The 288,358-nt window shown below is 36.9% G+C and overlaps 5 protein-coding genes across 18 annotated transcripts; 2 read left to right on the top strand and 3 right to left on the bottom strand.

The window, feature by feature from the left end:
* The first annotated feature begins 44,225 nt into the window (after positions 1-44,225).
* LOC137242004 (dTTP/UTP pyrophosphatase) lies at positions 44,226-46,609 on the top strand. Its single transcript, XM_067769373.1, has 4 exons — positions 44,226-44,439; positions 44,507-44,751; positions 46,019-46,165; positions 46,235-46,609. The coding sequence occupies exons 1-4, from the start codon at positions 44,350-44,352 to the stop codon at positions 46,386-46,388; spliced, it is 636 nt and encodes a 211-aa protein (XP_067625474.1). The 5' UTR covers positions 44,226-44,349; the 3' UTR covers positions 46,389-46,609.
* Positions 46,610-54,620: 8,011 nt separating this feature from the next.
* On the top strand, positions 54,621-58,826 carry Argl (Argininosuccinate lyase). The gene is made up of 4 exons (XM_067769372.1): positions 54,621-55,540; positions 57,919-58,125; positions 58,226-58,419; positions 58,496-58,826. Exons 1-4 carry the CDS (start codon positions 54,811-54,813, stop codon positions 58,772-58,774), a joined length of 1,410 nt encoding a protein of 469 aa, XP_067625473.1. The 5' UTR covers positions 54,621-54,810; the 3' UTR covers positions 58,775-58,826.
* A 2,893-nt stretch (positions 58,827-61,719) lies between these two features.
* Tsp29Fb (Tetraspanin 29Fb) lies at positions 61,720-75,426 on the bottom strand. 3 transcript variants are annotated; one of them, XM_067764544.1, is made up of 6 exons: positions 75,322-75,426; positions 74,946-75,112; positions 64,937-65,125; positions 64,610-64,780; positions 64,323-64,547; positions 61,720-62,508 (listed from the first exon to the last, which is right to left on the bottom strand). In XM_067764544.1, exons 2-6 carry the CDS (start codon positions 75,018-75,020, stop codon positions 62,275-62,277), a joined length of 894 nt encoding a protein of 297 aa, XP_067620645.1. In that variant the 5' UTR covers positions 75,021-75,112; positions 75,322-75,426; the 3' UTR covers positions 61,720-62,274. The 3 variants fall into 3 exon arrangements, with proteins under 3 accessions (XP_067620645.1, XP_067620647.1, XP_067620646.1); XM_067764546.1 differs by having other exon boundaries at positions 74,946-75,049; positions 75,322-75,417; XM_067764545.1 differs by having other exon boundaries at positions 75,351-75,375.
* Positions 75,427-78,560: 3,134 nt separating this feature from the next.
* On the bottom strand, positions 78,561-107,663 carry Tsp29Fa (Tetraspanin 29Fa). 4 transcript variants are annotated; one of them, XM_067764541.1, is made up of 6 exons: positions 92,344-92,486; positions 83,915-83,982; positions 83,733-83,856; positions 79,331-79,699; positions 78,932-79,159; positions 78,561-78,855 (listed from the first exon to the last, which is right to left on the bottom strand). In XM_067764541.1, the coding sequence occupies exons 3-6, from the start codon at positions 83,799-83,801 to the stop codon at positions 78,778-78,780; spliced, it is 744 nt and encodes a 247-aa protein (XP_067620642.1). In that variant the 5' UTR covers positions 83,802-83,856; positions 83,915-83,982; positions 92,344-92,486; the 3' UTR covers positions 78,561-78,777. The 4 variants fall into 4 exon arrangements, with proteins under 4 accessions (XP_067620642.1, XP_067620644.1, XP_067620643.1 ...); XM_067764543.1 differs by lacking the exons at positions 83,915-83,982; positions 92,344-92,486 and adding an exon at positions 107,574-107,663; XM_067764542.1 differs by lacking the exons at positions 83,915-83,982; positions 92,344-92,486 and adding an exon at positions 92,534-92,584.
* A 4,135-nt stretch (positions 107,664-111,798) lies between these two features.
* LOC137239353 (pneumococcal serine-rich repeat protein) lies at positions 111,799-287,169 on the bottom strand. Of its 9 annotated transcripts, none has more exons than XM_067764548.1 (14): positions 287,095-287,149; positions 286,958-287,014; positions 281,330-281,681; positions 172,713-173,463; positions 137,499-138,245; positions 129,199-129,824; positions 125,541-127,459; positions 125,174-125,329; positions 120,274-121,083; positions 119,929-120,054; positions 119,118-119,851; positions 117,879-119,010; positions 117,175-117,346; positions 111,799-112,886 (listed from the first exon to the last, which is right to left on the bottom strand). In XM_067764548.1, the coding sequence occupies exons 4-14, from the start codon at positions 173,037-173,039 to the stop codon at positions 112,754-112,756; spliced, it is 6,882 nt and encodes a 2,293-aa protein (XP_067620649.1). In that variant the 5' UTR covers positions 173,040-173,463; positions 281,330-281,681; positions 286,958-287,014; positions 287,095-287,149; the 3' UTR covers positions 111,799-112,753. The 9 variants fall into 9 exon arrangements, 8 of the variants coding, with proteins under 8 accessions (XP_067620649.1, XP_067620648.1, XP_067620651.1 ...); XR_010949334.1 differs by adding an exon at positions 117,659-117,722 and having other exon boundaries at positions 112,751-112,886; positions 286,958-287,158; XM_067764547.1 differs by lacking the exon at positions 286,958-287,014 and having other exon boundaries at positions 287,095-287,169.
* Between the last annotated feature and the right edge of the window lie 1,189 nt (positions 287,170-288,358).

The following is a 288,358-nucleotide window of genomic DNA, read 5'->3' as shown; positions in this document are numbered from 1 at the left end:
TTCAAACATCACACCCTTTGTTTGGTTGGCCTAATTCAATAACTATATAAATTGTGTACTTTTTATTAAACCAGGTCAACGTTATGTTACTCGTAATGTATATATAATGACCGTGTCAGAACCTATAAATAATTTTGTCCTTCGACGTCACGAATAGGCATGTATGTATTAAAGTATACCTTAATATTGCACGAGGGTTGCCATATATATCGTGGGATGCTTCAGTTGTACAGTGAATACTCTCATTGACTTTGTGATAGTGTAGTTTGTCATTTTTAATGCTGAAATTGAACCCTATGAGCATTTTTTAATGCAAACTCAATATAGGAAATATTCAACTTAGGTCTACAAATTGATATGTGAATAAAACTATTATCAGCATCTGGTTGCTGATTAAAACTATCATCAACAGTCGGATGAGCTTACGAGTATTGGGTAACACCTTTGTGTTTCAGATATTAGCCGTGTTTTTTAACACGCGTATATCCGTTTACGCTTAAACTTTATATTGACTGCTAAGCGACAAACTATAAATACACCTCTGAGATTGCTGCGCATAAATTTTGTCCTACTAAATTTCAATACGCATTATACTCAGATGTAACTGAAATATGTGTATTTGTTTCACCCTCTACACTAATTCTATGTATTCTATGTGTGTCCACAATTCATCGCAACTGATTCAGCTATATGTTATACCCTATGGCCATCAGAGCGTTGCGTCTCCGCTTTTCGGTACACCCTGTTGCTGTAGCTAGTTGTTTAACCACAGCCGCTAGATGGGTCTCCTAAGCATTATCTAAGCGAAGATAGGCGTTTTTTACACGCGCAAACGAAACGTATACGCGCGTGTTAAAAAACACGGCTATTGTCATTTGACATGTCTCGGAGTCTTATCATGTTTCAGCTTAGTTCCGCCTGCAGAGAAAACTTTAATAGTATTGCAACGAATTTTTGGGGGAAATTCCCGATTATTCTGCACCTGCTGTTATAGTTCGAATCGCTGAACTGTCGAGTAAATAATTCAAATATTAGGTATTGCAATATGTCCGTTATATACAACTCTGCTGCAGTAGTAGTAGTTCACAATTACAGTACCCGCGTGCTTCACTTATCCGTGTTAAAATCAAACTGACTCATTATTCCTCAGCTTGCGCTGCTTTCATACTCTCTGTTGCTTCGTTAGCAAATTTCTCTTTAGGTCTAGACTTTTCGCGAACAGCTGCTTATTTATTTCCGCTTTATGTATCTGATATTCACTCTTGGCTTCTAGTTACATGCATGTGTATATGTGAGTAAAAACGTGTGCTCTTAGCTGCTGCATACATGCACGTATGTATGTGAAATATTCTGTGCTGTTAGCTTCGCTGTTTACATGTATGTGTGGCTGCTTGATTTACTGTTGTTGTGCATTTATTTAGTAGCAGGATAGTGATGTATCGAAATGCTAATATTCGCTACAGTATGTATGGCTGCAAAAAAGGTCACGTTTCCCAAGGCATCAATGATATCGTCAAAAACGATAAAAATTATGCTATATACAGGGATTAAACATAACTCAAAGCCATACAACAACAGAGGCGTATGCTCTTGAAAGCGAACTTCAAAGCAAAAGGGGAAATTGAATGTAGTAAGATCAAATTGAATTGGTGGAAAAAATGCTGCCGGCTGAAAAATCCGACAATTGTTCTCAAACTCATCAAGAGGGAGGGTTGTCTTTACTGACAGCTAGCAGACCCGGCAGACCTTGTTCGGCTCTTACTTGGGTCTGTCTGCAAAGTTGTAAGAATTTTGTTACCTCTGACTCTCCTTCACCTTTTTCTTGTCCTGTTATTCGCTCCTCCCACTGCCCTTCTTTTTCTATGCGTCTTTTTCTCTCTCCATCTTTTCAGTCACTTCTTTTCCCCTCTATCTTCGCTTAACTCTATCCCTTTTTCCTGTCCTCTTTTCTCTTCTCTCTAGTTCTTCTCCATCACTTATTCCCAGTTCCAGTTGCAGACCCAGCCCAAAAGTACCAGTCAAAGCCCCAGTCCCGTAAATACTAATCTAGGCAAAGAGCCTGCCTATATACCAAATTTGAGTCAAATCGAATCACGAATAGAATTTGTGTAATAAGATTGATGACCTGGTCCATTTCCCGATAAAAAGTCGCGTAATAGTAATCTAGCCAAAGGGTTACCTATATACCAAATTTCAGGCGAATCAAACCGTGAACAGAATTTGTTCGAATAGATCGGTCTCTGGTCCACTTTCAGGGAAGCAACTTCACAGGAACACTCTTCCGTTTGCCATGAATCGACCCTGCAAATTTTAATAAAATCGGGGGTGCTTTCGGATTACATAAGCTGAATACAATCATACATCCTCTTTATATGTATAGAGATAGATAGATTAAATCTCCTTAGTACACATACATTAGCATATATGTACATACAAACATACCAAAAAATAGAACTTTTGTTTAAGAATTTTAACGAAATGTTTAAAATTTGTAGCGAAAGAGTAGGTATTTTTCAAAAGATGTATGAACTCTGAATCAATTATTTTACATTAACTTGGCAAACACATAAATATGTACATACATTTTTCAAGCTGATATGAAATGAAAATACATATGTACATGCATCCTTACATACCTATAATTGTACTCCCGAAATTAAATGACGCTAGCGAATGTATGTAAGGAAGTGATGCATAATGTCCCACTCAACGCAAGTTTGCTCGCACAGTTAACAGCGAACAAACACACGCAATGCTTATTTTAGTGAAACCGTTACAATTTTGCACATATTAGAAAGGAACCAAGTATTTTTTTCAAAGTCTTACTGCAAAGAAATATTACAATCGATCCATCAGTTTGGATTTTATAGCTGTGTAAATAAACAAAAATTTTATGACTTTTGACTACATTTTGGCAATCTGCCACGCCCCTATAATATATACCTTCAAATTATATTGAAAATATCCATCTCACGTATCTAAGCTTTCAAATGCAAAAAACCGTTTTAAAATCGGAGCATTCTGTGTGACGTTATGGGCATACAATGACATTTAGCGTCTTTATTTCATAAGATTTATAGAAGATATAGATACCGTAAAGGACAAGATTCCCTCATCTTTTATCAAGCCACCCTCGTAGCAATAAACAAAACTCAAAGAAGCAAAAAACAAACAATTAGATACAGTGCGAAAGCTGTTATTTATGTATTTCTAAACAGGCATAGACGTAAATTCAAATACATTTTACGTAGTACATAATATATGTACCTAGACTGTAAGCTTGTGCTAACCTTAACACGTTAACCGCATTTCATGCTTAATTTCATGATCTACATTAAGCAAAAGGGGTTGAGAGGGTAACACGGAACTAGGTCGCATAGGAAAAGCAGTTAGAAAGCAACAAATCTAAGGCAAACAATGCAAAGGCAATCAGAAAGAGAACTCAAAATAGAAATGGAAATTAATCGAATATATAGTAAGGCGGTAATCAAGCGGAATAAGTGGAAAAAGTGCGGCCCATACTACGACTATAGCAAAAATATAAATAAATGCGCCATTAATTGCATAGTTAATTGTAAACCAGATCGTTAAATTTCATCACAAACAAGACTTTGAGCCAAAACTGTGACGTCTTTCAGTGCAAATCTAATTTCGTTGTCAAATATGTATGTACATTATACAACGCCCGACAACGAAAAAATTTAAGAAAACAATAAACAAAATGTTTACTCAGAACAAAATTGTTTTTGTTTTATAACAGCGACAAATGCTGTTGCTAAGCGCTTTTTGTGAGTATGTTTTCAGACGTCAGATAAACTGAACATTTATGTTTTATTCATGTGCGTGAATTTGGTTTGCAAATTAAAAAAATAGATAATGTGAAACTGACAGAAATGTGAGGCCTATTTTTAGTTTTGCAAAAAATTGTTATTGGAAATTTTTACTGAGAATATTGTATTGAATTATAATGCAACCCCAAAGCCTAATTGGATATACAGTACTGGAAACTTTTTGAAAGAACTAAATTAAATTACTGAAGTTAGCTAATACGAAATGTCAACTAGAAAGAATCATAATCCATTGCATCGTTCCCAAAAGCGCTATGCATGGGCAGTTACTCTCTGCTGAGAAGCTTTTCCGTCGCAGCCAAATGAGGTCAAATGAGGAAGCTCGCCAATGACTGCAGCTCTTTGATCCGGAGCTTTAGTTGTAGTCTGAATATGTATGCAGCCTTGTGCTCAGTCCTACAAATCACACTTTAAAATTGTTTTAAGAAATCCACAAGCTTGTTCTAGAAAATTATATTCTTGTAGATCCCAATATCACACTTCATGAATGTCATGAGTAATTTGAGCTTATCTCTAACCTTTTAAAAAAATGTATATAAGTATAGCTATCAACATCTTATAACTTTCATATGTAGTGTGGGGCAAAGCAGCCGTAAATAGTAGCATTTAAAATAGTTCAAGTACAGAAATCTATGGGAAAACTCCTTGAAGAAAGTTAACATAGACTTGTGAATGCAGAATTTCACCCCAAGTGTTTACCCTTATCCTCGATAGTATAGTGGATATTAACCATCAGCCTATAAATTAATCTATGATATAGATACATACAAAAAAGTAATATGCTATTATGATGAATTCCATACGTGCAGTTTCCACACGTCACTATCGCGCAAACACATATATGTATGTACATAGAAGACAACAGAGAATATACGACGTAGAGATGTACAGCGCATATAACTCAGACATATACACACAAAAACATAGAAGGCAATAGATGTACACAGCAATATTACTCAGCGAATATAAGATGCAGAGGTATGACAGAAGTAAATAAGCAACTAATCGAGAAGGCCGTTCCCAAAACGTCTAGACCCTTTGAGAAATAGGCGAACAAAGAAACTGAGAGCATAAAAGCAACACAAGCTAAGGAGAAATTGGTCAGTTTGATTTTAACACGCTATAAGTGAAGTACGAGAATACATTAATTTATGAATATCTACTACCTTAGTATTACAGTTAGCAAAAAATGTGAAATTATTTGCCTGCTCGCAACGCAAAAGCGTTACGCTTTTACCCTGCATAAAATAACGATGTGGCAGTGTAACCCTGCTAAGCCAGCTGATCGTCACAATTTATTTTCGTAATTTCATAAATTTTTAACGTAGTTAAAGTATTTTATCACGAATTATTTCACAAACCTTTTTCAATCACATATGTAGGTTGGGTTAGGTTAGTGAAATTAGGTCCGTTGTGATACCCAGAAACTACAGCATTACTTTTTCTGATAAAGGCCACCAAGTCCTTGAGGACATGCTCCACAACCTGACTGAGATTATCGAGAACTGTAGCACCCAGGAAGAGCTGCCATGTGCCACTTAGTGCCAGTCAGTTGCAGATGAGGTGAGCCACCGTTACCTCTTCTTTATCTCCTTTAAAACTCCTGCAGCATCGACGATAAGGCGTTCCTAACCTTTCTGCATGCCTACCTATAAGGCAATATTCAGTTAGTGGCCCTACAGGGTTTCAGGTTTCCTTCAATGACCGACACCACGGTGTTTTGTAGCCATCTTTCGTCGGCGTGACGATTGATGTCCTCTTTTAGCATTAGCTTGCATGTGGCAAGCGGTATACCTAAGCGTTCATGGCCAGGAGGAATCTACCTGGTTGTACCCTACCTAGTGAAGAGATCTCTATACACATATATGAAGAGCTCCAAGCATACTGACCACACTGATAATGAATGCAATATTTTCTACCGCAAGTGTTATCTTAATAGGATGGGGGAAAGTTCGCAAAAGATTAGTGCTAGGTACACACAAGTTAATTGTCTTAACAAATTCGCCTATAGAGTTTTGTCAGCACTGCAAGCCTAGCATCATGCGCCTTGCCTTTGCTCTTTTTCTCTTTATAAATCGAATTCGAAAAACGAAAAGCCAGTAAAATCAACCTTGAACTTTCATTTAGCACGTAGCTGACAACAAAATAACTTTTGTTGTCGTTTATGTTTTCAAGGTTGCTTTTCTTAGTAAATGCTTCGAAACAGCACCATCCTTGGCGTGAAGGCACAAACAATATTTTCCATGAAAAGTTGATTCATCGGTTGCTTGTCGAAATAAAATACACGCTGAGTGAACAGGTGGACAAAAAAAGGTTAAAGAATGATGGAAAAATCTGGGACTTTCCGTTTTCTATCCAGCGCACAAAATGAAAGCGTGTATTTTTTTTATACTCAGCTGAGCAGAGCTCACAGAGTATATTAATTTTGTTCGCATAACGGTACCCCGTAAAGGCATAAACTAATCCAGATAGATATATACTTCTATATATCAAAATGATCTGGGCGAAAAAAGAAATTCATTTAGCCATGTCCGTCCGTCCGTCCGTCCGTAAACACGACAACTTAAGTAAATTTTGAGGTATCTTGATGAAATTTGGTATGTAAGTTCCTGGGCACTCATCTCAGATCGCTATTTAAAATGAACGAAATCGGACTATAACCACGCCCACTTTTTCGATATCGAAAATTTCGAAAAACCGAAAAAGTGCGATAATTCATTACCAAAGACGGATAAAGCGATGAAACTTGGTAGGTGGGTTGACCTTATGACGCAGAATAGAAAATTAGTAAAATTGTGGACAATGGGCGTGGCACCGCTCACTTTTAAAAGAAGGTAATTTAAAAGTTTTGCAAGCTGTAATTTGGCAGTCGTTGAAGGTATCAGGATGAAATTTGGCAGGACCGTTACTCCTATTACTATATGTGTGCTAAATAAAAATTAGCAAAATCGGACGACGAACAGGCCCACTTTAAAAAAAAAAACATTTAATATCTTTACAGTATATAAATAAATTATGTCAACATTCAACTCCGGTAATGATATGGTGCAACAAAATAAAAAAAATAAAATTTAATTTCAAAATGGGCGTGGCTTCGCCCTTTTTCATTTAATTTGTCTAGAATACTTCCCAGTAGCAAAAGAATTCAGAACTGAAAAAGGTAAGCGAGTTGCGGAGTGAGAGAAGAAACTTTCGTTTTAAAATCGTTGTTGTTATTTTGAACAAAAATACTTATATCAAAGTATGTGAGTCAGTAAGGTGAACAGCTGATCAATTCATTTACCCAAGTATGTGAGTTGGTAATTCATATAATTGACTGGTTAATATCCACGGGTAAGCGAGTTGTTCAAGTATGAATTTCGTAGGACATCGCTGTGTTAAAATTCAGCGATGAATTCAGCAGTAGACCCCCACTTTGGCTATTACCAACTCATTTCCTATCTATTACCTTTTGTTACTGGGTTTTAATGCCATAAGTCGAACAAAAATTCACCAATCCTTGTGAAATTTGGTAAAGGCATAGCTTCTATCACGATAACTGTTTTCTGTGAAAATGGGCGAAATCGGTTGAAGCCACGCCCAGTTTTTATACACAGTTAACCGTCTGTCAATCCTCTTGTCCGTTAACACGATAACTTGAGCAAAAAACGATATATCCTTACTAAACTTAGTTCACGTACTTATCTGAACTCACTTTATCTTAGTATTAAATGGGCGTAATCCCACTATGAACTCGCCCACTTTTTCGATATCGAAAATTTCGAGAAATGCCACAATTCTCTACCAAATACGAAAAAGGGATGAAACATGGTGATTGGATTGGTTTTTAGTCGCAAAATATAACTTTGGAAAAAACTTTGTAAAATAAGTGTGACACCTACCATATTAAGTAGAAGAAAATGAAAAAGTTTTGCAGGGCGAAATCAAAAGCACTTGGAATCATGGCAGGAATACTGTTCGTGGTATTCATATATAAATAAATTAGCGGTACCCGACAGGTGATGTTCTGGGTCACCCTGGTCCACATTTTGGTCGATATCTCGAAAACGCCTTCACATATACAACTAAGGGCCACTCCCTTTTAAAATCCGCATTAATACCCTTAAGTTGATACCCATATCGTACAAACACATTCTAGAGTCAGCCCTGGTCCACATTTATGCGGATTTCTCGAAAAAGCGTCCACCTATAAAACTATGGCGCACTCCCTTTTAAAATACTCTTTACTACCTTCCATTTGATACCTATGTCATACAAACACAGGGTTACCCTAGGTTCTTTTTCCTACATGGTGATATTCCTACATGGTGATATTTTGTCTCCAAAGCTCTCAGCTGAGTATGTAATGTTCGGTTACACACGAACTTAGCCTTCCTTACTTGTTATATTTGTAGTACCATTCACAATTTCACAATCACTTGGAGAAAGAGTTTACTGAGGCTTACCATACAGTCGAACTAATGATGGGAGCACAGACAATACTCCTTGCAATCTTTGTTTGTAGAGCCACAACCGATGTAATATATTTTTTGTGGCATTTTGTATTGCACCAATTGAACTGAACAACAGTTGGTGGCGGTGGTGGCAGTTTATCAAAATCCCAAGTTGCTCATTGCATGTCGGCTGAACAACTTATACGTTTCTGGCTAACTGTACAAAAATAACTGCAATTTGCAACCGAATACAAATTTATGGTAATACCAAACTAGTCGCATAAAAACATATGAAACGATTAGGTGGAGTATTGAAGGAAGGAAGGAAAGAAATAAGGGGAGATACTCTCATATTTAAATTTTTAATTGGTCTTGCCTTTTTTGTTTGCTTTGGATTTCTTTTGCTGGATTTCTTTTTATTACAATTTTTTGTGTGACGATTGTGTGTATGGCACGTGGAGCAAGCAGAAAATCGATAGCTTGGGCACGTTGTGTGCACGAACGTTGTAAATATTTGCCCTGCTGTTTCTGATAAGCACTGAGGCCTTAAGCGATGATTACCAAAATCCAATATAATTTATTTCAAATGACCGAGGAATGGAATAGCACTGATATGGAGGTGTGATTGCTTGTTTAGGTGGAAGACTCAGCCAGAAAGTTGAGGAATAATAAAACCGAGCTAATTATTCGGCGCGCTTCTTTATGTAAAGTTCAACAGCTGGCTGTTCAGAATAAGCAGCTTTAATCTTGATATTTTCTTTTCGTTGAGACTGCAATCTTTTCTAACAGCAGTTGAGTAGTTATACTATGAGCATTTGTGGCTCTGAGCGCAAAATCTTTCCCTTTTTTGCTGTGAAACCCCCGCTGTTGCTTTGGGGCGAGCACTTCGACTTTCAGGTATTGACTGCATGTTGAGCCACCTCATTTCGCTCTAAAAAAACACGATTTTGATAATAAACTTAAACTATGTCTTCAAAATATTTCACTAAGCTGTTCAGAATTACAAGCGCACTTCATGGTTGATGAAAAAACCAAAGAAATATATTCACAGTTCAAGCCATTTAAACATTAATGTTGGTAATCCTTTGCTACCATGTCTAAACTTCCGTATCAGTTTTCTAAAAGATATTATGGGTAAAGAATGTCACCTAAAGTGAAAGAAAACAGTAAACTGATAGCGAGACGATAAGAGCGTCATATATTTAGATCAGACATGGAGTTGGAGGTCACTACCTTTTGTAACACCCGGCAGAATTAACGGTCTTAAATATCTGCGAGTGTCAACCTGTCTTTGTCCGCCTTCGTGTTCTCCGAAATATGGAAAATTACCAGAGTGGTACCGGTGCTAAAGCCTGGGAAGCCAGCCAACATACGAGAATCTTATCGTCCGATATCTCTCCTCTCGCCAGTAGCCAAGACACTTGAAGCCATTCTGCTTCCTATTTCACTGCAAACTTGCGATTTGTCAATCATTAGCATGGCTTTCGAAAACTACATTGCACTACCACCGCGCTAAACGCCATCAACAATAAATTACGTATTGAATCAAAAACCGCACCACATAACAGTAATCGTAGCGGTAGACCTATCAAACAAAAGCTTTTGATACAGTAAACCACGGCACGTCTCCAAAGGTGGACCGCAAATTATCGGTCTGGAGAAAGGGACGACAAATGGGAGTTCCTGAATAAGAGTGCGAAAGAACATATAGTAGGCATTTAGTGGTTTAGTTTTTAATATCTGCTATCAAAGATAAACGGCTATCATAGATAAACGCAATTCTGGAATCCGATGGAAAGAGCGTCGATGGGCAAGCGACGAAGTTTGTAGATAATGCGTACGCTCTGTATTACAAGCGCATTGCTAATCGCAGCAGTTGCAGCTTGGCTGATGGAGATGGGGTTAGAACTACATATTTACATCCAATTACGCCGATGATTTAAATGGTATTACGCTGATGCTTTAAGCAGAAAGAACTTCTCAAATTGAACTTCATATTGTTTTCAACAAAATTTATTAAAGAACTAGAGCGCCTGTTGTTTTTGTATTAACGATAAAAACACTCCCCGAAGTTTTTGGGGAGTGTTATCTGAGTTGATGGTAATTTGCCGGATACAGATCCGATACGGTCCGGTAACAAAGCAACATTAAGGTACTAACCCGACCATCTCGGGAACGAATAACACATTAAACCTTCTAGGTCATCGCGCCCCCTGCCCCCTAGTTCCATGAGGAACTTTCGGTTGCCAGAGCCTCGACGAATAAATATGTGTATGTTACATTCATATTTGTAACAGCATTCGACTCGCGTAAGAAGCTCTGAAGCAATAAAGCTTTGTATTGCGCTTATCAATCCCTTGAATCCCAAAGGCGCCTGTCTATACACTTTGTATGCTCAAATAACAATGCCGCACGTTTAATCTAAATAAAGCAAAGTCTTACTTAATGTTTACACATTTTGTTAGAAGTGCTAGATGAAAATGTATCATCAGCAAGCTTAAATATAACTGTGATTTCGCAATTTGATCGCAGACAAAACAAAATATTTCACAATTCAGTGCAACCGCGATTTTTTTTTTTGGCTCATTATGCATATGGAGATTTCGCAGAACCAAAAAAAAATGTTGCGTGAAAGATGAGCGTTTTCAAAAGGCTGCCAATTTGTGTTCTTCTTTTTCTTCCTCTCAAACAACGACAAATGGCAGTAAAATTTTTACTTTATTTATTTATATACAATGGTTTGAATGGCGCGGCGCGACTCCACAAAAGGCGCCAAATTATGAAATTAAATAAAAGGCGACAATGCCGTTGGATCAATAACGCCGCGTGTCATTGGAAGCAAGTGTACATTTGCATGGGGGTCTCCGATTTTTAGATTGCTGTTTGTTTATATTTCTTTATTTTGCATTTCGAAACTGTATTTTTTTTTTCACTTATTACTCCTATACTACACATATAAAAACTAGTTTCCGGGGCATGCAAAGGCAGGTGCGGAGATTTGAGCTGATTGGACGACATGCAGAAAAATCGCTCTAATCATTCCTTTAAGAAAATAAGTCGAAAACTATTCCTACCTGACTTCTGTACAAAACACCACCAACGCGATTCCAATTGGACACTTTTTGTGACGAAAAACTTTTCGAAATTGGTCGCACGGCAGCTTGTTAATGGCGTTTTCTCTTCTGGAAATAATGCTGCCCTGTTGGTTCTTCTCAGCTCTCTCGTGAGATTGTGTGTTCCTTTCGCAAATTATTTTCTACTGAATAATAAGAGGGGTACGATTATCTACAAATGGAGCCATTTTGCATAGCGCCAGGTTACCTAGTTCAAAAGTTAGAATTAAAGAAGGCGACATGAGGTTAACATTTTTAACAGAAAAGAAAACGCCTTCAGAGTTGGGGGAAATCGGATTGAGTGAAAAATGAGAAGGAAGAGGAATAATAATACTGGATTAAAAATGTAGATGAAAAGAGAGGGGAAAAAAGGTATTGCGAAGAGGAAAGGGAACAGGTGCAGAAGAGAAGAAAATCTTGCATCACTGATTTCGCTTATTCTGTCAGCAATATAAAATTTTGTCAAAATCGGCACCTTTTTTGGGTAATTTGCTTTTTTTAACAACTTGAGGAGAATTTGAAACATGTTCGCCTTGGGTCATTTTATTTCAATTCAAATATGCAAAGTGAGCATACAAATTATTATATAACTTTTCTTTTACGGCCCGATTCTTAGCGTTACCGGTAAAATAGTAGCCAGAACATTATGTAACCGAAAATCGTTACCAGTTGTTTTATTCGCGATTCTGGCCAAAGTGGTGACGCTGTCATCACCGAAAAACTCACAAGTGTCTGTGGTGAAATTGAAAGTTGGTTTTCTTCGCTTTACCCATGGCGGAACGATACAAGGTGGCAGCATGGGACAGCTGAATATAAACTTTTTTTATTTAATTTGATACATCAACTTCCGACGCAGTACGATTTTGACATTTGTCCATCGAATTTACAAAAACGAAGTACATGGAATTTTTATTTATTTGTAGGTATGTCACCATGCTGCTACCGTGTATGGTTCCGTCATGGCTTTACCGAAAATGTGTCACTCGTAGATACGATGTTAACGAATAAACGGGACGATGTGTATACACATATGTGCATACATGCGTACGTTTTTATATAGCTATATTGTAATATATACTGTGAAAGTACATGGAAACAAATATGTATAGCAAGAGGCAACACTTTTTTACTATTATGTTTACTTATTTGCGCTCACACAATTCTTTATTTTTCAGTATTGCCTTTTTATAAACAATAGCTTTTGTGTGGTTACATCGATGTTACCACCTATTTTAGTGGGTAAACAATTATCCAGCTACTTTCGTGGGCAGAATACCAAAAGGGTACAAAAGTTACCACATGAAGAAAGTTGCCGTGGTGAAGAAAGTTGTTACCACATTAGAATCAGGCTGTTAGTGTTTTGTTTTAATAACTTGGTGAATTGGGTGGTGCAAAGTCCGTGTTAAACTGACATCGAAAGCGCCTGGTTTTTAAATAACTTTTGAACAGTTAGAAAGAGTTAAATTTCGCAATTAGTTTCTTATAGCTGGCAGTGATGTGTATCCCTTGATACCCCTTTCGACCAATTTTCGACATGAACAATAAATAGCCTAACAGTTTTAAACGAGTAGAAAATACAGTAACGCGCCGGACGCCGCCGCCGCACCGATATTTTTGACATTCGGCGGCGGCGGCGTTTATCGGCGGCATATATCTCTAGTATGCAAGGCGAATTCAGTACCAGGTGTTGTTATCCCAACAGCTGATTGCTTCTTCTTGATAATTTTCCATACAAAGCCTTGTACAACAACATGTCAGTTAATCGAAATCAATGAACATTTTCTTTTGACTTTAAAGCCTTCCGCGATTTACAACCAGATTGACTGAATTTTGTGTGTGTTAGTGCAGTCGGGTGGCTTCGTGACACACGTATTTGTAGTCGGCTATACGTTGATGAAAATCAAAAATTTTTGATTTTTTCTTTTGACGCTAGCTTATTTGATAGTCGCGGGGTGTGATTGACAAAACGCAGTGTTGTATTTAGTTTGTGTCGACATTCAAATTGAACAAGTGCGCGGAAGAAAAGCAATTCATATTAAAATTTATTGAAAATGATCAATATTTACCAGCTTTATGGAATGTAAAGCTTTTATTATTATTTAATAAAATTTTTATTTAAAAAAAGTCATCATCCGATGACGACATATTCACGTCCGAACGCTACGGTTTCTCAGTGCAAATGTTGATTGCTGGCTTTTTATTTGATAGTCGCGGGGCAAGCGTCAAATACCCGACACGCACACATACAAGAATTCAGTCAATCTGGTTGTAAATTACGGAAGGCTTTTACATTCTTCAGCACGGCGTATTTGTTGAATTCGCTTTGCCACCACCTGGTATGGATTCGCCTTTGGTTGTATGTGAAATAATAAAGAAGAAACAAACAGCTGTTGGGATAATAACACCTGGTGCTGGATTCGCCGTGGACCGGTCTCTAAAAAACTGTATTTGAAAGTTAATTAGAGATGCATTGGAATGTTACTCAAGTAAATCAAATATCCACATAAAACTTTGCATTATCATTTGCAATGCTTCTGCAACTTTGATTTACACACATGTACATACATATGTATATATGTTTGTACTAATCTCGCTCATCTTTGATGTAATTATAAATGATTTTATAATCGCATACATAAATTTTCTTTCAATGAAATCCATAACAAACAAGAAAACCGGACAAAAAAAAATTTTGTAGCCGGCAAATGAATGCAATAACAATTTCAAAAATTTACTGCAGTTCGCCTTGGCATGAAAACCTTTTCTAATTTTTTTTTTTTTTTTCGTTTTGTTTGGAATATTAAACATCAAGCGTGTGGTTCGAGTGCAACAGCATGCAAAAAAATTTAAGATTATCACAAAAATAACAAGTAAGGAAGGCTAAGTTCGGGTGTAACCGAACATTACATACGCAGTTGAGAGCTGTGCAGACAAAGTAAGGGAAAATCACCATGTTGTAAAAAGAACCTAGGGTAACCCTGGAATGTGTTTGTATGACATGTGTATCAAATGGAAGGTATTAAAGAGTATTTTAAGAGGAAGTGGGCCATAGTTCTATAGATGGACGCCATTTAGGGATATCGCCATAAAGGTGGACCAGGCCTGACTCTAGAATTTGTTTGTACGATGTGGGTATCAAATGAAAGGTGTTAATGAGTAATTTAAAAGGGAGTGGGCCTTAGTTCTATAGGTGGACGCCTTTTCGAGATATCGCCATAAAGGTGGTCCAGGGGTGACTCTAGAATTTATTTGGAACGATACGGGTATCAAATGAAGGTATTAATGAGTATTTTAAAAGGGCGTGGGCCTAAGTCTATAGATGGACGCCTTTTCGAGATATCGCCATAAAGATGGACCAAGGGTGACTCTAGAATTTATTTTGTACGATATGTGTATCAAATGAAAGGTATTAATGAGTATTTTAAAAGGGCGTGGGCCTAAGTTCTATAGATGGACGCCTTTTCGAGATATCGCCATAAAGATGGACCAAGGGTGACTCTAGAATTTGTTTGTACGATATGAGTATCAAATGAAAGGTGTTAATGAGTATTTTAAGAGGGCGTGGGCCTTAGTTCTATATGTGGACGCCTTTTCGAGATATCGCCATAAAGGTGGACCAGGGGTGACTCTAGAATTTGTTTGTACGATATGAGTATCAAATGAAAGGTCAAAATGAGTATTTTAAGAGGGCGTGGGCCTTAGTTCTATATATGGACGCCTTTTCGAGATATAGCCATAAAGGTGGACCAGGGGTGACTATAGAATTTGTTTGTACGATATGAGTATCAAATGAAATGTGTTAATGATAATTTTAAAAGGGAGTGGGCCTAAGTTCTATAGGTGGACGCCTTTTCGAGACATCGCCATAAAGGTGGACCAGGGGTGACTCTAGAATTTGTTTGTACGATATGAGTATCAAATGAAAGGTGTTAATGAGTATTTTAAGAGGGCGTGGGCCTTAGTTCTATATATGGACGCCTTTTCGAGATATCGCCATAAAGGTGGACCAGGGGTGATTCTAGAATTTGTTTGTACGATATGAGTATCAAATGAAATGTGTTAATGATAATTTTAAAAGGGAGTGGGCCTAAGTTCTATAGGTGGACGCTTTTTCTAGATATCGCCATAAAGGTGGACCAGGGGTCACTCTAGAATTTGTTTGTACTATATGGGTATCAAATGAAAGGTGTTAATGAGTATTTTAAAAGGGAGTGGGCCTTAGTTCTATAGGTGGACGCCTTTTCGGAATATCGTTATAAAAGTGGACCAGGATTGACTCTAGAATGCGTTTGTACAATATGGGTATCAAACGAATGGTGTTAATAAGTGTTTTAAAAGGGAGTGGGCCTTAGTTCTATGGGTGGACGCCTTTTCGGGATATCGCCATAAACGTGGACCAGGGGTGACTCTAGAATGCGTTTGTACGATATGGGTACCAAATGAAAGGTGTTAATGAGTATTTTAAAAGGGAGTGGGCCTTAGTTCTATAGGTGGATGCCTTTTCGAGATATCGCCATAAAGGTGGGCCAGGGGTGACTAGAATTTTTTTGTACGATATGGGTATCAAATGAAAGGTGTTAATGAGTATTTTAAAAGGAGTGGGCCTTAGTTCTATATGTGGGCGCCTTTTCGAGATATCGCCATAAAGGTGGGCCAGGGGTGACTCTAGAATTTTTTTGTACGATATGGGTATCAAATAAAAGGTGTTAATGAGGGTTTTAAAAGGGTGTGGCCCTTAGTTGTATATGTGAAGGCGTTTTCGAGATATCGACCAAAATGTGGACCAGGGTGATCCAGAACATCATCTGTCGGGTACCGCTAATTTATTTATATATGTAATACCACGAACAGTATTCCTTCCAAGATTCCAAGGGCTTTTGATTTCGCCCTGCAAAACTTTTTCATTTTCTTCTACTTAATATGGTAGGTGTTACACCCATTTTACCAAGGTTTTTTCTAAAGTTATATTTTGCGTCAATAGACCAATCCAATTACCATGTTTCATCAATTTTTTCGTATTTGGTATATAATTATGGCATTTTTTTCATTTTTCGTAATTTTTGATATCGAAAGAGTGGGCGTGGTCATAGTCGGATTTCGGCCATTTTTTACACCAATACAAAGTGAGTTCAGATAAGTACGTGAAATGAGTTTAGTAAAGATATATCGATTTTTGCTCAAGTTATCGTGTTAACGGCCGAGCGGAAGGACAGACGGTCGACTGTGTATAAAAACTGGGCGTGGCTTCAACCGATTTCGCCCTTTTTCACAGAAAACAGTTATCGTCCTAGAAGCTAAGCCTCTACCAAATTTCACAAGGATTGGTAAATTTTTGTTCGACTTATGGCATCAAAAGTATCCTAGACAAATTAAATGGAAAAGGGCGGAGCCACGCCCATTTTGAAATTTTCTTTTATTTTTGTATTTTGTTGCAACATATCATTACTGGAGTTGAATGTTGACATAAATTACTTATATACTGTAAAGATATTAACTTTTCTTTTAAAATTTGAATTAAAAAAAATTTTTTTTTAAAAAGTGGGCGTGGTCGTTCTCCGATTTTTTAAGCAGACATATAGTAATAAGAGTAACGTTCCTGCCAAATTTCATCATGATATCTTCAACGACTGCCAAATTACAGCTTGCAAAACTTCGAAATTACCTTCTTTCAAAAGTGGGCGGTGCCACGTCCATTGTCCAAAATTTTACTAGTTTTCTATTCTGCGTCATAAGTTCAACTCACCTACCAAGTTTCATCGCTTAATCCGTATTTGGTAATGAATTATCGCACTTTTTCGATTTTTCGAAATTTTCGATATCGAAAAAGTGGGCCTGGTTATTGTCCGATATAGTTCATTTTAAATAGCGATCTGAGATGAGTGCCCAGGAACCTGTATACCAAATTTCATCAAGATACCTCAAAATTTACTCAAGTTATCGTGTTAACGGACAGACGGACGGACGGACGGACGGACATGGCTCAATCGAATTTTTTTTCGATACTGATGATTTTGATATATGGAAGTCTATATCTATCTCGATTCCTTTATACCTGTACAACCAACCGTTATCCAATCAAAGTTAATATACTCTGTGAGCTCTGCTCAACTGAATATAAAAAATCAGATGAAAATTTAAAAGAAAAAACCTCTCCACACATTGAGTTTTTCAATCATTTTATAGATATTGCATGCATGTACATATCGCTCATTTACTTCAACAGTGTCATAACTCAAAAAACATGACTTTTGAGTTAATAACATCCCTGCAAAAACGCTCTCGTCATTCCACGTCATTTGACTAGTCATTTGACAGTCATAGGTTATTTTCATAATCACATTTGCTTGGGCGCGGGTAAGTTTTGTGACCAAATTTTTTGTAGGGATATAAACGCACCCAATAACATGATCTATGTTGTATAAAAAAATCTTTGTGATCCGTTACAAATTTACCACGTGCTATACAAATGAAAATATGCCTTTATATGTGCAACATATGGCAGTTAAAATCTTTGAATGGCTCTCCTGGAAAATTGTGTTTTTTGAGTTATGACACTATTGAAGTAAATGAACGATATGTATGTATGCATTAAAAATCGAACGATTTTATTTCACCAGCATACAAAAGTTTAATTTCACGACTCGTTTTTGCGTTTACATGTATAACAGAGATGCTGTTGTATTAACGAATAAAGATGATAGTGGGTTTGCGGAAATCTGTTGCTGTTGCTGCTGTTGTTGTTGTTGTGTTAACAGTGCTTCGGCCCCATTCAATGGGTGCGACAACTCACAAATTGTTATCACCGTCCTCGAACGGGAGTCCAAAGAAACTTGCAGTTTCAACAGCGGTGGACCATAAGGAAGTTGGTGCTAGAGGCGTAGGTTGCATATTACAATTGAAAATATGGTTGGTGGCATGTGGGGAAATATCGCATGCAGGACATACAGTACTTACATCGGTGTTGATTGTGGACAAGCAAGACTTGTAATTTTTTACAGTATCCAGAACGAAGTTGGGTCAGGGTGTTTCGTGTCTGTCCTGGTAGGGTGTTTTCTTCCTCTGTTAGAGTAGAATAGTGTATATTGATAACCGTGTTAGCCGGACGGGTCCTCGCAAAGGCTTTTACCGATTCTATGTGGACTTTGCTTAGAGCCTACTTATGCTTGTCTGAGATGATCCCTTAAATCTATTGATTCCGGTGTTTGTGTAGCGCAACCCTTTAAAGGGTTATTTATAACTTCTCCAACCAAGCCTCACCTTCTCGTGGTGAATCCTTTGTCTATAGCAGCCGAGGTTCTGGCGACCACAATTTCCACGTGAATCTAAGGAGTGGGAGGGCGGTATGGCCTAGAAAGTTTCATGTGGTCATACTAAAGCGTTCCCGAGATGGTCGGGCTAGGACCTCAATCGTGCTTGTTACCGGAACGTACCGGATCTGCATCCGGCAAAGGATCTCAACATCGATAACAATCACCAAAACCTTCGGTGAGTGTCCTTATCGCTACAACAACAACAGAGCCGAATTTCCTCTATGGACGTTTGAATGTATCTAAAACAAGCTGTTGTTGTAATTAGTCACGATTGATTGTGAAATAAAATGTAGCAAATGTCGTCAGCCAAGTGTGGCCTGCTCTACTTGTTGCGTCGTTATATAACTACATATGTATGTATTTACCATTTCGATTTGGCCACATTGTGACGTCATATAGAAAACGTGCCTACGCAAATAGGCACAGACAAGTACATATGTATGTCAGTATTTGCATAAAGTATACACATATGAAATTCGAGACGCCCAATCTCATTTGCATCGTATGGATGTGCGTCATTGAATTTGTATTCCATTGTGTAGCAAATGCGAAAATTAATAACTAATTAAATGCATTTGCTAAAAATATGTACATATGTACTAACGTAATCAGCTAAAAATTTAAACTTGGCTTAAATTCTTAAAAATTCTATATACAACTTTAAATAACCTGTATATTCCAGATTATTCAGGCGATTTCCAAAAAAATTAACAAAGGCAAAAATTCAATTAATTTTCCACCACACAAGCGACAATGTGCACATTTTTTGTTGATTGAGCTAATGTTGCCAAGCGCAAATTATTTCTTATACCGAAATTCGATACATAAAAAGGGCCAAATTTACGCATGGCTCAATTATATGGTAGGCGCATCTCATCAGTGGCGGCCACCGTGGTTTGATGGTAGCGTACTCCGCCTATCACACCGTATGCCCTGGGTTCGCACCCCGGACAAAGCAACATCAAAATTTTAGAAATAAGGTTTTTCAATTAGAAGAAAATTTTTCTAAGCGGGGTCGCCCCTCGGCAGTGTTTGGCAAGCGCTCCGGGTGTATTTCTGCCATGAAAAGCTCTCAGTGAAAACTCAACTGCCTTGCAGATGCCGTTCGGAGTCGGCATAAAACATGTTGGTCCCGTCCGGCCAATTTGTAGGGAAAATCAAGAGGAGCACGACGCAAATTGGAAGAGAAGCTCGGCCTTAGATCTCTTCGGAGGTTATCGCGCCTTACATTTATTTTTTTTTTTCATCTCATCAGTTGTTTTTATTTTGGGAAAATTTATATGTCTTTGACTTGCTAGTTATGATTAAAAATTTTCTAAATATCATTCAACGAATGTGTGACATTGACAAAACTCAGCTCAGTTTTTGCCAAGAACTTGATGCTCTGTCATAAAAAGAACACAGCTGCTCAAACATACCCTTAGCTTCACGCCTAGTTGTTCATCAATCGTATTCTATAAAAAAGCATTCACTTGAATAAAAAGTCTACACAGGGTCATAACCTTGAAAAAATCATTTCAAAGGAAGTTGAGACTGATCATACCACTACAACAACAGCATACAGCATAGGACTGGACCCGTATTACGTATTACGATGAGTGACTGAAAACCATTTTCACTCAAGCAATAACTATACGACTGTCAACTATTTTTAAAAATTATAATAAGTTATGGATCTAACGAGTTCTGTTTGTCGCTAGCTAGCACATGCCATTAATCGAATACACCATTTCAGAGCCATTGTGATGTAAAAGAGTTTCGAGCGGTAACCCGTTTCGTTCCATTGGTTGTTGCTTTTGTAGAAGTTCTTCTCCCCATCCAATATGGTTGGTGTTATGTTGAGACACATTACATGCGGAGCATACATTGAGAATACGGGGTTGATTCTGGATAAGAGTTTAACCTATTACAGTATCCTCATTGAAGTTGAGCCAGAGTGACGTGCGTCTCTGTGTTGGGATTCCAAGGTTTCTAAGCATTCAACAGAAACTACGATTCATTGGTGTGATGTTGTTTTTATTGTAACAGTATTTCGCTGAAATATCAGCTGTTGGTCGAGAAAAATCCCGAGTCGCTCTGGTAGATAGCAAAGGCCCCTTGGGATTCATTGCTATCATTAAGCGTTGTCGAAGGTCAAAGCAAAGCTACGCACCACAAAGGACCAACTGTTAACAAAAATCAGAGACATAAAGCTACAGAGAGAGACGCACAGCAATAGAAATTGTCAAACTGGCGGTAGGTAATTCAACACATTACTTGGCAAAAAACGAGCTGTTTTCGTTAAATGGTCACAAAAAAACTTGTTAAAAAAATAGTTAAATTGTGATTATTATATCAAAATAAAGGTTTTCTAGCGTTGGAATTGACGAAATTCATGCCACATTTCCCCAATGGTGAATTACCTACCCGCGATTTAATGGTTTACTGCATGAACGAAGGACTAAACATCCCGTAATGCCACAACCGTGTATTTGTAATTTAATTTAGGAAAAAAGTTACTGTCAAATGACGATTTTTCTGAACGAACGAAAATTTTAATTTCGTAAAGGTTGATTTTTTCCTTGCGAATGTTTATTATTTTCAATCAAATTCCAAGTCAAGGGACTTTTAATCGTTTGTGGTGATGCATAGTATTCGGTCTAGTTCAGGAACCTAACATCAATCAAATTCCAAGCCAAGGGACTTTTAATCGTTTGTGGTGATGCATAGTATTCGGTCTAGTTCAGGAACCTAACATCAAAACAAGAAGAATTAATTAAGGGATGCCGCAGGGCGTGTTCCATCCCCACTATTGTGTAATTTTTACATATCGAATCTGCCTCTCCGGTCCGAAGCACTTACCATTATTTTCTACGCCAATGATTACACGATACTTGCCACAGGTCATGCCCTTTTATCTATGCACTTTGCTGTAAAATTAACAAATATCTTCCTAGTCTTTCGTGGCATTATCATCGGCCAATTCTTCAGCGACCATATTCACCACGTGAACCAAAAAAGCGTCGGAAATGTCGTAGGCGATAAATGCCAGCCGAACCCCGTTCTCAGAGTTCAATATCCGAAGCTCCCAGTTGAAGAAATCCAAAGCACCAGGAAATCACTCTGGCAAAACTTCCAGCTGAATACCGTATAAGTAAAACTCTTACCTATCCAGAATCAACCCCTATATACATAATGTATATCCTGTATGTACGACACCAACCACCTTTTCAGTTCCAATGTGGAACCAACGGCTTTAACTTTCTTTGGTACAAAATGGTTGAAACACCAAGTTTCCGTGGAATTCTGTTAGAGGATATAGCAATTTCTGAGTAATCGCACCCATTGGATGGTGCAAAGCACTGCTAAAACAACAACCAAACGGAAATACACGACATTTAAGGCATTCTATCTTGATATCAGACATCGTCGCGACATTTGTCACGATATCAAAAATATATTTTGAAGCTGTTTGAATTATGGAGCTCACAGTGGGTGAATAACAAAGGACACTGTGTGGATTAGACTCCTTGTGGTTTTTCTTATTCTAACAGGCCTGCAACATTCTCCGTTGAGTTTCATTTAACTCAGGCGGCTGGCCAGTTGTCTTAATTGGTTACTGGCCAGTTGTCTTAAAAACAATGCTTCTTTATCATTCCCCCAAGCGCTGGCACCAAGTAACTTAAGGATTTTATTACAGCTCCGGCTCACGCTCAGTTCTCACGGGAATGCTCTGGATCATTGAGAGACTTGAGAGGCAGATGTTGTGATATTTTCGGAGCGACATCTATTTTTGAAAAAGTATGTATTATTATGCCAAACTAAAGACAAGTAATTAACAAATTATCTGGCTCACAAATTGAACCAGACTTCTATCTGGATTTATCTGGCTCAAATCGTTGTTATTGCATTTACATGCAAAATTATTTAGATGGATCAGGCTCTTTGCCACCGGATGATTGCTATACAGATCACTTCAATCAAAAAATTCTCACCGACAAGAAGATGGAGACTCCAACCATACCGCAGCGTGTTTAAAACAAACCAGTAACCAATTGAGAAAACGCAATTGTTTTTTTACATACATAGTATAGACGAAAGAAGTTGCGGAATGTATAAAATTTCGTTGAGGCAGCAGTGGAAGGAAATGTATCCATTGTTGGAAGAGGAAAAATCTACTCAGGGTGTTACGGGGTCAGAATATTCCCGCAGTAGGTATGCCTGTCGTAAGAGGCGACCAAAATACCAGATTCAAGGGGCTGTGTAGCGCAGCCCTTCGGGTTGCCAGCGCAATGTATAGCTTCTCCAAGCCCAATTGTCAGCCTCACCTATCCGCGGCGAATCCTGTTTCACTAACAGGCGAGGCTCTGGCGACCACAAGCTCCTCGTGGAACTTGGGGGTGGGGAGGGAGGGGATGGCCTGAAGGTTTAATGTGGCCACATAAATCGTTCCCGAGATGGTCGGGCTAGCACCTTAATGGTGCTGTGGTACCGGAGCGTACCGGATCTGTATCCGGCAAAGGACCATTACATCGATAACACTCCCCAAAGCCTTCGGGGAGCAACCTTATGGCTACAACAACAACAACTCAGGGGAAAAAATGTATTTTGTGCAATTCTTCATTGCTAGGCGGACTCGATCATATCAAACGACATGCGTGCTCTGAAAGCTCTGTGAAGTTGGCACCTACTTGGTCGAATAATTAAAAAAACCATATCTCATTCGTTTGTCCACCGTTTGTCCACGTTTGTCCAGGAAAAATTTTCGTTTGTCCACCTTTTGTTAAAAAGTTATTTCAAAAAAAAAAAAATCCCGTGTGAAGTTGGCACCTCGATTTACGAGTAAATAAAAAAACCAAATGCCATTCGTTTGTCCATCGTTTGTCCACGTTTGTCCAGGAAAAATTTTCGTTTGTCCACCTTTTGTTAAAAAGTTATAACAAAAACATTTTTTTTCGAAAAAACCCAAAAAATTTTTTGTTTCGCTTTATTGTGCTAAATCGTATGTCCGTCGTTTGCCCATCGTTTGTCCATGTTTGTCCAGGAGAAATTTTCGTTTGTCCACCTTTTGTTAAAAAGTTATTTCAAAAAAACAAAAATCGTGTGTGAAGTTGGCACCTCCATTTACGAGTAATTAAAAAAACCAAATGCCATTCCTTTGTCCATCGTTTGTGCACGTTTGTCCAGGAAAATTTTTCGTTTGTCCACCTTTTGTTAAAAAGTTATAACAAAACATTTTTTTTTTTCGAAAAAACCCAAAAAAATTTTTGTTTCGCTTTATTGTGCTAAATCGTATGTCCGTCGTTTGCCCATCGTTTGTCCATGTTTGTCCAGGAGAAATTTTCGTTTGTGCACCTTTTGTTAAAAAGTTAATTCAAAAAAACAAGAATCGTGTGTGAAGTTGGCACCTCCATTTACGAGTAATTAAAAAAACGAAATGGCATTCGTTTGTCCATCGTTTGTCCACGTTTGTCCAGGAAAAATTTTCGTTTGTCCACCTTTTGTTAAAAAGTTATAACAAAAATATGCCTATAACAAAAATATTCTTTGCAGCGTAGGTAAATGCAAAACTCTAATTCCACGAATCTTCAAATGACTTGCGCGCAGGATTTCTGATCTATTGAGAGCTCACCAGATACAATCCGTCACGACGTACGCCATTTTCCACTGACAGCACGTGCGTGGTGGAAATTGAGACACAAAACGACTCTTAAAGTATAAGGCCGGGAAAAAACAGTTTGGTCTGAGGATATAACCATTAACATCTTTCACCTCAAAATCGCAAGCTTCGCCGCCGGTATACCCTGTGGATCCTACGCCGCCGCCAAAAAAGTGATCAGCGTAAACCTCTAACTCATACTCATTAAAAGTATGGCATCAAAAATAAAAAAATTATTTTTATTTTAAAATGAAGTCATAAATATGATTCCTTTATATTTTAATTTTTTCAGAGTAAAAAATAGCTTAGAATATTCAAAGCGAAATATGACAGCGATATTTAAAAATTTTCAAATACATGACATCTGCAATTGTTACACATAAGGGTTTCTATACAAAGGCCATTAATTTTTTAAAATTTTTCAGAATTCAAAGTTTTTTACATTCATGTTTTGCATTTACAGACAAATTATTATCATTATTTATAACTAATTTGTTGTTAATTATTGTCCATGTGATGTATGTAACTCAAAATTTATTTTATTTTTTGAGAAAACGCAAACAAATTTAATTTTTTTCGTACTTTCGTTATGAAAATAATATACAAATACACATCCACTCTCCAGAGTTTTAATTGATTTATTAACAATTTTCACTAATAAATACTTCAGCTAAATTTATGGCGATTTTTTTCTATAACAATATGTGTCAATACGTGGTAAAACCAATGTAAATGAAGTTTGGAAATATAAAACATTATTCCATATAACATACATTTTGAGGTCCACATCAAAACGAAACATTTCCTAAATGCAACCAAGCCTTCGTGATTGATGGTAAAGATCCCTGTAAATTTGAAGAAAAGTGCTAACATCAAAAAAAAAAAAAAAAGAAACAAGATATACAATGTAAAGCTAGGCCAGTATCGTGTTGTATGATCCATGACTCAAATAAATTTTTTAAATCACAATAGCACTGAATTGGTTAATCGGATTAGGAAAATATGTGAAATGGTGGCTACCTGTACTCATAAGATCTATAACTTATTATAATTTTTACAATTTTTTTGGCAGATTTATATTTATCGTTTGAGTGAAATTGCTTTTCGATACGTGATCGTGCAAACGTTATTGGCTCATGCTAACACCGTAAATTTTATGTACAATTTAAAACTTTCCGTGTAGTTTAAAAAAATTGTATTTTCGTTGAACTGTAAAATTTTGTTTAATGGAGGTAGCACCACAATACAACTTTCACTAGAGATCAATGGAAATATTCTTTGCCAAAATGGCTTATGGCTGAAATGTTACGTTGTGATGTGGAAAATGGCGTACGTCGTGACGGATTGTATCTGGTGAGCTCTCAATTGATCAGAAATCCTGCGCGCAAGTCATTTGAAGATTCGTAGAATTAGAGTTTTGCATTTACCTACGCTGTAAAGAATATTTTTGTTATAGGCATATTTTTGTTATAACTTTTTAACAAAAGGTGGACAAACGAAAATTTTTCCTGGACAAACGTGGACAAACGATGGACAAACGTATGGCATTTGGTTTTTTAAATTTCTCGTAAATGAAGGTGCCAATTTCACACACGATTCTTGTTTTTTTGAAATAACTTTTTAACAAAAGGTGGACAAACGAAAATTTTTCCTGGACAAACGTAGACAACGATGGACAAACGAATGGCATTTGTTTTTTTTTAATTACTCGTAGATGGAGGTGCCAACTTCACACACGATTCTTGTTTTTTTGAAATAACTTTTTAACAAAAGGTAGACAAACGAAAATTTCTCCTGGACAAACATGGACAAACGATGGGCAAACGACGGACATACGATTTAGAACAATAAAGCGAAACAAAAATTTTTTGGGTTTTTTCGAAAAAAAAATGTTTTTGTTATAACTTTTTAACAAAAGGTGGACAAACGAAAATTTTTCCTGGGCAAACGTGGACAAACGATGGACAAACGAATGGCATTTGGTTTTTTTAATTACTCGTAAATGGAGGTGCCAACTTCACACACGATTCTTGTTTTTTTGAAATAACTTTTTAACAAAAGGTGGACAAACGAAAATTTTTCCTGGGCAAACGTGGACAAACGATGGATAAACGAATGGCATATGGTTTTTTTAATTACTCGTAAATGGAGGTGCCAACTTCACACACGATTTTTGTTTTTTTGAAATAACTTTTTAACAAAAGGTGGACAAACGAAAATGTTTCCTGGACAATCGTGGACAAACGATGGACAAACGAATGGCATTTGGTTTTTTTAATTACTTGTAAATGGAGGTGCCAACTTCACACACGATTTTTGCTTTTTTTGAAATAACTTTTTAACAAAAGGTGGACAAACGAAAATTTCTCCTGGACAAACATGGACAAACGATGGGCAAACGACGGACATACGATTTAGAACAATAAAGCGAAACAAAAATTTTTTGGGTTTTTACGAAAAAAAATGTTTTTGTTATAACTTTTTAACAAAAGGTGGACAAACGAAAATTTTTCCTGGACAAACGTGCACAAACGATGGACAAAGGAATGGCATTTGGTTTTTTTAATTACTCGTAAATGGAGGTGCCAACTTCACACACGATTTTTGTTTTTTTGAAATAACTTTTTAACAAAAGGTGGACAAACGAAAATTTCTCCTGGACAAACATGGACAAACGATGGGCAAACGACGGACATACGATTTAGAACAATAAAGCGAAACAAAAATTTTTTGGTTTTTTTCGAAAAAAAATGTTTTTGTTATAACTTTTTAACAAAAGGTGGACAAACGAAAATTTTTCCTGGACAAACATGGACAAACGATGGACAAACGAATGGCATATGGTTTTTTTAATTACTCGTAAATGGAGGTGCCAACTTCACACACGATTTTTGTTTTTTTGAAATAACTTTTTAACAAAAGGTGGACAAACGAAAATTTTTCCTGGACAATCGTGGACAAACGATGGACAAACGATGGCATTTGGTTTTTTTAATTACTTGTAAATGGAGGTGCCAACCTCACACACGATTTTTGTTTTTTTGAAATAACTTTTTAACAAAAGGTGGACAAACGAAAATGTTTCCTGGACAAACATGGACAAACGATGGGCAAACGACGGACATACGATTTAGCATAATAAAGCGAAACGAAAATTTTTTTGGGTTTTTTCGAAAAAAAATGTTTTTGTTATAACTTTTTAACAAAAGGTGGACAAACGAAAATTTTTCCTGGGCAAACGTGGACAAACGATGGACAAACGAATGGCATTTGATTTTTTTAATTACTCGTAAATGGAGGTGCCAACTTCACACGGGATTTTTTTTTTTGAAATAACTTTTTAACAAAAGGTGGACAAACGAAAATTTTTCCTGGACAAACGTGGACAAACGATGGACAAATGAATGGCATTTAGTTTTTTTAAATACTCGCAAATGGAGGTGCCAACTTCACACGCGATTTTTTTTTTTTGAAATAACTTTTTAACAAAAGGTGGACAAACGAAAATTTTTCCTGGACAAACATGGACAAACGGTGGACAAACGAATGAGATATGGTTTTTTTAATTATTCGACCAAGTAGGTGCCAACTTCACAGAGCTTGCTCTGAAGCCCATATTCGAGCTGAAAATTTAGCCAAAACTACACAGAAAATTGTGGAGTATGTTGACAATAAATCAAGCAATTCAGTAAGCCAAGCCGCAAAGAGCTTTGAGGTAAAGTTGTTTTGTTGCCGAGCACAATTTGCCAGGAATATTTTTCGGTACAGAAATGATTGTTATTCTAAATCTGATAAAATATAGAAATTTGATTCTGAATTTAGAGATTTAGCAGCGCATGAGAGTCTTAAAAAATTCAAGAATTTAAATATAGGCAATTTTTGAGAAGAAATAAGGTCAGTTAAAAATTAATTAATGCGCCAATGTTTCCAAGATTTATAGAATAATTCAAGACATATTGTCGATTCCACATTCATCCGCAAACGTAGAAAGGAGATATTCTATACAAAATTTAATTAAAATGAAGCGTAGAAATAGACTTCAAATAAACACAGTCTCGAATTTAATAAAAACTAAAGACTTGATGAAATAAACTTACAGTAGTTGTCATAATTTTTTTTTTTTTTTTTTTTTTATTCTTTTTTAGTTGTCATAATATAGATACGAAAAAAAAGCTCTTTGTCAACTGAGGTGTTCAAAGAACTCAAAAAAGAACTTTTAATGTAGTGATTGAGACATGAGTTACTAGTATAGATATAGACGACAATTCGTCAACTTTTATATCTGCATCTAAACCTTTTGTACCTAAAATGTTTTTATGAAATGTTTTTGCATTGAATGCATTTGTTATGTTCAGAAATTTACAACTCAAGCTCAGAAAATTAAAATTCAAGTTCAGAATTTCCAATTGAAATTCAGAAATTTACAATTCAAGTTTAGATTTTCCAATTCAAGTCCAGAAAATTACAACTCAAGTTCAGATATTCCAATTTAAATTCAGAAATTTACAATTCAAATTCAGAAAATTACAATTCAAGTTCAGAATTTTCATTTCAAGTTCAGAAAATTACAATTAAAGTTCAGAAAATTACATTTCAAGTTTAGAAAATTACAGTTCGAATTCAGAAATTTATAAGTAGGGTGTTAATTTTCAAAAGTTATATTAAATAATTAATTTTATACTTATATGTTACTTGCGGAAGTGTTGATGCTTCGTTGACCATGTTGCCAAAATGGTGGCTTGGGTATAGTAGTGTACCCAAAGTTTTCTTCAAAGTGTGCGTACATCCCGAACCTTGAAATCAAATGGATGATAATTCTTTCCAACAAGTGCATGATGACGCTACGGCCAAGAAAGTACTTTAGTCGAAACAGCAGAATGGAAGCAGTGGAAGGGATAGACCTCCACAGAGTTGCAAAGGTGGAGGAAGACTTGACCTCTAATGGGCTCCCAATCGCCGTCAGTTACCGCGAAACAGGGAAAGCTGTCATGATTGGTTACAAAACTCTCAAAATCGCGATTAAGTGCCAATTCATGATGAATGGTGATGATGGCGGATAAGTTGAGATATTTTGACATATGGCGCCAAGATCTATGCAGACAGTACCTATACGTTACTCCGGGAGTGGGGTCGCTCCGTTGACTGTTTAAGTGGTCGGCATTACTGCTGTCATACTCAGTGCAGATCAATGGTTGTGACGCTAAGAATATAGCTGAATGGCAAGGCAATTGCTTCTTATGAGCGAGTTTTTTTCTTCGCTATCTCGCAAAATTGATTTAAACGAGTTAAGATATCCAATGCTTCCTTAATACATAGATAACATCTTACATACATTAATTTCCATTTATTGAAAAAAAAAATACCCGACAAATTTTCTGAACTTGAATTGTAATTTTCTGAACTTAAATTGCAATTTTCTGAATTTAAATTGTAATTTTCTGAACTTGAATTGGAAATTTCTGAACTTGAATTAGGAATTTCTGAATTTAAATTGGAATTTCTGAACTGGAATTAAAATTTTCTGAATTTGAATTGTAAATTTCTGAACTTAAATTGGAATTTCTGAACTTGAATTGAAATTTCTGAACTTGAATTGTAAATTTCTGAATTTAAATTGGAAATTCTGAACTTGAATTGTAATTTTCTGAACTTAAACTGGAAAAGGTGTAGTTTCGTTAAAATTCTCATTAGAAGACTTTTCGTACATTTTTGGATGATTTGGTACATTTTGGATGATTTGGTACATTTTTTTCATCGTTTGGTACAAAATTAAAAGATCGATTTATCATCTCTGTACCTGATACGGCAAGTGTGAATGTACAGCTGGCTTATTGCACAACGACTTACACCAACAAAACGTTAGCAAGAGAGTGCAAATTATGTTGGGAGAGGTGCAGTTGCACCCAAAAAAGTAAAAAAAAAGTATCTAGCCGAGTTATTAAACAAAAAATTCAGGAAAATGCATTTAATCAATTTCAAATGTAGGAAACTGCTTTTATAGTCTGGAATTGCATTAAATGCACCTACAGAATTTCAACTTATCATATTCATAGTCTTTTAACTTTTATCGATATTTACTTACCACAATAGCCATACACATTTGCGTCCGTCTAACCAGAATGGATAATTTATTTATTAAAATTTGATGTTGAAAGAACACCAAATTAGATGAACGTATTTAAAGCAATTCAAACGTAGTTTCGTTTTGTAATTCAAGCAATTTTTCAAGAACAAAGACTTGGTTTATTTATAATAAACGCTGGGGGGTTAAGCTTGGAAAGCGTAATGTCAAATGTAAATGCATCAGCAACAATTCATAGAAAGCTCGTTTAACACGAATTTGTGACAAACACTTCTTTTTTCAATTGCTCAGGTAATAAGTTTAGTCAGCGCAGAATAAAATTTTTTAAAACACTACCGTACGAATACACCACACTTTGTTCGGGGCGTTTAACCTCAAATTTCAACACCTAGCAAAGTGTTGGGAAATAGATTAAATATTTATGCACTCCAAAATTTGTCAATTACACTCAATTCTATAATTTGTGTTTGAATATTTGTTGAAAACTTTCGATATTTGAAAACACACACTTTGAGAATTACTTTTCAATTAAAAATTATTATACTCTTGGCAAATTCTTTGTTTTAAATATTGGATATCATCAAAGCCCGCTGCAAACAACTTCACTTAACTCTTCTGAATTTTTCCAAAGTACTAAAATTTTCTTCACTTGAGCAACTTGAGCAGGAAAGAAAAAGGGCGGCTCTAATTTTATTTGTTGTAAATTTTACTCACTTGTTTTGCGTAATAGAGAGAGTTAACACTCTATAAATATTATAATGACACTTGTTTACTCGCTCACATCAATGGAAAGCCGGCAAGCAGCTGATTTTTGACAACCTTTCACCGAACGCACCCATTGGCTGTACGGTACTGCCAAGCTTGAATTGCATAATAGCTCCGTCAGATAAGCAGTATTTCGTATAGTTGAGTTTAACACGAGCTTATGCATCATGAGTAGATTGCGCGTATTTTTATGGAGAACGGTAGAATGAGCGACATTGACGCAATCTGATATTGAAAAGTAGCCATCTCCCAAATTTTGTTCCAAGCAAACCATAAGAAGAAGAATCTGACATTTGCTTTGGCTAAGGATGTTGGCACTAGAGATATACGCCGCCGCCGATTTTCGTCGTTTTTACACGCCGCCGCGCAATGTCAAAAATATAGGCGCGGCGACGGCGGCGTCCGGCGCGGTACTATAGGGCCGTTCCTTTGGTTTATCGAGCTCTGGCTCTGGCTCAAATCTCATTGGAACGATCTGGATCAACTTTCTGAGAGCTGGCAGCACTAATATAAAACATCTGTTTTGTAGAAAATAAGAAGAAACGTACACAAAATTTTAAGATACTGATAGAATTATTAACATTTAAATAGTTTCGCACGTAAGCAAACTATATATTTTGCTTACATCATCTTCAAGTTGTTTACTCTTTCAGTGTTTTTGCTTTTAAATATGGCGAGATCTTTTATGTATACACAAATGTACACGTATTTAGTTCAGTGCTACAATGGCTCAACCATATGGTTGGCTCATCTTACCAGCTGATTTTATTTTTTTTTAATTTCGCTGGAGTAGGGATTGTCAGACGGAGATGGCAAACTTAAAAAGAAACTAGCGAATTTACAACATTTTCTTACTACTTACAAATGCTGCTAAGTTTTATGTTTTCATTCCATTCCATTCGTCTAACACCAACACGCTAATTTTGGCAATGTGAACAAAGGTATGTTATTGCTGTAGAGATGAGCCAACCATATAGTTTAGCCATGAGTGCTACCAACTCAAGTGGTTAGCTGTCAAAAAATCTACTACAGAAAACGAAACGAACAGAACTGCTATACGGATCAGAAATTGAACCAGATAAATATCAGGATCACAACGTTGTTGTTGCATGCATGTTAAATTTCAATCCGTATCTCGCTCAAGTCGCAATGGAACGTAACTTATATATTCAACTCATTTAAGACTGTCTAGGCCATTTATTGTTCATGTCGAAACTTTAACGTATATGGTCGAAAGGGGTATCCACGGTTGCATATCACTGCCAGTTATAAGAATCCAATGCGTAATGTATCTCTTGCTACCAGTTCAAAAGTAATTTTAAAAAAAACAAGCGCTTTCATTGGCAGCTTAACACGGATTTTGCATCACCCAATTGACCAAGTTATTAAAACAAAACACTAAAAGAAAAAATTATATAAACCAAGTTTAAATAGAACACCTACACGTTTCGGGTCCTGTTACAAATGTGAATACGTAGGCACATATATTTACCAGGTGAGACTTTGTTCTTCGCAAAAACACTAAAAGTGGTGAAGCAAAATTTTTTTCCAGACAGTCGAACAAATGACCGGCTGTGCTACTACTCTAACGTAGTGGACAGTCGAACAGTTTGAACTGAGCGTATAACCTTAACATCTTTCAACTTAAAATTGATCAACTTTCATTATAAAATATATTTTTGTTTTAGCGAAGACTATTGAAATCATTGTTTTGAATATAAACGTTTGCAAATTTTGGTCTACATTAAAAAAAAGATATCCAGGGTCTTTGTAAAATTTAAATTATGTAGGATTATACTATTTTCACCCATGAGTTACGCAATAATATCCACTTGGACTGCTTATGATTTCGAAGGCGAAGTCCTTGGTCGAATAGTTACTCCCTAACGTTTCAAGGTGTTTCTCTGGTAGTGCTCGGTAGTATAGCGCAACAAAAAAACCGTTAGAAAGTCTTCGGAACTATACTTAGGGCTTCTAGTGACGTTCACGAAGGTATGAATTCAAAGGCGCAGTCCTATAGCTTCTGGGCTGGCATGTTGTATGAAGGCCAGGAGGCGTGGTAGCGACTGGTTTTGGACAGGATTTCTACTGTTCGCACTTCGGGAATTAGAGCTCTTAAAACAGCCGAACAAACTAGATGCTCCCTTTGGCGCCATTAACTATAGACCAGCGTTGGCACTCATCGTTAAAACTGTGCCATGAGAGCCATGAGTATTAAAGGACCATTAATAGCAACCGTAAATCGCCTTTGTGCGTTACAAGCAAGGGGTCACAAATAATTTAAAGAAATCGTGTCGATAACGAGTATTAGAAGTTAGACCAGAACATCTCCTTCGGTGAAACTACTCTTTATACGAGACATACAGTTTTTTTTCGGCAGACGTAGCAGTACCAGTTCCTTAGCTCGGGGCTAGGTTCGAAGCCTCCCTGAAGCTCCTCCGCAAGGAGCTGCTCTTGAATTTTTTGAACGATCCGCGAGACTTTGAGGCAAAAACCCCGGATCTTTTCAAAATCGCCAATACGTTGATCCTCTTAAATACATACAAACAAAGCCTTTCCTAAATATTATTTTTTTAAATAGAAAAAAGCTTTTTAAAGTAAGAATACCGGCGAACACCGGCACGCCGCCGCCGTCGGTATATAATAGTGCCTACGCCGCCGCCGCCGATATAGTGATCGGCGTTAACCTCTAGTTGGCACACTTTGCAAGTGAAATTATTTTTCCCACTGGTTGATAAATTTTCTAATATTTTTCGCAATTAAAAACTGCAATTTAACAATCGATTACGACACAAAATAAGTTAGCAAGTATTTTTGTTGTATAGGAAGAATATTTATAAAAGTGCTTCGCGAAATTTTGTTTGTGAATGGGCAAGGCGTAATAAACTTCAATTGCGAAGCCTGAAGTTACTTCATATTTACAAACGCAACATCTTGGTTGATGGTGGCGATGTTATTGGAATGCATAAGCTTGTGTTAAAAAAATTTATATGAAAAATGTCATTGTACCGCGGCTTCTAAACGCATCTATATGAAAAATGTCATTGTGCAGCGGCCTTAAAGCTGGAGACATTGGTGCTTTATCGGTAACCGTATCGGTAACCTTTTAACAGCTGATTCGACCAACCTTATGAGAATCAATGCAATCGATTATTGATGCCGCTAAAGCTGGAGACATTGGTGCTTTATCGGTAACCGTATCGGTAACCTTTTAACAGCTGATTCGACCAACCTTATGAGAATCAATGCAATCGCGTATTGGTGCCGCTAAGGTCGTAACCGTATCGTAGCCAACCAATTGGGTTTTGGTTAACCGTCGTAACGATAAACAGCTGATTACGTTAGGGATACGGATACAGCGATACGACATACGGCACCAATGACTCCGGCTTAAAGTCGTAACCGTATCGTAGCCAACCAATTGGGTCTTGGTTTACCGTCGTAACGATAAACAGCTGATTATGTTAGGGATACGGATACAGCGATACGACATACGGCACCAATGACTCCAGCTTAAAGGCAGGCCATGGTTGAACTATATGGTTGACTCATCCCTACAGCAACAACATACCTTTGTTCAGATTGTCAAAAGCTGCGTGTTGGTGTTAGGCGTATGGAATGGAGAGAACACATAGGATGTTGCAATTCTTGTGTCTTGTGGGAAAATAATACACTAGATTAGATGTATTTAATAAAAAAAACTTAAAAGGGATGTGAAAGTATTTTTTTTTTCAAAATTTGACCACCACGGCAGTAAATTATTGTCAACGTGTTGTTTACATTTTGCGTTTTCTATGTCTTTTTGACAATCCCTATATCAATGAAATGAAAAAAATAAAATCAGCTGATAAGATGAGCCAATCATATAACAGCCATGCGACAGACCGACCAAAATAGACGCTTTTAGCAATTCAGAACTTGCGCAAACTAACCTTCGCGAGGCGAGGCTCTTTCGACCCTAAGTGCAACTAGGGCGTGGGAGGTAGGCAGGGTGTTATGGCCTAGAATGTTCAGTGTGGGCACACTAAATCGTTCATGAGATGTCCGGGTTAGTACCCAAATGGTGCTTGTTACCGGAACGTACCGGCGGAACACCATCAATATCGATAACACTCCCCAAAACCTACCGGGAGTGCCCTTATAACACAACAACAACATTGACATTGAAACACCTTTCCACTTCGAGGCGAACAAACAATTATGTAGATCGGATTAAAAAGTTTTATGTAGGTAGGTAGGTTGAACTGGCCTGTCCATGAGGACCTCACATAGACTGATTGAGTCCGTAGTGTTACCAGAAGTTTGTTTTAACGACCAAACTGAAAAACCCTATCAAAAACCAGGACCTATGTTATAAAATAACTCCGTCCTCTTGGCAAATACTAGAAGCTTCCTAGGACTTAAGCCACTTGCTGCTTCTAGATCTGACAGCTGTATCACTCCTAATAGCTGGAGTATTAGCCTGGCAAGTGCAGGGCACGAGCACAGAACGTGCTCCATCGTTTCCTCCTCCAACCCGCACTTCCTACACCTGCTATCACTGACCAAGCCTAATTTAAAGGCATGTGACGCCAGAAGGCAGTGTCCAGTCAGAATACCCGTCATGAGTCTACAGTCCTCTCTTTTTAATGATAGAAGCAACTGTGTTAGTCTAAGGTTGTAAGACCTACACATAATCTTCGACACTTTACAGCCCCGCGCTTGAACCCACGCCTTTTCTGCTTGGTCGATCATGCGCACCTCTCGCCTTCGCTTAATCTCGCCCAATCTAATTGGGATGTCTACGGAGCAAGCTTCAAGGGATGCGCCCTTTTTAGCTAATTCGTCCGCTTTTTCATTCCCATCTATTCCCATATGCCCTGGGACCCAATATAGATGTATGCTTCTCCCTGTCCCGATTCTCTCCAGAGACTGCTTACACTCTAACACGCATTTAGATGCTGTGCTATGCGAGATTATTGCCTTAATTGCTGCTTGACTGTCAATATAAAAGTTAACACGGTTGCAGCTTAAGCTATTCTCTTCCAGGGTTTCTACTGCTTTGGTTACGGCTAATATTTCCGCTTGGAAAACGCTACAGTAATCCGGCAGCCTGTAGGATCTGCTTAATTCTGGATCAGCGCAGTATACCGCAGACCCTACTCCTTCCACTATTTTGGAACCATCGGTGTACACATGTATCGCCTCGTCCGCCATTTGCGCACCCTTGCGCCAACCGTCCACCTCTATTGTGGCCTTAAGATCTCCCTCAAAGTGCAGGTAGGGAATCATGTAGTCTGTTCGTCTTGTGACTGAGGACGGTATACTACTATGGCCATATGGTCGGCGCTCAAGCTGCCCCGAAGCACCGAGCCTGGTTGCGGTCGTTAATGCTTTGTTCTTTGCTACCAGGTCTACAGGTGGAATGTGCAGAATGGCATACAGTGCAGCTGTCGGGGTTGTTTTCAGGGCTCCCGTAATGCAAAGCATCGATAGTCTGCATACCCCCTCTAATTTTTTGAGGTATGTTGTTTTTTGTGTGGCTTTCCACCAAACAAGAACTCCATAGTATAGAATAGGGCTTACAATCGCTGTAAAAACCCAATGAGAAAGAGAGGGCGATAGGCCCCACGTACACCCCAGCATTCTTTTACATGCATAGAGTGCCGTTGAGGCCTTCTTGACCCTCTCCTCCACGTTGAGCTTCCATGACAGCTTACTGTATAGGATGATTCCTAGATATTTTGTGCAAGGTTTCTCCTGTAAGGTCACCGCTCCTAACTTAGGCCTGGTCCAATTTGGGACCTTGTACCTCTTTGTAAACAAGACCATATCCGCCTTCTCCGCATTGACTTTCAGCCCGACATTAGATGCCCAGGTATGAATATCCCGAAGCGCCCGATCCATCAAAGAACTAATCGTTGGAAGGCATTTTCCACTTATGACAATTGCAACGTCATCTGCGTAAGCCGTAAGTTTTACGGGTCCCTCATCGAATTGCCTGAGCAGTTGGTTGATGACCAGTGTCCACAGCAGAGGTGATAGCACCCCTCCCTGCGGCGTGCCCCTGTCCACTGATTTCGTGGCCTCGTACAATCCCCATTGTGATGTAATCTTTCTGCAATTTAACATGCAGCCGATCCATCTGATTAAGGCAGGATGTACTTTAATGTAATTAAGACCATCCATAATCGCCCATTTTGCAACATTACTGAAAGCCCCGGCAATATCCAAGAAGACTCCTAGAGCATACTCCTTATATTCCAGGGATTTCTCTATGCTTATTACCACCCTATGCAATGCGGTGTCTACCGACTTGCCTTTGGTGTACGCATGCTGTGTTGTGGAGATCAGCTTTCCATCCACGTTGGACTTTATGTACACATCTATCAGCCTCTCAAAGGTTTTGAGCAGAAATGATGTTAAGCTAATGGGTCTATAGTCTTTGGGATACACGTGACCGATCTTCCCCGCCTTTGGTAGAAAAGCTACACGAGCAGATCTCCAAGAGTGCGGAACATGATTCAGTCTTATGCACCCATCGAATATTATTTTAAGCCATTCCACGACCGCCCTGCTTGAGAATTGTAGCATGGCCGGGAATATACCATCTGGGCCCGGCGATTTAAACTTAGAAAACGTCTTCACTGCCCACTCGATCTTGGTATCGGTCACCAAGCCCGGCACCACTAGCTCCGTGATCGAAGTGTGAGTGATGTCTGCTGGTTCTTCTAAACCGTCTCCCGATGGGAAATGTGTATCGAGAAGCACCTCAAGGGATTCCTCACTATCACGTGACCATTCCCCGTTCTCTTTCTTTATTAGTCCCTGGACTATGTTTCCCTTTGCTAGGACTTTTTTCAACCGTGCTGTTTCACTGGAGCACTCTATGTCCGTACAGAAACTTTTCCATGAGTTTCTCTTCGCCCTGGTAATTTCACGCTTGTAGATCCTCAGTAGATCCCTGTACTCGTCCCGACACGCTTCGCTTTCCGCGGTCTTTGCGAGTTTAAACATTTCTTTTACCTGTCTTCTTAGAAGACTCAGCTCATTGCTCCACCATGGCGGCTTTGCTTTTCCTCTGAATCTTCTTAGAGGGCAAGCTTTGTTATACGCAGTCATAAGCGTCCTTGTTAGGAATTCATTCGACTCCTCCAGTTCCTCTACATTAGCAACCTCTTTTGGTTGTCCCAGTTTCGTTTCTACATGTTTCTGGAATTTAGTCCAATTCGTTGCCCTAGGGTTTCTAAAGGTTCCTCCCTTCTCTACCCGCTTTAGTGGGATGCTGAAGCTTATATACGCATGGTCGGAGAAGGATGGTCTATCGATAACCATCCAATCATACCTTGATATATCACGCTCGGAGCTCAATGTAATATCCAGAACATTGCTGGCTGTTGGACCAATGTATGTAGGAACATTTCCCCTGTTGGCTATCTGCAAATTGGTTTGCAGGATGTAACAAAATAGAGATTCGCATCTCTCGTTCGTATCTGCTCCTCCCCACGCATTGTGGTGCGCATTTGCATCTGCGCCTATGACCAACCGCCCTTTGCGCCCTTCCTCCTGTACTAGCCTTTTGCACTCCATCGGTGGAACCTCCGCAGCATGGGCCATGTAGCAGGCCGCCAGGTTTTATGTAAAGTTGGATTAAATTTAACGCTTTACTCATCTTGCTTCGCCTTCACCCTTTTACAGATTCAGCAGATAACAATATACAAACTTTTAGTATTGTTTAACATCCACAACCTGCAAAGCAACGCAGCAAAGCGCTATCTATAATTCTGGCAAAAAGATGCAATTATATAAACGATTTAAGGGCCAATTAATGGTGACTTATAGACATAAAACCATAACCAGATAAAACAGCTGATCGAATCTACCTTATGGAAGTCAATGTAACCGATTATTGGGGCCATGCCATAATGCTAACACCATAACCATGCCATAGCCAACCAATTGGTTTTTGGTTTCTCGCTATATCCACAACCTAAAAATATTTGAGTTGGTGAATTTAATAACTTTTTGAAGATTTTAAGACTAAGAGACTTATTTTTTGTGGAATGTGTTTGTAATGTTTTGCGTTTTCTTCATTTTCTGAAATTTCGCCATTTTCAGATTAAGGCACCATCAATCGATCATATTTGCCATCTTTCAGTGAGTTTTACAGCTCCGGCTCACGCTCAATTCTCACGGGAATGCTCTGGATCATTAAGAGACTTGAGAAGCAGATGTCGTGAAATTTTCGCACACGTGAAATGTTATAGGCAGATGTCGCCGCTGTTTTTCATTTAACTCATACGGCGAAAGGCTAAGCAGCGACATCTATTTAGAAAAAGTAGGTATATTAAAGGCCGCGTTGCCAACCTAAAAGAAGTAATTAACAAATTATCTGGCTCACAAATTGAACCAGACTTCTATCTGGATTTATCTGGCTAAAATCGTTGTTGTTGCATTTACATGCACAATTATTTATCTGGCTCAGGATTTTGCCACCGGATGATAGCTATTGGTGATGGTTATGGATATGGGTATGGTTACGGCTATTGCGTTAGGGTTAAGGAAGTTTAATTTACGCTTTAGTCGCGTTGCTTTCCTCAAATGTTTGGTATCGCCTTAGGATAACAGTATAAGGGCCTTTGCACTTTGAAGTAACCAAAGTGTTTATGTAAGTCCGCCTTGTTGCCATAATTATTTAGAATGCTTTGCTTCGATATGTGTGCATGTTATCAAATGCCGCCTTTCAGTGAGTTTTACAGCTCCGGCTCACGCTCAATTCTCACGGGAATGCTCTGGATCATTACGAGACTTGAGAAGCAGATGTCGCGATATTTTCGCACACGTGAAATGTGATAGGCAGATGTCGCCGCTGTTTTTCATTTAACTCATACGGCGAAAGGCTAAGCAGCGACATCTATTTTTGAAAAAGTAGGTATATTAAAGGCCGCGTTGCCAACCTAAAAAGAAGCAATTAACAAAATATCTGGCTCACAAATTGAACCAGACTTCTATCTGGATTTATCTGGCTCAAATCGTTGTTGTTGCATTTACATGCACAATTATTTATCTGGCTCAGGATTTTGCCACCGGATGATAGCTATTGGTGATGGTTATGGATATGGGTATGGTTACGGCTATTATATTAAAGGCCGCGTTGCCAACCTAAAAAGAAGCAATTAACAAAATATCTGGCTCACAAATTGAACCAGACTTCTATCTGGATTTATCTGGCTCAAATCGTTGTTGTTGCATTTACATGCAAATTATTTATCTGGCTCAGGATTTTGCCACCGGATGATAGCTAAAGAGAATATATATATATAAGCCGTGTTTTTTAACACGCGTATATCCGTTTACGCTTAAACTTTATATTGACTGCTAGTCGACAAACTATAAATACACCTCTGAAATTGCTGCGCATAAATTTTGTCCTACTAAATTTAAATACGCATTATACTCAGATGTAACTGAAATATGTGTCTTTGTTTCACCCTCTACACTAATTCTATGTATTCTATGTGTGTCCACAATTCATCGCAACTGATTCAGCTATATGTTATACCCTATGGCCATCAGAGCGTTGCGTCTCCGCTTTTCGGTACACCCTGTTGCTGTAGCCAGTTGTTTAACCACAGCCGCTAGATGGGTCTCCTAAGCATTATCTAAGCGAAGATAGGCGTTTTTTAACACGCGCAAACGAAACGTATACGCGCGTGTTAAAAACACGGCTATATTATATATATACCTATATCTATATACATACCTATTCTCTTTGGTAAAACTAGCAAGAACGTTCTGTTTAAATTCGGCAGAATGGCTTGTCGCTTTGACCATACAAAAACGTCCTACGCAAACTGGGCATAAATTAATATAAAGCATAGATGAATGGATTTGCAACTCTTTGTTTCGAGAGAGCGCTGTCAAAATGCACATTTTTTATAACATTTACCAATGATGCCACTCCAAACAAAAATGAATAGATCTGGAAATGGGGATTTTTGACATACATTTCGGCGATTATAGTTTCAATCATTTAATAAAATGATAGTCGTAAAATATATATTTCCTTAATATTTTACAATAATACGACTAGTTAGAGTTAAATATAAACAAATCTAAGTAAAACTATCATTTCGATTAAATTAATTAGTCAAATATTGTAACGCATTTAGGATAGGTTAGGTGGTAGCTGCCCTGATAAGGATAGCTCACTTGGACAACACGAAGGTCCGTTGTGATACCACATACACCAAAAATAACAGTGACCTAGATCCAGCTACTTAGAGAATCGTTGGGTAGCAACCATAAAGCTCCGAATGATACCGATCTCAACTTTGGATATATCCTCGGGAGATCCAAGTGAGTCGCGACCGAAGTACTTTCGCCTAATTCTGGCAAAAGCTGGACAATCAAGCATAAAGTGATTTGGTGATTCCACCTCATCATCCTCCATACAGCTGCAGCAGGATGGAGTTTCCAGTATATTGAGACGTACCGCATGGATACCCATGGGACAGTGCCCTGTCAAAACCCCAATGACCATTGATAGGTGAGCCTTAGTGAACCCAATTATTTCAGCAGACCTCCTGCCATCCACTTTCGGCCAGAAAGATCTTGCTACCCTGCAAGACGTGGTATCCGCCCAACGTTTGCTGAGCTGATTCGAGGCCCAGCTATGGAGGAGCAATCCACAGGTGGCCAGCGGGATCCCGAAGTCCCTACAGCCATCTTCATCCGGCTCAGTTGTACCAATGCGGGCTAAGAGATCCGCTTGACAGTTACCCGGGACCCAGATAATCTTAATTGTAAAATAATTCGATGCAATCGCAAGCGAGGTCAGGCACTCCCATACCACCCTCGATCGCACTGTAGTTGAGCTCAAGGCCTTGATAGCCGATTGGCTATCAGAGTAGATGTTAAATTCCCTAACCGTGGTAGCACTGGATAGCATTCCATCCACCGCATCCTTAATCGCAGCAATGTCCGCTTGGAATACACTGCAGTGATCAGCCAACTTAAACTTGCGGCTTAAATTTATCTCTTGACAAAAGACCCCCCCACCAACCTTTCCATCCAGCTTTGACCCATCCGTGAACAAGTTAACCGGTCCCATGCCCCAGATAATTCCTCTTCCCCAATCCTCTCTCTGGAATAACTGGGGTGAAGGTTGTATAGGGAGCTGGTATCGGCATACAGTAGTCCGTTCTGTCCGGGATGAAGTCGAAACTGGTAAGAAGGCTAGAGTGTCCGCGGTCAGAAAGTATATATCCCATATCACGAAGCCTGACCAACGACCTTGCTGCGGCCGCCTTTCCCGCAATATCTACTGGGTATATGTTCAGCATGACGTTCAGTGCCAAGGTAGGCGTTGTTCTGAGAGCGCCACTGATACCGATCAGCGCCGTCCGTTGCACTGACACTAACATTTTGGAGGTGCTCGCCGTGTCCAGTGCTTTCCACCAGACCAGCACCCCATATAGCAGAATCGGTTTGACCACCATCTCATAAAGCCAGTGTACTATTCTTGGCGAGAGTCCCCATCTCTTTCCGGGCCTTCCTGGCCCGATCTTCCACATTGGGTCTCCAGGACAGTTTCTTGTCCAAAACAATCCCCAAATATTTAACCCTATCAGAAAGTACCAACGGTACCCCTCCAATCGAGGGAGTTCTGAAATCGGGCACCTTATATCTTCTTGTGAAAAGGACCAATTCCGTTTTTCCCGGGTTGACCGCCAATCCACATGATTCAGCCCACCTAGCCACAGTATCCAGGTAGCCCTGAAGAACATCGCGCAGGGCGCCCAGAAATTTGCCTCTGACTAGGATAGCGAGGTCATCTGCATAGGCAACCACCCGACAACCATTGGCTTCCAGCTCCACAAGAAGCTCGTTGACTACCACAACCCAGAGGAGAGGAGATAGGACACCCCCCTGTGGCGTGCCCCTGCACACCTTCCTCTTAATTATGGCCGCTCCCCACTCCGCTGCGACAATTCTGCCGCATAGAAGTTTGCTAATAAATTCAACCAGAGCCGCCTCGACTCCTAAACCCACCAGAGCTCTTTCGATTGAACCCGGTAAGACATTGTTAAAAGCTCCCTCGATGTCTAGAAAGGCACCCAGAGCATACCCTTTGTGTTCTAGGGACCCCTCTATTTGCTTTACAATCGAATGGAGAGCCGTTTCCGTCGATCTGCCCTTGCAGTACGCATGTTGTGAAGCCGACAGTAACCCCCGAGGTATCCTTTCCCGTAGGTACAGGTCAATCAACCGCTCAAACGTCTTAAGAAGAAACGACGAGAGACTGATTGGCCTGAAATCCTTAGGTGAAAGATGAGAGCTTCTGCCGGCCTTCGGAATGAAAATAACCCTAACCGTGTGCCAAGACTTCGGGATATAGTTAAGCCTGAGGCAGTTAGTATATATGATGGCCAACCAGCGGCAGGAAATCCCCAAAGACCTTTGAAGCTGCGCAGGAATGATTCCATCCGGGCCCGGAGACTTATAGGGCTTGAACGACCCTATAGCCCAGGTTAAACGCATTTAACTCACAGCGAAAACCATATATTCTTTTGAAATTTCAGTAAATCGGACCTATGATATAATAGCTAACATTATTTAATGGATAGGGCTTATCCTACATGTCTGGCGTTCCAGGTTCTGTGATCAAAATGGACTGGTTGAATAGGGAGTTCATATTTACAAAACTTGTTTTTAGTGATAACTTTTGAATGGGAAATAATATTTACCCTCCGGCCTCGAACTAACAATACTTACACTAAAACAAGTATTTTTATCCTTGTTCCCATAATTTTTGAACGCTATTCTACAGTTGTAGGTCAAACTAAAGTTTACCAAAATTTTTGGCACGTTTTTCGTTTTGGCTGGCACATTTTTTGTTCTGGCACCCGCTTCAGCTGGCGCGAGGGATTTATCTGTGATTGTTGCCAGCAACAACTAGAAGATAAATCCCTCGTGAGAGCGAAAATATGAGAGCGTAAACAAAAGATTCGTATCAAACTAATCTATGATATAAACAAGCAGTTTGTTGCGTGATGTGAACACGCCATTATGGCGGAAGGTTTTTGATAAATTTGGTTTTTCATCCTTGGAATCTGTGATCATCTGTGATATTAAAGAAGCCGGTAATTTCTAAAATTTTACCTTCGTTGTGACTAAAAATGTTGGTATCGGTATTGCATTTACTCGCGAAAAAGCGTTTAGTTTTAGCAAGCAGCTCACCACGACGACAAGAACTAATTAAATCCATGGTAAGTGAGATTTATTGTGGCCTTTAATGCGAAAGAATTGCTTTTCATATGCCACTCTTTTTCTCAGGGACTCGATATTGAGCTATGTCCATCAACTTTCGAAGAAAATTTAGATTATCATGATTTTAAAGAGTTCTCGAATTTTGTAGAAGCCACAGCAGCTGGCAAAGCTGAGGAAGTCTATCAACGATTACATGAAACTGATCCGACTGCTGATTTGCTTGTAATTGGAGCCGATACAATGGTTACATTGGGTGATGAAGTTTATGGTAAACCTAAAAATCCTACAGATGCGGTGCGTATGCTCACAAAGTAAGTACTGATATCCAGAATTGTAAATATGTACAGTAATATATTAGTTAAGGCTTGGAATTTAATCATGGTGGTCTTCATCTGGCAGCAGCACATTATGTTGTTGTTATTGTTGTAGCGATAAGGTTGCTCCCCGAAGGCTTTGGGGAGTGTTATCGATGTGATGGTCCTTTGCCGGATACAGATCCGGTACGCTCCGGTCCCAAAGCACCATTAAGGTGCTAGTCCGACCATCTCGGCAACGATTTATGTGGCCACATTAAACCTTCAGGAATTCCCTCCCACCCCAACCCCAAGTTCCATGAGGAACTTAGGGTCGCCAGAGCCTCGTCTGTTAGTGAAACAGGATTCGCCGCGGATGGGTGAGGTTGACAATTGGGTTTGGAGAAGCTATATATTGCGCTGGCAACCTGAGGGTTGCGCTACACAGCCCTTTGAATCTGGTATTTTAGTCGCCTCTTACGACAGGCATACTACCGCGGGTATATTCTGACCCCCTAACACGCTGGGTTAGCAGCACATTATCATACGTCTCCTTAGGTGAGCTCATATGGTTGTTAAGATAAGGACACCCCAAAATTCTTGAAATGTTTTTACCTCCCTACTTGAAACCATGTAAATAAAATCGTTGACAAAGAAGGTGAAACTTGCCCATGCGGCAAGTCTGAAATGATGGCCAATGAAGTTGTAATTTTAACAATACCTGTTGCCTAACATAAGCGTATGTATCATTTTAAGTAAACCAGGTTAGGTCTATAAAATCCCATTTATGTAATTTTAGGCCATTGTGTTGGCAATGTCCGGTTTGGCTGTATAAATAGGATTATCAAGACACCTTTAGTGAGAATACGAAGCCTAGCGGGTGGAATGCCTTAGTATACTCCCAAGGCGGCAATCTGATCTTTTCCTTCCCTCTTCCTAAGTTCTCCGACGTGGTGCGGCGATAGCGTGCTCCGCCTACCACACCGAATGTGCAAAGAGACATCAAAAAATTTAGAAACAAGTTTTTTCAACAGGTATACAATTTTTTAAGTTATGCGGCATGGCGCCACGCCAGTTATTTGGCAAACATTCATAGTGGTCTTGTTCTGTCATGAAAAGATTCTCAGAGAACTTGCATTTGTCTTGGTTCGCTCAGGGTTCTATTAAAATATGAAGGTTACATCCCGTCAAATTGTAGGGACAAAAACTGCGGCCTAGAACTTATTTAGAGGTAAATCGCTCCAAGCTTTTATATATTTTTTATTGCGAATTTTCATCCTTGTAGCCTATCTGGCAAATGCAATCGTACACATACGGGCATAGTTATAAGACACAGTAAAGGCTCACGCGCATTTACCGAATTTACTGACGTCTACTTTGGTGAATTGACTAAAGAACAAATACAACATTATGTGGATAGCGGAGAGCCACTGTAAGTATGATTTATAATATGCCATTTGATTAAATTTTCTCGAAACAAATTTGTTTGCTTTCTCTTCAGCGACAAAGCCGGCGCCTATGGTATACAAGGAATTGGTGGTTCTTTAATACGAAAAATTGATGGAGATTACTATTGTGTAATGGGTTTGCCATTACATCGCCTGTGCAAGGAACTCTGCCTGCTGTTGGAGCAATCAGAGGCTGACAGTGTCTGAATAGAAAATTACACGGGACTTAATACCGTTATATATATGTTATTATGTAACATTCAAATTTTACTGCCATATAAGAAAGACAATTGCTATGAAGCTATGAAATAACGAGGCTTTTTAAGTTAATATATTATTAATGTGTATGATGTGCATGAACTTGTTTATGAATTATATCAAACACAAAAGCAATATTAAAATATACCATTAATTATTTGTTTAGAAAACCGTGCAGAAAAGTATGCAATTTGAGCCCTTCCATTTGATGGAAGAAAAAATGCCATCTTTGAAACGTCTTTTCAGCTGGGTGTATTCCTACTCCAGGGAAACACATTAAACCGATTCCGGACCCAGTAGATAACTTTTACTATATCCGCCACATAAACTACATGAGAGCGCTGCGTTAAATCTTAAGCTAAAATAAAAATGCTTTGTTGTTGCTGTATAAAGGAGTGTTACCAATGAAAACATTAATTTAAGGGGCTTCGAATTAACGGACTCGAAGTTTCGAAGGGTGAAAAAAAACGTTCCGAATGTAGTGGTTCTATTACTGGCAAAGTAATGAACATATTCGTAAAACTCGCTACGATATAGGAGAATGTAGTTCCGGTAAAATAACCCCAACAACAGCAACGAGCACCACTTATAGAGTATAAGTGCCTTTTCCGCTCGAATGATTTGTTTAAACCCACCCTCCAGCCTTTGTGTTATTGTTACGTGCATGAATTTAATGGAGTCACCTAAGGAAGGACTTGATAATTTTATTACGGCTGAACTCTAGGTACATTTGCTGCTGCATGCTCGCCAAAATACAGGTCATTGTCGAACGACACGCCCAGTGTTTGTGGTTGTAAGACAGTCGGTGTCGTAATGGCGTCTGCACGGATATTCAATATTTCCCACACTTGTGTTGTTGTTGTTGTAGCACTTGTGTCGTCCACGTTGTTGTTGTTGTCGACAAGTGTTAGACATAAAGACACTCCCTGAAGATTTTGGCCACTGCATCAACGTTGATAATCCTTCAATAGTGCAAGTGAGCGACGATCTTGGCATCTATATCCGGTTGTTTTAGTTGTAGCTATAAAAACACTTCTCGAAGGTTTTGGGGAGTGTTATCGATGTTGATGGTATTTAGCCGGATATAGACAGGTTCGCTATGGTAGCAAGCACCATTAAGGTAAGAGCTTGACCATCATCCATAAAGAACTTGAAGCTATATATTGCGCTGGAAAACCCTTGCAAGGTTTGCGCTACACAACCCCTTGAATCATTTGGGTATTTAATCGCCTCTTACGACAAGCATACTTAAATAAATCAATCAATAGCGCGAAACCTCTGAAGAGATTTTAGGTCGCAATTTGCGTTGTTGTTGTTGTAGCGATAAGGAAAATCCCCGAAGGTCTTGGGGAGTGTTATCGATGTTGATGGTCCTTCGCCGAATGCAGATCCGGTACGTTGCGGTACCAAGCCCGACAATCTCGGGAACGATTCGTTATGACCATATGCGACCTTCTAGGCCATACCGTCCTCCCACCCCTAGATCCATGAGGAGTTCGGGGTCACCAGAGCCTCGGTTGTTAATGTAACAGGATTCGCCACGAATATGTGAGGGTGACAATTGGGTTTGGAGAAGCTATATATTGCGCTGGCAACCTGAAAGGGTTGCGCTACACAACCCCCTGAATCTATTTGGTATTTTAGTCGCCTCTTACGACAGGCATACCTACCGCGGGTATATTCCAACCCCCTAACCCGCTGGGGGTCGCAATTTGCATCGTGGTCCTTTTTTAACTATACTCAGCGTGCTTTACACACAGAGTATATTAACTTTGATTGGATAACGGTTGGTTGTATGGTATAAAAGAGTCGAGATAGATATATACTTCCATATATCAAAATCATCAGTATCGAAAAAAAATTTGATTGAGCCATGTCCGTCCGTCCGTCCGTTAACACGATAACTTCAGTAAATATTGAGATATCTTCGCCAAATTTGGTACACGAGCTTATCTGGACCCAGAATAGATTGACATTGAAAATGAGCGAAATCGGATGATAACCACGCCCACTTTTTATATATATAACATTTTGGAAAACACAAAAAACCTGATTATTTAGTAAATAATACATTTAGAATGTTGAAATTTGATATGTGGACTGATATTGAGAGTCTTGATAAAAATTTTAAAAAAAATTTTAAAATGGGCGTGGCACCGCCCACTTGTGATAAAATCAATTTTACAAATATTATTAATCATAACTCAAAAATCGTTAAACCTATCGTAACAAAATTGGGCAGAGAGGGTACTTTTACTATAAGGAATGCTTTGAAGAAAAATTAACGAAATCGGTTAAGGACCACGCCCACTTTTATATAAAAGATTTTTAAAAGTGTCGTGGACGAATAAAATAAGCTATATCTTTGCAAAAAAAGTTTTATATCAATGGTGTTTCATTTCCCAAGTGGATTTATAACAATAAATAGGAAAAACTTCAAATTTAAAAAAATGGGCGTGGAACCGGCCCTTTTATGACTAAGCAATTTTCTATGTTTCGGGAGCCATAACTCGAAGAAAAATTAACGGATCGTAATAAAATTGGGTACACAAATTTTCCCTGTAGCAGGAAATTTTGTAGAAAAAAAAATTAGGTAGGTCCTATGTGCTAGTCATCACACTCCTCATCAATCTAGGGCGTTGATCAGACAATAACTAAAAGCGTTGGGCGCGTGAAATTTCTAAAAATGTGAGGCGTAGCATAACCTGATTAAGGTTCAGTTGGTCTTATATATGACTATCAATAGAAATTTGAAGCGTCCAACGCTTTTATTTAATTGTCTGATCAACGCACTAGGTTGATGAGGAGTGTGATGACTAGCACCTAGGACCTACCTAATTATTTTCTAGCTTTTAGTATTATTATTACTTCATGTAAATATTGTTTTCAATAAAACCGTTTAACTTAAAATTTTTTTTAAATTATTTAATTTTCAAGTTTTTAGTCTTTACTTAATTGCCTATTATTTCTCATTACACTTAGTTCATTTAGTGACTCATTATTACAAGGACTCATTCCTGACAATTTGTTACAACCAAGTCCTCAATACATAATCCTTCCAAAGACTTTACTCGACTCTGCGCCACGTATGCTTGTCCCTCCTCCAACTCCAAAATATTTTGATGTCACTTCTACCGGACTGTATGTAATATTTGTTCCAAATATGAGCTAAATCGGGCATCAAAGGTCGCTTTCTATTCATGTATGTATTATGTGTTCCACATATGGACCAATCGGACCATAAATACGATTTTTTTTGAATATCTCGATCTTTGCGCCACCTAGCGGCGATTTTCTTCATAGGTCGCTTTCTATTCTTGTATGTATTATGTGTTCCAAATATGAGCCAAATCGGACCCCAAATACGATTTTTGTGAATATCTCGATCCTTGCGCCACCTAGCGATGATTTTTTCATAGGTCGCTTTCTATTCTTATATATATTATGTGTTCCAAATATGAGCCAAATCGGACATCATAGGTCGCTTTCTATTCATGTATGTATTATGTTTTCGAAATATTGACCAATTCGGACTACAAATACGATTTTTAAACTATTGCATAGATTTCATCGCGGGCTTGGCGACTAAATCAAAAAAAACAGTAACGGATATTTGTCAAAAAAGGTTCGAAAAGGCTCGTAAAGGTTCGGTGTTAGCAACAGGCCAAATACATAAAATTGGATCTCTATCATAAACTGCGGTGGGCACCACTACATTTACACGGTTACCAAATTGAGAATGTGTTAGTAAACACGAACGCGTAGCGAGCACGAAAGCAAAATCAATTATTTATTTAGTTTGATTTCAATGCTTGAACGGTGAACACGTGTTACACGCACTCTTTGGTACTCTGTTTTAAGCGCGCGTGCGACACTTCCTCACCGTACGACCATCGAAATCAAACTAAAAGAGCTGTCGTTGATTTTCACGAAGTAGCCATTGTGCTATCTCTTATCGTATACATATATGGTCGCTTACAAGCCAACCTAATAAAACCGCACTGCGTTTTTTTAGCGCACGCAAACAACCGGCGTTTTTTGCCCTAACCCAAATAAGCATGCGTTGCGACAATGTAAAGCATGTGTGCAAACGTCAAATCTAAATGTCACGCAGAACAAAAATTGGAAATCGAGTTAGGTTTTCACGCAGCAAATTCAATTTGAGTTGCTCTCATACAAGTTGTATGTGCATGAGACATTTCTGACAGAAAATGACTTGCGTGCGTTTATATTAGGTTGGCTTGTTAGCAGGTGCTAAGCTCACGCCCAGATTTGCAAACATTTCGATGTGGATATCGTTGAAGTGGTGGATTACGCCGCGAATGTGGAAAAGTATGATGTGCCAGGCGGTACCGCAACCCCAGCGATACAAGTTAAAGCGTTAAAGTTAAAGCGAAAGTTAAAGTTAAAGTTAAAAATAAAGTTAAAGTTAAAGTTAAAGTGAAAGTTAAAGTTAAGGTTAAAGTTAAAGTTAAAGTTAAAATCAAAGTTAAAGTTAAAGTTAAAGTTAAAGTTAAGGTTAAAGTTAAAGTTAAAGTGAAAGTTAAAGTTAAAGTGAAAGTTAAAGTTAAAGTTAAAGTGAAAGGTAAAGTTAAAGTTAAAGTTAAGGTTAAGGTTAAGGTTAAAGTCAAAGTTAAAGTTAATGTTAAAAATAAAGTTAAAGTTGAAGTTAAAGTTAAAGTTGAAGTTAAAGTTAAAGTTAAAGTTAAAGTTAAATTCAAAGTTAAAGTTAAACCTAAAGTTAAAGTTAAAGTTAAGGTTAAAGTTAAAGTTAAAGTCAAAGTTAAAGTTAAGGTTAAAGTTAAAGTTAAATTTAAAGTTAAAGTTACAGTTAAATTTAAAGTTAAAGTTAAAGTGAAAGTTAAAGTTAAAGTTTAAGTTCAAGTTCAAGTTCAAGTTAAAGTTAAAGTTAAGGTTAAAGTCAAAGTCAAAGTTGAAGTTGAAGTTAAAGTTAAAGTTAAAGTTAAAGTTAAAGTTAAAGTTAAAGTTAAAGTCAAAGTCAAAGTTAAAGTTAAAGTTAAAGTGAATGTTAAAGTTAAAGTTAATGTTAAAAATAAATTTAAAGTTAAAGTTAAAGTCAAAGTCAAAGTTAAAGTTAAAGTTCAAGTTAAAGTTAAAGTTAAAGTTAAAGTTGAAGTTGAAGTTAAAGTTTAAGTTTAAGTTAAAGTTAAAGTTAAAGTTAAAGTTAAAGTTAAAGTTAAAGTTCAAGTTCAAGTTAAAGTTAAAGTTAAAGTTAAAGTTGAAGTTAAAGTTAAAGTTAAAGTTAAAGTTAAAGTCAAAGTCAAAGTTTAAGTTAAAGTTAAAGTTAAAGTGAATGTTAAAGTTAAAGTTAATGTTAAAAATAAAGTTAAAGTTAAAGTGAAAGTTAAATATTAACTTCTCATTTATTCAATAAAAGTAAAAAATTTGTTTTCTTATCGGTCACCACGCTTAAAAAGGTTAACTTGAATTAATATCAAAGACAAAACTTGAATTAATATCAAAGAAAACAGAATGTTGCATAAATATTATAATTGCATAAGTTGATAATAGCCGTGTTTTTTAACACGCGCGTATACATTTCGTTTGCGCGTGTTAAAAAACGCCTATCTTCGCTTAGATAATGCTTAGGAGACCCATCTAGCGGCTGTGGTAAAACAACTAGCTACAGCAACAGGGTGTACCGAAAAGCGGAGACGCAACGCTCTGATGGCCATAGGGTATAACATATAGCTGAATCAGTTGCGATGAATTGTGGACACACATATAATACATAGAATTAGTGTACAGGGTGAAACAAAGACACATATTTCAGTTACATCTGAGTATAATGCGTATTGAAATTTAGTAGGACAAAATTTATGCGCAGCAATTTCAGAGGTGTATTTATAGTTTGTCTCTTAGCAGTCAATATAAAGTTTAAGCGTAAACGGATATACGCGTGTTAAAAAACACGGCTAATATGCAATAGCTTTACCGCGGCAGTCCCCGAGTGCCAGACGTCCTTTTTTTTGAATATTTCGATCCTTGCGCCACCTAGTGGCGATTCTTTTCCATAGGTCGCTTTCTATTCTTGTATGTATTATGCGTTTCAAATATGAGCCAAATCGGACCACAAATACGATTTTTGTGAATATCTCGATCCTTGCGCCACCTAGCGGCGATTTTTTTCATAGGTCGCTTTCTATTCTTATATGTATTATGTGTTCCAAATACGAGCCAAATCGGACTACAAATACGATTTTTGTGAATAGCTCGATCCTTGCGCCACCTAGCGGCGATTTTTTTCTTATTATTGCATTGTCATAGGGTTGTGAACTATATTCCAAGTTTCAAGCTTGTAGCTTATCGGGAAGTTACTTAAATTTCAATTACAAAATTCGTTCACAACGGCCGTGCAGCCTGTCAAGTCAACCTAAATAAAACCTTTAAAAATGGACGAGATCGGTTAAAGACCACGCCCACTTTTATATAAAACATTTTTGAAAGGGTCGTATACGAAAATAAGTTATATATTAGCGAAAAAGAGCTTTGTATCAATAGAATTTTACTTTCTAAATTGAATTATAACATCAAATTGGAAAACACTAAAATTTTTGAAAAAATTTATGACTAAGCAATTTTCTATGTTTCGGGAACCATAACTGGAAGAAAAATTAACATATCGTAATGAAATTGTGTACACATATCTTCCTTAAAGCAGAAAATATTTCTAGTAAAAATGGACAGGATCGGTTAAAGATCACGGCAACTTAGATATAAAATATGTTTAAACCGATCGTAGACTAGAATAATAAGCTATAACTTAGCAAAAAGTAGTTTTGAATCAATGATATTTCACTTATCAAGTTTTATTGTAAGAGGAAATGGGGAGACATTTTTTTTTAAACGGGCGTTGCCTCGTGTTATGTAGAAAAGTAATTTATCTGAAATGAAACTGAGTATATAATGTTCGGTTACACCCGAACTTAGATACCTTTACTTGTTTTTCCTACAAATTGGTGGGACGGGACCTACATTCTATATTCTAAGCCCCCTAAAGCGCTGGTTCCCACGTACTTGTTACGTTAGCAAGCACGTAACAAGTCACAAGATAGCTGTAGCCAATTGAGACCACCAAGGGAGTTTAAGTATTCCTCGACGAGCCTCTCCTACAAGTGGAGGTCTCCCCTTCCCCTGCTTTCCAACCTGTGTCAAATACTTTCTTGGCCGGTATACCTTCGCCGGCATCAATGACAGGACCGTAAATCTTTCCGAGAACTTATTTCGACACTGACCAAGACTCCGAGCCTACATTATATTATTTTGGCCGCACGGTTTTGGCACCCAGCGGTTTACTAGTCGCATGACTGCCGAGTAGATGTTGAACTTTTTACCACATACTTAGAAGAGGCGAGTTCCACATGAAAGACGCTGGAGTGGTCGCGCCCTCTAAACTCCGCCTGACACCGAATCTTCATAGAATACTTCACACGACATCCTTTCTCCCTATAACCTTCCCTTATGGCTTGGACGATAAATTGCTCACCGTACCGCATCCTCGAGTTTATATCAGATGCGAAGAATGCTGAAATGTCCACTATTCCGCTTCTCACAGCCTTATTACATCCCGGAATGAGGCCACAGTCGCAACAATGTCAACCGGATACATATTTAACATTGAATTAAAAGCCAGTGTTATTTTATGGAGGACGCTGCTGATAGCAATGAGGGTCATTCGTTGCACGGTTACGGAACTTGGGTTGACAGTGCAAGATTGATGCGACTGTGCCACAACAAGCCGACTGAGGGCAAAAGTAATTCCGTTGATCCAACCAATCTTGGCTTGAAGAATATAGACATAAAATATTGTGCTTTCGGCACTTTATCACCAGAACTAATTCGAGCTGTTTCAACAATGTTTAAAACTTTTCTCCCCCTTCCCTACGTATGACATAGCTCGTATCGTTTGAGGTGTGAATTAAATATTATAATAATGTTAGTGATAAGTAAATACCGTTAGCAGATTACACCCACAAGCATACTCATCACCAGGCAGTACCCACCTCAAATTTTCGTTCGTAGTACGTAAAATACAAATTTAATAGTATTTTAGTCTGATTGCCTGCGTGAAATCATCACATACCAAACTCACTTAATAAGAAACTGAATTACGACAATAATTTGTTAATGATTTTAAAATGGAGACAACACAAGTGCTTAGCTACATATCTCTGAGTTTGCGTTGATAAATGATAGCAACTAGACAGCGAACGGCAAGCGATACCATGAACAGTTGCGATCTAAAATCGAAGCGGTAAGGATCGCGTGTTGTACGGAAAGATCACGGAACATATTTTTGTACGCGGAAGACCAAACTTCTGAGTTTAGACTTTTTAAAACTCACTTTTCGATGGCACAACAAAGTCCCCAACAACTGTGGGGTGGCCGCTTCGGTGATGCTGAAGGCAGAACAAACGAATGTTTAGCGAAACTAAATTGCAGTCTACCACTCGACTCACGTTTCTATGCAGAAGATATTGACGGCAGCATCGCTTACGCTGAAGCACTGGCACGTGCCGAATTAATTACTGTTAAAGAAGCGACTGACATCGGTGTAGCATTGGAAGTGGTGCGTCGTGAGTGGCAGGATGGCACAATTAAATTCCTGCCCACCGATGAAGATGTACACACAGTGAATGAACGCCGTCTTATCGAGTTGATTGGTGATGTGGGCAAACGTTTGCATACGGGTCGTAGTCGTAATGATCAAGTGGTGACCGATATGAAATTATGGCTACGTCGTGGTATACGTGAGACTATTGCCGGCTTACGCGCTGTGATTGTGGCTGCTGTGGAGCAAGCGAGTAATAATTTAGGTGCACTCATGCCGGGCTATACACATTTACAACGCGCTCAACCTGTACAATTCTCACATTGGATGCTGTCGCATACATTTGCACTGCAAGCTGATTGTCAACGTTTGTTGGAGTTGAAAGAGCGTGCGAATTTATTACCTTTGGGTAGTGGTGCTTTAGCTGGCAACCCGTTGGGTGTTGATCGGCAATGGTTGGCGAAGCGTTTGGGGTTTGCTGGTGTGACGCCGAATAGCATGTATGCGGTGGGTGATCGTGATTTTGTTGGTAAGTGGGAAGGGGAGAGTTTGAATAAGACTGTGCGAGAGAGAGAGAGAGAAAGAGAAAGGGGGACTTATCGATTAGAAATGGGGATAGATAAGAGATTTCATTTATTCTCCCAACTTATTAAAAAATATTTTCAATTGTGTATTTGCCCAGACTGCATTGAAGATGTTTTCCTTATCAATTGTTTGCTGGCGCTTATATTGCGATAAGAAAGCCAGCGCTTGCCAGACAATGACTATACGGATGCCTACTCGTGAAAGAATTGAGATTTCGTTTGGTGAACAAACAAACTCTGCAGTTATGCCATGGATTTTTCTTTCATGTTGTTGCTGTTGCTGTCTGTAGCAGTGCTTTGCCCCATTCAGGCGCGACCATACACAAATTGTCACCAATGTTCTCTAACGGGAGTTCAAGGGAACGTTCAGTTTCAACAGGGGGAGGGGGGAAGGGTTGGTGTATTGTGTGGAGAGGTAAGAGTATCACTACAGTATCCTGGTCGAAGCTTGAGCTAGAGTGACGCGCGTCTCCCTAGGGATAAAGCTTTTCTGTTCTGCAAGTTCAGGGTATTTATGTAGGGTAGGGTATTTAGGAAGTGAGTTTGCTGGGATTTCCTGGCAAAGAGGTTCGACGCCTTTTTGTGGATATCGCTGAGAGCCTCTTTGTGTTTTTGTTTCTTTTTTTGTACGACTGTGTTCTCAGGTGCGGCATTTCCTCATAACGCTTGTGGAGATGACTTCTTAAGCCCCTGGGAGGTCTGTTGGGATGCCCAGGTTTTTGGGTATTCAACAGATCCTGTTTGTTTAGCAATTCATTTCTCTCACTTATGGGGAGTATTCTCGTCTAATTTTGTAGGTGGTGTTCTGGGCACATTAGAAGACAGCCTGTAACGGTTCTGAGAGCATTCTTCCATTTTCCCTCCTTGTTATAGATGCAATTGAATAAATAACCAGTTTTTGATTACTCACGATATGACACTTTAAAAAAGTGTAAGAATCTCACTCCTTGTTTCCTGAAGAACCCGTTAGGACTCTTAACGGAACTTAACCTTTCTATTTAATATATTTCAAAACTTTTATTAGCCTTTTCTAGACTCTCCGCGTATAGAACTCTTCCTTTTCTGAAGGATCATCACTAAAACCTAATCCTCTACCGTGCAATTCTCCTTAGCTGGGAGCGCATTTAGCATTACTTCGGGTATAGGTCCACGCTACGTAAGTTAATTGGCTAATCTTCACGCGTACGTCTTCTAAACTTCCGCAGTATAGGCAGTTGGGTTTTCAACCATACCAATTCTCTCCGTGTGGCCGCTTCAACCATAAGTTAAATTCAAGAATAAGCTCCCTCATCCACTTTCCGACGGTGCTGTTGCTCCATTGTTGTTGCCAGCGTCGAATCAATTCTTCTCTTGCCTATATGGTAACAACATATCTACTCGCCTCCGATCCGCTGTTGTTTTGATTGAATAACATTCCTCAGCGAGAAGATATGTCGGTATGGTTCCCGCAACGACTAGGACAGCTTTTCCATACCGTGTGGCAAGCCGAAGCTATTCGCAGCGCCCCCTGCTTAGTACCGTGCTGCCCGTGTTTTCTTGCATCCGCCCAGATTTCTGCAGCGTATTAGACTATAGAATCCGAGGCTGATGCTAGCAGCTTCCTGTTAATGGTTTTGGAAAGTCATTTGCCATTAATCTGCTAAGATTCGCTATTGTATGCGCAACGATTTCGCAGGTGATGACGGTGAGCTTACTGTCTAGCTTCACCCCCAGATGTTTCGTTGAAGTGCCTGTTTTTATTTTCTTCGTAGAGGTGACGCTCTCAATTGTTGCTGTTGTCAGCTGAAGACCGTGATCAGCCATCGATTTCAGAACGCACATGACCTGGTTAGCTTAAGCAGCACCAGCTTGTAGCTTTGTGCTGTTATGACAGCTGCCTCGGTGTCCATGAAAGTAAAGTGGATTGTTGTTTCTGGTATGTCCCCTCAAAGTAGACTGTCCTAAGTAATGTTTTAGAGATCGATAAGATTTCTCAGAGTCAACTTCATCGGATGTACATCTTTGCTCCACCAGGAAATAGGTGTAAGGCTACGATGTGTGCAAGTTAGGCAAACCGTATTAGAATCGTGTTTGGCCCCTTTTATACAGTTTGAAGTCCATATATTAGGTTTCGTTTTATATACCTTTTTCTTGAAGTTAAAACCTGTGGTCCAAATTTTTACTCCGCACTCTCCTATTTACGGCCACCCTTTTAAGTTGAGCCCTTCGAGGATTTCTTCCCGTTTCTGGATAGCAATTGATTAAATTCCTTAGTGTCGAATTGAACCCTCAATCAAGTGCCCTCATTTATTATGTAATCTTTTTTGTATTGCCTTTCTTAAAGTCGACTTCATTTACTGCTGTTCACTGGCTAGTCTACATCTCTCACGTCTTGCTGAGGATTTAATAATCTATGCGACCAAAGAGTTTGATTTCATAAAGATAGCTGATGCTTTTTCAACGGGCAGTAGCTTGATGCCGCAGAAGCGTAATCCGGATAGTTTAGAGCTGGTGCGTGGAATATCGGGAAGCATTTGTTCTTCGTTGAGTGGTAAGTAAGCTTTTAAGCACAGCCTAACGCATATGCACCAAAATGATCCTCTCTTATAAGGTTTCCAACTTTTCTTGCTTCCTCTCTAACTCTATTCCAGGCATCATGATGACCATCAAAGGTACACCATCAACCTATAATAAAGACCTACAATTTGATAAACAATTTGCCTTCGATGCTTTCGATCGTCTACAAGATGCCCTAACTGTAGTTGAGGGCGTCATAAAAACTATGGAACTAAATCGGGAAAGTATGGAAATGGCACTTAGTCCGGATATGTTAGCCACAGACTGGGTTAGTTACTTTCTCTCGAAAATAATCAGAAGCAGTTGTTTAAGGGAAACTTAGATTAATTTAACTCCACTTGCAGGCCTACTATTTGGTGCGTAAAGGTGTGCCATTTCGACAAGCCCATCACTACATAGGCGAAGTGGTCGCTTATGCGGAAAATTTGGGACGTGAACTCAATGAAATTTCATTGGAAGATTTACAAAAGATTTGCAAACATTTCGATGTGGATATCGTTGAAGTGGTGGATTACGCCGCGAATGTGGAAAAGTATGATGTGCCAGGCGGTACCGCAACACAAGCGATAAAAGAACAATTGAAGACTTTGCAAGCGTATCTTCAGGAGCTCAATAACTTGTAATGGGTGTAGAAACTTGCTTAAAAATAAAAGAAAAAATTGGTTCTGATTTTAATCTCTTTGTTTAACTAAAATGTGCTCGATGGTAGAAGTCTCTACTATTGAGAAAACTTGTCGTTCAACTTAGAACAAAGGGTGGGATAAAGCAACAAAATATGAAACGCTCCTTCTCAAGGGGTGGCAACTGAAATTTGGTAGCGGGATTGATGAAACTAGTTTGTTATGCAAACCAGAATTCCCTAAGCGTATACAGCGTATTCTTCTTCTGTGAAACTAGACATAAAAGGACGAAAACTACTCTACATAAGATAAATAGGCATAACATATCGTTTGGTATAAATCAAATAAGTATAGGGCACGATGTACCTCCGAGAGATTTGGCCGGAGCTTTCTTCCAATATGCGTCGTGAACCTTTTTATTTTTTCCTACAAATTGGGGGGACGTGACCTCCACGTTTTATGGCGACTCTGACCTTCATCTGCAAGGCAGATGACTTTTCACTGAGAAGACTTTTATGACAGAAATACGTTGATTGGTGTTGTTTTGCCCGACACTTTAACCCAGATTCTTCGGTGTGGTGGAGAACGCTACCTACTACCTCACCACCGTATAAAAAAACATAAAATACGCCAAATTGCTCTACCAACCTAGACAAATAAAGCATAATATATCATGTCTTAACACAACATAACATAGCACAATAAAGCAAATCACTGCACAACATAACACAGCATAATAAAACATTGTTAATAATATAGCACATCATAAAATAACAAACATACCATGCAACACAAAATACCACAGACTACCAAACCACATAATGAAATACCGCGTAACATAACATTAAGTAACATAACATAATATAACATAGCATAACATAACATAGTATATAAAAATAACATAACATAACTAAAGCATGTCTTCCTTCCACGAAATTTAAACAAAAAAACATAAATACACTTAACGTAACTTAACATAGTACAACATCAGATAAAAAAACTTACATCAAGATAATATAAAATAAAATAGCATAACATAATATAACAAAGCTTGACATAATTAAAAAAAAAACAGAGCATAACATAACATCCATGCAAGATAAATTACCGCAAGCTACCAAACCATATAATCAAATGCAGCGTAATATAACATTACACAGTAAAACATGCCCCCAGCGGGTTAGGGGGTCAGAATACACCCGCGGTAGGTATGCCTGTCGTAAGAGGCGACTAAAATACCAGATTCAAGCGGTTGTGTAGCGCAACCCTTCAAGTTTCTAACGCAATATATAGCTTCTCCAAACCCAATTGTCAACCTCACCTATCCGCGACGAATCCTGTTTCACTAACAGACGAGGCTCTGGCGACCCCAAGCTCCTCATGGAACTTGGGGTGGGGAGGAAGGGATGGCCTGAAGGTTTAATGTGGCCACATAAATCGTTCCCGAGATAGTCGGGCTAGCACCTTAATGCGATAACACTCCCCAAAGCCTTCGGGGAGTAATCTTATCGCTACAACAACAACAACAACAACAACAACACAGTAAAACATAACATAACGCAACATTACGTACAACATAAAATAACGTATCATAATATAACAACATTATATGCCGCAGCATAACAAAACATAACATAGCATAACTAAAGCACTTCATACTTCCAAGAAAGTCAGCGAGCAAACATAAACAAACACGCACAACTTAACTTGAACATAACATAAAATAAAAGAGCATGACAACATGAACTCTAAATAACATTACATAACAAAACATAAATTAAAAACAATATTACTTAAAAGAAAAACGACAATACTTAAATAACATAACATTACATAACATAACTTAACATAGCATAACATAACATAGCATACATTTTGATCATCTACGTCGATTGCTCTACGCTACCGACTGTCCTACACCCCAAAATCTTGGGTGTGACGTTTGATCAGGATCTACATTTTGGTGAGCACACAGCCGCAATTGTACCGAGAATTCAGAGCCGTAACAAAATCCTCAAATCCCTTGCTGGCAGTACCTGGGGAAAAGATAAAGAAACGCTCATGACTACATACAAAGCAATTAGCCAGCCGATTACGTGCTACGCGTCACCCATATGGTCGCCAAGCCTAAAAATTACCCACTGGAAGAAGCTGCAGGCCTGCCAAAATACTGCTCTCAGAATTGCCACGGGCTGTCTTCTTATGTCCCCAGAACACCATCTACATAATGAGGCGAGAATACTCCCCATCAGGGAAAGAAACGAGATGCTGACCAAACAGTTCCTGTTGAATACCCAGAAACCTGGGCATCCCAACAGACATCTGATTGACGAGCCAGCACCCCCTAGGGGCTTAAGGAGTCATCTCCGTAAGCATTTTGAGGAAATACGGCACTTGAGAAACCAGCCGTATGAAGCGAAAAAACACAAGCAGGTCCTTGGTGAACTCCACAAACAGGCGTCGGACCTTTATGCCGGGAATTGCCCGGTGAATCCAGTACTCAAAGTAAAGTATCCAAAACTTGCGGAAGAGGAACGCATACTCCCCAGGGAAACGCGTGTCACTCTGGCTCAACTTCGTTCTGGATACTGTAACAGGTTAAACTCTTAACTATCCAGAATCAACCCCGACATACAAAATGTATGCCCCGCTTGCAATGTGTCCCCACATGACACCAACCATCTCTTTAATTGTAATGTGGAACCAACGCCTCTAACACCCCTTTCCTTATGGTCCACCCCTGTTGAAACAGCAAGTTTCCTTGGACTCCCGTTAGAGGATATTGATGACAGTTTGTGATCGGTCGCGTCTGTTAGGTGGGGCGAAGCACTGTACAACAACAACAACAACATAGCATACTATATTTGAACATAAAATGAGCACGAGAAAACATAACATGATATTAAAAAAGTATCATACTAGATAGGGAACTTTAAAGAGTCAATAGGTTTTTTTACATTTGAGCAAAACTTTATTTGGCTTGACACAATTTAGTTTCTAATACAGTTATGTCCATTTACATAATAAAATTAATATTTGCTTAAGCTGCTAAATCTAGTGAATACTAGTAAAAAAAATTTGTATATCTCTATCTTAGAGTGAGAATTTTTTAAGTACATTAAAAAGGAGATTAAAGTAACTTTCTGTAATTGAATTTTTTAAACGAACGAAATCAATTCCAAATTTTTTATGTAAATTGCACTTAAGAACTTTTCACTCCAAGCTATCGATATATATGTACATATATTAATGTATGTAAGTATGTATGTATATGCAGCTTTAGGCATAATTTTTCTATGTAAGTACTACATAAAGCTTAATTATTATTTTATTTCGCTTCTGCCATGAAACGTTTGAAAAGGGACACAAACTGAGGAAAAAATAAAATAAAGCGACAAGTTTTTAGTTAGGCACTTTAGTGTTAGTTCTCTTACAATATATGCGTTTAGATAACAAGGCATTTTCTCGCCATTCTTTATTTATATTCAATTTTTGTATTCAAATCAATTTACGCTGGGACTACTTGGCGTATACGTAACGGGATCCTTTTCCGCATATTGTTCTGCACGCTCCAATTGTGTATAACCGTTAACTGCTGAATTGGTTGGTGCAGCCACTTTGCCACCCGAGATTAATACACCCAAACTTTGTTGTAGTTGCCAACGGCGCGCTTCGCGTATAGATTTGTTGCGACGCAAAGTTTTAGCCAACATGAAGGCGCAGAGGACACCAAGTATCTGCAAAGGAAGAAAAGAAAATAATAGATAAAAAAGTGAGGTTATAGAGAGGGACACTTTCTCTTAAGCTTTATTAGACTCTTCTTGGAGGCAATATTTTAATATTGCATCTAAACCAAACTCCGAAACTCAGAAATTTTGTCCTCCTGGAAATGCATTTATTGCAAAATCAATAGTGCGGTGCTGGATTGCGACTGTGCTACAGAAGTTCATTGTGAACAGCCCATCTGGCTCTTTTCGTACCTTCAGGGAGCAATGGCGTGAGGAGATCATCTGAGGCATTGGTTTGGTGAACTTGTTCACAAATGACTGATTCCAGATGTGAAGTTCGGTGGAGAGACGGGGGATTGATATTTTTATAGATCCTTGAAGAAGCAAAAAATGTGTTAGATCTCGGAAGCCTTTTTTACTTAAAGACAGTGATGAAAGATACTTTTGATGGGATGTTATCAAGTTTTTTTCATCCGGATAGCGTATAGAATTTAAGGTATCAAACTAAACAAAGGTTCCGGCGTACATAGTATGGAACTTCCGGTTAGGGAAGTAAAAACTTAGGCTTTGAGCTTGACAGTAGTGCAGCCGAGGGTTTTCTGGGATACCAGATAGTGATGTGATAGGTCTTGAGCTCAACAGAAATGCAGGAGGTTGATATGCGAGGGATTCAGTGGGTTGTGAAGAGCGACCCTTTGCAGGGGTTGCCAGCGCAGCTTATAGCTTCTTCAACCCAATGGCCAACATCACCTAACCGTGGCAAATCTTGGCTAGCGAAGCTATGTCGACTCTGAATTTTCCGCGTAAATCAAATAACCTCTAAGGTTGAACGTGGGTATATCAAATTATTATTCCAAAGATGGTGGAGCTAGTACGAACCTTCGGCGGAGTATCCTTATCGCTATAGGAAGAAGAAAAAGAAGGATATTCTGTGAACACGAGGAAGTTAAGTAGAAGCTAAGCTGTAGGCTTAACAGCGGCACAGTCGTAAATAGTTTGGCATAACAGATAGCGCAGTGTAATTGAACAGTAGTGTAGTCGAGCGCGAGTCCCACGTAATGACTACCTGGCTTCGCGTTCGATCACTTTGTAACCGCTCGTCGGCTAGTTAAGTAAGATCGAAGAGGGGTCACTTTGGCTCCTCAGCTCTGTCTCCCACCGCAGACTAATGTGTGATCCAAGAGCTAATGCTGTGCGTTTAAGATGCCCTTTCATATTAAATATATCGTGCTGTTATGAAGGTTGTGGTGTCTAAAAAATGAGCCTGCACTAACTTGAATCTTCATAGTTTTTTGTAAAAGACCACCCGGCCGAACACCGTATTTACACCTGGAAGAGCAGCCACTGCTGATAGATAAGCACTAATCTCGGCAATCTGTCAACTTCTCCAATATGTCTGCCGATTTTATCCCTCCCTGCTGTACTTCTCGTATGCACTGCGTCGCCCCATGGATGACAGCTTTTCGCTGGTAAACTACCGACAACCCGCTTCTTCTTGCCTCGTCTCACTTGTTGGCCAATTGATCATTTGCCTCAACTGCTCCGTCACCTACTGGACTGGACTTGTTTTCGGTTTCAGTACATCAATACAATGTTTTTGTTCAGTAAAGCGTAATACTAACAATACAAATTTGAGAATCGCTGCGCCATAACATATACGACATTCCATACACCTTGTGGTCAGGCTGCTGGAGTCCTCGGATTTTAAGTTAGAGATACCGCGGAAGTCGGGGTTCTTCCTAACTTCATATATAACATAAAACTGGGCTCCATCCTCATACAGAGTAACCTTCTTACCCAAAAATACCTTCCCATTCACCTACCTGCACAAATGCCACAGTTGTGGCGCCCATAGCAATCAACATTGTGCTCTGCGAAATAATAAAGTTCATGCGTGGCAAGCAGCCGCCATCATAGAGTGTTTCACATGAATCAGAAGCATCCATGGGGAATTCCTCACAGCATGATGCTGGTAAGGAGATTTTTTCTTCGTTTGTCGAATTGCGAATCTTCCAGTCGACGGGTCCATATACGCCGCAGCAACCGAGCTGTAAGTTTTTAGAAAATTTATAATAAATATTTAAAAAAAATGCGTAATATTTAAGCTTACAGTGCCTTGCATAAAGTCCACGCCAGTCTGCACGTAGTCATTATCATCATACGTCATTATCGATTCATTCATTGTGCGTATCAACATGCTGGTCACTTGCGTTTGCATTATGAAAGCAGCAATTGCAGCGGCAACTTCGAGTATGAAAACCACGAATAAGCTGACACCGTACTGTTAAGGAAAGCAGAAATAAGTTTATGTATTAAAAAGTATCTAAGTCGGCAGAGCTTGTGGGGAAAGCTGGTTTTACCCAGAGACCGGTGATTCTTTTCTTAGCTACCCAAAGTTCTGTATCGAGTGGGAGTGTAGTTATTTAGTTCAACTTACCAAATTTATTAGCATTACACTCTCCTTAATCGCTCCATATGCACCCAATGTTGCCACGATTAACAAAATAAAACCAATCGCAACAAGTAGCGTTGGCGGAGAGTCAAAGTGACCATCTATGAATTGATGGAAATCGCCGAAGATTGCTTGAATTGTGGAGCCGACCATAATGAGCAGCATTGCAGTAAGCTATGGGAGAGAGTAATGTGAAATAGCAAGGTAAATTACATAAATGTTTACACTTAAAAACTACGCTTAGTAATAAAAAGCTTTTGTGTAAAACCCCTACCCCGGCTCGACTTCGGAATTTGAAAAATTCGATCCCGTTTCCCATGTCCCTAGCATGGAGCATTAAACCATGCAATTGGGATTGAATTAAACTCATTTTTTTAAGTGGGTCTCTCATAAAATTGGGTCAATTGGTGCCTTTTTAAGTGCGTTATGCTGACGCGCCCCTATCGTCGGTTGGGCGCGATCTGGTACATAATCCGTTGGTTATTTTTAGAGATGATGTATGTAGTTACTATACTTTTTCTTACAACTTCAGATTTTGCAACTTGCGCAAAAAGAAACGGAGTTAGGTTAGGATAGGTGAAGATGGCGTGCGTGGGTATTACCCACACTTCCACTCGGAGACATTTTTGTCCATTGTGAGAGCCCTCAGTAAGTGCAGGGTGGCGGTACATTCGTTTAACCCCATTACCTTTTAGTGGTCCTCAACGAACCACTTGCTTTCCTTGATGAACCCAAGAAGAAGCGAGAAGTTCACCTTCCCAACCTCTGCCAGGCTGTCGAAGAACCGTGAGCCCAAAAATCTGAGCCTTTTTCTTTCAAGCAGAGAAGGTGGTAGATCTGCAGAGGGCGCTTGTTGGTATTCACCATTCCATTCAATTTCCTTCAATACCGCTGTGCCCAGGGACCCAGCAGATGAAGACATTGAGATGACTTATAGAAACCAGCGAGGCTCTACAGCTCCGCACGATATACAATTGTATCACGTTGGACTCTAAAGTGGATTTACTGGGCAATGTTTTCGGGACCATAGGTACATATGCGCGGAGTATCAACCCAGTGCTTACTGTATTAAGTGGAGGTTCGCATGATCTAGAGAACCTTGCAATTATTCAACAAGTTTTCAACTTAAGCTATCTGCGACGGGTATGCCTACCGCGGGAAATTTCTAAGCCCTTTAACTCGCTGGAGGACATTTTTCTAATCATTCTCTATTTTTATCTGGCGCTCACTTTATTTAAACTTCACAAAACTTCATATCGTCCAAAAATCAAGAAATATTTAAAGCAAACGGGGCAGAATCTTTAGGTCTAATACCTAATCTTTGGAGTGTAATGCTGTGTTGTTGCTAATCTTGCCAAGCAATTTTATTTGCGCTGTGATGCCGAATCCTCAATAGAATGTGCATTCCAAACGTTCACTCCAATCAACGCTGTTGTTGTTGTAGCGATAAGGACACTCCCCGAAGTCCTTGGAGAGTGTTATCGATGTTGATGGTCCTTTGCGGGATGCAGATCCGGTACGTTCCGGTAACAAGCACCATAAAGTTACTAGCCCGACCATCTCGGGAACGATTGGGTATGACCACATGAACTTTTCTAGGCCATCCCGCCCTCCAATTCCCTAGATCCACCAGGAGTTCGGGGTCGCCAGTGCCTCGGCTGTTAATGAAACAGGATTCGCCACGGGTAGGTGAGGTTGGCAATTGGGTTGGAGAAGCTTTATATTGCGCTGGCAACCCCTTGAGAGGGTTGCGTTACACAACCCCTTGAATCATTTTGGTATTTTATTCGCCTCCTACGATAGGCATACCTACCGCGGGTATATTCTAAGCCTAATCTAGCAACGTGAGCAGTTTTAGGGCAAGGGACGATAACCAACCAATATGGTGCTTTGAGTAATTTTTGAAAGAGAAAGAGTCCCACTGAGGCCATTTCGCTGTACTCGAGTGAAGGTTTCACGGAATTTACTGGTATCTGTTCTCGAAGAGGTTCCGCTGCAAGTGGATTTATAATTTTCAGCAAGCGGCTCGAGCTGTAAAAAATAAATACATCAAACCTCGATTAAGAACTCGCTTTATAGCTTTCATGAACTATGATTTAAGCCAATGTAGTTGGCATGTAAAAGCATACACCTACACTGTACAAGAAAAGCCAATGCACAGGAAAAGGGATACAAATGTTAGCAACTAGAAAAAGAAAGTCGCGTGTTGCGAAATGAACTGCGCTGAGAAGAGCTTTACGCTTTTCGGCACGATCCGCTTCTCAAAGACATGCGCGCCCTGTTTCCCGCAACCAGATTAAAATCATTCTTGGTGACTTTAAAGCCACGGTGGGAAATTGAGACGCATTTTGTCATCTCCAAACCGACCAGGTCTCTTAATGTGATCATCTGTAGCGCATAGTTAAAGCATAAAATGGAGTTCAAGATAACGAATGAGACTATCAATCTGGTGGAAAATGCTTAGTTACGGTGAAAAACGTACTTTCCACAGAGAGCTAATACAATTTCCAATCTGCTCTTTCACCTGCTCTCTGAGGGCAATTATGGAAAGAACGATCTCGATAAAATAGCATATCAGTGAGTGAGAATACACAGCTTGTCGATGAGCCATATAGCACTGCTTTCAAATTCAAGAGCGCTGTCTATCGGGCCATGTATTATAAAAGCGGCGCAAGGTATTGTGTAAGAGAGAGGTACTGTAGTTCAAGAGAGAGTTGCGGCACCAACGCAATTCAAAGTTTGAATTTCCTTTGAATTTCAATGCACGCTGTGCTCGTTTTACATTTTATTTTTCCAAACTCAATTTGGTTGTTGTTGGGAGCCAGCCGGAGCGAAAATGAAATGGTTGAAGGCTATACGGAGCCTAAAGAGTCATTGCGTCAGCATCCTTATCTTATAGAAAAAATGAGAGTGCAAGCGCTTAATATGTCGGTTGGAAGATAGGAATATATCTCGTATATTTTATTGAGTTAAAGAACAAAATATTCACCTCATTGTTGAAAGATGCAGCAGAGTATAATGAACTCAATGTCCCATTGGAGGACAATGTATTAAGACCTCAGCTCAAAAATAACCAATAGGTGGTAAACAAAATGAAATTCAGTGCCTAAGTTGGCTAAGAAATACTATGTGAAGAAAGCGAACGCTTCTGTGGTAGCAGAGGAAATTCAATTGTGTTGAAAAAATCAGATAGAAGGATTGCTTCCCCCGTTACTTCTCAGAGACCTCCATTCTCGAAAAGTAGAAAATATTCTTAAGATATTTTCGACTCTTTTATAAGCCGCTATAACTTTTCCGTTAATATTATGTCGCCCACGTTAATGTATGTGTGATACATATCGTCGGCTTAGAGTGCAAATCTGCTAACCGACATAAGCAATTTGTACATGGCTGGCAAAAAATTGTTTGAATTTTTCAATGAAAGCATTCGAAGGTCACTCATTATAGAGTTTATTTACTTTGTGTGTGGCCAAAATTTAATGTTACTATTATGCCTGGTTGATGCATTAGATCCTGCTCTATCGAACTGCATCAAAAAGTCATATTTGGAAAAAATGGTACTTAGGAGGTTTGTACTCTAAGCCGACGATGTGTACTATATAATTGTGAGTAAACGTTTTGAATGTACGTAATTACACTACAAGGTGCTCTACAAATTGATATCAATAAATCAACAAGCCTTATTGAATATGTAGGTACATACCCTGTCGGAAAAAAACACAAGCTCAGAGATTTACCCATTTATAACGTAGTTGGCAACAAACTGATTTAAAATATATACACCGTGTAATTGTTCCATTTGTCAATTATTTTACAAATTAATATTTGAAAATTGTTTCACTAAGTATGTTATTCAGTTTATCAATTTAGTTAATGATCCATATAATCCAAGTTGATGGTTTCAAGTTGCATCATCTCTCATCATATCAACGTTATTGTTATTGTAATTACATGTGTAGAATAAATTGCAATTGATCAATGCAGGGATAGTGATTTCGTACGTATGAAACATACGTATGCATGTATACATGTTTTTCCAGTGCTTGTGTATGCACTCGGCATTAATACAACTATATGCATACAGAAGTGGTACAAAGGGAGTAATAGATCATACATGATCCCTGAAAAACTACGTGTTTTAAAAAGAAATGAACTTGCATACATACATGGCTCCAATTCATGCCTCAAATATCGCGGTTTCATGCATACATTTACAACTGGGAAATTGTGTTTTTAGAGCATGATTAATGTTCATTAAAAATATACCGAAAATCAGGATCTCAGAGTTTACTCCAAAAACGTCCTATCTGATTATAAATTCAATTTATCTTCATGATCAAGATAATTATAGACTTATATATATCTATCAAAATGATCAGATTGAAAAAATATTCAGAAATTTCATTTAGCCATTCCCGTCCGTCCGTCTGTCAACACAATAACTTGAGTAAATTTTGAGATATCTTGTTGTAATTTGGTATGTTGGTTCCTAAGCACTCATTACCCATCATTGTTTAATATGAGTGAAAGGGGACGAAAAAACATATATATGAACCAAAAACATTATTATTCAGTAAGTAAAGAAGCCACTAAATTTCAAGCATGGGTTGAAATACTAACCCTTAATCCAAAGCTTTTAAAACTTTCAAACACTTCTGATAAAATCAATTTTCAAATATTATTGGTCGTAGATCTAAAAAACGGTTTAAGTAGTCATCGCAAACTTGATAAACTGATTAACACTATCACAAAAAGCTAATCTGGAGAAAACGAACGAAATCAGTAAAGAACCACGCCCACTTTTATATAATAAAGTTTAAACGGCCCGTGGACGAATATAAAAGGCTATAAAATAATAATTAGTAATGAATAAATAAAAAATGTTTGGCACCTCCATTTTTTGGAGCACATATTATTCTATGTTTCGAGAACTATATCTGGAAGAAGAAAAATTCGGTTCATTTATTTTCTTTGTAAAGAGGAATATTTTTAATAAAAGTGGGCAAAATCAATTAATAAATACGCTCACTTTTGATAGTACTTACTGTCGAAAGAATGAAGTTAAATAAACTGTAAGTTAGAAGCACTCGTTGTTGTTGTTATATTATCTACAAAGGCACTCCCTGAAGGTTTTGGGGAGTGTTATCGATGTTGATTGTCCTTTTACGGATATAGGGCCGATACGTTCCGGTAACAAAGCGACATTAAGGTACTAGCGCGACCATGTCGGGAACGATTTATATGACCACAATAAACCTTCTAGGCCATCCCGCCCTAACCACCCCTAGTTCCATTAGAAGAACCCGGCTGAGTATTTAACGTGTAAGTATCAACAGCCGTTAAAGCATCATTACCCATAACTTCTTAACCCAAAGAGATATCAAAAATAGTAAAACGAGGAAATGTTGATAATAAAAAGTTCAAAAAATTGTCATTTCCGGCAGGGTGTGTGCGTACTATGAGCTATGCATGTGTTCGTGTGTGAACATACGTACTCGTATTCTTATTCGTAAATGTGCCTATAATTGCAAAAGGTTTATCAATAATGCTAGTGTGTGAGTCATTTTCCATTTATCATAGATTAAATAAAAAAGTTTAGATAATGAAAATCGATAATTTCATACAGCTTTAAAAATGTTAGGTATGTCTTTATTTACCTTTTTTTAATCAAATTTCTTCAATTTAATTTTTTTTAATTTTTAAAGTTAAGAAAAAACGTTTATGAGCTTGGTAGCTGAAACCATGCTATAAATATTACCAGGTAAAACCATTTACTCTTCTTGGCGGCCATAATGGTTTTTTGATTTTTAAAAAAATTTTAAAATCACTCTCTTAAACTTTGTGGAAATGCCAAACCAAAGAAAACACAAACAAAATTGTTGGTATGACAGTTTTCACTTTTTTTAATGCCAAAAAAATAAAATGCTTATGAAATAAGTGAAAAAATATTTCGAAAAGTTTTGAAATCGGTTTTTATGTATATGGCAACAAAATGAGTTACCAATACAATGGATGCCACAATGCGTGCTATTTTTGCAAAGGGAAAGAAAAACGAATGTTGGAGACCACCTCTATTGATTTTTCATTCATCCTTCTTTACTTGGTTGATACGCCTTTAACACTTAAATATGCTGAAACTTCACTTTATAAGAGATCAGCAGTCTCAAGTGTCCAAGCTACTGCGAAAAAACATGATCTTGGAGGTATTCTTTGGTTTGTTTTGGTTGATCAATTGATAGTTCATGGAGGCTGAATTGACCGGCTGAACGGTCAAAGTCTGCCGCCGTGGTGTAGAGCTAGTGTGTTGGCCTATCCATCAAAAATATTTAAGAAAATTTTTATAAATGGTATTTATTGTCCCCCGGCATTACCTTGGCACCAATAGTTCGTCCGCCTTAGCAGACACATTTTTGGGTCGGCACAAAACATGTATTTAGGTGAGCCAGTTCGTAGAAAAACGAATGCACGATACGTAGGCTACGTACGTACGAATTGGATGGAAATCTAAACCTTAATCTCCTCAGATATATCACACCAAATTGTTGTTATTAGTAGATATGTATCTCTTCCGTACACCTTGGCGGTAAGTCGGGTTTTTCTTCTCGTCGCGCAGACGTAGATAAATTTCTAAGCAATTTGTTGAGGAAAATTACTCAGAAGAGGATCGTGGCCTGATTATTCTTTTTGCGGGCAACCACAATACAATTCTTGAATTGAAAATTCTGGAATGCGGTTGACCGTTGACATTTCTTTCCCACCAAAAAAACTTTATTTCCACCAATAAAAAATTCGGTTTTCGATAAAATATCGTAATATTAATGTTAGAAGGCAAAAATATATGGTGATTCTATACGAATGCATGCCACTGGTAATACGCCTCCAAAAATACCGAGAGAGGTGTCAAAGGACTCGTATTGACCTCGACAACAATAATCCGAAGGCGGAAAATAAAAATTTTTAGATCGTTCAAAAGATATTATCGAAAAACCGAAAAATTACCCCGGAGTGCTCCGAAACCGACAGTGAGATCCATAGTATTTTTGCCCAGAACACCTTTCTGCATTGGCGGCCTTTGGCCGCGCTTATAAAAAATTACCTTGGGTGGGTCCAACAACGGTTTGGATACCAAAACTATATCAGCGCAAAACACTTACGTTCACAATTTTTTTTGTGGATACCAGAAAATCATCAAAATTACAACAACCACATGAAAATTTTCAAAATTTCTTTTGCAAATATTTCTTGACAGACCCAAAATTTTTTACCTCCGCTTTCGGATTCGCGATCCTGGATCCAAAACGCGTCTTTTGACACCCCTCTTGATATTTTTGGACGTGTATTATGAGTGTCATGCTGTCGTATAGGATTACCAAATATATTACAGTTTGTTATACATATTTTTGTTTTGAAAACAAAACCAAAATAAAACAAGTAAGGAAGGCTAAGTTCGGGTGTAACCGAACATTACATACTCAGCTGAGAGCTTTGGAGACAAAATAAGGGAAAATCACCATGTAGGAAAATAAACCTAGGGTAACCCTGGAATGTGTTTGTATGACATGGGTATCAAATGGAAGGTATTAAAGACTATTTTAAAAGGGAGTGGGTCATAGTTCTATAGGTGGACGCCTTTTCGAGATATCGCAATAAAGGTGGACCATATGGTATACGATATGGGAATCAAATGAAAGGCCTTAGTTCTATAGGTGGACGCCTTTTCGAGATATCTCCATAAAGGTGGACCAGGGGTGACTCTAGAAAGTGTTTGTATGATAATATGGGTATCAAATGAAAGGTGTTAGTGAGAATTTTAAAAGAGAGTAGGCCATAGGTCTATAGGTGGACGCCTTTTCGAGATATCGCGATAAAGGTGGGCCAGGGGTGACTCTAGAATGTGCTTGTACGATATGGGTATCAAATGAAAGGCGGTAATGAGTATTTTAAAAGGGAGTGGGCCTTAGTTCTATAGGTGGACGCCTTTTCGAGATATCGACCAAAATGTGGACCAGGGTGACCCAGAACATCATATGTCGGGTACCGCTAATTTATTTATATATGTAATACCACGGACAGTATTCCTGCAAAGATTTCAAGGGCTTTTGATTTCGCCCTGCAAAAATTTTTCATTTTCTTCTACTTAATATGGTAGGTGTCACACCCGTTTTACAAAGTTTTTTCTAAAGTTATATTTTGCGTCAATAAACCAATCAAATTACCATGTTTCATTCCTTTTTTCGTATTTGGTATAGAACTATGGTATTTTTTTCATTTTTCGTAATTTCCGATATCGAAAAAGTGGGCGTGGTTATAGTCGGATTTCAGCCATTTTTTATACTAAGATAAAGTGAGTTCAGATAAGTACGTGGACTAAGTTTAGTAAAGATATGCCGGTTTTTGCTCAAGTTATCGTGTTAACGGCCGAGCGGATGGGCAGACGGTCGACTGTGTATAAAAACTGGGCGTGGCTTGAACCGATTTCCCCCATTTTCACAGAAAGCAGTTACCGTCATAGAATCTATGCCCCTACCAAATTTCAGAAGGATTGGTAAATTTTTGTTCGACTTATGGCATTAAAAGTATTCTAGACGGATTAAATTAAAAAGGGTGTAGTTACGCCCATTTTGAAATTTTCTTTTTTTTTTGTATTTTGTTGCACCATATCATTACTGGAGTTGAATGTTGACATAATTTACTTATATACAGTAAAGATATTCAATTTTTTGTTAAAATTTGACTTTTAAACAAATTTTTTTTAAAAAGTGGGCGTGTTCTTCATCCGATTTTGCTAATTTTTATTTAGCACATATATAGTAATAGTAGTAACGTCCCTGCCAAATTTCATCATGAACGACTGCCAAGTTACAGATTGCAAAACTTTTAAATTACCTTGTTTTAAAAGTGGGCGGTGCCACGCCCGTTGTCCAAAATTTTGCTAATTTTCTATTCTGCGTCATAAGGTCAACCCCCTACCAAGTTTAATCGCTTTATACGTCTTTGGCAATGAATTATCGAATTTTTTCGGTTTTTCGAAATTTTCGATATGGAAAAAGTAGGCGTGGTTATAGTCCGATTTCGTTCATTTTAAATAGCCATCTGAGATGAGTGCCCAGGAACCTACATACCAAATTTCATAAGATACCTCAAAATTTACTCAAGTTATCCTGTTAACGGACAGACGGACGGACGGACCGACATGGCTCAATCACATTTTTTTTCGATACTGATGATTTTGATATATGAAAGTCTATATCTGTCTCGATTCCTTTATACCTGTACAACCAACCGTTATCCAATCAAAGTTAATATAATGTGAGCTCTGCTCAACTGAGTATAAAAATAAAAATGTGAGAGCAGTGAAAATTTTAAAATTTTTTTAAACGTCATTTCGGCTCTCATCGGTTTCACCTTATAATATTTATATCATGGCTGAAACTATGCAAACCAATCTCAAAAACGTTTTTGAAAAATTTTAGAATTCGAGAAAATATTACGAAAATTACGAATTTTTTATTTAGGTTTGCTGAGTTTTTTTTCTTGAATATGCAGTTTTGTAGCACAATAAATTTTAGTCTAGCAAATCACAGGTCTCTCAAAATTAGTATTGATTTTCTAAATTGTTTTTCAAAGTGTGTTTTATATTTTCTTACATACAAAACGCACGGATTTTTTATGAGGCACAAAATTTAAAACACCCTTTAGAAAAAAATTTTCAAAAATTAATGTGAGTGTAGAGCGATCTAAAACTAGTACTTTGTTAGACTAAAATTGATAAAGCTTTTGAACATAAATTGTTAATAGCAAAAGTTTTCTCTATGTTTTTTTGTATTTTTTCCAATATTTTAAATAGCAACAAAAAAAAAAAAAAACAAAAAAAATTTGAGCTCTATTTGTTTTTAACAAAAGTGTTCTGTTATTTTTTGTATTTTTCATAAGTTTATATTAAAAAAAAAAAAATATTATTCATGTTTTTTTGTTAACTTATTTATTTACTTACCGCAAACATAAAGCTGACTATGATTAGCATAAATTTTGCACAACGCATGCTCGAAGTCAATTGATCGCGCGCCATTTTGAAAATTCTTAATTATCACATTAATTCTGAAAAAAAAAAAGTTCTTTCACTCTCTCAGCACAGCTGACGTGTCTTACAAATTAAGTGCTCTGTAAAGAGAGAGTAAAAGTAATTTTAGCTTCATTTTATTTTCTTTTTAATTGAACTTAATTTAAAGTTTTTAGCATAGCATTTCAGTTATGATTTTATTTTTGCACTATTCCTTTTCTATTCTTTCCTTATTTTTTCTTCACAACTTTTGTTTTTATAATTTGAAATAGTTGGTTGCCAAAGCAATAGCTTTTGTTGTGGTCATTACCGTTGCTCTGCTTATTTCAGTTAACACACAATATTGCGTTTTGTTGTTTTCTTGTCCACCACACCGTCTCAAAGTCGCTACAATACTGAACTAGAAAAGCTTAATGAGTAGAGCGAGCAATAGCTTTGGCTATAAGCGTTATATATGTAAATATGTATATACATAAATGTGTGCAAAGGTAAAATATAGTATGTATAACGACTCACACTTCATATGTACAAATGTATGTACATATGTAAACATCGACGTATAGCGCAATGCTTTCCACGGGCGCTACCTTGCCCGCCCCTCGCTTTTCAAAACGTTTATTTGCTTACCTTTCAATTTCGTTTTTACTCTACCTTAGCTTAATTACCTTACTAAATATATGTGTGTATATATGCAAGTACGTATGTATGTGTACATTATTATTGCTAAGTTTTTTAATTTTTGTTCTACTTGTTTCAATTTTTTTATTGTTACCTATATACATACAGTTGGCGCCTTATCAGTTTGTTTGAATTTTTTGATAAGATTTTTTCTACTTCCAATTCGTTTGCAAAACATGCATGTAGGTTTCATAGAGGTGTGTAGTTAAAGGGGGGGGGGCGGGGGGGGGGGGGTAAGATTTCGAACCGTAAGTGTGCGAGGGCAGTTTGAGCTTTCGGGGTAGCGATAGTCATCTTTATATGATAAGATTTCACAACTCATGATGTTAATGTGAACATTTTAGAATACCTAATAAAAATTACACAATATATGTAACTATATACTATACGTATGTACATACATACATATTGTGACGAATATTAGTGACACTAAGTGATACTCACATCACTAGTCTGATGCTAAGTAAATGATGTGGTAGTTGGTGGTGTGATGGTAGCGTGCTCCGCCTACCACACCGAATGCCCTGGGTTCACACCCCAAGCAAAGCAACATAAAAATTTTAGAAATAAGGTTTTTCAATTGGAAGAAATTTTTTCCAAGCGGGGTCGCTCCTCGGCAGTGTTTGGCAAGCACTCCGAGTGTATTTCTGCCATGAAAAGCTCGCAGATGCCGTTCGGAGTCGGCATAAAACAAGTAGGTCTCGTCCCGCCAATTTGTAAGAAAAATTAAAAAGGAACACAACGCAAATCGGAAGAGAAGCTCTGCCTAAAATCTCTTCGGAGATTATCGCGCCTTACATTTTTTATCTCGTTCACTCTAAGCATAATGCTCTGCCTCAATCTCTATCTCGGTATCTCCTTTCTCTTACTCTATTTTTTCATATCTCTCTTTTATTTTCTCATTTCTTCCTTCTCCCTTTAAAATGCTGTTGTTGCGGTTGTTTGATATCGATTTAGGATGGGAGTTTAAGTAGTTTCGACCAGTGTAAGCTACCAAATTGGCGTATGCGTATGTAAAAATATATTATATAAATCTTTATAAAAGTAAACTTTACTATATGTATGTATATCATAAGTGAGTGTAAAAACGTATGTATATATGTATATGTGTAAAATCAGTTAGAGACTGTAAAGACAAAGTCTTGAACCGTTTTATAAACTGCGTCAGTTTTAACACTTACACTTCCCGTGCTCTATTTATTTATATATGTATGTTTAAAAGTATATACCAATGCTCTACGATTTAAACTGCTGAGCTTACCTGAATATTTAATTATTTTGCATTAATATTTGTAATCTTAACTTACATTTATTTTCAATTACATGACGTGTGTAAGTATGTATAGGTTGTTGCGATCGTTAATTATCACTCTCGTATTTACTTCGTAGGGTATATATTTATTCATAACCTAGCAGACTCGACAGATGTTCTTCTGGTCTAACTTTCGTAGGGTATATATTTATTCATAACCTAGCAGACTCGACAGATGTTCTTCTGGTCTAACTTTCGTCTGGATTCATAACTTTAAATAAATTTTTACCTCTTCCTCTCCCTCACTCTCTCTGCCCCTTTTCTTTTTTTCACTCCTCTCTCTGCGTCTCTTTCTCCTTCTCCGTCTTTTCTATCCCTTCTTTGCTCTCTAGCTCCCTCTCATCTCCTTCTGCCTCCCCCGCTCCATATATTCCTATATCATTATCTTTGTCTTACTCGTTTCTCTTTCTCAGTCTCTTTCTTTTTCCTTCGTTTTTCTTCTCTCTAGTTCTTTTTACCATTCTTACCAATACAGGGTATTAAAAACAGATAAAATCCGTTTCACAAACCTACTTAATGTTCCTACAAAATTTCATGAGAATTGGGCGAGCCGTTTCGAAGGAGTTCAAAGAGGAACGCACTATCTTTAAGGAAATGCGCGTCACTCTAGGTCAACTTCGATCTGGGTACTGTAACAGGTTAAACTCTTACCAGAATCAACCCCGACATACAAGATGTATGCCCTGCTTGCAATGTGTCCCCACGTGACATAAACCATCTCTCTAACCAACACCTCTAACACCCCCTCACTATGGTCCATCACTGTTAAAACCGCAAGTTTGCTTGCACTTTCGTTAGAGGATATTGATGACAATTTGTGATCGGTAGCGCGTATTGAATGAGGCGAAGCACTGCTACATCAACAACAACATGCTAAAATTTTATATATAAAATTGGTTGTGGGTTGTCAACTTTTCTAAAGTTGCTTGTTCTGACTCACAACAACTTTATTTGTTTAGGTCGGATATAATAAAAGCTGTGATGTTTTAAAAAGAACAGTGCCCAACTTCATCTATCTCCTCTTTGGAATGAAGCAAAGTCACTTAATAAACATCCTGTATACTATCCTGAAACGGTCCCTTGAAATTGCAGAAAATCTCAATATAATCCGGAGATAGTTTCAAAATTACACTCATCAAAAGAGGAGGCCTGTGCAAGATAAAGGAATTATATCTGTTCGCAAAAAATGTTTGCGGTAAAGACTTACCATATCGTAGGCCGCGCTTTCGATTTCCTAGAAAGCACCAATTGCTTATATTTAAGTAGAAGTCATTATAAACAAATTGAGAAGTTTGCGTACATGTGGTTAGGCGTTTGTCGCGTGAATGAAATGCTTGCAAGTCATTAGCTGTATTTCGTCTGTGCATTTTCGTTCGCTTGCTGACCGTTGTTACAGTGGGAGCATGCGTAGTGGTAACTATATGAATGTGGGTTCGTGATTCTACTGATGCTGATTCGAGGCAATACTTTTCTGTACTCGCTAAAATTCTAATATTTCCTTACCATTACACTCAGTAATGAAGATGGAACGAAATATTGTAAAAGCAAAACATGTAGTCTTATTTTTAACACTTTTGAAAAGGTTCTCGTGATGGTGGGAGTTTCCTTTTCAGTATAATTTCTTTATTAATACGAAATACAATGTCATATGTAAATGTAAAACATTTAAATATGGCGGAAAATGTACATAAGTAAAATTTAGAAAATTAGTAAGTATGTAAGTGAAAAAAACGACACTATTTTAGGAAGGACATAAACTTTTAGGTGTTCGGTCATTTATCCAAAAAAGCCGCTTATGCCATTGCGAATTCGTATTTCACGCGCTACGTAGCAAGCAAAGAGAACGCCGAAGAACTGAGTAAATAGAAAATTAATTTTAATAAAATATTTTATAAAATAACAAAAAAAATTATCATTTAGATTTACTAACCTGTAAGATAGCAAGTACAATGCCGCATGCGCCCAAGCTAATAGCATGAGCTTCAATGAATTCCGCAAATCCACTTAGGCAACCATTTGAGTGACGCTGTGGATTCTCATTCTCAGAAGAGCAATTGAAGCTACCAACAACACCATGCGGAATGGAACAGCAAGAAAGAGGCAAGCTGCCATTGAATTGTTTCCAATCTGTGTAATTGGTTACACCACAGCAATTGAACTAAATGAGCAGAGTAAAAAATATTAAAAGCAGATCAAATAACCGAATGAAGGCCGAACGAAACCCGAATCGAACCTTTTTGCTTGAAAATAGCCGACACCAAACAAAAGTTTGAACTCGGGCGTTCTCTATAAATTATGTTTGCAAAATTTCTTTATTTCACTAATTTACCTGCTCTTGCACATAGTCCCATGTCACTGTATACGGATCATTGGGAACTGAACTATTGTATGCTTTCATTGCCTTCTTCAAACTGGTCTCAATCATTTCAGAAGCGTCCGAGCGTAAAACATAACCGCTAATACCAGCCGCCAATTCCAAAATGAAAATTAAGCCCAACAAAATCGAGAATATTAATACGAGGCAATAGTTCTCTTTGAGCGCTCCCCAACAGCCGAAGAATGAGATGAATATGACAAAAACGCCAATAACAATTAAGAATGTGGGTATTGAGAAAAAGCTGCTAGCAAGTACAGAGTCATAGCCGCTGAATACGGCTGCAACTGCAACTCCCACGCATATTAATATGATGCCAGTGATCTGTGGAGGGAGGGAAGAAAAGAGGATAAATGCTAAGAAAAATTGATTTAAGAGTAGCGCTTAATTGTTTTGAATTAAATGAAATAAAAACACTCTAAAAAAACAAACAAAATAACTACAAACGAGATAAAAACAAGCCAAACAACTTGTTTTTACAGGCATCTGGTAACCCTAATAAGAGTTCGTAGGAAGATTTTAAATAATTGTTTGTCACGAAAAAAAGTTTTCAACTGATTTGGTTTATATCAGGCATCATAGCATAGTTTTCTAAAGAGAGTTGCCACCTGTTTAAAATATCGAAAGTTCAATAATGAATTTTAATATTGCTCGACGTACAGAACTGTGCCAAACGGTAGCAAACTAACATGGAGTTGGAAATTTTCATCAATATAAGGTACAGTTTCTTGAAGATCACTGTAAGACTAGGTTTTCATCGGTACTGACCCTAAATCACATCCAAAGTAAGTTGCAGTATGATTCAGGTTCCGAAATGGACATAAGCGAGGCGTAGCGCTCTGTACACCACCGCTGAGTTATCTCCTGAGGAAAATCGAGGACCATAATATGGGGGAAAGGGACTTGTTGGGGACCAAACGGGATGATTGTAATATTTCAAGATTCTTACACCAATGCTTGGATAGTAAAGGAGCTAGCTTTATTCTCAACCTAACCAAATATGCAATGAGAGTATTTACAGAGGTTATAACAGGTGGAGGAGGAATAATCTGGCAGAGGTTGGGCAGAGGGATCTTTCGCTACTACTCAAGTTCGCTGAAGACTGCTAGGAAGTAATCTCGTTGGACGGGTGTGCCGCCACCCGTAAATTACTAAGGGCACTAAAAACGGAGAGGTTGGAAGTTCCCATGCATGTAACCTAACCTGAGTTGCAGTATAAAGCAGAGTTTACATCGACTTCGAACATTGCATCCCGCGTAATGATAAATAACCTAAGGTTATAATCATCGGAAAACTTATTTCCCCTTCTCTCTCCAGCAGTGAGGAAGATAACACCAGAGGACAGCCAGCTCTTGAAGGTCCAGAGCAGGCCCGGGGATGTTCGAAATGCACTGCGCGAAGATTACGTCGATGGGAGCTTAGATTTTGAGCCATCATTGTTGCTGTAACCGATAAAGATATTGATAATACTTTATAAAGTACGTACCTAGCAACAAAGTACCAATTGATGGCGAAATTTCAAAGGAAGCTTAAAAGTGTCACCTACGCGAGGGGAATCCTGTTACAAATATGAATGTATCATACACATATTTAGCAGGCGAGACTCTGGCGACCCCAAGTTCTTAATGGAACTAGGGGTAGGGGCGTGATGGCCTAGAAGATTTAATGTGGTCATATTAATCGTTTCACAGACGGCCTGCTAGTACCTTAATGGTACTTTGTTACCGGAACGTACCGGATCTATATCCCGCAAAGGACAATCAACATCGATAACACTTCCCAAAACCTTCGGGGAGTGTCTTTACCGTTAATATACCAACAACAAAAAAAACTAAAAATGATGGCTTGCCTTGAGAAGCTAAAAAAGCGACCTCCTATATATGATGTCGTGGGATGACGGGATATCAATTTAATATATTTTATTTGTGGTCGGCAGGTCTACAAAAACAAAGGCGCACACATTTGGAGTCTCACTTACTTGTACGCCAGACTGAGATGAAAAAGTCAATATTTCAAACTACAGTGCACTTGCGAAAACTCGAACACACGATAACTCGAACATTCGGAAACTTGAACATTTTTTTTTCTGCATTGACTACTTTAAAACTCGAACAATTGTTTTCTTTTTTCATGGAAAGACATGTGAGAAACTGTCGTTTTAAATGTGCTGTAACGGCCGATATTAAAATTTTTGTCGTTATGTGCGTCTTTTGTTTCATTCTAAGGCGCCGCACTGGCTAGGTTTCTTGCTAATTACGGAACTTTTCTTTTAAATTGATTGATATTTGTCAGTGATACACGGGATAATGGGACGAAAACTAAATGTTTTGAGTTTATCAAAAAAGGCTGAAATAATTAACGAGGCCAAGAATGGCGTTAGTATCACAGCTCTATCCAAAAAATATAACACTGCCAAGTCCACAATTTTTGGAATTGTGAAAAATGAAAACAAAATTTTCGAATGCGTTAATATCACGCTATCGGGCCCTGCAAAACGTAAAACGCTTCGCGCTTCAGAATTGCCAAAAATGGAAAAAAAGCTTAACAAGTGGTTTTTATTACAACGCAGCAAGAATTATCCTATAAATGGATTAATTTTGAAAGAGAAAGCTAAGGAGTTACATGCCAAATATAGCGAGAATGGCTCAACCTTCTTTACCAGCGATGGATGGCTACAAAATTTAAAAAACGGCCTTTCAAATCTCAGTTACAAGCTAAAATTCAGGAGTTTGAACTATGCCCAGAAACAAATTTACAACGCAGATGAATCCGGGTTATATTAGAAGCTCCTTCCGGGAAAATCATACGTTTCTAGAATGGAAAAGCAGGCACCGGCAAACAAATCTGGAAAACAGCGCATCACATTTCTGGTGTGCGCGAATGCTACTGGGAAACACAAGGTTAAAATGCTTGTCATTGGAAAAGCCGAAAATCCGCGTGCATTTAGGCATTTTAACTGCCTCTGTAGTACCGAAGCTCAAAATCAGCCTGGATGACATCAACTCTGTTCCAAAATTGGTTTCACTTTTCGTTTCTATCACAGGCAAGTTCATATTTGACCACAAACTAAACACTCTTTAAAAACCAATTTTTTTTATTACATAGGTGAAAACTTATTTAAAAAATATAGGACTACCTTAAAAGGCGTTACTTTTCCTTGACAATGCACCTTCGCATCCAAACGAGGACACGTTAAGATCCGAAGATGGTTTAATTAGGGTGATGTTTATGCCGCCGAATGTAACTCCTTTGATTCAACCAATGGATCAAGACGCAATAAAAATAACAAAGCTACATTACCGAAATTCTCTCTTTGCAGCTATTTTCTCCGATGAGGACAAGTTAAGATCCGAAGATGGTTTAATTAGGGTGTTGTTTATGCCGCCGAATGTATCTCCTTTGATTCAACCAATGGATCAAGACGCAATAAGAATAACAAAGCTACATTACCGAAATTCTCTCTTACTATTTTCTCCGATATTGCGATTTGATTCAATCATTAAAAAAAATTAGCTTGAGAGATGCTGTTACATTTTTGGATAGAGCTTGGAATAATTTGAGACATGAGACGTTGGCGCAATGCTGGACAAATATTTTAAACTTTGCAAACCTGAAATACGATGACGACGATGACATTCCACTTAGTTTCTTGAAAAACCAAATGGAAGCTGAAGCTAAAAGTATGGAAAAAGAAGCTGCCGAAATTCTCGAACACTTAAATGCTGAGTGAATGTTATGGTTTTGATGTAAATAAAAAAACACACGATAACAATTATTTATTAGGCTACTTTCACAGAAGAAGAAATAAGAGGCTGGAATAACGACGATTTGATTGAAGAGGATCATATTGAAGCTATAGAAGAAAGAGATTCCGATTTTGAAGTTGAAGCTACAGGTGGAAATGAACAAGAACGCATAAGTTCATCCGAAGCCGTAACAATTTTCAACAAAGCTATAGCATGGGCAACTGCTGCAAAAATTAGCCCGAAGAAAGTTAATGTGCTACAATCACTGCGCGAAACGGCTGTATTGAATGCGGTAGAATATAAGAAATATCAAACCAAGATCACTGCTTTTTTTCTAATAATTTGTAAACAACATTCATATTTGCTAACATTTTTTATTAAATAAACTGGCAATGAACTACAAAACATAAAACCAGAGAATCTCTTTGATTAGCAGTTAAAACGAATACATATATATTAAAAATACATAACGGTAGAAAACTCAAACATTTCGATAACTCGGACAGGGCTGGTTTTCATTAGTTCGAGTTTTCGCGAGTGCATTGTATCTCTTTTAAACCTTATCATATTAATTTAATATACTTCATACATATTTTTTCCAGTTTACTTACCAAAAATACTAAATTGAATAAGAGGAGCACGTATTTGATGGCATTTGCGCTTCCGGTTAGTAGGGACATTTTTCTTGTATTTTGTGCTTGAAACTACGTGCTAATATCCAAAATGGAGGAAAGTCTAATAAATAAAATGAAAAATGAAAATGAATTGTAAGAATTTAGTAATATGTACCTACTCGTATGTATTTCAAAATCCTTATACCAGCTTCACACAGGGAGTTAATGAATTAATTAGTCAAGTTTTCTTAATAGAAAATACAAATTCTTGATTATATAATTATCGATTTATTGAATGTCGAATGGAGTACCAATTTCACACAGAGTTTTAATGAAATAATTAATCAAGTTTTCTACATTAAAACCCTTTTTGAACCCAATTTTCCATACAAAATCTTAATTATTTCATTATTGATCTATGAATGCGTAATGAATTCAAAAATTTTGACGGTTTTGCTTGGTGCTTCGGAATTTATTGTTAATGACAATTAAAAATGAATTATATTGAATAATTTACGAAAAATAGAAAAAACCAAAAAAATTAAACATGCTTTTAATTTTTTATTTTATTATTTTGTTAAGGAGCAAACTCTATATAAATTAATACTAATATTAGAAAGTAAGCTGAAATTAATTTAAGTTAAAGAAATTATCTTTTCCTTATGAATAACATTTTTTTATGATGCATTCTAAAAAAGAAAAAAATTTAGTTAAATTAATTTGCTCTTTTGTGGCCTATTTGAAGTTCAATGGTAAATTTATTGTATTTGTTAATCACCAACTATTTTAATCAATAACCTTATAAGTTTGTAGATGTATATAGTGCGCACTCCAATTATCTCTTCTGTCTATCCCTCTCTTCTGCCTTGCTTTCATATTTCCCTGTTCACATTGCTATTACCAGTGCTTCAAAATAAAAGCTATTAACGATTTTAACAGATACACATATATGTATTCTTCCAAAAAGAATAAGCGTTTCCCTCTGAGCGTAAATTGTACTATAAATAATGATTGTAAACTGAAAAAATTCCTCTTTTTGTTAAATAAAGAATAATCTCCGAGATTTATTAAAGATATTAATTTATTTATCTCGCTGAGTCACTCTTATTAAGAGGAGAAAGAAATAAATCGCATGTTTATTCGTTTGCTTACAAATAACTGCTTCGAATCACGGTTTTTTGATACCAGTTTCTCTCGAGGATAAACAATTTCATTTTGCTTTTCCGGGGCCTGAGCTTTGAGCTCGAGTATACCGTCATTCATATCAGTGTTAATCAAAAGCCTCGTATCTACTCAGCCATTTGAATGCTCCGCTGCTAATACTACATGCTCTCAACCTAAATTGTGTGGAATATTTTTCGGTGCGTTCAACAGAACTTCACCAGCCACATTGGATTTTATAGCACACGGCGATGGTAGCCAGGACATGTGTCTGAGAGACTGGAGACTGTCTCGCTGATCTAACCCAATTTTAGTTTGCCTAAGACTTAAATTTATATTACATTCAATAATAATTATTAAGAGAGTTTTTCATTTAGTTAAGAGTTCTCTGGGAGCTCTGGATATTACAATGTGCTATCTATGATTTTATCAGTATTTTATTGAAATTGTGTGTTGGCATGTGATTGGTAGCACAAATGGTTAATTTCTAGCAGACAAATAGCCCATTAGAATATAAGTATGAGTATGAGAGCTGTTAAATTGTAAATAACAATATATTTGGAATTGCGTAGCAGGAACTTTAGCTAACGAATATTTTTTTAGTACTAACGAGCTTTGAAGCGATAAACTCCAACTTGTTGAAAGCTTCTTTAAGTTTTTTTGACCAACTGGCTGCAGTATTTGTACGTACAACAGTCGTGAAATATTTCTAATGCAAACCAACAGTGTTCTCTCTTCCTGATGAGAGTAGTACCGTTTATAGGGCCGACCTTCCATCGATATATCCTGAATATTGCCTCGAGTGGGTGATTATGACAATTGGGTTGGAGAAGGTGTGAAGCTATTAAGCTTCGTATTGCGCTTAATCACCCCTTGAATTCGCGTTGGAACTGTTCGGCAGTTGGTCCGTTGCTGCCCTGTGACTTGTTATTCTTTATTGGCATTCTTACTTCGTCATGGTCTTTTGTCGGAGGGTTTCGTCTTCTGTTTTGCTATATATCAATGAGAAGAATGCTCTGTCTACAACTTAAGTTCTTTCTTTTTGTTAGTTCTGCCTCACTTTATTTACTTCTACGTAGGCGTATAGCAAGATTTCAACTGAATTATCTCCCTGTTCTGCACTCGCATATACCAATTATTACTGCGCTCGTATAGACAATGCTCTTGCTTTCCAAAGCGTCGCAACACAACGCGTCGTAAGAGTTGTTTTTTCGTGCTCGCTGGAATCCTAACTACCTGCAGCAGCGGTGCATAGTGTATGAGAAATGTGTTATCACTGATCGGTTACACCACTATGTAGAATGTGAAAATTTCGCTGTCGAGTTGGGAAATCATCAGCTGCCTGCTCCTGTAAAACTAACTGGCTTTCTTTACTGCACAGAGGTGTGTGCGTGCCACAAGATTAAGGCCTGAGTCGATATATGAATCTCGTACAGTGCTTATGTTCGGGTCATAGATATTAGGCGTCCAATGTCGGGCCACTTTGCAGCTTATGTGGTCACGATAGCTTTAGTAAGTTTTAACAAATTTAAGGTTGTTAACGCCATTATGTTTAGTACCCAAAGAGAAATCGTTATTTGAAATTTCGACAAACCGTGTTGTTAAAATTCAGTAAAAATCACTACTGATCCCGAAATATTTCGGTCGATTTCCAACCACACATGAAATCAACTCTATACAAGTGTGTGTATTCATGGTCAATAAAACTACATACCTTCCGAAAAATAATGACCATTCAGCGCATTTTTAGTATGTAAATGTAATCAATAATATTTACGTTGTGCAAGTTTGCAAAATACCTTACTGTCCCCTTCTTATAGCGGAGAGTTTGTTATAAGTCGAAATGAGTATGGGTTCCATTGCCATATGCAAGAATATTTCATTTCATATTATTGCCGACTCTTACATGCTGATTTCGCAGTAAAGGATATGCTTTTTGTCACGCAAAGCTCAATGGAATACATATGTCACGAAATAAAACAATCAAATTTCTGGTAAATAAAAATGTTTTTTAAGCCAAGTTAGGTGAACTTAGTAAACACGCGAGAATATTGTGTGGGTCTTTTCGTGGAATATATGATATTGCTCCATAAAACCTAGTCATCAGAAGCGGACAGGGAATAAAACTACGCACCGAAAATTTGTAGGAAAATCTCGCACTAAAACAAGACAGAGTTAAGTGAGCTGAATTAAATACAACGAATAAGTATCCATTTTAACAATGTACATTAGGGTGCTCAATTTTTACCAAATTTATTTTTACAAGACAATCCTTCAGTTTTAGTTCAAGACGTAAAGCGAGTTGTGATACTAGATTCGCTAGTGCGCCTACGTAAAAAGTGTCAGTCATACTTTTTAGATGTGTAAAAATCTTTGATCACGGTATGGGGGTATGCAGAATGTAAGCGTAAGTGTAGGCACTACACTGCAGCATAAGTTGTCAACAATGCTTGTCGTAAGGCGGGGCAAGGAAAGAAAAGGAAACAAAAGTCAACTTAAGTTAAGAAATGCGAAGAAAAGGTTTTTTATAGATGTTATCAACGATGTATAGACGAGTTATCGATTTGTTTTCAAAGTGTTATAAATTTGTTATCGATAAAAAAGGTTAACAATTTTTCTTCTTGGAAGCGAAGAGTAACCGATTTACTCTAAAAAAGTTAGAGATGATTTATCGATATGTTTTAAAACAGTCATGGATTTTAGCTTTCGAAAAATTAGCCTAGTGTTTCCAATTTGTTCTCTTTGTGTTATCGATTTTCCTATCGATAAAGTTACTTATTTTTTAGCGGAGAACTATCGTTTCGTTAGCAAAAAGTTATCGATTTGCTATCAAAAATTTAACGAAAAGGTATCGATGTTACTGACTCTTGGGCAGCTTGTTATCAAAAAGTTATCGATTTCTTATCGGAGTGTTACCAACTTGTCACAACGTGTTATCAATTTGTTTCTGGCGACTCATCGCCTTATTATAAAACAGATACCTATAGAACTTCAATAAAAAAAACGATGACACATCAGTTTCGCGGTGATAACAAGCCAAACAGAAGCCGATTACTGGACGAAAACAAGCCGATAATAAACCGAAAACTCGACGAAAATTATTGGCTATCGAAAATAAGTCGATAGCAAAGCAAATAACTTGCCGGTATCACTGTTACCGATAAGAAGCCGACAAGCTCTTCTCAAAAAGCTCGAAATTATTTATTACTCGTAAAGTTACATCCGTTGTAGTTTAGCTTCAACCACTGGGCAAGCAATAATGTGTATGGTTTTACAAATCGATCTTCACGAGTACTTTTATGTAGAACATACGTCTTACATCCTTGTGATAGGGCTTAAAACAATACAACAAACTAATACTTTTTACTTTAATAATTCGTTTTAAATCTTTAACTTGAAATTTTGGGGCGTTCCCAAAAAAACAGCTTTGCAAATATCGAACACCCTAGTGTTCTTTTATTTTAATACTCCCCTGCTGTGTGTAAACATTATCATTCGCAGTTTATGAGAACTCGCGTGGCTGTAAAGTCTCGCAGATCTCGTGAAGGTCCTACAACCTTAGACAAACAAAATTACGCTTATCTTTGAAAAGGGAGAACTGTAAGCTCATGACGGTTGCCACTGAGTGGACTCTGCCTTCTGACATAACATGCTTTCAAATAAGACCTAGTTAGTGATAGTAGTGATTCACTCTTTTACAAATCAAAATACTATAGATTTTTCCAACCGCATTGTCTTCTTTGCTGGAATGACCCATTACTCAAAATAAAATCATAAGATCATAAATACAAAAAAATGCAATATATGTCATTGAAGAGTCATTCAAGTTGCTTATCTCTTTACCTACTTCTCTTTTCGCTCTTCTATTCGCTAACAATTAAAGGATTTGCTTATATGGCCTATGTTATCAGCCCTTATCGAGTTAAGATAGTGAATGCGTGAAAAAATTTAAGTTTTTTTGCGCATAATTCGACAATACGCTGAACTAAAAATATACCAGCGACAGAAAGGGAAGCGTGGAATCGGATCAGAGGGTTTTACTTTCAACAATTACAAGCCTATTTGCACTTCGATAGGTTTAGCGCTGGTTAAGGTGCAAAGAGCTGATAAGATATCCATAAGTGAACAACGTTAGTAAAGCTCGAAACTTCATTCGAAGACTGTTATTCTTGGCTTTAGGCTAATACCAAACTGTGTCACTTAGACACTACAACTTGAATAAATAATCTATCTCTCTTTCCGGTATACAGATCTACAGCAGCGAGCACAAAAATAGCAGGGCAAATGTTTATCATCAAAAATCCAAATAACTTGATGCTATGTAAAAATATATTGTCATACATTCAAACATAATTATCTACAAATATTTACCAAATTTGGAAGCGACCATATCTCTTAGGTCTTAACAATATCAATACCATGCAGGTGTTTTTAATGTTGACTCATACAAATTTTTTTGGTAGTTATGACTAGTTTAATGCCATCTGAAAGTTTTTTTCCCATTTGGCTTTTAAAGATTATGTTTTAGTAATCAAAAAAGTTAGATTTGCTGTAGAAACGATTTAATGGGCGCCCTATTTTCGGTATCTACAGCAGCGAACAAATAAATAGCACTAACAACTTTTTATCAAATTTCGTCCATTAAATTCTACTTTTTTTATTTTTGAAATTAAAAAAAAAAACTTTTATGAATTTGGTAATAGAAATTAGGCAAACCGATCTCAAAAACGTTTTCGAAAAAAGTCGAAAATTTGAAAAAAATTTACGAAAACTTAGGATTTTGTGCTTAGAGCTTTCTGAACTTTTTTGAGTATGCAGTTTTGTCGCCCAATCAATTTTACTCTAATGAACAAACAAGTTATAGGTCTTTCAAAATTCGCATTGGTGTTTGAAAACTGTTTTCCGAGAGTGCTTTAGATTTTCTTCCACGCCAAGTGTGAAATTTTTTTTATACAAGAAAATCTAAAAATCCCATCGAGATTAAGTGCGCGTGTTTGTATCGGACTGTTGGCCAGAGCGACGATGGGAGTTGGAGGTGAAAGTGGTAGTGATAGTAAGTTTGTTTGAAAACTGAGGAGATACTAGTACTCTTCAATGTAGGAAAAGATGGTTTATTGCTTCCTTGTAGGTTGAGGTGCGGGCCTGTTATATTTGGTATGAATTAAGCTTAAAGTTGTTTTCAAGCTTGTGCAAACTCAAACGATTTGAATATATCGACAAGCCGTCCTTAAATGGCTTTCGGCGCATACATAGCGGTGCTTATGTTGGTTGCGGCTTTTCATAAAAAAGAGACACACCACATTTCTGCACAGTATGTGGTAAGCCAATCAGCTACGTGGAACTTAATTGTTCAGCATAAGTGAGCGCAATTGGACACCTAGCGAAAGGCTTAGGAAGTCAACATGAACCAAATTTTGAAAATTAAACTCGGATTACAAAGAATTTTTAGGGACAGGAAAAGAAAATGGATGAGGCTGTGGGAAAAAGAAGAGAAAGAAAATAAAAAGCAAGGAAAGCTTAGGAGATATGTATGAGAAGAAGAGATAGAGGAAGAACCTGATTTTTAGGTTAACTAAAAAGAGAAAATGTAGATGGATACAGGTAAAGGTTGCGGTTTCTACAGTTTAAGGCTATGGCTACTACAAATGAATCTTTCAATATGGTTTTGTTGGGTTAAAGTTACATTAACGATCAATCCTTTAGCGTTAGCAAGAGTTAGGGTTATGTTAGGTTAGAGTGGCCACCGGTGCGATCACCAGTGAACTTAGGCCCAAAAAGGTCACATTGTGATGCTACGTGAATATCTCTCCTACTTAAACCAACAAGTCGATTCAGCAAATGTCAGGAATTTCTTAGGTTTCAACTTAGCCAGATCACAAAGATCGTCAAAGAAGGCAGATCCTAGTAATTTCTTCCTCTTGTGACAAAGCGCAGGACAATCGCACAGAAAATGCTTGAATGCTTCTATCTCATCATCCGTTGTGCATGCCTCCCGATTTCTATGTGGCCGGTTATAAGTGCAACCACCAGAGATATGTCCCCCCTTCCAAGAAGAAGGAGACTTATTGTGCGTCGCGCGTCCCATTCAGGCCACACGAGCTTAGTGTGATAGCAGGATTTGAGATTGCTCCATCTCACACTCCCTAAGGTAAATCCCTTTCAAAGTGAGCTTACAGGTAGCGAGCGGCATGCTCAATCCCTTCCAGGACGACGAAAGCGCAACGGATGTGGCCCCTCTTGCAAGTTCGTCAGCCATCTCATTGCCCGTTATATCCGAGTGTCCAGGCACCCATACCAGACTGAGGGAAGTTTACTCTGCGATCTAGTTAAGATATTTGCGGCACTTCTCTACTGTCCTGGGCTTACTTGTGACAGACCCAAGCGCTTTTAGTGCAGCCTGGCTGTCAGAGTAAATACAAATTTGATTATAGCCGTGAACAGTATTTCTCAGGTGATCAACGGCCTCATTTATAGCAGCCACCCCGTCTGAAAGACGCTGCAATGATCGGGTGGGCTAAAGGATAGATTCCTCCTTAGTTGAGGTGCAAAGGCCCCACTGCCCACTTTATTATCCAGTTTGGAGCCGTCGGTATATATCTGCAGCCTATCGCTCAGGTCCGGTGGCTCCTTCTACCAATAATCCCTGTCCGGGATAACAACCTCGTACTTCATATCGAAGAATACAGTCGGAGCGCAATAGTCCGACAAATACGAATCCAGATTATTAAGGATGGCTGCATGGCCATCCACATTGTCAGTCCAGACGGATAACTCTCGCAGCCGTAGAGCAGAAAAGGCCGCACATTGCTTGGCCATTAAATTGATTGGCAACACATTAAAAAGAGTATCCAGCGCCTCCACAGGGGAGGGAAGTTGAGAAAGTACTCCACGCTGCGGGGTGCCTCTCCGTATGTGTTTGACCACCGTTGAACTTGCCAGGTCGGCATGAACCTTTCTTCGCAACAGTAACTGATGAAAAAGTTTCACTAGCCTCGAATCCACCCCAAGCCGATTAGGGCATCAGTTATCGCAGAGGGTGTAACGTTGCTGAAAGCTCCCTTGCTGCTGAAAAGTCAACCGTTTTAGTTCCGGATATGGCACTGGTACGTTTGTTACGGTTACGGTTATGGTCAGGATTATGTTTAATATGCTGACGGTTACAATGACAGCTTTGATTACTATTACGGTTGCGGTTAATACTTTGGTTATGGTTACGGAAACAGGTACGGCAACGGCTTAAGATATAGTTATGAATACTAAAAAATTCTTCAAAAACCCACAATTCCACCAAACAGCGTTTTCGAATTTTTAATCATATTTGAACATAGCAAGTTTACACTGAAAAAAAAAAATGTCGGTTTAAGGCTTAGCACACATGGTGGCACTTTTCTTTCTAATCTCTTTTAATCATTGTCACTGTAACTAATACTCTTTATTGAAAACTCACATTTGCCAGAAAACAAAACTCAGTTTTAAATGTTTCTCTGTAAATAATTCTAATTCTTTGGAATAAATTTCTCCGCGTTAACCTCTTACGCGCTTTAACGGCGTTGTTAACTACAATAAATACTAAAATACAACTGAAAGCAATTTTTTTTATTTATTTCATTTGAGCTAAGCTAATTGTTGGCGAGTACCTGTTAATATCAGTGCGCGACTCTTGGTGTCGGGTGTATGACTGGTGGGTGGGGCGTATGAGTAACAGAATGTGAAGAACAAAATACAGGCGCACTCCTACTAATAAATATATTTTGTATGTACGTGAACATAAGAGTGACCTAAAAGTTGCATGTAAAAAAAAAACTTTCCTTGAAAGTTCGCTTACAACTTCCTATAGCTAAAGATATCTGAAATACAGAAAATCATTGGATTCCACTGACATCCGGGGTCGACTTCAGGAGCCTTTCTGCTTTTGGCATAATACAAACGTAGTTCCCTTAGTTAAAGCGGCAAACGCGATATTTGGTGAAAAGAGCTAGACAAAGTGAACTTAAGGTTTTGAAAACGTTTATTGACAGCTTAAACTTGTAGCGATAGGAAACAAGATCAAATTTATGGTGTGCCAGAACACCGTCGTATGTATTGAACTGCTGGATGTATTGACACACTGTACATTTTCGGAATGTCTGGTTTTATGAGTAATTCTATTGAAGATTAAATTAAAAGGTGAACAGTAAACAAAATACAGAATTTCATGAGGATAGCCCCCGAGAGGCTCTGCTACTCTATTGACTCGAAGTAACCAAGCATTTTTCAAAATAGCCACACAGGATTGTAGCGAATTATCTGGTTAAAACTAAGAGGATCCTCATTGTTTATTTTGTCTGCAGCTTTATAATAGCTATAACCGTCACTGTAACCGTAACCATAACCAAAATCGCAAACACAACCGTTAACGTATACTTGACTATTTCATAGCCATAACCGTGGCAGAAGTCGTAACACTCAGCGATGTCGTCACTGTAAACGTAATCGTTACCACAAGCATACCAACCATAGCACTCAACGAAGGCGTCGGAATTACCATATCTATATACGTAACCTTAGCCATAACCACAATCGACATCATAACCATAATCTAAACCCCACTCGTAACCGTAGCTATCACCATAGCTGTGCTGGAGCAGTGACTAGAATAGCTAACTTTACCTCTCACCACAACTGTAATCCTATCCGTAACCGCAGGAGTAACCAATGCTGCGGCTGACACTCTAGCGTTTTCTGCACACGTAAGTCTAAATCATAGTAACTGCAGAAGCATCTACAGCCGTAGCCGTAAGTCTAACCGTAGACTTAACCACTGTTGCAGACTTCTATGGTACTAACCGCAGCTTTTGACTCTAACTGTGAGAAAAATTTAAAGGTATACTCTTCTTCATTTTTGACTTCGTGCTTCATTATAATCACAATTATTGTCCTCGTCAGTAAAGAGAAAAAAAGTTATGAAAAAGGAGGCGAGAGGAAAGGAAAGATAGAAATCTCAAATTCGGACCCGGAAACAAACTGCGTTGTATCAATTTGTTATCGAGGAACTAAGGCTTTGCTATTGTTGATTTTTCGGTTTTTTACAACGGGAGAACAAAGGTTGTCAATGAGTTACGGAATTTTTATAGACGAGCTATCAGTTTTTTATCGAAAAGTTAAAACTTTGCTATAAATTTGTTATCGGAGCAATTTTTTTCCACATATTATCGATTTGTAATCGAATTGTTATCGAAAAACTAGCGATTTGATATCGAAAACTTTGTCGATTCGTTATCGAAAAGTTATTAATTTATTATCAAAAAGCTATCGATTTGTTATCGAGAAGTTACCGAAAAGTTATCAAATTACTATCGAAAACTCTTTGATTAGTTATCGTTATTAATTTTCTTTATCATAAAGTTATCTATAATTTAACGAAAAGTTTTCAATTTGTATCGAAAAGTTATTGATTTGTTATCGGAGTATTTCCAATTTTTTATTGGCATGTTATCGATTTGTAAACGAAAAGTTGTCGATTTGTTATCGAAAAACTATTGACTTTTTATCGAATGCTTGTCGATCCGTTATCGAAAACTTTTCAATTCGTTATCTGAAATCTTTTTGATTTGTTATCGGAGTATTCCCTATTTTTATTGAAATGTTATCGATTTGTAAATGAAAAGGTATCGATTTGTTATCGAAAAACTATCGATATTATCGAATGCTTGTGGATTCGTTATCGAATACTTTTCAATTCGTTATCGGAAAGTTATCGACGACTCATAAGATTGTTATGAAACATATATACCGATAAAACATCAATATACATATGGTAACGAGTTTTGGAAATTCCTGATAATTATGCAGCTTCTGCTAACGTTCGAATCGCTGAACTGTCGAATAAATAACTCCAATCTATATATTAATACGCTAACAAAATTTCCATACAAACAATTGACAGGCTGTTTCGCATAGTTAGCATACGTAAAATCATATAAAAGTTATATGAATCGATTCGTATTGATCAGCCGCAGTGCATAGGCCTATTTCTGTTAACAAATATTACTCTATTTGTTTATAATTAGTTTTTTGTAAATTCAAACAATTCATACAAATATCGAAATTCATTTTCGTGCACAAGCGCGCCATCTTTGGGTACAATTATCTATGTGTTCTAATGCGAATTTCAAAGACCTAAACCTTTATGTATCCCCACTAAATTCGAAAGCACAAATGTTTCACCTACATACAAATATGGTTTCCCATTGTTGCCACTTACCTATAATAGCCTCTACCAAAATCCTAAAAAATTGTTCCAAAATAATTTGTAGCGTACCAAAAAATCTTAAATAGATTTATTTTTTGACCGGCCCATTTTTTTGTGGAAAATCTCACTTACACGTAAATAATAACTCCCTATTTAACAGATTCTTTGTTTTTTATTTTAGTTGTTTTCAAAAAAAACATGAAATCACAAATAATGAATTAACTTTTGTTGCCCGAAAATGTTTTTGCATTTGCAGATTTAATCCTCATTTTAGATAAAGTACGTCTTATACTGAACAAAAAAAAAGTTACAAAAATATGCCTATTGCCTTTTATGCTGATTTATTTTATTTCTTATTTTATTTTATTATATATGCTCTTATTTCAAATTGGTTTATTATTATTTAAATGCAACTTGACTGAATCGGAAAGTTTCACGTTGTATATTAAACGAAACAAAAAAACGTCCCAAAAACGTTTTTGATTTTAGGTCAAAGCGGCAACCGGCATCATAGCGGCCGTATTGTATAGCCAGTATATTACCCACTATATTTATTATTAGGCTAACTTTGTTGGATCATATATCCATTAATCGGATGCTTAGATCCCATAACCTTAATTTGTTTATGTCGCTTAAAGTTATGAAACCAATTTTATTTTAGTAAATATGTTTGCGTGAATAATTTCAATGTTTTTGTTTGTTTTTCTTTTCTTCCTAATTTATTCTGCTTTGTTATATCTTAGTATTATATTGTTAACAGACGATATTTTATGGTAGATATGGTTGTTGTTGTTGTTGTAGCGATAAGGTTGCTCCCCGAAGGCTTTGGGGAGTGTTATCGATGTGATGGTCCTTTGGCGGATACAGATCCGGTACGCTCCGGTACCACAGCACCATTAAGGTGCTGGCCCGACCATCTCGGGGACGATTTATGTGGTCACATTAAACCTTCAGGCTATCCCCTCCCTCCCCAACCCCAAGTTCCATAAGGAGCTTAGGGTCGCCAGAGCCTCGTCTGTTAGTGAAACAGGATTCGCCGCGGATAGGTGAGGTTGACAATTGGGTTTGGAGAAGCTATATGTTGCGCTGGCAACCTGCAGGGTTGCGCTACACAGCCCCTTGAATCTGGTATTTTAGTCGCCTCTTACGACAGGCATACCTACCGCGGGTATATTCTGACCCCCCCTAACCCGCTGGGGGAACATGGGGGGGGGTAGATATGGTCATATATATTCATGAAATGGAGTGTTTACAAATTTAATACAAACTAATTACGTAAATAGATCTCAATGGGAATCCCAACATTAAATATCCGAACATTAGAATCTTCATATTTCCACAATTATCACATTAAAACCCGGAAAAAAGTCTAAGTGCACTTATTGCGTTTTTATATGGAACTGTTTGTTCACTTCACTTAATTTTTTCGCAATTTAAGTACTTTATTTTTTTCTTTAATTAAACATTTTTTAGTAAACTCTGCCTTCTTTCTCATTACATAATTTTTTTTTTTATATTGTTACGAATATTAGCAACACTAATGGGTACTGCCATCTCTAAGCCGATGCTAAGCAGTAGGGGGACTCATGAAAGCATATAAACTTATAAGGTGTAAAATTATATCCATTTACACACGCTGTTATATGAACGCACCTAGTAATACTCTTGATAAACTTGATTGTTTATCAGCTGTATTATTGCCAAACAAATTTTTTTTGATTGTTATACAAATTAAAAAATGCCAAGATTAAGTGAAAAATCAAAACTAAAACACCTTTACTTGCTGATGTTGGAGATTTCTGATGAAAATGCCTGCTGTAATGTCTGCAGGGTTGCATTCCTTTGAGTTTATCGCGTTTACGCAATGAAACAAAATTTGACAGCTCGTTTACGCACTAGATAAATTTATACGTTTACACACTTTATAAGGCATTTATACGGTTACATGAGTCCCCCTAGTGACTGTATGCACATCCATAAATCAATCATGTATCTACATAAACGAATCAATCATTATGTCTACACATATGTACGTACACGCGGCGGAGAAGCAACGCACAAACACATGCAGATATCTTATCTGAGATGCTCCCAAAAGTATGCAATTGTAATTGTGGAAGTATCGCTCACAAATACACGCGCATATGAGAGCTACACACGTGCATCGGTAGTTATAATTATAACAGATAACCAACTAGTAAATTCTAAAAATGTAAGCGCCTAGAAGATGCAACGAGGAAATCAAAGAGTATAAAAGGCAACCACAGTAGAGGCGCTGAAAGCAGTTTTGATTAAGACGCTATCTGGCGAGCAATAGCAGTATTATTTATTGTGAAGTACTTTAATAAAGGCCATTTTCCATTATTCAATATTGGAGTTATTTATTCAACAGTTTAGTGATTCGAACTTAGCAGAAGGTTGCAAATAAGAGGATTTGCAGTAAATTTGTTACAATATTTTTATTTTATTTTTTATTCTACTCGAAATTTTTGTTTTATGTCACACTTACATATTAGATATGTATTTATACAAAATTAAACGGGTGGCGTGAAATAGGTTAAATTCCTTTAGCAAATTTCTTCGTTTTTAACAAAAAGTTCATGTTTTTTGAATTATGACACTATTGAAGTAAATGGGCGATATATGTATATGGGTGATATAGGCTTACTTCCCAAAACTAACTTCGGTAGCGCGCCAACGGGGACCTTCCGAGTGGTGTGGGAAACCCTATTTTTCAATTAAATTTCAAGTAATTTCACCATAATTCTATGTCAATTTCATTTGTTTTTACATAATTTTTATATTTTTGTTTAAGGAGCTCCATACCAAAACGTTATAATTACATGTGAAACGTTTGTAGAAAATTTAAGAAAATACAATCAAAAAGTACACAGTGTTATATCAAATTCAAAATTTTAAAGAAAAAGTTAAGTAAGTTAGACAAGTTTGCTATATTTCCAACACTTGATGCATAGACTGAGTTGAAAAAAATACACGTTGGTCGAATTTCGACCACAGGCGATACTAGTATTCAGTATTGCAAAATGGTCTTTATTTGGACTACTTTGGGAGAAATATAATTATACTTCACATCACCTACTTCACAAAAGCGTATTTAAATCAAACTGATTAGTTATTCCTCAGCGTGCGCTCTCTTCTCTGTTGCCTCGTTCGCATATTTCTCCCAAGGTAAACCTTTCACGAACATGGAATAGTTGTATCGCATACTTGGTTATTTGGCTACATTATGCGTATGTATATGTGAGTAAAAATTTCTGCACTTAGCTGATGACTACACATGTGTATGGGAGATATTCTTCGTCGCCTTCCATGTACGTGTGTAAATGGATTACTTTGGTGTGTTCATGTACATATGTAAGTGTGGCTGCTTGCTTTATTGTTGTTGTACATTTATTAACTAACAGCATAGTGATGCTAACATTCGCCACAATATCATCGATGATACATCTGTCACCCGTCGATAACAAGCCGATGAGAAATCTATCGAGTAAGCTCTTCTCAAAACGTTCGAAATTCTTTGGTTCTCGTAATGCATTACTTCTACTAATAATATCAGCATACCAGTATTAAGGACTTTTAAGTGAATTGCTGTAAAATTAAAAATATATAAAATTTCAGGAAAACAGACTCAATTTAGTCACATTTCATATTTACTATAGCCACTCTAATGCTCTTAACTGCGAGTGTTTACCTTTTTGTTGTTGTGATAAGCACACATGTGTCAGATATGAACATGCTATACGAAGACTTTTTAAATATAAATTAACAAACTTACTTAAGTATGACTAGTTAATAGTTTTTGTTGTTAAGTTGAGTACATAAAACAAGCTTTGTTGTTTTATCAAACAAACTCACATTGGCTTTGTTGAATAATTTTCTCTTTTAGCTAACAACGTTTATCAATCACATTTTAACAATATGATAGGTAAAGCTTTCGTTTTTATACTCAGTTGAGCAGAGCTCACAGAGTATATTAAGTTTTATTGGATAACGGTTGGTTGTACATATATAAAGGAATCAAGATAGATATATACTTCCATATACCAAAATAATCAGGATCGAAAAAAAATTTGATTGAGCCATGTCCGTCCGTCCGTCCGTTAACACGATAACTTGAGTAAATTTTGAGGTATCTTGATGAAATTTGGTATGTAGGTTCCTGAGCACTCATCTCAGATCGCTATTTAAAATGAACGATATCGGACTATAACCACGCCCACTTTTTCGATATCGAAAATTTCGAAAAACCGAAAAAGTGCGATAATTCATTACAAAAGACAGCTAAAGCGACGAAACTTGGTAGATGAGTTGAACTTATAACGCAGAATAGAAAATTAGTAAAATTTTGGACAATGGGCGTGGCACCGCCCACTTTTAAAAGAAGGTAATTTAGAAGTTCTGCAAGCTGTAATTTGGCAGTCGTTGAAGATATCATGATGAAATTTGGCAGGAACGTTACACCTATTACTATATGTACGCTTAATAAAAATTAGCAAAATCGGAGAAGGACCACGCCCACTTTTAAAAAAAAATTTTTTTGAAAGTCAAATTTTAACAAAAATTTAATATCTTTACAGTATATAAGTAAATTATGTCAAAATTCAACTCCAGTAATGATATGGTGCAACAAAATACAAAAATAAAAGAAATTTTCAAAATGGGCGTGGCTCCGCTCTTTTTCATTTAGTTTGTCTAGAATACTTTTAATGCCATAAGTCGAACAAAAATCAACCAATCCTTTTGAAATTTGGTAGGGGCATAGATTTTATGACGCTAACTGTTTTCTGTGAAAATGGGCGAAATCGGTTGATGCCACGCCCAGTTTTTATACACAGTCGTCCGTCTGTCCTTCCGCATGGCCGTTAACACGATAACTTGAGCAAAAATCGACATATCTTTAATGAACTTAGTTCACGTGCTTACTTGAACTCACTTTATCTTGGTATGAAAAACGACGAAATCCGACTATGACCACGCCCACTTTTTCGATATCGAAAATTACGAAAAATGAAAAAAATGCCATAATTCTATACCAAATACGAAAAAAGGGATGAAACATGGTAAGGTAATTGGATTGTTTTATTGACGCGAAATATAACTTTAGAAAAAACTTTATAAAATGGTTGTAACGCCTACCATATTAAGTAGAAGAAAATGAAAAAGTTCTGCAGGGCGAAATAAAAAACCCTTAAAACCTTGGCAGGTATTACATATATAAATAAATTGGCGGTATCCAACAGATGATGTTCTGGGTCACCCTGGTCCACATTTTGGTCGATTTCTGGAAAACGCCTTCACACCACTCCCTTTTAAAACTCTCATTAATACCTTTAATTTGATACCCATATCGTACAAACTCATTCTAGAGTCACCCCTGGTCCACCTTTATGGCGATATCTCGAAAAGGCGGCCACCTATAGAACTAAGCCCCACGCCCTTTTAAAATACTCATTAACACCTTTCATTTGATACCCATATCGTACAAACATATTCTAAAGTCACCCCTGGTCCACCTTTATGGCGATATCTCGAAAAGGCGAACACCTATAGAACGAAGGCCCACTCCCTTTTAAAAATACTCATTAGCACCTTTCATTTGATACCCATATCGTACAAACAAAGTCTAGAGTCACCCCTGGTCCACCTTTATTGCGATACCTCGAAAAGGCGTCCACCTATAGAACTAAGGCCCACTCCCTTTTAAAATACTCATTAACTCCTTTCGTTTGATACCCATATTGCACAAACGAATTCTAGAGTCACCCCTGGCCCACCTTTATGGCGATATCTCGAAACGGCGTCCACCAATGGGACTATGGATTACTCCCTTTTAAAATACTCATTAACACCTTTATTTTGATACTCATATTGTACAAACAAATTCTAGGGCCACCCCTGCTCCACCTTTATGGCGATATCTCGAAACGGCGTCCACCTATGGAACTAAGGGTTACTCCCTTTTAAAATACTCATCAACACCTTTCTTTTGATACCCATATTATACAAACAAATTCTAGGGTCACCCCTGGTCCACCTTTATGGCGATATCTCGAAAATTCGACCACCTATACAACAACCACCACTCCCTTTTAAAATACTCATTAACACCTTTCGTTTGATGCCCATATTGTACAAACAAATTCTAGGGTCACCCTGGTCCACCTTTATGGCGATATCTCGAAACGGCGTCCACCTATGGAACTAAGGATAACTCACTTTTAAAATACTCATTAACACCTTTCTTTTGATACCCATATTGTACAAAGAAATTCTAGGGTCACCCCTGGTCCACCTTTATGGCGATATCTCGAAACGGCGTCCACCTATGGAACTAAGGATTACTCCCTTTTAAAATACTCATTAACACCTTTTATTTGATACCCATATCGTACAAACGCATTCTAGAGTCACCCCTGGCCCACCTTTATGGCGATATCTCGAAAAGGCGACCACCTATACAACAACCACCACTCCCTTTTAAAACCCTCATTAATACCTTTAATTTGATACCCATATCGTACAAACACATTCTAGAGTCACCACTGGTCCACCTTTAAGGCGATATTTCGAAACGGCATCCACCTATAGAACTAAGGCCCACTCCCTTTTAAAATACTCATTAACACCATTCGTTTGATGCCCATATTGTACAAACAAATTCTAGGGTCACCCCTGGTCCACCTTTGTGGCGATATCTCGAAACGGCGTCCACCTATGGAACTAAGGATTACTCCCTTTTAAAATACTCATTAACACCTTTCATTTGATACCCATAACGTACAAACGCATTCTAGAGTCAACCCTGATCCACCTTTATGGCTATATCCCTAAATGGCGTCCACCTATAGAACTATGACCCACTCCCTCATAAAATACTCTTTAATGCCTTTCATTTGATACACATGTCATACAAACACATTCCAGGGTTTCCCTCGGTTCATTTTCCTACATGGTTATTTTCCCTTATGTTGTCACCATAGCTCTCAACTGAGTATGTAATGTTCGGTTACACCCGAACTTAACCTTCCTTACTTGTTTTTTTTACCTTTATATTAAGTCGCTTTCATGTTTGTCCCCTCATTTCCATACGAATTTTTGACCCACGGAAAAGCCGTTTTCGGTAACTTCCCGTTGAACTATACACATGATACTTAGAGCATAGTTCAGATCTGGGAGACATTACAATGCAAGTGAAAAAAAAAATCCGCTAGGTGGCGCACGGATCGAGATAAACAGAAAATTTATTTTAAAATAGAAATTTTGCGATCGACTTTTAACGAACTTCTCGGTGATCCAGAAACATGAAACTTAGCACATAGAGTGCGAGTCGATGGCACTACAATTCGGGGCAACCAAATTCCGCCAGGTGGCAGACGAATCGACATAAACGAAAATCGTTGAAAAAACGAAGGGAATCTTGCGATCGATTTTTAAGTAACTTCCCGGTGAGCTAGAGACCTGAAACTTGGGCCGTGAGTCAGAACCCGGTGACAATGCAATATTTGATCAAAAAAAATTTCGCTACGTGGCGCATGGATCGAGATATTAAGAAAATTAGTTTTGATTTGGGAATTTTCCAATCCATTTTTAACTAACTTCCCGGTGACCTAGAGACTTGAAACTTGGCACACATTTCGAGGCTTGGTGACAATACAATTTACAGAAAACAAAATTCCTCTAGGTGGCGCGCTAAGTGAGATAACTACAAATCCTTGAAAAACGAGGGGAATCTTGCAATCGATTTTTTAGTAACTTCCCGATGAGCTGGAGATATGAAACTTGAGCCGTGAGTCAGAACCCGCTGACAATGCAATATTTTATCAAAAAAATTTCGCTAGGTAGCGCATGGATCGATATATTAAGAAAATTAATTTTGATTTGGGAATATTTCAATCCATTTTTAACTAACTTCCCGGTTACTTAGAAACTTGTAACTTAGCAGTTTGCAAGTCGATGGCACTACAATTCGTGGAAAACAAAATGCCGCCAGGTGGCAGACGAATCGAGATAAGCGAAAATCCCTGAAAAAACGCAGGGAATCTTGCGATCGATTTTTAAGTAACTTGCCCGGTGAGCTAGAGACCTGAATTTTCGGCCGTGAGTCAGAACCCGGTGACAATGCAATATTTGATCAAAAAAAAATTCGCTAGGTGGCGCATGGATCCAGATATTAAGAAAATTAATTTTGATTTGGGAATCTTTCAATCAATTTTTAACTAACTTCCCGGTGACCTAGAGACTTGAAACTTGGCACACAGTTCGAGGCTTGGTGACGATACAATTTATAGAAAACAAAGTTCCGCTAGGTGGCGTGCTAATTGAGACAACTACAAATCCCTGAAAAACGAGGGGAATCTTGCGATCGATTTTTGAGTAACTTGCCGGTGAGCTAGATACTTGGAACTTGGGTCATGGGTCAGAACCCGGTGACAATGCAACATTTGATAAAAAAAAAAAAAAATTCACTAGGTGGCGCACGGGGATCGAGATGGTAAGAAAACAAATTTTAATTTGGGAATCTTTCAATCTATTTTTAACTAACTTCCCAGTTACGTAGAGACTTGAAACTTGGCACTTAGTTAGAGACCTGGTGGCAATACAACTTATAGAAAACAAAGTTCCACTAGGTGACGCGCTAGAGGTGGCGCATGGATCGAGATATTAAGACAATTAGTTTTGATTTGGGAATCTTTCAATCAACTTTTAACTAACTTCCCGGTTACCTAGAGACTTGAAACTCGGCACTTAGTTAGAGACCTAGTGACAATACAACTTATGGAAAACAAATTTCCGCTAGGTGGCGCGCTAGCCAAGATAACTCCAAATCCTTGAAAAAAGAGGGGAATCTTGCAATCGATTTTTAAGTAACTTCCCGGTGAGCTAGAGACTTGAAACTTGGGCCGTGAGTCAGAACCCAAAATTCCAAATGCCTTTTTGTAGGCAGCACTAAAACAGTGAAAATAAAAATATGATAAAAAAAGTTTTAAATCAAAAAATTCGTTTACAAGAGCTATTGTTAAAGTTTTTTAGTCAAAATTCAACAAGATTATGTCTGTATTAAAGGAAAAATTGCCCTCTATTTGTTGGTCCATTTATATAAAGGTAGTTCTTAAAATTTTTTTTTATCATCTTTTTATGTATTGAATGAGGTATACAGGGCGCATGAGTGATAAGCAAATATGGAGATTTTGCAGTTGAGCGTGTACGTCGAAAAAAATGTTGTGACTTTTAGAGCTCTCTTGCGCTCGCTATTTTTTTCGGGCAAATATATTCAAATATTTTTCTCATATATTTTTTGTTATAAGGTACCTATACTTTCTAGATGGGTATAGGGCTAAAGAGAGCTGTATGCTTATTCATTTCAATGGAGACTGGAGGTTTGAAAGATTAAACTAACAGTAGTCGGTGCTCGGTCATGGTCGGCAAACGATTGGAATACGTTTCTGGCAGGCAATGTTGAGTAAACACTCGATTGTACTCGGCATAGTCAAATTTGTTCCAAATTGTTATCTTGTTTTATGTTGATAACCAAGAGTTCAAAATATAACGAAGTGACTGTAAACCGCAAAAATAAAAACCTTTAATATACCCCAACTGTAAAAATATGTACACATTAGAGTGGCACCACAAATTTTATATTTTTTTTTTTTCATTTAGTGTGGTGAAAATATTGTTCAGGACATCCGAAAATATAGTTTGTAAAACTTTCAGCTTTTTATATTAATGTTCCTAGATGCCCCAACGCGATTTTGGTTTTTCCATACAAATTGTAAAAGGGATTTCATATTATTTTGAGGTTGAACTTTAACCCTAAACTAAACGAGTCCATGTAGCAAATGGTTTTATTAGATCTCTTTTGCAGACAGTTCAATTTTCTATAAGAACATCCTGTAATACTGCAGGTCTGCAACTAGGCATAAGAATTCTCATACCCATTGTAGCAGGGCCAACCCCGTTGGAGGTGGCGTCCTGCCATACAGTGCAGACTTTAAGGCACATCTTTTCTCAACATGCCGCACACTTATATGTATAGCTACTAATTTAGACAAATCCGTATGTTACTTCTATTTTAATTTATCTCTCCTAAGCCCTAAACGGTTTTTAAAAATTTGATTTACTCAAACGGTTTCGAATTAGCGATCATTCTGCTATCTGTTCATCTTTGCAACTGTGATAGTGACCCAAGCAGTCAGCATATCTGTAACTATAGCTATAACCATAGTGTGGGAGTGAGGGCCGCCCTCTTCCTCTGCTTGCTTAGGCGGGTTCCGATAAGAGTACTTTATTGGCGGGGGCATCATCTTTTATTCGCTTAACTTGGCCTAGCCAGTGTAGTCGCTGTGTTTTAATTGCTGACATTCTAATATACACACTTTTTCAGCTCTAACTTGGTTTTCATTCTCGTCGTCATGTACGTCTTCGTTTTATCTGCATCCCCATCATCATTAATATCTTAATCATCATCCTCATCTATTATCACCACAACTCTAATTCTTCATATTCTTCTATATGGAAGAGAAAATGAAGCTGATTTCATGGCAACGAATGCACATAAAAGAGTTCTGGGGCGTACATAGGGCCCCTCCCTTTCTCATTAAGTATTTAAACCGATTACTATAAAGGCCTTGTTTTAGTTAGAGGGTAACTTACAAAACTATAGCGATTATGCAGGCTAAGAATGCTTGGTACTGCGGGGCATTTTAAAGCAGACCTGCTTGCTGCGTTGTATTTCATTCTGCACATCTCATCCTTGGACCCGGTGCCGAAGAACATACCGCAAAAATGTGTCAATCAAAATTACGAAGTACTTGGAGATAAAAATATGGTGATAGTCCTATCAAAAATCTAAAACCCGCACGAGTATTTACTTTCAGCTTTAAGCGTTTTGAACTTCTATACATTCTGTTTCAACATGGCCTTCTGCCACTCCCCCTAGCACCGCCGCATGGAAGTTATTTTAATATCCCAATTTGAATACCCTTTTTGCTTATAATATGTATCAGGGATCGTAACAGTTGGTACTTTATAATAATAATAAAATATATATAATTACTATAAGACCTGCCCTAAATTTGGCCTATCTGCATACATTTTAATACACTTTTTCCGTCTGACTTTGCCCTCCCCCCTTATTCACTCCTCCCTCCGTATTTTTCGCTTCATCTACCTCCATCTTCGTCTCATTCTATCTCTTTCTCAATCTCCTTCTCCTTCCTTTCTTCTCATTCTTCTGCATCCCTTATTGCCTGTCCCAGAGGGTGGTATGTATTTTATTCCAGTCCCAATCCCAGTCCAACTGCGAGTCTCAGTCCCAGTCCTAGTCCTACTCCTAATCCCAGTCCCAGTCCGTCTCTGGATAATATATTACTCTGTACTAAAGCACTCATCAACAGCTTTCATTTGATATCCATATTGTATACACACTGTCTAGGCATTCACTGGCCCACGTTTTGGCCTATATCTTGAGACCCTAGTCACCCAGGGGTATGAAAATTACCCTCTACACAACTAAAGACTCTCCTGAATTAAAAAAAAATGTCATAGTACCTCTAAATCGCGGGCCCCCTCAGAAAAAAAAAATTTGCAATAAAATAATATTGCGACTATAAACTGAGATATATTCTATCCTATCTCTCAAGTTAGATCAAACTACACACGGGGTGCAAAACAAATTAAAAATCGGTTCAGTAGTTTAGGAGTCCATCGCGCCCAAAAATGTTGTGACACGTATTTTTTATATATTAAGATAATAAAATTAATTTTTAAAATAATAATTTGAGAATTTGTTTTTCTAAACTAATATTTATTTTTAAATTTTTTTTGCTCACAAACTTTTATTCTTAAAATTTATTCCAAATATGTATATGAACCAATTGACCTGTCTCTAAAACAGTGATCGGTAAAAATTAAAATGTAAGTGTATTAGTGAGAGCGCGAGCATGAGCATCCCAGCAGAAAATTTAATATTACATTTCAATATGCAGATGGCGCATTTAAAAATGCATATGAAATTTGGTTCGTTAAAACGGCTGAACACGGTAAATTTCGCAAAAATAATGGCAATCACTGGCTTAAAAAATTATGCTTTCGAAACAAATACACTTGCCGCAACCATGGAAATACAAATTGTTTGAAAAATATGTGGCTGACCTTACAAAACATAAAGATACATTTATTTAATTTTTTACTTTTCCCTTAGTTACTTTAAACATTTTATAGTAATTTTTTGCAATGCAGAAGTTAAATTTTTTTTGCACTCAGAAAAAAAGTGGAGTTCAGAATGAAATTGTTACAACTTTTGTTAAAATAATTTAAATGAAATCATGTTGTATGGGAAAATTACTAAATATAACATATTCAAAAAGGTCAAAACCCAAGTCTAAACATGTTTGGAAGATGAGCTACATATGGAAAGAATGTCTTACCAGTTGCGTTTCCCCTTCGTAAAATTTCTCACAGGGAATGTTAACATTTGTGCCACAGCCGTGCTCAGTGTTTATTCGTTGCTGGCTTGCTAACGACTGACGATGGAGAGTAAGAATATGTATGTAGCAAGTCTGGCTCAATGGAGCTATGGCGCGCCGAGCACTGCACTAAAACGAAGATATTTGCATAAAAAAATAAAAGTTTCTGAGCTAAAAGAATAAAATCTAAAATCAGCTGTTATTTTTCGAGTGAAATAAAACAATTCAAACAATGTAAATAAAAATATATTTGGAATGCTACCTATGTATTTTTGATTAAATGTTTTAGCAATGAAAGCTATTTGCAATCCCTTACAAATTTAATTATTTCCTCTACTTCGTCTAAAAAAAAATATATATATACATATGTATATGTATATATATATTTTGGTGTTATCGCTATCTTCAGCTTTTGAAACGTTCAGTGAATTCTTTTTGTAGTCTGAGTTTCTAATTTGGTCTTATCTTATTTCAACAACAAAACACTTAAGCATATAGTACATATGTACATTAGGGTGGGTCGATTTGTATGGACGCAAGTTAACCGATATCGCGCCATCGATTTTTCGATAAGATTTGGGCTCAGGAAAAAAGTTCCACTACGCATACCCAAAAAAATAATTTTCGAGCCTGCGAAATTTAATTTTTTTGACTTTTTTCGACTTTGATTTTTAAGTTTTTTTTTATGACCTACTAAAAAAATTTTCATATGTATACCCCGTCCGACCCAAAAATGTCCGCTAAAAACGTTGTCGATAACAGTTCGGTATACATGAAAATTTTACAATCAAAGTCAAAAAAAGTAAAAAAAAATGAAATTTCGCGTGCTCGAAAATTATTTTTTTGGGTATGCGTAGTTGGAACTTTTTTCCTGAACCCAAATCCTATCGAAAAATTGATGGCGCGATATCGGTTAATAAATCGACCCAGTCTAACATAAATACATATGTACTTAAGTATAGGCGCGATTAACCACTGAGAAGATTTAGGCCGAGCTTCTCTTTCAATTTGTGTCTTGCTTCCTTTTAATTCTTCCTAAAGATTGGACGACCGAACACACTATATTTTACTACATACACCTACATATTTTATGCCGGCTCCGAACGACAGCTCAAAGGCAGATGAATTTTCACTCAGAAACTTTTCATGGCAGTAGTAACTCAGAGTGTATTCCAAAACCTTGCCGAGTGGCGATTCAGCTTAGAAAAGAAACAACGTTTCTCAATTGATGATGTTGCTTTGCCCGGGACTTGAGCACCGCAACTTCGGTGTGGCACACGGAACACGCTAGCACGCTAGCACGACATAACGACGACCACCATAGGTGTGTAGGCGTCTACAAGTTCACATTCAGCCAACCATTTGTTTTGTATAGCTACTTAAATCAATTTGAAAATATAAAGGACCCATTTCTTTGAAATCAAATATTTGGAAAAATATAAAAGAAAGTAACACATAAGACGAGCGAGTAAACAGAATTCATAAGGAGGATATGTATATACATTAACCTGGGTCGATTTGTATGGACGAAAGTTTACCGATATCGCGCCATCGAATTTTCGATAGGACTTGGGCTCGGGAAAAAAAGTTCCACTACGTATACCGAGAAAAATAATTTTCGAGCCTGCGAAAAAAAATGGCGAAAGGGTAATTTTTCGACAAAAACACTCCCCAAAATCCAAAAATACTTTTTTTTTTTCAAAAAACTGTTGTAAAAACGTTGGCGGCCGCCGTGGTGTGATGGTAGCGTGCTCCGCCTACCACACCGAAGATCCTGGGTTCACGCCCCGGAAAAAGCAACATAAACTTTAGAAACAATTAGAAGAACATTTTTCTAAGCGGGGTCGCCCCTCGGAAGTGTTTGGCAAGCACTCCGAGTGTATTTCTGCCATGAAAAGCTCTCAGTGAAAACCCATCTGCCTTGCAGATGCCGTTCGGAGTCGGCATTAAACAAGTAGGTCCCATCCCGCCAATTTGTAGGAAAAAAAATAGAAGCACGATGCAAATTGGAATAGAAGCTCGGCCTTAGATCTCTTCGGAGGTTATCGCGCCTTACATCTATTTTAATTTTTTATTTTTAAATCCTATCGAAAAATCGATGGCGCGTTATCGGTTAATAAATCGACTCAGTCTAATATACATACAGGGTGTTTTGTTAGGCACCTACAAGACTAAGATTATATTCTGATGCTAATTTAAGGACAAAAGGTACCCAAAAATTAGGATCTAAGGCAAACCTTTCCACTCAACCGAGGCGAAAGTAAAAATAGCTAGCATTCCTCACTCAGCTGAGTTAGAGCTCAACTTTTGGGTCTCTTTCCTCATGCAATTAGCGTCAGTATATTACTCTAAAATTTTATAGGTTCTCAACAGAACATCTTGTACATATATCTTTAAAAATACTCGTTGTACTTGAAAATGTTGCTTACAATAAAACATATACAAACATACTTACAAATTTGCTATCGACTATGTTTTGGTTTGTTTATTTTCTTAATTTCTATGAAAATATTGAATGAACTAATTTACCTTATTCAACTTGATTTAATTCACTTTTCATTCGATATTAATAACTTTTTTTGTCCAGCTGTTTCGGTGGGTGTCTATGTGAAGCCGTAGGTCGACATCAACGACATATTGAAATCATGGCAACCCGCTCAGCGAGCAGGGCGGATTATGATACACGTTTGTATAATGAGCTGCTTGATTCAAAGAAGACGTGGAGTTGCGGACGCACCTTATGTTATGATAAGACGCTGCTGATGAAATCCCCCAGCTAGCCCTTTAAACCGATTATTATGAAGTTACCTATCGAGGTTGTCGCCATTTTACAAGAGGTTGTTCAGTGGCTATCCTTGACTGCAAACGACCAGAAGTAGTGAGCAGCTCCAATCGCATACAAAAGAGTCGCCTGGTCATTCCTTGGTAAATGACAGTCAGAAGCTTTCCCCACTTACGCGGACTTCTATACACGGCCCCACTTTGATTTTGTTCCTCCTGAAGTTCTTGAGAGAAACATGAGGATTTATCTGATTTAGTAAAGAACTCCCCGAGATAGATTAAACCTTTCCATACTTTCCCAGAAGCTTGTTTGTGAGACTCAGTGCTGTAGTGATTGTTTTGCTAAGCCACTACCCGGCATGCTTACCCGATTTGACTTAACCACGTTTAACTTACCTTGGACAGTTCTTATACTTTTTTCGGTTCTTCCCGAGTAGATTTTACTGCTTCCGAAGTCCTGGAAGGAAACATTAGCATTTATTTGAAAAGAATTCCCCGAGTTTTGTTAAACCATTATATATTTTCCAAAAAAATTGTTTGTGCTTGGCTCTGTTGTTGTTGGGATTTTTTCACCGGAAAGGCGTCATATCATCTATTGAGCTGCTCGTTATAATCCCTTGTAGCAGTCCGTGTCAATTCTTGATATCTCATTTGCAGAGTTCCCTGTTAGAAGTTAATAGGTAGTATGTTCCTTTTAAACTCACATAAGCTGCATTTGTATGTTGTTATAAAAAAATAAAAAAAATAAAAATGTTGCGCATACGCACCGGTAACCGTCTTTTCAACTGCTTGGATATGTTTGCGTATAATTGGTTGGTATAAAGAGCGACCTAGAAACTCTTTAAGTGGTGTACAATGCAAATCCATGTTGATAATAAAAGCGTTTCTAAAAGAGTTTTGACTCGTCTAAGAGAAATTGAGTAGACCTGTGTTTTGAATAGCATTACCAGGGGGAACAAGTGGCATAGCGTGCGCAGATACTACTCCGAAGGTCCCGAGTTCAAGCTACGGAAAAAGCAACATCAAAATATATTTTTCTAAGCGTGTTTCCCAAGCGAAGCGAACTCCAAGACCACTTCATAACAGTAGCTAAATAAGAGTCCCAAGCCCTATATAAAAAGATAATGCGAACTTTTTTAAAGGCTGTAGGAAAATAGTAATTTGCTTATACTGATACTTTGCAGATATGAATACTTGGAATTTACAATTCTAGGAAATATCAATATTCAATGACTTTTATGTTTGATGTTGTCAAGTATGTATTGTGAAATAATTTTTCATGTTCGCAGCTGAAATAAAGAAATCAATTCAATAAAGGCAAAAATAAATTTAACAATTACATGGGCTACCGAAATCTAATTATCGATAACTTTCACTCACTTCACTTAAATAAATAAAACAAAAATTATATCAGCAAAATTTTATTTTTATTTAAATATAAATTGTATGTAAGAACTCGCAGTATTTTAATATTTATATTTATTTATTAATAAAAAAAATGCGACAATTAAATGCTTAAAATATAGACAATTAAAAAAAAAAAACGCTACTGAAACCAATAAAATACGCAACAATTTCGATTGAGATGCCAAAAAAAAATTACTTACTTCACTAATAAACACAAATAGTTTTTTTTTTTGAGAGACAAAAATAGTTATGAGTATCATTTTTGGTTAACAATAAATGAAGAACTTAATTAATGAGCGCTTGGCTTTGTTTTAGAAAATAATTTAAGTTTTTTTCATTAAAAATTTGTAATTTAGTAATTTTTTGTTTAAGAAAATCAAAATTTGTTTATACTCGTTTTTTTTTGCTTAGAACTAAAAAAAATTAAAAACATTAGTGCATTATGAGGAAAAAAAAATTGTTTCACAAATTGTTTGTTAGTAGAATTTTAGAAAAAATAAATGAATTTCAAATAATTTTTTTTCATATTTAAGAGCTTAGGTTTTTTTAAGTGTCGTCGCAGGAACTATTATCTACTGCAGAAAATACGTCATTAGGTCTTAGTATGCTTAGTTAACATTTTTATTAGTTAAGGTCATATATATGACAAATTGTTATAAACTTAAAATATTTAGTAAATGAAAAGTTCATTGCATATTTTTAGGCGCTTAAAACTCAAATGAAAATACAATACTTTTAACAGTTATGAGCAATTTCGATTTCTACTCTGCATTTTTTCATATTTTTGAAATCTATTCACGTTATTCGTTATATTTGTTTAAAAAAAATTTAGAAAATTTTATAAATAATGCTTCTACAAAGTACAGGCAAGTCTCATATAAAGTTCTACCAAAAAAAATTTTATTTTTTAAATCACTTTTGTCGCTTTTCCTCTTTCTTTCTTTTGACACATTTCACTTCCCTGATCTTGTGCTACGTTTTCTATGCTCCTTCGTTGCATGCGATTGTTCATTGTGCTTATGACGCCGGCCATCATGATGTCCTCCAGTGTGTCGTCCATTCATATTTTGCGTGCTTTTACTATGTCTAAAATAAAGAAAGAAAATATAAAAAAATTAAATATTTCGAATATCCTTTTGCTTGATATGATTCGACAAACTACAGTAAGTAAATGACTATGATGACAGTGGTGGCGAACAATAAGTGACACTACAAGAAAAAATGATTTCCAAACTAAAATGCGAGCTGTGTGAAGTGAAGTGTATTTTAAAAGAACGATCAAGTGCGATGAGCGTTGTGATTTCCCTTGCTGTGTCAGTTTGTGGGACAAAGTAGCGACTAGCGCGCTTTCCTGGTTGTCTAGAACAGTTTAAATGGTTAAGCACCTGTTCAGAAAGATTTAAAAAATTCCCGCTAGGCAAGCACTTGAATTTTAATTCCGGTGTTTTGAAATCATAATATGTAGGTAACTCGGAACCTTCCCGCGCAGTTCAATAGTTTGTGTATATTCTTTAAAGTTCGTAGTAAGACGTTAATTTTTGCACCTTGGCGATATCATTTCTTGCGCATTCTTGTGAATAGACCGGGCGAGAAAGAGAGAGCTAGACATGCTTTAAGCGATGTGCCTGTAAGAGTACCCAATATAAGGGCGAGAGTAATCAATTTTGAGCACTTGACATTGACATTGAATTTTGCACTTCATATGGTTAGTTTTGAAACACGTTTGGAAATATACCTAAATCAACATATATGTAGTAAGAGAGGCGATAACTAAAAGAAAAATACTCTTTTGTTGAAAAAAGTTAGAAATCTACAATGAAATTCTTCGTATCATGAGATCTGTTTAATAATAGGCTTTTTGCGACTTTAAGTTGATCGTCGGCGTATATACTCCAATGGAAGAGAATAATGATTCCGAATCGAATGATACTCCCGCTATTACACCTAAGGGTCGGAGAGATAGTTGTATTGACGCTGAGCGAAGTGGCTGGTGCCCGAAAAATATTCATATCCAAAACTTTGATTATATATGAAGCTGTATGTATTCCGCACAGCCTTCCTGCATATCTAGTGGCTGTGAACTGACTAAAACTGAAAGCCCTGTATTACCGGTGATATAAGTTGTGCCGGATGAATTGTACGGGAGGTAGAAGCATCACCAACAAAGCTTTAGGCATATTGATTGTAGGCCATTTGACCATTTTAGAAAAACCAAACTTTGTCCCGGGCCTGAGCTTCGAAAAGGATCTTGAAGCCGCAGTAGTTGTGAAGGGGTGGCACCAGGGTGATGGTTCTACATTTACCAAGGAGGTAAGAAATGCTGTATACTGTGCCGCTCCAGAAATAAAAAGTTCCTGCAATCTAATATGCGATATTACTGTAGTATTTATCACGCTGAAATGGTAGACTTGAGTAAAGCATTAGAAACACTGAAGATGCGTCCTTGAGCTGCAGCTGCATCAATTTGAAGCCAAGCGACCTTCAAGGCACTAATGTCACTTAGCCAACAAGTATTTATGAGATTTACCTCAGGGAGGAACGGGATTGAAAGGGAATGGAAAGACACATAAGTTGGCAAATGAGAACGTAGCTGTTGATAAATTAATGGAAGACGTCGCAATCCAATAAGATAATAAGAAATAATAAGGACACACAGGTTGCATTTAATTAATCAAGCTCGGCACTACATGGGCTTCAAAATGAGCACTGCCTTCTGGTGTCATATGCTTATAAAGTAGGCTCCGTCAGTGACAACAGAGGAGATAGGGATAGCAGGCAGAGTCCGTTGAACAGGACTGTATTCTTTTGAAGTTCCTGCTACTAGAGCGGCAGAGTTTTGAGATGTCTTTACAGAAATTATACTGATATCTGGTGCTTGATTACGTTTGTCTAACAACGCAATGGACTCATTTCGTCTATGTGAGGTCTTTACTTAACGAACAGTTTAACCCAACCTAACATGGATGAATATTATACCCATATCGCACAAGTAGATCAAAAACGTTGATACAGGCGGATAGCTGCACGCGTAGGCAAAAACAGAAAAAATCTGAACACACGGCCGCTAAAGAGGTTGAGAGAGGCAATTATTTCGTAGCTCTGCTCTCACAGTTTCTCTCTCAGAGCACGATTGAACTGAGTGAAATGTATTACTAAAACTTCGCACTGAATCAAGCTAAAAATGAAAAATATCTTACTGTGGACGAGAAAAAGACGAAGCTTCGCGAAGTACGCCTAAAAGATTTTGTTTGCGAGGAGCTACTAGCCATAGCGGTAAGCGTCCGACATTTTCAAGAAAGTATTCGTAGATTAAACGAATTTTTTTAGACTTAGCGGAGCTACTCCTCCCTCCGGAAAATGACAAGGTACGACTTCATACATCAGCTTCTATGCAAACCGTATTCATAAGAAGCGCAATCCCGAAACATTAAATATTTTAGCCACAGCCAGCCACCTTAAAATCACAAAATTAAGTTCGGCAACAGCTGCTTTATATTTGGGATGGACCTCGAGAGCACTTTGAAGGAGATATCAAAAGTTTTTTTTCGTTTTTTTCATTCACTTCCCATACTCCAGCTATTCTCAACAGGTTAATGGAATAAGATAATATCAATAAGCTAAAAGCATATTTTATGTTTGCAATCCTAACGGAGGACTTTTTCCATCAAAACGAGATGGTTGCATCGAGACAACCAGCACCGAAAAATACAGCTTCAGTTTCATGTTTCAACCTTACCTTCAACCTCCCCCCATGCAAAATATGGGTAATCCAAAATTTATCAAAATGTTTTGTGAGTTATTAGGAGTACATGAAATATTTTAGTATGAGCTTCGCTACTTAAAATTTGAAAGCAGAGTAGAAAAGAGAGGGAGAGAGCTAGATAGAGAATTGGGTTCAACTATTTAGATTAACTATTATATATAGGAGGGTTATTGAGTTCTACGGGAACAAAAGAAAGCAACGAATTACCAGAAGGCAACATGCTCATCTACGGCGTACTACAGCTACTAAGACAGAATAACGGTAAAAACGCTGTCTTACACTGTGCGGAAGTAAAAACGGATCCGATATTTCTTTGCCGAGAGTGCTGGGATTTTCTACGTTGTTATGGCACACAAACTTGAAAATTTAAGTTCAGTAAGTAATGGACACAAATTAGTAGCATGTGAGAGACTTTTGGAGTAAGTGGGGTTTGTGGTATATAAGTTAGCGCACCGTAGCTCACTCTTTATGTTGCTGCGTTTTGTTTTTGTTTTCAAAATGAGATCGATTTCGTTTTCTTTGTTCTCTACTTCTGTTGAACGATTTTGCTTAGTATCGTATTTGCTCTTTCGTCATATCTTCTTATTTATTAGTAGGAATTTGTTATATCTCTCCGTCTTGCTTTTTCGGCCTCTTTATGTTACTCTCTCCTCTCTTTCTACCTTTCGAGTACTCTTTCATGCTTTGCTGGCTACTCACGCCTCTCTCGCTCTCTCTCTCTCTCTCTCGCTATCTTTTTCTGACTATGAGCATGTGCACAATGCAAAGGGATGATGCGTTGTGACATGACTTCGTATAGTACGCAATCTCTGTCTTGATCTTTCCGGTCTAGAAGGCGGCACAACAATACCGCTGGAACTCCACAGCGCAGCTACCTCCGGCGGAGGGCGTGGCACATTTACAGTCTTTGCCTTAACTTTTGTTGGCGTTGCATATAATAAATAATTATGATATATATGACTGGCATCTGAGGGGCGTTTACCCGGCGCAGCAGGCAAATATGGTAGGAAAGCAAATGATGAGGTTGTTGATTGCGAACGTGAGGGTTTGCGCGCACAAGGAAATGAAATGGGTAATGGTAATGCGCTACGTTTGCGCAAACCGCGTGGCAAAGTGCCTTTGCGCAGTGTTGACTGGTTTGAATAGGTAGGTTCGGTCTTACGATATGGTATAGGTGGTATGATTTGGGCATAAATTTCATGTTCATATGTAATGGGCGCATTTGACGGAGATACGGCAAATGGAGATGGAAATAATGGCGATGACTCTGATGAAGGTGCAAGCGCGGGCATATTGGAATTAATGGGTATGGGTATGAGTGATTTAAGACGCTTGCGTCGTGGTGGAGGCAAGGGCGGTATTGCTTCCACCTCTGCAATTTCTAGATTTATATCAGAAAACGCTTCTTGTATTTCGTTCGTATTAGCTTCGAAATCATCTGATTTTAGCACCAAATGAGCGCTGTGTTCTTGCATGCATTGAGCTCTGACTTCTCTTGTGTATTGTGTTATTTCTTGACTTAAGGTTTCCGTTTGCACTAAACACTCATTGCAATTGTTGTCGTGATCGGTTCGTCGTTCTACTAAATTCGTTTCGTTTTTATATACGTACGTTGTTGTTGTTGCGGCTGGTTCATGTTGATTATGTACGGCACATATGGAGGATGTTTTGTGTTCACGTGCAGAAAGTTGGTGTGCGCCCATGGTGTTGCCAAGCCGATGGTGCTCATTATTGCTGTGTTGTTGGTGGTGTTGTGTTTTGCTCGCCGTCGTCGTCGAGTGACCTGTGGATGTGTGCAAGGTAGGATAAGTAGAGGACTTGCAGATTTATTAAGTGCATAAACAAAGGTTAATCGAATTAGTCGGTTTGAGATTGGGATAATCTAAGGTTAATCACTACTTTGTGTGAATTGCAAATAATAAAAAAATGAAGTTTTAGTTATAAATTTTTGTGTTGATATACAACATATCAACTTTTGTGAAAATATACTATTTTTTTTTGCATGATGCAACCAATTGGCAGTGCTTTGCGTGGGTTAAGATTTACGTGAATTTCATTTAATATTTTGTGTTTTTTTTTTCTATTTGCTGCTAACCTAATATTTTGTAGTGTTTGCGGCTGTGTAGCACCCATTATTAAGATGCCCAATACAAGCAGCTCTGCAAGAAATATTTCACAGTTGAATTATAATAAAAATTATAAAAACGAGAATACAGCTTAGTTCTAATTGTGCGCCTTTCTGGAGCGCTCTCTCATAAAGACTGCTTCTGAATCGCACCTAATCGAAACAAATTCGCATCATACAATGTACTTACCTCGCGCTTGTGATTTGCTCTCCCTGCCGTTTTCTTTTTCGTGAGCTCTTTCTATCTCGCGTTCATGCTCACGCTCTCGCAATGACTCACGTTCTCGCACGCCCTCTACTTTCCCATGCTCATGCTCACCCCCGCCAATTTTGTCTCGCCCGCTGGTCGATCGATGTTCAGACGACATACGCGCTTCTGCGCTGTGATGCACAGCACATGTGTGCGTATCATCCGCTCGTCCGCGCAATGAACGGAACAATCGTATACCACTGCCAATACCACTGCGCGATTTTGCGGTATTGGCGCGTGAGATCGCGTGACGTCCACTACTACCGCTGCCCGTGTTTCCGCTAGGCTCTTCACGGCATTTGCTACTTTGTCCACTACTTGTAGCGCGTTGTTGCTGCTGCGACCTAGCCGTGCACTCAGCGCGTTCCTCTCGCTGAGAGGCATGCGTAGTGCTGCTGGCCGCATGCCGTCGATCCTCATCTCTACTTGCTGTAGTGTGATGCTTTTGCGTCTCATGTTGATGTGCGCGTTCGGAAATGCTCTCCTTCTTGCTACGTCTCTCAACGCTACGACTTGAGGCGCTAGCAGTTGTGGGGTTAGTGCTGCGTTTACTCTTCAAGCGCACACGTTGCTGCTCATTCGCGCTTACTTCATCGCCTGATGAATATTGCAAACGTGCTGAGCGTTGTGAGTCGCGTGAGCTAGAGCGATGTTGTTGCTTTCCGCAACTAGCACCTCCGGCGCTGCTACTACCAATGCGTGTGTGCTGTGTTTTTGTTGCAGACGTTGAAGTGGCACGCGTCGATTTTGGTGATCGTATATTTCCATATTCACGTTCGCTAGAGAGTGAACGGGATCGTGCACGTGGAGAACTCTCAACTGATGACTGCGATGAGGTTCGTACCCGTGTAGGCGTATCGTACATTTGAGGGGAAGATGTTGCCGGACGTGTGTGACGTTTTGCTTCGGAGGCAAGTGTACCGCGTGACATTTTAACAGCAATACATTTGTCGCTAGGCTTGCGCGTCACCATTTTCTCATCGATCGTTTCCAGTGGCGTGGATTCTCGTCTATGTAGTGAGGAACGTCGCCGTCGTCGCCGATCCTTGTGTGCGACCTCATCAGATAGGGCCTTCAGCGGAAAAACAGAGAACGATACAGGGGTTAGTGGGTACAGAAAATACTTAAGTTCGGATTTATAGCCAATCCAGGTACAAAATTGAAAACGATATGACTTACCTTCATAGTTATATCCGCATTTTCATTCATTTCACTCAATAAATAGGCATCGCGCTCTACATCCGTTTTACGATCGTAAGGTTGCGGTGATTTCACCTTGAAAACTGGTGTTATTTTCTCATTAGCAATATTCTCATAAAAATGATCACTTTGATCAGCACCATCATCATTGAAATTATGCCTTTCATTAGTTAATCTCAATGGAGACAAGTGTTTCCCACGTTCCGCAGACTTGCTACGTTTGCGCACAGGTTGTACCTCCGCTGTACGTCGTATCAATTGTGGTTCTACAGCCATGGGACTGTGCCGTAGAAGATCAGGTTTGTCATTCAACAATTGCCATTTCGTTGCTGTTGTTGTTTCATTCGTATTCGTTGCTTCTTCTGTATTAGTTGCGTTGTCGTCGTGTCTTCGTGTCAACATTTTAAGATTCGTTGTATTTTCGTTTCCGATTATAGTTGAGCGTTGGTGGTGTTGATGGTTTGGTAGCGTACGTTTGTTTGCGCTTATGGTGTTAGTACTGGTGACATTCGGTAGTCGATTTGCTTTCGATTCGTATATTTCGTCTTGATTCTGTGAATTTGGCACACCGAAGTAAGAGAGCTCGTGATCGCGTAGCTTACGTGCACCACGTGCCTCTTTCACAATCTTTAATGCTTCACGTTGCTCAGCGGTGCTATTGTTGTAACGCTCTCCAGAGTGCAACGGTTGTTGTTGCTCCGTTGAGTTTAGAGCTGGAAAAGGAAGTTATACAGAAGGCTCTTTTAAATGCTCTCACGTTGGAGAAAAGTCGTGATATATGCAAACTTACCACTCGAAATGGTTCTGGGCCTAGCCACTGGCGCTGTGTGACTATTGCGTTTGAAAGAGTCACGCTTTTCCAATGAGATCTGTGGTGAGTGTAATTCAATGCTCATGACATTGGATTTCGGCAGATCTAAATAGAAATGCACAAAATATATACATTTTTACCAAAACCAAGTTTCTATTAATTAAGTATTTAATGATAGTATGTTCTTATCAACCTAAACTCTTAGTGCGGTTGATCTACATCTGCGCCATTATTCTTCTCTTCTTCTTTCTCTTTTCCCTCCGTATATCCCTGGTATAACTAAGAAAATATTAGCGTTCTCTCCTAAGAATTTTTTGTAATTACCTGATTTATACAACTTTATCTGCTCTGCCTTTTGTTCCTCTCCATCTACCTTCCAAACCGTACGCTTCGCTTTTAACCGACTCCAACTACCGCTCGTATATTCACCAGCACGTTCATCATCTTGTGATGAGCTCTCAAGCGTACCACCTCCACTATCGCTTTGCTCATTCTCTTGCGTGCAAAAATAGCTCTTTACTTCTTCGTCTGCACTATCGGCAATATCGTCATCGTACGCGTTACGTTGCTCATTCTCTGCAATATCATACATGCGACGCAGTTTTGAGAGTTGTTGACTGACTGTGCTATCACTGTTACCGAGTAGTTTTAAGCGCGGTGCAACAAGCGGCATAGGCGGCAAACTAATGGGTGTCACAAAAGCACTCTGGTTTTCATATGATAATCTACGGCTTGTTGTTGTTGTCGTTGCGTTTCCATTTACATTTGTTATTGTCGTACTTACGATCGTCTGTGTGCTCACTTCGCGCTCTGTATTCTCCAAAGATACATTCGATAAACGTCTTACGGTTTCTTGATAACTATTTGAGCATAACATAGGTGTGGGTACTATAATGGGTGGTATAATGGTGGCCGATTCTAAAGATGCTATACTTAGACGTCTCATAGCTTCGTCGAATTCATTCGCTGAACGCAAGGTTTTGATTATGAGTGATGTTGATTTGAGTCCTTCGTCCAACATACGTTGGTGCTCACGCAGATCTTGTAGTATAAGCTCTTGGGCGCTTGCACGTCGTTGTGTATCAGTGGGACTGGGTTCTTGGTGGTCAGTGACGGGCATTAGCTTGGGTATACCTAAGTAAAATTGGTAAGAGTTGGTTTTTGTTTGGTTTGGTGTTTTTTGGAAAAATGGTTTTGTTATTTTTTCGTTAATAGAGTTTTTATGAAACAACAACAGTTACTGAGAAGCAGTTAGTGTGGTATGTAGAGGTTGTACTTTGAAGAGTAAGCATTGGAAAAAATGAATTATTGTGCTAGTTCCTAGTGTCTGTTTTCAATTAAGGGGTCGTGAGTTGAGGTTGCAATAAAAGTCAGTATTGTTTGTGTATTGACTGGGGAAGAGGTGATGGCTAGAGAAATGTGTGAGAGAAAAATCATGCCGTATAGCTAAGAAGAATAGAAAGCATAGATATATGACGTAAGTTTAAGCTCAATAAATTTTGTGCACGATGTGTTTTTGATAGGCTTTAGTTTCACTAAAGAACTAAGTACTTATCCAATACAAGTTATTGTTGAAATGAGAAAGGGTTATAGTTAGTGAGGTTGGCAAATGAGAGAGTATTAGCCAAAGGAAACTACCACCAATGAAGGGAAAATTAAACCTTCTGAAGTTGAATCGGATAAAACTACACACAGTTGCCGATGAAGCTAACAATATTTGGAGTCCCAGAATCGTTCAGAAAGGTATTCCCAGAGGATTTTATATTATCTCAAACTAATTATGGTAATTTACAAAGAATATCCTCAGCAGTCTTTCTGGCCATTCACAGCTTCTACAGCGGTCATGACGTACACGCATGCGAGTGTAAATCCCAGTGACCAATACAGACTGCTTTAAATTGCTTGGAAAACTTCTTGCCCTCTTTTCGTTATAGCCTGGCAAGATAAAACAAAAAAATAAATACAAGGCGCGAAAACCTCCGAAAAAATTCTAGGCCCAGCTTCTCTTCCAAAATGCCTCTTGCTATTGCACAGTTCAAGATATTTCATTTGGCTACTGTTAAGGGTGTATCATCGACCTCCGATGTTCTCTTACGAGCCAGATACGGTAGACCTTCTCTTTAACCTAGAACGGTGGTTAAAAATGATGTAAGTTGCTTATACAGATCTGCTAACTGTGGCGCCAGCGATTTTTATTACTTCCTAGCTGTCAGAATGTTATATGCTCACTTTACCAGCTATTTTCTGCTCTTCGAGTGATTTGCAAGAGAGTATTTTTTTTCAAACGCTAGGCAATAGGACGGAAGTTGAAATGCCCCAAAGACCAAAGTTCACCTTCGAACAGTTAGTCTGTGATAGTGCATCTCTTCCAATCATTACTACTTGGAAGTTAGTATTGAATTGAATTGATCAAGTTATTTCGATACCGTTACACCCGCCAGAAGTGAACAAAAGCGGCTGCTTTACATTTATGAGTATCTCTCTTGTTCCAAGATTATCTCAAGGCAATTTGTGACAATGTATAAAAAATATGACAGTCAATCGGAAACAGGGAACCACAGCCGCTGTGGAGCAAGAGTTACAAACTTCAGTAAGCAGACTTTTCTTTCGAAGAACTTCTAACCAAACTAAAGTTGTATGGATCAGAACCGTTCGAACCACCGCCTTGTACATAAATATTACCATCTCCGGTTTGAGTTTCCTTTTCTTACTGAACCTCGATTTGAAAGTCTAGAAAGCAAGGCGTTTTGCATACGACTTGAGTTGCCCGCTAGCTCTATTATTCCTCCGCACAAAAAAGTGGTCGGATCATGTTCTCGCGACACATTATTTGCATTGAATTTTAACGCACTGAATCCGAATCATAGAGTTGGCCTTCTGGGTTGTTCTTCACCCTTATCTCAAAAATCGAGCCATAATTAACTGTCGATTGAACGCTTTTGGGCCTAGAACCAAACAGGGACCCGCTAGGCCCCCAAAGAATGGGTTTGCGATTTAGTCTTGACAGCTACAACGTAGGCGTCCGGTTCTTCAGCGTGTATAAGGATTTTTGCAAATTTCCTTTTATGACTGGAGTCATTATAGAAGATTGGCAATGTGCTATCACTTATAGAAATGAGACACTGCAGACGTGAGACCACTCACCTTTTTAAAGCGCAAATACTCGTCTGTTTACAAACTAAGGCTCCTCGTAGTTCAGTTAGTAGCTCGGCAATAAAATATACCAATGAAATCCAATACCGTGTGGAATCCCCCACCTGTGCCTTAAAGAAGGTGGATTCTATCATACCAGCTCTCACCTTCTTGAACGCGCCTTTCACATCAACAAACGCAGCCAGAGTAAATTTTTTACGTAGAAGGAACCTCTCCACTACTCGTAGGAAATAGGAATTTAAGGAAGGTTTTTTTGAGTATGTACAGTATTTCCAGATGAAGCCAGTAGGCTCAGGGAAGAAATCGTTTAAACGGTGAGCAACGATTAAAGAAGGAGGAACATGTAGAAAGCTGTGAGTCTTGAACCCATTTTTCATCTTTCCTAACATGTGAAGAATGAAAAATGACACTGACGATGGCTTAACATATCAACATAAATCAACTAGCCACGCTCTCAGAAAAACACAACTAAACGAATTGGCTTGAATCCTTTGGACAGTTCATGTCTCCTTCTGCGCGACTTGGTGTTGAATACTACTCAAATTTTCAACCATGGTTGCGGAAGATAGCTGTAAAGAATGCAAGAAGGTAAAATTGCTTTTACTTTCCTTACCAGAGCAAGAAGTGAGTTTCAAGAGTATTGACCCTATATGAGGGAACACATTGATTCTGATTCTATCCACTGGGGCGGGAATATCTACTAATTTTTTTAGTGTAATTTGGGTCGCGGTGGCTCACGTAGAAATAAAACCTAGTCCGAGTAGATAAAACTAACTTTCTAAAATTCTAAGCTACAACAATATGTACTTAATAAAGGAGAGAATAATAGAAAAGATGATTTTTTTTAATAATACTACACTTATAGTCAAGTCAAGGCAAAAATATTAGTTGTATTTGGCATGCAAAGGGTTAAGCAAAGTTTTTTAGTAGAACTTAATATTAAAACAACAAACAAATAACCAACATAAACCGTATTAAAAATTTCCCCTTATAATAAAAAAATCAGCTCAAAAAGAACAGAAGAATAAATAATTTCTATAACATTCCACAAAAAAATAAATAGAAGAACAAAAATAACAAAAAATAGTAGATCAACCCACTAAAGGAGTAACTAAGAGTAAAATAACATACTTAAATATATTATAAAACCGTTTAAAAACATAAACAAATTCTCTGCACAGTACTCAAATATATACACTTAAGAAATTTTCTTTGAAGTTTAACTAATCTACAAGGTTGTTAATAAACTCGAGATACTTATTTACAGAGGTTAAACTTAAAACTTAAGGAATGAAGAATTATTGCTTTGTCGGCTGGATCATGCAATAAGAATTGAAGGCGCTCCGAACGGGAGAGATCGACTGAGTTGAGAGCGACAGGGCGAGGAACACTAAATTTCCATAATACTCCCAATTGGCGTCAGTTATAACTAAACAGGGATAGCTAGCGTGACTTGTTACATAGCGAACGAAATCTCTCGAGCAGTTGGTTACCAATTAATGAAGGAATGAGAAGATTGACCAAAACCTTGCGATAGATGGTATTTTTGATTTCCTAGATATTCTGTGTGAAATGGATTTAATACTTTTGTTTGAACTGGGATCTGAAAACGCTCAGCTGCATTAATATTGGGGCTGAGAGGATTTTCCGTTCAGAAAGGAGGTTAATGGGAAAGAAAAGGAATACTTGATTCTCAGAATATTGCGCTCTTAAGAAACAAAATGAGGAAGATGGAAAATGAATTGGAAGAAGACAGAGATTATCCTTTTCATGCATGAGTGCCTTAGACATATCGAAAAGCTCAGGCTTCTTATAACTAAGTATGATTAGAAATTTTATCTTCATACTTGCTCAATAGGTTGCTAGCGCAGAAGTCCAGTGAGTACTTAAAAACTGCGAATCGAGAGACCTCTTATAAAAAACCGAAGTACTTCTGACAAAGTCTTGTCAACAAGCGGAGCATTTACGGCCAGTGTGGCTTCGAGGTCGATTCGTGCCAACAAAACAGAGCGCAACCTTCTGTATTACGTCAATTGATGGTTATTAAAAAAAATAGGTTAACGTAGCTCACCTGCGTTGGGCCAGTCACGTATCGCTGGCGTTGGTTCGTCCAAACTTAAATTGATCTTCGTTGAATAGCCGTTTTGTCCAGTATGCTCACGGCGCTTCTCAACAATGCGTACACGCTCTGCTACAGACTTATTTAGCGCAGCGGTCGGTGAATCATCTGTGCGAGAAAGTAATTATAAAGATATTTTACTCTAAATGATCTTACATAAGGTGGCGCGTTAGAATTGTGAATACAATTGATTTAAGCGTCTTTCTTCGCTAACTTAACAAAGAAAGGAAAAATGATGGCGCAGCACTGACGTCAGTGCAGTGCTAAAAAATAAGTGCTCACGCCCACCTTGTGTGATACGTCCTGCTCTTTAACAAACCTTTTTCGCGATTGCTCAATGCAGTGCTTCCATTACCGCCTGCCACCGGCTTCAGCTGCACACCCCACAATGCATCAGCGCTTTCGATATTCTCACCCAAATGATAGGGCTTCGGTTTGACCGGTTTATTTTTGAGTATGCCACGTATAGCTGAAATTTCATCATTCTCATTGTCCGTTGTATCTATACCGCTCGTCGTCGATGCATAACTGCCGCGCTTAACTTCCCCATGTGAATCACTAGTTTTTTGCACTGATACCGTTACACTGGTTGAGAGCGCGCTTGCATTGCTGCCGCTGTTGTTGTCTTGTGGATCGACTAACGTGGCTCTGTACGCTACTAAGGAACTGGCGATTGTGCGATGACGCTGCTGATAAAGATCGTCACTATCGCCGAAAAGCGTGACATTATTGCTAATAGCTGCTGTAGACGCTGCTGCTTCTGCCGACAAACTTGCGACCGCTGCGCTCGCAGCTGTTCTCGTGAGAATTTGTAGCGCGCCGCTTGTAGTGCGACGACGTCGACGGAAATTATTTGTTGGCGGTGGTTTACCATCTGTTTCAACAATATTAACGCGCCCTGACTCAGCGGCAAAATGTACCTCAGTTTTGCAAAACTCAACGCGCTTTTGTGCATTTTGAGAGCGCTGAAAGAGTGTAGAGCTGGAGTTTGAAGCGGACAAGCTCTGAATACCATCCGCAGTGCTTTCGAAACGGCTTAATTGTAGATTGGGTTCTTGAAAACCATTTAAATGTACTTGCGAGGTTTTACGCAAATTATCACGTACATACTGACTCTCATCCACAGCAATCGAATACCGTTTGTGTAGGTCTTCATCTTCGGTAGGTGTGTGACGCGCTGGTGATTTGATGCGCGTGCGATAAGGCGTTTGTGAGTTCATTGCCGTTTTTGTAGGCTCACCAAAGTGTATGACTGTAGCGCGTGTAGTTGGTGTCGGTTCCGTGGGCGACCAATTGTTCAACTCACTTGAGCGTCCCAAACCACTATCTGTAGAGGCGTCCATGCGTGACATAGATTTGGCGTCAGGTGGGGACACTTTTTCAAAACCGTATGATTTGCGACGCGAATGCCACTCTAATGAATTGGTATCTTTTACCTTTTGACGTGTTTCTAAACTGCGTGAGGTATGTTGCTTTGGACTAGGTGAGTGTCTAGTGGATGCAACAGCGCCGACGCGTGTTGTTAAAGGGTCACGCTCTGGAAAGTTGCGCTGAGCGCGCTCTGCTGCGTAGTTTGTTTGTTGCTTTTGCGTGATCTCCAGCGATTGATCGGGCGTTAATTGCTGAAGTCGTGGTGACGTTAGCTTACGACGCACACTTTGCTGCACTTCAATATGTTCGTCTGCTGAAGGCGGTTGTTGATGCGCTATAAAATCATCTTTGTACAATGATTCATCTGATAATTTTTTTAGGCGCCCGCGTATCTCTTTTAATGATTCAGCGGTTAGCAAAGCGTTCGTTTTTTGACTGTTGCCTCGCGTTTTCTCCACCTCCTCTTTAGGGCCGTGTAGTATGCTATCCAGCGCTGCTAGATCTACGCGATTGTTGCGCATCGCCGTTGTTAGACGTCGCCCACTCTCCAGTTCAGCACGTATGCGTGAGACACTCACCGAGCTGGCGGGTAAATCGAACGGACGACGGCGCGTCGCTGTTAATGATGGTTCCGTTAACTGTTCGTTGCTGTTGTTATTGTTCGCCGAGCTGGATGATTGAAAAGAGCGTCGCAACTTACTAACACGTCGCCACTCATTCGACTCGGCTACACCTTCCTCGTTTTCCCAATCGTTACTGAGATCGTCGGTTGAGATGGAGTGTGAGCGTTGAAGTGTTGAAGCGCTGCTAGATGACGACGATAAGCTGAATGGTTGTTGCTGGCGGCGAAGCTGGCGTGTGGATAAGCTGAAAAAAGAATGTTAAATTAAAAATAAAAATGTTTTTTGATTTTGTTTCTATGTTTTGAAAAATATATTAAATTTGTTTTTATGACATTTTTGTTAGTTTTTATGTCTTATAAATTTTTTTAAATTTTATTATCTAAATTTTTTTCGCGGCTATTTTATAAATTTTAATCCGACACCTTTTAATGAGAATAAACATTTTTTTAATATTGATTTGCATTTTTTTTTACATTTTTATCGACAACCTTAAACGTTTTTTAGTGCTCGGTTTTTATCATTTTAACTTTTCACCAGACTTGGAACTAGAGATCTTCTTCTGTCTTCCCGAGTATTGTAGCGTCGTTTATCTGGCACATGAGCCTAAAGACCCAAAAAAATGGGGATTATTTCCTAGGGCAGCCAGGCAGAGCTAAAGGCCTTGAACTCACAGTTCTTATACAAGTTGGCCGCTATCATATGTTAGCGCTTGGGCTCAAAGTCTCGTTTGCGTGAACGAGGGCACTTGGCAGAGAAGTCTCTTTAGCGCCGTGTCTACGTTTTATGCTCTCCTTTTCCTGACCACTGTGTAAGGTGTTGAAAAGTTCCATTGTGTGGAAAAATTTCCATTGTTTACAAAACTTACGCTGTCCATCACATTTTCTTTTACGCCGATAATGTTCGCCTTTGCTTTTAAAGACATCATCCCACCAAGAATCGGAATCTTCATTGGAATGGTTCGAGCATTTCAAGTATATTCCATCTATTTTATGGTTCTTAACATGTTTGGTATTGTCGTCAACAAGAAAAAGTTTTTTCGACCCTTGTTGCAATATTATTTCATTGGTGGTGTATTTAACTTGGTTGTTCCCAAATCCAATGCAAAACTGAAGTTACGGAATGATCGCAAAACTTTTACATTTCAATAATCTAAGCATACGCTAAAAGTTCAATTCATACACTAGTTTTAATGACCTTGTTAAGAATTACAGCGCTGTGGCCTAGTGAACGAAATACTGTCTTGCGCTTCTTTCAGTTACATACATATGTGCAATGTACTTTATTGTTGTTTTCTTACTGTGCTCCACTGCTCTGCTCCTTTGTTCGGTTGTAGATAACTCTCAGAAAGCAAATAGTAGCGCTGAGTAGAGAATCTGTGACACTTCTTTTGTTATTACTCTATGTAAATTTACCCTTTATCTTACAAAACCAAATTTTCAGACAGCTATTAATTCTCCTAAATACAAGCAGCCAGTGGCGATTTAGTTGTTTTTATTTTTATTTTTTCAAGAATCAACTTTTTTTTATCAATATTTCTTATGCAATTTAGAATATTTTGGCACCTTTAAACATTTTTTATTACTCTTATGCTTTTTAACAAATTCGATGCTCCAAGCGCTTCACTTCAACATCAGCGACCGAAGCTAACCTTTTTTTAACAATAAATTTTCAATTTTTTCATTTTCAAATATAGTTTTCCTAAAAATTTTTATTAATAATATTTTTTTTATATATTTTTTTAAGCTCAATATCAATCCAATTTCTTTTTAATTTTTCTCTCATTCAATAAATAAATATTTTTAAAATTCTATTCCGCGCTTTTGCATCACTACAACACCAGCAGCAAATGACAATTAAATCGAAATAAAAATCATTGTCGCACAGACAGCTTAATTGAAATTGATTGTGTTTTTTTTGTTTGTTTTGGTTTTCAATAATACTTACAACAAACCAAAAAGTAAGATTTTTACTCAAAATGCTCACCGTAAATCATCATCATGTTTGCTGGCATGTTTGTCATCTGTCAACGTCTGCATCTCCCTCTCCGCTATATCCGCCTCTAATGCTGCCTTGGCTTTAGAACTCGCGTACTGCCGGAAACTTTCCAAGTCACGTCGACGCGTTGGTGTCAAAGCGCCGCTTAAGTCATTTTTTGTTTGTTCATTGTTGTGATTGTGTTTGTAATGCGATTGCGTCTCATCTGCGTCGGCTAACTTTGTTTTTGGCGCAACACAACTAACACCATCATCATTATGATCACCAACATCACAACAATCAGCAAGAACACCTACGCGCGCTCTGGATGAATTTATGTTTTGGCCATATAGAGTAGCTTGTTCCAAATGTTGAGCGTTGTGTTGTTGTCTTTCTTGTTGCTTTTGTTGCTGCCATGTTTTTGTACCAGGCACTGTTGTTCCGTTGGTTATTGCTGTTGTTGGCGCGCATTTTGTTGTCTCATCTCCTCCACCGCCACCGCCACCGCCACCAACAATTGAATGTAGGCTCACTTTACCCGTAGCAGCGCTCTGAATGTATGTGTGAGTGTTCGTTGTTGTTGTTGAGTTGTTGCCGCTGCTGTCGGTGTTGTTGCTGCCACCGCTGTTGCTTTTCTGTAAAAGTAAAAAAAAAAATTGTATCCAAGAAAAGTTCGTTGCTTAAGTCTTTTGTTTTTCTTCTTATTGTCTCCCTTTTTCTGTTGTCATAAAAGAAGATAATTAACAATTAACACAGTTTATTGGTATTTTTTTTTGAAATGCAGAAAAAATATGGTTGATCTAAAGCCCACAGAAAAAAAAAAAAACAAAAAGTTAAAGAAAAAGGCACAAAAAAAAAAAAAAAATAAATAAAAGCAACAAAAATCCATTCTTTAGTTGAGTTCGAAATTGATTGCCAGAAGATTGATTATAATCTTGTCAACCACCTATGTACATACATACGTGTGTACTCATACTTCGTTGGGTTTTGTTTTGTATTCCCTGTTTGTCCGCCCCAAATCATTCTGTTTTTGGTCATGTGCTACAACAATTTGAACATTGGTGGCATACTTTGGTTGCTGCCCACGCAACATATGGTTTGTTTTTAATTTTTTTTTATTGATCTCCAAAGTGAAATCATGTAAAGCCCCGCTGTGGGTTTATTATCTCAATTATTGCTTTTTTCAATATTGAATGAAAATACTGCAAACCTATTTCTTCATCAGATCACAGATGGGGAAGCTGGAGGGAAATGTTTTTATCGTCGATTTGGATGGCAGTCATAACATACAGAAAGTTGCATTGACTAAATCGGCTTTACCTTACATCTTCTTCTTGTAGCAGCACTTCTCCGCATCAAATAAGTGCGATTGCTCCAAAATTGTCATCAATATCCTTTAATGGAAGTCCAGGGAGACCTGCAGTTCCAATAATATTGTACATAAGAGGACACTTATGTCTCTTATATTACAAATGAAAAGATGGTTAGTGTTGTTTGAGGACACATCACATGTAGGACGTTTATGCCATATGTCAGGGTTGATTCTAGATGAATAAGAGTCTTTAACCTATCCACGTCTCCCTGGAAAATCTGCTTTCCTGCACTGCGAGTTTCGGACATTGGATTCTGAGCATGAGGCTCGCGAGGCATTTGTCCGCACAAGACTGCGACTTATTATTAACGAGGCTGGAAGACTTTTTATGCACGTCTGGATTAAACGGCTGTATTATTGTGTGTCGGATTGCTTCGTAGTACTTGCGCAGATGTCACCTTATGTCCCTCGGAGGCGAGCTGCATCAATAAGTTGTCTGTTAGGATGCCCCGGTTTTTGCGAATTCAACAGAAACTATTTCTTAAGCATTTCGTTTCTCTCCATAATCGGGGAGTATGATAATCTGGCGCCATAAAAAGATAACCGATGGGGCTCTGAGTGTGGTATTATGGCAGTCCTACAGATTCCACTAGTTTTCTTTATTTGAAGCTCGATGTGATCGGGTAACGCGTGTTCACATAAGCAGCTTGGCCAATTGCTTCATAAGTAGCTATCAGCGTTTCTTTGGCTTTGCTTCACAGGCTTACAGCGAAAAATTTGAGGATTTTGTTGTGGCTTTGAACTTTCGCTGCAATCGTGGCTGCATGCTCATAGAAATGTAGGCCACAAGTAGGTATCTATCGTCACACACAGGGGATGCACGTCTTTGCAACGAAGCTATTGCCTCAAGATTAAGCCTGTTTTAAATAATGAGCGTAAATAGTGACCAGTCACTAACAGCAAATCTTAGGATAATTCAGAAGTTATGAAAAAATAAGGGCATACATCTTATGAGACTTGTAGGGCTAGAATGAATAAATAGCTCTAGTTAGGGAGATGACATTCATACAAACAATGCCGTTGAACTTCGAAAGATCAGAAGAGGCTTCTACGCAACTGGAAACTCAGGATAATGAGCGTTTAAACGTAGTTTCAGGGACTCTTTTCTACTCAGCACTCAGCCATTGTTCACTACTCTCTGCATTTAAATGTGATGAGATTCCTTAAGAATAATTATCTCAACCTTGCCGAAGAAACTTTGTTTACAATTTTTAATAAAAAAAAAACCATCGAAAATTTTGAACTTTTTTCGAAAACCTGTAATCAAATAATTGGGATTATTTCCCGAAGCTTCAAAACATTTTTGTCCGCATAAAAACAAACTTGAAAAATAAATTAAACAACATTAGTTTTACAATTGAAATTTTTTTCGAAGCGTGCAGAAAAAGTTTTGAAGCTGTGGAAAACCCCCAAATATTTAATTACAAGTTTTCAGAAAAATTTTAAAATTTTCAAAATTGTTTTCTAAATACATATTTCAAACGAATGTTTAATAAGCAATAAAAATGTATTAAAAGTCGGTTGTAGTAATTTTTAGTTAAAATATTTATATTTAAAAAAGTTGAAAATAAAATCTTGTTTTGAAAAATTTTTCTTTTAAATTTCAAAAGGACTTTTTTATTGCGGATTTCAACAACGAACGCTAATTTAAATATAACATTTCCTTTAGTTACATATAAAAAAATTCGATTTTTTTCACAAATGTTTACAAAGCAAAACAGATAAAAAAAAATTTAAACTTTTTTTAAAATAATTTTTTAGTTTCAAAAGAATTTTTAACACTATTTGTTTTATATATGAAATGTATATTGAAATTTTGATATTAAAAAAAAGTCCGAAACTTAAATATTCGTTATGTTTACTAAATATTGATATTTGCTTTCGAATTTTGGAAATTAAAATTTTTTTCTTTTTTTACTCTAATTTTAAGAAATGTCAAATAAAGCTTAGTTTTAAGAGTTAGAACTATAAAAATTCATAATAAGTTACATTTTTTGGCGGCCACCGTGGTGTGATGGTAGCGTGCTCCGCCTACCACACCGTATGCCCTGGGTTCACACCCCGGGCAAAGCAACATCAAAATTTTACAAATAAGGTTTTTCAATTAGAAGAAAATTTTTCTAAGCGGGGCCGCCCCTCGGCAGTGTTTGGCAAGCGCTCTGGGTGTATTTCTGCCATGAAAAGCTTTCAGTGAAAACTCATCTGCCTTGCAGATGCCGTTCGGAGTCGGCGTAAAACATGTAGGTTCCGTCCGGCCAATTTGTAGGGAAAATTAAGAGGAGCACGACGCAAATTGGAAGAGAAGCTCGGCCTTAGATCTCTTCGGAGGTAATCGCGCCTTACATTTTTTTTTTAAGTTACATTTTATTTGGTTATAAAATACACGTGTACTTAAAAAAAGGTTACGATTTTTTTTAAAGTTGTTTCGCACATGGTTTTTCACACATTTCTAAAGTATAAAAAATTTCAAAAATTGCAAAAATAACAATATTTTAATATGTAATCTTTTTAAGGCGGCTACTTGCCTGGGCATTTTTTTTCTGGAATAAAAAAACAGCAAAATTAGGAAAAAAATTATAAAAAAAATTTCTGTACACCATCGAATTTAAGTATCTTATATAAATAGACAAGATGAAAAAATGTGGAACCGTTTTCTACCAAACTATAATCCTAAAGTATACAAATTATATATGTATTGATAGGAAATTTTGAGCTGCACTGTTATCCATAAATAAAAAAAAATTGAAAAATCATTTTAATATAAAAAATGTAACATAAAGTCACACCACTACACATGCACTTATTCATACTATAGACACGCTGTGTGTGTACTTGCTTTTTGTGTACTATGCTGAATCGTGAGCATGGCCGAGGAGTTGCTTTGTACACAATAAAAATTAAACAAGAATACATAGCTTATCATGCATCAAGTCTATCTCTTTTCTTTCCTTTGCTTTCCTTTCTTTTCCATTCTATTCTTTTATTTTCCTTTCCTTTGTTTTCTTTTCTTTGCTTTCCTTTCCTTTCTTTTCCTTTCATTTCCTTTCCTTTCATTTCCTTTCCTTTCGCTTCCTTTCGTTTTCTTTCCTTTTCTTTCCTTTCCTTTCCTTATCTTTTCTTTATTTTCCTTTCCTTTCTTTTAATTTTCTTTTTATTTCCTTTCTTTTAATTTTCTTTTTATTTCATATTCATTCATATTCCTTCCTTTCCTTTCCTTCCTTTCTTTTCCTTTCCTTTCCTTTTCTTTATTTTCCTTTCCTTTCCATTCCTCTACTTTTCTTTTCTTTCATTTCTTTTATTTTCATTTCCCTTCCATTGATTTTCCTTCCTTTCCTTTCTTTTCCTTTCTTTACCTTTCCTTTCCTTTCCTGTCCTTTCCTTTCCTGTGGTTGAATTTCAACCACTGGGCGAACTCTAGTTTTGTTTAAATAGTAAAATTGATTAATAAATTTTAAATTAATAATAAAAGCCGTTCAATCGTGTGGAAACTTTTTAATTAATACGTTGCTCATAAACCTCGACAAAAAGTATTAATTTACACGCCTCACGGCGAAACTCAGCTACCATTTAATAGCTTTTATTCAGTGATTTTGCTTACTGATAGTAGCGAACAGAAAAATAGCAGTGGCAAACTCAAATTTCAAATTAACTTAACTGATTTCAAATTTCGTTAACTGAATTCTTTAATTTTTTATTTTAATTATTTAAAAAAAAACTGCTATGAATTTTGTAACTAAAACCAATCTCGAAAATGTTTTCGAAAAATGGAGACATTTTTACAAAAACTTGATACTTTTTATTTAGATTTTTTTGATCAATTATAGTATAACAAAGTACAAGTAATAGGTCTCTTAAAATTCGCACTGGCTCTCGACAATTTTTGTAAAAAAAAAGATTTTCACACTTTGTATGGAGGAAAATCTAAAACACGCAAAATTATTAAAAGTCAATGCGAATATTGAGAAACCTATAACTCATACTTTGTTAGACTAAAATTGATAGGGCTACAAAAATGCATACTCAAAAATTTCAGTGAATTACAAAAAAATTTTCAAATTTCTGGAAAAAAAATTCGAATTTTCTCCTAAATTTTTTTTGAGAGTGATTTGCACAGTTTCAATAACGTAATTCTTAAAAATGTTTTCCTTAAATGTCAATTCCTTAAATTTTCAAATTTCTGGAAAAAAATTTCGAATTTTCTCCTAAATTGTTTTTGAGATTGATTTGCACAGTTTCAATAACGTAATTCTTAAAAATGTTTTCCTTAAATGTCAAAAAGAAACAAAGAAGAGTTTAATTGACGAAATTTGATAAAAAAATTGTCACTGCTATTTTTCTGTTCGCTGCTGTATGTGCCAAACAAAATTCAGTTACACACCCGGCAGTAACTGCGATAAATATTCACCGAATCGTCACTAGTTCCAAAATCAGCAAAAGGCACTTTGAACCCAAAAGCCCTAGGTACGCTTCCAGTTCATAGCTGAAGGCTTTCACTAGCCTATGCAGATTGCTAGTTTCTCCAAGAATTTTTGAGATGTTTAAAGTTTAACTTAATTTTCGAAAAATATTCATCATCGCCCACTTAAGTACTTCTTATTTTTTGCCTGTTAACTAAACTGTATTACCAACACTTGTTTATTTTCTGATTTGTTTATTTTTTGTTCACTTGTTTTAAATGAAAGCTTTTTTCTTGGGACAAGTCAGTTAGTTGATTGGTTCATTCCTTTCTTGTCTTTGCTCAGATTTGGAGATAAGCGTTTCGCGGTTTAAGTCTTGCGTGATTATGTTAATTTCGTACATCTCACTGTGATCACTGCGCAGTCGCCAACGGTCACAAAGCCATGGCAATGACCGTATATTGTGAATCGCATTTACAAAAAGGCTTAGCGTCAGTTTAAGACGCAACAGCAAATAAACGTCCAGTATGTCGCATTGCTCTTCACGTCTTCTGTAGGTCAGATTTTCGAGCTCACGCTTTTGTTATGCGAATTATAGTCGCAGTTGCCTTTGACGCTGAATTGAAGTTACAATCAATGACACACATACATAGCTTGCTGTGTCTAAAAGGGTATGTGAAGCAAATGCAAAAGAAAGGCGCACAATTTTCTGCGCACAGATTTTTTCGTTGATTTGCTTGTGTGGGCTGTGCAAAAAACATCAAGACAAATGGCAAGAACAAAGATAACGAAGCAGACCGAATAACTAAAATTCGTGCGTTGTTAATTAAGTTGATACAGAGGGTGTATCGGTTTACATGGTAATTTTTGTTGTTGTCATGATAAATCAAATTCTATTAATTGGCAAATCTGTAAAATATCTTGGGAATGGGAAATTTTGCGCATCATTTGTTAGTGAATTTGATTTTTTAAAGCAACAAAATTAACCAAAAACTAAGTTTCAGAAAAGGTCAGTGAACTGCGAATATCAATATGAGCAAAGGATATTATTTCTGGTTCACGGATGCGAGTTTATCCTGTAAGGAAACCACTTTCAGAGCATTACAGCAAAATGATTAAGTTAAATTTGAAAGCTTTTTGAGAAAAATTAATTTGGAAATCTTTTTGCTAAATTCAAAGCTTTATCGTCAAAAACTGTATCAAAAATTGTAATCGGCAAAACCAGAAAAATATTTCAAAGTTATTAATATTTGTTTTTTAATAAAAATAAGTTAAATATTTTGAAAATGCTAAAAAAAGGTGATCTTGAGAGTTTAAGAAAGAAATGCAATGGTTTGTAATATACTTCTTTAATTAAAAAGCATAATTTTTTTTGTTTTTAATGGTGTGTTCGATAAGTATAATTATATATATAATTAAGAATTCATGAGCTTAACACCGGCTTATAATAATTGAATATTCAATTCTTATGTTTTTCTAAGACAAACTGAAAAGAAAGAAAGAAACATTTACTGGCATATTGCGATGGTACCATTTCGAAAATCGCCACAAATTCATCGTCAGGCAATTTCGTAATGTTATCAAAGGTTTCACCGAGTTGGTTGTAGTTTTTTATTTGTTGAAAAATTTTGATAATTTTATTTTTCTACAAAGTAATGTTACAAAAATGATATCTTTTGAATATTGGGCAATAAATATTTGTTAAGATATTTAATTTTGCATTATATACATTTTTAAAAAAATTCAAAATTATTATTTTTTTTTTTCATTTCCAAAATAAATTTTTCTAACAATTTAAAAAAATTTTAAAATTCAACCTTAGAAAAAATTCAATCAAATAATTAAAAAAAAAACCGCATTTTGCTTAAAAAATTTTAAAGTTTTTAAAAAACATCTACAATTCTGAAAGTAATTTTTTTGAGGTTTTTCGTAAAATACAAAAATATTTTTTCTTGCAAATTTTTTTTGAAAATTTTCTGAAAAATTGGAAATATTAAATACTAAAATGTAAATTTGCTTAATAGTTTAATTTGCCTTTAAAATTGTTTAAAGAAATTTGCTACACCGTGGTGTAAAAACTTTGTTGAAAACTAATTTTGGACAAAAATCGCTCAATTCAATCAGTTAACCTCCGACTCATGGAATGACCCATAACCAATTGAAATTTAAAACAAAACCAGTTGCTCGATTACAAATTTGTGTTAATAAATGAATTTGAAAAAATGCAAGTTCATTAGAACTTTATTTATTTACTTTTTCTGACTTATTTTTAATAACTCTATCCAAACACAGAAACTTGTTTCATTAACTAAACATTTTTTCATTATACAATAAATTAACATTTTGATTTGACTACAATGATTTCAATTAAAGAGATTGGCGCAGTGATATTTTTAAGCCAACGGTAAGCGGTATAGCGAGTAGAAGCTGCGTTATTAACGAGCGATAGGTAGTTAATCTCAAAATTAATTGCAAAAATATATATTATATCCAAAACAAAATAAATAACAAAAAAATGTCAAGCAAATTCATTAGCTTACCATAAGATTACTCAATTTTAAGCTTGGCGCCGTATCCGGCACTAGTCGCGCTGAGCACTGTGAATTCACTGTCGCCACTGTGAATTCACTGTCGCCATTCATTATTTGACCTTTTCCGCCACCACCTCCATCCATGCCACCTCCTACTCCTCCTTCTCCATCCACTCCACTGCTATTACGACTAATTGAATAATCGCAGTTCATACTGACATCGTCATGGCGTTCATTATGATCATCATCTGTATCGTCAACGTCATCAACAATATATGGTGTTGGCTCAGTCGCTAAAGCCGTCACTAATTCTGCTGCTGCTGCTTTATCGTGATCATCATCAGTGCTTACTTCGCTTATATCGACATTAGCAGCAGCGATTGTTGGTGGTGATAGTTGCAGCCAATGGGTGTTTGCTTCTGCTAAATGTTGTTCTAATGTGCTATGAAAATGTGTGTGATTGTTGTTGTGATTGTGAACGATACTACGCCCGCCACCACCACTACTACTAGTGCCTCCTACGCCAGCTGCGCTATTTGCCACGCAAATAGGTGATGCCGAAGCGGAAGCTGAAGCAGATGTTGAGGCAGAATTTGAATTGGATGAGGACCATGAGCGGGATGAGGAGGTTTGTACGGTTTGGGCACGTATTACTTGAACGGCACCATTTGCTGTACGCCTTTGTAATACTTCAAGCTGTTTGCGCTGTGTGTGTTGTGTGCCGTTTGATTGTGATATATTTTGGGAATCGGATATCTGGAATGAGAGGAGATATATCAAGGAACATGAGCAATGTATGATTTTGCGGAGGAATTTTTTGAAGGATTAATACGGGGAATGTATAATGAATTCTTTACATATGTATATTTCTAACTATAAAACAATGAAGGGATTTAAAAAAAACACAAAAATCGATCATAATGAATATTTTAAGTAAGGATTATTTCGCCTAAGAGTACGTAATGTTTAACACTGTGCTCGGATATGGGCTTCATGCTGTCAGAATCAGCTGAGTACTTCTGACAGTATGGCAGTTGCGCAAGGAAACTTTGCGTAGTTTTTATGCATAAATATGACTCTCATTTTATCTGTTGCACTGAACACCTTTTGACTTTTGGTTGATATATTAGTATCACGAAGCTCCCTTCCAGAACAATTTTCGTAGAGCAAAAATTATGTACGTCCAAAAGATTTTTAATCAGTAGCTTAGGCTAGGTTGAACTGGCCGGCTAATCCTCACGTAGACTGAATGTGTCCATAGTGCTACCAGAACTAGTTTGATGACCAAACTGCAAAAACTCCCAGTAGCTACCAGAACTTATGTTATAAAAAAACCTCGTCCTCTTGGCAAACACTACAACTTTTGTAGGATGTAGCTTAATTGCTTCAAGATCTGGCAAATCTGCCGCCCCTAGTAAGTGGAGCCCAGATCATCTTACCAGTAACTCAGTAGGTTAATATTAGGCACATTCACCTTATCAAGTGATCTAAAATAATGGACTGGTCTACATCTTATTAGTGCCCGACGATTCTCAAAATAGTAATGACACAAGATATTTTAGGGCTTACAAAGATAATGAAAGTGGTGCCAATTCCACCACGCTGTACAGTTTTCATAATTCACACCCACCTCACCCACCGAATACTGGCAAACTTGTTTACTGGGTTGAATATGTTACTTTCCCTAGGTAAACAATAGGTTGTGCTCTTATCATGTCTCGACTAGTCAAACGCTAATTAGGTATTGGTTGGCTACCTCTTGTCTTCACTGTCATCAATCCTAAATTTAACTCGCCCCAGCGGGTTAGGGGGCTTAAAATATACCCGCGGTAGGTATGCTTGTCGTAAGTGGCGACTAAAATACCAAATAGATTAAACGGGTTGTGTAGCACAACCCCTCTCAAGGGGTTGCCAGCGCATTATATAGCTTCTCCAACCCAATTGTCAACCTCACCTACGCGTGGCGAATCCTGTTTCATTAACAGCCGAAGCTCTAGGAGGGCGGTATGGCCCAGAAGGTTTCATGTGGTCATACCAAATCGTTCCAGAGATGGTCGGACTAGTACCTTTATGATGCTTATTACCGGAACGTAGCGGATCTGCATCCGGCAAAGCACCAACAACATCGATAACACTCCCAAGGCCTTCGGGGAGTGTTCTTATAGCTACAACATCAACAACAACAGCTAAGGCTAACGCTTAACACTATCCCTTCTAAGTGTAAAGCTTAACACCGTTTCATTCTTATCCTTGGCAGGGAGTGGAAGAAGGGCTTAGGGAGTGGTAGGCACGGCGTAGTAAGAAGAACTAAGGTCGGATATATTGGTTTAATAACACTGCTAGCTTTACAAGCGGACTTCTATGCTGCCTTCGAGGCTTTTGAAACTGAATAGCTTAAACTAGAAAATATGTTCAAGTATCGTGCGTCGGTGGAATTCATATGCCACCAAAATATTTCTGAATACTGAAGGTAACGAAATTGGAGATGGAAGGCCCACGAAAAGTTAGGAGATACTGAGGAAAATCGAAAAATACACAGGGCAACTAACTTGTTTTGAGTTAACCGGGATGAGTGCGAAGCCTCAAAGTCACGAAATTCCCTCTCAGAGTTGCGAGCGAAAAAACTTAGTCTACTGGGTGCAAGAGTTTCAAGTAGTCTGCAAGGTCAGGCAGAGGATCTGTTACTCCTACCTAGTTTCGTATGGGGTAGTATATGGTAGATTGATAGGGAAGACGAAATGCGTCGTATTTGTAGGTCAGTTATCCAGTTGCATGTCTCTACCTACTTTGACACTGATGGTAACAGGTTTACGTCCGGCTATTACAGAATAATACTTAGTTGCCCTTCGACAGTGATTTGAAAGCCTGCCCAAATTTTTCCACCATCAAAAAGTTCTTGGCAAAAATGAAATACCAGCAGGCATTCAATCTAAATTCTTCATTATTTTTAGGGAAGGTTACTACTGTCCACAACAAATTAGGTGAAAAGCTCGCCCTAAATCTCCTCGTGCCAATAAATTATAATTTTCGGTACATTTGCATTAGGATAATAATTTTTCATTGATTATTGTGTGTAATTAATTAGCATTTTGACCGGTAAAAGTGAAAGCAGATATTGCGTTTTTCTCATACGCATTTTAATGTCGTGATGCGTCCTTCTTCAAGGAAAATCAGGATCCCTGAAGAAGGTGCAAAAATGCATCGAAAGGTGTAGATGAGCAATGAAGTAGCAGTTTGCTTTAACTCGCCAACCAAAAAGTATTAAACTGAATATCACTTCCGGTCTTATTCCGCAATATTAGTAGAAAATCTCGTCCCAAATCTCCTCGTGACAAATAATAATGATTTTTTGATATATTGCCATTAGACCAATATTTTTATTAATTATTTCGTGTATTTAATAAGTTTTTGGAACAGTTAAAGCAAAAACTAGTATTTCGCCGTTCTCGTACGTGCTTGTGTTAATTTGGTGCAACCTTCAACAAGACTCCCTGAAGAAGGTGCAAAAAGCACCAAAACGCATAGTTGACCAAAGGAAAACGTTTGGGTGTTACCTACCGGACAAAAAGTATTAGAGTTCTATTTGACCTACTGAGTTACAGTGCCGGCTTTGTACCGTAATATTTTAAAGTGAAAGTTAAGTTTTGCGACAACAATAAGAGGCTCCTCAAATAGCGAAATGACTGCCAAACTCAAATGCAATACTTAGCCACCCCAATTGCAAAACCCTTTCACATAACTGACCGTAGCCTACTTTTGTTTGCAAATTCGATCGATCGCAAGATTGCAGTATGAAAAAACACCTTTCCTTATTTACGATCTTTTTATTTATGCTACAATCTAGTAAACATATATATGTTTATGTAAGTTTGTATGCAAATGAATAATGCTCAGCGATAAATTTACAAAATGTATACGAAATGCAATGTTGACTCATTGTTAAAAAAAAAAATGATACAAAAAATTTCAAAATCTATATCAATACCAAAATTCTAGTGAATCACAAATAAAAAATAAAAAAAAAAACAAATAATAAAAAATTGTGTATCATTTCACAAAAACTGAGTTTTTTTATTAATGTGTGCATTCATGTGTATTTATAAATTGGCAAAATTAGTCAGCAAAATTGTATGTCATAAATAAATAAATTATTCTTGCAAAAAAATTTGCATGAAAAAAAATATTTTTCTGAAGAAATCAAAAATTGAAAATCACTTCAATTTTAGTGTTCACGTCCACTCAGAAAACCACTATTTACAATAACAAAACGACAGTCACACTTCCACCGTCACTTTCAACGATTGCTGCCCTCAATATGTTTGTTGTTTTTGTTTTTTTTTTTGTTCTTATATCGCATGACCATAATAATAAAAATTCATTTATTTGCGCTTTTGTTTCTAACAAAACAGAATTGCAAAAAAAGCAAAAAAAAAAAAAACAGAAAACAACAAAAAACCGAAAAATTTGCACTCAATCTAAACTGTGCTATGATTTTGCACTTTGACCGTCGCCATCGTCGTTGTTATCGAAACCAAGTCAGCTGAGGCACTGTGTTACGTGAGTGGTCGCAAATAATTATATCTTCCATGAACCTTTCATGGTCCGATGTTTGTAATGTTGAGAAATATAGTAGATAGTATACCGAATTGATCAGGGCGACGAACTGAGTTGATATAGCCATGTCCGTCTGTCCGTCCGTCTGTCCGTCCGTCTGTCTGTTTGAACGCAAACTAGTCCCTCAAATTTTGAGATATCTCAATGAAATTTGGCACAAGGTTGTATTTTTGAATTATATTAGACATTTGTCGGATCCGGTAGGATCGGACCACTATAACATATATCTCCCATACAACCGATCGTTCAGATAAGACGATTTTGGTCATACTTGCCGCAATTTAGAAAGTATAAACGTGAAACTCGGTGATGTATATTCTAATATATCATGGAAGATTTCCTGTAAAAATAATTTCGATCGGAGCTATATATAATATATATCCCATACAACCGGTCGTTCAGATTAGGGGGTTTTTTGCCATTTTTTATTTCATGTTTATCTTAAAAATCGTTTAGGTATGTACATCTGTTCACTATATATTTCTTATCTTATGCATCCGATTATTTGGAGATTCGAACGGGATAAGATTATTGTTCAGCCCCATTCATGAAAGATATGAAGTCTTCGGCACAGCCGAAGACAGTCACGTCCTTAACTTGTTTTGTTTCAGTATTGTTTTTTTGGACATTTCTTAAATCATTCATTTGCCTTTTCCAATTTGATTTAAAGAAAACGCGGTTACGGCGTTGGGCCATCTTCAGTGTTATTTTTCGTTCTTAAATGATACATTTTTACTTGCATATGTTTTCTCACTATTACTGAGCTTGTTGAGTGTGATTTATTGCCTAAGGTGCTTTTAAAACTGTTAATTTGCGACCGCAATAAGTTTCGGGAATGGTAAATCTCTCGTCTGCTCTGTTAGAATTACAATAATATAAACTTAACATTCTGTTAATATTGTGCCTGCAAATAGTTCTTGTCCGTTAAAATTTAAACCAGCAAATTCATACTATTTCCCGGTAGTATATTTTTAAGATCATAGCTGGACACTTCGGGGATGATTTTGGGATAGTTCATTTTGTGTTATTTCCGTATTATTTTAGATATTACGTCGTTATTATTTTGGCTTTCTTAGGATTATTGTTGATATTATGTCGGGACTATTTTGAGATCGTTATTAGATTATTTTAGAATCATTTCCGGATTATTTTAGGATCATTTCGTGATACGGAGTGTTTTAGGAATTATGTCGAGATCATTATGTGATCATTTCGAAACCATTTCGAGATTATGTTAGCGACTAGTTCGCATTCATTTCCAGACTATATTGGAATCATTTGGCAGGGCTCGGAAAAATTAATTTATGAGTACGAAAACTTTTCGGGCTGTTATTACTTTCGGATTGTTATTGGCATATTACTGGTTTATTATTGACGTGTTGTCAGCTTATTATCGATAGCAACTTTTATTGAAGAGTAATCAGTGTGTTGTTGGTAAATTATAGACTGGTATCGACAAGTTTTCGGAAAAATATCGATTTGTTATCGAAAAACTACAGATTAAGGAAAAATTAAATTAAGCCTTGCCAACGAAAAGATGTCCATTTTTAGTCGAAAATTTATCGACAAGTTTTCGAAAAAATATTGATTTGTTATCGAAAATTATCAATTTGCCATCGAAAAGATATCGTTTTTTAATCGGAAATTTATCGAAAAGTTTTCCAAAAAATGTAAACTAAGGAAAAATTAAATCAGAATTTGCCAGCGAAAAGATATCGATTTTTAGTCGAAAATTTATCGACATCTTTTCGAAAAATATCGAATGGTTATCGAAAATTTATCGATTTGCTAACTAAAAATATCGTCTTGTTATCGAAAAAAACCATTTGTTATCGAAAATGTATCGATTTTGTATCGGAAAATATGGATTGCTTATCGATATTTTTCTGATAGCAAATCACGGTATTTTCGATTTCTCGTTAAAGACTTACTAACTTCGTTTCTCTGCGTGGGAAACTAGCACGATTGAACCAAGATAGTCCAGAAATTTATACCGCATGAAAAATCATACAAAATCGATTAATATCGATAAACAAAATGACTCCAATTGGTATAAAATGTAAAACAATTTCCGATTGCTCTCGAATTCCGTCTTAAGATGATCTCTTTTTAACAAAAATTAACATTAATCGTGAAACAATGACAAACGCTGAATAATGAAAAATTGGTATACAATTTTAACCTCCTCGAATGCTACCGTTCATAATGTCTTATGGCGTTGTCTTCTCTGAAAAAAAAAAAAAAATGGCGCCCTGTAAGTACTTCTTAGCTCTCTCGTAAGTTTGCTTGTTCCTTTCACAAAACGATTTCGACTGGATAAGAAAAGGGGACACCATTACCTAAAAATTCAGCCTTTTTGCACAGTGGGGACCTAGTTTAGCAATATTTTAATAAATCTTTAATAAAAAAAAAAAAAAAAATTTAAGCGTGGAATTGCCCCTTAAGTAACACCATCCAGTTTTTCACAGTTGTAACTGGGGACAGAAAGGTCAATTACGCACAATCAACTGCATCAAATCGGCAGCTTATAAGAATTTTGATTTTCTTCTCATTTTGATTAAGTTCGCACCACTGTGCACCACAATCTCTACCACACCAACTGCAAATCAGCTGCTGGTCAGCTAGGGTGCAAGCGATCAGCTGTGTAGCGCAACGGTAATAAAAATCGCTTTAAACGCGCTTATGCAAAACTGTAAACAAAACGCTGTGAAGTGCAGTTTTGCATGGTATACAAAAACAAACAACAATAGCAAGTACATACATATTGAACAACTCGAGTGTATATGTAAGTACGAGTGTATTTATAATCGGCTTCAATCATAACGCCTTGACTCTTGGTCCAGCTTGATTGCTAGCTGCAAATCGCTGACTGCTGGTTGGCGGTGGCCTGACTCTTTGCGCTTTGACTTCACTTTGGATTTGGTTAAAATTTTTGTTTTTTGGCTTGTGCTCAGCTCGTAAATCTTTTGTGGCCAATCAATATTCGTTTATCAGGTTGCAAGTGCCAATGTGGCACGACTTTTTGTTAAGAGCGCGTACTTAAATTTTGTAGCAAATAAACACATGCAAATACATACATATATAAAAATGGTTAACAGTTATAAAGGTAATATTACCACGTTGTTATGCGAAATGCTTACACGCTTTGTTTTATAGCTGTAAATTATTACAAAAATTGCAAGTGATAAATTATTTGGTGAGCAAAAGTTATGAAGGATTTTGTTGGGCGCCAGACTGAAACAAAACGATGGTTTAAATTTACATGACAGCCAAATGGCCACGTGCCATAATGTTGAGTGGAGAGGTCACCAAAACAAAGCAGCTTAAATGACCCTAGCGTAATTGTTGTAAATGTGCGAAATAAATTTTATTTATTGAAAAAATTTCAAATTTTGATAGGCACAAAGCAAAGTTCGTAAAAAATTGGGGAATAAACTGGATTTCCTTTCAAAACTAAAGGCTTGGAAAGACCCCATTTATTGTCAGTAATTGGTCATTGTCAGCTTAAACGATCTAGGCCCATGCGTAGCAAGTTATGCTACGTATCTCTACTTCGTCATCACCGGCGTTAGATTACTAATGGAGTTCTTAAATCTTTCTCCATTTATTCCTCCTAATGAAAACAAGGCCTCTGCCTTTCTCTAGCCCGCATAGTCTTCAGCCACTCACTGACCATAAACCGACGCTGCCTGAAGTACACGCATCATACTTATCCTTTGTTCATAATGAGGAATTAGATTATTCTGGTTGTTAAAAATACAGAGGAGCTCTCTTATCACCGAAGACGAAATGAGGTTAAATATAGAGTTCATCATCAAACGTCGACGTGTTTTTTATACTCGTAAAATATTGTTAGGAAAAAAGTAATGCTAAACAAACTTACTGCAGTAATTCCCGAAACGATTATTCGATCGAGCTGGCAGGATATATTAGGGAACGAGTTGTATGTGGTGCGATCCAATCCTTAGAAGTATATTTTACATATTGTATAGAAAGGATGGAAAGGGTGGTGAGCTCTACCTAAATCACTCGAATTTTCATCTATGTAGAAGCCATGTGTGGCATTTCTTTTCACGAATACTCAAAAAGAGACGCAAGAAATGCACTTGGATAGCAAGTAGGCTCCTCGTGCCTTCAAAATGCAAAGAAGGTATGAAGTTTTCTTAGTTCTTGAAGAGACTGAATTTTGAACCTCAAGAGATTATTAACGGTGCGAAGCCATCGTAAAATACCGGAAAATGAGCTGACCGATGATCAAGATTGGCGTGGATCATCTGATATCTTTTATGACTTCTTTGCAGTCCGGAGAGCTATCAAGATATTATCTGTCAGCACTGGTTTAAAGGGTCTTATAATCATTGTAAGCAACTGAGGTAGATTTTTGGAGTCCATGGCCTTAAAACAACCTCCAGTCATCTATAAGATGAATAGAAAGATCATAATAAGATTGGTGATTGATAATATTGCAATATTTTATGCCGACTGCCGAGGTGTGAAATGTAGCGTGCTCGCCTACCACATACTGTTGTTGTTGTTGTTGGTGTAGCAGTGCTTCGCCCCATCCAATAGGTTGCGACCGGTCACAAATTGACATCAATATCCTCTAACGGGAGTCCAAGGAAACTTGCTGTTTCAACAGGGGTGGCCGATAATGAGCGGGGTGTTAGAGGCTTTGGTTCCACATTACAATTAAAGAGATGGTTGGTGTCATGTGGTGAAACTTTGCTAGCGGGGAATACATTTTGTATGTCGGAGTGGATTATGGATAGGTAAGAGTTTAGCCTAATACAGTATCCACATCGAAGTTGAGCTAGAGTGACTCGCGTTTCCCTGGGGAGTGTGCGTTCCTCTTCCGCAAGTTTTGGGTACTGTTTTTTTGAGCACTGGATTCACCGGACAATTCCTGGTATAAAAGCCCGACGCCTGTTTGCAGAGTTCACTGAGGACCCGCTTGTGTTTTTTGGCTTCATACGTCTGAGTATTTCTTGTGCCGTATTTCTTCATAATGCCTACGGGGATGACTCCTTAAGCCCCTGGGCGGTGTTGGCTCATCAATCAGATGTCTGTTGGGATGCCCAGGTTTCTCGGTATTCAACAGGAACTGTTTGGTTAGCATCTCATTTCTCTCCCTGATGGGGAGTATTCTCGCCTCATTATGTAGATGGTGTTCTTGGGACATAAGAAGACAGCCCGTGGCGGTTCTGAGCGCAGTATTTTGGAAGGCCTGTAGCTTCTTCCAGTGGGTAGTTTTTAGGTTTGGCGACCATATAAGGGACGCGTAGCATGCAATCGGCTGGCCAATTGCTTTGTAAGTGGAAATGAGCGTTTATTTTTATTTTGCCGAAGTATTGCCAGCAAGAGATTTGAGGGTTTTATTACGGCATGTATTTTCCGTACAACTGGGGCTGCATGCGCGATAAAATGTAGATCCTGATCAAACGTCACACCCAAGATTTTGGGGTGTAGGACAGTCGGTAGCGTAGTGCTATCGACGTGAATGTTCAAAATGGTCAGCAGTTGCGACGTCCATGTTGTAAATGCATGAGGATTTAGTTGGTGACAATGCCAGGTTTCGCGAGGCGAAAAAACTGGAGAGATCTGAGAGGTAGCCGTTTATTCTGTTGCAAAGCTCTTCGATCTATGGGCCTGGTGCCATTATTGTGCATTTTTTTATCGACGTAGGAAGCGCCTATCACATCGAAGATCCTGGCTCTGCGCCCCCGAGCACAGCAATACCAAAATTTTATAAACACGTTTTTTCAGTTTGAAGAACATTTTTCTAAGCGGGGTCGACCATTGGCAGTGCTTGGCAAGAACTCCGAGTATATTTCTGCTATGAAAAACTTCTCGGTAAAAACTCATTTGCTTTGCAGAGGCCGCTCGGAGTAGGCATAAAACGTGTAGGTCCTGTCCCGCCAATTTGTAGGAAAACTTAAGGGAGCGACGTAAATTGGAAGAGAAGCTCGGCCTAAAATCTCTTCGGAGGTTATCGCGCCTTATATTTATTTATTTTGTTTCATACCGCAGAATCCAAAACTCAAGAAAACTAAACTCGTCGAGGTGGTTGTGGTAGGATGGAATATCTAGCATGGTTCCTTTATGTTTGGTAGCTTTTTCACAAGCTTTTCCCTTCTCTGGCAAAACCACGTATGCAATGTCTAAGCAATGCGAGAACAAGTACTACGTCGAATACTTCCCCGCGTTAGAGTCTGCAAGAATCGAGTACATTTTGCACCTCATTCAACGAACACAGGTTCCCACCCAGCGAGTTAGTGGGTTTATAATATATCCGCGGCAGGCATGCCTGTCGTAAGAGGCGACTAAGATACCCAAATACATCAAGGGGTTGTGTAGCATAAGATTCAAGGGGTCGCCAGTGCAATTTATAGCTTCTCCAACTCAATTGTCAACCTTACCTACCTTAGGCGAGTCTTGTTTCCTTAGCTCCCGAGGTTCTGACGACCCCAAGTTCCTCATGGAACTAGCTGTTGAGGGGCGAAGTGGCCTAGAGGATTCAATTTGGTCACATTAAATCGTTCCCGAGGTGGTCGAGCTCGTACCTTAATTGTGCATGTTACCGGAACGTACCGGATCTATATCCGGCAAAGGACCAACATCGCTAACTCTCCCCAAAACCTTCGGGGAGTGTCTTTATCGCTATAAAAACAACAACACAATGGTTCAGCTTCTTTCACAATAGGAAGTGCTCTTGACTTGAAAATCTTGAAACTCTAGAGTCTAGATATTCAATAAATTGCTAGAGTATAATCATACACACATATACACATATGTACCTCTCTAGTGCCATTGAAACGTTTTAAAGTATGCTCTAGTGCCAGAGTGTGTAAATATATGTGTGTATTGTCAATATTTCCCTGCAGCAAATTAGCCAATTGCGAATGGATGTAGGAGTGGAATTAGTGCATAGCTGAACTAGTTTAATTTCTGCCTTTTTTCATGAATAAACTCATAATTGTGAAATAAAATGGCGCTGCTAACTCAAACTAAGAAAATTGGACAAAACGATTTACACAGGTTTAGAGGAATACTGTGCTTTCGACGATGCCAGCAGTTTCTGCGAAAGTCTCTGAAAAATTGATAACAATATCAATATCTGTTTGCCCCCTTGTGAAACTTTTTGACCTATTTGCTAAACTATCAGTGACAAATGGACCACGTTTAAAATTGAAAGTCTCGAGCTCACCAGGAAGTTACCTTAAAACCGATTCCAAGATTTCGCACAAACTAATTACATCGATCTGTGCACCACCTAATGGGCATATTTTTTTCTTTTGTTAGATTATCTCGGTGCGCTGAGCTTCAAGTTTTTAGCTGAATAAGAAGTCGATTGCAGGATTCCACCTAAACTGCAAGGATTTTGAAACATCTCTAACTTTCTCGATCGTTTTCCCATATAGAAAAATTGTTTTCCAAAATTTTGCGTTTTAACGTAAAGTGTAACTTAAATCTCCACCGCAACTCGGACGAGTTTTTGTAATTACCACGTTTTCGGCACCACCTAGGATTGCCCCTAATGTTTTATTGTCATTCGGGTTTAACAGTGGTCACGAAAAGTGGAACTGTGGCTGTGTTGGTAAGAGTAAAATTATCGTTGTGCTAAGGGTTTAGTCGTGGATTAACAAGCATCGAGGAAAGACGTATGCACGCATGTTTGTTAATATTCAAAAACTAAATTGTAAATATGCTTTATAAATATCTTTTATTTCTTCAGTCTAACAAAAAATAAAAAATAAAAAATATCTTGCTAACATTAAACAATAAAAACATCACGCGCATGAGCTGTTGTTTGCAAAATCTTTCTATGATGCTACTTTGCTTGAAAGATTTTTAGACCAAAGGTATATTTGGCTATATTTGTAAGGAAGCCTCCCGATACAAGTACGCATATACAAAATTACCCATATTTATATATACAGCAGCGATTAAGCTAGGTCTTAGCAAACTTCTAGTATTTGTCAAAAGGACGGGATTATTCTATAATATATGTAAGTCCTGGCACGTGATTGAGGTTTTTCCGTTTGGTCGTCAAACAAATTTTGATAATTCTATGGACACATTCAGTCTATATAAGGTCTTTATTGAGCGGCTAGTTCAGTACAGCTGAGTTCGCTTTGTCAAACAGGTCATTTGTTTTGACGAGCGTATGAAAGAGTAGAATTCGAAAGTGGCGTCAAAAGCCAATGCAAAAGATAGCCCATCGGGGCGTGGGTCAGCTAAGAACGTGGCTGTTTGACTTGGGCCAGTGAAGCGGTGGCAGACCATCTTGTACGTAATAAAGAAAGCGGTCAGCTGAAGGCAAGAAGCCTCGGCACCTTGAGGTTTTGCTGATGAAAAAATTAGTAAGACATCGCCCAGCATAAGGGTCTAGAAACTAGAGCTTTATCCGGCAAATGACATGAACACTTCTTCAAAAAGAGCAGTTCTTTTATCTAAAATTTTCGAATACGGCATTATTTTCTTATATTTTGGTACCATTCAAGAGAAAAAACTGGTCCAAAGACATCTTCCCAGATAGAAAGAACTTGTTCAACTAAACCTAGAGAAAATTTGGAATAAAAAATCGGTTGTGGTGCTTGCTTTTCTATATACCAATCTCATTTTAGTGAAAAATATGGGTTAGTGCTATGACTGTGTGGGTTTCTATAAAACAAGAATAACTTATTTTCTTTTTCGGAGCTACTTTTGCCACTTCTGGTGTCATTACAGTGCAAAATTATATTAAAAGTTAGATCAGCGAGGAACCCTTTGAAATAAGATGAACATTTTCCAACTAAATACCTCCTGCTCAAGTTCTTAAATTTTTTTATATGCCATACGGCGAATCGAACTATTTCCGAACTATTGCATTAAGAGACGATACTAGGTATAATTCGTCCACTGCATATTTTTTACATTGTAATATCTTACGAACCAACTGTCTTGCGCTGTACTGCGAAACTGTCGCTTTGCTTGACTTTCTCCGATATTCGCTGCAGAGTGGCTATGGTCTTTTTCCCGGAATGGTCATAAGGCCAAATAAAAACTTCTTTAATGACCATATTGTCAAATTAAAAAAGGTCATAAAGCCAGTTAACTATTTGGTAGGCTAATTGATCTTATGTCCATTTGAAGTGGGCCATAACGTCAATTGACCTTTTGGTCTTTGACCTTATGTCACCCAACCAGTATACACTGCCTTATTTCTTTTGTGTAGCAATTAGCAATCATTGGGGTGTTTCTCAGATAATAACACACCAACGAACGAAATTATTTACTTATTTATTTAATTGTAATCGAAAACTATTCATTTTGTTTGAAACCAGTACCACACTTTTTTGGTCCAGTTCTATTTTAGTGAGAGCTACATTTTGTATATGGAAACTATATTAAAATAGGTTTAAAATAGGCCGTTAGCATTGGTTTCAGTACGTTTCACTTAGTTATACTTGACTGACTTGCGTTAAGTTGAACGAAGTTCAGTTCAAGATATTCTACATATGTTATTATCTAGTTACAACAGTATATGTATATACAGATATATCATATAATAGTCTTATATCTTTATATTGTTTGTGCATCCTACAGCGTCTTTAGAAATATCAAATTTTATATATTGCCATTTTTAGCCGACTTGCAAAGGGATGCAATTTAAGAATATTTTCTTTTTCACGTTCATAGCTTAGCGGTCCATAAAGGCAATGGCGTAAAAGTACACTTAAAAAAGGTAAAAAAAAAAAATTTATGAAAATAAATCAAGACGACTTTATCACGACTGCTTGTCCGCGACAGCCGATTTTTTTTTTGCTTTCCATTAATGCATAAAATTAACTTGCAACATGTTGAACTTGCAGACCTCTCAAAGCACGAGATGCTGATGCAGCGAACACACTCAACGTTGACACTAATACTAAGTCGCAGCAAGTTGTGCAACTGCAGCATTGAGTTGAGTAGCCGCTGCGATGTTGAACCCCTCAGCTTGTGGTAAACTTGCCATGCAACCTTTAACTTGACTTTGTGACCGTTGAAATATTAGGAATTTAGTATGCACATAATTTACTAGTTTGATAAATGAGAAACACAATTTTGTATTACATATTTGTAATTAAACTAATTAACTAAGTTAAAGCTATTTATGATATATGACTCGGGGTCATGCAGATGGCCAAGGCTTCTCTGGCTAGGTTATGTTATGCGAATGTACGTAGACGCTCCGGCCAAGAAAGTATTTCATTCGACACCACATTTGGGAGGCAGAGGAAGGGGGAGACATCTACTAAGTTCAGATATGAAGATGAAGGAAAAACTGACCTCACTTGGTGCTTTCAATTGGCTTCAATTGCAAAACAGGGATAGCTGGCGAAAATTTTAGACTGTTTAGCGCAAATTATTGATGGTGACAATGAGCGCTATTTATTTAAATGTTCGTAAAAAGAATATGCTCAGTTTTGCTTTTGCTTATTTTCCTTGATTTTTCTTTACTTATATTCCAACGGTTTTTTTTAGTTTAATTTGTATACCTCATTTGTTGTCTTTGTTTTCGCAATTACAACTTTCTACATTCGTGAATCATTCTTATATGATTTGGCACCTTTCAAAATTGAAAGACTTAAGCGACAAACTCGATTTCATAATCATACGAAATAATTACTTTCAATAAACATATTACATTATGTAGTACTATTAAACCAATAGCCCTGACAGCATGTACGGCAAACTTAGTTGAGAGTTGAAGTCGATTCGATTAATACAAAAGCTTAGTTTGCATTCTATTTTAGTTTAGCACTTAATATAAAATTTTCTAATTATAAAATCCTCAAAATATAAAAAATCGATTTTATTACTAATTTTGTTGAGTTGACTGCATTTTTGAAATATTGCGAATAAATATTAAAATGAAGAGATACATGATTGAAAGTAAAACTTTAAATAAATTTTATCTTGATGATTCCAACTCGTCGCCCTCCATGCAGCTAACACAGTTAAGGTAGTCCAGTAATATTAACGCGTGCTGCATGTATTCCAATTGGGCAGTACTCTGTTAACACTAAAACAACCCTGATAAATTTATAAAACCTCAGAACTCTGCCAAGCGCATAGAGTCAAGAACAGACCATAAGATCTCGACACAGCAAGAAGTGATGTCAGCCCAGCGGTTGCAAAGCTGACTTCAGGCCTATCTTTCAATTCGCCCGTGTCTGTCCAGCACAAGGGATTAGTCTGATTGTTGTCAGTGATATCTATAGCCCTCGCGCCCGGATAATTTTTATCAACAAGTGGTTAGATGCCACCATAAGTGCGGTCAAGCAATCTCTCATAGCCCTTATTCTTAGGGCAGTAGATATTAGCGATTTCATATACGCCTGACTATTTGAGAAGATGTTAAATTCTATAACAGTTACAACTTTTATAGCGGCCATTTCCCACTGGAGAATGCTGTTGGAGTGGCTATTATTCACAAGATTTTATCCCGCGTCACGAAGTCGTATTTCCGCCCGAGCTGCGGTCATTTTTCCACGACGTCAACCGAGTACAGGTTCAGCATCGCGTTAAGTGCCAGTGTAGGTGTTATACGATGATCTAGTGCTCTCCGTCATACCAGAAGACCATAGAAGGGAATGGGTCTAACCACCACATCGTACAGCCAAGGTACCATCCTTGGAGAAAGCCCCCAGCGTTGGCCAATTGCCCCTCGATAACAGTACAAAACAATCAAACTTTTTCTAGCCCTCTCCTTCACATAAATATTGTGTGAAGAATACTCCCAAAGTACACAACCCTGTCAGTCAGCACCAGTGGTACTGCCCCAATAAAGAGTGGCCTAAGCTTTATTGTGTCTCCGCGTAATCAAAACGAGCCAAGTTTTACTTGGGTTGACAGCCATGCCGTGTGACTCGGACAACCTGGTTACGACACCCAAGTAACACTGTGAAACATTCATCAGTGCACTCAGCAATTTACCCTTGACAAGAATCGTCATCATCATAAGCCATCACTTGATAGAGCCCGCACAGCTAACTACCGACGAGGTATGCACGAGTTATCGATTTATTAACAAAGTGCTATAAATTGCTAAACAAAAGCTATAGATGCGTAAACGACTTTTAATCGAGAAGTAGTCGGTTCGTTTTCAAAAAGTTATCCATTTGCTATTGAAAACCTATAAATTATTTATTGTGAGGTTAATTAAAAATTATTGAAGAGTTATCGGACATGTTAACATCATCATTATTAATAATACGAAGGCGGAAAATTAAAATTTAACTCGTTCAAAATATATTCACGAAAAACCGAAAAATGGCCGCGGGTTCCTCCGAAACGGGGGTTGGGATCCATAGTATTTTTGCGCAGAACAACAGAAGTTATCGACTTATTATCGCGCAGTTATCGATTATTTATCATGTTATAAAAAGGTTGTCGATTTTTTATTGAAATTTTATCGCTAAGATAACGGTAAGTTATCGAGAAGTTACCAATTTAACAATAATTTGTGGGTGTCGGTTGTTGCCGACGAAGCTCTCCTCAAATATCCCGAAGTTCCTTGTTTCTGGTAAAATCTGTAGTTTTGTGGCTTAACGTAAACAAATTAGCTTTCTAGACGCACACCTGTATGTTTACACACCGAACTTCACGAGCTCATGGTACTCACGCCTTCTTTTATCAAATTTTGAACTTGTTGCTGAGAAGCGGCGTCAAAGAGGTATGTTTAGCTTGAGAGGGATATTGAAACATCGTCATCACTAACATACCTGCGTATAATTTAGAAAACATGGAATAATTACGAAGAGCGAAAGATGAAGGGTAAAAAGCATAAAATGAAGAAATCTCTAGTCAGGTGTTGGCTACCTACCGTATGATAGCTTATACGAAGCCATGGACACTGGTCTGATGTTTATTTCCCTAATGCGCCTCTAACTCTTAAGCTCATAGCATGAGGTGTCGCCCTATGTTCTTTATTCCTTATAATTTAAAAATTTCTAGGAAAAAGGCATGTATAAATAATTGTTACAGCCGCGAACTCGTTCCTAACTTAGAGGCTCTTCAAAATAAATACTTTAGGCGAAAAATGTGCACTCAATAATCAAGGGCACCCTGTACATAATTAGCAAAAATTAAATTGACTTCAATGTCTTTTTCTTTATTTTTCTTTTCACTGCCTTTATATTAGGTCGGTTGAATGTTTGTCCGCTTTTCATACAAATCTGGCAATCGATTTTTAAGTTATTTCTCATGGAGCTACACACGTGAAGCTTTACACATAGGTTAGAACACCATGACAATACAACAAAAGGAAATATCCGTTAGGTGGCGCACGTATCGAAATAATTAGATAAGAATTTGAAAATTTTCAAACCAGCTTGAGCTAGAGACTTGAAATTTCAAAATTTATTCATAGGTCGATGACACGATACAAAAAGATTCGATAGGGGGCGCACGGGATGAGATATTTAGAAAAATCGTACGCAACGGAGGGAATTTTGGGATTGATTGTAAGTTCTCATTGAGATACAACTGTAAAATTTCACAGATAGGATAAGACGCCGAGAAAATTTAAGAAAAGGAGAAAAAATTTCGTTAGGTGGCACACGGATCGAAATATTTAGATGAGAATTTGGAAATTTGGTGTTTTGAGATCGACTTTATAGTAACTTCTCATTGAGCTACAAACATGAAACCTCAGAGACAGGTTAAGACACCGTGACAAAGGAACAATAGGAGAAAAAAATTCCGTTAGGTGGCACACGGATCGAAAAAATTGAGATATTTAGAAAAATCAAGCGGAACGGAGTGAATTTTGGGATTGATTTTTATGTAAGTTCTAATTGAGCTACAAGCGTAAAACTTAACAGATAGGTTAAGACACCGAGAAACTGTAAGAAAAGGAGAAAATAAAAATAAAATAAAAAAAGGACGTGTTGCACTCGGGGACTGCCACGGTAAAGCTATTGCATATTATCAACTTCTGCAATTATAATATTTATGCAACATTTAGTTTTCTTTGATATTAATTCAAGTTTTGTTTTTGATATTAATTCAAGTCAAAATTTTTAAGCGTGGTGACCGATAAGAAAACAAATTTTTTACTTTTATTGAATAAATGAGAAGTTAATATTGGTTAAACATTTTTTATTATTATCTTACAAGATATGTACATACATAGGTTATTCAGTAATATTTATAATGGAAATTATAGGTTTATGGTAACTGAAATAGGAAACACACGTTTGAGACTTGATATCCTCTAAATATCTTGAAAATACCGCGTCAATGGTGGTCCCATATTTTGTTGTGGATCCTTTTGGATCATTATTTATTTTCAAATTGAATTTTTCAAAAAGAAAACTTGTCAACCGCTCTGATTTTTTATCAGCGAAATTGATGTTGAAATCGCCGGCCAAGATAAGTGGAAATTTATTAGCATTTGTACCAAGTATTTTTGCCCCTTCTTCAGAGTACTCCAGTAAAGTGCGATGAATAAAATGCTCTACCTCGTCCAATTTTGGATTCGGAGAAATGTAAATTGCTACCATGACAATGCATAGACCATTTCTAAGCTTGCATAAGCATGTACAAATATCTCCAACAAATGAGCACATAAAATTAACATCGCTAACGTGTGGAATATTTATTTCAATGTTCGGAGTCATAATATTAGTAACGTTATTGTTATTTTGGTAAATAGCTACACCACCCTTTGGAGCAGTATCTCGTTTGAATTGACACTTTGAGCTATCGTCAGAACACTATTTAAAGACAGTCTTTTGAATTCTTGCAACAAAGATGCAGTCGATGCAGCTTGCTTTCGATTATGATAAAACTTAAATGCGGCATTATCGTTTTTTGTCGTGATATACAATTCTTCAATATTTGTCACCCGAGAGAGCGCAACATAAACGAGTTCCTGAGAATGTGCTTTACTATACTCATATACTATTTCGTCAAAAGTTCCACCCATGACGGAACGATACAAGGTGGCAGCATGGTGACATACCTACAAACATAAATAAAACGTCCATGTACTTTGTTTTTGGAAATTCGATGGACAAATGTCAATATCGTACTGCGCCGGAAGTTGATGTATAAAATCAAATCAAAAAAAGGTTATAATCAGCTGTCCCGTTCTGCCACCTTGTATCGTTACGCCATGGTTCCACCTTGCGACTTATGTATAGTTAGAGCAAGAACTGAAGCTAATGGAAAATGTTTGCGTTTGGCTATACATTTTCTATCCGATGTTAATGAAATATTTGCTGTTCGTAATTCAATGGGTGCCATCTACAGCGCAGTAGTGAAGATAAATGTACACCAAAGGCAGCCACCAATATTCGCATAAATAGATCTAATTTTATGTAATCAACCTGTTGCTAACACCGAAACTTTTGCTGTTATTAACAGATGTTATTCCATGATTTTATGTACATATATCAGTTACGGTTATTTTTTGATTCAGTCGCCACGCTCAAAGCCCGCGATAAAATCTATGCAATAGCTTAAAATCAAAGGGAACAACTATGTAGGTAATTACTGTACTAAGTTCAACAGCAACAAAGGCAATTATGTACAGCGCGTGTGTGTTTGTTGGTGTGCATCATCTAGCATGCAGGTCATCTGGCATCTGGCGGTTACCAGTGCCATCTACAGCGCAGTAGTGAAGATAAATGTACACCAAAGACAGCAACCAACATTCGCATAAATAGATCCAATTTTATGTAATCACCCTGTTGCTAACACCGACACTTTTTCGAACCTTTTCGAACCTTTTTTGACGAATATCCGTTACGGTTTTTATTGGTTTAGTCGCCAAGCCCGCGATAAAATCTATGCAATACCTCAAAAATTTTAAGCACTTCCTTTATATAAATGGACAAAAATCAGCGAAAAATTTCTCCTTATATAAAGACATATTCTGGCTAAACTTTGATTTTTAAATTTTGACATAGAAATTGCGAAAATATTTATGAGAAGTAAGAATATAAAGGTGGAGCGCAATTGATTGAGTAGTAATATCTCCTTTCCTACCAACTTTACAATCCAAGTAATGAGCCCTCCACTTTTTATATTTTTACTTCTCATAAATATTTTTGTAATTTTTATGTCAAAATTTAAAAATCAAAGTTTAGCCAGAATATATCTTTATATAAGGAGCAATTTTTCGCTTCTTTTTGTCCATTTATATAAAGGAAGTGCTTAAAATTTTTTTAATTTATTTTTATTTTCTCCTTTTCTTACAATTTCTCGATGTCTTACCCTATCTGTTAAATTTTACGCTTGTAGCCAAATTAGAACTTACATAAAAATCTATCCCAAAATTCCATCCGTTCCGTTTGATTTTTCAAAATATATCAGTCCGTGCGCCCCCTAGCGAAACTTCTTGTATTGTGTCATCGGCTGTCATCGACCTCTGAATTAAGCTCTAAATTTTTAGCCTCTAGTTCATCGAGAAGTTACTTAAAACCCGGTTTCAAATTTCCAAATTATTAACAAATTTTTTTCGATCCGTGTGCCACCTTTTTTTGTCCATTTAAATAAAGGAAGTGCTTAAACATTTTTTAATTTATTTTTATTTTTAAGTTTTTTTTTTTGTATTTTATTTATATATTCTTTTTTTTCAAAAAATGTGACTGTGGGAAGGAAAGCCACAATTTCAAATGCCCTTAAGTTTGTTTGAGTCATTTAAGTAATTTGCTAAGAAACTCAATTATCGTCGTTTTAGTGAAATATTGCATTTCCTGGTTTCAGGAGAAAATTTTAAAACAGAAACTAAAAGAATTTTTTTAGCAAGAAAGGTGAACAACAACCACAGCTTTTTCGTTTTTGGTTGTTTTTTTGTACTTTTGCTGTCAGTTCACAATAGAAAGTGAACGATTTCATGATTTTCCATTTTCTCACACAATACCGCCAATACTTTCTTACACATAAATACAATACAACATGCTAGATATATTTCTACAAATAAGTGCAGTATTTTTCGCCACATATTTTTGTTTGTTTGTATGTATGTATTGCCTTGCAGGCCAAAAGGTGTAGCAACAAAATGGCTAAGGTTGAAAGAGAAATTGTTGCAGCTTAATCGATTGCCATTGGAGCCACCACTATTAAACGCTCCCCGCACCAGCAACAACGGTAATATTACCTAAAGCAATTTTCCCAATGCCATTTGAGTGTGTTTTTTGTAATTTCTATTGTTGCTGTATATTGTCTTAATTTTTTTATAAATTTTTTTTCATTATTGCCACATTATTTCGTTACACTTTAGTTTTCGCCACAAGCAACTTTGCCCGCTTTTACTTGATTGTTGTTGCTGTTGGCTTTTAGCTTGCAAGCTTGCACTCAAATGTGACTTCAAGCAATGTGCGGCGCACTATAACGGTGTTTGGAACAACAATAACAAAAATGTATAGTAAATCTCACTAAACTCGTTGGTTTGCCTGCTTAGTTGAGTTGTGTGACTGCTGCACATTGTTGAAGATGCAAACTATTTTTGGGTTAGTAGGTTGAGCTCATTTCAACTAATGCAATAGTCACATATACATATATACAAACTTATTGAAATGTTTATGTTGTTGTTGCATTTGCAAGCAAAATATGTCTATGACTTTGTGCTACTTGTAAGTAACGGGCGTTGCGATTGATTGCGCGTCTGACATTTGTGAGTGACCGAGTGACTTGTTGATTACCTGGATGACTTCTAAATGGGTGTAGATAAATTTTATTTACATACCTACATACTGGAATGATTAAGTAAGTAATTACTGGAGCTAATTTTGAGAACTACATTTTGTATGGGAAAATGGGTAATGTAACGGTGATGTTTATGGTTGTAGAAGTGATGTGGGTAAGAATGCCGTTGAATGATATTACAGTGGCGAAAGAAATGGTAATTGGATTAGTCAAGTGAATTTTGTTGGTAATGGTAATTACAGTAATTGGAATGGTACTCTAGATAAGTGATATAGGGAATAGAAAATGAAAAGGGAGCTCGAATAGTTAGTTTCATTTTAATGGTAATGGTAATTGGAGCAATTAAAATTATAATGAGAATAGTAGAGTAGATAACGCTGGAAATGGAGCTCGATTAGCTAGTTAAATTTTAATGGTAATGGTAATTGGAGTAATTGTACTAATAATGGGAACAGTAGAGTATATAAGTGAAATGGGAAACCTAACGCTGAATGAAGTTATTATAATAAATAAAATGGGAACTCGATTAGTTAGATTCATTTTAATGGTAATAATAATTGGAGTAATTGTAATGCTTTCAGTAATGATAATCAAAGGGTTGGGAACGGTGATGCCATACAATGAGTTGACGTCATATAATGAGCTAGCTCGGGGCATTCCACCTTGGTAGCGGTAGACGTAATGGCCGCGACTCAGGTCTTCAAAGTAGTTTTTAAGTAGCCGTGTTGATGCCATACAAATCCTCTAAACCTAGTGATTATTAAATCATATAGGGTTGTTAATAAAATTGTTTCCGATAATCTACTCGGATTTTCTGAAAAGAGGCCTCCGATAGATCTCAGACGTGTGTATTCTAGCTAGATCTGGTCTATTTTACGGAAAATGCTCAACTGTCTCTTTGGCGGTTGCGGCCTCGCAGCTTCTGCCGTGGTCATTATGGGGAAGCCCATCATCGCCGCGTGCGTACTTAAAGCTGCGAGACCACTACAAGCTTAATGGTGCCAGCTTTAGATCTACTGAAAATACTCCTTGTCCTTCTTTCATTGTACTCTGGCGATGTTGCTCTTCATATTGCACAACTCGTGGTACTCTTCCATTTTTGCTGTTCACGTAAAAAATTCGAATTTTCCACTTGGCTATATCTAAAGGTTAACTTACTTCTTGGTTACTCTCTCATTTTCATCTGCTTAGTTATCAGCTATCTATTTCCCTTATTGTTTTCATGACCCGGTACCCAGACAATGAATAATTTTGCAGTGTCAGTTAAGTTAAAGAAAAGTTGCTTGCATTTACATACCAGCTTGGAGGGAGTATGTGGCGCACAGCTGACGATTTTATTACTGCCTGGATTGCCAGTTATGTTTCTGTGCTGAAGTGATTAACAGGCTTTACAAATCACGAGAACTTCTGACGAAGATATCTCTAAAGACTCGGAGTAGATTCCCGCCTTTATACCCAAGGTCATCATGGAGCCGTCGGTAAAGATTTGCAAACTTTTATCGGCTGCGATCGCGTCTCTTTTCCAAGCGTTCCTACATGGAAACATAGTATGAATGCTGGCCTCAGTTATAATTATAGATAATAATCTATTTCAGCGCTAATTATGGATACTACTATGCCCTTGATGAGCATCCTTCCAGCACCCAGACTGTCTGAACCTTAGAGCAGTTTGCATCGTTGCGCACAGTATATGCAAATCCATATAAATCAGGTTAAAAATAGGCTATAAAGTCGAAACAGGGCAAATACGACAAGCTCCAGTGATCTCAATGCACTCAGTGTGCTGAACTTTCTGTAGCCTTCTAGGCTTTTATGATATAATTTATGGCAATTGGCTACAGCAAATGTAAGACCACCATGCCCTCTGGTGTGTTTCTACATATCTGTTCACAATCTGTTGCTCCTATAGCTCAGCTAATATCTTACGGTTAAGGTGTAAGGAAGAGATCAATATCCGAATTGGTTTAATACGTCTTCCACGTCAACATACGTCGCCAGACTACATTGCTTATACAGAAGGGATTTCTCCACTATTCGCACCACTTCATGTTGCACAGTCCTTCAAATGCGCATGTTGTGCCAAAGAAAAGGGGAACTCACCAAGAAGTTCGCTTGTCCAGTAATCTCTTGGGTGTTTAAAGATGAAGGACGTGAGACTAATTGGCCTGAAATCCCCAATCAGTTCAGTTTTACCTCCTGCCCGCCTTTGGATTGAGAACCACCCTACTGTATATTGTACGGGAGCTTTGTACGCTAACTGAAAACTTTTCTCCAGAGACCTAACCTGGCGTCTCAAAAAATGTATTCAATTTGAGCTAACTAATTATGAACACTTTTGAATAAGAAGTAGACTGTCACCAACAGCCACAGCTTAGTTTAATCTCATACCTGCAAAAACTGAACTCACACTTTTACATAAATACCTGTTGTAAATATGCGAATATATATATTGAAATATATACAGCTTCCACAAGTCATTAAGCTCACAAAAGAGTAATAAATTCTTTTTAATTGAGGATGTCATCAAACACATCACATCACATCATCAAATCAATTCGTTTAAAAAGTTTTCATTCATGTACATATATACATATATTCATCAGTTTTTTATATGTACATATATTTGTATAGGTATATATAAGTATATAAATTTTCCCCACCTTTAAAGTGTGACAACTAGAAAACGTATTACATCCCATCATTTGGTTTATAAAAATTTACGATCACATCGAAAGCACTTTTCACAGACAATTAACTACTTCCTTTCGCGGTTTGCTTGTAGACAATTTTTAATAAACTTAGATAAATGTAAAAAGATAATGTTGTAAATTTTTTTATTACTGTATATATGTACATAGGTAAATATGTACATTGGGTCGGGTCGATTTGTATGGACGAAAGTTAACCGATATCGCGCCATCGATTTTTCGATAGGATTTGGGCTCAGGAAAAATAGTTCCACTACGCATACCCAAAAAAATAATTTTCGAGCTTGCGAAAAAAAAAAATGGCTAAATGGTAAATTTTTCGACCAAAACCCAAACAATATTTTTTTTTTTTTTCAAAAAACTGTTGTAAAAACGTTGGCGATAACAGTTTTTTGAAAAAAAAAAAAAATATTTTTCGGGTTTTGGGAAGTGTTTTGGTCGAAATATTGACCCTTCCGCCATTTTTTTTCGCAGGCTCGAAAACTATTTTTTTGGGTATGCATAGTGGAACTTTTTTTCCTGAGCCCAAATCCTATCGAAAAATCGATGGCGCGATATCGCTTAATAAATCGACCCAGTCTAATGTACATAAATATTACAGGCATGAAAAAAGACTAGACAAGGCACTTCGAAATGGGTAAGGCTCAGTAAAGACTAACACTCAACAAAATTTTACTGAGTTCTTTATTTAAAAACCATGCTGTAAAAGAAGCCAAACTGCGCATTTGGTTTTGATTGAATTCTTTGGACAAAGGTTTATGATTTTTTTTCGGCAATGGCCCAAACAAGTAAGGGATGCTGTTTACTGCTATACTTTACGACCAAAAATTAGTGGGACACCCCCACTACCTTGTAGTTCACTAAAAGTGGGTTATATTTGGAACTGCCATAAAATAGTTAGTCCGTTTCTAGCAATTTCCAATCTCTAATGTGTAGACATCTTTGCTCATGGTATGGGGGAATCCAAGATGTATAGGCAAACGTAGTTTTTGGAAGTGGTAGGCTGTATGGCGGAATACAGAATGTAAGCGCTATTGTAATTGGTATACGCGACATCAAGACAAGGAAAGGAGAGGGAAAGAAATGGAAAGTGGAGGAAGGGAAAGAAAGGGAGAGGAAATGATATGAAAGGCAAGGTTTGTTTTAGTGTGTTTTCGACGAGGTATAGACAAGTTATCGATGTGTTAACGAAATTAAATTTGCTATCGATAACAAAGATCAGCGATGACTTGTCAATTTTCTATCGACGCGTTATTGGTATAATAACAAAAATATATCGATTAATTATCTAAAATTGTCGATTATTTATCGAAAAATTATCGTTATATTTTCAAAAAGTTATGTTATGTTTGTTATCGAAAAGTTATTGATTTATTATGCGAGCATTACAAATTTGTTATCAGCGTGTTTTCGTTTTGATATCGATTTACAATCGCTAAGTTATAGATTTGTTATCAAGAATTTCCCGTTTGGTTATAAGAGTGTTACCAATTCGCTATCGGCTTATTATCAGCTTGCTATCGAAATGTTATCGATCTGGTATCGATAAGCCAAAAATATGCTATCAGCAGGTTATTGATTTGTTATCGAAAATTATCGATCTGTTATCGAAAAATTGGCGATTTTTTATTAAAAAAATATAGATTTATTAACAATAAGTTATCGATTTTTTCTCGGAGGGCTTTTATCTTCCTATTGGCGTGGAATCGATTTGTTATCGACTGCTTATCGGTTTGCTATCGACGACTTATCTGTTTGTTATTAAAAAAATACCGATAAAAAAAGCCAGAAATTATTTTTTTCTGGTAAAGTTGCCTCTGTTGTGGTTTCTTCACTTCAAAGCATGTTAGCATATTCATTCAGTTTTGAATAAGCCGTGGATATCGTCCCTTGTTAGAATGCTTTTTAACTGTTCCAAATGTTTTGATATAGTATGATAGTATCATTGAAAAGATAGTTGATATCGCATTTGTATATTACCTTAATCACAGGTAATATATACGAAGGTTCGAGTGGTGAAAAAAATTGTTCCCAGCATAATCGTACTAGTGCCCGAAGGTGCTAGTACCGGTGCATACGAGATTTATATCCCGCAAAGTAGATAGCCTATTCCTAACACTCTCCTCAACCTTCGGGAAAAGATTTTGTGGTTTTATCAACAACGAATGCAATAGCGATTCTACGAAGGCTCCTTTATGGCCTAAGTGTCAGACATCTCAACCTAATGTAACCTATTTTCATTCTTTAATTTTTTTGTTGAAGTCTCTTCAATTTATTCTGTCTCTACCTACCACATTCAATCCAATTCCATGATATAGCACGATAACTTCCTTTACCCCATGCGTTTTACTCTTTTCTGTCTTATACCGTTTTATAGCTTATCGCATTGCCCATTATTCTACTCTACCATCACTAATCGTATTTCGTACCTTATAATGCACTTCTATGTAGCCCTCCAACTCTTCTACATAGTTTCCTTTAACAAAACCCATACATCACCCTTTAAGAGCTCTACCTGTTCATACTGCGTTTGACAAGAACTTTTGGAATTAACATCGCCAAAAGCCATTCTGTACATTAATCCAACAACAAACAGACATTTTGTCAGCGAGTTAAACAACGAAAAAAACAAGCGCGAAAAAGTACCGAAAGCTTCCACAGATAAGTGAAATTTATTATAGCGGCAATGATCAGAGAATATAGCACAACATGTGGTACAAACTCAAACATATATACAAACAAAAAAGAAATACAAAAATGTTATATCCACAATACACGAAAGCATAAAATCACAATCCCAAGTGTCTATTTTAAAAATTTAAAATGTTCCACTCGACATCACAAGGAATCAAAAGCAGAAAAAACTCCACTCTGTAAAGGAGATAGTTTTCTTAGCTTCAACGTTGATAATTTGCTGCAAAAATAGGAGCAAGAAATATAAGAAGAAGCTAAGAATTTTGAGCTCAATTGGCTGTGATTTGTCGGCATAGCAGCTATGATTTCAGTGATGATGTCAATGATGGCGGTGGATTTGTATCAACAATAAGAATGGATTGTTTGTGACAGTGACAGGAGCGGTAAACTTTAAAGGCAAAACTCAAAGTGTCAGATGTTGGTATAGTCAAAGAAATGAGAGAAGAAATAAGAAGAAGAGCTAGTCAGAAATAGCTAAGTTGATAGAAATGACAGCTTTATGGTTGAATAGCTTTGATATGGTGGATTGCATAGATTTTTTGGAATGAGCAGAACTAAGCTTGAAGATGCTCAAATTACGGCTAGTTCTTCGAAAGCAACTAAGACAGAAATTTGGAGTTATAATACGAATGTTTTTGGCAAATTCCCGCCTTCGTTATTTATGGCACCTTTGTATGTATTTTGTGATTTAACAAGGGTATAATTTCACAGGTTTTACCAGCTACAGCGTTTTAAAATACTTCATAGGCCAGTTGAGAATTACAGAAAAATAAAACAAAGGAAAGAAAAGTGTTCATAGAATATGCTTCTTGAACAAATTTATTACAAAAACTCTAAAACTAAATTTATTCCAGTAATCTGGGTTTACTAAATTTTTCATTCGTTAAAATTATTTGGCCGTAATTCTCAACTTGCTTATGAAATATTCAAACGATCCTGTAAGCAAAAAGAGGCGCATACAATCAAGTAAAACTCTCAGAGGGGCAAGCGCTTGCCGCGCTATCGAATTCATTTTAAGTTGCAGTATGTGCCCTGTATTCACAAGTCTACCCTCTAAACAAAAGATTAGCTATATGTGCGTCTATGCACACAGTCTATACGCTGCTAAGACCAATTCCGCCTGGCCAGTAACTTTACATAGCCCATCACGCCAGTCAACAAGCACCGAAGTTATCCACATCACACCTGCCACTAGATAATCGTAATCCTAAACGATTTCGAAGAAATCATAGGCAAGATCATACATTCCCAAACAATGGGCCTCAAATGCCGCTTGACTCCAAGCAGAGTCGCATGGTCTACCGACTGGCTGTAAGAGTAGATGTGCAATTAACTAACTACAGCACTGTATATAATCCCATCTAACGATACTACAGAGGTCGGGCAGCTTGATTAGCGGCTTGCCTGAGGGAACCACCCTTTCTTGTTTCCAAACCCCCTTTCCAACTTTACTCCATCCGTCAAGCCGTTCATCGATACATTGGATCCAAATAAGTGCCTTAATCCATATCACTCTTTAAGGAATCAAACTGACAATGCAAGTAACCATTCGTTCCCAGAATAAAATCAAATCTGATAGGAATGAGATCCAAAAACCAGTCGCTTATATATTGAAGCCTATTTGATTTCAAGGACGTAGTCACACTGCCCAAAATTTAAGCACGAATATTGGTCTTGTTCTAAATACACAAAGAAGCGCTCTCCGTTGTGCAGAAAATAATTCTTCAACTTTACAAATGCCAGCGGTATTCCCCGGGTTCCGAAAGACAAACACTCCAAATAAGAGTACCATCTCAGTAAGCTGGTGTACGAAGTTTGTGGCGAAACAACAGACTTTGACGATAGCCCCATACAGCAGAACAACACGGCAATTTCAATTTGCGTCGTACTCCCTTTAATTTTTCCTACAAATTGGCGAGGAGGGCCTACATTTGTTATGCCGACTCCGAGCAACATCTGAAAGGCAGATAAACTTTCACTGAGAAGCCTTCGTGACAGAGATACTCTCGGAATGTTTGCCAAATAACTGCGGAGACGCGACCCCGCTTAGAAAAACCAAATTCTAATTGAAACAACTGTTTTTCAAAATTTTTGATGCTACTTTACCCCGGGCTTGAAACCAGGATTTTCGGTGTGGTAGGCGGAGCATAATACCACCACACCAGTGCGGCCGCCTAGGGTTAAACGTATGAAAATAACCCGCTCTTTAATACTAACTTCTCTATCAATTAACTCTCTATAGTCCAAATCAACTGGATCTGCCAGGATTAAGAATGCGTGGTAGTTCCCATTTCTTCCGCGGAAATACTGTCACAGCAATCATAAACAGAACCATCTACCCTCTCCATATGATGACAAATGATACATTTGAGGATAGGAATCGCTAATCCATGCCGTTATTACGTGTATCATGCTATTAAGAATCGAGGAACAATTTCGAACATAATGTTCGAAAATTCGAAATCGAAAAATAAAAATAAAAAAATGGCCCAAAAATATTTTGGAGCATAAAGGACAGAAGAGAAAAATAAAAATTCGAACACGAAAAAAGTTTGTGAATTAATACGATAGAGCATAACGATTTCCACGCCACTATAGTTGGGAAATGGAAATATGATTTTACTTTGAAATAGCTAAGAAAAAGTTTAGTACAAGGTGTTGGAAAGTAATAAGTGGAATACAGTAACGTCCACTTATTCGATATCAAATACATCGACAACTTATAATTACTCCTGAAAATCTCTTCTACTTATTTTTCTAAACACTTGGAACACTTGAGTAACTATTTGGTTTAATTATAAATAGCAACACCCTAACCACAAGCAAACAAGTGGTACAATTGCGCTTTTAAACATCTCCTCTATAATCTACAAATCTATACACAGAGAGAACTAAAAACAAAGAACAAAAAATGTACACACACCACATGATGAGCTGTCAGTGTTTGCCAACTTGTCAGTCAATTCTCAACTAAATGTTGAATCGCAGCCTGCAACGGTGAGCCTTTATTGTTTTTTCTTGTCTATCAAAAGGGCTGAATTATAAAATGCGACTTATACAATATGTGTTAAAAAATATAAATATCTATTTATATATATACATATGCATATACATTTATTGTAATACATAAGCTGCATTTATACTGAGTTTGGTATGCGTGCAAGAGTCCACTTATAAATTGACCGCTGCTAAAATTTGGTGCCATTGCTCCATTGTGCACATGGATCATGCAATTAAGTGCATTGCAATTTAACCGCAAACATTAAATTATATAAATACAAACACACACATATGCGCAAATACATAAAGATATATTCATGTTTACAATCGTTTACGCATGGCAATCAATCAAGTACAATGCAGCATTTCGTTTTAACATTTTACTACCGTAATTCTAGCCAACATTGCCATACATATTTTATAATTATAGACTGGCATGTATTACAAACTTATTCATAGTTGCAGTATTACATATATTAGTATGATTGCTACTTGAGTGTATACCCTGCTGTGACTGGCAGAAGTAAACATTTTAAAATTATAAAAAACAAGTAAGGAAGGCTAAGTTCGGGTGTAACCGAACATTACATACTCAGTTGAGAGCTGTGGAGACAAAGTAAGGGAAAATCACCATGTTGTAAAAAGAACCTAGGGTGACCCTGGAATGTGTTTGTATGACATGTGTATCAAATGGAAGGTATTAAAGAGTATTTTAAGAGGAAGTGGGCCATAGCTCTATAGATGTACGCCATTTAGGGATATCGTCATAAAGGTGGACCAGGCCTGACTCTATAATGTGTTTGTACGATATGGGTATCAAATGAAAGGTGTTAATGAGTATTTTAAAAGGGAGTGGGCCTTAGTTCTATAGGTGGATGCCTTTTCGAGATATCGCCATAAAGGTGGGCCAGGGGTGACTCTAGAATTTGTTTGTACGATATGGGTATCAAATGAAAGGTGTTAATGAGTATTTTAAAAGGGAGTGGGCCTTAGTTCTATAGGTGGATGCCTTTTCGAGATATCGCCATAAAGGTGGACCAGGGGTGACTCTAGAATTTGTTTGTACGATATGGGTATCAAATTAAAGGTATTAATGAGGGTTTTAAAAGGGAGTGGCCCTTAGTTGTATATGTGAAGGCGTTTTCGATATATCGACCAAAATGTGGACCAGGGTGATCCAGAACATCATCTGTCGGGTACCGCTAATTTATTTATATATGTAATACCACGAACAGTATTCCTTCCAAGATTCCAAGGGCTTTTGATTTCGCCCTGCAAAACGTTTTCATTTAACATTTAAATTTCACAAGGATTGGTAAATTTTTGTTCGACTTATGGCATTAAAAGTATCCTAGACAAATTAAATGGAAATGGGCGGAGCCACGCGCATTTTGAAACTTTCTTTTATTTTTGTATTTTGTTGCAACATATCATTACTGGAGTTGAATGTTGACATAATTTACTTATATACTGTAAAGATATTAACTTTTCTTTTAAAATTTGAATTTAAACAATTTTTTTTTTAAAAAGTGGGCGTGGTCGTTCTCCGATTTTGCCAATTTTTATTAAGCAGACATATAGTAATAAGAGTAACGTTCCTGCCAATTTTCATCATGATATCTTCAACGACTGCCAAATTACAGCTTGCAAAACTTCTAAATTACCTTCTTTTAAAAGTGGGCGGTGCCACGCCCATTGTCCAAAATTTTACTAGTTTTCTATTCTACGTCATAAGTTCAACTCACCTACCAAGTTTCATCGCTTAATCCGTATCTGGTAATGAATTATCGCACTTTTTCGATTTTTCGAAATTTTCGATATCGAAAAAGTGGGCGTGGTTATTGTCCGATATCGTTCATTTTAAATAGCGATCTGAGATGAGTGCCCAGGAACCTACATACCAAATTTCATCAAGATACCTCAAAATTTACTCAAGTTATCGTGTTAACGGACAGACGGACGGACGGACGGACGGACGGACGGACATGCCTCAATCGAATTTTTTTTTCGATACTGATGATTTTGATATATGGAAGTCTATATCTATCTTGATTCCTTTATACCTGTACAACCAACCGTTATCCAATCAAAGTTATTATAATCTGTGAGCTCTGCTCAACTGAGTTTAAAAAGATAAAGGTTTGTTCGTTGTAAAATGCCATGAATATAGAAACAATTTGCTTGCTTATGACAGTCGTATATTTATATATTGAATTGTATATTCGATTTTTCGATATCGAACTTTTCGAAGAGTTATACACCCGAATGTGTATACTAGTAGATACAGCACAGCGCGTTAGAAAATCGGAAACAGAAACTTAAACATTTTCCGATATCGAAATTTTCGATTATGACAAAAAAACACAGCACAGCTCCGCAGAAAACCGAAAACAGAAATTTAAAAATTTTCGATATCGAAATTTGCGAACACAAAAAATGGTTATATTTTTATATGTGACAGAGGTGAAGAGTTCCAAAAAATGGTGTTTTGTCAAGAGTCAATTGAAATTTTAATAATCGTGCAAACATTTGCGAAAATGAAAATTTCGAAAATAATAAAACGTCTTATACAGATGACAAGTAAAATTTAGTTGATCTACGAAGCTGTTTGGACAGATATTCTAAATCGAAGTTTCCGAATAGTTATAAACCGGTTTTGCATTGAACAATAGGGTTAAAGTATAGAGAGAAGTATATCTTCTAGATCCAGCTCAGCTTGTAAGAAAATCGAAAACAGAAACTTTAAGTTTTCCGATTTCGAAATATCGAACATGTCTAAATTTTAGTACTTTTATATGTGAAAAAGACAAATGTTATTTGCCAAATTTCCTAATCGAAAGAGAATTACATCCAGGTTCTCGATAAAAAAAATTTTCGAAAGTGTTTTAAATCTGTATTGCTTTGAGCAATAGCATTGAAGGATATTTATTGATGCAGCATAGTTGGTCAGAGAATCGAGAACAGAAATTTAAAAATTTTTCTTTATCGAAAATTTCGAACACGGCAAGATCATAATATTATACATATTTTCCATCGAACTATAGTCAAACCCAGCTTTTCGATATTGAGATTTGCGAAAGAGTTATGAACTTTTACACCTTCACGTTTAATATGTGAGAAAAAGAGCTTTGAAGAGTCAAAAAAAAAGTATCTCGATATTAACAAAAAAAAAATCAAACATTTTCGAAAAAAAGTATGCGAAAATAATAAAAGGATGGTATTTTGCTATAAGTATAAGACGTAAAAAATAGTAGATCTGAAAATCTAATCGGGCATGCATTGTTAAAAACTTATGATAAGAGAATTTGGCAACGTCCTTTTGACGATATAGAAATTTTGAAAAAGCGGAATAGTTAGAAAATGAAGGACTGAAATGTATAAAGCAAGGATTTGAAAAAAATTCTCGGCATTTACAAATTTAAAAATTTAAATTTAAATTATCAAGCAAACCTTTCCGAAAAACCATATTCGAAAATACTAAAAGGGTAATTTGATGTGTTATAAGTATGAGAAGTAAAAAAAGATCTGAAAAACTTTTCAGGCTTTTGTTAAAAATATAAAAAATTATTTAAAAATGCCCTTTTTGTCGATATCGAAATTTCGAAAATGCGACAAATCTGCATAAATTGATCTGGAATGTATTACAATTAAAAGGGATTATCCACTGAACCCACATTGTCGGAGAAATGTCGCAAAAAATGTTCGAGTTCGAAAAATCGGAAAATGAGAAAATGGCATTTTATAATTCATATATATGTACAAGAAAAAAAAAACATGTTTTATCTGAAAAGTTGCTTGGACTATTGGCAATATAAAATCATGATAAGATAAAGAGCTCTACCATTTTTCACTATCGAAAATTCCACCCCAGCGGGTTAGGGGGTTAGAATATACCCGCGGACGGTATGCCTGTCGTAAGAGGCGACTGACTAAAATACCAAATAGATTCAAGGGGTTGTGTAGCGCAACCCTTTCAGGTTGCCAGCACAATATATAGGTTATTCAAACCCAATTGTCAACCTCAACTATTCGTGGCGAATCCTGTTTCATTAAGAGCCGAGGCTCTGCGACCCCGAGCTCCTCATGGAACTAGGGGGTGGGATGGCGGCATGATCTAGAAGGTCACATGTGGTCATAGCTCCCGAGATGGTCGGGCTTGGTACCGGAACGTACTGAACCTGCATCCGGAAAAGCACCATCAACATCGACAACACTCCCCAAGGCCTTCGGGGAGTGTCCTTATCGCTACAACAATAACAACAACAACAACATCGAAAATGCGATAACTCAAATACTTTATGGTTGCATATGCCACAAGGAAAACAAACTGGAAGAGGATAATAGATTCAACCTTATTGTTACAAAATTCAAATATGAAAATGAAACCATAATATGCTTATCATACCATTTTTTCGGCTAAAATATTTTCGTTGCACAAATCCACAACTGGGTATATATGCATCTACTGCAACCGTATTCACAATTTGCAACTAAATATTCTACATATTCTTAATGTAAGCGCACTCACCTTTCCGTACTTATTCAACGGTCCATTAATCCAACGATCGGCTTCTAAACGTCCACTAAGCAATGCGCCCGTATCTGGATCGACGCGTTGCCATTCACGCACTTCACGCTGAAAGGGGGAACGTGGTGAAGTGTTTGACGCACTTGCATCTACGGCCGGTGTATTGTTGACTGTAAGGCTAAGTTTGTTTTGCGTTTGTTGTTGTTCTTGTTTGGCCATTGGCAAACGATGCTTTGTTGCTGTTGGATGATGTAGTTGGTGGCCAAGATGGTGATGATGATGATGATGATTGTGATGATGATGATTACTTGTTGTGGCTACTTCCATTTTATATACTTTTTATAATTATGTTTTCAATTATAATTCTGTGCGAATTGTTGTTGTTATTATTGCATGCTACAATGAGTTGATTTGGTATGCGCTGCGCGTTTTTGCTGGGTTAAACTTTATTGTTATTACAAGTAATTTTCTTTCTCTGGTTCTTTGTTGTTGTTTTATTTTATTTCTCTTCTTCTTATACCTTTTTGCGCTTTACTTCTTCGTTTACTTCTAAATTAATGGCAAGCTTTTATTTATTATCATAAAAATAATTTACGCTACGTGCGCATTGCATTTATCTGGTTTAACGTTTGAGCCACTGATTTAATTCAGTTCGTTTTATGTGCTCTCGCATGCGTGTTGGTGTGGTGCTAGTGGCTTAGCGGCAACTGACCAGTTTATGCTCTAATTTTTTTGCGTTACTTGCGTTTTTCTGAAATCAAAAAAAAAAAAGAAAGAAAATTAAATGAGAAAACCGTTAGAATTGCTAGGTGGTAAATTAGTAGCTTTGTAATGAATGATATGTGGAATAGAAAGTGTGATAATTTGAAGCCTCTATTAACTACTAGAGCAAATGTTGGGAAAAAATTGTTTGTTTTTAAGATACTTTCCGTCTACAAAATACGCTTAGGGCTATGTAGTGATACCTGTAAAATTATGATTAAGATCATAATGGCGTTAGCTTACTTTGCAACTTTTTCAAGGCTCAATTTTTCGAATTATTTAATCTAAAAAAACGATCTATTTCAATTGCTTTGATTATTAATCTTTATAAAATCCTTTTTTTTCCAAACAATCTTAGTTATTAGATTAATTTCAGTTTATTCTTAGTATTTTCAGATCGACTAAACTCGAATAATTAATCAACTATTTTTATGCTCCGATTATTAGTGATTATTAAATCGTTTTAAATAATTTTCCAGTTGATTAATTATTTGGCTATTTTCAAATTGATAAATATTAACTATTTAGTCATTGTTGGTTTTTTGATTATTTTGGATTATCGATATTGGTATTAGTCGTATAAATAAAGATCATATTTACATTTTTATAAGACTAACGCTTAGTCAATCTTAAAACAAATGATCTATTTCAATTGCTCTGATTATTATTCTTTACTAAATCCTTTTTTTCCAAATAATCTTAGTTATTAGGTTAATTTCAGTTTATTCTTGGTATTTTCAGATCGATTAAACTCGTATAATTAATGAACTATTTTTATGCTCCAATTATTGTTGATTACTAATCGTTTTAAATAAGTTTTCGGTCGATTTCTGATTAATTGTTTGACTTATTTCAAATCGATAAATATTAACTACTTAGTCATTGTTGGTTTTATGATTATTTTAAATTATGGATATTGGTATAAGTCGTAAAAATAAATATCATACTTACATTTTTATAAGACTAATTCTTATTCAGCCAAAAAAAAAGGTATATTTTAATAGCTCCGACTGTTATTTTTCATTTAGTCGTTTTTTCTTTTCTAAAAAATCTTAGTAATTCGATTAATTTCAGTGATCTCGTCTTCATGTTTTTATATTTTTTATTGTTAGTATTTTCCGATCGACTAAACTTTTTTTTATTTAGTCAATTTTTCCTTTCTAAATAATCTTTGTTGTTCGATTAAGTTCAGTGATCTCGTCTTGATGTTTTTATGTTTTTTATTGTTGGTATTTCAGATCGATTAAACTCGAGCAAATGGTCAACTTTTTTTATGCTCCGATTATTATTGATTACCAAATCGTTCTAAATAATTTCCCAGTCGATTAATCTTGATTAATTGTTTGACTATTTCAAATCGATAAATATTAACTACTTAACCGTTATTTCTTTATACTCAGTTGAGCAGAGCTCACAGAGTATATTAAGTTTGATTGGATAACGGTTGGTTGTACATATATAAAGGAATCGAGATAGATATAGACTTCCATATATCAAAATAATCAGGATCCAGAAAAAATTTGATTGAGCCATGTCCGTCCGTCCGTCCGTCCGTCCGTTAACACGATAACTTGAGTAAATTTTGAGGTATCTTGATGAAATTTGGTATGTAGGTTTCTGAGCCCTCATCTCAGATCGCTATTTAAAATGAACGATATCGGACTATAACCACGCCCACTTTTTCGATATCGAAAATTTCGAAAAACCGAAAAAATGCGATAATTCATTGCCAAAGGCGGTTAAAGCGATGAAACTTGGTAGATGGGTTGACGTTATGACGCAGAATAGAAAATTAGTAAGATTTTGGACAATGGGCGTGGCACCGCCCACTTTTACAAGAAGGTAATTTAAAAGTTTTGCAAGCTGTAATTTGGCAGTCGTTGAAGATATCATGATGAAATTTGGCAGGAACGTTACTACTATTACTTTATATGTGCTAAATAAAAATTAGCAAAATTGGATGAAGAACACGCCCACTTTTTAAAAAAAATTTTTTTTAAATTCAAATTTTAACAAAAAATTTAATATCTTTACTGTATATAAGTAAATTAAGTCAAAATTCAACTCCAGTAATGATATGATGCAACAAAGTACAAAAATAAAATAAAATTTCAAAATGGGCGTGGCTCCGCCCATTTTCATTTAGTGTGTCTAGAATACTTTTAATGCCATAAGTCGAACAAAAATTTACCAATCCTTTTGAAATTTTGTAGGAGCATAGATTCTATGACGTTAACTGTTCTCTGTGAAAATGGGCGAAATCGGTGGAAGCCACGCCCAGTTTTTATACACAGTCCTCCGTCTGTCCTTCCGCTCGGCCGTTAACACAATAACTTGAGCAAAAACCGATATATCTTTACTAAACTTAGCGCACGTACTTATCTGAACTCACTTTATCTTGGTATAAAAAATGGCGGAAATCCGACCATAACCACGCCCACTTTATCGATATCGAAAATTACGAAAAATTAAAAAAATGCCATAATTCTATACCAAATACGAAAAAAGGGATGAAGCATGGTAACTGGATTGGTATATTGACGCAAAATATAACTTTGGAAAAAACTTTGTAAAATGGGTGTGACACCTACCATATTAAGTAGAAGAAAATGAAAAAGTTCTACAAGGCGAAATCAACAGCCCTTGGAATCTTGCCAGGAATACTGTTAGTGTTATTGAATATATAAATAAATTAGCAGTACCCGACAGATGATTTTCTGGATCACCTGATCCACATTTGGTCGATATCGCGAGAACGCCTTCACATATACATCTAAGGGCCACTCGCTTTTAAAACCCTCATCAATACCTTTAATTTGATATCCATATCGTACAAACACATTCTAGAGTCAACCCTGCTCCACCCTAATGGCGATATCTCGAAAAGGCGTGCACCTATAGACCTAATGCCCACTCCCTCTTAAAATGCTCAGTAACACCTTTCGTTTGATACCCATATCGTAAAAACATTCTAGAGTCACCCCTGGCCCACCCTAATGGCGATATCTCGAAAAGGCGTCCACCTATAGACCTAATGTCCACTCCCTCTTAAAATGCTCAGTAACACCTTTCCTTTGATACCCATATCGTACAAACATTCTAGAGTCACCCCTGGCCCACCCTAATGGCGATATCTCGAAAAGGAGTCCACCTATAGACCTAATGCCCACTCCCTCTTAAAATGCTCAGTAACACCTTTCGTTTGATACCCATATCGTACAAACATTCTAGAGTCACCCCTGGCCCACCCTAATGGCGATATCTCGAAAAGGCGTCCACCTATAGACCTAATGCCCACTCCCTCTTAAAATGCTCAGTAACACCTTTCGTTTGATACCCATATCGTACAAACATTCTAGAGTCACCCTTGGTCAACCTTTATGGCGATATCTCGAAAAGGCGTCCACCTATAGAACTGAGGATTACTCCCTTTTAAAATACTCATTACCACCTTTCATTTGATACCCATATCGTACAAACACATTCTAGAGTCACCCTGGCCCACCCTAATGGCGATATCTCGAAAAGGCGCCCACCTATAGACCTAATGCCCACTTTCTCTTAAAATGCTCAGTAACACCTTTCGTTTGATACCCATATCGTACAAACATTCTAGAGTCACCCCTGGCCCACCCTAATGGCGATATCTCGAAAAGGCGTCCACCTATAGACCTAGTGCCCACTCCCTCTTAAAATGCTCAGTAACACCTTTCGTTTGATACCCATATCGTAAAAACATTCTAGAGTCACCCTTGGTCCACCTTTATGGCGATATCTCGAAAAGGCGTCCACCTATAGAACTAAGGATTGCTCCCTTTTAAAATACTCATTACCACCTTTCATTTGATACCCATATCGTACAAACACATTCCAGAGTCACCCCTGGCCCACCCTAATGGCGATATCTCGAAAAGGCGGCCACCTATGGACCTAATGCCCACTCCCTCTTAAAATGCTCAGTAACACCTTTCGTTTGATACCCATATCGTACAAACACATTCTAGAGTCACCCCTGGCCCACCCTAATGGCGACATTTCGAAAAGGCGTCCACCTATAGACCTAATGCCCACTCCCTCTTAAAACGCTCAGTAACACCTTTCATTTGATTCCCATATCGTACAACTAGAGACACCCCTGGTCCACCTTTATGGCGATATCTCGAAACGGCGTCCACCTAGGGAACTAAGGATCACTCCTTTTCAAAATACTCATTAACAGCTTTCATTTGATACCCATATCGTACAAACATATTCTAGAGTCACCCCTGGTCCACCTTTATGGGGATTTCTCGAAAAGGCGTTCACCTATAGAACTAAACCCCATTCCCTTTTAAAATACTCATTATCACCTTTCATTTGATACCCATATCGTACAAACACATTCTAGAGTCAGCCCTGGTCCACCTTTATGGCGATATCCCTAAATGACGTCCATCCATAGAACTATGGCCTACTCTCTCTTAAAATACTCTTTAATACCTTCCATTTGATACACATGTCATACAACCACATTCCAGGGTTACGCTAGGTTCATTTTCCTACATGGTGAATTTCCTTATTTTGTCTCCATAGCTCTCAACTGAGTATGTAATGTTCGGTTACACCCGAACTTAGCCTTCCTTACTTGTTTTTGATTATTTTAGATTTTTGATTATCCATGTTGGTCTTAGGTGTCTAAATTATTTTAGACTTTTAGTTCAACGATTTATATTTTAACAATTGTTTTTGACTATTGTTAATTCTAATTACCAAATTCAAAATTTTTATTGTTAATTATTTTGGCAGTATTGTGATTATTAAATTAAGTTATTTTTTGTTTTATTACAATTAATTGGTTCAAGTCAATTTAAATGTTTGTTTATGTTGAAACGAGTTATTAATTAAATTGTAAATAATAATGATTATTTTCAATATACTTTTTGAATTAACACAATTTTAATTAATTCGTTATTTCAATTACTTTATTGTTTTGTTTATCTATGATTACATATTAGTTCGAAAATAGCGTACTTGAGATTATTCTGACTGATTGAACGAATAATATTTTTAGTTTTGAGTAAAACAAATATTGGCTTCTAATTGCTTTTCTTATTATTGACTATACGTTTTTAGTCTATAGCAAAGAAAAGGCATAATCAATTAGACTGAAAATATTATTAAAATTGCTTACGTAATAAAGTAAATTAATCAAGTCTCTGTGCCCATACTGCATAGGAGCTTTTGGCTTAGTAATTACTTAGCAAGTCAGTTCCTTGCAACCACGTTACTCTCATCAGATGGATCTTCCTCAGAGTCGTTTCCACTTACTTTGAAGTAATACGTTATTGAATTATTTTCTCATATGCTATATAACTTCAGATTTCCGACCTGCAGCTTTTTTTTGAAACCCCAAAAGTGCTCTATTGGGCTTGGAGAGAACTGTATGGGTCGATTCTTCCTACTAAGAAAATATTCAAAAATTGTATCGGTACTAAGTAAGATTGTACATAATACCATAATACAAAAACGAGACTCTATAATGGAGCTCTATAAATCTAATGCAGGAAGTCACAGCTAAAATTATTTGAGGAAGTAGTGAAGAGACTCTAAGAATATCTCTAAGAATATCTGCTATGCCAGCTTACTTAACAATTTATTAAGGCAACTCCTAAATGTTTAAGTCTATTAATAACAATATACATTTGAAGTACATTAAGCCATATTAGCGCAAAATTAATGAACAAGAACTAAAAACAATTCATTACAAGCGACCAGCAAACGATAAAGAAATTAGGTGCAGTGCCAAACCAGAAAATCAACAAATCGCTGTAGTAAAAAAATAAAGAAATGTCAAGTATTAGCAACGATGAATGTGTTTCCAGTTTACAACGAATAAACAAACAAATATCAGTCAAGTTATAGCGGTAATTCTTGTAGATTTAGTTAGTCGTTTTATATGTAACGAGCTCAATTATTTTTAGTAATAACTCCAAGAATGTAAAATACAAAGAAGGGAAGAGGAAAAAGTTGCACAAATAATCGGTTTTAATTGGCTCATTAGTAAATATATGAAGTATTAAAATTACAAATTTAATATATGACTAATTTAATTTAAGTTATATGTTATTATGTTTCCATTTTGAAATTAGCCACAAGTTCAATATGGCTGATTGCAAAACGAAAATTATATGTTACTCCAAAAAAAACGGTTAAATTCATTAACGGTGTAACCTTTCAGGTGAATCTTTCATAAAGCAACCAAGCTGAAACAAAGTTTAATAGCCTAAATATGTGAACGTATATACTACATAGCCGCATTCTTTTGACATCGAGTAATAAAAAAATCATACACTTGAATAAGTAGAAGTGATATTGTGATTAATAAGACTTTCACCAAAGGTTATAGAGAGTGCTGTTGATCCCGAGAACTTTTTTCTATGATCTTGTAAACAAACTAATCAATTTCCCAGCTCACTTACCGCAAGGAACTTGAATATTGTCGATCATAGTTTTAAATAAGCACTCTGTTTTATTAAAAACTAAGTAAATACTGGCAAACATATCCATACCACCAGAAAAGACGGGTACCGACTAATGCCAGTTTTGATATCTTTGTATGCGTTGAACTGTTCCCTTTTGTTTGAGCATGCCCTATGAAGTGACTAACTGTACCCATTTATACCCGAACGGGAACAATAGGACCAAACCCCTTTGTACCCATATGGGAACGATTGACTCTAAAGTATATTCCTTTGCGCTTGTATTGGTATCTTAGCGGTTTTCGATAACGCGACACATCAAGCTCTTGAACAAGCTGTGATTGGCTAGAATATAAACCTAATGTTCCTTAACTAAGAAGAAAAATGAGTATTGAGCTTGGTGAGACTGAGTCAATTGGGGATGCCCTCAAGGGGGTATCCGTGTACTCTCTCCTCTCCCTTTAGTCATCCATGACGTCTTTTAGTTACCGAGATCAAGTGGATTTGGCATACAAGGGTATGTAGATGACTTAGTTATCTGCATCACAAGGCTACACGAGGGAAAAATATCCCTTAGCATGCAACAAGCCCTAAGCATCATAGAAAGGACTGTCCGTGAATCCTAACAAAATTTCCCTAGCGCAATTTTGCCAGGAGAAGAAAACTATCCATGCTAAAACCATCGCATACCTACGGGATACACTAGGCAGAACCCTCATGTGGTCTAGATGCTATCTTTAGCAAAGCAAGAAGAGCTTTCTTTGCTACCCCAGCGGGTTAGGGGGCTTACAATATATATAGGTATGCCTGTCTTAAGAGGCGACTAAAATACCAAATTGCTTCAAGAGGTCGTGTAGCGCAAACCATTTCTAGGGGTTGCCAACGCAATATATATCTCCAACCCAATTGTCAACCTTCGCCATGGGTAGGGAATCCTGTTTCATTAACAGCCGAGGGTCTGGCGACCACGAACTCCTGATGTATATAGGGGGCGGGAGGGCGTTATGTTATAGAAAGTTTTATGTTAGGTTAGGTTGAACTGGCCGGTCCATGAGGACCTTACATAGACAGGTTGAGTCCGTAGTGTTACCAGAAGTTTGTTTTAACGACCAAACTGAAAAACCCTATCAAAAACCAGGACCTATGTTATAAAATAACTCCGTACTCTTGGCAAATACTAGAAGCTTCCTAGGACTTAAGCCACTTGCTGCTTCTAGATCTGACAGCTGTATCACTCCTAATAGCTGGAGTCTTAGCCTGACAAGTGCAGGGCGCGAGCACAGAACGTGCTCGATCGTTTCCTCCTCCAACCCGCACTTCCTACATCTGCTATCACTGACTAAGCCTAATTTAAAGGCATGTGACGCCAGAAGGCAGTGTCCAGTCAGAATACCCGTCATGAGTATACAGTCCTCTCATTTTAATGATAGAAGCAAATTTGTTAGTCTAAGATTGTAAGACCTACACATAATCTTCGACACTTTATAGCCCCGCGGTTGAACCCACGCCTTTCCTGCTTGGTCGGTCCTGTGCACCTCTCGCCTTCGCGTAATCTCGCCCAGTCTAATTGGGACGTCTACGGAGCACGCTTCAAGGGATGCGTCCTTTTTAGCTAGTTCATCCGCTTTTTCATTCCCATCTATTCTCATATGCCCTGGGACCCAATATAGATGTATGCTTCTCCATGTCCCGATTCTCTCCAGGGACTGCTAAAACTCTAACACGCATTTAGATGCTGTGCTATGCGAGATTATTGCCTTAATTGCAGCTTGAGTGTCAATATTAAAGTTAACACGGTTGCAGCTTAAGCTTTTCTCTTCCAGGGTTTCTGCTGGTTTGGTTACGGCTAATATTTCCGCTAGGAAAACGCTACAGTAATCCGGCAGCCCGTAGGATATGTTTATATCCGGATCAGCACAGTATACCGCAGACCCTACTCCTTCCAGAAGACTGGCCCCGAAGCGCAGGTAGGGAAGGTTTCATGTGGTTATACCAAATCGCTACCGGTATGGGGTTATGGTGCTTGTTACCGGATCTGCGTCCGGCAAAGGACCATCAACGTCGATAGCACTCCCGAAGGCTTTCGGGAAGTGTCCTTATCGCTACAACAACAACAACAACAGCTTTCTTTGCTTGCGCTCGACTTTATGGCAAAACATTAAGAACACTCAAAAGACAGCAATAACAAAACTTAGCAAACTCCATCGACTAGTTTTTATTGGCATAACGATTGCAATGAGAACATCTCTAGCTGATGGGCGTAGTGCCTTAGTGGGAATAGCTCCCTTTTTATACTCGATGCAGTTTGCTTAAATTCTTCGGCCACCAAACTAAGGACGCACGTGTTACTATTGTTTTTTAAACAGTATTAATTTTCCAGTATAGCATTTTGGAAGATATCCCCTATATTTTGTCACAGAATCGAGTGCAGACATATCAAGCTCTTGTTGCTTTGTTTAAGTTATTAGGTTAGATAAACATTTCACGCACTGTCAAGCGTAACCCCTAGGTATTTCACTTTCACCGAAAATCGAATTTTGGGATGACATGGATAGTTTTCTTCTACGGGTAAAAGGCGCCAGGACTGCTTGAAGTTAGTCTAAAGCCCTATGCCGTTAATATTATAATGTGAACTATGCTTAGTGATTATCGTTGTGTTTAGCTGAAAAGTTGATGTGTTATTATTATTATTATTATTACTAAGCTCGGAAGCACTGTGAACCTTGAGCAGATCTATTGTGCATTTGTGGTCAAAAATAGCCTATTTATTTACATAATATTGTGCATGACCTTTCAGTCTAATGTTGTATCTGGAGGCGTTGGATATGTCTAAGTACCTCTTCAGGCTTTTTACTCCATATCACATAGGGATTAAGAGTCACACCACCTAGATGGAAGAGTCTCTGCCTAGCCAGAGCGACGTATTTGCAGAGAATGTGAACCGGTGTTTCATTCTCCAGCTCACAGAAACGACATAATTTAGTATCGGATAGATTTAACCGTTTAGACGGTTAAACGCCAATTAAATAAGTAAGTAGATTTAACTTACTTAGATGATATCGTAGACCACAGTGTTCCGTATAATACACAGTGAGAGTTCTTAGTCCCGCCCTGGTTAGATTAATGAGTTTGGGTGATACTTTCGTTGTCGGAAGTATAAATAGTTTGGCCTGTCTTTGCACTGGGCAGTCAATCCAGTGACGTCTGAATTGTTTAGTTTTCAAGTTGATTTATATTGCAGCGATTTTACGACATCTCGTATCCTCAAACAAAATTTGACCATGAGCTGACAGAAAATTCTTCCAATATACAACGACTTTCTGAATAGCGTCGTTGAGCGTTTTTAAACACGCTTGTCGAAGAATACGCCAACTATCTAAATAAATATATGCTCCACTCCAATGGACTTACCGCCGGTACATTAGCACAAGAACCAGTTTCGTTTTCCGTTGGCTTGCCCTCGTCTCATATATCGTAAGCGGATTTTTTTTATAACTCTTTCTTCCTACATTTGCACGAGTTTGCTTATAGGCCATTTCTTTTTTATTTATGCTCTATGCCAAGCGTTACTCATACAGTAACTAAGCACTTGTCTTAAAATGGCAAATAGCATCGACAGCAAAGCAGTTGAGAAGAAAAAGTAGCGCACGCGACTTAAAGCTTGAAGCGTTGAAAAAATACAAAAAAAAAAAAAAAAAAAAATTATGTAAAAGAAAAAGTAATAAATAAAAGTGTTGAATATACACGGGAGCTAAGAGTGTGCCAGTACAGCGCGCTATATAATTGTATAATTTATATATAATTTTTTCTAAAGTCATTAGAAATGATGTGTGTGTAGCGTATGCAAAATGTTATGTTGATTTCACACAAGAGTACAGTTATAGACGGTGCTGCTGTTATGAGGTGTTAAGATTACCGTAATTCCATGGGTTATATGTTATTGCTGTTTGCAATGGAAATTATATGAAATGTATACAATTGGATATGGAGAAAATCGAGTTGCTCGCTTAAGTCTTTTGTACTTGGGATATTTGGTATGAGAAATTTTCAACTAGAATGCATAAGAAGCGAAGACAATATGGAAAGCAATGTAAAAAAGAAAAAATTAAATATATTAACTTTAGTAAAAATATAAATTTTCGATACAGCTGGTCGGTTAGTTTACGCTTGAGTTAGTAGAGTGTGTGTGACAGCCACCAAAGTAGAACTAGAAACAAGTTAGCAAGCTCATATTTTTTGGAAGCATTCAAGCGAATTACGTTATCTTGAAGCCATTCACATTATACCACCCTTGTATAACATACATCATATGGGTATAAATAAGTTTTCTAAAAACTGTTTGCTAGATTGTTTATGCTCTTCGTAGATTTTGGAACGCTTGCTTTCATGTTTGGCATAAAAAAAAAAAAAAAAATTTAAATGACGGAATACTTTTGTGCTTTTTTTTGCTTTCGTCATTTAAAAACTTGTTTGCATTTATAAAACAAAAATAAACTCAAAGTCAAGTTCAATTTAATTTCAAGTCGATTTTTCGATTATGCTTCTTTGTATACAAGTTGTTTCTAAGCTTCTTATTGGACAGATTTATATATATGAATGTCATCTACTTATTACCTTAATTTTTTTTAATCACGAAGCAAGATTTGATTATTAAAGTAGGTTCTAATGAGTATCGCTAAAATTGATTGATCTAATGTCTGGTTGGCGGCACGATATAAAGGGTATCAAAACGTGACAAAAAGCAAAAGAGGAGAAAAGAGGTATTGGATAACAGTGGCATACAAAATAAAAAGTTGGTATCCCAAATCTGAAAAAAATCCCACATATGTTAAGCGCAATACCAAGCTCAATAGCTTCACAGCTTCTTCAACATAATTGTCATCTTCACCTCGCCGAAGCGAATCTTGTAAAAGATATAAATGTACCGTACATATTTTAACTAAGTGATTTCTGGCGACCCCAATTTCCCAATGGGAGCGGAATGGCCTAGAAGATTCAGTGTGTTCATATTTAATCGTTCTTGAGATGGCTGATCAATTACCTTAATTGTGTTTGCTACCGGAGCTTACCGGATCCGTATACGGCAAAGAACCATCAACTTCAATAACATTTCCTAAAACCTTGGGCAAGTGTCGGTGCAAGAACAAGAAGAAGACGAGCTTTCTTGAACGAATTCTAAAAGGCGCCATGCAAAACAAGGTATGACAATCAGTTCGCATTGAAAATTAGTGAAACGAACCACTAGTAATAAAGCTGATAATTATCAAATTTAACTGCGTTAACATATCTAGGAGGGAAATAGAATGGGATCCTATCTATTCTAAATGAAGTGCAAGAATTGATAGATAGGAAGGGAAGACTTAAGGTAAGGGGGAAAGAAAATGAAGAAGACGGTGTGAAAATGTATGGAGATGTTAAAAAAGATGTATGATTATTGAAATTTTTTAAAAACTTTGCAGCTACAAAAATTTGGAAAGGGTAATGAGGAAAAGGTAAACGAGAACGAGAATGAGAGAAAATATCTTGAAAGTGTTTTAAAATTTGACAAGTATGACTGTTCGCCTAGCCTATGCTAGGTTAGATAAAATTGGTTGGAGTCTGTGAGTTAAATGATAGTTCACTTGAGCAGTTTTTTTTAGTAGGTAGTATCACCACATACGCCAAAAGTTAAAATGGTTTCCTGTTAATTTAAATCTTGCTGCGTGTGCGATGATGAGTTCGTTTGGATGGTGCTGTTCTTTCCGGCTGGATAAACCGGACCAAAGTAGCGTTCTGGGCGCCGTTTAGATGCACATTCTCAAATAAAGCACGAATTGACCTTGGCAGTTTGCTCAGGAGAGTTGAATATGTCACTACTGACATATTTGAGGCATGTCCTCGGAAGGGCTAAACAGCTGAGCATAAAGTGACTGGAAGATTTCTCTATACAGCTAATACAGTTTGAGATATCTAGTGTGCTATTAGCACTTTAATTACTCTGGAAACCTCATGCAGCTTTTGTAACCCCTTTAAGTTCCCCCAGGCGATCCAGATCAACAACCGTAGAAAATTGCCTAAACACATGGCAAGAGGTGATGTCAGGGTATCACTTGCTTAGATGACAGAACTAATAGATGCAGTTCACACCAACCTCACTCAGCCATCGGTAGATAACAGGCGGTGATATAAAACATAGAAAAAATTTGAAGACCAATACGGACATTGATAACGGCGAGAATTTTTTTTTAACCTTAAAAATGGCATTTACCCGTTTGATGTTAAGGAAGATGTTCATCAGGAGTTAAATACTGCGTTAATAGCAAAATTATATCTGATAAATTTTGTTGGAACATCCCAATGAGCTATTGCCACATACTCACTAAGGATAAACTTGAAATTTTTAACGTGGTTGACAGCAATATTGGAGTCGATATTACTTATAAACCTCGTGATCTTAACAGATTACTCCAAAGCTTAACTATTTCCCTAGCAATTATGTAACACATTCTTGGATGTCGTTCGTTAGATAAATTCATAGCCAAACAAATAATCGTCCGGCCTCAGTATGCCCTAATAAAGACCATTGTGTCCATTGATTGCTTGGACAAGATTCACTATGGGGAACATGTAATGCTTATTCGTATTCCTTGGCGTTTGATTTTGGTTGTAATAAATTTACATTTAAGAACCTGATCATTAGACACTTGTCATAAAGTTACCTTTACTTTTTATATAAGCTATGTAAACTTGAAGTTTTGTACACTAACAGTCTGTAAACACCTTCTTTGTTGATTAAATAAATCAATAAATAAATAAATATTTATGAACAATGCCCCTTATATTGTCTATTAGGCCCAGCTAGGTTACTCTTTGTTTTACCTGAAGGTCATATGGACCTGTTTAGTGTTTCCTAGGCTATTTTAAATGCTCCCTAGTTAGAGGGAATTCATAGCACTCTTAGGCCTATTGTGACAACACTTATAAAATCTCTGATCTTCTGCGCTTCGTCAATGGCCTACGAAACTAAGTGAGCGATTTTGCATAAAATTGAGTATTTTGTTGCGGATTTCCGCAAGAGCCAAGGTCTACTAGGCACTAGAAAAATCGATAGGTTTAGAAACGATTTAGTATTGCGACGGGACAGTGGCATTGACAGAGGAAGTGTTCGATATTTTATATCTAATTCTCATCAGAGGACACACTAAAAGTCATTGCCATTCAAAAATCCAATTCAAAACCCACCAAAATTATATTGGACGCTAATAAATCTGTTACAATTAATCTCAAAATTAAACTAGAAAAACAAAAAGAGAATGCGTTTTAAATAAATATAATTTACTAAAATTAGACCAATCTAGCCTCCACGGCTAAGAGCAGGGGTAAAGCAAAATTGGACAGCAAACACTGCAACCACCTTCCGCTAACCAACAATAATTGCATTGACCTTCAATGGGCGTAGTTAGTTACAGTTACATCGCGCACAGCTAGCAAACGCTTACAACGAACAATCACTAAGCGATTGCATTACGCTTTTTCAGCAGTCATTCGTCACAATGCAAAATAGCGTACAAAGCAAAATAAAACTAAAACAGAAAAAGTGTAAAAAAGAAGTAAGGGTGTCTAAGTTCGGATGTAACGGAATGTTATATACTCAGTGTGAGTTTCAGTTTTTTTCAAGTTTTGTCACAAGGGATATATTTTTTTCGAGGCTCTAGAAATGTTGTATCATGCTTAATCTGAATAAGAGCTTGACAATGCCCATAAAAAACAAATTTCTCTCAATTGCTACTTACAATAAGACTTGGTAAGTGAAATATCATTGATACAAAAATATTTTTTTATAGTCTGTGGCCTTTATAAACATACTTTTTACATAAAAGTGGGCGTGTTCTTTAGCCGATCCCGTCCATTTTTACTAGAAATATTTCGTGCTATAGGGAAAATATGCATACCCAATCTTATTACGATCCTCAAATTTTTCTTCGAGTCATGGTTCCCGAAATATAGAAAACTGCTTAGTTAAAAAAGGGGCGGCCGAACGCCCATTTTCAAAGATTTGAAATACCATTAATATAAAGCTCTTTTTTGCAAAGATAGCTTTTTTTATTCGTCCACGACCCTTTTAAAAATCTTTTTTATAAAAGTGGGCGCTGTTTTTTATCAATTTCGTTAATTTTGTTTCGAAGTATTGTATATAGTCTCAGTCGAATTTTGTTATGATAGGTTTAACGGCTTTTGGTTAATGAATAAGTATCTGGGCCACCGAGCTTTGCTCGGCAATCTTCAAGTATGCCGCATAACATACTTTGTTCTACATGTCACCATTAATCAAGCTGTACTTTTTTTTATGTACATATATTATATATTTTTACTTACCAATATTTGATTTCATTAAAAATACATTTACATGGGTAATTCCAGCCTATAGTATAAGGGACTGTTATGACAATTAGTGAAATCGAGAACTAAGTTATTTAGGTCGAGTATCTTCATGCGCCGAATTATTTAAAAAAATTTTTTTAGTTATACACTATGAAAGTCTCACAATTTTATTACATTCCAAAAACTTGTAAATTTCACGAATGACAACTATCAGTTAGTTTAATTAAATTTCAACTTACTTCCCTAAGCGCCATCTGTCTGTTGGTAAGTAGCTAAATGGTTAGATGTCGTTTTCAAATTAGTAGCAAATTATCATGATGATATATATTTTTGCTATGGTGAGAAATCCTTCTAATAGTAATCTGTGAGAAATTGCAGTTATTCATTTCATATTTGCCAAAAATATGCATTTAAATATATTTTGCTAGAATTTGCCACGGTGCCTTGATATTGCATTCGAATTTTATTAGCGTGTGCCAAATTAAGAAAATTAAGTCGAATCATGTGTAAGATTTTTTTACGAAGATTTTTAACTTTAATGTTCTCCTTTAAAGCTTTAATACAATATTAGTAAATAGAGTATTATTTCGTCTAACTACATCCACCCTAAATGGAGACCCTATTCAAAAATGTCCCTATTGTAATGCGGAGTGAAATACCTTTCGTTTGATACCCATATCGGCATATCTCATGCATTTTTTTTAAATTTCGAATAGGTCGCAACCCTGCTCAAAAATGACCCTATTGTAATGTGGAGTGAAATATCTTTCGTTTGATACCCATATCAGCATATCTCATGCAATTTTTTTTATTTCGAATACGTGGCAACCCCAAATGGCAACCCTACTCAAACATGTCCCTATTGTAATGTGGAGTGAAACACCTTTCATTTGATACCCATATCGGCATATCTCATGCAATTTTTTTTTAATTTCGAATAGGTGTCAACCCTAAATGGCAACCCTAATCAAAAATGTCGCTATTGTAATGCGGAGTGAAATACCTTTCGTTTGATACCCATATCGGCATATCTCATGCAATTTTTTTAATTTCGAAGAGGTGGCAACCTTGTGAAATATTCTGAGTGGCAGCACCTAGGTAGAAAATCTCAGAAGGTGATACATTATCTCTGTGTCAAATTTCATTTAAATCGGTTAAGCCGTTCCCGAGATCGTTCGGCTATACAAATATACAAGAATTGCTCGTTTAAGGTTATAAGATAATATTTGTAAAATTGATTTTGTCACAAGTGGGCGTTGCCGCGCCCATTTTCGAAAAGTTTTTAAAATTTTTATCGAAAGTCTCAATATCAGTGCAACCATCAAATTTCAGCATTCTCGCTGTATTATTTACTTAACTTTCAGGTTTTTTGTGTTTTCCAAAATATTATATATGTAAATAGTGGGCGTGGTTACTATCCGATTTCGCTCATTTTCATTGCCAATCTATTCTGGGTCCAGATATGCCCGTATACCGAATTTGGTGGAGATATCTCAATATTTACTCAAGTTATCGTGTAAGCGAGCGGACAAACGGACGGACGGACATGGCTTAATCAATTTTTTTCGGTACTGACGATTTTTATATATGTAAGTCTATATCTATCTCGCTTCCTTTATACCTGTACAACCAACCGTTATCCAATCAAAGTTAATATATCCTGCAGAGCACGACGCTGAGTATAAAAACCGCCAGAAATTCAAATCGAGTTTGTGGCTTAAGTATTTTCTGCAAACGTAATCGAACAATAGAAAAATTAAAGCAGTGCACTGTAATTTTAGATGTGAAACAAATAAATGTAAAAATAAATGAGTGCACGTTATAAAACAAAAAAAGCAATCTAAATTTTAAAAAATGCCAACAAATCCAAAAAAATATTTTATTGCAATAATTCGCTTTGGCACACTGTGACAGTTTATGGTGGCGTTTGAGATTTGTGTCTGTCACAGTTTGCTGGCGGTGCGAGGGTGGTGAAGGTGTCGTGGTTGTGATTATTGCTAGCTGGCGGGGGAGGAAGGTTTTTTTTCTCCATTTTGTTCAGCACTAAGCACCTACGCGTAATGCGGTCGTTCTTGTTGTGTTGTAATGACAATTTGCGATTTGCGCCTTTTCCTTTCTCTTAATGATATCAATTACATAATTAAGCTGTGCAAATTGGTGGCTCTAAGCAGGAAAATAAGCAAATTGTGTAGGAAGCTAGATACAGCAACTGCAACAGCGCTGAGTTACAATGATCGATGTTGATGCAAATTAAGTACAAGGAAATAAATAAATTTGTATTGGGTCCAATTTTAGATGGAAGTGTGAAAAATATATATGAGGGTGGTATGCTATTTAACCTAAACCAAGTTTCGAAGATATAATGGCTTTTAACCATCATCATCAGTATCCTTCTTTTCTTTTATAAGATTGTTCTGTGGAATAGATAAATAAGTTGAGATGATCCAAGGTTCAAATGGATGGAACTAATCGTTCACACTAGTTTAAGAAGTTACCACAGTAGAGCTCATATATTGCTTTGGTTAGGAAAGACAATGCCCGAATCTATTTAGAACACATCTAAGATCTTTCTGAAGCTACTTTTAAGAACATTTGGGTAGATTATCGGAAATAGGGATTTCAAATATTGCTGATCTTATAAACATCTTGGCCTGGTTGTGTTCAATACGGTTTAATGTAAGTAGCTGTCAATAAAATAATCAACCTCAGGGTGTCAAAGGCGGTTCTAATTGCATGATCAATGTCCCAACTATCGGCTCCATATTGCCTACCTCAACACTTCGTAGCTGAATCATTGGTACCAAATAAGCTTGTAATAAGTTCTTTCAATCACATGATCTTAACTTGGTCTGATATGGAGTCTACACAAGCTGCTGCCATTTTAAGGATAACGGCAACCGGTTGTAAGACCTCCACCTGAAATTCCATTACTATTCCATGCCAAGCACAACTATCACGCTGTAATATGTTATAATATTAGGGCTCATCAGATGCATGATTAATCACACATTTACTCTAGATCAGATGCCACAGCTCAGCCTAGCCTAACGCAGTTTCAAACATTTCAAAAATAATGGTGAGCACAAACCCAATCTTACAATTATCAACTGTAATCAACAAACGATAGGTATCTGCTTATTCTTCTTAATATCTCCCAATAATTTGTCAACATTTTTTAACCTCTGTCACAATTTTGTGATGTGATCAACCTTTTCTTTGACCTTCCGCAGAAGCGTCTTTGAGATATTTATGGTTATGGTATAATAAGTAAAGAGGCAGTTTACCCTTGTGGGCGTACCAAGAGTAAACTATGTGCCAACTTTGCAATGAAGAAGACCGCTATTCTCCTGAAGAGAATACTTTATTGCCTCCGAAGGGAATACTTTATTGCCAACTCTAGCAACGAAGAGACTGCATAGCTTCATTAAATATGCTTATTGTCAACTTCCACGAAAATGAATTCATTGTATTAAGCAAAAATCGAGAGAAAATCCAAAATGCGGTACTAAACCACAGCTCGCTCGATTCATTCGAATCCTCAAGGTGGATTCAAGACCTCAATACAAAAATCTACAATACATTGTATCACCTTGTATGCCACTACAACTGGCTTGTCTTGCTCCCCGCGGTACAGTTTTTAACGACCGTGATATGGTCGCGCAAGTGATATACCACGTCCACTCTGCTCCCTTTCGAGTAAATGCCACTCAAAGATTGGTTAGCCTTATTTATAAGCATCATTAATACGATGACGGCAATTTGCTACGTAAAACTGATGAAAGGTATGGCGGGCATTTGCTACGATTTAAGCGTCACTAATACGATGACGTAAATTTGCTACATGCTACCTACCGCGGGTATATTCTTTGCCCTTAATCGCCAGGCGTGGGGGGGGGGGGGGGGTTGTAGCACTTAGTAGGCTCAGATGAGTTTTATGGCAACGAAAGGGCTTTTCATAAGCTAGTCGCCTTCAATAAACCTACCTACCTACCTGGGGAGACAAAGTATTTCATATCGTTTGCGGAAGATACATATCGTATTTTTGTGTTAGACGAGAAAAACCAAACTATTTAATTTATTGTTTGTACATTAAATAAATAATCTTATTATACCAACATATTTACATATTAAACGTAATGTATTATACTTTACTGTCTATATTTTAACCACAATATATTTGATGTGGTTTTGTGTCTCGCTTTTGTGTGTTTTTTTTTTTTTTCAATACATAAATACTGGTACACATACATACATCTATACGTATGTACATCCGAGTAGATTTTTATATTCAGCGTACTCTGCACGCAGGGTATATTAACTTTGATTGGATAACGGTTGGTTGTACAGGTGTAAAGGAATCGAGATAGATATAGACTTCCATATATCAAAATAATCAGGATCGAAAAAAAATTTCATTGAGCCATGTCCGTCCGTCCGTCCGTTAACACGATAACTTGAGCAAATATTGAGATATTTCCCCCAAATTCGGTATACAAGCTTATTTGGACCCAGAATAGATTGGTGTTGAAAATGAGCCAAATCGGACAATAACCACGCCCACTTTTTCGATATAGAAAACTTAGACAAATGGAAAAAATGAGATAATTCAAAAACGAATACCGCTAAGCTAATGAAATTTGGTGGGTGAATTGGCTTTATGTCGCAAAACACATACTTCACAAAATTTTGGAATATGGGCGTGGCACCACCTACATTTAGAAGAAGAAAATTTGGAAGTGTAACAAGCCGTAAATCAAAACTCATTAAAAATATTACAGAGGCAGTTTCCTTTTCAAATTATATATAATCAAAATCGGTTAAAAACCAAGCCCACTTTTATATAAAAGATTTTTAAAAGGGGCGCGGAGGAATAAAATAATCTATATATTTATATTATATATTGGCAAAGAAGAAAAAGAAAGAATTTTCGATGTGGAATTATAACAAGAAAATGCAAAAAATAAAATTTTTTTTAAATGAGCGTGGCACTGCCCCTTTTATAACCAAGCAATTTTCTATGTTTCTGGAGCTTTAACTCGAAGAAAAGTTAACGGATCGTAATAAGATTGGATGCACATATTTCCCCTATGGCAGGAAATATTTCTAGTAAAAATGAACGGGATCGCTTAAGAACCACGCCCACTTTTATGTATAAAGTATGTTTAAAATGACCGTGGACTAGAATAATAAGCTATAAAAAAATGGTTTTGTATCAATGATATTTCACTTACCAAGTCTTATTGTAAGAGGAAATTTGGAGAATGGGCAGTGCCACTCCCCTATTCCGCTCAAGCATTGCACAAAATTTCTAGACCCTCAAAAAAAAAAAAAGAACAATCCCTCGGAAAAAAAATTCGAAAAAGTAATTATTCTGAAATGAACTATACAATTGAAACTCACGCTGAGTATATAATGCTCGGTTACACCCGAACTTAGACACCCTTACTGGTTATTTAAGATAATGTCTCTAGTATTTGCTGTGTATATACCTGGAAGCAAACATACAGTATAGCTAGATATTAACATATCTAGATACATACATATTTATCATCTATCAATTGTTTCATTATGGCTGCTTGACAATTTAACTTCATTGAAGGCGTGTGGGTGTTGCAGGAAATAAATTTTCAGCGCGTGAGTGCGTGCGTTGTAGGATTACTTACATTGAGAGTCAAAAGCCTATAGTAATATGTACGTCCATAAATACTTTACAATTTTTCATTTGGTTTATGACAATAAATGCTGCTTCAGTGTTTTTTACTGTTTTATATCAATTTTATTTTCGAAATTTAATTACATAATTCGATTTATGGTTTTTATTAGATTTGCAATCTTTACATTGTGGTGTGCTTTTTCTTTCAATATTTTTTTTGTAAAACTGATGTAAAGGGATCCGTGTATAAAAAAAGATAAATATTGGCCCGATTCATCTCCGAGTCAATTTAGGACTAGCTTTTCTTCCAATTTGTGTCGTGCTCCTTTTAATTTCCCTAAGATGGCGGGATGAGACCTACATGTTTTATGCCGACTTTGAACTTTCAAATCCCAAAAATATCGGAGGCAAACAATTCTGAAAATAGTCATCCCAAGTTGCAATTGAGTGTCTTTCTGCAAGGCTGAATCAGGTATGCCACTTTCGGTACCAAACAAGAATTATTTTACGCCGTATTTCAAAAATATATTTCTTAGTGTAGTTTACCACCTATTAAGTATATTTTTTTCTAAAATATCCCCTCATATATCGTAAGCCGCTCAGCCGAATTTGATTTAATTTTTAACACTTGTGGATAGTGTGTCATACTCTAAGGCTTCCTGCCTATGTGCTTCCATTGAGGACGATTCAACAAGGTTATAACCTACACATTTTTTAGGAATTATGTTTACGAACATTCAAAAACCATTCTGGGAATATTTTTCCATTTGATGTGATAATTTCGAGAGCATTTGGAATTTTTTTCGGATCTATTTCGGCAAATGTAACTGGTTCCAAAAGCATACGCATTTTCCATCAATATCACTGTTCTTAAAAGACGCAGCCCAGAGAAAGGACCCGGTTCTAAAAGGTTTTGAATAAGAACCAGATTTTCAATAGTATCCGGTTCTAAAAAATACCCTTATATGAAAAGTATGCAATACTAAAATGTACCCGGTTCCAAAACAGTACGGGAAGTCGAAAAAGTATCCGGTCTAAAAAGGTACACGATTGTATAAACTAACCGGTTCGTAAAAAAATTCGCTTCTGCCCAGATTCGCAAATGTATCCGGTTTAAAAAAGTACCCGGATTGAAAAAAGTACCCGGTTCTTAAAAAACCTAGGATCTGCAAAAAAGCCCGGTTCAAAAAAGTAATTTTAACCAAAAAGTTACCCGGTTCTGATAAAGTTCGCGGTCCAAAAAAAGTAGTGGGGTTTTTAAAAGTACCCGGTTCTAAAAAAAATACCCTGATTCGCTAAACTACCCGGTTCTTGAAAGTAACCAGTTCTAAAAAAGTACCTGATTTCTAAAAAGTACCCGGATCCAAAAAGCACACGGTCCTTAAAAAGTATTTGGTTCTGAAAACGATTCGGATCCGTAAAATATACGGTTACAGTAAAGTACCTGGCCTCGAGAAAGTTCCTGGCGCAAAAAACTATCCGGTTCTAAAAGATCACCCGACTCCAAACAGTACTGGGATCCAAAAGATACATGAATTGGAAAAATCATACGGCTCTCAAAAGTACCCGGTTTTAAAAAAGTACTGCGCATGCAGTTAACGGCAATGTTTCATACAACAATGCGGCGAAATAATAATAAAAAAATTATGGATTAATTGTGATGTTGTTGTTGTAGCGATAAAACACTTCCCGAAGGGGGCTGTTTGCAATACTCATAAAATATACTGACATTCTGTTGTAATGGTAATCAATTAGTAATTGCCGTTTTTTTTGTTAAATTTTTGAATAATCATTAATTAGGTTATGTTAAACTGGTCGGTCCGTCAGCACCTCACATAGACTGAATGAGTCGTTAGTGTTCCCAGAATTTAGTTTAACGAGTTAACTGAAAAACTCTATCAGAATCCAGAACCTGTTTTGTAAAATAACTCCATCCTCTTGGCAAATAGTAGAAGCTTTCTAGGACCTATGCCAATTGCTGCCTTTAGATCTGAAAGCTGTATTACTCCTAATAGCTGGAGTCTTAGCCTGGCAAGCGTAGGGCACGAGCAACCCACACTTCCTTCATCTGCTATCATTGACCGAGCCTAATTTAAAGGCATGTGACGTCAGAAGGCAGTGTCCAGTTAGAACACCCGTCATGATTCTATAGTCCTCTCTTTTTAATTAGAGCGCCGTGCTTGGGTCCACGCATTTCTCGCCTCCTATGAATCTCACCCGTTTGATGACCAATCCTTGTTCTAATTTAACAGGTCTGAATGGGATCAGTCAATTAATTTCTTAATTCTTTCTTTCCAAACTTGATCTGTCGCCGATCGAACTTTTAAATAATTGTATGAATATATAAACTTGTATACGTATTTACATATCTTTATATATGTATTCCTTCATCTGAGATATACAAATTATTAACAGTCACATTTATTTAGCGTATTGAGGCATAAATTAGAACGTGTCGCAGCTTAAGTGTAACACACAAATTCGCCGCAGCAGCTACTGTGTGTCACATTTAAATGAGACCAGCATGCAAACTATAAAAATCAAAACAGAATAAAGAAAACAAAATCAGCAAATAAAATGAGAGCAAATTTTAAAAAAGTCACACTAAGCCTAAAGATAACAACAAATTCATGTGGTTGCTAGAGTAAATTTGTTATGTTAGCGAGGTGATGTGGTGAGCGCGTGAAAAGTGTCACAAAAATTGTAAATTAAAGAATTATATATCGGTCAGTAAACGCACGATTTTTGTTAGCATGCAAAATTTAAATTGATTTTTGTTTTATATTTATATAAATGTGAAAATGTCGTACTGCGCTCACCTTTTTGCCCGAGAAGTTTTTTATTTATCAATTTGACAGTCTCACAACATTTAGCACAATTTGTCTGTTAGTGAGTAAGGCAGCATATCACATAACGATAACTGATCTCATATATTGTATTTGTTGTTGTTGTTTTTTCTTTTGTCTTTTCAGCATGTATGTAAAGTGACTTTTTGTCTCTTAAAAGAGCAAATGTTCTGATTGTGTCAGTGTCACGTCGGACATTTACAAGATATATCGCGTGTTAACTGTAATAATGACGTGACCGAATGAAAAAGTTGGCCGAGCTAATGCACGCGACACTCTTTTCAAATATAAAGTTTTATCACAAATGTGACCTAATTTCGATAGGGTTACAAAGAGAACAGAGAATTCTGTTGGCAAACGAGTTAGCTAAATAGCGGTGTGGAGAGTGATCCACATTTGCCTGAAGTCCTCATCGATTGATTCGAACTATTTGAGAATAAATATCCTCTTGATCCCGGAGCAAAGCAGCATTCTAGGACAACGGTAACGTGGATTTCTTGATCGATAGTTTTATGGACCATCTGTACTCTAATCTTGTACAAATTGGCATTGGCGAGCAGATACTACATTTTGCAATCAGCGATACTCTACTTCCACTTCTCATGGAAGATACCAACTGGGTCATTGGATCCTTAAAAACTCATTAATGCTTGCTTTGTTTCGTTTAAAGCTAGTTCTTTCGTAGCAACGCAATATACTTGATAAGTCCTCCAATAAATCTCGTCAGTCGCTTCGCCAACTGTTAACACCAGGATTGGAATGAAGTGGGATCCACCTCATACCACGGACAATTCGTCCTACGGATATTCCATCCCACAAACAATTCATCCCTACATCCATTTTTTACAACAAATAAGACTTTTTTATTTCTTTGCTCATCCCACGGACAATTCATCTGGGGAAAATTTATTTTCTATACCGACAATGGCAATAGCCCCTAGCTCCTCAGTGTATTAATTAGTTTCCAAAATAACTGATTATCTCCCAAGTCTTTCTGGCTTTTCGCCTCGCGCAACTTGTCATTGTCACAGCCCAAGTCCACGGCCACTCTTATCACGATGTAGAAAGAGTGGATTGCTCAAATATTGCACGTTCTTATCGATGGTGTAACGTTAGTGACTGCTAGTCACCCAAAAAATCTTAGGGGTAATGGTCCACAGCATGGCGCATGCCACAAAAATTATAACCAAAGTACAAAAGCCGCAGCGAAAACAAGCCGCTTGACGACAGCACCTGGGGCAAGTACAAGCAATCGTTGCTAACAACTTACAAAGCAATTACAAAGCAAAAGGCTTAAGGCGTGCGATGTCTCCTTACAACTACTGCACATCACCTATATAGTAAGACATTAGAGAGTGGTCGCCTCTCGGCAGTGGTTTGGCAAACACTTCGAGTGCATTTTTGCCATGAAAAGTTTTCAGTGAAAATGCATCTGCTTTGCAGCTGCCATTTGAAGTCGGCATAGGTAGAAAAAAATTAAAAGAATCACAATGAAAGTTGTAAAGGAGCATAATAAAATGCTGAGCCTAGATCCTAGCAAACAACTGCGTGATATAGTCTCGCCTCTCAGGGGGATAAGGGTACATTTCCGTAAGCACTAAGATGAAATCTAGCACCTACCCACTGAGACGTTTGAACAGAATAAACACGTGGAAGCCAATAGCCTAATCCACAGTTTACCAACTGGGGGAATGGGAAAGCAGACTACCTAAAGAGGTTCAAGTAAATCTGATCCAACTTTTCTCTGAACACTGTAACAGGCTAATTTCGTATATACCCAGAATCAACACCGCCACATTAAATGTTTGCCGCATAAATTGTAATATTGAACCAATGCCACAATGCCACTGCAACCCCATTGAGGTCGAAACCTTTTGAAACTGTAAGTTTCCTTCGACTCCCATTGGAACACTTGGATGACAATTTTGTGAGTGGTCGCGCCTTTTGAACTAAGCAAAGTACTTTTAACACAACAACAACATACGACTTATATGGAAACAAAAATCTTTTGTTCAAAGAAAAATTTCGCTTACTATGTTCAAAAAAAGCTGACCACAAACATGCCCATATAAAAAAGTACAAGAAAAATACATTTACCACCAATCAGCTCATAAACCTCCTAAGTGATTATTGATTCCAAAATAGGGAAAATCTCAGTTTACAAAAGCGGTCAGTCAAAGAATATGCCATGTCAAAGTCAAAGTAGTATTCGTATGTACTTTTGTACATACGTACATACAAAAACAAACAAAATAATGTGGGTGGAAAATTTTTAAAGAAAAAGCAGGCCATGCTCCACTTTTAAGTGAACAGAGTGTTTTATATGATCGCCAAGCGTGCAATTTCCAATTTTAGTTAGTATATTATATAAGTGGTTGTGTATATGTATGTGTACATATGCGATTTTTTGATTTGAAGAATAAAATTATATTCTAAAAAAAAAAAAAAAAAATTCTCAAATCTCCTGCCGACAGCTCTTGGGGTAAAGATAAAGAAACGCTCATTACCACTTACAAAGCAATTGGCCGGCGCTTTGCATGCTACACGTCACCGACCGATATGGTCGCCAAGCCTAACAGAAACTCATTGTAAGAAACTACAGGCCTGTCAAAACACCGCTCTCAGAACCGCTACGGTCTGTCTTCTTATTTCCTCAGAACGCCATCTACACAGTGAGCCGAGAGGGGAGTACTCTGGGACAGAAATAAAATGCTGAACAAACAGTTTCTGTTGAATACCCAGTAACCTGGGCATCCCAACAAATATCTGATTTAAGAGCCCCCGCCTCCTAGGGACTTAATAAGTAATATCCGCAAGTATTATGAGGAAATACCGTACCTGAGAACTCAGCCGTATGTAGAAGAAGAACACACAAAGGTCCTCAGGGATATCCACACAAAAGCGCCGGACCGTTGTACCAGAAATTGCCCGACGAACCCCGTTCTGTAAGTTAAATACACTACACTCGCAGTAGAGGAAAGCAACTTCCCCAGTGACACGCGCGACACTCTAGCTAAACTTCGATCTGGATACTCTTACCTATTCAAAATCAACCCCGATACACACAAAGAATGTCCTGCTTGCAACGTGTCCTAACGTGACACCAATTCAATGTGAAACCAACCCCTATAACAGCCCTTGCTCACTTGTCCACCCCTGTTGAAACTCCAAGGTTTTTTTGAATCCCGTTAGAGATATTAATGACAATTTATGAGTTGGCGCCCCTATTGGATGGAGCGAAGCACTGCTACAACAACAACAACCATAGATTAACCATCCCAATCTTATTCACTATTTATAAAATTAAGAGCCCTTACTTCCTTCGAGTAAAAACTGCAGGGCCGATTTTCCTTATTCAAGCCTTCAAATTACATATATCTGCTCCAGTTTGGCTACCTCTATGTTCAATAGACATTTTAGTAAAAAGTTGTTTATTCAAATTTTATGACAGGGCCAAGTTTTACACTCCCGCTGTCTTCCCCTCTCCCTTGTCTTTTTCTTTTATTCTTTATCTCTAAGTATTTTCGCCCCTCTCTGTCTTTCTCTTCCATTCCTCTCTATATCTCGCTCTCTAGCTCGGTATCCTTTTTAATCCTCTCTTTCTCTATCTTTATCGCTCTCTTTTTGTCTAACTCTATCGGATCAGTCTCTTTCTCCTTCCCTCGTTTTTGTTTTCTCTGGTTTTCTCTATCCGATATTCTAGCAAACCGCTTCCTAACATAAAGCTTTCGAAATATTTTCCCATTACAAAAAAAATCGCATCATATATTAGATGTCTTCGCATAGATCGGTACCTAGTTCACTATCCAGAAAATTAGAGTCCTAAGTACTTCATTATCCTTTCAAGAAACCATCAGTATACGCAGTCACATCCTAAATATGATTTTCAAGAATTGATTGGTCTATAGTCCAAGTCTGAAAATGGCTTTCCAGGAGCACTCTCTGGCTCTCTATGCACCTACCTTGGGAGTTAAAAAAGATATACATGAACACTTGCGGAAATATTAAAGAGTTGAGACAAAGACACAATAAGTCCAATAAAAAATGAAATATTTGCTTTTATTGAGACAAAGAACTATTTGATTGGATGAAATTGGGTTAAAAAAAAATAAATTAAACAAAATGAATTTATCTGCGTGTTAAAATTTTTACAATCCACTGCCTTATTTTGCTAAAGAGTTTTCCTCCCTTCAAGAAGAAAATTTACCCGTTTCAAGTCCTTCGCCACACCTACCGAGAAAAAAGTAGCCCGAAAGATTTATCGTCATGTACGCCATGCCCAAAGTGAGTATCAGAGGAGGTATAATAGTGAGCTGTGGAAAAACCTAGCGGGCTAAGTAATGTTACGAGAAGAGACGAAGATGATTTGAACCAGAAGATATACTTACCGCCAACCGTATTGTAAACTAGATGAACAGACTAACATTGGAAGCGGCAGGTGAGGAAAGATTTCATATTCCTTGGTGCTCCACATTGCCGTTAGCTGTCGCGAAACGGGGAAAGTTAGCGTGACTTATTACGCTGCGGCGCAAATCGTCTGGGCTGTGAAACGGCAATTAATGATGATGATTTGTAAGTGTTAGAATTTGTTTGCTGCGGATTCTAAGTGTAATACAATGGATTACGAATTTTACCAACTTTTGCCGAAAGTGGGTCAGAAATAATCAAACAAGTTAATTAAACGTAACAAGTAAGGAAGGCTAAGTTCGGGTGTAACCGAACATAACATACTCAGTTGAGAGCTATGGAGACAAAATAAGGAAAATCAATCTGGGGTAACCCTGGAATGTGGTTGTATAACATGTGTATCAAATGAAAGGTATTAAAGAGTATTTTAAGAGAGAGTAGGCCATAGTTCTATGGATGAACGCCATTTAGGGATATCGCCATAAAGGTAGACCAGGGCTGACTCTAGAATTTGTTTGTACGATATGGGTATCAAATGAAAGGTGTTACTGAGCATTTTAAGAGGGAGTGGGCCTTAGGTCTATCGGTGGACGCCTTTTCGAGATGTCCCCATTAAGGTGGACCAGGGATGATTCTATAATGTGTTTGTACGATATGGGTATCAAATGAAAGCTGTTAATGAGTATTTTGAAAAGGAGTGATCCTTAGTTCCATAGGTGGACGCCGTTTCGAGATATCGCCATAAAGGTGGACCAGGGGTGTCTCTAGAATGTGTTTGTACGATATGGGAATCAAATGAAAGGTGTTACTGAGCATTTTAAGAGGGAGTGGGCATTAGGTCTATAGGTGGACGCCTTTTCGAGATATCGCCATTAGGGTGGGCCAGGGGTGACTCTAGAATGTTTGTACGGTATGGGTATCAAACGAAAGGTGTTACTGAGCATTTTAAGAGGGAGTGGGCATGAGGTCTATAGGTGGACGCCTTTTCGAGATATCGTCATTAGGGTGGGCCAGGGGTGACTCTAGAATGTGTTTGTACGATATGTGCATCAAACGAAAGGTGTTACTGAGCATTTTAAGAGGGAGTGGGCATTAGGTCTATAGGTGGACGCCCTTTCGAGATATCGCCATTAGGGTGGGCCAGGGGTGACTCTAGAATGTTTGTACGATATGGGTATCAAGCGAAAGGTGTTACTGAGCATTTTAAGAGGGAGTGGGCATTAGGTCTATAGGTGGACGCCTTTTCGAGATATCGCCATTAGGGTGGGCCAGGGGTGACTCTAGAATGTGTTTGTACGATATGGGTATCAAATGAAAGGTGGTAAGGAGTATTTTAAAAGGGAGTAATCCTTAGTTCTATAGGTGGACGCCTTTTCGATATATCGCCATAAAGGTGGACCAAGGGTGACTCTAGAATGTTTGTACGATATGGGTATCAAACGAAAGGTGTTACTGAGCATTTTAAGAGGGAGTGGGCATTAGGTCTATAGGTGGACGCCTTTTCGAGATATCGCCATTAGGGTGGGCCAGGGTGACTCTAGAATGTGTTTGTACGATATGGGTATCAAATGAAAGGTGGTAAAGAGTATTTTAAAAGGGAGTAATCCTTAGTTCTATAGGTGGACGCCTTTTCGAGATATCGCCATAAAGCTGGACCAAGGGTGACTCTAGAATGTTTGTACGGTATGGGTATCAAACGAAAGGTGTTACTGAGCATTTTAAGAGGGAGTGGGCATTAGGCCTATAGGTGGACGCCTTTTCGAGATATCGCCATTAGGGTGGGCCAGGGTGACTCTAGAATGTGTTTGTACGATATGGGTATCAAATGAAAGGTGGTAATGAGTATTTTAAAAGAGAGTAATCCTTAGTTCTATAGGTGGACGCCTTTTTGAGATATCGCCATTAGGGTGGGCCAGGTGTGACTCTAGAATGTTTGTACGATATGGGTATCAAACGAAAGGTGTTACTGAGCATTTTAAGAGGGAGTGGGCATTAGGTCTATAGGTGGACGCCTTTTCGAGATATCGCCATTAGGGTGGGACAGGGGTGACTCTAGAATGTTTGTACGATATGGGTATCAAACGAAAGGTGTTACTGAGCATTTTAAGAGGGAGTGGACATTAGGTCTATAGGTGGACGCCTTTTCGAGATATCGCCATTAGGGTGGGCCAGGGGTGACTCTAGAATGTTTGTACGATATGGGTATCAAACGAAAGGTGTTACTGAGCATTTTAAGAGGGAGTGGACATTAGGTCTATAGGTGGACGCCTTTTCGAGTTATCGCCATTAGGGTGGGCCAGGGAGACTCTAGAATGTGTTTGTACGATATGGGTATCAAATGAAAGGTGGTAATGAGTATTTTAAAAGGGAGTAATCCTTAGTTCTATAGGTGGACGCCTTTTCGAAATATCGCCATTAGGGTGGGCCAGGTGTGACTCTAGAATGTTTGTACGATATGGGTATCAAACGAAAGCTGTTACTGAGCATTTTAAGAGGGAGTGGGCATTAGGTCTATAGGTGGACGCCTTTTCGAGATATCGCCATTAGGGTGGGCCAGGGGTGACTCTAGAATGTTTGTACGATATGGGTATCAAACGAAAGGTGTTACTGAGCATTTTAAGAGGGAGTGGACACTAGGTCTATAGGTGGACGCCTTTTCGAGATATCGCCATTAGGGTGGGCCAGGGGTGACTCTAGAATGTTTGTACGATATGGGTATCAAACGAAAGGTGTTACTGAGCATTTTAAGAGGGAGGGGGCATTAGGTCTATAGGTGGACGCCTTTTCGAGATATCGCCATTAGGGTGGGACAGGGGTGACTCTGGTATGTTTTTGTACGATATGGATATCAAATTAAAGGTATTAATGAGGGTTTTAAAAGCGAGTGGCCCTTAGATGTATATGTGAAGGCGTTCTCGCGATACCGACCAAAATGTGGACCAGGTGATCCAGAAAATCATCTGTCGGGTACTGCTAATTTATTTATACATGCAATGCCACTAACAGTATTCCTGCCAAGATTCCAAGGGCTGTTGATTTCGCCTTGTAGAACTTTTTCATTTTCTTCTACTTAATATGGTAGGTGTCACACCCATTTTACAAAGTTTTTTCCAAAGTTATATTTTGCGTCAATAAACCAAGCCAGTTACCATGTTTCATCACTTTTTTCGTATTTGGTATAGAATTATGGCATTTTTTTCATTTTTCGTAATTTTCGATATCGATAAAGTGGGCGTGGTTATGGTCAGATTTCGCCCATTTTTTATACCAAGAAAAAGTGAGCTCAGGTAAGTACGTGGGCTAAGTTTAGTAAAGATATATCGGATTTTGCTCAAGTTATTGTGTTAATGGCCGAGCGGAAGGACAGACGGTGGACTGTCTATAAAAACTGGGCGTGGCTTCCACCGATTTCGCCCATTTTCACAGAGAACAGTTACCGTCGTAGAATCTATGCTCCTACCAAATTTGAGAAGGATTGGTAAATTTTTGTTCGACTTATGGCAATAAAAGTATTCTAGACAAACTAAATGAAAATGGGCGGAGCCACGCCCATTTTGAAATTTTCTTTTATTTTTGTATTTTGTTGCATCATATCATTACTGGAGTTGAATTTTGACTTAATTAACTTATATACAGTAAAGATATTAAATTTTTTGTTAAAATTTGAATTAAAAAAATTTTTTTTTTAAAAAGTGGGCGTGTTCTTCATCCAATTTTGCTAATTTTTATTTAGCACATATAGAGTAATAGTGGTAACGTTCCTGCCAAATTTCATCATGATATCTTCAACGACTGCCAAATTACAGCTTGCAAAACTTTTAAATTACCTTCTTGTAAAAGTGGGCGGTGCCACGTCCATTGTCCAAAATCTTACTAATTTTCTATTCTGCGTCATATCGTCAACCCATCTACCAAGTTTCGTCGCTTTATCTGTCTTTTGTAATGAGTTATCGCACTTTTTCGGTTTTTCGAAATTTTCGATATCGAAAAAGTGGGCGTGGTTATAGTCCGATATCGTTCATTTTAAATAGCGATCTGAGTTGAGTGCTCAGGAACATACATACCAAATTTCATCAAGATACCTCAAAATTTACTCAAGTTATCGTGTTAACGGACGGACGGACGGACGGACGGACGGACGGACATGGCTCAATCAAATTTTTTTTCGATCCTGATTATTTTGATATATGGAAGTCTATATCTATCTCGATTCCTTTATATATGTACAACCAACCGTTATCCAATCAAACTTAATATACTCTGTGAGCTCTGCTCAACTGAGTATAAAAAAGCCCCACATTTCACATTTTTACCTCTAATTTGATGAACTCACATCACTAATTTCTAATGTTAATGCCGCATCATTATTCATATTGCACTTGGAAAAAAAAAATTATTTAAAACACTTGCCCTGATTCCATCAAATTAAATTAAATTCAAGACTCACTCTCTCCCTCTTTTGCGTGGTATGTATATTTGTTTATATTAAACCTACATTTATGGACTTGTTGTAATTGCTGTTATTGTTGCCGCATGTTGCTTGTCATTGTTACAGCAATTTGCGCCGCTCATTAACACTTGTTTTTATTTGTTGTTTGTTTCATTAATAATGCGTTTTATAATAATAAACATAAAATTAGGTTAATCTGCAATTGTGAGTGAATAAAGTGGAATGAAAATAAAAGTGAAAATAAAGAAATAAAAAATTGTGAAAAAATTGACTGTAATGTTTGATTTAGAGTGTGTTAGTAAAATTATTTTTGATAATCCCAAAGAAATTTCAAAATAATTTAAGCACGCACTGTGAAGTAGAAGAAATTAAGTGCTAGTGTACTTAAAGAGAAAATTTAACACGAGTGACACAATTAAAAGTTTAAAATTCCTAACTAATAACATACAATTTAAATCACGTTATAAGCATTTTTATAGAAAGCACGTCAAAATTAGCACAATTTTTTTACGAAATTTTCAGCAACCAGTTGTTACACCTGAGAGCTAATCACATTGGCCCTTCATAAGACGATCCAAACGTATACAAGTTTAGTACTAATACTTTGTATTATTAGATCCAGCGAAATAGAACTAGTACCGTTTTCTAATGCTATAGTTTTGCGATAGTTCGGAACTAACGAAATTCGCTGCAGAAATGTACATGTTAGAGTTGATATGAGCGAAATCAGACCCAAATCAGTAAGTGGAAGTAAAGGAAGGTAGTAGAACAAATTGATGTAATACTAAAGAGAAAGTAAAACAGGAACTTACTTTCCTTTCCAAGGTAAAGAAGGTGAAAGAGAAAAAGTGGACGAAGAAAAAGATTGAAGTAACAATGTCGATAACGATGTGTGGTCCAGGCTAGGCGAGGAAAGGAAAAGACTTGAAAGAAAGAGAAAGGAAAGGAAAGGAAAAAAGAAAATTTAATTCGCGTCGTGCTACTTTTTGGATTTCCTACAAATTGGCTGGACCGGACCTTCATGATTTATGTAGACCCCGAGCGGTGGCTATAAGGTAGATGAATTTTCACTAAGACGATTTTCGTGGCAGAAATTAACTCGGAGTGTATGTCAAACCATTGCCGAGAAGCAAGCCCGCTCATAAAAACTTTTTGCTAATTGAAAAATTGTTTTCGGAATTTTTGATGTACTTTGTATCGCCATGTTGTCGATTTGTTTTCGAAAAATTATCGGTATATTATTGAAAAGTTTAACATCGACAAGTTATCGATTTTTTTTGGAGAAGTCATCGATCTATTATCGAATAATTATGAATATGGTATCAAAAATGTATAGATTTATTATCGGAGAGTCACCAATTTGCTATCAGCGAGTTATCGATTTGTTTGGAAATACCGCTTCGATAACTAGGCGATAAGAAACCAATTCGATAATGAGAAGGCAACGCAACTCTTCTCGAATAGCCCGAAAATATCTGTTTCTAGTAAATCTACCTCTTTAAATGCGAGCGCAACGAAAAGGGCGTGTGAACGCTACCGCTAGCTGAAAAGTAAGGCGAGACGCTTTTATATAAAGAAAAAAAACAGAGGCAGAATGGCGTGAGTGCGAAGAGCTTGGGTGGTGGTTAGCAGCCAGGATAACACCCGCAAATGTTACCAAAAAATTCGGCGACAGACGTAAGGTTTCAAAACCGGTGCAAACTTTTGTAATAACGAAATCTACAACATAGTAACCGATATCCAGAGACGACTTAGATTACGGAGGGCAAAAGAGACAGTGGAGTATCTTGCAGAGATGACGAACCCGATCCCGCAAGCGATGATGATTAAATTAATGTCGCCCCACTCGATAAAGACGAAGTCAGAATAGCAATAACCCGATTAATAAACAACAAGGCCGCGGCCACTGATGCATTGGCTGCGGAGCCATTCGCCGACGATGAGTTGGTATGACGCATGCATCAGCTTCTTTGCTAAGTATGGTGGGGGGATTGCATACCTGACGACTGGAATCCAACTGTTCTTTTCCCACTCCACAAGAAGGCAGATCCTACAAACTGCACCAACTATCACACAATCAGCCTTTTTAATATCGCATATAAGCTTAGTAATAGATCTTTCAGAAAACATTTGAAAAATGCGACAAAAAGTCGATGCTAATTCTTATACTAAGAAAGTATTGTTATCGAAACTTCGCTGGAAGACGAGGTGTAATACGAATAAATTCCCTTGGTGTGACCAATTGGAGCCAGTTAACCCAGCGAATAAGACGTCTATAATAATTTAAATGGCTAAGCGCCAACTAAGAAAGTAAATAAAGTTACCTACGTTGTGGTTTAACCTCAACCCCTGGGCGAGCTCTTGTAATGCTAAAAATATTAGTTTTCTAGAAGTTCACTTACATGTTTACACATCGAACTTGACGGTTCTTACGCCTTTTTATACTCAGCTGAGCAGAGCTCACAGAGTATAATAACTTTGATTGGATAACGGTTGGTTGTACAGGTATAAAGGAATCGAGATAGATATAGACTTCCATATATCAAAATCATCAGTATCGAAAAAAAATTTGATTGAGCCATGTCCGTCCGTCCGCTAACACTATAACTTGAGTAAATTTTTGGAATTTGGTACGTAGATTCCTGGGCACTCATCTCATATCGCTATTTAAAATGAACGAAATCGGACTATAACCACGCCCACTTTTTCGATATCGAAAATTTCGAAAAACACAAAAAGTGTGACAATTCATTACCAAAGACGGACAAAGCGATGAAACTTGGTAGGTGAGTTGAACTTATGACGCAGAATAGAAAATTAGTAAAATTGTGAACAATGGGGGTGGCACCGCCCACTTTTAAAAGAAGGTAATTTAAAAGTTTTACAAGCTGTAATTTGGCAGTAGTGAAGATATCATGATGAAATTTGGCAGGAACGTTACTCCTATTACTATATGTATGCTTAATAAAAATTAGCAAAATCGGAGAACGACCACGCCCACTTAAAAAAAAAATTGTTTTTAAAGTCAAATTTTAACAAAAAATTTAATATCTTTGCAGTATATAAGTAAATTATGTCAACATTCAACTCCAGTAATTATATGGTGCAACAAAATACACAAATAAAAGAAAATTTCAAAATGGGCGTGGCTCCGCCCTTTTTCATTTAATTTGCCTAGGATACTTTTAATGCTATAAGTCGAACAAAAATTTACCAATCCTTGTGAAATTTGTTAGGTGCTTAGATTCTAGGACGATAACTGTTTTCTGTGAAAAAGGGCGGAATCGGTTGAAGCCCCGCCCAGTTTTTATATACAGTCGACCGTCTGTCCTTTCGCTCTGCCGTTAAAACGATAACTTGAGCAAAAATTGATATATCTTTACTAAACTCAGTTCACGTAATTATCTAAGCTCACTTTGTATTGGTATAAAAAATGGCCGAAATCCGACTATGACCACGCCCACTTTTTCGATTTCGAAAATTACGAAAAATGCCATAATTCTATACCAAATACGAAAAAAGCCATGAAACATGGTAATTGGATTGGTCTATTGACGCAAAATATAACTTTAAAACAAAACTTTGTAAAATGGGTGTGACACTTACCATAATAAGTAGAAGAATGAAAAAGTTCTGCAGGGCGAAATCAAAAGCCCTTGGAATCATGGCAGGAATACTGTTCGTGGTATTACGTATAGAAATAAATTAGCGGTACCCGACAGATGATGTTCTGGGTCACCCTGGTCCACATCTTGGTCGATATCTCGAAAACGCCTTCACATATACAACTACCACCACTCCCTTTTAAAACCCTCATTAACACCTTTCATTTGATACCCATATCGTACAAACACATTCTAGAATCACTCCTGGTCCACCTTTATGGCGATATCTGGAAAAGGCGTCCACCTATAGAACTAACCACTGTCTTTCAAAATGCTCATTATCACCTTTCGTTTGATTCCCATATTGTACAAACGCATTCTAGAGTCACCCCTGGTCCACCTTTATGGCGATATCTCTAAAAGGTCCACCTATGGAACTAAGGGCCACTCCCTTTTAAAATACTTATTAACACCTTTCATTTGATACCCATATCGTACAAACACATTCTAGAATCACTCCTGGTCCACCTTTATGGCGATATCTTGGAAAGGCGTCCACCTATAGAACTAACCACTGTCTTTCAAAATGCTCATTATCACCTTTCGTTTGATTCCCATATTGTACAAACGCATTCTAGAGTCACCCCTGGTCCACCTTTATGGCGATATCTCTAAAAGGTCCACCTATGGAACTAAGGCGCACTCCCTTTTAAAATACTTATTAACACCTTTCATTTGATACCCATATCGTACAAACACATTCTAGAATCACTCCTGGTCCACCTTTATGGCGATATCTTGGAAAGGCGTCCACCTATAGAACTAAGGCTCACTCCCTTTTAAAATACTAATTAACATCTTTTATTTGATATCCATATTGTACGAACAAATTCTAGAGTCAGCCCTGGTCCACTTTTATGGTGATATCCCTAAATGGCGTCCACCTATAGAACTATGGCCCTCTCCCTCCTAAAATACTCTTTAATACCTTCAATTTGATACACATGTCATACAAACACATTCCACGGGTTCATTTTCCTACATGTTGATTTTCCTTTATTTTGTCTCCATAGCTCTCAGCTGAGTATGTAATGTTCAGTTACACCCGAACTTAGCTTTCCTTACTTGTTTAAATTGTGCATTAAAAATCCCATACAACGACCTAACTTTTTGTACCACTTATTCCTATTCCTTAATACTACAGTACTTAAATTATCCTACAAATTGCTTTTCCCCCTCCACTCTACATATTTCTTTCACAATTTTAATTAATCGTTTGTTAATAGTGGCAATTTAACACATTTCATCAAAAGTGTGTCGCCTCATTTTATTTCATTGCAGACAATTTAAAACAATAAATCATTTTCAATAGCATTTATTTGCATAATAAGTCTATTTATGAGTAAAGGCAAATATATGTACATAGCAAAATGCAAAATAAGTAATTTTTCTTCCTTAGATCTTCATTTTCTTTAATTTTTTGACGTTGCGCTTTATATAACTCATTTTTCACGTCTACAATTACACATTTCTTTAAGTTTGAAGTTAGTTGCTTAAGTCTTTAGTTTTTGTCGCCATTTACGATTGCTGTGGTATTTAGTATAGATGTGGCATCATTGTGGGGGTATTAGATAAGCATAATTTGTAGATGATTGGGTGTTGCGTAAGCTAGGAAATAAATTAGAGTGGTAAGGCTTTGGCAATTTACTTGAACGGTTAAAAGAGGAGGAAAAAATTAGTTACATGATTTGGTTTTGCGTTTCAATGCATGCGCAATATGGAGTTGAGTATGCAAAATTGTGATTCACAGTTGTACTACAAAAAGCCTGTCAAATGATGCCAACAAATTTGAAAGAGAGTTAAATTAAATATTCAACTCAATTAATTAAAGATTCGAATCAGCTTCAATCGTCGGTTTCTTTATGTTATGTATTTGGCTACTCTGTTTACTAGCATTTATATATTTTATTTTTACGACACTTTATGAGCTTAACTGTTGCTACAGATAATAATCTTTATTGACAAATACGTTGAAAATTCCAAAGATGGCATGATATGATACATGTCAATGGAACCAATTTTGTAGAACTTTAGAAAATTAGATAACAATTTGCAACTTTATGAGACTAGGTAGGAAAGCTAAAGTCGCAATAAAGAAAGAACAGATATGAGCAACTAGAGAAAGAAAACGAGAAAAGAAAAGTTTAGCAAATATAAATCAAGAATGAAAAAAAAAAACTAAATCAAACAGCAATGCAATTACACCAAAAGAATATAAGTAAAACTGGGAAGCACAAAAAGCATGATAAAACAACAAGTAGAACAGAAAATAAGAAAAAATTACAAAAAACAAATACAACTGACAAGAAGAACAGCCAAGTCAATCAAAAACCACAGATAACAAAAAATTTCCCAAAAAAAACCAGTAATAAAAATTATTAAAAACCAATAAAACAGCCAAACAGAAGAACAACAATAAAAAAGAACAGCCACAGCAAAATCGCAAGAAAAAACCAGTAAAAGCAATAAAAGCACAAATAACAACAAAAGCCAAAAGAATATAACAACAAGAAAATATAGAACAAAAAAGCAGCTGAGTCCATATCAATAATAACAACAACAACAATAAAAACAAGGACGAAAACAGAACTAAAGAGCAACAAAGTAAACAAACTCAAAAACATACAAAAAGGTAAAAATAACAACAGACGACATAACATCAAGTACAGTTAAGTCAATCAAAATTGCAGATAACAATTAAATCGGCAAGAAATAATAACAAGAAAGACCAGAAAACCAATGGAACAAAAAACAGCAAATTCGAAAAGAATAAAAATAACAACAACGCCAACCACAGTAAAAATGCCGGCGAAACTAGAAGAAACAAAATCAATAAAAAACAAAACAGTCACAAAACAACAAGAAAAATAAGAGCAGCAAAGCGAACGAAAAAAGCAATAAAAATTAAAAAAGAAAAATGACAATAACAATAACGAAAAAGAGCGGCAAAAAGAACAAAAATGAAATAAAATAATGAAAAAACAAATTAAGAAGAAAAAATAGTAGCATCTATAAAGAACACAAATAACAGCAAAATCAACAAGAAGGAGGAAGAAGAAAAGAAAAAGCAGCAAAGTTGATGCGAGTAATAATAACAACAATAAAAAGAAGAACGAAGAAATAACATAAACATTAAGAACAACAATATTAACCCGAACAAACACAAACAAAAAGGCAAGAAAAAGAAGAGCAGCAAGACGAACGAAACCTAAAAATAATAAAAAGTCAAAAAAGAACAACAACACAAACAACAACAAGAAAAGCTTGAGCAGCAGAAAGGTCAATAATAATAAGAAGAACAACAATATTGTTACGAATATTAGCAACACTAAGGGGTACTGTCATCTCTAACCCGATGCTAAGCAGTGACTTGATTCACATCAATAATTCAATCATTATGTCTACACATATGTACGTACACGCAGCGGAGAAGCAACGCACACACATGCATATATCTTATCTGAGGTGCTCACAAGATAGGGCAATAATTTGTGCAAGTATTACTCACGCGCATATGAGAAGCTATAAACGTAGTTGTGGCTGATGATTTTGTAGCTGATAACTAACTAGTAAGTTCTGGAATGGAAAAGCCTAGAAGTATGCAACGAGGAAACCAGACAGTATAAAAGGCTATCTGTCGAGCAATATAAGTGTTATTTTGAAAAGTAGTCTAATAAAGACCATTTTGCATTATCGAGTATTGAGTTATGTATTTATTCAACAGTTTAGTGATTCGAAACTCAGCAGAAGGTTGCAAATAAGATGATTTGAAAGTAAATTCGTTACAATATGCACAATGGCGGAAAAAGAACAACAACAACACAAAGAGCAACAAAATAAACAAAAACTAGCCAAATATTTGGAAAGTAAAATAATTATAGCTGTGTAAATAGTCCATATAGTCCAGCGAATTAAAACGCAGCGGCTGCGCTGGCTAGACCATGTTATGCGAATGAAAGATGATGCTCCGGCCAAGAAAGTGTTTCTACCGGAACCCGCCTATGGAAGCAGAGGTAGAAGGCGGCCCCCACTCCGTTGGAAGGACCAGGTGGAAAACGATTTAAACTCCCTTGTTGTGACCAATTGGCGCCGGTATTCGGAGCGAAGGAGCGACTGGCGCGCCTTGTTGGACGGCCATACCCATTTAGACGGTTAAGCGGCAATTAAGTAAGTAAGTAAGTGTAAATAGTTTGTTGAACATATTAAGATTAATCCTAACGTCTTCCTAAAATGGCTGTTCCAGATCAATTTAAGATCATTTAGGCTCATGACTCCTGCAACACCTACAACCTAGAGCAATATAAGCTAACTCAAAAGTCTTACATTTTAAGGTTAAGAATACCGAACTGCATATCTGCTTGATTTACTTATGCCTTTACTTATAAGCGAGAAAAGACTTTGTACAAAATAAAAATTTCAGTGTTGCATTTGGAAGACAGTCAGTTTTTATCAATTTCTGAATATAGCGATTTTTGAGTTCATAGCTGCTTTGATCTTGGTGTGCAATATGATCACACTTCTCTCTGGAGATTAATGAGCTGCATGCATTTTAGGACAATTCAATACAAAACATACTCGATCTCTCGTTAGAAGCTTCCGGTTTGTCTCGAAACCAAATTTGACAAGAGATGACGGAAAATCGTTTCAATATACATCACTTTTGGTTTTGATTAAGGAGTCAAATGAGATTAACTCTCAGCACCATTCAATCAAGCTTAACTTGTTTTCCTGTCGAATAGTCACTTTATTTATTAAGACCATGAAAGTCTCTCTTGTGTTCTTTTTCTATTTTCGCTTCCGAAAAGCTCTGTTTTATTAGATATGCTAATATTAAAGATTTTTCATATGTTCAGAAGATGGCGCGGCTTTAAGGATATGTTTGGCAAATACTGTGCATGAAAAGCGTTAAGTTCATTTCTTAAGTCTTTTGTTCACTACTAATACCAAATCACTTAAATTAAATGCTCATTATAATTTTTTCTTTATTTAATGATCTATTTGTCTTTTCAATTTGTGTAAAAATTAGATTATCTGTAGCTTATCTTTATTTACATAAACAATATTTAAATTCAAATAAATGTTTTCATACATTTAAAAAAAAAAACAAGCAATATGGGCAATCCCCGATTATTAAAAATCATACAAACAGACAAAATTGGTTAATTCGTTGTAGTTCTATAAATAGAACGAAAACAGCAACAAAACCAAAGTTTCTTTGAAAACCGCCGTACCAAGCATAGCTTTAACACATAATTGCATACGAAGTATGCAATGTGTAAAAGATTAAAATATGCAAAAAGAAGGCAATTGGGAAAGACTTCACAACAGGCATGACGTAGCTGAATGCGTTTACAACCATTTCAACTATCGTAGGGGTGCGAGTTCGACTCCCACTCCCGGGAGAAAAGGCTTTGAAGAGATTTACAAGGTATAATCGAAACAGCTGTCGCCTTGTCCGTCCTGATGTCACGTTGTTTAAATTTTTCCCAAATTATTAAATAAATTTAAATCGATACTATTTTAAGTTTATTGCTTATATTTTATTTAACGTTTTGTATACCAATAGATAAGATTACTTGTGTATAATTTTTAATTATTGCTCAGTTTGCTTATCTTTACTTACTAAAGACAATATATGAAACTTGATTTCCTATTTTTAAACAGGGAACAAGAGTTAATTACAAAGCTATTAACTTAATTTCAATAATGAAATTTAAATAGCTTTCTGCATACTAAAATACGTTCGATGGTTGAACATAAAGTATTTGGATTTATTTATTTATTTTCCGCTGCACTAATGAAGCAAAAAATCTTTAAGCTATGCTCGTTATTCTAATAGCACTAGTGCAATACGAGCTCTTTCACTTTATGTATGTAAGGTATCAAAACAAAGGTTCCAGATATTTGAGAATTATGAATCTCGCAAACGATTTTGAGGTGGATTAAAGAGAGAGAGGGGAGGGGTTATATTGCTTCTTGCACTTTTTCCGACTGATTCAATTCCTTGATTTTAGTTTCGGATCACCTTCTGCTTCAGATTATCTTTAAGACTGAGTTGGTATCCAGTGTTTATTGAAGTATGAGTTTTACGTCTGATTTGGGTTTCAAGAAAGGAATTCTTGTCGCAATAATATTTTCAGTTCGGATTTTGGTTTTGACTTCGGTTAAAGCTGTGTCTCGCTTTTGGTTATGTTTCTAGTTCAGCTCCTATTCTGGTTTCGGTACGGATTTAAGTTTCTGTTTCGTTACGGGGTTCGCTTCCGTCGCCATATTCGAATTCGCTTTACAATTTCGGTAGGAATTGCAGTTCTTGCTTTATTTCCGATTTCCTTTTCGGTTCCGATTTAAGTTCCGGTTTCGTTTTGAGTTTCGGTTCCACTTTCGGTTCGAATGCCAGCTCTAGCTCCAGCTTCGTTTCCGAATTCCTTTTTTGATCCAATTTCAATGCAAACTCCATGCCCAGTTCCGTTTCTGACTTCGTTTTCGTTTTTGGCTGAAATTTTTATAGAATTTTAGCTCCATTTTCTGTTCAGTTATGTTTTCGGTTACGGTTTTGGCAAGAGTTCCAGTTTCGGTTCTGGTTATGACTCTAGTTTTTCTTCCGCCTTCTTTTCCGGCTTCGGCTGCTGACAGATTTACAAATTCAGATCCGCTCTCGGTGTGGATCTCGGTTTCGTTTTCAGTGCAAGTTTGAGTTTCGCTTTTGGTTCCAATTTCCGTATTGGAATTTTGTTATTGCTGCTGCTGCAAAAAGGCGGAATAAACTACGATTGGGAATCGTTAACTACATTTTTCGGATATATACGCACCAGATCAAGCAAGCCAGCTTATTTACTAAACTATATGATATGACTGGGTAGAACTGGATTCAAGGGGTTGATAAGCACAATACAAAGCTTTATAGCTTCAAAGCTTCCGCAATCCAATTATCAACCGCACCTACGCGAGGGGAATCTTGTTGCAAATATGAATGTATCATATACATATTGAGCAGGCGAGGATCTGGCGACCCCAAGTTCCTCAAGGAACTAGGAAGGGGGGGGGGGGGGGGGTCGTTATGGCCGAGAAGGTTTAATGTGGTCATATTGATCGTTCCCGAGATGGTCGGGCTAGTACATTAATGGTGCTTTGTTACCATGACGTACTGGTTCTATATCCGGCAAAGGACCATCAACAACTAAAACGCTCCCTAGATCCTTCGGGGAGTGTCTTTATCGTTAACACAACAACTACTAGGTAGAACTTTCTAGGTCATCCCACACCTTTTTTCGTAAGGATAACTAGACAGCATCGCCTTTAAAATGCATACATACAGACTTATATTTGCATATGGGTTGAAGTAGCCGAGTTATTGCGCTGAACAATCACTTGCTTCCCTTGATTCTGATTCAAAATTTACTACGATTTCGGTGTCGACCTCTCTTTCTATTTTCGGTGTCTGTGCCGTAACAATGGTAGTTCTATGTCAGCTGAATCAAATTCTAAAAATTGCAAAATTTTGAATATTTATATTTTCGCTTCACCTCATAATTTATTTTTGATATAGCCAATGAACTTTAAACTTTATTATCTCCAAATATATATTTTTAGGAACTTTTCCCAAATTCGGGAAGTCTTTATTTATTTTTCACTGCAAAAATTTTATTTTATTGCTCAAGTTTATATTTTAAGATCTTTTAATGCCCCATAATTGTCTCAGCAAAATCTAACATTCTTAGCATCGCAAAAAATGTTACAAAATGTTTGTATTGTTTGTGCGAGTATGTGCTTAATTTGTATAAACGTGCCTTTTTTTTTCATATACCTTTTTTTTCTGTGCAAATAAATATGTAAATTATTTCAATTTTTCCACATCAAACACACACTTCAATATTGCCATCTAACATTTGTGTCTCAATCATGTTTTTCCTTATTGGTATTTCTAATCAAATTGGATTGACAAGAAATGTTTAAGCCATTCATAGTGATGGGCTTTAACGCTAAATGAAACAAGTTCCTCTAAACACAATAGAAATACATTTAAATGTTTCAATTTCGTCACATTATGTAAAATAGATAAGGTACAAATGCGATTCCTTAAAAACAAAAACAAAAACAAAAACTATCTTATAAAGTTGCGCTAATAATGATGTGTTTGCAAACTAATAATACAAATTAATGAGTCAAGCTTATTTGCATATAACTGTCCATTGACCATTTTTGCGGCATATTTTTCTAGCAAATCACTCGCAAAATACGTAAGCTTCAATTCAGCTGGAAATCACGTATTCAAATTTCTTTTGACGTATGTAGTAAATGTGGGTAGCAACTGGTGTTTTTTTCTCTTTCTTGTTAAAACAAAAAAGTTTGCTAAATAAATTTATTTTTTGGCTTTTTGACACTTTTGGGACTAGATTTAGGTTAAGTTAGTTCTGCATACTTCCCAATGTAGATCTTGTTAAATATTCGCAAGCATTTCTAATCATGCCTTTAACGACGAAAGAAATCGTGTTGTTCACAGTTCATTCTGGTCATGCGTTCAGCCATTCCTATGAGCTTCCAAGTGGCTCACTTGCCAGGGCATAGTAGGCCTGTTTTCTTTGGAAAAATTACTAAGCCGCAACTTATATTGCTGTACAAGTTTTAAGGTGGTGAGAGGACTAGGTATCGTCTCTTGTTCAGCTTGCCTGCCCACTGCGCCTCTGCTAATTCTATACAACATAGCCCATATCCTTGAGAATAACAAGTACTTCAACACGGCAAGCTTGATAATACTATCCAAGAAAAACGTGCGACTCGTTACTGTGTTTTTCAACAAATAGTCCTGAGCCTGAAACAAAGTAACTTATTGATCCCTCATTAGGGATTGTATAATGTATGAGATCGATGTCAGTATGAAGGCTAAGTCAAACTTTGAAGTTTGTTCGAGTAAAAGTGTAACTTGATCACTCGGATATCCCCCTCGGGATAGCGACAGCGTAACATTGTTATATTTTATACATCCGCCTTTGTCTAGTTTTTATTTCTACGTTTTATTTTGATTTTTACGTTTCCAAAATTTTCATTTTTCTCTTACATTTTCCGTTTTTTTTTTCAAAATTTTCCCGTCTTTTTTAATTTTCATATTTCGTTCATTTTTCTTTCTTTTTTAGTTTTCCTCGTTTTTATTTTTCCTAAACCTTTTATTTATCTTTTCTCCTTTTAATTATTTTATTTTTGCAAATCTGTTCGGTTTCTTTTAACTTTCTTTTCCCTTTTTATTTTTCTTTTTGTTTTTCTTTTCCTTTTTCTTTTTTTTTTTTTGTACTTTATATTTATTTATTTTTTTCATTTAATTTTTTTCTTTTTTCGTTTTCCCTTAAAGTATTTTTTTTTTTCGTATTTTTTCTTTTTTTATTTTCTTTGATTTTTATTTTCCTTTTTATTCTCTTTTTTCTTCTTCTTTTTATTTTCCTTTTGTCCTTTTTATTTTCCTTTTCTGTTTAGTTTCTTTTTATTTTTCCTTTTTTCTTTTCCCTTCCTTCTTCTTCGTATTTTCGTTTTCGCTTTTCTTTTTCTTACTTTTTGTTTTCTTATTTTTTTCATTTTCCTAGTTATTACTTGTATGTTTCTTTTTCTTTCACTTTTTATCTTTTCTTTATACTTTCTTTTCCTTTTTCTAATTCTATTTTTTTCTCTTTTACTCTATATTTTTTATTTTGTTTTTTTTTTTGGTCCTTTTATTTTTCATTTTTTCCACTTATTTTCTTTCTTATTTCGTTTATGACTTTTTTGTCTTTCCCTTTTTCTTTTCCCCTTTCTCTTTCTCCGTTTTTTATATCTATTTCTCTTTATAATAATTTTTTTATTCTCTTCTTCTTTGTTGTTGCTATTTGTTGTTTTAAGCATAAAAATTCTCCACGAAGGTTGTGGACGTGGGCAGTTCTTGCCGGTCCGGCTCTAGCATCTTCTGACATTAGGCCGAATGCATCGGTAACGAATTTACGACCCCTATAATCTTCGGGTCTGTGGACTCTAGTCGCCTCTATGATAGGCATGTCAAGCGTGAGAATATTCCAATCCGCTTGGTGGTTCTCAACACATCAAATTAATTTTTTCTTCGCTTGCTTTTATTCGTTTTTACTTTCCTTTTTCCATTTTCGTCTGTTTTTTGTGTTTTTTCATGTTACGTTTTTCGTTCTTTCTCTTTCTTTCCTTTTTTCAATTCTCGTTTCCTTTACTCCTTCCCTTCCTTTATCTATGTCTAATTTTACCTCTTACTTTTTCCCTCCCCGCTGTCTTTTTCTCAACTTCACTACTCACAGATCTCTCTCACAATCACAAAACAAATAGTGATTGACTAACTTACTTTTTCACTTTGATTAAGTCGTTCGTTAAGATATTTTGTAAACGCCGGAGGAAGAAGTTTTTAATTACTAAATTACGCTTCGATGCCAAATTCATTCCTTCTAATCTCATTACAGAAACATACATACTTAGAAAATTCTTCATTTAAAATTTATACCATATGTGATTTATGGAGACGCTTGTTTAATGCCATGCCGCTTACATAGTCTACACCTTTCCTCCTCAAACTCATTTTTAATCATCTTGTTACAGTCATCAGGAATAAAAATATCTTCTTAATCAAATCTCAAATTGCTGTGATGTGTAAGTCAAACAATACAATTCACAAGAAATTCCACGTTTATGAGCGGTGTCACGCCCACTTTTTAAGAAAAGAATCTCAAAGTCTCCCATCATGAAGAAACTGCTGAATTTTCTAAAATACAAAAGTATATTCTACACTTAAACAAGGTGATTAAACTTAATGAAGTAATTGAAAAAAATGTTAAAATTTCAACCAAAACCTAAATAAAGAAAAAAATACAAATTTATTTATTTCTCACTTTTTTTTACAAAATTGCTTGTTTGCACAGAAGACACAAGCAACGCACTTGCCATACAAATTTGCTTTGATTTAACAATAGTATAATCACAATTAAACAAAAGACTAAGGCAACGAACTCGCTGTTGTATGTGTTGATTTATTTTCACATGATTTATCATCAAACGAATCACATTAAATATTCATTTTGAGCTGTGAGGCTGAGAAATTACTTCTAATGTTCCGTCACGAAAGTAAAAGTGTGAAAACTTCGCATTATGTTTTAAAACCTCTTTTATATCTGGCTCATCAGTTAAGTATTAATTCAATGGTAAATTGCTCATGCGTAAGAAAGGCATTGAAGCAAAATTATGAAATAAAAATTTTATTTCTAGGTTTCATTAAGAATAAGCATCACTTATAATTTTATTTTATGCTCTTTTTGAACTTAGAACATTGAAATTAACTGTGTGTGTAAGACTACCAAAACTTCTTAAGCGCATATGTGAGTTTGAACAGAAGAACGAAGAAACGAACTTGGTTCATATATTAATGTAAATATTAACCCTAGAAAGATAACGTTATTTTTTTACCCTAGAAAGATAACACTACTCGACAAAAAAAAAATCTCCAAAATTAAAATAGGCCTTTCCTAAAGTAAAATTTTCTCCTGATTCCGAAAATAACTTCCATTTCCCTGTTGCAGATCTAGTTTCCGAGATATCGGCGAAAATATGAAAATTCCCATTTTTGCAGAACACTACTTCATATAGGTAGGGCAAAAACTTGTAGTTTTCATTTTTTCGTTTTAAACTGTTGAATTATACATTATACTAATTCTCATAAACATTTCTTGCCTTCACATCCTTTCAGTATCTTCAGTAGTCTGGCCACTATGCCAAAAAACGTTGAAAAAATTTTGAGAAAAAAAAGAAATTTTTTACAAAATTTCAGATTTAACCACTTTAAAATCGAAAAAATTCTATGGACGAAAAAAAGTTAGCCCTCCTATGTTGTAGGTAATTTAACTACGAAAATTTTAAGCATACCGGTACAACAATCGGACGTGCCGTTGAGACTCTAGCCCCGTTAACTCGCAAGCGTCTATCCTAAAATTTTAATATTACTTTTATAAAATTGGCGAGACATTTCATTTGGTCACTCTACCTTAGGGTCTAATACATTTAAAAAGACATCAAGTATTTAATTGTCACTAATGTTTATTGTAAATTTTGTTTTGCAAATTGTAGTGCAAATTTATACATACTATATCGGTAGATGTGTTTACGAAATGGGTTGTTGCAAAAGAGATTTTAAATGTAAAAATAATCCGGCTGATTTTTGCTTTATTTGCGGACATTATATTTTCGGAAACTCAGCTCGGAAAATAACCAATTCTGTCAAAGAAGCATACTTTCATTATTTCAGTTTCCGTGTAAAGAATCTCGATAAATCTTGGACACCTCATTTTATTTGCGCCTCTTGTAGATTAACTTTAATGAGATGGGTATCGGGTAAAGGTCATAACATGAAGTTTGGTGTTCCAATGATGTGGACTGAACCCCTGAAATTAATAAGTTATCCAAATGTGGCATCAGCTAAAAAACCAAAACTACATGACGATACTTTACCCATACCTAGGCCGCCTATAATTTTTGAAGCCTCAAGCGAAAGTGACTCCGAAGCAGAAAATTCAGACAGTGAACAAGAAGGAGAGCTCCCAAGTCGAGTCTAACAAGCCGAACTTAATGACTTGGCCAGAGATTTGAAGTTATCGAAATTTGATAGCGAAGTTCTAGGATCTCGTTTGTATCAATGGGGCAGCCTGGGCCCTTCGACAAGTACTTCCCAATTTCGAAATAGGCACAAGACTTTCTCTTCTTTTTTTTACAAAAAGTGAATATATTTGCTACTGCAACGATGTTCAAGGTTTATTTGAAGCACTAAAATTAGAAAATAAAGTGGATGATTGGCACTTGTTTATAGACAGTTCAAAGCATAGCTTAAAAGCATAAAGGAAATTCGTTACCGCAAATACCAGTGGCACATTCTGAGAATACTAAAGAAACTTATTTAAGCATATCCAATTTACTTAAGCTCATTCAATATAAACAGTTTAATTGGAAAATTTGTGCGGACTTAAAGGTAAGCAGTTTCGGTGGTACAATTTAAAATAAATAGTATATGAAATACATCCCAGGTTGTAGCTATAATTCTCGGACTTCAAGGAGGTTTCACTAAATATTGCTGTTTTCTCTGTCTTTGGGACAGCCGTGCTAGAGAAACCCATTATATTCAAGAAAACTGGCCACCAAGAGCTGAGTACGAACCAGGTGCCTTCAATATCGTAAACCCGCCTTTAGTAAATCCCGAGCGAGTTATTTTGCCAGCACTTCACATCAAATTAGGATTAATGAAAAATTTTGTAAAGGCTTTAAATAAGGACGCGCCATCCTTCCAGTACCTAACGAAATTTTTCCCTAAAATAACTCAAGCCAAATTAAAAGAAGGTATATTTGTTGGTCCGCAAATTAGAAAGTTGCCGAAAGACGAAAATTTTGGGAATCATTTATCATCAGTAGAAGCAGCGGCTTGGGACAGCTTTAAGCAAGTCGTTAGTGGATTTCTTGGCAACAACAAAGATCCCAACTATAGAGAGATGGTCAAAGCCTTGTTGAAAAACTACAGTGCTATGAAATGCAACATGTCCCTCAAAATGCATTTTTTGCATTCACATTTGGATAATTTTCCCGCAAACCTAGGTGCTGAAAGTGATGAACAAGGTGAAAGGTTTCACCAAGACCTCATTATTTTTGAAAAGCGTTACCAAGGTTTTTGGAATGAAGAAGTGATGGGAGATTTTTGCTGTACAATAATACGGGAGACAAACACAGAAAATTATAAACGGGTAGCTAAAAGTACCCACGTCCCTCAGTAAAATCGCTCAATTTGACTTTTTTAGATGTAGATATGTATATATTTAATGTTGTTGTCGTTATTGTTTTTCACTGAATTGCTGATTTGTACATATATTACTCAATTGAATACAGTTTAACGTGCAATCATATGTCTATAATAAAACGTTATAAAAAAATTGTCTCTATAAAAGATAGACGCTTGCAAGTTAACGAGCCTATAGTCTTAACGGCACGTCTGATTGTTGTACTGTTATGCTTAAAATTTTCGTAAATAAATTACCTACAACATAGGAGGGCTAACTTCTTTTCGCCAATAGAATTTTTCCGATTTTAAAGTGGTTAAATCTGAAATTTTGTAAAAAATTTCGTTTTTTTTTGCAACATTTTTTGAACGTTTTTGGCATAGTGGCCAAACTACTGAAGATACTTAAGGGGGTGAAGGCAAGAAATTTTTATGGGAATTAGTATAATGCATAATTCAACAGTTTAAAAAGAAAAAAATGAAAAATACACATTTTCGCGTACGTGTATGAAGTAGTGTTCTGCAAAAATGGGAATTTTCATATTTTCGCCGATATCTCGGAAACTAGCTCTGCCGCAGGAAAATGGAAGTAATATTCGGAATCAGGAGAAAATTTCATTTAGGAAAGGCCTATTCTATTCCTGGAGACTAAAGTTGATCAAAATTTGTTTAGTAGTGTAACGTACGTCTGAGAGACGTATTCAAGTTTAAGGGCCTTAAAGATATAAAAAACTTCCATTTTTTTTGTTTTTTTTTTTTTAATCATATATTTGATATATATTCACCTGTCTTAAATGTTTTTAAAGAAAAATATTGTTTTTTTTAATAAATTAAAAATTAAGTTTGACTTTTCTTGGACTTATCCATACAAAAATTAGTCTTTTTCGAAGGATTTCAATTTATAGCAAAAAAATTAAAATAAAATACATTTTTTGTACTTCAATTGAATGAATTAACTGTTTTAAACTATACTTAAAAAAAAAAATATTAGCTAAAATTACCATTTTAGGCAAAAATTACATATAAAATTTGTAGTCACGTAAAAGATAACGATACGTCTCTTAGACGTATTTTTAAAAAACAATCGTATATATTTCAGCAAACAAAAAAGTTACTACTGAAAACACACCCCACTGACAAGCTGGTAATGGTAGCTGAGACAACTGAGAATGTTATCTCTTTACGATTGTGCTAGACTGAGAGCAAAATTAAAACGACGTACGTCTCACAGACGTACGTTATCTCACTAAGGTTACTGATAAATATAGCGTTACAAAAAAAAAAGGCTCTTTAGCATCAAAACAACAAACACCTCACAAGATAATACTGCATTTTTTTGTTATATTTTTCTTAAGGACGAACATCAGTAATTGGTTTCGAAAAGGAAGTTATATTTTCAATAATGACACAAAGTCCATAAATGAGTAGGACAACACTAGAACGTAAAATATCATTGTTCTACACTAGTTTTCTTTTTAATACATCAAATGTACTTTTTCGCTAACATTATCTTCTACATTGTTCTCTTTTTTTTCAAATGCACAATCATCAATCCTTTTAAAGCTCCATTGTTTTGCCTCTAGCGATTCCCATCATTAAATTGAACCAAAGGGAATACGGGACCCTTTAAAGGCAACACTTTTGTAGTAAAATCAGTGAAAAATTGCTAAAAAATGCAAACACAAATGCAAACAACAAACAAAATAGATTTTCTTATTTGATTAACACTGACACTATGACCATAAATAACTGCCTAAAACATGCAGCCCCAGAGGCTCAAAGGGTTCCTTCCAAGCATTGTTTGTAATGCCCAACTGCAAACAAAGAAAAAAACTCGAAAGTTTTAACAATGGCAGAAAAGCACAAATAAATGTTGCTATATGCAGCTGAGTGAAGTAGAATCGCATATTAAGCCTTATTGGCGTACATGCAAAGGTACTTAAGGAAACATAGAAAAAGCCGTACATATATACATATGTAGTAGAATAATAAGTAAGGACAGCATTGTTTACAGATAAGGCATAGCTTGCATAGCCCTTGTGATGGAAAAAGAATTTCAATTTAAGTAAAACAACATTAGAGTTGCACAACTTAACATAGCATAACAAAATATAAAATAATAAAACCTAGCATTAAATAACTTAACATAACAAAACAAAATATAAAATAATATAACCTAGCATTAAATAACTTAACATAACATAACAAAGCATAACATAACATAGCATAACATAACATAACATAACGAAGCATTGCATACCATAACATAACATAACGTAACTTAAAGTTGTATCACAGAACATACCAACAAAACGTAATAAATAATAATATACAAAACTTAAACATAACAATAACATAATGTAACATAACATAAGATAACATAACAGTATAAAGCATAAAAAAGATAAAAGGTAAAAATAACAATATACAAAACTTAAGCATAACAAAAATATAATGTAACATAACATAAGATAACATAACAGTATAAAGTATAAAAAGGATAAAAGGTAAAAATACCATAACGTAGCATAGCATAAAATTGCGGCCACCGAACCAGTTTAGGGACACGTACATAATGAGACATATGGACGTTCTCTTTCCCACACAACCACTTATAGAGGACGGGCACACCACCGAGGAAGACCGCAACGCGAACCGATCCTCGAAGAAGAGCTCAAAACAGCCATGTGCAACAAGAAACCTAGAAATGTTCCAGAGCCTGACGGAATACCCTGGGAGGCATTTGAGTTAGCTCCAAATATGTGCCCAGAAGTTTTGCTGAATAGGTAAAAAAAATGACTTGAAGCACGAATTTTCCCCATAAGGTGTCAGGCAGCACGGCTAATTTTTATTCCGAAGGATAAAGAAGACTCCAAATATCCATCGTCTTTCCGCCTTTATATATGATGAAGATTGCAGTAAAAGTAATGGAGAGCCTCCTGAAGCAACGCCTAACGAGAGCAATGGAGTACGTCTCACTGGACTGTCTCAGCGGCAGCATGGGTTTCGTAGAATTCACTTTACAATAGAGACCATTGCTGGCGTGAAAAACATAGTGGAGACAACGTCGTTCAAGCAAGCCCGGTATTCTTGCTATTACCGCTAAACGTTGAGAACACTTTCAACTCAGTCAGATGGGAGGACATTGCTTGATACAATAGAAGGCTATTGCCTGGTTAAAATTCTGAGCGACTACCTAAGAGAGTGGCATGTAACAAAAGAAACCACCTACTGTCAAAGAAAGGTGAATTTGGCAGGTGAAGCTGCCCAGGGTTCGGTACTAGGCACCGATCTCTGCAACATTACTTTCGACAGTCTTCCACGATTCGGCATACCAGAAAGTACACTCCTCCAGCCTTCGAAAGGGTAGCGCATATAATACCGAATTTAAGTAGAGTAAGCGCCAATTAAGTAAGTAAGTAAGCAATGGCTACTTACGTCAGCATTAGATTCTGAACTCTGCACTAAATTTAATTACATAATTACGCCGGTTCAACGCATATATGCACTGCGAACAGCTTCGACTTACCACACGAATCTCAGCAGAAGCCGTCCTGGTCTGTGTGGGAACCATACCGATACATATATATTCTTGTTGAGGAAAGGAAAGCAATACACGGCAGAGGATCGGAAGCGAGTAGACTTTTATCTAACTGAATTATTAGCCGGGCATGGTTACTTCCGCCAATTTCTACACAGAATGTGTGGGGTTGAAATTCCGAGCTACCTTTATTGTGGAAAATTAGACGATATACGCTAAACCTTCTTCGAATGCGAACAATTTGCTGAACAGGGCAGAAGAGATAATTGGCTTCATATCTCCGAACAGTGTTATCAATAACATGATCTGCCGAAGCGATATATGCGATATGGTTAGCACATATGTGAGGCCTATACTTCCCAGCAAACGCGAAGATAGATGCCTAGCCCATTAGCATGAGAGTAGCGATGGAGGTCAAGTAACGCACACCCCTACGCGGGCCGTGGGAGGTTAGGTTTAAGTAACAAGCCTTTAAGGGAAGTAGGGAGATCCTTACGCGAAAGAAAAGCAAAAAAAAAAAACGATTCACGACAGAATATATAGCATAACATCCCATTACATCACATAACATAGCATAACACAACATTACATAACATAACATACAACAATATAACAGAGCAAACCATAACATAAAATAACATAGCACAGTATAAAATAACATAATAAAGCATAACATAACACAAAATAAAAAAAATTACATGACCTAACACAACATATCAGAAATTACATCAAAAATATATCTCCCTCTTCGCTTAGCCATACTTGGGTATATCATTTTCACGTAGCTCCCACAGGTACTCGGAGGGAGGTTAAGTTTGAGTGGGTAGCCCTTCATGGAAGAAGGAAATCTTACACTCGGAAAGCCTCGCAGTCAAGCTCAAAGCATTCCGGTCAATGCATAACCAATAGTCTCCTTACACGAAACAAAAACAAAAAAGCTGTTCACGACAACATAACACAACATGAATAACATAGCACAACATAACATGACATAACACAACATAACATAACATAACATAAATTAACATACCATGATATAACAGAACATACCATTACATAAAATAAAATAACACCATCAGCAATTACATTAAAAGCACATCTCCCTCTACGCTTAGTTATAGTTGAGTATAACAATTTCATGTGGTATAAAACGTAGAACAAATAAATGAACATAACTTCAAAAAGAACCTTTAAGCTATGGTGGAAAAAACTACAAGCTGTTCTCTTAAACGACGGAAATTGACTTCCAGCTTGGTTAACAAGCGTTGCCAATGTCTTTGCTTGCATGACAAGCCAACTTTACACAATGCTTGTTTACTTCAATTTATTTTTATCCTTAAACTTGCCTAACTTGACTTGTGTTTGTTGTCGTGGAAAAAAGTGGGTGGAGTAGGAAAAGAAGTGCTGCCTTTGTTGCTACACACCAAAGTGAAGACCTTTTGCTGCTGATTTGCTTACATAGTTGGTTATGTAGCTTCTAACAGCTGCCAGGAAATATACTTTTTTAAATGTTTATTGTTAGAATAATACTTTTTTTCAACTCATTGATTACTCGCTTTTTCTTTTTATATTATGGATATTCATACAATTTCCTTAGCTAAAGGCGATTGTACTGGCACCACAAAGGGGCTACTAATAGGAGAGGTAGCAAACAAACATTACACACGCCAGCTGCCTAACCAAGGGCTAGTTAAAGTTTGAAGCGCAAAGTTTTTATGCATTCTCTTTTTATGTAAATGTGCAGATAGAGGGTTCATGTAGACTGTTGTTGCAAAAATTGTCCGTTTTGCAGTTTTTTACTTTCGTAAGGTTTTTTGTTTTTAAGTGAGCCCTATTTGGCTGTTGGGCGATTTATAGTCGCTTATTGGTGCAATTCAATCAAACGAGATACATATATGTCGAAACTGCCCAACACCCGCTTTTACTATCACAATTAGTAGATCGTGGAACAAGGTAAATGACACAGCTATTCGCTGATATGTAAGCAAAGGTGTAGAAAACATATATATATATACAAACATAAAAGAAAAAAAAGAAAATATTAAATGTAAGATAAATGCGAAAATCATGTTTAGGAAAAAGAGAAAAGAAGTTTGTGCTTGAGTCTAAATGAGGATCTCAGAACTTTTTCAAGGTATTCCATTTTTTTATACTCTATATAGAATGTACTTCTTGCGATGCTAAGCGGCGAACAAGTCTAATGTTATGTAAGGATGGATCTCTAGAATATCGACCTATAAAAATTAAGTATGTTAGGTTCGGTTGAACTAGCTCGTCTATACAGACCTCACATAGACTGAATATGCCCATTGATAGCATTAAGTTTTCTTCGTGTCATTTGCACATGATCTTAAACATTTTGCTTCTATCCACGCCGTTATTCATCTAGTGCTTCATCTTTCTTTTCTAAACATTCCAGGACTCGATGTCGGGGGAAGAAGCAAGGTGAAGGACAAAAAATCGTCCGTACTATCTATCACCTTTCTTCGTCACTCTCACGCCTTACAATCGGTAAACAAACAAAATTTGTTGACAACAATTAGTGTTCGAAGAAGAGCAGCGTCATATTGTGAAATCGTACAAAAGACTTAAGAAACGAACTTGATTATCACAGAGAATATACGAGGAAGATGTAGGAAGCTGGAATGTCGTATTGTATTGTAGTATTTACTAATTATACCTTTCATGAAAATGAAATGGTATATTAATTTCGTCACGAAATCCAAAATTGTAAGTCCTTAAAGGAAAATAGATAGACCCACAATTAAGTATACCGAAATAATCAGGTTGAAGAGCTGAGTTGATTTAGCCATGTCCGTCTGTCTGTCTGTCGGTGAGCGGGTGTATTTGGGTGTCCAATTAGACATTTGTCGGAACCGGCCGGATCGGCCCACTATAGCATATATCCTCCATACAACCGCTTTTTCAGAAAAAGAGGATTTTTGTAATATCTTATTCAATTTAACAGATTGAAGCTTCAAACTTCACCATATAATTTCGTATATTGCACATATTGTTGCCTGAAAAAATTGATGAGATCGGTCGTATATATAGTATATATCCCCCACAACCGATTGTTCAGATAAGAAACTTTTCGTAATTGCTGTCCTATTTTAAGAGCTAGAGGCTTCAAATTTCAACGAATGCTTACGTATATATCATATATTGTTGTCTGAAAAAATCATACAGATCGGTGGTATATATAGTATATATATGGTGGTATATATAGTATATATATAGTATATATATAGTATATATATATATTTTCGCAATTTTAGCCCCATTTTAACAGCTAGAAGCTTCAAATTTCACCGAATGCTTACGTATATGGCATATATTGTTGGCTGAAAAAATCATAGAGATCGGTTGTATATATAGTATATATCTCATACAACCGATTGTTCAGATAAGAAACTTTTCGCAATTTCTACCCCATTTTAACAGCTATAAGCTTCAAATTTCACCGATTGCTTACGTATATAGTATATATTGTTGTGTCAAAAAATCATAGAGATCGGTGATATATATAATATAGTATGATGGTATATATAGTATATATATATATTTTTTTTTTGCGATTTCGGCCACAATTTAACAGCTATAAGCTTCAAATTTCACCAAATGCTTGCGTGTATAGCATATATTGATGTCTTAAAAAAGCATTGAGATCGGTGGTATACATAGTATATATCTCATACAACCGATTGTTCGGATAAGAAACTTTGCGCAATTTCTTCCCCATTTTAACAGCTAGAAGCTTCAAATTTCACCAAATGCTTACGTGTATAGTATATATTGTTGTCTGAAAAAATCATTGAGGTCGGTGGTATATATAGTATATATCTCATACAACCGATTGTTCAGATAAGAAACTTTGCCCAATTTCTGCCCCATTTTAACAGCTAGAAGCTTCAAATTTCACCAAATGCTTACGTATATAGCATATATTTTTGTCTGAAAAAATCATAGAGATCGGTGGTATATATATTATATACTTCATATAAACTGTCATTTTTGCCCCTTTTTTACGGATAGAAGCTTCAAAATTCATCAAATTTCATCAAATAGTTACGTTTGCGTCATATATTTTTGAAATTCGTGATTCGTAGTCATAGCTTCTACATTCAGACCACAAAAAACGTGAAGCTTTGCATCCTCACACAAAGTACCTACCTATTTTTTATTTTATATTTATCTTAAAAATCGTTTAGATATGTTCAAATTTCACCAAATGTTTACGTGTATAGCATATATTGTTGTCTGAAAAAATCATAGAGACTGGTGGTATATATAATCTCATACAACCGATTGTTCAGATAAGAAACTTTGCGCAATTTCTTCCCCATTTTAACAGCTAGAAGCTTCAAATTTCACCAAATGCTTACGTGTATAGTATATATTGTTGTCTGAAAAAATCATTGAGATCCGTGGTATATATCTCATACAACCGATTGTTCAGATAAGAAACTTTGCGAAATTTCTGCCCCATTTTAACAGCTAGAAGCTTCAAATTTCACCAAATGCTTACGTATATAGCATATATTGTTGTCTGAAAAAATCATAGAGATCGGTGGTACATATATTATATACCCCATATAAACTGTATTTTTTTGCCCCTTTTTTACGGCTAGAAGCTTCAAAATTCATAAAATTTCATCAAATAGTTACGTTTACGTCATATATTGTTGAAATACGTGATTCGTAGTCATAGTTTTTACACGCAGGCCACAAAAAACCTGAAACTTTGCACCCTCACACAAAGTACCTACCTATTTTTTATTTTATATTTATCTTAAAAATCGTTTAGGTATGTAGATTTGCTAACTATATATTATACATCTGATTATTCGGAGATTACGAATGGGATAAGATTATTGTTCAGCCCCATTCATGAAAGGTATGAAGTCTTCGGCACAGCCGAAGACAGTCCCGTCCTTACTTGTTTTGTTTTAAATTACTCAATGAAACAACGCCATGCTAAATATATATGAAATCAGCTGTGCTTAGGCTTATGAAAGATATTCAGATTGCTTATCATGCAGAGTTCGTGCCTCTAAAGTCCTATACGGAAATATTCTCGAAATCATTAAATTCATTAAAGTGAAATGATAAATTCTGGAAATAGCTAAAACATGAAGACATTTTCTTTTTATATCGTAAGTTCACTTACTTGTTTGTTAGAAAATAACTGGGTAAGAAATGTTTCGTAAGTACCTGTAAAAGAGAAGAAATGTTGTAGTTAGTCTTCTTTTATTAAAAATTCGAAATCCAAAACTTAAACTAAAACATAAATTTCATCATTGATTGCAAAAATACCTACAAATATCAAAGTGGTACGTTTTAATGAGCATATGAAACAATTTTTCGCTGTTACCTTTTTTCCCAGCTAAAATTCTTGTTTCAATATTTACAGCCAAAATAAGAAGAAAATACCAACGCTACGATTTAACAACATTTTTCGCATATAAACCATATAAAACGTGCAGTGAATTAGACAATTAGACAAAAGCATGTTTCAAACAATTTTATGCTATTTCAACGGTGGCGTATGCAAGAATCTTAAAAAGTTGTATACGCGTTTATGTTAAAAATTGTAGTTGTACAAAAGCACATATTAGACCTGACAACAAAATGTGCATCACCTAAGACCGATTACGCAATTAACAGTTGTATATACATATGTGCATATGTATATTATGTATGTAACTAAAATTTAACAACTACAACAAAATTGTTAGTCTCGCATAGTTATTACATGCAACGGTTATAATTGCATACTTTTAAACAATCATAAAACATATTTTGTACAACCACTGCTTGGATAAGATTCCGGAAGGAAGAAAAGACCTTACAAATTGCCGTGGTACTCGAAGGACTTAAGAAAACTGAGGAACCTGAAGAGCAAATATCTTAAAAAATTTAAATGTACCAAGAATCACACATTCTTTGCTAAATATAGGCACTATTTAAGGACTTTTAATAATTTGAATAGATCTCTCTACAATAAATATATTCGTAATATTGAGGTTAACATAAAATCTTACCCCAAATTTTTTTGGAACTATATAAAGTCTAAAAAATGTTGTGCCAGTGTGCCTAAAGGGATTTTCCTTGATGGCAATTCTGCACAAACCCCAAGTGATGCAGCCAATTTATTTGCAGATTTTTTCAAATACAATTTTACTCTGGATGTTAACAATCAACCGCATGATTTTTCAATCAATCAGGACAATTCCTTTAATTTTGGAGCTCTCTGCCTTTCTTCTGAGGATATAAGTAAAGCCATTGATAAACTTAAATCCTACTCTCAAACAGATGTCGACGGGTTTTCAGCCGTCTTGCTAAAAAATTGTCTGGCTTTGATTAATCCATTGAAACTAATATTCAATAAGTCTCTTATATCTGAGACTCTCATTGATGATTGGAAGCACACTTCCATAACGCCCGTTTTCAGGAGCGGTAACAAGAATGATGTCCGAAACTATAGACCTATATATGATTTCAAAACTTTTTGAACATCCGGTCAATGCAAAGTTGAGCTTTGCTGTTAAGTCTCTCATTTCTCCCTATCAGCATGGATTCATCGCTGATAGGTCAACAGTTTCTAATCTAGCTGTATTTGGTGTTCCCCAGGGAAGTATTTTAGGTCCCTTACTATTCGTTTTATTTTTTAATGATATAGTTAGTTGTTTTTCATTTGCTAAGTGTTTATTCTATGCTGATGATTTAAAGTTATTTTCAATAATTAGGGCACCAGAGGATGCCGTGGTGTTACAAAACGACATCAATAAGCTACATCTGTGGTACGAGAAATCTCGTCTCTCTTTGAACACGTCTAAATGTTTTAAAATGACCTTTTCTAAGTCCGTTAATATTTTGAATACAAAATATAGTATATCTAATTGTGATCTTCAATCCGTTAGTGAGATTAAGGACCTTGGCGCAATCTTTGATACTAAGTTTTCTTTAACCAACCATATGAATTACATAACTTCCAAGTCATACTCCATGCTTGGTTTTGTTAGACGTAATAGCTCGAAATTTTCTGATCCCTATACTATCAAACTGCTCTATACATCTTTTATCAGGTCTCATTTAGAATACGCTGCTTTTATTTGGAGACCAAGTAGTCTTACAGCTATACACAGAATTGAGAAATACAGAAAGTTTTTATGAAATAAATATTTGTTGGAAAAGATTCATTTCAATGCCCCACAACGCACTATGCGGAATTTTTATCCTTTCTCTGGTGATAACTTTAGAACTAACTATGCTAATAATGCCCTATAAATCGCGCTATTCGTGAGTTCAACTCCCTGAGTAGCACAGTTGCTTTGCACTTGTCGCTCGCTAGAGCTAATTTTTTGATAATATTGTTTTCAGTTCTACAAGTAGTTGGATTCATACGGAACCATAAGTAGATTGTTTTTAATATTTTAAGTAAAATTTCTATTTTAGTTTGTAAGGATTGTAATCCAAAGGCTTAAACAATAAACAATATACAATGGTTTTTGTAATTGATATTAGAGAAAAATTGTAATTCAAAAGGAATATACACAAAAAGGCAACTCTTAGAGGCCAATTGTACAGCGAACAACGGGACATTCATATGGCTTAGCAGCTAAGGGCTTGCACTAATATGATTGTTGGAGATTCGAGTTCAACGCTCAGCTCCCGAAAAGCTAGCTGATGAAGAAGTGAAATTCAGAAACATGTCCTAGTAACCATCGCCGTTTGTAAACTTAAAATTTTTCTCTTATATCAATTACAAAAACCATTGTATAAAGCAATATGAGCAAAGCTCGCTAATTAAATACATATGAACAAGCAATATATTTTGACAGTTATATGCATACGTGCATTTGGAAGACGTGTTGTGCAATAAAAGGTTCCATATGCACAGTAGTCAACCAAAAATTGAAAGCAAAATATATAGCAGAACAAAGAAGCAAAGGGCAGACACTAAGTAAAATGGGTAGAACTTTCAAGCTTGAAACATGAAAATTTTAGCTCCGTAACCGATACAACAATAGATCCAATGCACACCGACAAAATACTGGTATTAACACAAACTTCCTCTTGAACGGGGTGAAATAATGCCAACGTGCATAACGTCAATAGACCTTATGATCGCTTCAATTAAAATGGTCACAACATCAATTTTTAAATGGTGACCATGGACAACTTATTGAAATTATTACTAATTTGTTTATCGAAATCATAGAATCAATAGAATCAACCCATATTTTCTCAATTGAACTTAAGGTAAATTGTTTTTTTACACCTCTACGTATTAAAATTTACGATTTTATAGTAGACTCCCCCGAAATGACCATACGGTCAAACGGTAATGTTCCAAATGGTACTTAAGTGAAATTGAAAGGGTCGCAAAGTAGAGCGATCTTATGGATTTTAGAAGTGAACATAGTCCAATTGACTTTATGGCCATTTGAAGTGATCATAAGGTCAATCATGACCGTTGACCTTATGTCACCCCATCCCCTTAAACATATGTTAAGGTGTGAGTGCAGCTTTCGAAGATGAATACGAGTTACTTTTAATTTCTATCAATTCTTTTTTAATAATTGCAGTTTTTATCAGTCCGCTCTTTAAACTCCGGTGGAACGCCATCCAAGCTTAATGAGTTTAAGAAAATTTAGTAAAAACGCCGACATAAAAGTACATACAATCAGTGAAGGTGAGTGAATTTTCTTCTTTCATTCGTCATTTTGAAGCATTCGTGGAACTTCTTTAGTTAGTAAGACAGCTGAAACCTTTTATACGCTTTATAAGTCAAGTAGGGTTAGTGGTTGTGAATTTGGTTAATAAATCCGAGGTCTTATAAGAGATTTTAAAATCATTCACTTCGAAAATGTCTATGTTCTTACCAAGCTGTAAGAGGTCACTCTTAGCAAGAAGTGATTCGAAGTTTTTCAGATGTGCTAGGCATGTTTATATATGGTCTTTCATCGGAATTAGATTTGATACGTTTCCATTCCGAAAATAAGCACCATTAAAGTATACGTCCGAAAAATTCGGAAATGATTTGATACGACCACGCCGAACATTTTCAGTCCGTGAATTTTAGTAGCTTCTTAAGACAGGCAGGCGTACCGCGTGAATTTTCTAATCCCCTTTACTTGGTATCAGCCTTTTCCTACGGGGCTTTTATTAAACGCTACTGCAACGTAATAAAAATTCCGCCTTCGATGTCACCGATGTAGGTGAAAATCAGTTACAGTCGTTCAAATTAGGGTGCTGCGGAGCAACCCTCTCAAACCCAAAAGGACTTCAGTTGCTTTAGTTAAAGGGCATACAAGGAGCGATTTTGGCTAGCTACTGATACAAAAACTTTGGCTAATTAACCCTACAGTTATTGCAAAAAGTTCTAGTGCATTCCATGTTTAAGGGTCAAAATGGTCTACTCTTCCCTTGAGGCAACCGAATTTTCAAGAAACATTAGAAGCGGCATAACCTTAGCTAAATATTTTACAACTTGCGCTAACTTATCAAACTTACTGGTTCGTGTAATCAGGTGATTAACCTGAATGAAAGGATTAAGGAGTGATTGGAAAAGTCCTACATAGTTTACTTTATAGGACATATGTGAGTAGCGAGGGTTTCTTATTAATAAAATATTACGATCATGGGACCCATTGCTTTGTTTCGAGTCTTTCTGTGGTCATCCGCTTAAAGGAAGGCCTCAATACTTAAAGTTTTATTCATTCTGTGCACCAGTGGAGCTCTAACAGTTCTACGTGAAGCGCTTAATGTCATTTGAAATATTTTACCCTTAGTTTTGACGCACTAATAGACTATGGGACTCATTTTCTATTGCTTAGAGAGTCGCCTTAATTTCCTATAGATAATGGGGAGGCGAAGAGAGGATGACATTTTCCATATCTAACTTGGTTGAATATCCTACATAGCTAAACGAGCCGACAGAAAGTACTTTTAATAAATTGATCGAAGACCTATCGATAAGGGGCGCATATCATCTACCGACGTGCAGCATTAGATCTATCCTGGTGAGATCAAGCTAAAAGGAAGTTTATGTGAGAAATTTTCCTCAAGATAGGATGTTGGAAAACGAGTCAAATATGATCGGCTACTTTCTCGAAACACCAACTTCCTCAAAGTGGCACATCGGTATATCTTAAGTTGCCGAAGTATAAGTAGAACGTTATCCTATAGAACTGCACGTAAGGGAGCTCCATGCTAAGCAAGTTAGGCAGTTAAGAATATACCCGCGGTAAGGTATGACGAATGAACGATTAAAATCAATAGACCCTTAAGTTCGAAGGGTTGCAAACTGATTGTGTGTTTAAGGGGGTTTGAGGATGCTTTAGATTGAAAATTTAGTCCGGGAAGTGGACTAAGGCCGACCTATTCAAAATAATTTTATTAACGGTGCAATTTGCTTGAAATTCGGTAAAGGGGTACTCTTGTAACTAGATAAATATTTGAGGAACTTTTCATTCCAGGAAGTGGACCTGAGGCCGACCTATTCTGTATAGAATAGTGTTTGGTGTGATTTGCTTGAAATTTTGTATAGCGGTTCTTGAGAAACTTTTCTTTCTGAAAAATGGTCCAGGGACTGAACTATTCCAAAAAATCGTATTTATGGCGTGCTTCGCTTGACAAAGAATATATTTGAGAAACTTTTCATTCCGGAAAGTGGACTAAGGACCGACCTTTTCTAAGTAAAATAGTGTATGGTGCGATTTTCTTGATATTTGGCATAGCGGTACTTTCGTCAGGGAAGTGGATCAGGCCGGCGCTTATTTATTCCAAAACATCTTAATCATGGCTCGATTCGCGTAAAATTCGGTACAGGGGTACTCTTTTGATAAATATAATATTTGAGAAAAATTTAATTTAGGTAAGAGGACCAAGGGTCGACCTATTTTACATAAAACAGTTTTAGTGCGATTTGCTTCAAACTTGGTATAGGGGTACTTCGTTTCTTCGGAAGTAGACCACAGTCTGATCTATTGTTATAAATCGTATTTATTTTGCTAGCCCAGCTAATGTTTCTGTGAACTTTCTTTCCGAGAAGTGGACCAGGGACCGATCTATTCAAATAAATTCTATTCACAGTTCGAATTGCTTGAAATTTGCTATATATAGCTAGCCTTTTGCCTTCTTTTTTCCGGAAAGTGGACGGATCTATTTTTGATGATGCCAAAGAAGTATAACTTCTCACGCGCCTTCATAAATTCTTGCATACTTTTTTTTGAAAACCAAACATATTTCTTGTTTTTGAATTGGAGAGAAATATAGACTCTTAAAGTGTCTCAACTATCCTGCTCCTATTTCATTGCACTCAACTGTAAAAACAATCACATATTTGAAGGCTGGTGAACAGTCATCTTGCACTAATAACAGCATTTTACGCTTGGTATTTACTATTTTTTTTAATGCGGTTCCAGTAATAAGACCAGTCAAGTTTTTATACTTTTTTACTTGAAAAACTCATTAAAAAAAAAATCGACATTCAAGCTTAAGTCAACTACATTTTTAAATGAACCAATGAAAATTTGATTGTGAAAAGACGTTAAAGATTAACCAGCTGGAGTGAGCTTATTAGTGCAGTAATTTCACAATTTTAAGTTCAAAACTTATTTATTTTTAATATAAGCTGTGGTGGTACAACTCATTAGGAAAAACTATCTGTGAGAAAAAAATCCTGCCCCAACTCCATAACTGCAACGCTTTCACTTTTCACTCATCAATTATAACTTGAACTTGCGTAATGATTTTTTTGTTTTGTTGTTATACAGCATTTGTAACAGCTGTCAGTCTAGTTCAAGCAACAACAATTATCAGTTATTTGTACATCTTGTATATGAGTACCCTCAAATTGTGTTGGTTGTGATTAATGTTGCCGTTATGTTGCAATGCTAATGAGCTAAGTTGGGTTCAAAAAGCCACGTAAATTTTAGTTTGTGGCACAACGTGGTAATGCAGTTATGACGAGGCGTAGATTGAGTGAAAAGTTGGAAAATAGTAGTATCAAACTTGTGTTTGATTAGGGATAGTAAAACTTTGTCTCATAAAACGGTCCTTCCAAAGAGTCAACTTTGATTTCATTCCTCTTCAGAGTAGGAAAGATTGACAAAATTACACCAGATGACAAAACTAAACAAAGAAAGTAACTCATTACCAATATACAAAATTTAATCCAAATGGGCATACATCTCAAACTGCAAAACACTCACTTGATTAAATAAACCCGTTGCATTCAAAAATTTCTAACCGTGTTGGGGATCTGCACAACTCTAAACAACATGTTCGACATTGCACGAAATATTTTTGGTGACTACAATAAACATAAACCCCGCCAAGCTTTTAGAAGGGTTCAAATGACAAATGTTTCAATTTCATATATAACTTTTTTGTCAGTTTTTTCAATATAAATAGTTGGCTTTTTACGTCCAGTAATTTTAAGCAAAAATTTAAATATTCTTTTCACGTCTAGGCGTTTCGATGCTTTCATGTCTTCTTCAAGGAGTCAAGGCTTCAATTAAAAAAAATGGGTACGTGTACGTATGTATGCGCGCGAGAAGCAAAACTTCTATGGTATAAAAAAATAATTTTTATTTTGTATGCATATAATCAAATACAATAATATAATAAAAAGAATTGAAAAAATAGTCAAAAAAGTTCAGTTAAAATTTGAATAACTAAAATTAAGTGTAACATTATTATTTCTAAATTATGTCCACTGCCAAAACATCTTCCGGTAATGACTGAATCGGAGCTTCAGTTGTCAGTGGCTTATGACGGAAAGGACTACCTATGTACAAAGTTTCAGGTAAATCGAACAATGAATATAATTTGTTCGGATAGTTCGGTCTCTGGTCCACTTCCAGTAAAGAATCTTCAGAGGAACACTCTCCGGGTTCGCACAATGAATACGATTTATTTACAATAGATCAGACCCTGGTCCAATTTCCGAAAACAAAGGAAGTTTTTTATTTGGAATAGTTCGGTCCCTGGTTCACTTTCCGGAATCAAAAGTTTCTCAAATACTATCTGTGTCGAAGAGATACCCCTGCACCCAAGTGAATGGCCCCAAAATACCATTTTTTGAAAAAAAGTCGGCGCCTGGCCCACTTCCCTGAAAGAAAAGTTTCTCAAATAATGAGATAATCGCAGAATATAAATATGCGTAATTGCAAGCAAATGACACCATACACTATTTTATTTAGAATAGGTCGGCCCCTGGTTCCTTTCCTGGAATGAAAAGTTTTTCAAATATTATCTTTGTCAAAGAGGTACTCCTCTACCGAGTTTCAAGCGAATATCCCCATAAATAAGATTATTTGGAATAAGTCGGCCTTGGTCCACTTCCCGAACCAAGTTGTGAAGATGAAATATATATGGAGGATAGATTAAATCTCCTTAGTGCACAAACATCAGGATGTAAGCATATACAAACATATTAACCTACCAAAAATAAGGGCACTTATTCTATTTTGTTGGTATTTTTTTTCGAATTCATATGTACATTCATCTACATATGTTTGTATAAACATCCTACTCAAAGCATGTTTTCTCATACAATTCACAGCGAACATACACACAAACTGCATTTTCGACCTGTTGCTTTTATGTTACATTTTTTTAAATTTGTGTCCCATCATTTTTTCATAACATGCCCAAGGAAGTATAACTTCAAAAATTCAAAATAATAACAAGATAGTTCAAAATAATAACAAGGTAAGATCTTATGTGAGACCTAAGTTTCGAAAGATATCTGTATGCCACAATGGTGTTGGGGGGTTTGCAGAATTGCGCGGAAAGGACAGAACATACTTTACACGTGTATACCGACGGTTACAGATTAATGGAAAGTGTCGTTTGCTGCTCACTGTGTCAATCCAGAAACAAGTAAATCTAACAAGCTGACAGACCGTAGCCGTAGAAAGCGGCAGAAATTCTGAAGGAAGCTTAGGTAAACTGCAGCCGTGTCAATATATACATATGTAAATTGATAGTTATGCGGTGATCAAGGCAATAATCTCATACAGTACTTTATCAAGAAGTGTACTGGAATGCAAAAATGCACTGGAGAAACTTCTCGCAGGCTAGACCATACATCTTTACTGGGTGCCCTGTCATAAAGGGATAGAAGGTAACGAAAAGGCCGATGAGTTGGCAAACGAGGGTGCAATACTCGCTAAGTCGACGATAGACGTCCCAATTCGTTTGGGAGAAATCAAAAGGAGACATCAGTTGCATATGATCCATCAAGCATGAATAAAAATAAATAAATGTAAGGCGCGATAACCTCCGAAGAGATCCAAGGCCGAGCTTCTCTTCCAATTTGCGTCGTGCTCCTCTTGATTTTCCCTACAAATTGGCCGGACGGGACCTACATGTTTTATGCCGACTCCGAACGGCATCTGCGAGGCAGATGAGTTTTCACTGAGAGCTTTTCATGGCAGAAATACACCCGGAGCGCTTGCCAAACACTGCCGAGGGGCGACCCCGCTTAGAAAAATTTTCTTCTAATTGAAAAACCTTATTTCTAAAATTTTGATGTTGCTTTGCCCGGGGTGCGAACCCAGGGCATACGGTGTGATAGGCGGAGCACGCTACCATCACACCACGGTGGCCGCCAAGGCATGGACAAAAGCGCGGGGCTGCAAAATTTCTAAGATCATGTGCAAAGCCAACGATATAGGACTCACAAAGTGGCCCATATCTCTGAACAGAGAAGACTTAAGGCTCACGATGGGCATACTCACTGTACACTGCCTTCTGGTGTCACATGCTTATAAGTTAGGCCTCGTCAGTAACAGCAAGTGTAGGAAGTGTAAGCTGCACGAAGAAACGATTAAGCACGTTCTATGTTCATGTCCTGCGATAAGCTGGCAAAAGAGCGTGCAGCAATCGGTAAATCGAAGGCAGGCATCCCAATTCGTTTGAGAGAAAACAAAAGGTGACAGGAGTTTCATATGTTCCATCAAGCAGGAAAGGCGTGGACAGAAGTGCGGGGCAGCCAAATTTTTAAGATTTGCACATGATTTATATTCAGCGATACAACACATAAAAAATAGCTCATCTCTCTAGAGCGGGAAGACTTAAGGCTCATGATGAGCATTCTAACTAGACACTGCCTTCAAGCGTCATATACTTATAAATACGGCCTAGTCCGTAACAGCAGATGTAGCAAGTGCGAGCTGCAGGAAGAAACGATTGTACAAGTGCTGTGTTCGTGCCCTAGGCTAGCGAGGTCAAGTTTCCAACTACTAGGCGCTAAAGAGTTGCCAGATCTCATGGCAGCAGATCTCAAGCCAGGTTTAAAAAAGTGTATAGTATTTGTCAAGAGGTAAGAATTATTATATAACATAAGTTTTGATACCTAATTTGGGCTCTTCCGTTTGGTAGTCAAACAAAATCTAGTAAGGCTATGGCATATTCAGTCTTACGTGAGGTTTTATTGAACGGCTAGTTTAACCTACCCTAAACGGTATAAGCATATTGGTAGATAAAACAACAATAGTTTTGTAGTTAGAGTCTAAAAACATGAAAGTGTGTCTCTTTAGCTAATTGTATTCGATTTTGACAACTGCAATGCGCAGCAACCATTCAATAACTAGGTACTACCAAAACGAGTAGTACTTAACCAGTATTTTTAGAAATATATCTGCATAGGTAAGGTAACACGCAAGCTTATACTAAATAAGCACGCTAACTTAAAAATTGGTATTATAGTGCAAAAACAACACAGAGCTCGTGTATAGAAGTGCGTGTGTACTCGTAGTGGCTCGAAAGCTGTCGATGGTGTTGGCAATGGCACTTACCTACACGCTTCGTTAGTTACCTGATTTTTGTTTTATTTTGTTTATCTATTGTTTGATGTACAACAAGCTGCTTATTTGTTGTATTTGCTACTTTTCTGATTGTGTTCTCTTGTTATCCGCACACTGAAAGAAATGGTGCTAGTAAAATCAACAAATCGGTTGCGTTGTTCTTGACTTAACGGAGATTCAGGGAAATTGATCGAATTATGGTTAATTCGACCGAGTTCTTTGTCAAGCGAACAAATTAGTTTAGTCATTTCAATAGAAGAGAAATTGTCGCTCTTAAGTTAACAAAATTCTGTAAAATTGACAGATTCCTAATCAATCTAACTGATTTTTTTGTTAACACAACTGATCTCACTGGTCATTTCAACAGCGATCAACAGTCAATACATGAGCAAATTTCAAAGAGAATTTAACGGTCACTGCGCTCTCTACTTTGTACTTATGTATGCTGTGTACTATATGTATGCACATATTTACGTATGTATATGGCGGCCGACGTGGTGTGATGGTAGCGTGCTCCGCCTACCACACCGTATGCCCTGGGTTCAAGCCCCGGGCAAAGCAACATAAAAATTTTATAAATAAGGTTTTTCAATTAGAAGAAAAATTTCCTAAGCGGAGTCGCCCCTCGGCACTGTTCGACAAGAACTCCGAGTGTATATCTGCCATGAAAAGATCTCAGTGAAAACTCATCTGCCTTGCAAATGCCGCAACATAAGTACTTTCGTACAAAGCTGTCGCAAAAAATTTTTTGTTCATTTGACTACTAAAACGGTCAATTACGAATCAACGATTTGTGCGCAGTTGATTCAACATCTTGTTGCGATGGATAAAAATTTACAGAAATTTCGGTTGAATTGACCCGTGTTTCGGTTGATTTGGCCAGTCTTTTTCTTTCAGTGCAGCGAACTTTGAATTTTGCTAATAAACATCGCTATAAATTTTCATAATTTTACATTTATTTACAACTTTATTTAATTTTTGTTATCACTGTAAATTTTTGGGTTTATTTCTTTACAAAACACCCATGTAGCAGCAAAATATTGGTGTTTTAGTGTATGTTGTGTAAGTACTTTATTACAATTGTAATTTTTGTTTACACTTATTTTATACTTAAGAGTTTGGATTGTAAGCGATTCTTGTGCCGCAGACAGTGAAAAATAAAAAAAATTAAATAAAAATAAATAAATATAAAAAAACAATTAAATCTTGTTTGTAAGTAACTGCACTCATACACCTAATACCCTACCCATATCGCCACTTAAGCGCTTATGCTTTAAACACTTCTGCGCCTACTACGCTCTGCTTCTGTACACACATATTTTGTAATTTATAATTTTTAAAATTTGTTCGTAGGCACCTTTTGTTGATATTTTCAAATTCCATTATACTTATCTATTTTTTCATGTTTTTTTATGCATAAGTTCAAGTTTAAATTTAATTGCAAATAAGTAGTTCACGTTCAAAAAAAAATTTTAAATTGAAATCGTCTACTTGGTGGGTGATTGCGTGGGCTTTGCAATGAAGTGAAAATTTTAATAGCACTAAAAAAAATTTATTTGATATATGAAGTTAAAAAAGGCGTTAAAAATAGCGAATTGCGTAAACATTTGCGTAGTAGGAAAAAAATTATTGGTCTCTAGGCCGTTTGCGTTGTAGATGTTTATCAATTACTTGCTCGAATGCAGTTATTATGTAATTTGTAATTTTATAAAAAATTATATCTTCTACACCATTTCTAGTTGTAAATGGGAAAACGTTAAACAGACATTTGATAGCGTCAATTTAAATTGAGAGTAGTCAGATGTAAATGAGAATTGTCAGTTGTAAATGCGAAAGCATTAAATGAAAATGCGAACACGTGATTTGTAATTGAGATTAGTTAGGTGTAAATTAGAATAGTCCAATGTAAATACGAAAGCGTGCTTTGTAGATGAGAATAGTTTGGTTGAACTGGTCGGTCAATAAAAACCTAACATAGACTGAATGTGTCCATAGTGTTACCAGAATTTATTTGACGGCCACATCGAAGAACCCCAATAAGGTATCTGGACTTATGTTATAGAACAACTACATCCTCTTGACAAATACTATAGGGACCTAGCTTAAATTTTGCCACGAGATCTGGCAACTCTGCCGCCCCTAAAAACTGGAACCTCGACCTGGCTAGTCCAGGAAACGCACACAGAACGTGCTCAACCGTTTCTTTCTGGAGATCACCCTTCCTCCCGGTGTTACTGACGAGGCCTAACTTATAAACATGTGACACCAAAAGGCAGTGACCAGTTAGTACGCCCATTGTGAGCCTTAAGTCTTCTCTCTTCAGAGATATGAGCAACTTTGTGAGTCTAACATCTTGTTACATGATGTTACAAATTTTGCAGACCCACGCTCTTTTGCACGCTTTTCCTACCTGATGGATCATATTCAACTGATGTCTTCTTTTGATGTCTACCATGCGGATTGGGATGTGTATCGTCGTTACAGGGCATTTCAGCGAGTGTTACACCCTCCTTTGCCAACACATCGGCTTTTTCGATACCTCCTATCCATTTTTGGCCGGGAACTAGTCATTATAGATTATGGTCTGGCCTGAGCGAAGTTTTTCCAATGCTTCTTCGCGTTAATCGCAGCCTGATAATCAATATATATATTAACGCGACTGGCAGTCTATAGGATCTACTTGTTTCTGTATCGACACAGTAAACAGCAGACCCGACCCTTTCCGTTAACTCGGAGCAATCGGTATACACGTAAATTGTATGTTCTGTCATTGCTGCACCCAGGCACCAACCCTTCGGCTCAATTGTGGTCCCCAGAACTCCTTCGAGGGATGCTCAGGCAGGAGACCATATATTCCGTTTGCCCGATATTAGATGGCGCTATACTACTATGTCCATACGGCCTGCACTCAAACTGCCCCGAGGACTAAAGTCTTATTTCAATGACTATCGCGATATTTTTGGACATTAGATCTGCAGGCAGGATGTGAAGAAAACGTCGCTTTTTTAAATATATTTTCGAAAGCGACAATTCTAAAAGACAGTAGTTAGTTGCAAATGAGAAAGTAATAAAATTATTACCGATTTTTTATCGACGAGATATCGGTTTGTTATAGATCAATCGAGAAGCCATCTATTATTTTTAGAAAATATAACCATTATTTTATTACTAAAGTTATCGATATGTAATCGAAAATCAATCGGTTTGTTAACGTAAATTTTTCGAATTTTTATGGGAGTGAGATCGAAATATATCGTCTTAATACCGAGAGTTATTACATAGTTTTTTATCCGAGAGTTACTAATTTGTTGTCGTAATAATATCGATTTGCTAGGTATTGATGACTCAGATTTGTTATGAAACAGGTACCGATAAAACTTCAATGTATGTAAAATCGATTAAACGTCTGTAAAACATCGATAAAAAGGCGATATCCAACCGATAAATTGACAATAACAATTTGCTATCGATAGTAACTTGTAGGTATCGGTTGTTAAACAGCTCTTTCCAAAAATCTGAAATTATTTGTTTCTGGTAAAGTTGTCTCTGCTGCAGTTCAACTCCAATCCCTGGGCGAGCTCTAGTTAACTTAAAAATATAAGATTTCTGAATCTATACCTCTATGTTTACACATTGAATTTAATGAGTACTTGGTACCTGCGGCCTTTTTTTTTATATCCACTTTGATCTCCTTTTTAGTCTTTACTTTTTATTGCTGATTGAAAAAGTTAGTACTTTCGCAATTTAGAGAATTTTCTTCTTATGCTGCTTTGTCACCTGTATCTTACCTATAATCCAAGTGTCGAATTACAGGGAGGTTAAATTGTCTCAACTCGTGCGTTACCTAACAAAATAAGTTTCACTCATGTTAAAATGTCACCGAGTTGCGGGAGGTTTTAAGCCTATAGCCCACTGGGGATCTTTAATTATCTCGACCAGTGTGTCGCGGAATTCAAAGGGTTGATAAGCGTTAAACAAAGCTGTATAGCTTTAGAGTCAACCTCACTTACGCGAGTGGAATCCTGTTACAAATATGAATATATCATACACATATTTAGCAGGCAAGGCTCCGGTGAACCCATGTTTCCCATGGAACTGGTGGTTGGAGGAGCAGCCTAGAGGGTTTTAATGTGGTCATATTAATCGTTCCCGAGATGTTCGCGCTAGTAGCGCAATGGTGTTCTGTCACCGGAACGTACCGGATGGTCCTCAAAATCCCAATGCCTTTGGGGAGGGCCTTTATCGTTAATACAACAACAACAACCCATGGGTCAGTTCACAGAACTGTTTCCCCTCATGTTGCAATATCTTCGACTTATGGGAAGTTTAAAGCCTGAATCTCAATTAAAAGTCTCATGCAAATTAATAGCAATATTCTCCATTTCAGTACGATTATTCTTAGTATATCGACCAGTGCGCCGCCTATCGACATCTTCTGCACATGTAGATATTAACTACAGTTAAAGTATATACGTGTGCACAGAAAGGCATATGCCGACCAAGTTATAAAAGCTGTAGATATATCTATCTTCTTCCGCTACTAACATACTTTAACTTATTAACTCCAGCGATATTATCTCGCTGTGACCTAGACATTTAGACAAAACCTGCGGGCGCTAACATCCAAGTGAAAACAAAGACAATTAATCTATATTGACAAGCCATTAAGAAGAATTTGATTTTTGTTGCTACAAATTGTATTATTAATGAATGAAACTTCCTAACGCAGATGATATCTAGTATGTACAAATATACTATTAGATGTGGGGCGTTTCACGTTAAAAAGGACAGGGATTTAGAAATATTTTTGGTAACAAGTTCCAACGTTCTGAAGTCAATATATATAAGTTGATATTCCTGTTATTTTTTGTGCGAGAGAGGTGCTATTTCAAAGCTTTCAATAAACGATAACGAATTGATTGCTTACTCCGAAACTTCCAGTCCCTTCATTAGAGAACTTTAGTGTGTAATATTGTGAGGCATAATCAACCTTAGCCTATCAAAAAACTTTTTACTACTGGTCTGTTCGTTTTGACTTAGAACGCCACAAATAAAGTATTTTACAAATGTTTTGCATAAAATTGTTGTGAGACTAATCGGAATTTCGCCACCTTGGCCCGCTTAAATTAGACATAAGTGTGTAGAACTGATTAGTTAATTTGTTTTTGTAGTGTCACAATTTCGATTTTGCACATAATTTTTCATAACTAAAATTTGGGTGATTAAATTGGTGAGTCGCTTAATGATCTGGGATTTAAATTATAAATTTGCTGATGATTGGCTGAAAGGCTACTTCGAATCGCATCTCAAGGTCATGTAAATTGAGTTTGTGTTCAAATTTACAGTAGTCAGTTGAATGAGAGATTTTTTTGTTTACATTTAGAAAAATATAAAATCATCTAGATGATTGTTGAAATTAAACTAAGACACAACTTATAATATATATCCGTTATTGTTTGTGCGAATCAGGATTGGGTCAGTCTAAATGTATTTCAGATGAAGGTAGTGCGAAGAATTACACTAAAAATCAGCATGAAAATAATTAGAGGAGTGCGAGTTCGAACCCCACCTTCGACGGGGAGAAATGCTAAGAAGTTTCCGCAGTATAATGGGACTAACTGTTGTCTGGTCCATCCCGGTGATTTATTTTAAATTTTTCCCCAATACATTTCATAGGTTTTTTTCACAAACTAAGTGAGTGAATATAAGTCAAATCAGTAATCGGTCTTGATGAACTTTTTAAGGTAAGGTATCTGGTACAAACCGCCAACTAGTATCTATAAGCTGCTAGCCCGTCTGCGTTGAACCGTCGAGGTCAACCCTTTTTTGGTTATATTAACACTTACTCACGGCTAGGTTTATTTTTATTGTTACATTCGAGATTATGGTGACGGCTTTGCTAACTGTTAAGTTTGAGGGTGCTTTTCCGTTTCCCGTCAGTGTTACGGTTACAGCTATGGTTATCCTAGAGTTACATTATGATTCGCTGACTGTTACAATTAAACTTATGGTGACGTTTATATTGACTCACGCTTTTAAGGTTACGTAAGCTTCTATTACAGTTACCGTAATGAGTAATGTCACTGTTGCCCTGCCAAGTTTATCTAAGATAATGTTAACAGTTGCGGCGTGTTTAAAATTATGGCTACGATTACACTTCCACTTACGGCGACATTTAAATGTATGGTTATGGTTACATTTAAAGTTACGATTACGGTTTCCTTTACAGTTACCTTTAAGGATGCGATCACGGTTACATTTACAGTTACATAAGAAGTTACGATAAGGGTTGTATTTGCGGTTACATTTGCAGTTACTATTACGGTTATCTACATTTACGGTAACATTTTCAGCAACGATTATGGCTACATTTGCAGTAACGATTACGGATACATTAAGATTTACGATAACGGGTTTCTTTAGAGTTACATCTAAGGTTACGATTACGGTGCGGTTACACCTAAAGTTACGATTACACCTAAACTTACGATTACGGTTACATTTACAGTTACATAAGAGGTCAGGATTACGGTTGTATTTGCAATTACGATTTGAATTTACGGTTATATATAGAGTTACGATTCCGATGACAGTTCCGTTAAGTACCAAAATTATGGTTACGATTTTAGAGTTGCGCTTGTTATTAAAATTACAGTTGCGATTGCAGTTTCATTACAAGTACAATGCAATAGTATGCATAGTTTACGTTGATTTTATTCACATAGCGTGCCACCCCTTTGTATTATTACTTACCTTTCTCTTACATTCGAATTTATGCAAGTAATACACTTTTCCTGTATATCAATAACCAAAAAAAAATCCCTTTACTCTTAATTCAAACTCAACCCACCGTAACATTTTGCAACAAAAACACTTTTAACTTGTGTGTGTAATTATATCGCAAATTTTGTCATTTGAAATTTAATATTTTACGCGATTTTCTTATTATTTTCACTTTTGTATTATTTGACAGCATAATCACGTCGGCTTTTTGTTTTTTTCCCCATAACAAAGCCACTTTCAATAATTTCATGCTGTCATATCAGCGACAATAATAATTGTAAAAATTATATTTACAACAATATCATTAAAAATGTAACAACAATGGTTAAATGCAGAAAAAGCGAAGCCATAAATGTGGTTCAACGACTTTGTTGTAAATAAAAACAACAATTTTGTTGGTTCATCTGAAGGCACGAGTTTGCGTTTTGTAATAAAGTTATTTAGTTTTTCCTTTGTTTGAAAATTTTATTGCAATTTTTTTTGTTTTTATTTATTAATTTGCCTAATTGTCAACACTTCCTTTTAATAAATAAATATTCTCGTTTTTTATACTCAGAGTATATTAACTTTGATTGGATAACGGTTGGTTGTACAGGTATAAAGGAATCGAGATAGATATAAACTTCCATATATCAAAATCATCAGTATCGAAAAAAAATTTGATTGAGCCATGTCCGTCCGTCTGTCCGTCTGTCCGTTAACACTAGTAATAATTGAGATATCTTCACCAAATTTGGTACACGGGCTTATCTGGACCCAGAGTAGATTGGTATTGAAAATGAGCGAAATCGGATGATAACCACACCCACTTTTTATATATATAACACAAAAAACCTGATTATTTAGTAAATAATACACCTAGAATGCTGAAATTTGACACGTGGACTGATATTGAGACTCTTGATAACAATTTGAAAACAATTTTAAAATGGGCGTGGCACCGCCCACTTGTGATAAAATCAATTTTACAAATATTATTAATCATAAATCAAAAATCGGTTAAGAACCACGCCCACTTTTATATACAAGATTTTTAAAAGGGTCGTGGACGAATAAAATAAGCTATATCTTTGCGAAAAAGAGCTTTATAACAATGGTATTTCATTTCTCAAGAGGATTTATAACAGTAAATAGGAAAAACTTTAAATTTAAAAAAATGGGCGTAGCACCTCCCTTTTATGACTAAGCAATTTTTTATGTTTCGGGAGCCATAACTCGAAGAAAAATTAACGGATCTTAATAAAATTGGGTACACAAATTTTCCCTATAGCAAGAAATATTTCTAGAAAAAATGGACGAGCTCGGTTAAAGACCACGCCCACTTTTATATTAAAGATTTTTAAAAGGGTCGTAGACGAAAATAATGAGCTATATCTTAGCGAAAAAGAGCTTTGTATCAATAGAATTTTACTTTCTAAATTGAATTATAACATTAAATTGGAAAACACTTAAATTTGAAAAAATGCGTGTAGCATCTCCCCTTTCTTGTCTAAGCAACTTTCAATGTTTTTGGAGCCATAACTCGAAGAAAAATTTACATATCGTAACAAAATTGGGTACACATATTTTCCTTATAGCAGAAAATATTTCTAGTAAAAATGGACGGGATAGGTTAAAGATCACGGCAACTTAGATATAAAACAAGTTTAAAAGTTTTAAAAGGGTCGTTGACTGGAATAATAACCTATAACTTAGCAAAAAATAGTTTTGAATCAATGATATTTCACTTATCAAGTTTTATTGTAAGAGGAAATGTGGAGAAATTTTTTTTAAACGGGCGGTGCCACGTGTTATGTAGAAAAGCAATTTATCTGAAATGAAATGTACAATTGAAGCTCACGCTGAGTATATAATGTTCGGTTACACCCGAACTTGGACACCTTTACTTGTTTATTATTATTTATGTTTTGTTTTTGTTTTAAAATCTTTTCATGGCTTTATTTTCACTTTATTTGCACTCAGTGCAAGTCACGCATTGGTCCACAATAAAAAGTAATTACGATTTTCACTTTCACTAATAAATTCAATTCAGGCGGCCACCGTGGTGTGATGGTAGCGTGCTCCGCCTACCACACCGGATGCCCTGGGTTCAAACCCCGGGCAAAGCAACATCAAAAATTTTAGAAATAAGGTTTTTCAATTAGAAGAAAATTTTTCTAAGCGGGGTCGCCCCTCGGCAGTGTTTGGCAAGCGCTCCGGGTGTATTTCTGCCATGAAAAGCTCTCAGTGAAAACTCATCTGCCTTGCAGATGCCGTTCGGAGTCGGCATAAAATCATGTAGGTCCCGTCCGGCCAATTTGTAGGGAAAATCAAGAGGAGCACGACGCAAATTGGAAGAGAAGCTCGGCCTCAGATCTCTTCGGAGGTTATCGCGCCTTACATTTATTTATTTTTTAATAAATTCAATATGATTATTGATTGCTGTTGTGGTTGACTTTTTATTTCACATTTCACTATTGATATCGGCCTTATTTAAATAATTGTTACGAATACTTGTAATAATGAGGCTTTGGTTTCTCTCTCATTAAGCTTGCAATGCATTTGCTTGATAAGTAAATATTTAAATTTTGAATTGGATTTTCGTTCATACTGATTGAATTAATTAGTTTAATAATATTTCTAATTAATAAGACGCACAAACACAAGGCCAACCTGCAGTTAGTTTGATAAGCGCTTGATTATATTAGAGGTGATATAAAACCGTGCGACTCTGAAACTTGATTTTCTGGAATAATATAAGCAGGTTTCATCCCAATTGAGCCCTGAGAAATGGCTTTGTTTGCGAAGACAACATTACCATGGCCGATCATGTGCAATACCTCATTTTTATCTCTCACCTTAGCTGATTTATTATCTGGGTCTCTGGTTGCCAGGCCATAATGATATCCTGTCAACTTTTGAGCGAATATCTTAGCCCGCATCTGTAGAACTGAGCCGGATGAAGATGGCTGTAGGGATTTCGGAATTCCCCGTTGCCCCTGTGGTTTGCTCCTGCATAGATGGGCCTGGAGTGGGGTCAGCAAGGATACCAAGATGTTTCTGGTCGGAAGTGGATGGTAGCAGCTCCGCCAAAATAATCGGCTACACTAAGGCTCATCTATCAATGGCCATTGGGGTCTCGACAGAGCACTGTTTATTGCGAACCCATGCGATACGTTTCAATATACTGAAATTTTTCCGAAAACCTTTTTGAGATTGTTGGGCATAATTATAGTTACAATATTTATGAAATATTTTTCTTAAATTATCCAAATTAGAAACAGAATTAAGTTAACGCATTTTTAAAAAATGCCGCTGCTATTTTCGTGTTCGCCGCTGTATATTTTATTTCAAAACACCCACTCAACTTCAACAAAAATCACTTAACTTACACCTAGCTTTGCTCACTATAGTTGTGCCTTCTCCCACATTACTTTGTTTTTGTCATGGTTACACTCAAAAAGGAGTGTTTATATTCATTGATCTATGCTGTCAATTCATCAACCACAAGCCTTTGCATGTCAACACAAATCTTTAACACTACCTAATAATCTACTCATATTTTGATAGAATTTTGTCATTGTTCATTACGTTGACGAATGACGTTTGCAATTGCCTTCAATTAGATTTATTTTTTTGTAAGCTAAACTGAAAATTTTAATTTACGTCACAAAAAAGAAAAAATCATACCTGACAGTCGTTTGTTTTCTTGAAGGGAAAAGTTTGTTCTGCATATTTATAATGAGTGATTACTACAACATAATTAAATGCGACACGTCTGCTTTATGCATAACTAATACTTCATAGCCTAAAAGAATTTGTAGATTTTTTGTTAATTTTTTTCGCAGACATCGCTCATAATCAGCAAATTTGTATTTTTACGGTTTTATATGTAAGCAGCACTGCCCTTCAATATCTCGTCCAAACATCCAAAGTTTATAAATACAGGCCGAAGCATAACGACTTTTCCTTTGTGCTAATTTCACGCTAAATTAGCAAAAGACATTGACTTTAATTTCAACTTTAGGGTTTTGTTATACAAAATTATTAAGTTGTTGGTCAAACATTAACTACAATATTTTGACTACTTATTACTTTTGTTTGCTTCCAGCACAAAATACTATAATTTTGTGTTATTAGGTTTTCAGTTGATTTTGTTTGTTTTTCGTTTTTTCTTTTTTATGTTGCTATATACAACAAAACACATTTAGGCTCTTGAACTAATCTGCCAATAATAAAGCACGTACAAAAGACTTAAGCAACGAACTTGAACATTGACTGAGTATTTCGCAATGAGGCAATGATCGGTTGTTAAATGAAAATCAAGTGTGACAATGCGAAATGAAAAATTTTGCAATACTTCTGAGAAGTATGAGTAATTCGTTTGTTGCTTGTGATGGGTGTGTGGAAATGTGAAGAAAACTTTAAAATTGACAGCGTTTGCTCAAACAAATTTTAAAAATTTTTACATAAAAATTGCTTTTATGCTAAGTTTTTTATTGACTTTGGGAACCTTTTTTGTAGTACTATATATATAAATAATCTTAAAAGTGTCTGCTTGAAAGGTGAGTGATGCAACCCAATGCTACCATACATACATACATATGCATTAGAGCGGGTCAAATTGTATGGCTGGATTTTTTTTCATCAGGAGTATAGCAATGTAATCTACAGATGATTCCATCTGCCATAGCTCTAAGTCCGATTCGAGTCCCCGACTTTTTCAAAATAGATATTTTGCCATATGAATGTAGGGTTTGGCCAAACATATTCATAGCTTCTGATAGAATTATAGGAAAAATATCATATTGGGCTTACTTTAACGGTATTTTACATACATTTCAAAATTTGGAATTGAAATATTAGGATCATCTAGTGTTGGCTCATTATAATTTACCCGCTCTAATATGCATATATGTAATTGTGCAAAGATTGTTTTGAAAACAAAACACAATCGCACTAGTTCGGGGAAATAAATATAATACATTTTTTTCTAGCCACCACTGCAGCTCTATCCAAAGTCCAGAGGTAGACACGCAAATAGAAACAGTAGCAGCATTGCAGATAAAAATATTGCACAGAAAGAACTAAAAAGCGCTTAATTAAGACAAATGAATATAAAAACATGCAAGCAAGAGCAATATTACACAATTTACAGCATGAAGGCCTAGCTTGCTTTGGCACATTTATTGAGAATAATGGTGGTGCAGGAAATTTAAAACAAATTTAATGAATAACTTCATTTTTTTGAATGACAATCTAAAAATTTATATTTTGAAATTTTTTTAAATACTTTTAATAAATATTTAACAAAAATGTGGAGTAAAATTATTATATTTCCAAAAATATATCTTTAAAGCGAGTAAACTTATTTGAAATTTTCTTGTTCGTAAAAAAACTTTAACTCGAATACCAGTTTGATGGCAAAACAGAAAAATTTGCTACAAATATAAAAAAGTTATTATCTTAAAACTAGTGACATTTTAAGTAAATAATTTCAACTTTATGCATTAATACAATTTTTTTGAACTGTCCAAAAAAAAGTACTCAGTATTCAGAAACAATTTCGGATTAAAATTAAAAATGTGGTCAAACAAATCGGTTTTGGCTTTCTTGAAAATTATTTTCGCATAAACAAATAAAAATTTTAAGTATTACGAAAAGGTTTTTGGATTTACCTGTATTTTAAAAAATATTTAGTTCTCAAAGCTATATTTTTAGTTTTGGAAAATGTTTTCTTTTAGCTTGTTTTTATTTTTAGAAAAAGTTGTTAATTTGTGGCAAATTTTTTTAATTTTTTTTTTTTGAAAAATTTGTTAACTTCTTTTTTTTTAGAAAACCTTAACAAAACCTTCTGTTGACTCAATGAAAAAAATAAAAAAAAAGATAAAAGGAAAAAGTTAAAAAAAAATTGTTATACTAAAAAAAAGTTTTTTAAATATTTAATTAATGTATATATAAAAAATTTTAAAACTGATATTAAAAATGTCTTTTTCATTTGTATTTTCGAGTATGCGTTTAAAAATACTTGGTTTCAGAAAACAGTTCTTATATTAAAATAAAAAAAAAACACTTTTCAATTAACTTTATTGGAAAACCAATTTTGGGTATTTTAAAAATTATATTTGCAGAAACCAAAAAGCATTTAAATTTTGAGTTCTTAAGTTTACCTGCTCCCAAAACTGTTTTCTAAGTTCTAATTTCTTTGAAAAAACGGTGCCAAAATTAACTTTTAATTTATAAAACGGTTAAAAAAATTTATAAATTTAAAAAAAAATTCGAAATATTTTAGAGAATAATTTTAAAATTTAATTCATGTATTAACTACAAAATAGGTTTTTAAAAATTTCTTTGGGTTATTTGCATTTTCGAAACTAGCTCTTAGAATTATTTTCTTTAGAAAATAATTTTCATTAAAATCAATTTCTTCTTCCTTAAAAAAAAATATGGACAGTGTTTTTAGTTTAATTGTAGTTAAGAAAATATATAGTTCTGAAAATAATTTTTAATGTGAAATTTTTTTCTAAAAAAAAAGAAATTCTTTATCTTAATTTAAGAAAGAAGTTTCAAAAATATTTACGCTAAAAAAAAACGAAAAATTCCTTTTTAAAAGTTTTCAACAAAATTTTACAAATTTTTTTTAGTATTTGTTTATTATAGAACTGAGTTTATAACATTTTTATTGATTACTTGTATTTTTGCAAAAAATCTTTAATTTTATATTTCATAAAAAAGTACCTCTAAGAAAAAAGTTTTCAAGTTTTTTTTTTTGAAAAATTTGCTTTTTAGGAAAAAAAATTAGGAAAGACTTTTGAGTTTCATAAAACGTAAAGACACAAAAAGTATGTTTCAAAAGAAAAATTACAAAAATTTAAAAAGTAATTGTGACACGGTTTCTAATTTTTTTTAGAAAATATACTTTTATGTAATTATTTTATTTTATTTTATTTTATTTTATTTTATTTTTTTCTTTATATGTGAACTGCAATTATGAAACGACCCTATTGTGCGAAAATACCGTTGTTCACTTTTTGAGTCATTCTTATAGGAAATTAACGATCTTTCCAATGGAACAAATCGCAGTTTTCTATCTTTCTTAGTTTTTTCCCAAATCGCATTTAAATCCAAATTGGACCCCAAATACGATTTTTTGAAATATTTCTATCCATGCGCCATCCGTCGGAGATTTTTTTCTTATTATTGCATTGTCATCGGGCTCTGAACTATATTCCAAGTTTCAAGCCTGTAGCTTATCGGGAAGTGACTTAAATTTTAATTACAAAATTCGTTTACAACGGCTGGCCACTACACAGAGTCAAGCTAAACAAAAACTTTAATTGCGTTTTTCTCGAAAACTTGTTTTCGCACAATAGGGTCGTTTCATGATTCCAGGTCACATATTACTAATACATATATCAGAAAAAATTTTTTAAATATATTTAACATACATTTTTTTGTATCTTATAAGCGAGACAGGCGCATATTGCTTTATACAGGCTGATATTAAAGAAAAATTACTAAAATCTGCACACGGCAATTGCTATTCGGACACGTGCCTGAATTTCACTTTTTCAACAGCTAGCTTTTCGGGAGCTGAGCTCTCAACTCAAGTTCACCTACAATCATACCGGTGTTGGGGCAGATACCTCTATTCAATCATACCTACCGCGGGTATATTCTACTTTTGCCTTTTTGATGCTATTTTTTTGTATACACAATTTGGTATATACATACATAATCTATGTTTTTAAATCCAAATTGTGAAGAATATTTTTTGGCGCGTTCAACAGAACTTGATCATTGGATTTATAGCGATGCATTATTTTATTACTTTTATGAGCTTAATATAAGGTATAGCATTTACTTCTTAATTCTTGTTATTTTATATTTACTTTAGCAGTAAACAAGTTCAAAAAAGGGAAAAATTAACAAATATATATATATTTTAGTTTTTTTACAGCTCAAAATTTTGTTGAAAACCCCACAAAATTTATTTTCGAATTTTTAAACAATTTATATTTTTATACACAAATGGAAAAAGTGCAAAGTCTGCTTCTCAACTAATTTCTTACTGGGTCGTTTTATTTTATTCTTATTTATTAAGATAAAAATAGCTGCTCTACAACTACAGGGCACAACACAACCGGAGGTGATTGGCACTTCTACATTCATGCATTCTTTTGCACAATAAAAAAGTGGCACCTAAAGCAGCAAAAAAGTGTATATAGCACCGAAGTAATTACTGCTTGTGCATGTGTATATAGGTATGTGTGTTAGTGCAAAAAAATTTAGGCGTGGAATACTGACTGCCTAACTGTCAAATCCTGTTGAGGTGTCGGGTGTCAAACAATTAGAAAATATATGGACGATATAAATAAACTAACATATAGACACATTTAAGTAAGCTATGAAATATTTTTATAATAAATTGCTGTAAACCTCATTAGCTTAAAATTAAGTTATTTTTTATAATTTTTTAAAGCTACTTTATTTGCGCACGCGCCACTGGCGTTTTGAAATTTATTTAATATTTCCTAGTATGTTGACCATTTGGCATAAAGTAGTCAACAAGGCATTAAAATCTGCAATTTAGAAAAAGCTTTAAAAATATGAGATCTTTTAAAGCTTTTGACAATAACAAATCATATACCACTACTAGAAAACAAATCCCGTTACAAGCACAAGATAAATAAAGTTATCGTCATGACGTGAGCGCTAAGAAATCAACAGCAATTATAGATATGAGTATAAGATAAATAGGAGATGCCTGTTTATCGGGCAAGAATTTGAGAATATAGTACGTAGCTAATTCAGGCGAGTGTAAAAGCCCGAACAGATAAGAATTTTGATGCAGCATCGTGCGCTAACAGATAGGTAGATTGCATGCGTTTGTATGGAGAGTGACAAATAGGCTAGCTGTAGGCTTTCTCAGCTCCCATAGGCGGGGTCCGATAGAAAAACTTGCTTAGTCGGAGCGTCGTCTCTCATTCGCATAACATGGCCTAGCCAGTGTAGCCGCTGTGTTTTAATTCGCTAGACTATGTTAATGTCTGCGTAAAGCTCATCATTAAATCTTCTTCGGTACTCGCCATCGCCGACGCGTAGAGGTCTATAAATCGAAGAACTTTTCTCCCGAAAACTCCCAGAGCCACTGCATCTGATGTTGTCATGGCCCATGCTTCTGCACCATATAGCAGGACGGGTACGATAAGTGACCTGTAGAGCATGATTTTTGTTTGCCGAGAGGACTTTACTTTTAAATTGCCTACCTAGTCCAAAGTAACATTGGCAAGAGTTATTCTTTGCAGGATTTCATAGCTGATGTTGTTGTTAGTGTTAATGCTGGTTCCGAATAAAGGAAGTCTTTTACTATTTCGATGTTATGGCAGGAACTATTCCGATGGCTACTAGCTGGATACTGTCTTGAGATCTGCCACAAAAGAGCTGATATCATTAATTTGATCGGATCAGCACATTCTTAGGATGGGAACTCACTTTCTTGATGACTACCATGGTAAAAGTTGAAAGGACTATGAGTTGTGTCTTTTTAAGGATAACAGCGACACCCAGGAAAGATATGCCTTCATTACTACAATGAACGGGCACAAATAAAGAAAATCTTTCCTATTAAAAATTGCTTTAGCGCCCACAAAAAGCGACTGGTTTTGAAGTAGGAAAGAAATATAACCACCAAGAACTGCCGTTCACTGTTATGAATGAGCTGCTCTCCACGATCCAGGATTCATTTTAGAATACCCTAAAAAACATACGACCGCTACATCTATCATGTCATCAGTACCATTATTGATAACTTTATTCCTATAATGGGCAAGAAGGAGCTTTGAGTAACACATCTACAAAGGAAGTATGGTCACATAAAAATATATGACTTTACAAAATATACCACGCTTAACCGTGTTTTGATCAAAATCATCATCATCATCATCATCATCATCATTTCAAATGGTGCTCCATCGCCTAAGCGGTTTTGGCCGTTTCTAACAAGTCACACAAGCTATTACTGTTCCGCAATAACTGGCGCCAATTATTAGCACCAAAGGATGTCAAGTCCTCCTCCACACGCCAACTCGGAAGAGCTCTGCACCCCTCCTTTCCTTTTCTCACAAACTTCGGTGTCGGCTGAAATACTTTCCCCGCCGGAGCGTCTTCGTCCATTGGCATAACAGAACCTAGCCAGCGAAGCCTTTGAGTTTTTATTCGCTGCACTCCCTCTACCTCCGTCACCCAAATCACCTCATACATGGAATCTAAATGTCAAATATTGGTTACCTCCTTCCTAAAATTACGAAGACATTCCGAAACAAATTTTTTTTTCATACACACTCTCACTCCTGCCTTCACTTTCAAGCCCTCTACCTCTACCACCTTAATTGCATCATATATGGACAACTCTCTGCAGCAAAGCAAGTTCGTGCATTGACAATATACAAGTTTTCCACATAATTCTAGCTGATGATGTACCCACTTGACTAGCGTATATGCTCACGGAGAACAATGTTCCACCTGACGATGTAACTGCGCGTTGTGACCATGCTTAGCACTAAAAACATACCGACCTTGCGGGCTTTACCGTATTTCGGAGAGTATGAAAACATAACTAGTACGAAGAGGACGCAGGTACTCTCTCGGAAAGGAAATTCCTTGCCTTAAGAAAATATCCCATACGTATGCGGCAACATGCGGTGTATTGGAGCTGAGAGCGTTACCGTGGAGAAAAGAGGGATGAGATATAAATATTTAGAAAAAACTAAAGGTGAGGACAAATGGCGTGAAAGTAAGGAGCTTCAGATGATAGCTGCTAAAAATAAAGTCACAAAATTCAGCTAGAAAATGTGGTGAATAATGTGTGGTGAAATAGGTTTACGGAAGAGCAGCGAATTCCTGCTGCCAACAGTGCCACTAGAGCGACGAAATGAGCACCAGTACCAAACCTGGTGTGATGGGGCCAAACTTAGATCCTTTTGTACTAAATGCACCTCCAAGCAGTGCTCGCCTACCTTCAATGAGGCCGCAGATGCTGAAATGCGAATATGAACCTTAAAGTGCAAGGATATGAACCGATCGAGAATTGCAATGCTCACATTGGCAGTGCAATGAAATGCTGTAACCTCACCACCGTCTGCAGGGAGATGACATAAGCATCAAATATTTGTATACTTTTAGGTTTTTGCATAACTTTTCGAACTATAAAAGCCTTGAAACCGGCAACCCATTTCAAACCCCGATGGAAATTCAAAATAAACAAATAAATAACCTCTGGTAAAGTGCGAGTTATGATATGTAGAAGACATGTGGATATTTTTGGAATATTGCATTCAGTTTACGCAAACAATTACTTGAAAGTCATTCACTCTGATTAGCACCAGTTCGGAGGTAGTCATTAGAGCTGCAGTGCACAACTATGGCTTGGCGTGACTGTCTCAAATTTTCTCTGCTGAAATTCTTTCACTTAAGGAATATTTTCTGCTGCTGTCATTATATAAAAGTAGTCTTATAAAACTTCTTTCATAATTTCATATTTTGAATTCTCTTTCTCAACTTTACGACCTTAACTTTAATAACCTTCCATAAAAACACACATACTTTACTCTTTCCAATTAAATTGTGTAATCCAAATATAACTGTCAGCAAATGTCAAAGCGAATTTCAACTTAAAAAATAATACCGTTACGCTAACCAGAAATAAATGTTTGGTGAAAGACATTGTGTAAAATTACACCACCACAAAAAATTACTAATGTCAGTGTCAAAGTGTCAAAAGTTGATGAAAATCTAAGTTGAATATACTAGCGGCCATTAGCCATGAGCAAGTTCGTTGCTTAAGTCTTTAATTTACAATTGTTCATTTGCGTTACGTCAACTAAGAGCACTCACTCAACGGGTGCTCGTAAAAAAGCTAAAAACCAGTTGAACAGGCACGCCAAGTGCACTTAGAAATATTGCAAATGAGTGAGGTGATTTACCAGCTGTTTGAACGTGCTTTTTTTTTTTTGAAATTTTTTTAATTTTTTGGAATTGTGAACGTGTCCCAATTGGTTGTACGTACGTCTGTACATATGGCGCATGCACCCATACAATGTAGTTGATTGCTAAGCATTTGACTTAACTGTAAGTTTCAATTACATACTAATTGCAAGCATTTAAATGACAGATCATTTAAATGCGCAGAGTAATGTATATAGTGAAAAATAACAACAACGAAAAGACACGTACAAGCATTTGAAAAAAAAAAAAACAAGTAAGGAAGGGCTGTGCCGAAGACTTCATACCTTTCATAAATGGGGCTGAACAATAATATTTTCCCGTTCGTAATCTCCAAATAATCGGATGTATAAGATAAGAAATATATAGTGAACAGATGTACATACCTAAACGATTTTTAAGATAAATATAAAACAAAAAATGTCAAAAACCCCCTTATATGAACGATCGGTTGTATGGGATATATATTATATATAGCTCCGATCGATATGATTTTTACAGGAAATCTATAATATATTGGAATATGTATCACCAAGTTTTACAGTTTTATATTGGAAACTAAGGGAGAAATGACCAAAAATCTTTCTATCTGAACGATCGGTTGTATGGGATAGGTATATACTATATACATATAGCTCCGATCAAAGTGATTTTTTCAGGAAATCTTCTATGATATATTAGAATAAATATCACCAAGTTTCAAGTTTTTATATTGGAAACTAAGGGAGAAATGGCCAAAAATCTTTCTATCTGAATGATCGGTTGTATGGGATATATACTATATATAGCTCCGATCAAAGTGTTTTTTTCAGAAAATTTTCTATGATATATTAAAATATATATCACCGAGTTTCACGTTTATACTTTCCAAATTAAGGGAGAAATGGCCAAAAATCTTACTATCTGAACGATCGGTTGTATGGGATATAACTATATATAGTTCCGATCAAAGTGATTTTTTCAGGATATCTTCTGTGATATATTAAAATATATATCACCGAGTTTCACGTTTATACTTTCTAAATTGCGGCAGGAATGACCAAAATCGTCTTATCTGAACGATCGGATGAATGGGAGATATATGTTATAGTGGTCCGATCCTACCGGATCCGAGAAATGTCTAATATAACACAAGAATACATCATTGTACCAAATTTCATTGAGATATCTCAAAATTTGAGGGACTAGTTTGCGTTCAAACAAACAGACGGACGGACGGACAGACGGACATGGCTATATCAACTCAGTTCGTCGCCCTGATCAATTCGGTATGATTAATGGTGAGTATATCTTCTATATTTCTCAACGTTACAAACATCGGACCAAAGTTAATATACCATTTCTTGTTCATGAAAGGTATAATGAGCGACCACTCGGCGAAGAGAACTTGATTAATGCTTCGTCTATGACGGCCTGAGTCAACGGCACTTTGTAAAGTAGCCAAACTTGCTGGAAACCAAACATTTTTTTGTTTCTGTTTTAAACGTGTAGTTTGCTGTGTTTTAGTTTTTTTGCTTTTTTGGGTAGTTACGTTTTGTAAATGTTATTTATTTATTTATGCAGTTAGCGCCTTAGTCTTATTCGCAATGATTGTTGCCGCCCTTAATGTTGACGCGCTAATAATTTAATACCCTTCACGAATGTATTGCTATCGACTTTGTTCCAAAGCTCCAACTGAGCGTCCTGATTAAGGTGTTCCCTACTATACCAAGAAACAAGATATGGATGCCATGCATGACAAAGTCGGAGGAATCCGAATATACCGAGGCAGGATTGGAAAGTACTAAATTAACACAGAGCAGTTCCGGGATGAACATCGTAGTACGCAATGTGAGGGCGAGACGGAAGAGGATCTTAAAAGCCTTCAGCAAACGGAGACGTAGACTTCACGTAGCAGGTGCTGAAGGGCAACAATCAGCCCAATTGCACTGCGAGTCTTACAAATAACACAAACACAGTAAAAAGGCGTCAAGCGAACTCCACCTAGCCCCTGAAGAGGGTTCGTTTGAAGTTTCGCTGCGCCACAAGCCATGCCTGTCATCAGAAGGAAAGGTGTCCCTTCATGTGAATATGTTTCTAAACCTAAGAGTCCTACAAAAAGGGTTGAGAGAAAGCTATTGCTTTTTGCCCTTTGAAAAGTGCACAATTTTTCAACATAGACACGGGATGTTGGGCGGTGTTTTCATAAGATCCTCAAAATATGCGCATGCCAAAGTTTGTTTTATTTTTTATTTAATTTTAATGTCTGCGCATGTGTGCCAATGCTTTTGCTTTTGTTTCAACCCCACTTTAAAAACTTGGTGCTGGCGTGCAGCAAACTCAGTGTCTGAAATAAATTTAATAAAAAAAAGAAATTTGAAAATTCAATCAGTCACGCTATGCTACTTAACTTATTATACTTTAGGTTTTTTCCTTGTTTTTTTAATTTATTTTTTATTATTGTACATATTTTTAATTACCTTTCATTGCCAAATAAACACGAAATTTATGGCTACTCAACGAGTTGTTGACACTTTTTGCGTAGACATAAAATAACAAAAAACAATATGGGACACTACAGTTACCCCACATGACATATGTATGTACATTAAGGTGGACCAAAATAAAAAACGAGGTTTTATTCTCTTGCATGGAAAAGCTGGTAGCTACACGTCTACAATACACACATATTCACAGTCTTTTTCGATAGGAATACTCTCATGTTATGTTTTTAATAATAGATCGCTCTGTCGATTTTGGCATCAATATTTGTACCTTCACAGCTCTATACCCCATTCAGTTTTACTTTGACGATAAGTAAGCTTCAAGAAAGTAGCGACTTTTGTTTAATGAACGCAATGTGTAAGCGTAGGCGTGGTGTATGGTATTGGTATACTGTGTGGGGTCCGCAGAACATGTAAGCTACGCGTAGTGCGTAGTATTCGTATGCTGTAGATAGTAATACAGAAAGTAAGTGGAAGTAAGAACAATGTTCATGGTAGAGTTTATACGAGCGAAATCAGACGGCAAATAAAGGCAAGGCAAGGCAAGACAGATCAAAACAAGTAAAGCAAGGCAAAGAAAGGAAATAAAAGTAAAGGAAAAGAAAGGAAAGTAAAGGAAAGAAAAGCAAAAAGAATGAAAAGAAAAAATTAGGAACAGAAAGATGGAAAAATAAACAGGAGCCATACTTGCTTTAACAGTATTGCTTTCTATAAAAGCGCAAATTTACGAGCTGAAGTTTCCGGTTAAATTTACACATCTTATGTCAAAAATTTGGTTTTGATTACTAAAGTTACCGATGCGATGTCGATTTTTTTTTGGCTAAAATAAAAATAAAAAAACAAAAAAATGTAAGGCGCTATAACCTCCGAAAAGATCTAAGGCTGAGCTTCTCTTCGAATTTGCGTCGTGCTCCTCTTGATTTTCCCTACAAATTGGCCGAACGGGATCTGCAAGGCAGATGAGTTCTCACTGAGAGCTTTTCATGGCAGAAATACACCCGGAGCGCTTGCCAAACACTGCCGCGGGGCGAAACCGCTTAGAAACATTTACTTCTAATTGAAAAAACTTATTTCTAAAATTTTGATGTTGCTTTGCCCGGGGTGTGAACCCAGGGCATAAGGTGTGGTAGGCGGAGCACGCTACCACCACACCACGTTGGCCGCAATCGACTAGATTCGGTTTATTTACGATAACGATTTGTTATCGAAAAGCTTGTCACTGTGTTTTACTATCGAAAAGTTACCAATAATTTATCAAAAAGTTATCGATATATTATAAACAAGTTATCGATATGGTATCAAAAAGTTGTAGATTTTTGATCAAAAAGTTTTCGATTTGTTATCTAAAAGTTATCGGTTTTAATCAAAAGGTTACCGATTTGTTATCTAAAAGCTATCGATTTTTAACCAAAAAGTCAACTATTTGTTATAGGAGTTTATTAATTTTTTTATCGACTTGTCGTCGATCTATTAACCTCGACGGTTTATTTTAATATAGATACCGTTAAAGCTTCATTATAAAATCGTTGGCGATAACAAGCTAGTCACTAGTCGATAATGAATGTTTACATATCGAACTTCATTAGTTTTTTTTTAGAATTTTGTCCCATGGCACCGGGCACCTTGAAATTCCTTCTTCTGTAAAATTTTATTTTTGCTGGTTACACTTAATCTGCTGCTAGGGCTGTATATACAGGGAAAGAGTTGACTGCTTTTAGTGAAAGCACTTAATAATTTTTAATGTAAGTCTAGAGTGAAATTGGAAACTGTAATAAGTATGCCATTTACATCAGCATTACGAGCTCATTCCTAGTGTGTATATTTTAAGTGGTGACTACCAACAGGTTTTACTTCGAGATTTATTTTGTCCCACCCTAATGTGTAGACACCGTATTAAAAAAACTATTCCAGGGCGTTGACAATATTTTGCCATAAAAAAGCTGATTTGCTTATCGCAATGGCACGCGCCATATTTGGGTGGTATGCTTAAGTTTCAGCAAATTTCTTAGTTTTGCAAAAATTTAACAAAAAAGTATTAAATTTATATTAGGGAGAAGCATGACTGCATGCAAAACTATAAAAGAAATATAAATGAATTTATTAGTGATTCCATTTGTAGAACTATGTAGCTTTGCTGTATACCATACTTGGCATCATGGACAGGACCATAAATCTTCCGGGGAACTTTTCTCTCTCGAACACTCAAGAGCCATCTCATCTTCATTCGGCACCATCCATGATAGCTAGCCATGCATTAGGGCAGATATTATCGACTTGTATAGCATGATTTTTGCTCGTCGAGGGAGGACTCTACTTTTCAGTTGACTACTCTCCCAAAGTACCACTTGTTGGCAAGAGTTATTTTCCATTTGATTTCGAAGCTGTTAATGCTGGTTCCCAGATAGACGAAATCTTCCACTGTCACGATCTCATATCCGTCAACAGTGACGTGGCCGCCAAGGCGCGAATGCGAAGATTCTTTCTTCTGTGGCAGTAAGTATTTCATCTTGTTCTCTTCATGCCCAATGTTACAAGACGCTTTACTTCTAAGTCGGTATAAACTAAACGCATGGTGCCCAAAGGCATTAAGTCTTATTGCATGTGTTAACATTACGCTCTTGGCAGCTGGATGTATGGGTAGGTATGTCTGGAATGGAGGGCGATAGGCCACAAGGGCACCAAACAACTCGTTTCAATGCATAGACGGGGCACACAAGTTCTACTAGCTCTCAAATATAAATTGATTTTATTTTTGCTCTCTATAACAATTTTAGCTAGGCCTAGTCCAGTTCGGCACCTTATACTTCCTCGTAAAGATGACAAGATTCTTGGGTTGGCGTTCAACCCCGACGTTTGATTGCTAGGCATACATCTCCTAAAGCACGACATCCGTAAAAGAACTAACCATCTGAGCAGCTCATTTATGGCCAGCTTTGATGAAAGGGGTGATCGTGCCCCACCTTGCAGTCTATTTATGCTTAGTAAATTCGATTGCCCTTATTATGCGAAGCAATCTAAATTCAATTTAATTCACACCAGATCCAACTTCTCAAGTTGATATATATGTATGTGCTTCGGTTAACATAACACCGTCCACAATCGTGCATTTTGAGACATAATATAAAGTTCTGACAAACTCGCGGCCGCCGTGTTGTGATGGTAACGTGCTCCGCCTACCACACCGAAGATCCTGGGTTCACGCTCTGGGAAAAGCAATATAAAAAATTTCAGAAATAAGTTTATTCAATTAGAATAAAATTTTCCTAGGCGGGGTCGCCCCTCTGCAGTGTTTGGCTAGCACTCCGAGTGTATTTCTGCTATGGAAAGGTCTCAGTGAAAACTCATTTGCCTTGCAGCTGCCGTTCGGAGTCGGCATAAAATAAGTATTTTCTGTCCCGCCAATTTTTAGGAAAAATTAAACAAAGGAGCACGATGCAAATTGGAAGATAAGCTCGGCCTAAAATATCTTCGGAGGTTACCGCGCCATACATTTATTTTTTATGGTTTGAGATGTGTTCTTACTTGCCTTCAGCGTGCTCTTTTAATGCCATGTTTCACTTCATATGCGCGTCTTTCAGACTCTAAAGGGTTTTGAGCACAAAATATGACTATTTTCTTTAGAATTTAGATGTCTGATCTTTATTGCCTTTTGGCAGGAAGAAAGCATGACTGCTTCTCCAAAAATCTGATACATCAATCCATCTTATGAACCTATCAAACATCTTCTTTCAGGGTCAAAAGAACGTTCCACTTTTTCACGACCCCATTCCCCATTCACCTTTTTTTATCAGTCCATGGACCATATCAGCTCTAGACGGTATTTTCCATAATCATGTTGTTTCCCTGAAGCATTCGTCTGAGGGGGTTGAAATATTTCGCCGGTATGCATGGCTGCCTTAAGAAGTGATCATAATTCATGGACCGGAAGGTTCGAAAGAGCAAAAAATATTCTAGATGCAGTCAGATTCTTAATATTCGGTAATACTCCTTAAGGCTTCGGGAATCGTTTTTAAGGGGAAAACAACAACAACAAAGCATTCATTATTCAAGGTATGACGACAAATCAGATCATAATTGGCTATATTTCATTCAAGTTTCTATCCTTTCTAATTCGCGAGGTTGTAAAGAGGTGGGGAATGTTTCATTAAAAATTTGTTTTGTTTGAAATGATTCTAACATTTCGAAGCCCAAGTCAAATGTTTGGCACAATTTATTTTAATAATATATTTTTTAAAAAGCATCCCGCTCTCCCTCACTAGGGTAGGCACCTTGTCGTTGGTGTGAGGGCTTAGCCGAACTCCATAGCGCCCGACTATGAGGCGGAGCTGTTTAGGACTGACATCTACGCCGTTTCGCCTCATAGGAGGGCGGCGGGATGTCGGTGACCAAGAACTGCCAACCCCCTAATCCAGGGTGTTATGCGGACCGTGCCTATTGGACGATTTGCAGCCAGGGGATAAATTCGGCTGTATTCGAACGGAGCCTTCCCGATACCGGGCCATCTCGGGAAGTATTTATGGCCTTACCGCAGTAAGGGGCGCTGCTGTGGCGGACGGTTCTTTCCCCGTATATAATACTGGACCGCTGAGCCCGCCTTGTCGGGCAGGTGGTCGTACGACCAAGATGAACAACTCATTACCTGAATTAATAAGGAGGATGTAAAGAGGAGGACTGAGTCGCAATCCAAGGACGACAAATACGAATTAAGCGATGCGTCGGACTCGGGGAGCGAGAGTAGTGCTGATTCAATGAACTCCGTGTTGGAGAAGCACACAAATGAAAACGGAGTAGAAGAGTGGAGAAGGGTACGGAGCAGAGGAAGTAAAAGAGCTCTCTCGCAGTACCGTGCAGCACTAAGAATTGTACAACGCTTGGGAGCAGTGGTCGACCCAACAGAAGTGGAGATCGAACGCTTGGAATGGGCCCATGAAGCGGTAGAAGTAGGTCGAAGGCAGTTCAAAAGGTTTGCTGCGAGAAACCCTCGGTTCTGCAACCGGTACGAGGAGGAAGAAGCGTCGAATGGCAGAATGAAGAGGCAACGTTCGGCAGAAGGCGACAAGCCTGCTTTCAAGAGGCAGAAAGGACCCAGTCCTAGAGCCGCGAGGCAGGGCAGTCGCATAGACAAGACAAGTAGGCCCAAAGCTGTAAGACAGATGGGTTCCAATAGCGAGGTAGCAACTACCTCGAAAGCTGCCAGTCAGAGGGAAGTTCCAACTACGAAAGTAGGAGATAAGCCAAAGGGAGATAACGCTAAGACTCCGGCTTTCTCGGAGGCGCTAAAGGGAGTTAACGCGAAGACTCCGGTGTTCTCGGAGGTTCTAAAGGGAGATAACACTAAGACTCCTGCTTTTCCCGAGAAGATGAGTGATGTGGCAAAGCAGTCACTGACTGTGGCGCTGGTTGATCGTAGCAGTCCGTTCGGACAAATGACTACTGAAAGGTGGAGATCTGTGGAAAGGGAGCTTATTAGCTTAATGCTTAAGATGATGCGGGAACAACCAAGTAAGCCCCTTCCAACCTTTGATTCGGGGGGATGGTATAATGGTGTGAAGATGATAGCGTGCGACAACATCGCGAGCTTGCGGTGGCTGGAGGAAGTCGTTCCAAACCTCCAAAGGCAAGGCACGAACGCGCGGTTTGAGGTGGTGGATAAAGCGCAAATCCCCACGGTACCAAAAGTTAAGGTATGGATACCATGCGTGATGAAGTCGGAGGATACACTGCGACTTCTGCAGAATCAGAATCCGAACATACCGACACAGGATTGGAAGGTACTTACTGTATCTCGGCCTACCGAGGATGGTCAGTTCTACATCTTCCAAATAAACAAGCAGGCGGAGGATATTCTGTACACGCAGCTTGGCAAAATGTCCTTTGTCACTGGCAAAATTTACATGCGACTCAGGAAAAGAAGTCCCGAGGATAAAAATCCTAATACGCTGGAAGTGGGCGAAGTCGAAAAGGACCTCAGAAGCCTAAGGGAAAAAAGACAGGTGGAGGTCCCCGACGTCACCACGAACGTGCTAGAAGAGGACCAACCGCTAAATGGTGCTGTGACTCGCACAGAGGAACACACGGCACAACATTCACGAGGGGCTGAAGGGGGCCTCGAATACTCTAAACCAAAAGGGCAAGAGGAGGACGACGACGTCAAGACGAAGGTGCTGGAGGGGGACAAACAGCCCAATGGTGCTGCGAGTCCTACAGATAAACCTCCAACACAGTAAAGTGGCGTCGAGCGAACTCCTCCTAACCCTTGAGGAGGGTTCGTTTGACGTGGCGCTGATCCAGGAGCCGTGGCTCTCATCGGGAGGAAAGGTTTCTGGACTTAGCGCGCGCGGGTTTGGCGTTTACTACGCACAAACGGAAGGACGGGTGCGAGCTGTAGTAATGGTAAGGAAACAGCTGCATTCATATATGCTGCCTAATTACACCACCGAGGATCTCGTAGCGGTGGCCGTTGAGCAAAAGAATAAGCAGGCATTTATCCTGGCGTCCTGCTACATGGCCCATGCTGCGGAGGTTCCACTGATGGAGTGCAAAAGGCTAGTACAGGAGGAAGGGCGCAAAGGGCGGTTGGTCATAGGCGCAGATGCAAATGCGCACCACAATGCGTGGGGAGGAGCAGATACGAACGAGAGAGGCGAATCTCTATTTTGTTACATCCTGCAAACCAATTTGCAGATAGCCAACAGGGGAAATGTTCCTACATACATTGGTCCAACATCCAGCAATGTTCTGGATATTACATTGAGCTCCGAGCGTGATATATCAAGGTATGATTGGATGGTTCTCGATAGACCATCCTTCTCCGACCATGCGTATATAAGCTTCAGCATCCCACTAAAGAGGGTAGAGAAGGGAGGAACCTTTAGAAACCCTAGGGCAACGAATTGGACTAAATTCCAGAAACATGTAGAAACGAAACTGGGACAACCCAAAGAGGTTGCTAATGTAGAGGAACTGGAGGAGTCGAATGAATTCCTAACAAGGACGCTTATGACTGCGTATAACAAAGCTTGCCCTCTAAGAAGATTCAGAGGAAAAGCAAAGCCGCCATGGTGGAGCAATGAGCTGAGTCTTCTAAGAAGACAGGTAAAAGAAATGTTTAAACTCGCAAAGACCGCGGAAAGCGAAGCGTGTCGGGACGAGTACAGGGATCTACTGAGGATCTACAAGCGTGAAATTACCAGGGCGAAGAGAAACTCATGGAAAAGTTTCTGTACGGACATAGAGTGCTCCAGTGAAACAACACGGTTGAAAAAAGTCCTAGCAAAGGGAAACATAGTCCAGGGACTAATAAAGAAAGAGAACGGGGAATGGTCACGTGATAGTGAGGAATCCCTTGAGGTGCTTCTCGATACACATTTCCCATCGGGAGACGGTTTAGAAGAACCAGCAGACATCACTCACACTTCGATCACGGAGCTAGTGGTGCCGGGCTTGGTGACCGATACCAAGATCGAGTGGGCAGTGAAGACGTTTTCTAAGTTTAAATCGCCGGGCCCAGATGGTATATTCCCGGCCATGCTACAATTCTCAAGCAGGGCGGTCGTGGAATGGCTTAAAATAATATTCGATGGGTGCATAAGACTGAATCATGTTCCGCACTCTTGGAGAACTGCTCGTGTAGCTTTTCTACCAAAGGCGGGGAAGATCGGTCACGTGTATCCCAAAGACTATAGACCCATTAGCTTAACATCATTTCTGCTCAAAACCTTTGAGAGGCTGATAGATGTGTACATAAAGTCCAACGTGGATGGAAAGCTGCTCTCCACAACACAGCATGCGTACACCAAAGGCAAGTCGGTAGACACCGCATTGCATAGGGTGGTAATAAGCATAGAGAAATCCCTGGAATATAAGGAGTATGCTCTAGGAGTCTTCTTGGACATTGCCGGGGCTTTCAATAATGTTGCAACATGGGCGATTATGGATGGTCTTAATTACATTAAAGTACATCCTGCCTTAATCAGATGGATCGGCTGCATGTTAAATTGCAGAAAGATTACATCACAATGGGGATTGTACGAGGCCACGAAATCAGTGGACCGGGGCACGCCGCAGGGAGGGGTGCTATCACCTCTGCTGTGGACACTGGTCATCAACCAACTGCTCAGGCAATTCGATGAGGGACCCGTAAAACTTACGGCTTACGCAGATGACGTTGCAATTGTCATAAGTGGAAAATGCCTTCCAACGATTAGTTCTTTGATGGATCGGGCGCTTCGGGATATTCATACCTGGGCATCTAATGTCGGGCTGAAAGTCAATGCGGAGAAGACGGATATGGTCTTGTTTACAAAGAGGTACAAGGTCCCAAATTGGACCAGGCCTAAGTTAGGAGCGGTGACCTTACAGGAGAAACCTTGCACAAAATATCTAGGAATCATCCTAAACAGTAAGCTGTCATGGAAGCTCAACGTGGAGGAGAGGGTCAAGAAGGCCTCAACGGCACTCTATGCATGTAAAAGAATGCTGGGGTGTACGTGGGGCCTATCGCCCTCTCTTTCTCATTGGGTTTTTACAGCGATTGTAAGCCCTATTCTATACTATGGAGTTCTTGTTTGGTGGAAAGCCACACAAAAAACAACATACCTCAAAAAATTAGAGGGGGTATGCAGACTATCGATGCTTTGCATTACGGGAGCCCTGAAAACAACCCCGACGGCTGCACTGTATGCCATTCTGCACATTCCACCTGTAGACCTGGTAGCAAAGAACAAAGCATTAACGACCGCAACCAGGCTCGGTGCTTCGGGGCAGCTTGAGCGCCGACCATATGGCCATAGTAGTATAGCGTCCTCAGTCACAAGACGAACAGACTACATGATTCCCTACCTGCACTTTGAGGGAGATCTTAAGGCCACAATAGAGTTGGACGGTTGGCGCAAGGGTGCGCAAATGGCGGACGAGGCGATACATGTGTACACCGATGGTTCCAAAATAGTGGAAGGAGTAGGGTCTGCGGTATACTGCGCTGATCCGGAATTAAGCAGATCCTACAGGCTGCCGGATTACTGTAGCGTTTTCCAAGCGGAAATATTAGCCGTAACCAAAGCAGTAGAAACCCTGGAAGAGAACAGCTTAAGCTGCAACCGTGTTAACTTTTATATTGACAGTCAAGCAGCAATTAAGGCAATAATCTCGCATAGCACAGCATCTAAATGCGTGTTAGAGTGTAAGCAGTCTCTGGAGAGAATCGGGACAGGGAGAAGCATACATCTATATTGGGTCCCAGGGCATATGGGAATAGATGGGAATGAAAAAGCGGACGAATTAGCTAAAAAGGGCGCATCCCTTGAAGCTTGCTCCGTAGACATCCCAATTAGATTGAGCGAGATTAAGCGAAGGCGAGAGGTGGACATGATCGACCAAGCAGAAAAGGCGTGGGTTCAAGCGCGGGGCTGTAAAGTGTCGAAAATTATGTGTAGGTCTTACAACCTTAGACTAACACAGTTGCTTCTATCATTAAAAAGAGAGGACTGTAGGCTCATGACGGGTATTCTGACTGGACACTGCCTTCTGGCGTCACATGCCTTTAAATTAGGCTTGGTCAGTGATAGCAGGTGTAGGAAGTGCGGGTTGGAGGAGGAAACGATCGAGCACGTTCTGTGCTCGTGCCCTGCACTTGCCAGGCTAAGACTCCAGCTATTAGGAGTGATACAGCTGTCAGATCTAGAAGCAGCAAGTGGCTTAAGTCCTAGGAAGCTTCTAGTATTTGCCAAGAGGACGGAGTTATTTTATAACATAGGTCCTGGTTTTTGATAGGGTTTTTCAGTTTTGTCGTTAAAACAAACTTCTGGTAACACTACGGACTCAATCAGTCTATGTGAGGTCCTCATGGACCGGCCAGTTCAACCTACCTACCATCCCGCTCTCCACAAATCACACAATGACGTCCCACTACTCCAGCTAAGCTTAACAATTACTATTTATTACAAAATTCCAAATTCTTGCCTGGTTTCTAGGAACAAATAAAAAACCAAATAATTTTTTATGTAAATTTACCTTTTTATGCAAAATAATTTAACGCCCCAAAATATCATCACGCCAAAATTCAAAAAAAAAAAGAACAAGTAAGGAAGGCTAAGTTCGGGTGTAACCGAACATAACATACTCAGTTGAGAGCTATGGAGACAAAATAAGGAAAATCAATCTGGGGTAACCCTGGAATGTGGTTGTATAACATGTGTATCAAATGAAAGGTATTAAAGAGTATTTTAAGAGAGAGTAGGCCATAGTTCTATGGATGAACGCCATTTAGGGATATCGCCATAAAGGTAGACCAGGGCTGACTCTAGAATTTGTTTGTACGATATGGGTATCAAATGAAAGGTGTTACTGAGCATTTTAAGAGGGAGTGGGCCTTAGGTCTATCGGTGGACGCCTTTTCGAGATGTCCCCATTAAGGTGGACCAGGGATGATTCTATAATGTGTTTGTACGATATGGGTATCAAATGAAAGCTGTTAATGAGTATTTTGAAAAGGAGTGATCCTTAGTTCCATAGGTGGACGCCGTTTCGAGATATCGCCATAAAGGTGGACCAGGGGTGTCTCTAGAATGTGTTTGTACGATATGGGAATCAAATGAAAGGTGTTACTGAGCATTTTAAGAGGGAGTGGGCATTAGGTCTATAGGTGGACGCCTTTTCGAGATATCGCCATTAGGGTGGGCCAGGGGTGACTCTAGAATGTTTGTACGGTATGGGTATCAAACGAAAGGTGTTACTGAGCATTTTAAGAGGGAGTGGGCATGAGGTCTATAGGTGGACGCCTTTTCGAGATATCGTCATTAGGGTGGGCCAGGGGTGACTCTAGAATGTGTTTGTACGATATGTGCATCAAACGAAATGTGTTACTGAGCATTTTAAGAGGGAGTGGGCATTAGGTCTATAGGTGGACGCCCTTTCGAGATATCGCCATTAGGGTGGGCCAGGGGTGACTCTAGAATGTTTGTACGATATGGGTATCAAGCGAAAGGTGTTACTGAGCATTTTAAGAGGGAGTGGGCATTAGGTCTATAGGTGGACGCCTTTTCGAGATATCGCCATTAGGGTGGGTCAGGGGTGACTCTAGAATGTGTTTGTACGATATGGGTATCAAGTGAAAGGTGGTAAGGAGTATTTTAAAAGGGAGTAATCCTTAGTTCTATAGGTGGACGCCTTTTCGATATATCGCCATAAAGGTGGACCAAGGGTGACTCTAGAATGTTTGTACGATATGGGTATCAAACGAAAGGTGTTACTGAGCATTTTAAGAGGGAGTGGGCATTAGGTCTATATGTGGACGCCTTTTCGAGATATCGCCATTAGGGTGGGCCAGGGTGACTCTAGAATGTGTTTGTACGATATGGGTATCAAATGAAAGGTGGTAAAGAGTATTTTAAAAGGGAGTAATCCTTAGTTCTATAGGTGGACGCCTTTTCGAGATATCGCCATAAAGCTGGACCAAGGGTGACTCTAGAATGTTTGTACGGTATGGGTATCAAAAGAAAGGTGTTACTGAGCATTTTAAGAGGGAGTGGGCATTAGGTCTATAGGTGGACGCCTTTTCGAGATATCGCCATTAGGGTGGGCCAGGGTGACTCTAGAATGTGTTTGTACGATATGGGTATCAAATGAAAGGTGGTAATGAGTATTTTAAAATGGAGTAATCCTTAGTTCTATAGGTGGACGCCTTTTTGAGATATCGCCATTAGGGTGGGCCAGGTGTGACTCTAGAATGTTTGTACGATATGGGTATCAAACGAAAGGTGTTACTGAGCATTTTAAGAGGGAGTGGGCATTAGGTCTATAGGTGGACGCCTTTTCGAGATATCGCCATTAGGGTGGGACAGGGGTGACTCTAGAATGTTTGTACGATATGGGTATCAAACGAAAGGTGTTACTGAGCATTTTAAGAGGGAGTGGACATTAGGTCTATAGGTGGACGCCTTTTCGAGATATCGCCATTAGGGTGGGCCAGGGGTGACTCTAGAATGTTTGTACGATATGGGTATCAAACGAAAGGTGTTACTGAGCATTTTAAGAGGGAGTGGACATTAGGTCTATAGGTGAACGCCTTTTCGAGTTATCGCCATTAGGGTGGGCCAGGGAGACTCTAGAATGTGTTTGTACGATATGGGTATCAAATGAAAGGTGGTAATGAGTATTTTAAAAGGGAGTAATCCTTAGTTCTATAGGTGGACGCCTTTTCGAAATATCGCCATTAGGGTGGGCCAGGTGTGACTCTAGAATGTTTGTACGATATGGGTATCAAACGAAAGCTGTTACTGAGCATTTTAAGAGGGAGTGGGCATTAGGTCTATAGGTGGACGCCTTTTCGAGATATCGCCATTAGGGTGGGCCAGGGGTGACTCTAGAATGTTTGTACGATATGGGTATCAAACGAAAGGTGTTACTGAGCATTTTAAGAGGGAGTGGACACTGGGTCTATAGGTGGACGCCTTTTCGAGATATCGCCATTAGGGTGGGCCAGGGGTGACTCTAGAATGTTTGTACGATATGGGTATCAAACGAAAGGTGTTACTGAGCATTTTAAGAGGGAGGGGGCATTAGGTCTATAGGTGGACGCCTTTTCGAGATATCGCCATTAGGGTGGGACAGGGGTGACTCTGGTATGTTTTTGTACGATATGGATATCAAATTAAAGGTATTAATGAGGGTTTTAAAAGCGAGTGGCCCTTAGATGTATATGTGAAGGCGTTCTCGCGATACCGACCAAAATGTGGACCAGGTGATCCAGAAAATCATCTGTCGGGTACTGCTAATTTATTTATACATGCAATGCCACTAACAGTATTCCTGCCAAGATTCCAAGGGCTGTTGATTTCGCCTTGTAGAACTTTTTCATTTTCTTCTACTTAATATGGTAGGTGTAACACCCATTTTACAAAGTTTTTTCCAAAGTTATATTTTGCGTCAATAAACCAATCCAGTTACCATGTTTCATCACTTTTTTCGTATTTGGTATAGAATTATGGCATTTTTTTCATTTTTCGTAATTTTCGATATCGATAAAGTGGGCGTGGTTATGGTCAGATTTCGCCCATTTTTTATACCAAGAAAAAGTGAGCTCAGGTAAGTACGTGGGCTAAGTTTAGTAAAGATATATCGGATTTTGCTCAAGTTATTGTGTTAATGGCCGAGCGGAAGGACAGACGGTGGACTGTCTATAAAAACTGGGCGTGGCTTCCACCGATTTCGCCCATTTTCACAGAGAACAGTTACCGTCGTAGAATCTATGCTCCTACCAAATTTGAGAAGGATTGGTAAATTTTTGTTCGACTTATGGCAATAAAAGTATTCTAGACAAACTAAATGAAAATGGGCGGAGCCACGCCCATTTTGAAATTTTCTTTTATTTTTGTATTTTGTTGCATCATATCATTACTGGAGTTGAATTTTGACTTAATTTACTTATATACAGTAAAGATATTAAATTTTTTGTTAAAATTTGAATTTAAAAAATTTTTTTTTTAAAAAGTGGGCGTGTTCTTCATCCAATTTTGCTAATTTTTATTTAGCACATATAGAGTAATAGTAGTAACGTTCCTGCCAAATTTCATCATGATATCTTCAACGACTGCCAAATTACAGCTTGCAAAACTTTTAAATTACCTTCTTGTAAAAGTGGGCGGTGCCACGCCCATTGTCCAAAATCTTACTAATTTTCTATTCTGCGTCATAACTTCAACCCATCTACCAAGTTTCGTCGCTTTATCTGTCTTTTGTAATGAGTTATCGCACTTTTTCGGTTTTTCGAAATTTTCGATATCGAAAAAGTGGGCGTGGTTATAGTCCGATATCGTTCATTTTAAATAGCGATCTGAGTTGAGTGCTCAGGAACATACATACCAAATTTCATCAAGATACCTCAAAATTTACTCAAGTTATCGTGTTAACGGACGGACGGACGGACGGACGGACGGACGGACATGGCTCAATCAAATTTTTTTTCGATCCTGATTATTTTGATATATGGAAGTCTATATCTATCTCGATTCCTTTATATATGTACAACCAACCGTTATCCAATCAAACTTAATATACTCTGTGAGCTCTGCTCAACTGAGTATAAAAATACTATGGCGCAGTACGTATTGACTTATTTGCAGACGAACATAAAATTCACACAAAATTCACGCAATTGACATGCAAAATTATATGTTTGCTTATGCAAATAAGTTTGATTGTTTATATATGCGCATGTAATATAAAACAAAAATTATACGGCAAATAGGAAACGAATACTACTGAACTGTTGAGGGGAAAGAAGTGAATACCCAAAATTCTGTAGGTAATAGAAAATGCAAATTGACCGCGAATATTCAAAACGAAAAATGTAAAGAAGTGCAATGGAGCTAAAAACAGATAAAACCGCTTTTTTAATATCTGCAAAAAGACGGGCAAAAAACTATGAAACTAAATTGTAAATTTTATTTACACGATTTTTTTACAATTTTAAATTTTTTAGTTGTTTATTATGCAAGAAATTTGGCTAACAAGAAGCATTCTTCAGAGTAATCATCGCTCAAATAGAAACTATTCCGCCAAAAAACTATTTTGTGTTTAAAAGCTTTGCGAGATGTTCGCTTAATTCAGGGTTCTTCAAAAAATTTTATATTGAAATGCAAATCACAATACATATACAAAATTATTTGTACACTAAAACGTTTTAAAATTGCCAAAAAAAAAAAAAAAATTGTTTTAAATTTTCAAAGAATTTTGATGGTCCTCTTAATGAATAATTATTGAATAAAAATTGTTTGCAGTGCTAAAATATTTTTGAAAAATTTTTTGTTGTCAATTTGCTAGTGTAAATATGAATATCATACCGAAGTGCATTGACTTCATATGGAAGTGTTTTTTCTTTGCACTTTCATATGAAATTCAGGCACTTTAATATGAATCGAATTTATATGTGTGGGCAAATGGGAGTGCTATGAAATTTGTTTTTTATATTCTAAGTATGAGTTTGTATCCGTGCCTATTCTTCAAATCAAAACAAAAACAAAGCTGCATAGGAGCTGAGCAGCTCTGCTTAAATTATAAAATTTTCAAAGAAAAAAAAGTCCTAATCAAGCGTTCACGAGTTCAAGGCCCACTCAGTCCTTCGCGTCCATCATAATTAAACTTTATCATCTGATTTCTTGATAAAAACCAGCAATTATCGCTCATTTAGCTAGAAGCTTCCAAACTAGAAGCAAGTAAAACTAGTTAAGCGTTTTCATAGTCTCTTTTTGAAAAACAAATATCTGCAATCATTCTAAAAACAACTGCGTTTCAAGCCAAGACATTTCAACCACTAATTACAATCAAGAAATTTAATGACGCTTTTACATGCAAAAATTGAGAATTTCCAATTTTTATTATTAGTCATCGGTGCTTGTATGCATTTTCAATGTAATTATCGGCAAGTTTGTGGCTTAAGTCTTTTGTTAGCCAAGTTAATGCAAGCGACAACTGAAGGTAGTGGTTCTGATCAATGCCATTGGTTGACACATAAAAATTAAAAATTAAATATATATGCAGCAGGTTCGTTGCTTAAGTCTTTAGTATGCGATATATTAAAATGCTGGTGAATAAAAAAAATATATAAAATAAAAAAAGTTTATATAAATAAATAATTAAAAAAATGCACAAACGTCAGTGAGAATGAAAGGAGCAGGTCATTAAAGAAGTATGGTAGTAAAATAAAATAAGCGAATTTTAACAGCAGCGAACAGAAAAAAAAATTTTGTTACTGAAACTATGTAATCCAGTATCAAAAAAGTTTTCGAAAACATTGGAATATTCGAGGAAGTTTTATGAAAATTTCGAACTTTTTTTGTGAACTTCTCTAAATTTTTTTTAGTATGCAAATTATGTCCAGACAATATCAATCGAGATTTAAAGCAAAAACTTCAATGTATTTTGTCACTGAAACTATGTAAACTAAACTCCAAAACGTTTTTGAAAAAATTTAATTTTCGAACATTTTTACCAAATTTTCGAACTTTTTATTTGGAGTTTTCTGAATTCTTTTAAGTACGCAGTCTATGTCCAAGCAATATCAATCAATATTCTAAGCAATGAATTTAATGAATTTTGTCACAGAAACTATGAAAGCGAGTCTCTGAACCGTTTTCGAAAAAATCTAAGATTTGAGAAAATTTTACGAAAATTTCGGGGTTTTTATTTAGAGCCTTCTAAATATGTTTCAGTTTTTAGTTATTTAGTCTAATCAATATCAATAAATATTGTAAGCAAAAGCTCCCATAAATGCTCTAACTGAAAATATGTAAACCAATTCCAAAAGTGTTTTCGAAAAAAATCGATAATACGAAAAAATTTTACGAAAAAATTTTTATTTGGAGCCCCCTAAATTCTTTTGAGTATGCAATTTTTAAGTGCAAGCGATATCAATCGATATTTTAAGCAAAATTCCATGAATTTTATAACTGTATGAATGTAAAGAAATCTCAAAGACGTTTTCGAAAAATTCGATACTATAAGAAAGTTTTACGAATATTTAAATTTTTTTATTTGAAGTTTATGTCCAATTAATAAGCAAAAACTCCCATGAATTTTGTAACGCAAACTATTTAAACCAATCTAAAAACTGCTTTCGAAAAAATTATCAAAATTCTATAAAATTTTACGAAAATTTCGAACGTTTTATTTAGAGTTCTCTGAATATTTTTGAGTATGCAGCTTTTTTAGTCCAAGCAATATAAAACGATATTTTAAGAAAGAACTTTAAAAATATGTTACTGAAACTATATAAGCTAGTTTCAAAAACGTTTTTGATAAAAATCTATATATAATTCGAGAAAATTTTGGAGTTTTTATATACGCTCTAAATATGTTTGAGTATTCAGTTCTTTAGTCTAATCAATATCAAACGATATTTTAAGCAAAAACTCTCATGAATTTAGTAACTAAAAATATGCAAACCAATTTCAAAAACGTTTTTAAAAAAAATCGATAATACAAGAAAATTTAAAAAAAATTTCGGAGTTTTTTCCTTTCGGAAAAAAGTAAAAAAAAAGCCAATCTTTGAAAAATCTATAACATGTATGTATTTTGTAAGACTATTGATTGATAAGGCTACAAATTTGCGTACCGAAAAAAATTCAAAAATTGTTTTCGAATTTTTTCGAATTTTTTTTTAGAAAGATTTGCACTATACAAAATATTTAAAACTTTTTTGCTTAAATATTGAAAAAAAAGGAGAATTTACATCACAAAATTGTATCTTTTTCTGCACGCCGATAAGATTTGAATTTTTTATGAATATTTGTTAAAACTGATTTCTGCTAATGCCGAATTTCGGTATAAAAATAATTTGAAGGACATCAGATTTTAAACTTAAAAATTAAAAAAGTAAGGCGTAGTTGCTATTTTAATTGAAAAGCATAACTTTTTTCATTCTTTTCTGAAAATTAAAATTAAGCTAAAGAAAGTTTTCCAAAGTTTTTATTTTTATACGAAATTTGTATTTCTTAGCTAAAAAGCGACATCTCAATAAATAGAAAAAATTAAATCACTTATTTCTTAAGTCTACAAAGCTTAATTATATATATTTCTCAAAATGCTTTAAATACATAAAACCTTAGTAAAGACGCCTACCTTAAAGCGAATTGTTGTTTGCGTGGTCGTCCGCAACTGGTTGTTAAAGTTGGTTGCCTTGTCTTTCTTCACCCAGTGCCTCACTCAAGCTTGTAGATACAAAAGTTCATATGAGAAACAATAACAACAAAGTCACTTACGCACAGCGTCAGTTATTGTAGATACAATTAAAAACCTTTTTATATATTTTTTTCTTTGTTATATTTCTCACTTCAAAATATTTAGTTTTGGTAGCAGCACAAAATGTGACATCAATGATGAATTGGTTTTGGGCTTTTCAAGTTTTTAAGTTTTTGAATTTTTTTTTCTTTTTTTGATAAAAATAATCCTAATTTGTATTTATAGCGATGATCTAAATTATGCCATAAAAACAAAATTATTGTAATTACTGTTGAATATAGTATGAATTCTTTGAGATTTTTTGAAATCGGCGTGAGCTTACAATATTTTTTTTTTGTAATTTTAATAATTATGATATTGTTTTTTTACTAATTGTAAACGAAATAATTTGGCTGATGGCGAGAGCCCAGAATAATACGTGGTTTTATCTTTTTAAATTTCAATATTTCCGGCGTAGGTATGCGCTGACGTTATACCAATCCTATATCACTTTCCTTCCATCCATCCCAGTTGTGGCCTCACTTCTTTCTCCTTCCATCGTGTTTTGCTGGCTTTTTTCGCTAATATCATTTTCTTTCTTCATATTTAAGTTTTCTTTTCCGTTTTCTTTAACGGCGGTATTGACAAGGGCAAAATATAAGGATGAATTCAAAAAAATTACATCGCAAAGTAGTAAACCTTTTTTATTTTTTTTTAACCAGCAGTAGGTTAGGTTGAACTGGCCGGTCAAGAAAGACCTCACATATACTGAATGTGTCCATAGCGTTACCAAAATTTGTTTGACGACCAAACGACAGAACCCTAGGCCCGGGCCTAATTGCTGCCTCGATATCTGGCAACTTTGCCCGCCCAAATAGCTGGAGTCTTGATCTGGCGAGCGAACGACACGATCACAGAACGCGTTCAACCGTTTCTTCCTGCAGCTCGGACCTCCTAAATCTGCTGTTACTGACGAGGCCTAACTTATAAGCATGAGGTACCAGAAGGCTGTTTCCACTTAGTATGGCCATGAATCTTCATCTTTCACTTTGCTCTTTGGTTGCCTGCCGCAAGTGGGATTTTGGAAAAAAGTTTTGGCTACCTTTTTTACATAAACTAATGGCTTATATATTGCCAAAAGAGCTTTCAAAGTAAAACGTTTAACCTGGAAGCTGTTGAAAGCTAGCTAACCATAGGATTTCGCGTCCATAATAGATCTTTCGAAAACAAAAATTAGTAACAGTAAGTGTATACTTTCGGAAACATTGTTTAGGATCCGCGTGGTTCGCATAGAGTTTATACGGAACTCTTTTCAACTTGAATGTCTTGATAGCAATCGTCTCGTTTGTTAGCAACCTTTTCATTCTTAAATTGTTTATATTTTAGCTGAAGATGGGTGTTAGGACTGCTTTGGTTTTCCTAACGTTAAGTAAGGTTGGTCATCAAAACTTTTGTAGTTTTACAAGCAATAGGTTTAAGTTAGTTTATCATCTAGAATATAAAAATGAGCCGCTGCTGTATGTGCGCAAAACTCGACAATGGCTGGACGGATTTCGCTAAGCCTTTTTTATTAGAATATTCCTTGAAGTATGAGAATGATTCTTACGAATAGAAAAATTCTTTCCGGGAAGTGATCGATTCGAACAAATTCTATTTACGTATCCGTTTGCCTGAAATTTGGTATAGAGGTAGCTCTTTGCCTAGATTAGTAGTTACGACAATTTTATGTGCGGGTGGATCAGAAACCGTTCTATTTGAACAATTTTTATTCATAGTTCGATTTGCCTGAAATTCGGTATAAAGGTAATCCTTTGCCTAGATTAGTATTTTTTAGGGAAGTGGATCGGGGACCGATCCATTGGAAAAAATTCTATTCATTGTTCGATTTGCCTGAAATCTAGTATATAGGTCGCCCTTTGTCTGGATTAATATTTACGACACATTTATTTCCTGGAAATAAACCAAGGGCCGACTGGGACTGGGTATGGGAGTGGGATTGGGACTGGGAATGGGAATGGGAATGGGACTGGGACTGTGACTATGACTAAAACTGAAACTGAGGTTTGCAATAAGGTATGGAGAAAAATAAGGAAAACCAGAGAGAAGGGAAAAAAGGCAAGGAGAAATATAGGGAGATATTTACAGACGAAGCGGAAAAGAAGTGAGGGAAAATACAGAGATGAAGAAAGAGAAGCAGAGAAAGGCAGAGGAAGGAGTGAATAGAAGGATACGAAAAACGGGGAGGCAGAGTAAGAGGTTAAAAGTTAAGCAGATAGAGCAATGTTAGGGCAGAGCAACGTCTGCCAGGTCTTGTAGTTTTTAAATAAAATCATTGAGCAGAAATATGTAAATATGGTATAGTACATACATAGATATATATTTTTTTAATTTTCTTTTTCTCTTCCTTCATATGTTATTAAAGTGCTTCTCGAAAAACAAAAAAACTTTTCCAATAAAACACATCTTCTATAACAGCTGTTTTTCGATCTAAGCTCGTGTTTTTATGTTTCTGTATTTTTTAGTGGTTTTCAACCGGAAATATGTATATGTTGATGACTAACGTAGCCGCATAAATTAACATAAGTACCTTTTGGCGGTTAGTGTGATTACATGGTAATTTTAGTATTGGCAAAAAGGTTAATTTTATTATTCTATCAGACTTAACGTCTGTTTTATTGTCAATTTGCAAAAAAGTTTTTTTGTATGTTTGTATATGTATTCGATATTGCATACATATTCATATTTGTGCATATACCCATGCTTCTTACTTACTTATTAGCTTTTAAAAATATTATATTTATTCTCTTCTTTTCAAATCTACCCCAGACAAATTTCCCTTCCCTCTACTTTGCTTCTTTCCACACTTCCCTTTAGCTTTTCACAAGTTCACCTTTCGTTTTTCTTTACACTGCTTCGTATGCAATGTACAAGCAAACTGAGTTAATTTCTCTTTGAGCTACAATATGATAAAATTGCAGTGAGCTTATTTGACTTTCAGCTTCTGACAGACTATACTTCGGTTTCTTTCACTTTCTTCATCTGTATACTAATGTATATGTATGTATGTATGCAGCAGTAATGCAAGTGATATCATTTTTTTCTGCTGACGGTTTATTTTTACCAGCTGTCTTAATGTTTATTTTATTTCTTTCTTTGTTGCATTTTCTTGTCTCGACACACTTGGGCTAGTTTTACTGCATTGGATAGTAGAGTTTTATGTTTGTATACTTTTGCTAGCTTCCTAGATATGTATCTTTAAATGCATTTTTTTTTGTCTGTTTTTCATTAAAAAAAGTGGAAATTTATGTTTGTTCTAGCTAGACGAGACGTACTCTTCAAGCCTCCGCTTTTACTTTATTCTAGAATTGAATTTAAAACAGAAGAACAAAATATGTTTCTGTTTATTTGAAATTTATAAAATTAAAAGCTGTTAGACCAAATCAACCGAAGTAGTAAAAGCAAGAGGAAGCTCTGTGCATTGATTACTTTGGACCTAAAGAACACTTTCTACAGTTCGAACAGTTTCGGATCAACACTACGGAAGAAGATGTACAGCGGTGTTCTCAATATTAGTCTACCTGAAATATAAACAAATTTTCAGGTAGATGGCTTTGATGTAGTTATAGTGGGAATGTTGCTGGAACTGAATCTTCAAATTTTATAGTAATGATGCCGTTGGAATAAAGAAGGACAGCTTGATGAATATGTTACTGGAGCTAGCTGCACAAAAAATTTGGTTGGTGACCTTCAAAAGGTCTGCAAGTTCGTCTTAATCATTGATGATAATCTAATAAGATCTCCTGGCGCTAGCGAAGCTGTTATGCGAATAATGCCTTATAAGGGTTGTTCAAGCGAAGATCCTCGTTAGCGTAATAGATCTGGCAAATATTCGTTTAGTTGTGAATCCCAACAACTGAAAGCTCACAGCAAATTTCAGCGACAGCTTGAAAGGAGTCTCAGTGACTGACTGACTATCTGGGCTTCTACTTCCTGTTGGCAGTGAAGCTTATCGATAACGGCAATCACAGACTAAAACTTAGTTATCTTCAGAGGAAAAATTATACTTAAACTCGGATAGATGTCCCTGTACCTACATAACGTAAACGCCAAAACCATATTTCATAGGTCTGTTAAATGTACATTGCAACCAGTCTTCCGTAAGATCATTGGACCGGTGCATGATACCGGTGGCCAGAACAAAGGATGTAAAACTATGAGCGTAATGAATTAAAGCTGAAAGCCTTCGCTGGCTAGGTCAAGTAATGCAAATGTGCTAAAACGTCCCACCATGAAAGTATTTCTACCGGCTACAGCTTTTTGAAGCAGAATTGGTAGAGGCAGGTGAAACAAAGCTTGACCTCCTTTAGTGCTCTCATGTAGCGTTAGCTATGGACAGAGACTAGGGTGTTCGTCCTGCTGACAAACTTCGCATAAGCCTATGCGTTTTTTTGTGATTATTTCTTCTATATAATATTTTACATGAAAATATACAGTATCCCTGATGAAGATGGAGAACAGTGAGCGAAATGCGTAGCAAGGAAAATCCAAAATTCTCTAATCACAATAACTAAGCAATAACTCAAAATTTTTTTTTATTAATCTTAAATGGTCACAGTGGTGTGGTGGTAGCTTGCGCCGCCTACCACACCGCAGATTCTGAGTTCAATCACCGGACAAAGCAACATCAAAAATTTAGACACAAGTTTTTTCAATTACAAAAAAACTTTGAAGCGAAAATTCATCTGCCTTAGAGATCTCCTCAAAGGCTTGTATTTATTTATTTATTTATTTAATCTTAAACTTTGTGTTTATAAATTAGTACCTCAAATATGTCGTATCTTCTCATACTTGTGTGAAGAAAAGACAAAAATTGGCAAGTAATTACATCTCATAACTTTTAACTTAAATCAGAACCTTCAACTACATCACCCCTATTCAATTTTGTTTAGTTTTCGTTTTCTTTTGACACGCCGCGCCGCGTCCATTCGCCAGCCAACACAGCCCACTTGGCTCTACTCTTCTACACCATTCTATCTTACTTTTCAATACTTTTTTTCATCTGCTGCTCTGACATCATATCCCTCTAGTAGTAAAATGTAATTATCTTACCCGTGTTCAGCAAAACAATCAAGTTTGAAATTATTTAAAAATCGCGCAAGTAATTAAAAACGCTGCAAAAAACAAGTAATAAGCAAAAATAAAAAAACATAAAAAAATTCAAACACAAATTGCTCGCCTCACTTGCGTCTACTCGCACATCAGCCACACGTTTTATTCAGTTAGCTTTGCTTTTGCTTTATTTCACGCTTTTTATTATTTTCGAGTTCACTACTGTTACTTTTGTTGCATTTGTCATAATTACGTATTCATTTTTGCACACAAACTCCAGCAGATTTGGCAATTCAAATCTGCAGAAAAAAGCAATACTTTTCAGTCACTTTTCCTTCGACGTCACTTAACGCTTTTAACGCTTTTTTTTGGCAATTTTCTTAAGAAATATATTTCTACGCAACATTTTTTAACACTTACACCTTAAAAATATCTGCACAATGCGTGCACTTCCAATAAGTTCATTTGCAGTTGTTGCTAAAATCGACAAAAAAACCTAAACTTGTTTCACCGTTTTCCTTGCACCTTTGCCAAGCTTTTCTCAAATATTGACTTACATTTTTTTCCTTTACAAATATAATATTTCGTATTTTCTTGCGATTCCGAACCGTCGTTATGAACCGCCAACGCTGTACTAAAAGAGTTGCTTGACTTCGTCGGGCATTAAATAAATTTTCGTGCTGACATCATCGTCTCATAACGTTGATCACTCCGCTCATCGTTTAGGCTTATAGAGTTAATCTATTCTCGTGTAGAGGAGGCGTTCATGCGCTCTTTTTGCGTTAGCACCAGTTGCTCTCTGTTACCAATTTCTTTGTATATTTTGTTTGTGTATTGCTTCTGTATTTGCGCCGATTTCTGTGTGTTTTGTTTTGTTTATGTCTAAGCAGCTTTATTTTTTTTAGTACTAAGCCGGATTTTATGGCCATGAATTGTACTAAATTAGCCGGCATTTTTATTTGTTTAAGAGAAACTGAGCTTAAAAGAGCGTAGTTAAAAACTCTTAAGTGACTCAAAGAGATCTTAAAAACCGCAGTGTCAGCTGGTTTGAACTTAGTAGTAGAGTACAAGTTGGTTCAAAGTGATTGGCTGACTTTCAACAGCTAGACCTTTTTTGATGTCAAATACTCCCATAACAATTATTTCTACAAAGTTTTGTGTGTTGTGCCTTGACAAAATTATCTATCTGCCTCAAAATCTTTTAAGATTCTCAAAATAAGAGCCTTTTTCCTTCAAATGTGCTTTTCGAAAAAAAATTTCGTTAGAAATATAATTATCAGAAAGTCAGAGGACTCAATAAATGTCTACTAAATAGTAGAGCTCTTAAAAATATTCGAATAATTCGATTAATCGAGTATTCGATTATTGGATTTTTGGACGTTTATTAATAGAATTTTACTATTCGAAAAGATTTATTTAGATTATTCGAATAATCGCAACTAATGATTATTCGATTTTCAAAATAAAATTTGAATTTTGTATGAAGTGTTTATAAGAAAAATTACGTTTACGCCATGTATGTATCAAATAATTCTTCTTTGTTGAATCTTCCTTAATTTGATCGATTAGTAAATATTGAAATCTTGTAATGGTTTGTATCTATTTAAAATGAAAAATATTGAGTTTTTTTTGCTTAATTTTTACTTATTTATATTTTAACATTCGAATAATCGTTCAGCAACGATCGTTCAGAAACGATTATTCGAATAATCGACAACGAGCAATCATTCGAATACTCGACGATAAACGAATATTTGATTTCAACCAATCGCTTATGTGCTGCACTAGCTATGCCAAGACTTCAGCTATTCGTAGTGGCAT

The sequence above is a fragment of the Eurosta solidaginis genome, chromosome 2 (assembly GCF_040869045.1).
Source record: "Eurosta solidaginis isolate ZX-2024a chromosome 2, ASM4086904v1, whole genome shotgun sequence".
Taxonomy (NCBI): Eukaryota; Metazoa; Arthropoda; class Insecta; order Diptera; family Tephritidae; genus Eurosta; species Eurosta solidaginis.
Note: the sequence above shows the minus strand (reverse complement) of the source record. Positions and strands in the feature narration are given on the sequence as shown.

Bases quoted from the DNA above. Each gene is read 5' to 3' on its own strand.
- LOC137242004 (XM_067769373.1), top strand. From the start codon at position 44,350: ATGTTGGTATCGGTATTGCATTTACTCGCGAAAAAGCGTTTAGTTTTA. The intron at 44,752-46,018 runs GTAAGTACTGAT...TCATCCTTGTAG, and splicing joins GCGGTGCGTATGCTCACAAA to CCTATCTGGCAAATGCAATC. The intron at 46,166-46,234 runs GTAAGTATGATT...CTTTCTCTTCAG, and splicing joins GTGGATAGCGGAGAGCCACT to CGACAAAGCCGGCGCCTATG.
- Argl (XM_067769372.1), top strand. From the start codon at position 54,811: ATGGCACAACAAAGTCCCCAACAACTGTGGGGTGGCCGCTTCGGTGAT. The intron at 55,541-57,918 runs GTAAGTGGGAAG...CCTTTCTTAAAG, and splicing joins GGGTGATCGTGATTTTGTTG to TCGACTTCATTTACTGCTGT. The intron at 58,126-58,225 runs GTAAGTAAGCTT...ACTCTATTCCAG, and splicing joins CATTTGTTCTTCGTTGAGTG to GCATCATGATGACCATCAAA.
- Tsp29Fb (XM_067764544.1), bottom strand. From the start codon at position 75,020: ATGGCGCGCGATCAATTGACTTCGAGCATGCGTTGTGCAAAATTTATG. The intron at 64,781-64,936 runs GTAAGTTGAACT...TTTCCTTAACAG, and splicing joins GTGTAATGCTAATAAATTTG to TACGGTGTCAGCTTATTCGT. The intron at 64,548-64,609 runs GTAAGCTTAAAT...AAAAACTTACAG, and splicing joins TGGACTTTATGCAAGGCACT to CTCGGTTGCTGCGGCGTATA.
- Tsp29Fa (XM_067764543.1), bottom strand. From the start codon at position 83,801: ATGTCCCTACTAACCGGAAGCGCAAATGCCATCAAATACGTGCTCCTC. The intron at 79,160-79,330 runs GTAAATTAGTGA...CTGCTCATTTAG, and splicing joins GGGACTATGTGCAAGAGCAG to TTCAATTGCTGTGGTGTAAC. The intron at 78,856-78,931 runs GTTAGTAAATCT...CTATTTACTCAG, and splicing joins TTGTACTTGCTATCTTACAG to TTCTTCGGCGTTCTCTTTGC.
- LOC137239353 (XM_067764547.1), bottom strand. From the start codon at position 173,039: ATGGAAGTAGCCACAACAAGTAATCATCATCATCACAATCATCATCAT. The intron at 129,825-137,498 runs GTAAGCTAATGA...TTACTTTTACAG, and splicing joins TAAAATTGAGTAATCTTATG to AAAAGCAACAGCGGTGGCAG. The intron at 121,084-125,173 runs GTGAGCTACGTT...AATTTTACTTAG, and splicing joins ACGTGACTGGCCCAACGCAG to GTATACCCAAGCTAATGCCC.